At 45.5% G+C, this 288,358-nt stretch overlaps 2 protein-coding genes, 1 non-coding gene and 1 pseudogene across 4 annotated transcripts in view; all 4 read right to left on the bottom strand.

Annotated features, from left to right (window-relative positions):
* LOC140491320 (sphingosine-1-phosphate transporter SPNS2-like) overlaps positions 1-38,197 on the bottom strand; it is a 96,143-nt gene extending 57,946 nt beyond the window's left edge. The window contains exons 1-2 of the mRNA XM_072589332.1: positions 37,856-38,197; positions 20,893-20,958 (exon numbers count right to left, since the gene is read on the bottom strand). Of these exons, the coding sequence (XP_072445433.1) occupies positions 20,893-20,958; positions 37,856-38,075 (286 nt within the window). The 5' untranslated portion in view covers positions 38,076-38,197. The remainder of the gene's footprint in view (positions 1-20,892; positions 20,959-37,855) is intronic.
* Positions 38,198-134,102: 95,905 nt separating this feature from the next.
* On the bottom strand, positions 134,103-271,674 carry LOC140491317 (protein spinster homolog 3-like). 2 transcript variants are annotated; one of them, XM_072589329.1, is made up of 12 exons: positions 271,474-271,674; positions 245,904-245,969; positions 243,970-244,106; positions 237,442-237,593; positions 233,066-233,132; positions 230,490-230,632; positions 211,311-211,454; positions 203,982-204,171; positions 192,443-192,508; positions 186,736-186,834; positions 183,120-183,291; positions 134,103-138,052 (listed from the first exon to the last, which is right to left on the bottom strand). In XM_072589329.1, the coding sequence occupies exons 1-12, from the start codon at positions 271,661-271,663 to the stop codon at positions 138,018-138,020; spliced, it is 1,461 nt and encodes a 486-aa protein (XP_072445430.1). In that variant the 5' UTR covers positions 271,664-271,674; the 3' UTR covers positions 134,103-138,017. The 2 variants fall into 2 exon arrangements, with proteins under 2 accessions (XP_072445430.1, XP_072445431.1); XM_072589330.1 differs by lacking the exon at positions 271,474-271,674 and adding an exon at positions 262,663-262,736.
* Positions 215,516-215,624, bottom strand: LOC140491685 (5S ribosomal RNA; annotated as a pseudogene).
* Positions 227,444-227,562, bottom strand: LOC140491732 (5S ribosomal RNA). The gene has a single exon (XR_011963403.1). It is a non-coding gene; the product is annotated as a 5S ribosomal RNA (ribosomal RNA).
* Positions 271,675-288,358: the final 16,684 nt, after the last annotated feature.

Genomic DNA, 288,358 nt, shown 5'->3' with positions numbered 1-288,358 from the left:
CAGTGGCTCAGTGGTTAGCACTGCTACCTCACAGCACCAGGGACCCAGGTTCGATTCCAGCCTCAGGCGACTGTCTGTGTGGAGCTTGCACGTTCTCTGTGTGGGTGTGCTCTGGTTTCCTCCCACATTCCAAAGATGTGCATGCAGCTGGTTTGGCTGTATAAGTTATCCTTTAGTGTCCAATGGGTATGTAAGCTAGATAGATTAGCCATGAGAAATGCAGAATTACTGTGATGGGGTGGACCAGTGTGGATGAAATGAGGTAAAAACAAGGACTGCAAATGCTGGAAACCAGATTCTAGATTAGAGTGGTGTTGGAAAAGCACAGCAGTGGATGAAATGAGTCAAATGGCCTCCTTCCACCCTAGGGATTCTGTGATTCACCGAAGCATAGCACGCTTATTAGCCCAAACTTTCTGTACCTGGGAAATGCATATAGTGCATATACTAAAAAATGTCGGTTAGATTCTTCAATATTACAATACAGTTCCTTATCTTACAGGAGATACAATAAACATGACTCCATCAGGTAAAAGTGCCCTGGTGGAGTAAAACCCACACCATTTTGCTTGGTAATTAATGAAGAATGTGCCCATTGGCCACAATTGTTTTAATTCCCTTCAGATCAGTTGAACAAGGTCAGTGACAACATGGCTAGCTGTAGCAGAAATCTGACTTTATTGGAAACCTTTTGCAGTGGGAGATTGCTTTGTTTCTGCCAATATTCAGGTTTCTGACATTTGTCAAGTCATGCCCTCCGTCATTGGGCATGTGCAAATGCCCAGACACCAGCTCACTACTGGGCAGCATCCTCACTACTTTACAGAGTATTCCGGGGAACACTGCTGGACAAGGAAACCACTTCTGGCCTTCAGAAAGTGACAGGCCTTTAATGATTTCACAATTCGAACCCCCAATTAAATCGGTTAAAAGGCTGCAGTTGCCAAGTGGGCCCGTCGTGTCTACTCAATTCGGGAAATGTCAGCCCAACAGAGCCCTTCCAGCTCAGGCCTACTCTCACTTCACTCTGCCCCTGAGCCAGCGAGGGACCTTCAAAACCATTGGCCTTTTTCTTACCGGTGCATCAAACAACTTCCACCAACTCTCTCATTCCAATTCATCATCAATGCCAGGATAATGCACAAGCGAGCATCTTCAGCTAATTCAGACTCGTGCCACCTTTGATTTTTTTTTAAAGTCATGAGCTGACCGTCATTAACTCTAACTTGGGGTAGAGATCAGAGGAGGTGTGGCTGAACAGTAGCAGAGTAACATGGAGAAACTAGGATTGTTCCCTCTAATAACAGAGAACACATTACTAAAGGAGGGATTAGGTGGGGAGCTCAAAATGCTGAGGGGCTTTGACAGAGCATCTGCCACGAGGAATCAGGGTGGGGTGTAAGCTTTAACCACCAACAGATAGGCTTGCTATTGAAGATACTTGGGAAAAATATCCAACCACAAGATGAGGAGAGTTTTTGACAGGCACTAAGTTCTGTTCTGGAATGCTCTGCCTGAAGGTGTTGGAAGCAGACTCAGTTGGAACTTTTGAAAGGGAATTGAATAAATACTACTGAATAAGTAATACTGTTTCAAAGAGCTAATAGTGGAGCTGAAAGACTAGCTTAGATGAATCCACAGCTTTCACAACCTTTTAAAGATGTCTATTAAGAATTCATCTGCTTTCTCTCAGGACCAAAGGTAGAGAAAAAAAAACAACATTGATCTCCATCTTATTCACCAGCCTCTAGCTGGGAAGAATCGGCACAGAGCAACAAAGGTGGGAGGTGAAGAGAGGTCACTCATCAAGGTTTGCATTACAAACACCAACACCTTTGAGGGATTGCATCAAAGTCCAGTTTCTGATCTGTACTGATTTAGAAAAGTCAGATTGTAATTATCCTTCACAGATAGTAGTTTTGTGCTACTGGCAAGGAGTTACTAGCAACAAGCTTCAAGGTCTTTGTAACTTGTGAAACTGAATTCAATAAATCTCACCCAGAAAGATGCCCACGAAAGTCATCAGATTGCTTCAGCAATGAAAGTAATTCACTTCTATCCTCTGAAAATCTTTACCTAGTCTACTCATATCTGCTTTTAATTCCTTTGTGGGATGTGGCTATCGCTGTCGAAATCCGCATTTGTTACCATTCCTGAATTGCCTTTGAACTTAGGATCATTCTCGGGCCATGTCAGGGGGCAGGTAAGAGTCAACCACACATTGCTGTGGGTCTGGAGTCACATGTAGGCCAGACTAGGTAAGTAGGAGCAGATTTCCTTTCCTAAAGGACGTTAGCAGGTTTTTAAACATAGAAAAAGATAATTTCAGGCTGTTATTACTAAGACTGGATTTCAACTCCTATTTTTATGAATTTGAATTTAAACTCCAACAGATGCAATGGCAGGATTTGAACCCAAATCATTAGTCTGGGCCTCTGGAATACTGGTCTAGTTTAACATTACCACTATACCACCATTTCCCAAACTACAACACTGCATACTCTTTGTCACCCTACACTAGACCCTGGTGTAAATGAGTGCTAGCCTGCCAGTGTCATCAAAGCTGCAGAAATATACTAACCCACTGATGATAAACTGAGTCAAGTCCAAAATCCAGCAACTCCAATCCCGTTTGAGAAAGACGATCATTCAACTCTATCCAGTTTTTCAATGAAATGGGTGGGTGAAAACCCACATGTGTAACTCACTGAGAGGGTGACCTCAGTGTTAGAGGCACAGCGGAGTCAAAGGGTTGAAATGCAGTCGGAAGATCCCTTAGAGAGTGCTCAACTTTTGCATTAAAACAGATGCATTCTGGTTAATCTTTGTGCATTTTCACACTTCACAAGTCTTCCCTTTTCAAATTGTAAAGGAAAGGCAAATCACCTGACATTAGGCACTCGCAGCAGAGCCCCTTGAGTATCACTTCCTCTTTTGCCCTCTGTACACCATCCCACCACGACACTCTGAGACCGCACACTGAAGATACAAGATGTGGAGGCATTTCTTTTTTCAGAGGGAAGTGAATCTGTGGAATTCTTTACCACAAGAGGCCTGTTGAGGCTGGGTCAATAAGTACCGTCCAGGCTGAGATGGACAGATTTCTAATCGGTAAGAGAAAGGGGGGGAAAGGCAGGAAAGTGGAGCTGATGATCATCCGATCAGCCATGGGCCGAATGGCCTACGTCTGCTCCTTTGTCTCATGGGCTCACATTGTTCAATTTTTTTTTCCCATTTTGGTCACTCCATTCTCCTCCTTTATTCCCCCTGTTCTTCTCCACCCTCAACTCAAGGCTTCACCGGTTTTCCCCTCTCCTTTCAATACTGACGCTCTTCCCTCACTTTCCCCCCTCCCAAACATACATACAGTTACCATGGCAACAACCCTCACCATCATGGTCCAAATGATTTAATGGTTCCCACAGGTTGCCCACATCACCTGGGTGTCAATATTAGCAGGCCACTCACTTTTCCCAGCCCAGGGAGGTATTGAGATTCTTTCCAAAGCCATACTCTTGATGTCTGACCTTGCACTCTTCCTTCTGACCACACCCCCTTCCTCCCTTGCACTCTTCCTTCCGTTGCCCCCTCCCCAACCCACCCCCACGCTGCTGTAACTCATGGTGCTCACTGTGTCTACAGGCCACGGCCATTGCTACTATTGACAGGAGCAGGGCCAAGCAGAACAGGGTCATCTCGGTTCAGCCAGACCTGACTCCAGTGTCAGGCTGGACCCTTCCAATACTCTGGATTAGTGGTGCTGGAAGAGCACAGCAGTTCAGGCAGCATCCAAGTAGCTTCGAAATCGACGTTAAGGGCAAAAGCCCTTAACGTCGATTTCGAAACTACTTGGATGCTGCCTGAACTGCTGTGCTCTTCCAGCACCACTAATCCAGAATCTGGTTTCCAGCATCTGCAGTCATTGTTTTTACCCCTTCCAATACTGCCAGCAAGGACATAGCCAGCTCCCTCAGGCTTTCTGCAGAGGAAGGCAATCTGGAACATTATTCCACAGGTTGGTAGCAACCAGGTGAATAAAGTCTAAAATTAAAACAAAACTAGCCCCATGGTGGCCATATAACCATTGTTGTTGTAAAAATGCATTTGCTTCAATGCATTGTAATCAGGAAGGCTAATGAAATGTTGGCCTTTATTTCAACGGAATTGGAGTATGGGAGTAGGGAAGGCTTACTGCAACTATACAAGGTGCTGGTGAGACTACATCTGGAGCACTGTGAACAGTTTTAGACATAGTTTAATCGGGGTGGTTGAGAGAAGGCCCTCAGATGTTCCCTGGTATGAAAGGATTGTCTTATGAGCAAAGGATTAGATTCTCTACAGTGTGGAAACAGGCCCTTTGGCCCAACAAGTCCACACCACCCCTCCGAAGAGAAACCCACCCAAACCCATTCCCCCACCCCATATTTACCCCTGACTAACGCACCTAACATTGTGGGCAATTTAGCATGGCCTATTCACCCGACCTGCACATCTTTTGGATTGTGAGAGGAAACACCCAGAGGAAACCCACGCAGACACGGGGAGAATGTGCAGACTCCACACAGAGAGGTGGGAATCGAACCCGGGCACTGTGAGGAAGCAGTGCTAACCATACCGCCCTGGTTGGGATCCTACTCTCTGGAATTTATAAGAATGAGAGCTGATCTCAGTGAAACAATTAGGATTTGTAAGGGGCTTGACAGGGTAAATGCTGAGAGCAAGTTCCTCCTCATGGGAGAGACTGAGACCAGAGGGGTATAGTCTCTGAATAAAAGGGTGCTAATTTAAGACTGAATTGAAGAGAAATTTCATCTCTCAGCGTATCTTTGGAACTCCTTGCCACAGAGAGCTGTGGGGGCAGAGTCTTATGTATCTATTTAAAGATGTGATGGATAGATTCTTAATAAAAACTGAGAGAACCGCGGATGATGGAAATCAGAAACAAAAACAGGAGTTGTTGGAAAAGCTCAGCAGGTCTCGCAGCATTCGTGAAGAGAAATCAGAGTTAACATTTTGAGTCCAGTGACCTTTCCTCAGAACTAAAATTCAATGTAGTTGCAGATAGATTCTTGATCAGTCGGGGATTTGAGGGTTACGGGGGAAAAGGGCAGTAAAGTGGAGAGAAGGGATGTCAGTTCAACTATGGCCCTGCTGAGCAGCAGAGCAGGCTTGAAGGGCTGAATGGCCTACTCCAGTTCCTATTCCTTATGGGCTTTGAGGGAAGGAAATCTGCCATCTTCACCTGACCTGGTTTATATGAGACTCCAACCTGCCAGTGGTGTGTTTGATTCTTAACTGCCCTCTGGGCAATAAAAATTGCCCTCGCCAGTGATGCTAACATCTCAAGAGTGACTAAACAAAAACATATATTCACTCATTCTCATATAGACAAAGCCACTCACACATACACATTACAACAAGTGGTTCTGAGTTACCCGCACATGTCTTTAGATAAGTTTTACTGTAAGAGGTACATTGTGTACACTGATTTCATCACCTCTGGTATTCACAGCAGAATGATGGGCTTGGGTTGAAATGTGGGTATCGCAATTCTGTATAGAGTGGGAGTAAGGCAGAAAGTAAACAAAATGAAACTAATCAAGCTGTTTAGAAATCTAATCATCAGTGTTCAGCTCCACAGTTATACCTTTCAGTTGTAGAATTTAATAGTCTGCACTCTGATAGTGCTTGACTATCTGCATTAACTTGGCTTCATTCCTTCTCAGCATTGATACTGCAAGATATCGACAGGCAGACCATTCAAATCTACATAGGTGCTTACCCTTCACCTCAGCAAATAGAGCCTAATCTTATTGACTCGCCCAAGCTCCTATGCCCCTTTATCCTCTTTCACTTCACTCATCTCAGATCATTTCATTTGCAGCAATCAAATTGGGTGCCATAGAATGGGTAGCTTGAATTCTTAAAATAACTGACCCTTAGACTGCGTAACACTGACATACACATCCTCAATCGACTGACACCAGCTTCCCTGGAAAGATGCCAACAACAATACTATTTTTATAAAAAGGGGATTCAGCACAGCTGCTGAGCACCTGATTAGTATCAGTATTGCCTGTCATCTCAAGTGAAAATGTTAAAGGTACGAGTGTCATTTCCTCACTATGACAGTCAGTCCCTGTTCCATATACTAACTACCCACAATGCCTCTCCATGACCATATACCATATACCCACAATGCCTCTCCTTAACAATATACCAACTACCCACAATGCCTCTCCATGCTTTCATTGAGTTGTTGAGAGCCAAAGTCCACTGTCACAATTCACTGGGGTCTTCTGCAAGTCTAGAATGATTGGTGGATCTCCCCGGTGCTGCCAAAGGGTCTGGATTAAATGATTTTCCCACAAAAAGCATGAGTGATGCAGACACTGTAAAGTTCTTATCGAGTTTTCAGTCCCAGCAAAGACTTCCCTCCCTGTCTCTGGCCTTATTTAGCTTCAAAAAACTCAGAAATCTCCCAACCGTGGCCTCTTGCATGTCTGCCATTTCCATTCCTCCATCATTAACAACCATGCCTTCAGCCACGTCAGTCCCAAATTCTGGAATTTGTTCCCTAAACCTCTCGCTCTCTCAAACTTGCTTTCATCTAAAGACCCATCTCCTTGACCAAGTGCTTAGTCATCCTACATAATGTCCGCTTCTTTGGGCTCAGGTTCAATTTTGTTTTGACTGGTTATGATCCTGTGAGGTGCTTTGGCATGTTTTCCAGTTTTAAAGGTGCTATACCATTGTAAGTTGTTGTTGGTGTACGGACAGGGACCAGAATCGGCAGGTTCTGGAGCTCATGAAGTCCTGTCCAGCATTTTGGGTAGTTGGTACATTGTCATGGAGAGGCATTGTGGGTATATGGTGTATGGTCATGAAGAGGCATTGTGGGTAGTTAGTACTTGCAGAGGTGGATGGTGCACCAGGGCACTTTATAATCTAAAGATCCTATCAAGGTGCCAACTGGAGGCATGACAGAATGGTGATGCTCAAATAAGGAATGCATTGCATCCAAAGACTGAATTGATTTGAGGTGAGGAGTCAACATGAGAATAAACTGCTCATACTTCACCAAATGCCAATCCTCATGGCCTTACCTGGGTTATGGGGGCATCCATGGATAGATTCAGTGCTGCCCTCTGTATGTCAGATCCAGCCAATCATAGTCTAAGATGACATCAACAGTAAGAACCTGGAGTTAATCCTCCTCATGGCTGGGGGTAAAGTTTAGAAGCTCAGCTGTTGTCCCTATGCCCCTCCATTGGGAATAACTGCCCAAGCCCAAACTGGGATTAAACCTCCAGCCCTTGACACTATAGTGGGTCTCTGTCACCAACAGTGAGGGGAGCACTTTCTTTAACAAAACAATTGGTAAATAATCCTCTCACGCACTGATTGGGTTGTTTCAGCTGGAGAAACATTCAAATCTTATCCCTCACGCTCTCATCCAAGAGACAGAGTTTCATTATGAAAGAATTTTAATGACTGTTAGGATACAAAATGCAAATCTAGCTCAGGCCTACATGGTAAGAAACCTGGGGGATAATCAGATCTCCTGGAACAGACTCGATGTGGGTCAGGTTTGGGGTGGGATGAGTCTGCACATTGGAGTTCCACTGAATCTTAGATTCAATGTGTCTTTTTTTCTGTTTATCAATTCACCCCAGCATTAGGTTGCCAACTCTATCTGGGTGTGTCCATCATGTGTGACCTCCATCCCTCACATCACTAGCGATCTAAAATGTCCATTCTCGCAGTAATTCTCACAGTCATTTGCAAAGTAAAAATGGCTCTTCATCATCTGATTGGATGATTCTTTGCTGTCAAACTTCCCCATCGCCGTTATCTCCAATACGTTTATAAGTAACTAGCAGAAGTGTTCACAGATAACGACAGAACCATGGGTGTCAATGTCCCGTAATTTCTCTCATAGCAGTGTTCTTAGGACACAGCGGGTTCCTGTAGATATTTTTCAATTTTTTTTCCCTCAGGCCTCCTTTCGCCTAAACAAACCCATCCTCCGGTCAGGTGGATAACATGCCCCTCAATCTTCTCGGGCATCGCTCAACATGTCAACAAACAAAAAAAGAGGAGGCCTTTTCCTACCTCTTCCTGCAGAAATGTCCAACCTCCATGCAACTGCGCCCCACAGTAGTCTGGATGACTCGGAGGTGGGCAGGGGACTGGGGAAATCACGAGCCACATTTGCCCCAACAAGCTTCCATGCCCTCCTCTAGGAAACAAGATGTGATGATCTGTAAGGATCTCTGGGCCGTGCTCACAGTAACCTCTCCTTCCTTTCCCAAACTTTCCCTTTCCTGGCATGAGCTTGGGAATTTTTATAGCGTCTTCTGTGACCTCAGACCTCACAGGTCAATCAGTAGGTTTGAAACGTTAGCCACTACAGCAAGCTCCCAAAAATAGCCGTGCAAAAATGACACAGATAATCTTGTGATATTATTCCAAAAGCATACATTTTCACCTGGGATAACCTCCTGCATTTTCTCTGAGTATTGCCACAGTCTCTCACTTTAACGGCTCATCTGAAAGGCAGCCTGTCAATCAGCAGTGTACCACAGTGACAGGTCTACATTCTATTCTCCAGTCTCTGGGACAGGACTCAAAACCACAACCATCTGATCCACCAGCACTTCGCCTACTATCAAAACAAAAACCCAAACCTGACATCTGAAGCAGAGGCTGATGCCTTGGTTGGAGCTGAACTTCATCAGCCTCCTTAACTTCAGTGTAACAGATAATTACGTTAAGTGTAAAGTTGGCAGATATTCAAAGTCCTGGACTTACGCTTTATGGTGTGAGCTATAAACCCTCTGACAAAGCATCTCCTGCATTCCCTGGGCTGGGGTGGGGAGGGTGGCAAGCATTACCTCTCAATGCACTGGGAGTAAAATTTGCATATATGTAGCACCTTTCCGTGACCTCACAAATGCCTCACAGCCAATGAAGCGCTGCTAAGGTGTCATCACCCTTATTAGGTGTGACTCACAGTTTGCACTGTCCCAGGCAAGGCAGTGACTAGATTAGATTCCCTACAGTGTGGGAATAGGCCCTTCGGTCCAACAAGTCCACACTGACCCTCTGAAGTGTAACCCACCCAGACCCATTTCCTTCTGACTAATGCACCTAATGAGCAATTTAGCATGGCCACTTCACCTGACCTGCACATGTTTGGACTGTGGGAGGAAATCGGAGCACCCGGAGGAAACCCACGCAGACACGGGGAGAATGTACAAACTCCACACAGACAGTCACCTGAGGCTGGAATCGAACCTGGGACCCTGGTGCTGTGAGGCAGCAGTGCTCACCACTGAGCCACTGTGCCGCCCTGGAAAGGGCCTCCCCATTCCCAAGCTCCTGACCCCCGATCGTCTTCGCCTGCACGCCCAATCCCTCCTCAGCCCAATCCCCTGCCCCTTGGATACAGTCTTTGTTCTGCCCACACTCCACCTGAATCCCTGTTTCCCGAATCCCCACTTGGTCAGCTCATAGCCCTCGCTATTGCCGGTGGCAACATTGTATTTTCCATAATAACTCCAATTGCACACAGCAACATCCCCACAAACAGCAACCAGACACTCTGGTTTCAGATTGTTGGTCGAGAGATTTAGAAACTTGGCAGAGATACATTTGAACTCCTTCCAAAAGCGACTTCAGAGTGCAGCAGCCCAAGAAGCCACTTCAACTGCACTTAAGTCTTTCCTTACTGATGGTTTGCCTGTTTCTGACCGTGTGTTTGCCTGGTGGAAGGGCTCCAGATACTGCTCCAAAGGGCAGATTTCTGGCAGGAAATCTTGTGATATTATTCCAAAAGCATACATTGGGCCTAACGTCAGCCCAGTGTCATTCCACATGGGGGACATGGAGTACTGTTGCTGATGCTCCAGCACTGCCCCTGACATCACTGGAATTAAAGACCAACAGTGGTGAGTAAATTCATGCTGGATCTAATACAAACTGTGACTTCAAGTGTTTCAGTTTCAGAAATGAGCCAGGGGCAGGTTTGACTAAGCAAAGCAGACGTGGAGGTGGGCGATCAACAACAACTTACACGATAATATAGCACCTTTAAAGGACTGAAATGTCACAAGGTGTTTCACCAGTGCACAGTGTCCCAAGGTGACATATCTCAAGGTATCTCACTGGAGGGCAGCACGGTGGCCTCATAGTGTCAGGGACCTGGGTTCAATTCAACCAGCAGGCAAATGTCTGTTTGATGTTTGCACATTCTCCCTGTGTCTGTGTGGTTTCCCTCTGGGGTATTCCCACAGTCACAAAGATGTGCTGGTTAGGTGGATTGGCCATCCTAACTTGCCTGCGAGGTGCAGGCTTGGTGTGTTATGCATGGGAGATGCAAGCTGACAGGATGGGATACTGTTCAGAGCGTTGGTACGGGCTGAATGGCCTGCTTCCACACCGTAAGAGCTTCTGTTCTATGGTGATAAAACAAAATAGTGAGTTTTAGAAAGATATTTTTTAATCAGTAAGGTGATCAAGGGCTGTAGGGAAAAGGAAGGAAAGCAGAGATGAGAATTATCAGATCAACCATGACTTCATTGAAGGGCAGACATGATGGGCTGAATAGTGTAGCTCTGTTCCATTGGCATATTGTTTTAAAGTCTGACACTGAACTACACGAGGGCATTGTGGGTCAGGTGAGCAAAGGCTTGGTCAAAGATGTAAGCTCTGAGGGGTGTCTTCAAGGGAGTGCAGAGATATACAGGGGGTGTTTCAGAGGCTGGAGCCAGGAAGACTGAAGCCTGGGCCAACAGTAATGGACTGGTCAAAACTGACAAAGCACAGGAGACTAGGATTAGAGGAGCACAGATATTTCACAGGGCTGTCAGGTTGGGGGAGATAGGATGGGGCGAGGTGATGGAAGGGTTTTAAACAAGGGTGAACATTTTAAACTCAAGACTGCTTGACTGGGAACTGATAATAGTTAGCGAGAACAGGGTGAGATGGGGGAATAGGATTTGCTGCTAGTTAACACATGCGAAGCAGACTTCAGAGTGACCTTACAGAAGGTACGGGAATACGAGAGAGGAGTCAGGATTTTAATAATCACATCTGGCGGGGGGGTAAATGAGATAATGTGATGAAATCTCCAGCATACCTCGCACCAAAGTTCAGATCGTAGAGCGCTACGGAGCGAATCCAGAGAATGTGCAACATGGGGACACCCTGTGACAATCTTCCATGTGGGGGAGATAGAAAAAGACAATGTTCACATTTCTTGATTTTGGACAACAGCAGAAGTTCCAAAATTTGTTTTTGGTAGAGGGATTTCAAGACTAGCAGGCACACTTTTAAGGTGAGAGGAGAGAGATTTTAAAAATACATGAGGGGCAAATGTTTTACACAGTGTGTGGTTTGCGTGTGGAATGAACTTCCTGAGGAAGTGGTGGATGTGGGTGCAATTACAATGTTTAAAAGACATTTGGATAGGTACATGAATAGGAAAGATTGGAGGGATAGGTGCAGGCAGGTGGGACTAGTTTATTTTGGGATTGTGTACAGTACGGACTGGTTGGACCAAAGGGTCTGTTTCCATGCTGTAAGACTCAATGACTGAGAGGAGAATTTGCGTTTGTATTGTTGCTTTTAAAGTGTAGATCATCCTAGGTTTGAGAGACAGCAAGCAAGTGCACAGGGGGATGAAGGTCAGATAAACGAAGTGGGCCATCAGCTGGTGGTAGGGTGAGGTGGGGTGGGGGTGAGATGGGGTTGGGGGGACTGTGTGGGAGGGAAATGGCAGACGGCTAATGGACTGGCTTCGACATCAAAGTCAGGGACAGACAGTTCAACTCGACCAATTCTTCCTGGCAATTACCCCCTCGCCTTCCCCACCCCCATACCCTTTCCCCAGATGCATTTTGGATGAAAACTTGCAATCGGGCTCATTTGTGTGCTTCGGGTCCCCAGTTCCACACACCATCCCAGCTGAAAGTATAGACTCCTAATGACACTATTGCCTTGTCAAAGTATTAACGCTCGCTAGAACAGACTGTCTGATCATTTCACTTGCTCCTGCTTATGGGATCTTACTGCACATGAATTCACTTGCTGTATCCCAACACGACTTTGAGAATGCTTAGCTGGCTGCATTGAGACTCCTACAGCAGGGAGAGGTGCCAGACAGATACACATTTCTCTTTTTAATAGCTGACTAGTTACAGTGATGGAGTCAGGGCTGACTGAGGGATACAGCAGCAGCTAACCACAACAATCATTGTACAGAAGGTGGGGGAGGATTGCTGAAAATTTGTCCACCAAACATAAGGAGAAACGTTTTGAGTGTTTAAAATCTGCAGATAATAACAGACTGTTCCAACAAGGAAGTGAAACAAGCTCTTTCCACTAACCCTCCCCTTCCCTCCAATCACTGCATTGGAAATATCCCATTCCCAATTTTCCAGCCAGTTCCTGCATGTTGGGAACAAAGGAACACACCCTCATTAGCACAAGACAAAACAATCAGCAGGAAATAGGTGACGTACAGAAGCCCCATCTGTAATTGGCTTTCTGAGTATCTATAGCTGAGAGCTCTGTCTCTAATTACAACAAACGGGTGCCTCACCAACCTACTCAATATCCCACGGATCATGATTGGCTTCTGACCAGAGTCCTTCTTCCTCTCCTTAAGCAGATTGAGGATAATACCTTTCCACTCTGAAGCAGTGCATCCTGAGCTGACTGAACAGTCCAATGCTGGATCCAGTCACCTTGCCACTGGCGAGGCGGGTGGGAATTGAGGTGGGTGGGAAGCTCTGGATTTCACAAACTGCTTCCACAGTTTGTGCTTGGCATTGAGGGATTTGAGATGTCGGCTGTACCATTGTCCAGGTCTCGGGCACATACAGAAGGGTAGATAACATCGTTTCTCCCCAGACCATGTTCGTCAGAATTAATTTCCCCACTGATGAGGATCAATGTCAGAGGAATTAGAATCAATATCCCACTGATCATGATCAATATCACACCAATCAGAACCGATATCCACTGATCACAATTAATATCTCATTGATTATGATTAACATTACACAGTCTATTTGTTCCACTGTCCATATATTAAAAGGTATGAGACTTCTTCCAGCCCCTGCTCCAGGTTTCCTAATCCTGGTTCAGTCCACTGTATGCCTCTGCGATACATCCTTTCAGTAGTTCATTATTAAAATCCATTTATTGTTTACCTGTCAGTTGTATCAATCTCGAAGCTGCTTGATCTGTCTCTGCACATCTTCCTGCTTTGTGCTGACCAATTTATATTCAATCTCAATCTGCAGTAATCCATAGCCATTTGAGGAGCTGGGCTCCAAACATTGACTCTGCTCTGGCCCCCTAACACCCACCACTGCAACCTAACACTTGCCATGCTGTCAACAGTTTCTATTTCCGATTTATTTTTAATTGACTTTCCTGCCACGTTTGTCTCTGTATTCCTGTGGTTTTTAGTTTAATTAGAAACATTTTATGCAAAATTTTGTCAAGGTCATTCTGAGAGTTTGTACAAACTAGCTCAAAGAAAGATCTCACTGAACACTAATATTATTGTGAAAATTCATGGAAAAAGGATCCCTTTCTTTCTCATTTCACGTGGTTGCTTTGTGACATTTCTCGAACCCATCCCAGAAAATATCATTTCCACCTATTATCTGGAACAATCATGAAGCTATTGGATGTTAATTGCTGAAAGTGAGTGATTTAGGCCAGAACATTAAATATTTTCAAAAAGGAGTTAGAATCATAGAATCCCTACAGTGTGGAAACAGGCCCAACAAGTCCACACACCAACCCTCCAAAGAGTAAACCACCCAGACCCATTCCCCTAACTAATGCACCTAACCTATACATCCTTGAACACTATAGGCAATTTAGCATGGACAATTCACCTAACCTGCACATCTTTGGACTGTGGGAGGAAACCGGAGCACCCATGGAAACCCATGCAGAATGTGCAAACTCCACACAGACAGTCACCCAAGGCTGGAATCGAACCCAGGTCCCTAGCACTGTGAGGCAATGTTGCTAGCCACTGAGCCACCGTGCCACCCCAGTTAAATATAGTTCTTCAGGATAAAGGGATCAAAGGATATGGGGACAAATTGGGAACAGGGTACTGAAACAGCCATGATTGTATTGAATGGGGAGCAGGTTCAAAGGCCGAATGGTCTACTCCTGCTCCTGTTTTCTATCCCAAATTGACTTTGAACTAAATGCAGCAAATACTCAAGTTAAAAGGGGAAAGGGTGCAGAGACATTGGAGGTGGTTAAAATGCTGAACGCAAGCCAAGTGCAGCAAGTTGCAGGGTAGTACAACGTTGTTACAACTTCTCACCTTGAACAGACAAAAGAAGGTCAAATGGTGAGTGTTCAGAACAATATGTTAATGATGGGGAAAAAAGGGTGCTGATTGCTGGCTGCCATGTAAAAAAGACCCATTTCTCCCCTCGCATAAATTGTTGCGACCGTTTGAAGTTTGGCATTTTTGCAATATATCCTGATGAGTGCAAGTCGGTATATTTAGCGACATATTTCTTGAGTAATGAGTACAATCAATTGGATTTTTAATTGCCAGCATCCACATTCTGGTGGACAGCAACGTGGTTGACCTTTAACTGCCTTGGACACTCTGTTCAAGGGCAATTAGGGATGAGCCACAAATTCTGCCTACATTGCATGATGCCAGGTCATTGTAGGGCTGTGCCCACAGTGCCAATTGAAGCTGCTATCTCATGAAGCTGTCATCTCAGTATCTGTCTGTCTGCATGTGCTTTTGAGTGAGTGTAAGACAGAGAGAGAGAGAGAGAGAGAGAGGTGGGGGAGAGGGGAAGGGAAAGAAAAGAGCCTCATTTCACCGTAAATCTGCCTGCACATCACCGCAGAAGATGGACAAGGGTGAATCAGCAATAACCTCGACTTCCACTGAGAGAGTAAGGGCAGAGATAGACATGTGCCTTACATATGCGCCTAATAAATGGATTGTAACATCCCTGACCTACACTCACACCTCTGTGTACAGTATTATTTGGCTCAATAAAAAAGCTACAGTATTACAATAGAAAGGGATTGACCGAATCACAGAAACTGGGAGCTCACTAAACATTAAGCCAAAACTGCAGCTTAATTCCATAATGGGTTAAGTTTCACACCCCCTCCCATTTTCTCACCATGTTACCTTTACGGTTGTTGTCTAAACCAGAGATAAATACCATCAATACAATACAACATTAACCTTTTGCACCGATAAAGCCGAACCAAGTTCCCATCATGCTTTTGACATTGGCTCGTTATGAGGCATGAAAACCTATTGAAAGGCTACAGGAGGAGAGCTCCAACTCAGCTACAGGGACTCAAAGCTGATGTTGGTCCATGGTGGAGACTTGCACAATTTGCATCTCCAGCTGGAATTGGTTTGATAATGGGCAGGAAATCCATCCAGGTCAAAATCTCAGCCCCCTCCGGATCTCCACCACCACCCCCCCCCCCCCCCCCCCCCCCCAACCCCCACGTCCCCAAGTGCTCCCTCATTAAATCAACTCTAGTGGAGAATGACCAAAATTTAACAACACCATCAGAGATTGCTGGAGAAACTCAGCAGGTCTGGTAGCATCAGAAAGCAGAGTCGACCCTTCAGAACCAAAATTACAGGCGGCTTTTGTCAGATTACAAAGTAGAAAGCTGAGAATCATTCATAATGTTCAAAGATGCCATATCAAGGCAAGTTGTTGTTGTACGGTGCCTGTCATGACTTCAGGATTTTCCAAAACCCTCTTTATGGAGGTGAGCAGAGTCATGTTGTCTTTGACCAATTTGCTCATATCACAACGCCCACATCTTTCCTGATTGGTTGATCCAGTTCCTGCTGCGGCCTCCATTGGTGACCCTACATGACCCATGGGGGCAATTGCAGAATTGGAGCATATAATGGTGACAGCACAGGAAGAGGCTATTCAGCCCATGGTGTTTGTACAGGCCCTCTGTCAGAGCTGCACAGCCAGTCCCAGTCCCCACACAAGTCACTTCGGTCCAGGATGTTGGCCATTCTGCCCCTTGAGCCTGTTCCACCATTCAGTGAGATCCAGGCTGATCTGTGGCTCAACTCCACATACCTGCCTTTGGCCCATATCGCTTAATACCTTTGCTGAACAAACATTTACCAATCTCAGAGCTAAGATTAACAACCGATCCAGCATCCACTGCTGTATGTGGAGGAGAGTTCCAAACCCCTTTGTGTGTAGAATTGCTTCCTCACATCTCTTCCAAACACTTTGACGTTAATTTTTAGACCCTGTCCCTTAGTTCTAGAAACGTACCTTCAGTTAATTATCGAATGCCCTTTAAAAAACCCACGGTGAGTGAACCTATCTTCCCCATGCTCACCGGCAGTGATCAACCCCAGCGCATTGCAGGGCTGAATAAAACAAAACCTCTTATACTGGATTGGAATCAGTGCACAGACTGTGCTGACCAGCCGCTGCAGTGCAATGTTCAATCAGCTATTATGTGTAAAATGAAATGCTCCCCCAACACCGAATTGAGTTGCAAATCCAGTGGGAGTCTGCAAAGGATCTGATCAGCAATTCTACAAACAGATGTATCGTTCAGTCTCTGAACTACTCACCAGCTAAACAACAGTGTGGTTGTGGCTGCATGCATGAGCTTTTATTTAAAATTCAAACTGATGTATTCGTATATAAAACACTGGCAGGGGGTTTCAGGCAGCTGCTGTCAAAAGTTCCCTCCAGTTTGCAATCATTCAGTTAGCTGCCAGGACAGAACCTCAGAAGCAAAGCCACTGTACTCAGCGAAATTCCTCATGCTGTCACACTGAATACATAGAGTCATACAACACAGAAACAGACCCCTTTGGTTCATCTCGTCCATACCCACCAAGTCTCCCATCTGGAGCCAAATTCAAAAACCAGACTGTCACATCCATCAGTCCTCAGCTCAATCCATCCAGGGAGTGTGTCACAGTGGTTCAGTGATTTGTACTAATGCCTCACAGCGCCAGGGACCCAGGTTTGATTCCAACCTCGGGCGACTGTCTTATGTGGAGTTTGCACATTCTCCCAGTGTCTGCATGGATTTCCTCCCACAATCCAAAGCTGTGCAAGTCAGGTGAATTGACCATGCTAAATTGCCCATCGTGTTCAGGGATGTGTTGGTTAGGTGCGTTAGTCAGGGGAAATGTAAAGTAATAGGGTAGGGGAATGTGTCTGGTTGGGATACTCTTCAGAGAGTCGGCGTGGACTTGTTGGGCCAAATGGCCTGTTTCCACACTGTTGGAATTCTATGATCTATGATGAAAACATGGCCAACTTAGCTTTGGTGAAGTGACTGCCCTAATACAGGGTATTACTCACCAGCTGTGCTTCACTTTCATGGAATGGCCGCTTTGAGCATTAATCGGGGGAGATGTCCCTCCACCCCCTCCCAGTGAGATTATGGTTTGGTCTCTCTTGACCCAGGTAGACTGTGGTTAACATGCCAGGGCTGGGCATTTTGTGTTCCTACTCACTCCCTATGCCTCCTCCCACTCTGAGCTTATTCTTGTCAACACATCCAACACAACCCAACCACAACCTTACCCCTTTTCCTTACCCAGAGTCCTCTTCCCCAAAAGCAGGTCTAACCCACAGTGCTGTGACCTCCACCACCAGCAGAGCAAGACACCAGCCCAGCTTCGAAGCCCGTTCTGTTGGCAACGAACTATCTATACTGGCAGGGCAAGTGAGCACTCCTCCCCAAGATGTCCATGTAGCTGTGGAACATGCATATCGTAGCTGGAGCTATACATAATAATAGTGGAGGATCCAATCCTTTCTCCTCTCATGGCTGACCAGGAATCTTCCACTGCCTGCCATAGGCAAGTGTGGAAGTGACTTACTGAGCAATAATCTATCTGTTTTGCCACATTATGAATGGTTGCCAAGTCCTAGAGTGGCACTTCATAGAATCCCTACAGTGTGGGAACCATTTGGCCCATCAAGTCCACACCGATGCTCTGAAGAGCATCCCACCCAGACTCACTGTAGCTCTGTAACCCACCTAGCCTGCACACTATGGACAATTTAGCATGGCCAATCCACCTAACCTGCATATCTTTGGACTGTGAGAGAAAACTGGAGCACTCGGAGGAAACCCATGCAGACACTGGGAGAATGTGCAAACACCACATAGACAGTCGCCCGAGGCTGGAATTGAACCTGGATCCCTGGTGCTGTGAGTTGGCTGTGATAACTACTGAGGCACCGTGCCATCCTAAAACTTAAACCCAGAGCTTTGAGCTCAGAATTGTGCCAGAGGACCTCCTTTCAATATGAAGCTAACATGAGGTCAGAAACAAAGAACTCCTGCTGTTAGTGGTTAACTTTCAGCTTAAATAAACATTGCAGCATTCTCTCCCTTAACCACACCCTGCAGGAAGGTAGTTTGGAACTCCCCATTCCCAATTTCTTCTCCCTACGGCTGTATCAAGGCTACATTTGTCTCTATCAATCCATTCAAAAGTGCTTCAATAAGAAATCAGGAATTTAGCAAGTTTTACAACCCCTCCATTATAATCAACTTATAATCAAGCTTCATTCTGTGAATCCAATATGGCTGCTCTGCGTGCACTCTGTGCGAATAGGATTGGCCTGTGGTAAATTTAGGTTTCCATTACAAGCTTTTGAACCTGATTGGTTTGTTATGCAGATTGGAAAAGTGTGGTGCTGGAAAAGCACAGCCAATTAGGCAGTATCTGAGGAGCAGAAGACTCAATGTTTCAAGCAAAAGCTCTTAATCAGGAATTCCCCATGAAGAGCCTATAACTTGAAACGTTGACTCTCTGCTCCTCGGATGCTGCCTGACCGGCTTTGCTTTTCCAGCACAACATTTGTCGACTCTGATCTCCAGCATCTGCAGTCCTCACTTTCTCCTAGTTTGTTATGCAGGCATATAATGGGCGGTTCCAAACTCACAGTGCTAGTCAAGATTCGGAGCACTGCTCACTGGGTATTGATCACCTTTTCTGAATACATCCTTTTTCAAGCAGAGGGGGAAGCTATTTGGAAACGATTTAAGTAACTTGCAGGTTATATACTCTGAATCTGAAAGAACATTTCATCAAGTGGCTGACAATGCTGCACCCTCAATCTTACCCAAACAGTAATAGAATTCCACAAGTTTGTTTCTTAATTTGAGGCATTTTTTTTTTTACAAGCAAAAACTGAAATGTTGTACAACTGCGACAGTGCTTTGCAGGTACATTGATAGAAGATATGATCACCACAGCCTTCCCCTGTTGAAGAAAATCCTTCCACCCCAAATTGTGCACACATTTGACCTCCATCCTCTCCTGCTCACCCCTCCACAGCTGATATTTTGAGATAGGAAACACAAATCTGCCCAGCCTGAATTGATATCACGTTGGAAACTTGGGTATGAGGGGGAACGGGGCAGATTTTTCTCTGAAGAGCTACCTGCAGTATCTGGGGAGTCTGTCAGTATTCCAGTATCTGAGAAATTGGAATCCATTTCTCTAAATTCCAGGGTCAAAACACAATTGTTAACTTTTGCTTCCCCGCCCCATGTCTGTATTAAAGTCCAGTTTCCACATTACAGCTGAAAATCACTGTCCCTGCCTTTCACTTCCTCCTCTATAATTCTTTCACACAGACACTGAGCTGGTGATGCTAAGTCCCAGTGCATGGACATTTGCATTAAAATGATTTAGATGTGCACTGCAGCTGCTATTTAGCATAAAGGGCTAATTCTCTCCTTTTCTTTCAAAGAACAGAAAGGAGCAGGTCTGTCCTAAACCTTTCCCTGCAAACCTACTTTCAATCTGATAACACCCAGGGAAATGATCTTAGCGCTGCTCCCTGTAGATAAGATAATATTATCTTTTCATTAGAATTCGAATTTCTCCGACTCTGCCTGAGTGGAATATTTATTTTTCCTTTTTAAATGAATGTTGATTCTGGGAATGTCTCACATTATCCACACAATCCAAAAATCAGGGATGGGAGAGTGGTACGTGGGAGCGAAACTTCGGGGGGGGGGGAGGGGAGGGGAGAGGAAGCTGCAAATAGGTAGGAGGAAGGGCAGGTGATGGAGAGAAGACAGAAAAGGGGAAGAAGGAGACGGAAGAGGAGGTGTAGATGAAGACAGAGATGAGGAAGGAGGTAGAGAAGGCAAAAGGAAAAGGGGAAGGGGAAAGCTATGGAGACAGAGAAGTGGAGGGAGACAGAGGTGGAGGCAGATAAGGTGAAGACGACAGAGAGGGAGAAGAGAAGGAGAAGGAGACAGAGAAAGGAAAGGTGACAGAGAGAGAGAAGGAGAAGGAGATAAAGACAGAGACAGGAAAGAGACGGAGACTGAGATGGAGAAGGGGAAGGAGACATAGACGAAGATGGGGAAGGAGAAGGAGATGGAGTCGGGGAAAGGTGTTGAGTCCAGGAGTCCAAGTTGTGAAATGTCAGAGGAAGCTATCTAGAGTATGATGTTCCTCCAAATAATCAGTAGGAATTGAGAGAGCTCAGAGAGAAAATTCTGCAGTACAACACACTCTTTAAGATGGTGTTAGCTTTCACCATCATGAGATCCGCAACCTAGTGACAGAACCCCCTACCAAACAGCTGTCACCCTGCCAGATCAAACATCTGATCTCCTGGCATTACAGTTTCCACTTCCACAACGTTACTCTTAAGGAAGTCCGGTCCCTGTTTATAAACAGTTGGTTTCAGTGTATCGTAAAGTGCTTATCGATCACAAGGCTCAGCTACTCACTGCTGGGCAATTGGACAGCCAAGGCCAGACCTCTGTAGGTGTTACCCTGATGTTGTCAAAACTAAAGGTTAACGGCTGGTCACTAACCTGTAGGCAACAGTCCGGATTTACTGTCGCTGACCCCAAAGTGTCTCTGAATGTCCGCCAGTACACCTGAGGAGAATTAAAGAGTGGGAATTAGATCAAAGACAGAGAAGATAAGTAATAGAAAGCGATTAATACATCGAAATCATTTCTCTGAATCATTAATGATAATAAATTCAGGCTTTGGAAGAATACACAGTCACAGTTGATTGACTCACTGGTACAAAAGGGTTTTGCTCGTTATGAAGAGATCAAGGATTTCGATCATACTCAGGGATGAAGTGGCTGTGGTTCAAAAAAGGGGCTGCGTCTGTGATTAATCACCGGAGCTGAGCTGCCGTTCAGGTCTAGAGTTGGCACAGTCCCACCAGCAATCACTGACAATTGCTGTGCTGAGAGTCAACATGTTTCACCTCCTCAGCTTTGAGTGCAGCAAGCAACGTTGAGTTGTTTGAACAATGGGAAGTGTAGTGCTTGCTCATGAATCCACTGCAAAATATTCTCACTCATCAGGTAGATTTCAATGACTGACTTTCCACTGTATCAGACAATGATCTTGTCCCATTAGTGGGGTGGATAGAATGAATAGCCAAGGTCTTTGTCCCAGGGTGGGGGAGTCCAAAACCAGAGGGCATAGGTTTAAGGTGAGAGGTTAAAGATTTAAAAGGGACCTATGGGGCAGCTTTTCCAAGCCGAGGATGGTGTGTGAATGGAATGAGCTTCCAGAGGAAGTGATGGAATTATAACATTTAAAAGGTATCGGGACGGGGCTATGAATAGGAAGGATTTAGAGGGATATGGGCCAAATGCTGGCAAATGGGACTAAGTTAATTTAGGATATCTGGCATAGATCAGTAGGACTGAAGGGTATAACATCTCTGTACAGCCCTGTCAGTTGGCTTGAATTGTAAATGTTAGTCATAATGCAAACAAATTGTATTTGGCATGACCACAGCTCCTGCACAAACTTCATAAACAGTATTGAACCGTCGAGAGGTGGAGAATTAATAAAAGGAATCCTGACAGAGCAAATGCATAATTAATATATTTTATCAATTATAAATGGCTAGCAATTACTTTGTGAGGGAACAACGGAATCAATGGATTTCTTTAAAGAATCTGAATTTTCTGCTTTGCATTTTGTAATGATCTCCTTCAAAACGTTCTCCTCCAACTTGCAAAGTTCACCTCCTTGAGCAATTTTTAAATGTAATTTTCAGCTCCCCTAGGTTCCTCTAAGCTGACACAGTCTCAGATTAAGAAACAGCATTGTGTGCTGTTCACAAGCGGCACTGGACCAACTCACCAATGTAGTCAATATCTCCCCCTGCCTGGGAGCAAGACAACTCAGGCAAAACAACGGGAATATCAACATCTCCTTGAACTCATGCACCATCCCAATTTGGAACTAAATTTCACCATTCCTTCTTTTTGTGCTAAGGTTTTGCAGCTCCTTCCAAACAGCACAACAAGAACCCCTTAACACATTGGACCAGGAGGCGAATGTTTCGACCCTTGAGCCCCTTCTGCTGTTCAATGAAATCCTGGCTGGTTTGCAATCTAACTCCACATCCCCGGTCCCATATCCCTTAAGAATTTTGTTTAACAAACATCTACCAATACATGACTTCAGTTTGAATAAAGAGCAAAACTGAAATCTGAAATCTAAACAGAGAATGCTGGAGAAACTCAGCAGGTCTGGCAGCATCTGTGGACAGAGAAACTTGGTTAACGTTTCGAGTCCATTGTGACTCTTTTTCAGAAACTGACAACAGCCTTGCAATCATCATTTGCTATCTCTTTGGACAAAGGAGCCCTCTTTAATTTCACTCCTGACAGGTCTGGCTCTAATCTTTATACAGTTCCTCAAATCTCCAGACTCATCACTTAGTGGAAACATCTTGAACACTTCCTGGGAATACAACCCATAATTGTGATGTCTCTTTGGAATTTCACAGTGGTCCATTCTGTTAAATCTACACTGCGTCCACTATCCTTACCACCATGTGGTGTCCAGAACAATCTCCAAGTGCGATTCAACTGTGTCATTGTAAAGTTACAGCCCAACGTTTCCTCCACTGTGTTCTAGTCCTCTAGGCATAAAGGCCAGAATTCCATGTGGCTTTTGGACTTGAATAGGAAAAGTTTAGAGGGATATATGCGAACCGCAAACAAATGGGAATAGTTCTGTTTTGGAGATCTGGCCGGCATGGGCAGTGAAGGGTCTGTTCCATGCTGTCTGTCTCCATTACTTTTTGTCAGCCAATTCATGACACTGAAATGATCTGTGTACCTGGATCCCAAGTCTCTTTACACCTCGGTTTCAACCTTCAGATCACTATTTGAAGGGTTAATGTACTGTAACACTTCTGTGGTCCAGAATGGACCCAGTTCTATCCTTGTTAGATCCGAAATGGATGGCCTCACATGTGTCTATAAATTAGAATATATTTGCCAATGGTTTTCCCATTGATTTAACCTACAAATACTTCTTCACAACTTTATGCTTCTACTCAAGCTGCTTACAATGCTGTAAAGTTGTGCGTGCGCCTTTCAATTTCAATGTGGAAGACATTAATAAACGTGGTGAATCACGAGACACCAACATAGGTCCTATGGGAGACCACACTGGCTGGACTCTGACAGACAAAGCCCACAAATATGTGCAATGTTTGGTTTAAACTATGTGGGTGCATACTCCTGTGGCAATGGGGTATATTAGTGATACTAATCCAGATTAGTCCCCACCATTACAGATGGTGAAATTTGACCTCAATAAAAAACTGGAATTCAAAGCTGGCCAGATGGTAACCATTGTCAATTGTTGGGAAAGACCCATCTGGTTCACTAATGTCCTTCAGGGAAGGAGATGGACCATTCTTACAAGGTCTGGCCTCCATGTGACTCCAAACCCGTAGTAACATGGTTGACTCAACTATCATCCGAAATGGCCCAGCAAGCCACTCAGTTAAAGGGACAATTAGGGATGGGCAATAAATGCTGGCCCAGCCACCTCTAATGGGTGAGAAAAGTCAAAATTGAGACCGTACTGCACAAGAAACAAACAGATTGTGCACCAGCAAAAGCCCCTGGACAATGGTAACCATTGTTGATTATTGGAAAAAAAATCCTTCTGGTTCACTAATGCCCTTTAGGCAAGGAAACCTCCATCTTTACCTGGTCTGGCCTACATGTGACCCCAGACCCACAGCAATGTGGTTGACTCTTAACTGCCCTCTGGGCAATAAATGCTGACCTAACCAGAGATGCCCTCATCCCATGAATGAATGTTTTAGAACATGCACAAGTGCATGGCCACACATTCATCTTAAAAGGGATCATATAAAGAAACAAATGCCACAGCCAGAGGGAAATTAGTGGGAACTGTAATTTTGTGGTCAAACGAGGTTCCCTCATAGTCACAGTTCTGTAGCTGAAAAGTGCCACTTACACAAGAATCTGTGTAAGGAAGTGTGGCTTTAAAAGGAGAGCCAATAAAAATAAAAATCTGTTGACAGGAAATATCTTTGGAGCTTTTGAGCTGCGCTTCTAAATCTGGACAAATCAGCACTTCTGATTTGCTGATTTGCGAAAGGGAAATTTGAGTGTGTTTATTTGAGACTATCTGATCAAATTGACACTGCAATGTTGCACCTCCCAATACAATGGGACTGTCACTCACAGTGGGATTGTCTTGTGAGCATGTCCCCTCCTGTTATAATTGACTTTTAATGTGCAATTCCGTGTCATACATCAAACCAGACAGACACACTCAGAGAAAACATTTACCTCTCTCTCAGAGAGTGGCTTTTCTAATGTTTAAAATAAAGGACACAGCTTTAAAATAATTGGTAAGAGGTGAAGGGAACTTATTTTTTTTAACTCAAAGAGTTACAACAGACATAATGCTACCTCTCCAAAAAAAATTGAATAAATTTGTGAAAAGAAAACCACTCTGGAGATTACAAAGAAAGAGCACAGGACAGGAACTAAACAGATAGTTCTGATAAGAGGGGCCAAATGACCTCCTTTTGTTTGGAAAGATTGGGTAATTTGAGGAACTTGAGCGCTGAGAAATTGTACAATTTCTCCTTTTAGACACTACTCTCAATAGCATGCAGTTCATGTGAGTGTATAAAAATTATTCCTCTCTAACCCCAAAACCAATAGGCCTTTTAAAATTTCTGTGCAATCCCTCCTAACCCTCCACTTCTCAAACCACAACCAAGCTCCTTATTAGCCTCAGCCTCTTCACTCCCAAAGCACTTGGAAAGATGTTGGTGATGTATATTAGGAGAAAGTGAGGACTGCAGATGCTGGAGATCAGAGCTGAAAAATGTGTTGCTGGAAAAGCGCAGCAGGTCAGGCAGCATCCAAGGAGCAGGGGAATCGACGTTTCGGGCATAAGCCCTTCTTCAGGAATGAAGTATAGAATGAAGTTCAGGAGTGATATATATTAGATCAGGAGTATTTCGAGATTATGGCTCTCTGCAGATTAAAAGCTGACCGCAAAGGTGGTATTAATGAATATGCGAACCCTGTGCTCAGACATCCCACACACCTTAACTCCAATAAAAAAAGACAGAATAATGGAGAAAACATAGACTCCTTACTGATGGATAAGTAGCACAGCTTATTGTGCTGTGGTTTGTTTTATGATGAATACTTGAGTAAACATTCTTTGAGTCTGGTTTTTCATGTGGTTTCGCGGATGTTTGTGGTTTTAATGAATTGGATGGAGATGGGAAGGGTTGGGTTGGGGAAGTTGGCATGTGAAGCAGCGGGTAGCTCCTGCCTCTGAGCCAGAAGTTCTGGGTTCAACTCCCACACTGGGACTCAATGGAAAGTGCATTTGCAATGTTGTCAAACTGTATGTGACCAAACAAATAAATATGGTCAGATTGTCACTCTGTAAATCCTTCTAATAAAAGGGGAAAGATCCTTCTGCTCAGCCAGAACCAGGAACCAACAAAGGGTTCCATGCATAAACTCTTTCCACAGGCTGAAGGGCTTTTGCCTGAAGCGCGATTTTCCTGCTCCTCGGATGCTGCCTGGCCTGCTGTGCTTTTCCAGCACCACTCTAATCTTGTCAGTAGTAAGTGCCCTCTTTCTTTCAAGGGACTGATGAAGAGGCGTGTGAAGGACATCAAATATTAACACTGACTAAAAAGACACTCTCCAATGTCATCTCTTCTATGGCCCGAAGTGAGATAAGACTTTTATCACAGTGGAATGACACTCGCTTGAGACCTAGAAATAAGAGGATGGAGCTAACTCGATGTGCCACACAATGAACACGTCAAGCTGAGTCAGTGATTTTGCCCAGGAGAAAATGTTGCCACAGAAACTGGGTCAGGAAAGTGCGAGTAATTAAAGAGCCTACTGCATTTCCAGGGTACCATGCGTGACAATGATGCTTCAGTGGTTAGCACTGCTGCCTCACAGCACCAGGGACCTGGGTTTGATTTCAGCCGAGGATGTTTGCCTGCGTGGAATTTGCACATTTTCCCCAGTCCAAAGACATGCAGGGTTAGATGGGTTAACCATGGAAATGCAGGGTTACAGGGATAGGGTACAAAGCTCTTTGGATCAGTACAGACTTGATGGGCCAAATGGCCTCTTATCTCACTGTGGAGATTCTGAAACAATCAATTGCATTTACTGGCAGTCTCACAACCTCAGGACATCCCCATATACTTTACTTTGTACAGTGTAGTCATTGTAATAGAAGGAATCACAGAATCCCACCCAGACCCATCCCTGTATTTCCCATGTCTAATCCACCTAACCTACACTTCTTTGGATTGTGGGAGGAAACCCACACAGACACAGGGAGAATGTGCACACTCCACACAGACAGTCTGTCTGAGGGTGGAATTGAAACCAGGTCCCTGCCGCAATGAGATCGCAATGCTAACTACTGCACCATCGTGCCACCCCTACGGTGATTGTCCCTGTGCTGGAATGGGACTGTGACATTTGACAAACAGCTGATCAAATGAATCACCTCACCTCTCATCAGTGCTTTTGGATGGGTTCTGGCATTTTGTAGGAACTTCAGAGCTCCCTCCCTTATAAACAGCATCCTGAAAGAATCCCAAACTCCCAGGAGATACAGAACCCTACACTATCTTTTATCTTCACTGCCGACAGTGAAGGGCTGTTCTAACATGATCATACCTTGCATTTTAAGTGAGATTTCGAGTCAATTGAAGCTCTGTGCACTAAAGGGCCTCAATAGGTATTCTGTTCCAACGAGTAAATAGTTCTCAGAGAATTATAGGGGTTGGAATTCCTTAATACCAAAAACGGGAAAGCTGTGATCACAAGATTCCAGTAAAACTACCAATTAAGAGGCTTACTGTAAAACTCTTGGCCATGTGAGGTCCTTTTGTTCAAAGTTTCCCTTGAGCTTTGTCTCAATTGAATCAATAAAAGGAATGGGATGGACCTTTTTGTCTCGGCCTTTGGACAAATGCTGCAGGCACAGACTGGGGCTCAAACAAACCCTGCCCAGCAACCAGGAGGAGCAGTAAGAAAGGGCTGGTCACCTCCTTTTGTCTTAATCAGCAGTCAGCAGCAAGCAGAGCTGGGAGAGGGAAACTCCAAAGGAACCATTGGGGGATGTCAGTGACGGGAAACATCCTTGACTAAGGGGAGGGGAGCAGGCAGGATTCTGCAGCTGCATGTGACCATTGGCAACATCCGTGTATGCTGCATGTTGGATAACACGGAAACATTTACTTAATATATTGGCAGATAAATTAATTCCTGAGGGAATCACACAGAATGATATTAACACACCTTCTTAATGTCTGGTAATGTATGTAATAACAAAAAAGGGTTGCGAACTTGCATACTAATGTGGATAACCCATCCATTTACACCTACTGTCATAGAAAGAGGTGGTAGTGCACTAACATGTCACTGGATTAGTAATCCTGAACCTCAGGGATGATGGGTTCGAATCCTACTGTGACAGATGATAGAATTTCAGTTCAATACAAATAGAAAAGCTCACATAATCTGAACCATTGTTGGAAAAACACACCCTGGTTCACTAATGCCCTTTAGGGAAGGAAATTTACCATCCTTACCTGGTCTGGCTTATATGTGACTCCAGACCCACAGCAATGTGGTTGAATTGGAAATTATCTAACAAGCTACTCAGTTGTGTCTGAGATTGGATAGACTGCATATAACAAGGAGGTCAAGAACAGCAGGTACCTGTAGACACCAACACCTGCAAGTTCCCCTCCAAGCCACTCACCATCCAGCCTCAGAAAAGTATTTCCGTTTTTCCAGTATCATTGGGTCAGAATTCCTTCCTTAATGGTAATATGGGCCAACCTACGGCACATGGACTGCACTGGTTCAAGAAGGCAGCTCACCACCACCTTCTCAAAGTGCAACTAGAAACGGGCAATAAATGCTGTTCCAGTTAGAAATGTCCCTGTTTTCAAATGTCTTCAGTTACATTCATTTCTAATCATTGAATATTCAGGAGTGTCAGTAAGATGTATTAACTCTGGTTTTGACATTGTCTTGGAGGTTTCACCACATGGCCTTCCACTCTCAACTGCCTCACCCCAGTGCATTGGTCAGTTGATGTGTCCATTATCACAATATTCTGCCATCCCATGTCCCACAGAGTGGATCCTGAATGATCAAAGCCTGTTTCTATCTTCCACCTTCCCCCCTCACCACCACCCCCCTCCCCGCCACCTTTGGTTTCCATTCAAGTTCGACAACATTATCTCCTAGCAATAGAGTGCTCAGCACAGCAAGAAAAGTCATGATCTCTTGAAGACAGAGCAGGTATGATGTGAAATACAGAAGGCTCAATACAAGGAAGTTTTGAGAAACTCACGCTGTGGCAGTAGGAGGTGCTATACTGAGTTACAATGTAGGGGACCATTGCTGAGAGTGAATAACCAGAGCTTTATTTCATCTCTAAATCTTTACTCTCATTGTCCCTGCAACAGGTGACCAAAAATAGAAGTGTTTAATTCCTCACCTTACAGAGTCTAAAAATTCAACCCCCCAAAATACATGAAACAACCTGACAGTAACACACTGTAAAACGAAAGATCTTTGCACCCTGTGTGTTTACACATTCTAGCTATTTTTACAGCTCATCACATTAGATGCCACTGAAAAAAATTATCAACACTTGGTTGAAGAGAGTCTTCTGGACTGCTTCATGAGTGAGCATTTTTTTAAAGTGGTCAGTTAGGTGGGGCAATTGTGAAAGGTGTGAGTTTGCCATGACTGGGATAGAAATAAATCAAAAGTGCACCAGATAATGTTGAAACCATCCAAAGCACTGAGTGACAGACTGTAGTCCAAGCTGCTGATAGCCTGTTTGGATTTTGCTGGTGCTAATCCAACACTGCACAAGGAATCCTTAAGACGGAACTGAAGAAGGTGTATTTGACAATAATTTAGTTATTTCATTTTTGTCATTTCAAATAGTGGGAGAAAATGCAATTTTGACACAGTAATAATCTTGCTTTAGTATTGGGGATGATTGCTTGAAAGTATGTTGCACTGAAAAGAAGAAAGTTTAATTGATTTTATTCTATCTCAGGCTGCAATCAGACATTGTTAAGAGGCATAGTCATGTAGGTATTGCAACACTGGATTACCAATCACAAAAAACAGACAATCAAATCCCACCCTTTCAGCTTAAGAATTCGATTTGAAAAAAAAATAGACCATATCTCGAAGAGCAAGCACAAAGTCTGTGGTGAAAAGTCCATCAGGTTCCCTTACATCCTTCTGAAAGAGAAACCTGCCTTCCTTCCTTCCCCCAGGCTGGATCTATAAATGACTCCAGTCCCACACCCTACAGCTGACTGCTCATTGCCCTCTGAAATTGCCTGGTAGGCCACACAGTTGTATCAGCTCATAGGGCAAGCAGAAGGACTCTTGGGAGAATCTAGAGACGGGGCCGAAAATGCCAGCGTTGGCAGCTATGCTTGCACCCTGAGAATGCTTGGAAGCAAGGGATTTGTTAAATTGAGTTTGACAGGGAATCACACTGAACATGGTATTGCCTCTTCGAGCCACTTTGATGAATAGATCATTATTAATGCATGAGAAAAATATTCTAATTTGTGTCCTCCAAAGGAGATAAGGTTTCCTGGGATTTGTTTGGAATATAGTATCAAGCTGGGATTGTACAACATTCTCCAGCATCGGTACAGACACTACATAGCTTAGGAAGCTAAATGTTACAGTTTCCAGCAAGCTGGACTAAGCACCCCATTCATGTATAGGTTTAGAGTCCTATCCTGACCTCTCCCAATGAGGCTGCTCCTTCTTATTATTAACTGACGGACAGGGATTTTGAACTGGGCATTTCTTTCTGCGAGAACAAACACGGAACCTGATACAGTGGTGCTCTCTCCATGTACTGTGGTAGCAGTGTGCACTAACCAGACAGTAGACTGCAGCATGAACAGTTATGAAGAGGTCAAATTCAATGTTAACTATTAACTCTGTTCCTCTTTCCACTAGTGCTGTCCAGACCCACAGAGTTTCTGCAACACTTTCTGTTTGTAGTCCGGAGTTAGAGATATTTTAGTTTGATTTTTACGTTCAGGATCATCCACATACTGAGACAGGGTATGGAGCTAGTTAGATTAAGTAACCACCTGCTGATACCCAAAGTAACCATCTACAAACAGATCACTTAAGTATCTCAGTTGGTTGATGCAGAAAAGTTTGATTGAAGCCAACAATGGAAATAAAAATGTTCCCAGACCTGAAAGATGTATTTATACCAGGAGGTCTTTCTTGCATACCTCATGCATGGTCTGACAAAATCATAGAATCCCTACAGTGTGGAAACAGGCCATTCAGCCCACTGAGTCCACACCACATCTCCGAGAGCTTCCCACCCAATCCCTGTAACCCTGCATTTCCCATGGCCAATCCATCTAACCTGCACGTCCTTGGACTGTGGGAGGAAAATGGAGCACCCGGAGGAAACCCACGCGGACATAGGGAGAATGTGCAAACATCACAGCTGCCCAATGCTGGAATCGAACCCAGGTCCCTGGTGCCATGAGGCATTAGTGTTAATCACTGAACCCCCATGCTACCCTCAGACAAAGGCTGAGATCGACCAATTCTTGATCAGGAGGGAAATCAAAGGTTATGGGGAATGGGCAGGAAAGTGAATATCAGATCAGTGATTGAATGGTGGAGCACACTTGAGGAGCTGAATGACCTACTCAGAGTCATAGAGATGTACAGCATGGAAACAGACCCTTCAGTCCAACCCATCCATGCCGACCAGATATCCCATGTTCCTGTTTCTTATGATCTTAACCCTGTGACTGACCCTTCCCTTTCTGGATTACACAGCTGCTAATTGTTCATTGTCTTGATGTACTGTTGGGATAATCTAAGCTATGGCTTTGCAAAGAGGGCAATGAATGTAGACTGGGCTGTCTTCAATTGTGCTGATGTTATCCCACTGTTTCTACCATGTCTGATTGAACAATTACAGCTAGAGACAGGTTATATGTCTACAAGAGCTCTCGACTGGAGCATCATGCATAATGTGACATGAAAGAGGTAAAGGGCAGATTTAACAAAGGAGTATTGAAGGGTAGTTATTGTTCCAATATAGGAATGTGACAGCAAGTTTTCACACAGCAAGATCCCACAAACAACAACATTAATCTGTCCCAATGCTGTTGATTCAGGGGTAAATATTGGTTAGGATACCAGAGATATCTCTCTGCTCTTTTTTGAGATTTGTACATCATGACAGAGCCTCTGTTTAACATCTCATCTGAAAGATGGAACTTTGATAATGTAACACTCAGAGTCATACAGCACAGAAAGAAGCCCTTTGGTTCAACCAGTCCATGCCAGCAATAATCCCAAAATAAACTGGTCCCACCTACCTGCACTTGGCCCATATTGCTTCAACATTTCTTTATTATTACGTCATTGAAACATTGTAACTGTACCTGCATCCAATCACTTCCTCTGGAAGTTCATTCCACACATGAACTACCCTCTGTGTAAAAATGTTGCCCCCATGTCTTTTTAAATCTTTCTCCTCTCACCTTAAAAGTATGCCCCCTAGTCTTGAAATCCCTCATCCTAGGGAAAAGACATCTTATCTATACCCCTCATGATTTTATAAGCCTCCATAAGTTCACACCTCAACCTTCTATGCTCCAATGAAAAAAGTCCCAGTCTATCCAATCTCTCCCTACAATTCGAGCCCTCCATTCCTGGCAACATCCTTGTAATTCTTTTCTAAACCTTCTCCAGTACCTTCCTATGTTAGGGGGACCAGAAGTGGACACAATACTCCAGAAGAGGCCTCATCAATGTCCTGTACAAAGTCCACATGATGTCCTGACCCCTATACTCCCTTAGTTGTGGAGGGGGACTTGAACACAATGTTCTGAGCTGGAGACAAGAGTGCTCCCTGCTGAGTCATATCAACACAAACAAACAGTCTGTTCCCTTCCCTTTCTTTTCCAACGGTGGCAGGTTCGTCTTGAGCAGGAATTCCATTTTCTCTCAACAATAGCCCATTTCCTTAGACTTCCATGAAACAATTCAGTGCAAAGCCCAAATGATTACTGTGCTGCAGGAATCAGGAACTACTTCTGAAATTACTCATTCTCCAGTTGTTTGCTGACGCCACAGTCCAGCTTATATGCCTGGCATCTCCCAGAAGGCAGAGGCCAAAGACAAACAATATGAACGTCATGCATTGTTGCAAACTGTGGTCATTTGACAATGAAATGCTGACACGTTAATTTATGCTTTATTTCCCTAATGTGGTTATCGATCAGTTATCAGTTTTGGACCATTACGAAGCAACATTGAACAGATCAGAGGAACATGATCATGTTCACTTTGATTCGAACTTTTTTCAATTCTTTTCTTCCAATTGGGATTGTATTCATTGGAGTTTAGAAGATTAAGGGGAGACTTAATAGAGACGTACAAGATAATACATGGCTTGGAAAGGGTGGACGGTTGGAAATTGTTTCCGTTAGGCGGGGAGACTAGGACCCGTGGACACAGCCTTAAAATTAGAGGGGGTCAATTCAGAACAGAAATGCGGAGACATTTCTTCAGCCAGAGAGTGGTGGGCCTGTGGAATTCATTGCCGCAGAGTGCAGTGGAGGCCGGGACGCTAAATGTCTTCAAGGCAGAGATTGATAGATTCTTGTTGTCTCGGGGAATTAAGGGCTACGGGGAGAATGCGGGTAAGTGGAGTTGAAATGCCCATCAGCCATGATTGAATGGCGGAGTGGACTTGATGGGCCGAATGGCCTTACTTCCACTCCTGTGTCTTATGGTCTTATAATTTTAACCTTTCACCCTAAAACCCAATTCAAGATAATTTTTGGTGTGTGGAGGAAGTCTGACAGTTCTTTTCTTCTGCCCAGTTAAAGATTATATCGAAGCTATGCTGATCTTTCCCTTCTCTGGACTAGGTGCTAACCCCATTTGTTCTTGCTCTGTTGCCACTCCAGACAATGTCAGCACAAATCAGACATTGGTCAGGGCCCCTTGCTGATGTGCAGCTCTGGGCTGAGTAGTTAGCTAAATGATGCAGCTGCTGACTCAAGATCACCTCAAGCAGCTTTCCATCAAATGAAAGGGAAAGATGTTCTAAAGTCTCCCTCCCACCCCGGTCACTGAATCTATTGCAGCTACAGAATCACCACAAAAGCAGACACAACCTTCGCCTCTCTCATTTATAATTGTTTATCCTGCATCAGTCAGTAATGCACTCAACCTCACACACAAAATCTCACACAAACGCTGACACGCACTAGCCTGCAGTGATGTACTTCACAGGTAAACCCAGCAATGGCTCCCACTACCCCTTAGCTTAAAAGGACAAAGAATGATCACCATGTTCTGCGTCCAGCTGGTCTGCTTTCAGACTTGAATAATTGAGTGCTCACTCTGCCTGTCCTTTACAATTGATCCACTGCTGAGGGGAGAAAGTATTTCACCTGCATTAGTTTTCTTCAGATCAGACTGACTGAGCTGAACAAACACTGGAGGTGGCGATGGGATTGGGGGGGAGGGTGGCGTGTGAGAGGATAAACATAACTACCCCCTCTGCACCCACATAATGTAACAATCAGCCTCATCTTTAAAATAGACAATGACCCCTCACCACCTTTAAAATAGATAATTACTCCCACCTTTAAAGTGAACAATTACACCCCATGGTATATTTTAAATATGCAATTAACCCTTCCCCAGCTGTGAAATATATAATGACTCCCCCATCATTAAAATATACAATTAAGTCCCTCTGTATATTTTAAATATAGAGTTATCCCAGCCCCAGCTTTAAAATATACAATTAACCCCCCCTTAAAATATACAATTGCCCTCACCTGTGAAATGGACATTTTCACCTATTTCTACATACATTATCCCCTTCTCATCTACGAAATATAAAATTAATTACCCCTTCTCCCTACAACATACAGAAATACCATGTCCCCACTTGTGAAATATACAATTGTGTGAGCACCAAGAGTGAGTACTGTACAATGAATATGATTCAGTCACGTGTCTCTGAGAAACTAATTGCGATTCTTGGCAACAGAAATGAGGACAGTTCTTTTCAGGTAGTTTCAATTTGGGACGTACATACATTTTTATTTATGAACATCATCTTCTTCAAATCATTTAAATGGATTTTTTTTTAAGTCAATGGATCACATTCTTCACTCAGCAGACCCCCTCCCTAAACAAGTCATTTCATCTTCCTGACAGAGTCCCACCTCACTGCACCATCGTTTCAAAGATGCTGGTGATACTTCTTTTCTCTGGGTAACCAGTTCAGCCAATTTAAACAAGAGATTTTGTGATCCATTTTGGCTGTGATTTAACCATTGAACAATGCTTCAGATATCTTGCACCCTAGCCCATTTATGTGCCCTCATTTTCATGCCAGTGTATATTCACAATGCAATTCAAAGTGCTTGCTCTGGGTCATTTATACTACTTGACAGAAGTAAAAAAACTTCCTTAAAATTATTCAAATGGATTTTATTTTAAATTGTTCATGGAATGTTAGCTTTGCTAGGAAGGGTAAGCCTATGTTGTCCAATCCTAATTATCTTTGAGCTGCTTTCTTGCACCATTACGGTTTCTGGAATGCAGAGACACCCACAGTGTTATTAGGGAGGGAGTTTTGATCCAGCGAACAACAAATTGGTCACAGCAAATACAGTGCGAGCACTGAATCTAAACAACATACAGACCCCATCATATACCTACTAGTCTGTGACTGGTCCATGCCAGTGTTAAAAGTGGCCTCATCATAAAAAGCACAACACAAAAGATAAGCTATAGATTTTCTTGCAGTGGATCATTACATGATGCACCTTTTTATCTATCCTTTATGCCTCAACCTTCAGCTCAAATTGTCCTGCAAATTGTGCGAGTGTGAGCTAACTCACTGCAGAATGGTGACTTTGCACACTTTACACCATGCTCCTGTATTCGTGTACTTGTGCACACGTGAAAATGAAACCTAACTCTAATTCTGACTGTCACATTGAGGGCAACAGGGAATTTTGAACTTTACTGAACAATGGGGATCACGAGTTCATCTTCTCCACCAAAGAGAGATCTAAAGCTGAAGTGGGAAAGAGAGGTATTACAGAAGGAATTATTCTCAATTGGAATGAAATCAGGGACAGAAAGAGAAACAGAGGAAGAAAGAGGGAGGTTAGACAATGATAGATGATATGAAAGGAAAGCATGATTTAAAATTCAACTTTTAAATTCCTTTAGAAACATTTTTCTACCTACAGAAATTATTCTTCAGCTTCATTCATTTCCTTTCTGAGGTGGAGAGGGTGTGCGAGATTACAGAAAAATAAAAATCCTTATTAAAAACCTGCCTAAGTTGGAAACCTCAGCTTTAACTCTCTGCGGTGGCTTCAAAATGAAACAACTATATACACTGAACACAGCAGGTGAAAACAATTGATGGCGTTAACGAGGCTAACACACGCTTTTTGACAACTTGCACTGAGTTTATCATTCCCAATGTATCTCTTCCTCGTCACAAGTTGCTGGATGACTTACAACATTAGTAATAGCGTCCCCATTAATGCACTATATTTTAGCAACAAATTCTGAACAGGATAGTGTTTGAGACAGTTATATGGCTCCTGTAGATGGGTAGATTTTACATTCAGGGCCGGATCATTAACTTATTAAGATTGGGTAGGACAAATTTACACATTGATAATTAACCTATTCCAAAGAAGAGAGGCACTAGATTCGAATTGTTAACTCTGCTTTCTCTCCACAAATGCTGCCAGACTTGCTGAATTCCTCCAGCACTCTTTTTATTTCAAACGTTCTGGACTTTGATTTTAGTTGGTACCCACCCTGTTTGCCTTTGTTGTGCATACATCTTCCTTAGCCATTGGCTCCTGGGATGAGCTTCTGGATCAGGAGACAGGAAAATTATCCACTGTACCAGAAGACCTCCCATAGGTAGACAGTAGCCCAGGTTAAATAACTGCTAGGGAATTCAAACTAGACATAATCTTTACACTTAGCAATACTAATTTACAGCTAGTGAAGGTACTGTCCTTGAATTAGTTGCCTGTGTATTTTGACTACCTACTGTAATATTATAAATAATGTGTGCACATTTTGGTGATGATTATTAATTAGAATGATATTAAGAGGAGACTCTAATTAGAATTGTCCTTACTAGCCCAAAATAGTCAAGTCTCCTGTACAGCAAAAGGGCAGGGTGAGACCCCACCTCTATGTTGCATTCTTTTAAATATAAATGCTCAGGAAGAGACTGAAACTCTCTATAACTACACTATAACATTGGTACATTGTAACATAGATCGTAAGTGCACTATGACATGATAACATGACTATAGTAGAACATTACACTATAGCATAACAATAATGTAACGAAAGTGTAACATTACACTAGAACATACCTCCACTAGAACATGGCTACACTACAACGTAGGCACTGTATAACACAAGTGCCCTGTAACATTACACAATAACATAACGACATTATAAGATAACTACAATTACACACTATAATATTACTATAACGTTACTACGGTATATCATTACACTAGAACATAGCACAACCACGCTAGAACATAACTATAGTAGAACAAGATCCATTGACTTTATAGATGACCTGTAAGCTCCTTAGAGCTATTTGTGATGAAGAAAACACTGAAATCTAAGAATTGGGGATCAAAGGTGAGAAGGCAAAGTGTGCGGTGGTCAGGGTATAACATTCACTCTCTGAGAAGCGGCTGCAGCTTGGCTGCTGGACATGTTAAAGTCTGCTCCATTTCCTGGGGTTTGGTGTTCACTGGACCCTGGAAACAGGTGCTCGCTGTCAGATCCTTCCGAAGTGCTGCTGGTGGTGGTGGTGGTGGTTGAACAGCCTCAAGACTCGATGTCGGACTGTTAAGGTACATCGGTGGGAGCTGGGAGGTAGAGACTCTGGGACCCTCTCCAACAGTGTCTGACCCACAGCCTAGGGGCTGTCTCTCTCACCTGTCCGGGTAACTGTGGCACGGGGATGGGTTGGCCGAGGGCACCACAGACTGGCACTGCCCTCCTGGTCTCAGAGAGGTACATTACTGCCAGCTGAGGGTGGGAAGGACAACACAAAATCTGAGAGAAGGGGAGCTACATAAAAATCCCGAGGAAAACTGAACAGACAGGGGGAGCACAGAAAGGGCTAAATCTCCTGTTTAGGTAAAAACAATGACTGCAGATGCTGGAAACCAGAGTCTAGATTAGAGTAGTGCTGGAAAAGCACAGCAGGTCAGGCAGCATCCGTTCCCCCCCCCCCCCCCCAGGTGATCTCTCAGGAAGGCGATTTTGTTTGAAGAACAGGCAGAAGTTACCTGGGAAGTCCCAGAGCATCTCCCCCTCTTACCTGCCACTGTGAACCGGTCCATATAATTCACCACGTAGCCGAAACTGAGCACCCCGGCGGCGATGTGCGGGCGCAGGCGGTAGAGAGCCCGGAATTTCTCCGCCGGACTGAACGGCGTATCTGCGGCGGAGGTGGCAGCGGAGGGAGCACCGTTCAAGCTCCGGATCTCGTCCGAGGAACCGGAGAGAGGGCAGTCTGATGTTTCTTTCTCCACACACATAGTCCCGAAGGAGAGGGGAGAGAGGCTTTGGTCGCTGCTTGGGGGATGTCAGTTTCAGGGTAACTGACGCGGGGGGAGATGTCAGTTTCAGGGTAACTGACGCGGAGCCCTGCAGGATCATACAGAAATACACACACACTGAGAGAGAGACAGACACCAAGGGCGGAGATAAACCTACACTAGCCCCTCCTCTCAAACAACAAACAGCATGTCGCCGTCCCAACCAACATCCCCAACGCCGAATACACTCCCATCAGCACCCTCCCTCTGTATAAAGCCCCACCAGTCTTCCCGAATCCCCAGAAGGAAGCATCTTTGCACTGACTGTGCTATTATTTCCAAATGCTCTTGTCCTGGGCCCCTTCTCTCCCGCTCCCCGAAATCCAGCTCCGACGGAAAAACATTGCGGGCTCTCAAACAAACAAACAAACACACACAGAATGCGGGCAAAACTCACCCAACCTGGTCGAGGCTGTGGAGAGAGAGAGAAAAAAAACCCAAGAGTTCGTGTTTCGAGTCTGCTATGTCCCTTCCTCGGAATGGATACGGGGTGGTTGGAGAGGGTCCAGCTACAACGCCCTACCTCAAACCACTGTGACATTACAAGGATCAAAATTACCCCCTCGCTCAGCTAACTTGCGAATTTAAGTCTGTCGTATACACACTGCGTCAGGACTATTTGAGAAAGCCTTCACGGTGAGGCTTCCTTCAATATTTCATTTTAAAATGTGTAAATAATCCAGTGAATTTGACCAGTTGCAACTTTCTGGTTTAAAACTGGCTCGCATTTAAACGCAGGTTGTGAGGAATGTACAGTTCTGTTATTAAAGAGAACACTGCTCTTTTCCACCCAGAGGGTGGTTCCTGTGTGGAATGAACTGCCAGAGGAAGTGGCAGATGCAGGTACAATTACAACATTTCAAAGACATTTGGACAGGTTCATGAATAGGAAAGGTTTCGAGGGCTATGGGTCAAAGGCAAGTGAGATTAGTTTATTGTGGGAAACTTAAATGGGATGGACAAGTTGGATGGAAGGGTCTGTTTCTGTGCTGTATGACGCTACGACTGCGCTATGTACACTTTTCTGTTGCTATTTCTTAGAATTCATTTCTCAGTTTCTCACTAGTTTCTTACACAGGAGCTGAAGTCAAAGACGAATATCCAGAAATCGTTCAGAATTATGCAGAGGAAAATTCATATGATGATAATTGTCAACGATACTTTGTTCTGCAACTCCCAAAAGGCGACATTTCCTCAGTTAAAGAATGGTCCTGTTTGAGTCAAAAAGCTGTGGTTGCAGGTCCCACTCCAGAGTTATGTGCAGCTCTACAGGGAGTGCTGCACTGTCAGAAATGCTGTCTTTTATATGCATTAAACTTCTCTACAGTCAAGGGGAAAGAGTCCATTGTGTTATTTGAGTGGGATTCGTCTCTGGCTAATATTTGAACAACATACTGCGTCCAATTCTGGTTGCCCTGTTTTTGCAGGGATATTATCAAGTTGGAGAGGGTTCAGAAGAGATTTACCAGGATGTTGCCAGGTGTGGAAGGTTTGATTTATAGAGAAAGGCTGGAGAGAATGGGACTTTTTCACTGAAGCACAGGAGGTTGAGAGGTGACTTCATGGAGGTTTATAACATCATGAGGGGTATGGATAGGATTAATGGGATTCTGGATTAGTGGTGCTGGAAGAGCACAGCAGTTCAGGCAGCATCCAAGTAGCTTCGTAATCGACGTTCCAGGCAAAAGCCCTTCATCAGGAATAAAGGCTTTATTCCTGATGAAGGGCTTTTGCCCAAAACGTCGATTTCAAAGCTACTTGGATGCTGCCTGAACTGCTGTGCTCTTCCAGCACCACTAATCCAGAATCTGGTTTCCAGCATCTGCAGTCATTGTTTTTACCTCGTTGATTTTAATCCTACTGCGAATCCTCTTGCAAGGATGCCTGCCTTGAAGAAGTTTTCCTCCTCTCTCTACAAGAATCTCAGGGAGTCCCTCTCCCACTGCAACTCCCAGGTCATTTCCTCTGCCCTGAAGCTCTTCAACTATGTCATGAAACAAACTCACTACCACAGCCACATTCGCTTCCTCAGTGCCTGCCTCCGTAACCAACTCATCCCACACGGACTCCGGACAACCTTTAAACCAGCAGAGTTCGGACCCGAACAGGACAAACAGTACAGACTACAGATTCAAAAACACCAGCAACAGTTCTCCTTCAAGATCCTCCGCTCCACGCTTGCAGCAATGCACCGTCACCTAACCTCTCTACAGTCAGCCCTGCCTCAGCTGACGGCCACACTCTCTCAGAATTGCAAAGGACCCACTCTGTACTACATCGTCAGGAGAATTCATACTCTCAACAAACAGTATTTCAATTCCACCTCAAACATCAAAAACTGTAAGTACAACAAACTTTTATCCACCCACCTCCATAACCAGCGCTCCTCAAACATTCCAGAAGATTCCCCTGGCCTCGGAACCTATTCCACCATTAGCCATGCGGCTGATGCAGCTACCACCCCCACGCTGATTGATGATGTCACTTCCGCCCCCATCATGGCCACTCCCACAACCACTTCCACCCCTCACAGTTCCTCATGCATCACACCTGACATCACTTCTGCCCTTCACATCATCGTTGATGCCACATGCTCAGTGACTCCCGCCACCCCTACTGCCGTGGTCACCACCACTTCCGCCCCCACCAGCGCCACTCACCTGCATTCTGTTGACATGCCCCCCACACACTCCACTGTGACTATCCCCACCCCCAGAACCCCAAGGGGAACACTACCCCTGCTCGTGACTCCACCCCCATTCCCCCCACCATCACACCCACTCCAGTTACAGGTTCTGTAACACCATCACACCCACACCAGATCCCAGCTCCCAGCCCTGCCGAGTTTTCACCATCCCCCCAGACCTCCCCCTCACTGAGGACGAACGATCAGTCCTCAGCAAAGGACTCACCTTCATCCCCCTCCGTCCACACATCAATGAATTTAATACACGCCGTGACGTCGAACAATTCTTCCGTCGCCTCCGCCTCCGAGCTTACTTTCACAATCAGGACTCCCGCCCACCTTCCGAGGACCCCTTCCCCCACCTCCAACACACTGCATCCACCTGGACACCCCGCACTGGCCTATTACCTGCCCTCGACCTCTTCATTTCCAACTGCCACCGGGACATTAACCGCCTCAACCTATCTACCTCCCTCCCCCACTCCAACCTCTCACCCTCACAACGCGCAGCCCTCCAATCCCTCTGCTCCAATCCCAACCTCACCATCAAGCCAGCGGATAAAGGGGGCGCAGTGGTAGTCTGGCGCACTGACCTCTACACCGCTGAAGCCAAACGTCAACTCAAGGGCACCTCTTCCTACTGCCCGCTCGACCATGACCCCACCCCCCATCACCAAACCATCATCTCCCAGACCATACAGAACCTCATCACCTCAGGAGATCTCCCACCCACAGCTTCCAACCTCATAGTCCGGGAACCCCGCACTGCCTGGTTCTACCTCCTTCCCAAGATCCACAAGCCTGACCACCCTGGCCGACCCGTTGTCTCAGCATGCTCCTGCCCCACTGAACTCATCTCTACCTACCTCGACACTGTCCTATCTCCCCTAGTCCAGGAACTCCCCACATACGTTCGAGACACCACCCACGCCCTCCACCTCCTCCAAGACTTCCGTTTCCCTGGACTCCAACGCCTCACCTTCACCATGGATATCCAATCCCTCTACACCTCCATCCGCCATGACCAGGGACTCCAAGCCCTCCGTTTTTTCCTCTCCAGACGTCCCCAACAGTACCCTTCAACCGACACTCTCAATCGTTTGGCCGAACTGGTCCTCACCCTTAACAATTTCTCCTTTGAATCCTCCCACTTCCTCCAAACCAAAGGTGTAGCCATGGGCACACATATGGGCCCCAGCTATGCCTGTCTCTTTGTTGGCTACGTAGAGCAGTTGATCTTCCGTAATTACACTGGCACCAGTCCCCACCTCTTCCTCCGCTACATTGATGACTGCATTGGCGCCACCTCGTGCTCCTGCGAGGAGGTTGAGCAATTCATTTTTTAAGCTTTATTCCTGATGAAGGGCTTTTGCCCGAAACATCGATTTCGAAGCTACTTGGATGCTGCCTGAACTGCTGTGCTCTTCCAGCGCCACTAATCCAGAATCTGGTTTCCAGCATCTGCAGTCATTGTTTTTACCTCTTAGAATTAATGGGAGGTGTCTTATCCCTAGATTGGAGGATTTTAAGACTAAGGGGCATCTCTTTAGGTTGAGTAGAGAGAGATCTAAAAGAAAAGATATGGGGGCAATTTTTCTTACACAGAGAATGAAGAAACAGGCACTGTTGCAATGTTTAAAAGAAACTTAGGTAAGTACATGAAGGTTAGAGGGACATGGGCCAGGAGCAGGCAAGTGGGACTAGTTTGGTTTGGGATTATGTTCGGCATGGACTGGTTGGACCAAAGGATCTGTTTCTGTGCTGCATGACTCTATGACTCCATCATGAAAACAAATTATCTGGTCGATTATCAACTGTAGGAGCTTGCTGTTCACAAATTGAGTTGCTACATTTCTGACTTTACAACAATGGCTACACTTCATAAAATGCTTCATTGGTTTGGGGGGGAACACCATCAGCTGCAATATTTTCAAGAAGGAGATAGATATAATTCTTAGGGCTAAAGGGATCAAAAGAATGGCACAGTGGTTCGTACTGCTGCCTCACAGTGCCAGGGGCCCGGCTTCGATTCCATCCTTGATCAACTGTCTGTGTGGAGTTTGCACATTCTCTCCGTGTCTGTGTGGGTTTCCTTTGGGTGCTACAGTTTTGTCTCACAGTCACAAAGGTGTGCAGGTTAGATGGATTGGCCATGGGAAGTGCAGCGTGATTGGGGGTGGTAGGGGAGCTGGGCTTCTCTTCAGAGAGGATGCATGGACTCAATGGGCCAAATGGTCTACTTCCACACTGTAGGGGTTTAATGATTCTATGGTATAGGGAGAAAGTGGGGCCAGAATACTCATCTGGGTGATCAGCTACTTTCATATTGCATGTCAGTGCAGGTTTGAAGGGCTGAATGGTCTACTCCCCCTTCTATTTTCTATGTTTCTAAGAAAGTGGTCTTGAGGCAATAGTGAATAGGCAAAAAAAGCTGCCCAGCCAGCAATTCCTGCATCTAGTGCGTGAATTTAAAAAAAAGACTTTGAAATGTCATGGGCTTTTTGTGAGAGAAACAACACAAGCATTTAGTGGATGTAAACATGTACTTTATTAATTACTGTTGATAAGAATTCATACCCTCTTAATGAGCACTGATGAAAATACAGTTATAATATTTATACACAGAATTATCTGCACAAGTGGTTTATTTTTTTAAAAAGTGTATTTCCTCCCACTAATTCTGCTTTCTTTAATCTTTAATGGAACTTAATAAATAATCCAGCTACAGAAGATTTGTTTAATTATAGGGGTTATATCCTGTACCAACATTAAAGTTCTCCCAGGTCAGTACAACCTTGTTCAGGGATGTCTCCTTACTACAGTACAATACTAAAATGTCATTTTAATTTCCTCCATTAGCTAGCTCTGTCTTTATTTAGGGTGAGATTGATCTCAAACCATTGGCAGCTATATGCTATCAGACACTAGATCCTGGCATCACAGTCTGAAGGAAGCTATATGTGACTCAAGTTTCCACTTTCATTTCCATTCTTAATTTATTACAATAAGTTATTAGTTTGACTTGCTTCATCTTCTTTTATTTTGGTCTTCTGGCAGATGACAGATTTCAATCCAACCTGCCTCATCTGGATTTAAATCCAAGGTTCAGAGATGAAATGGCAGTGTATTAAATCATATCTTCCAAATATCAGTGCGCACTTCCTGATTACAAAACTTTGCTCTCTTTACTTCAGTTCTTGTCTCAAGATTTTTCCCTGATAAATGTCTGTGTTCACGTTTACAATGCAAACAGCCTATGTGAACATGTCACACTGTAATTGCACTCTCCTGCCACTGGTGGTGCTGTTGTAGAATATTTCTCCGTTTTGCAACTCATACAGTCATACAGCATGGAAACAGACTCTTTGATTCAACCAGTCCATACTGAACATAATGCCAAACTAAACTAGTCCCACCTGCCTGCTCCCGGCCCACGTCCCTCCAAACCTTTCCCATGCATATCCTGAATCAAATGTCTTTTAAACATTGTAATTGTTTAATCCACCACATCCTCAGGAAGTACATTGTACATGCAAACCACCCTCTGTGTAAAGCATTTGCCCTCATGTCTTTTTAAAATCTTTCTCCTCCTCTGCCTATTGCAGAACAACCAGCTTACTGAGTGCACACAACAATATCAAAATGATGTAAAATTAGGTCAAATTATGTGAATTTAACCTCCAAGCCTTGCTCTGGTGATTCAGTCCAGCCTCAGAGATATTTCTAATCAAATCTGGTGTGTTCAGAGTTGTTAGTACACACCACTGGAGCAGGTGAGACTTTTTGACCTAAGCCTAGAGTGAGCGACACTGTCATTGTGCTACAAAATTCATATTTCAGCTCAAAACTGTAACTGATCAACCTGAGATTAACTAATTTACAAACATTTTAAGTAGTTTTAAAATGGATTTCAAAGTGTGTCTGTGAAATTCCTCCTTGTGGAATAATGAGAAAATGCCTACAGTATCTCAATTTGGCTCAGGGTTTGAAGGTTTGGCTATAAGGTGTTTGGGAGCAGCCAGCTGCAGTTTCCTGATGCCTAAAGTGGGGGAGCTGGAGGGTTGTGTCAATGCTGTTATTGATAGAAGTTACACAGCTACCAACCATTCTCGTGAAAATAAGCACATCATTCTTATAGGGTTCACAGTAGGGTTAGAAACATAGCCGTACACAATCAGCAGCAATGTGAATATAAATTGATCCTTTGTTGTGGGTGTTAAATGTGTAATGAAGTGCTCCATTCACCAGCATTATTAATGCCATATTAAAGCAGGAGGAGAGAGATCTTGGGTTCCTATAACACCTTCTACAGCTCCATGGTTGCCCAAGACGTTGAATCATGCTAAACTCGAAACGCCAACTCTGTTTTTCTCTCCGTGGATGCTGCCAGAATTGTTGAGCGTTTCCTGAACTTGCTGCTCCGACTTCAGCTCTCCAGCATCTGCAGTCTTTTGTTTCTGGGTCAGGGAGGTGCCAGTTGTCTCACCATGGTCACGTCCAAAGATGTGCAGCTTATGTGGACTGGCTGTGCTAAATTGCCCAATAGTGTCCAGAGAAGTGTAGGGTAGGTGGATGGGAAATGCAGGGTTACAGGGAATGGTCTGGGTGAGACGCTCCTCAGAGGATCAGTGTGGACTTGATAGGATGAATGGCCTGCTCCCACACTGTAGGGATTCTATGATTTGGAAAATGCTGCACTGCCTAGGCTAGCTCACCAGCTAAAGTTGGGCTCCACTGCCCTGCCCATTCCATAGTATAGCACTCCTTCTGCGTCCTACCAGCCACAGAACTATTTTTTCCCTCGATACCCAATGTTTAGCTGCAAAGAGAGACTGTTTTAAAGTATAATGTGAAAGCTATATAATTTCAACCTAGACATTAGTTAAAGATAAACACAAAATGTTTGACAACGTAAATCAGAGAGGCATCAAAAAAAGCTGTTGGCACAGGCGCAGACTTTAGCTGTTTGAAAGGGAATGACTTTGCAAGCTTAATTATAATCTGACAGGACTGCAGTTCAACTTCTTCCACCCATAATTTCCCTTTTTGAAGTAAACTTTTCCGAGTGTTTGAATATCAGGTTTTAGACAGAGCCAGCAGGACTGCAGGAGATTACCTCCCATCGGGAGTTCCAGGTTAATCCAGGACCACAAAGGAAATGCTCACACAGGGAATAGGCAGTGGATTTATAACATTATTACTGTTCTTTCTTGGTACGTGGGTGCTGCTTGATGTTTATTGTCCCGTTGCTGTGTACTGTGAGATGGTAGTGATTGGGCACAGAAACATGATCCTGCTAGCCCCTCGTACAGGGAGTGGCTGGTTGTGGCATTGAAGACACCCACAGCCAAACTGGGTAATGATGATCTGGTATCTCTCCAACTGGGTTCTTGTGACAACAATCTGACAGCTTCCTGGTCATTTTTACACATACTGGCTCTTACCATAGAATCTGTATGGTATGGAAGCGGGCCATTTGGCCCTTTGAATCCACACCAACCCTCTGAAAAGCATCCCACTCAGACCCACCCCCCAATTCTATCCCCCTGCATTTCCCATGGCTAACCCACCTAATCTGCACATCCCTGGACACTATAGGCAATTTTGCCAGCCAATCCACCTAACCTTTGTATTGTAGGAGGAAACTGGAGCACCCAAGCAGACATGGGGAGAATGTGCGAACTCCACAAAGACAATTGCCCAAGGTTGGAATCAAACCTGGATTCTTGGCACTGAGACAGCAGTGCTAACCACTGAGACCCAACAAGAGTTTCACGGGTTTAAAACGCTGCCGTCAAATTTTCACTTGTTGATTGCCCCTCTGAACCATGAGCATATACCCCACCCAAGTCCCATCACTAGTAAACTACTCATACCAGGCTGCTACAAATGCTCACTGTCCCCTTTGGGAAAAGAAGTGTTCAATAAAATAGCCAGCAAGGCCCGCTGCTCCTGAAGAGTGACCTTTTGTTTTTCATTCTCTCATGGGATATCACTGGCTGGGCCAACATTTATTGCCCGTCCCTAGTTACCCTTGAGAAGGTGGTGGTGAACTGCCTTCTTGAACCACTGCAGCCCACCTGCTGCAGGAAGACCCGCAATGCCCTTAGGGAGGGAATTCCAGGATTTTGGCCCAGCCACACTGAAGGAACAGCGATATAATTCCAAGTTTGGGATGGTGAGTGACTCAGAGGGGAACTTGCAGGGGGCGGTGTTCCTATGTTTTTGCTGCCCTTGTCCACCTGAATGGAAGTGGTCATGGGTTTGGAAGGTGCTCTCTGAGAATCTTGGATCTTGCTGACCTTGAGTGAAAGTGTGATCAGATTGGGACTGAGCTAAATTCTGGATCAAATCTGTTACACTGCCAGCTGGTAGCTCTCTTGCCCCTTCAGCCACACAGCTCTGGGTTAAATTCTCAATGTTAGGGAACGAATATCAAAATCAAAGGTGAAACTCTTGTGCAGCACTGAGGGAGTGCTACACTGCATGTTAGAGGTGTCTGTCTTTCAGATGTTAAGCTGCCTGTCTCAGGTGGATATCACGGCAATCCCATGGCAGAAGAGCAGGGCAGTTCACTCAGGTGTCCTGGTCAATGTCTATGGCTGAATCAGCATCACAAAGAGCACTGAGGATCTATTCATTAGCAAGTTGCAGTTTGTAGGAAAGGTATAGCAGCTGATCATAGACTCACAGACTTATAAGCAAACTCTTGTTTTAACCAGCATCTTATTAACTCGCACTCTTGATAAACCAGCAAAACATTATCAAACACTATTATTCTTTACAATTAGTATAATTTTTAAAATTTATTTATCGCAGTACAAATATGCTTGTTGTTTAATGGAATGACAACACAAAACATCAACAGTTGATTAAATTTCAAGTCAATTTCTCCTCCAATACCACGATGCCTAATGAGCAACACGGTGGTTCAGTGGTTAGCACTGCTGCCTCACAGCACCAGGGACCCGGCTTCAATCCCTGCCTCGGGTGACTGTCCGTGTGAAGTTTACACATTCTCCCCGTGTCTGTGTGGGTTTCCTCTGGATACTCCAGTTTCGCCCCACAATCCAAAGCTGTGCAGATCAGGTGATTTGGCCATGCTAAATTGCCCATAACTTTGGTGCGTTAGTCATGGGGAATGGGTCTGGGTGGGTTGCTCTTCGGAGGGTCGGTGTGGACTTTTTGGGCTGAAGGGCCTGTTTCCATACTGTAGGGAATTTAATCTACTGTAGTCAGTTGAGGGTGTTAGTGAGAAGGCTGCCTGTTGCTAAGTTTAAGGCAATGTTACATTATTATTTAAGTGATTAATGCTGTAAATAAAGTATAACAGTGACATGTACATTATGTTTCTTTTACTCAGTGTGTGTTTTAATATTGATTATATGGACCTCGATCAATCAGCACACTCCTGGTCCCATAAGTGCAAGTTAATAAAACATTGGCTGTAGATGTTTATAGCACAGAGGGAGCTTTATCTGTCCATCTCTGCACCAGTCTATGAAGATCTGACTAGATCTGCCAGATCTTGACCCATAACACTGCAGATTATGATGTGTGAATATCTAAATATTGCAGGCAGTGAATTCCAGACTCCCACAACCCTCCAAGTGAGGGACGTTCTCCTAGTTCCCCCCTGAGCCTCCTGCCTCTGACATTAAATGCCCCAGTCTCCACTAATGGAGAAAGTGCCTTCCTACTCCCCCCTCTATATGCCCCTCCCATAATTGTGTTCATCTCTATCAGGTCCCCTCTCAAACTTCGCTGCTCCTGTCTATCCAATCTTTCCTCAAACCTCTGACTCTTCCCGTTATAACAGTGACCACACTTCTCAATGTGTCATTGGTTGTGCAACATCTTGAAACCCCCAGTGGATGTGAGAAACACATTATAAATGCAAATCTGTTTTCAGGCCTCAAATATTGAGCATCGGCCTCAGGTGTTGGGACAGTCACCTGGCTGTGGGGGCAGCTGGAATATTAGCGGCGATCATTGGCTTTGGCAAAGGCTGTGTTCTGGGTCTGGTCAGTGGCAGTGGGGTCTGCTTCAATATGCTTCCTCCCTTGGTGTTGTGCACGTAGGGTCTGCTTTGGCAGCTGCAGTGTAAGGCACGTCCCGGAGCCACTTAAGAAATCAAGAGCCCTGGTTGGAACAAAAAATGAAATTTGCCTTAACTTTATATAGAATAATTCTTTGATAATTTATGTAATTAACATGGCACCCGATTAACCCAATGTTTCAAGTCCTGATGAAACGTTGACTTCTCCAGCTCCTGATGCTACCTGGCCTGCTGTGTTCTTCCAGCTTCCTGCCTGTCCCTCCTGATGCTGTGGGCTTGGGAACCACACTTGTTCCAGATGTTTGAATCCTGGCTTCCTGCCCTCAGTGTTATGAGTCTCCTTAACATTACCTGCAACATGGTTGTGTCACTGACTATTCCCTAAATTTATTGCGCTTATGATATTGAAAAGCTGCAATTCCCCCCTTTTTTTTTGCCTGGTTTGATCTGTAAACTGTCGAAAAGTGTGGCACTGGAGGAGCACAGCAGGCCAGGCAGTATCCGAGGAGCAGGAGAGTTGACATTTCAGGAAGGGCTTATGCCTGAAACATTGACTCCCCTGCTCCCCGATGCTGCCTGACCTGCTGTGCTTTTCCAGTGCCACACTTTTCGACTCTGACTCTCCAGCATCTGCAGTCCTTAGCTTCTCCTTGATCTGTAAACTGGACAGGTGAGGTCTCCTAAACAACTTTAGAGGACATTACTGCTTACAATCCATCAGTTTAGTTGCAATTTAACTTAAGAATATTGATGGAATATGCCAATGTTCACTGAGGCCTCTAGTTCTGCTGCAGTCTACAAATTGTCGAGAGTCTGTTTATATTAGTGCTCTACTTAATGTGCAAAGCTTTGAGTGCTGTTTGTTAATTGTCAGTCCTCGCAGGTTGTGGTGGTTTATCAACTCTGTGGCCTTTTAGATGTGGTGAATCACTCAGTTGTGGATATGGGCCCTATGCCATGTCAGTATTACTCCCATATCTGAGTCAGAGATTGTAGGTTTCTAGCCCACTCTGAAGGGCTGAGCACTTAATCTAGATTGGCATTTCAGTGAAGTACTTTCTCTTGAATGAGACATTAAACGGAGGCTTCGTCTGTTCTCTCAGGAGGCGGTTAGAGATCTTGTAGTGCTGTTTCAAAAAAATAATAAGAGACTTCTCATTAGTATCCTGGCTAATATTCAGCTGTCAGTCAGTGTAACTGAAGCAGATCGCACAATTACAGAGCTGCTTCAGTGCAGAAGGAGGCTATTCTGCTCCAGCTCTCTGAATTTTCCTGGTGTCACTTTTACTTTCTTTGCCATTTAATATAAATTTGTGCTTTCTCACTCTTGATCTGTTAATGAGTTATACAGTCATAGAGTCTTAGAGTCACACAGCATAGAAACCAAACGTTCGATCTAACCAGTCCATGCTGACCATGATCCCAAACTACACTAGTCCCACCTGCCTGCGCTTGGCCCATATCCCTCCAAACATTTCTTATTCATGAACTTATCCAAATGTCTTTTAAATGTTGTAACTGTGCCCGCATCCACCACTTCCTCTGGGAGTTCATTCCACACACGAACCACTGTCTGTGTAAAAGAATTGCCCCCAAGGTCTTTAAATCTTTCACCCTTCACCTTAAAAAACATGCCCCCTGGACTTGAAATCCCCAACCCTAGGGAAAAGGTACCTACCATTCACCTTATCTATACCCCTCATGATTTTATAAACCTCTATAAGGTCACCCCTCAACCTCCTGTTCTCAGTGAAAAAAAGTCCCAGCCTATGCAGCCTTCCCTGATAACTCAAACCCTCTATTCGCAACAACATCCTGGTAAATCTTTTCGGAACCCTCTCCAGTTTAATAATATCCTTCCTACAACAGGGTGGCTTGAACTGCACACAGTACTCCAGAAGAGGCATCACCAACAGACAACCTCACCATGACATCCCAACTCCTATACTCAAAGGTCTGAGCAATGACGACCAAGCAATGACACCTTCTTCACCAACCTGTTTACCAGTGACGCAAACTTCAAAGGATGATGTACTCTGCACCCCTAGATCTCTTCATTCTACAGCACTGCCTAAGGTCCTACTTAGCTGTAACTAAGCTGGGAACAGTTTCTCCCTGTCAACGCTGTCCAGACTCTGAATGATTTTGTACATCTCTACCATAGTTCCTTTCAGCAATGCCTTCTCAAAGTAAACTACCCCCAACTTCTCCAAGGTGTTCTGGGCCAGTAATCTCATTGCTATGTGTGTTAGATGGCTGTTTGAAAAACATTACCTCCAACAACAGTAACACCCAGAGCCCAGGCAAAGTTCTCCAATTTGTTACAGCTCCAGATGGAATACCCCAAATTGTTAAGCTCTTGTTGAGGATGGGGTGGACATAATCCCCTACTTTATTCACTCCCTTAGCTGGTTGCAACAACAGTAATTTTACAAGAGTCCCTCCCTTGTTGGTATATGTTTCTCCCAGAACCAAATGAACTCACACGTCAACAGAAGGCAATTTAATCAGGCTTTCTTGAATCAACAAAAAGAGTCAGTTCATTCATTACTGATGGCAGAAGAAATTGTTACACAAGAGGTGAATTTAAAAAGATCAGTTGTTAATGTAACCAGGAAAATAATCATTACATTACTTTGACGAGAAAGATAACTATTGCAATGTTGTAACTAGCAAGATACAAAGGGGAGACAGTGGTTGAGTGATATTATTGCTGGATTGTTAATCCAGAGACCCAGGTAATGTTCTGGGGACCTGGCAGATGGTACGATTTGAATTCAATAAAAATCTATTAATGATGACAATGAAACAATTGTCAATCGTTGGAAAAACACATCTGGTTCGCAAAGATCACTTAGGGAAAGAATCTGCCATCCTTAGTCTGATCTACATGTGACTCCAGGTCTATAGCCTCTTAACTGCCCTCTTGGCAATTAGACATGGGCAATAAATGTTGGCCTAGCTACTGATGCCTTTATTTAAATGAATGAATTTAAAAATAAAGTAACAGCACTGTAACTAGGAAGATAACACTACACAAGGAAGACAACCATTATACTCTTCTAACTGGAATGACAATTGCACTCCACTAAGGACAATGCAGAAAAGGGTCATAACATTTGAATTTTCCACACTACCACAGGGATGAAAGGAAGGAAGAGGAGAGACGACAGTACATGTGCAATAATGCAGACATGTGAAAACACTAGGATTTACTGCTATATTTAATGGACTGTGGATGGTAGAGAGGGTGGGGTTGGGAAATATGGTGAGTGTTTTCTGCCTTTACTGATGGGGCTGAAGCAGGATGTGCCTCTCAAAGGTTAGTGAACTCAGTCAGTGCTAGCTTTGGGCAGTTGCTAAGCAAGGACATCCCTTAGGAACCTGCCCTTGTTAGTGGGAGTGTCTCAGGCAGCTGTCAGACCTGTTTCCAGGTCACTGTGCTTTTCCTTTCCCCCACTGTCTTGATCTTTGTCTCTTTTTAAAAACAGAATCGTGTTATCGAATGGATTTATCACCACATAGAAAAGATACTGCTTTCAGATCATTCTTTCCTTAAGCGATTTTATACAAACAGCTTTCTGAAAACACATGTACACACACACACACATTCACACAGACAAATGCACACGAACATAGACAGACACACACACAAACATAGACACACACTCACATACACACAAGCACAGACACTGACTCACACACAGCCACAGAAACACACACAAACACAGACACAGACACACACACACTCCCTCTCTCTTGCACACACACATTCCAATCTAAGAGGCATCTAAAAATATGCACTGTTTCAATAAACTCATATTTTAACTAAGTTGGCATGGACTGGATACTCTTATTATCTGTTTAGAAGTCAGATAGGAAGGTGAGATACCAGGAGGATCAGATGGTGAGACCTAATGTTGATGCATTGGCCTTCTCTAGATTTTTGAGACCTCTCACCCACCACTACTCCTTCTCTGTATTCCATGTATAGCCCATAGGAAGGTGGATCCTGGTTCTGTGTGGATATATACTGGCTCCAATACCACCACTTCCTGACACCTTTACCTCTCAACCAAAGCCGAAAGAATTGATTTCAGTCTTGTTCCTCCTCTTGCTGCTCTCACGTCCCTCAGTGATGACCCCTCTGTAGCTGCATCTGGGTTTCTCTCATATCCATGGTCCCTAAAACCTGGCCATTTATAATGACCCCCGATCCAGGGATGTCTTGGGGGAGCAGAGGGATGGAGGCTGGATTTGATTGGGTTAGTGATACAGAGAGTGTGAGCCACATCTCTGAGAATTTGAATCTCTCATCTTTACCCAGCCTGGCACATATGTGATCCTGTCCTACAGTTCTGTGCTAGTTTCTTACAACCGCCTCCAAAGTGGATCAATAAGTGAGTCTGTGGTAACTTTCCTTTGTATTTGTTTTCTTGATTCTGGGAGAATTTAATATTCCTGATTTTCCCCCTTCTCTCCTGAAAGTGTTGAGTTACTGCATCACCTGGTTTTCTCATAGAGTCCCTACTGTGTTGGAGTAGGCCGTTCACCCAACGAGTCAACACCGACTCTCTGAAGAGCATCCCACCCAGACCCACCCCCCCTACTCTATAACCTTGTATTTCCCCATGGCTAATCCACACAGCCTGCACAGCCCTGGATACTATAGGCAATTTAGCTTGGCCTATCCACCTAACCTGCATGTCTGTGGACTGTGGGAGGAAACCGGAGCACCTGAAAGAAACCTGCACAGACATGGGGAGAATGTGCAAACTCCACGCAGACGGTCACCCGAGGCTGGAATCGAACCGGGATCCCTAGTGTTGTGAGGTAGCAGTGTTAACCACTGACCCACCATGCTGCCCAATTCACATGACACTATCCTTTCCTTTGTCATGACACTATCCCTCAGCTATGATTGCCAACAAACTAATGGATTGTAGAGTCTGATGTAAGTTCAGGGTAAAGCACCACTGATGATCTGGTATACATATTCCCTATATGTTAGTCCTTGTGATATATACCACAAAGACTGGGGTTCTTGATGCGAAAGATATGTTGAAGTTTATTAATGGCACTAACTATGCACACTGCCATTAAAAGTCAGACTTGCATATCTGAGTTACAGGGAGAGGCTGAACAGCCTGGGGCTGTTTTCCCTGGAGCGTCAGAGCCGCGGGGTGACCTTTACAAAATTATGAGGGACATGGATAGGATAAATAGACAAAATCTTTTCCCTGGGGTCAGGGAGTCCAGAACTAGAGGACATAGGTTTAGGGTGAGAGGGGAAAGATATAAAAGAGACCAAAGGGGCAACTTTTTCACACAGAGGGTGGTATGTGTATGGAATGAGCTGCCAGAGGAAGTGGTGGAGGCTGGTACAATTGCAACATTTAAGAGACATTTGGATGGGTATATGAATAGGAAGGGTTTGGAGGGATATGGGCCGGGCGCTGGCAGGTGGGACTAGATTGGGTTGGGATATCTGATCGGCATGGACGGGTTGGACCGAAGGGTCTGTTTCCATACTGTACATCTCTATGACTCATGACTTTAGTCTAGACTCTGTGCTTACTGACCACTTACAGCACAGATACAGTAACTGCATTGAAGCATAGAACTGTGGATGCTAGATTGGGTTGTCAAAAGCTTCCAGTAAATTTCAGGAGAATGGTCATTGCTTCCAAAATGTTAACTTTGCTTTCTTTCCACAGATACTGCCAAACCTGCTGAGTTCCTCCAGGTTTTTCTGTTATAGGAACTGAAGAAGGTTATTACTAATGCCACTGAAGGTGAGGTTTATATTGGAACATCACATGTAGTGCAGTCATAACACTTCAGGCCTGTCTGGTCTGTGCTTAGTGCAACAAAATAACAAAGACTTCACAGCCAACTGTGCTGTCATTCCCATGTCCACCATATTGAGGTTATTGGTCCTGGGAGCAATTGGCTTTATACTTCATGAAGATGAGTCACAGTCCAGAGCAAAGATCAAACTGAGAGCCTTCTTGCACTGATGTTTTGTAGCCATAACTGAGGTGAAGGAGCCATTACGTTCTGTCAGATTCTGAAAGGAATGACACCAGGCTCCAATTCTACAAGTGGCAGGTAGTGACCTTCACGGGGGAATGGAGTCTGTCTCTGTGCCTTCGCCTGCTCATGGCCCCTTTGTGACTGTCCACCATTTCCCAGAGAGTGGTTCTCTTCGTCCGTCATATCACACACATACATTCACAAACACACTGTCTGTCTCTCACACACACAGAGTCTCTTACACACAGTCTCTCTCTCTCTCACACATACACACACGCACGCACACACACACACACAGAGTCTCTTACAGATGCACACACACAGAGTCGCTCTCTCACACATAGAGACTCATGCACACATACTGTCTCATACACACACACACACAATCACAAATACACTCTGTCCGTCTCACATGCACACATATACTTACTGCCTCTCTTTCTCATATACACATACAGTCTCTCATACACAGACACACACATGGTATCACAAACAGTCTCACTCTCACACAAACAGACACATACACAGACAAAGACACACACACGCAGTCTGTCTCTCACACACACAGTCTCTCACAGATACTCATACACACAGTCTCTCAGACATACATAGTCTCTCTCACACACACAGTCTCTCTCACGCAGTCTCTCTCTCTCTCTCTCTCTCTCTCACACACACACACACACACACACACAGTCTCTCTCACACATGCACACAATCTTTCACACACACTCACAAACGCAGTCTGTCACAGACACACTCTCCCACACAGTCTCTCTCTCACACACTCACTCACAACATGCTCACCCTTTCTAACCCCTAGGTCAACACATGCCCATCTTACATTGTCGGAGGACCCCTAGTAAGGGAATGGAAGCTGTCCGAAACCAAATTGAATTCATTGTCACTAACGAGGTGAGACTCATGGACTGTCCAATGATCACCAAGGCCCAAGTGCATCCAATGTGTTTTTAAAATGGATTTCTGGTGCTCCTACCCAGTGTACCTTAGCTGCAGGTACAGTCAGGCTGATCCCCCGGGCCTGGCACCTCTGGCTGATTGAGGCCTGGGCACAGGTACTGGAGCCTCCTCTGTAGCTCAGCAATGCAAGCTATGGCAGAAGGGCTGTCCACACTCACAAAATCCTGCAAGTAGCAGAAGGCAGCAGCTCCTCCTCATTGCTAAGACAGACTGGACAGACTTGTCCCAAACGGACAAAGACCTGAGATAGATCTGGGCGATGTTCTGAGGGTCGGTGTGCTGTGCATCTCTGCCATGCCTGTTGTAAAGGAGGGACACCAACGTCTGGTTGGAGGAGGCCACCCACACAGGCAAGAGGACAATGGCACCATTCCTGCCTTTGATTGTCTAAGGCAGGGTCCCCTCTGGATCTCCGACAGACCTTCACTCGCCCCGCACTGCTCCTCCAGCATCTGCTACCTCATAGACACCCTCCAAGGGCTCTCAGCAGGAGTCTGTCCTTACACACTCTGCAGTGACTTTAGCTGTCGCTGACTCTGGCAGCAATCAGGCCTTTGAAGGGTGTCGAGCACTCCTGTGTTGAAGGTTCCGGAATTCTGACAGGCCTCAGTTTGCCCAGGGCAGTAGCAGAGGACAGGAATCACTAAGACACTAGCACTTCCTTCTTCATCTGTGGACAAAATGGCTGCCACCTCAACCTCTGCCTCTAGCCACTGGGAGTTCATACTCACCGACTCTTCTTCAGCTGGTCAACATACGACCGTGCTGTGAACAGCAGTCAGAGTGAGGAGTCTTTACCCAGTCTATATGTGATTCCAGATCCACCTGTAACATGTTTGACTCTGGGCAATTAGGGAGGGCAATTAAATGCTGGCCCAGTAGTGATGCTCACGTCTAATGAATGAGTGAATGAAAATCACCTCTCATTCTTCAACTGATAGACAGTTAACCTGCTTAATCTTACCTCATAAAATAACCCCTTAATCCCAGGAAGGAATTGAGCAAACCTGCTTTCTTTGAACATCAGAAGTAAGAGAAGAAGTAGGCCATTCGGCCCCTTGAGCCTACACTGACACTTAATACAATCATGGCTGATCACATCTAACCCCCCTCAACTCCACTTTCCTGCCTGCTCTCCTTAACCCTTTAACCCACTGCTAATTAAACATCTGTACCTCTCCTCCTTAAATTTACTCAATGTCCCAGCATTCATTGCACACTGGGGAGTGAATTCCACAGATTCATGACCCTTTGAGAGAAGTAAATCCCCCTCACCTCCATCTTAAATCTGCCACCTCTTAACCTAAAATTGTGATCTCTCGTCCTAGATTGCCCCACACAGGGAAATGTCCTTTCTACATTGGTTCTACCAATCTTATTGGCCTCAATTAGATCGCCTCTCATTCTTTTAAACTCCAGAGAGTGTCGCCCTGACCTGCTCAATCTCTCTTCATAAGACAAACCCCATATCTCTGAATCAATCTAGTGAACCTCCTCTGAACTGCCCCAATGCAACTACATCCCTTCTCAGGTAAAAGGACCAAAATTGTACTCAGTACTCCACGTGCAGTCTCACTAATGCCTTGTAGAGTTTCAGCAAGTCTTCCCTGCATTTATTCTCTATTCTTTCAGCAATAGATACCTGAATTTTATCTGCCTTCCTTATTACCTGCTGTACCTGCGTTTTAGTTTTCTGTGAATAATGCACATAGATACCCTAATCCCTGTGCACTGAAACACTCTGAAATTTCTCTCCATTTACATATAAGTTGCCTTTCTATTCGACTGACCAAATGGATTACCTTACACATATCTACATTAAACTTCAACTGCCAAATTTTGACCCATTCACCCAGCCTATCCATATCCTTGTAAATCTCTTACCTCTTCATTGCAACTGACTTTCCCATCAATTTTAGTGTCGTCTGCAAGTTTGGCGACAGTACTTCCTATCCCCACATCCGAGTCATTAATGTAGATTGTAACTAGTTGAGCCCTGAAGACTGAATCCTGTGGGACCCCACTAGTTACAGCTTCGGAGAAAGTGAGGTCTGCAGATCAGTGTTGAGAGTGTGGTGCTGGAAAAGCGCAGCAGGTCAGACAGCATCTGAGAAGCAGGAGAATCAGCGTTTCGGGCGTAAGCCCATTCTTGATGAAGGACTTATGCCTGAAACATCGATTCTCCCGTTCCTTGGATGCTGCCTGACCTGCTGTACTTTTCCAGCACCACACTTTTCGAATTGTTACAGCTTGCCAATCAGAAAAGGGCCTATTTATCCCATCTCTGTTTTCTTGGTTAACCAATCCTCTATCCAAGCTAATAGATGGCCTATGAAATTGTGTGATCTTACCTTTTGTGTTGACTTATCAAATACCTCTCGAAGTCCAGGTGTACTATACCTACAGGATCCCCATTATCCACATTGCTTATTACATCTTCAAATCATTTTAAATGTAATTATATCCATTAATTGTTTTTTCTCATTCATGTCGCATTTCACTCAGCACAGACAACAGGACCTTCCTAAAGCCATCTCTGTGTTAGACGCAGCAATGGGCCGTTAGCAGTATCTTCAGTCCTTCAGTCTTGCGGGTGTCTCCCTGGGTCTCATAAAGATCAAAATTAATTCAAATTCAGAATGAGAGAAGTCTGAAGAAGTGTCATACTGCAATTGAAAGTTTGCGGCCATTGGTGAGGCCACCTTTGGGATATTGTGTCCAATTCTCGTCTCCCTCCTATAGGAAAGATGTGGTTACCATTGAAAGGGTTCAGAAAAGATTTACAAGGATGTTGCCAGGGTTGGAGGGTTTGAACTACAGGGAGAGGCTGAACAGGCTGAGGCTATGTTCCCTGGAGCATCGGAGGCTGAGGGGTGACTTTACAGAGGTTTATAAAATCATAAGGGGCATGGATAGGGTAAACAGAGAAGGCCTTTTCCGCAGGGTAGAAGGCATAGGTTTAAGGTGAGAGGGGAAATCTATAAAAGGGACCAAATGGCAACATTTTAATGCAGATTGCAGTATGTCTATAGAATGAGCTGCCAGAGGAAGTGGTGGGGGCTGGGGGTTTATTACAACATTTAAAAGGCATCTGGATGGGAATAGGAAGGTTTAGGGAGTTATGGATCAAATGCTGGCAAATGGGACTGGATTAATGTCGGATATCTAGTCGTCATAGATAGGTTGGACCAAAGGGTCAGTTTCCACGCTGTCCATCTCTAAGACTCTATGAGTGTCTCCACAAAGGTCTTCCATTGGTGCGAAGATAGCATTCTGGTGAACACAGGTCCTGTCTGTACTTGGAGCAGGTATGATATTGGAAGAAGCAGGGTGACCTCTCCAGACTCCTCATGAATATTCATGCTTCAGACAAACCCACAAAGTCCAGACAGTATAATGATCATCACAGTCTGGGATAATTCGGCTGATAAGCTCCATCCTTAACCTACAAAATCACTTCACGGGCTAGAAAACAGTGTGGCACCTGCTAATGAAAAAAAGACATTGCATCAATACAAATGTTCTTTCCTTCTTTTGTGTGCTTGTTTCAAGAAATCATTGATTTTAGGGACAGCTGAGGCCGGGGATGTTATAAAGCTGCAAAGTGATTCAGACAGAGCTGTTTCTCCATACACTGTGCTAGGTGGAACCTCACAAAAACAATTTCTCTCCTGCCTTGGGTGGGGGTGGGGGTGGGCAGACTGTCTCACTCCTCCCTATCGATTCGCAGAGATATATTAAGCCTGGACGGAGGTTTATTTTTAGCTTCCCAAGAGGCAGGTAAATGAAAAGACTTGCCTTGTGATAGAGTGGGCACGACGAAGCTGAGCTGGTATGGAAGCTAGTCTTCAGCTCCAGTGTAAATGACAGGCACCTCTTCACTTCGCAGGCTGGAAAAAACAGTGTGGCACCTACAAATGAAAAAAAGACATTGCACCAAAGAAATGTTTTTCCTTCTCTTGTTTCAAGAACATTTGATTATTGGAACATTGAGTCAACAACACATTCTCCACACTCATATTAAACTGGGTCAGTTTAGAGTTTAAAACCCCTGGTCAGAAGTGGACAGAGGATGAATAGATCCCACCCACAGGACAGAGCTAGACAGAGAGACCCCTCCCCCAACACAGAGATCCCAGACCCAGGATAAAGTGACCCAATTCCAAGGGCAGAGCTGGACAGTGACCCCACTCTAAAGGACAGGCAGACCCCTACCCCAGGACAGTGACCCCTCTGCCAGGACAGTGACCCCTCCCTCAGGACAGAGACCCCCACCCTCAGGACAGAGTGACCCCATCCCCAGGACAGTGACCATGCCCCCAAGACATTGACACCACCCCCAGAGCTGTGACTGCTTCCACATTTGTGGGCGGCACAGTGGCACAGTGGTTAGCACTGCTGCCTCACAGCGCCAGAGACCTGGGTTCAATTCCCGCCTCAGGCGACTGACTGTGTGGAGTTTGCACGTTCTCCCCGTGTCTGCGTGGGTTTCCTCCAGGTGCTCCGGTTTCCTCCCACAGTCCAAAGATGTGCAGGCCAGGTGAATTGGCCATGCTAAATTGTCCGTAGTGTTAGGTTAGGGGTATGGGTGGGTTGCGCTTCAGCAGGTCGGTGTGGACTTGTTGGGCCGAAGGGCCTGTTTCCACACTGTACTGTAATCTAAGGACTGAGAGACACCTCTCCTAGGGCAGTGACCCCAACCACAGGCCAGAGACCCCTACCCCAGGACAGAGTTACCCCTCCCCCAGGTCAGTGACAATGCTCCCAAGACACTGACACCACCCCCAGAGCTGTGACCACTCTGCCAGGACAGAGAGGCTCCCCCAGGACAGAGAGACACCTCTCCTAGGGCAGTGGCCCCCTCCCTCAGGACAGAGACCCCAACCCCAGGACTTTGACTCCTCCCCCAGGACAGTGACCCCTCCCCCAGGACAGTGACTCCACCCGCATAACAGTGAACCTTCCTCCAGGACAGTGATCCCCAACCCCAGGACAGTGACCCCAACACCAGAACAGTGACCCCACCCCCAGGACAGTGACCATGCCCCCAAGACACTGACACCACCCCCAGAGCTGTGACCACTCCCCCAGGACAGAGAGACCCCCACCATCAGGACAGAGAGAGACACCTCTCCTAGGGCAGTGACTCTGCCCCCAGGACAGTGACCCCTCACCCAGGACAGTGACCCCTCCCTCAGGACAGAGAGACACCTCTCCTAGGGCAGTGACCCTGCCCCAAAGACATGACCCCTAACCCAGGACAGTGACCCCTCTGTCAGGACAGAGACCCCAACCCCAGAACAGTGACCCCTCCCCCAGGACAGCCCAGGACAGTGACCCCACCCCCAGGACAGTGACCCCAACCCCAGAACAGTGACCCCAACCCCAGAACAGTGACTCCACCCCCAGAACAGTGACTCCACCTCCAGGACAGAGACCCCACCCCCAGGACAGTGACTCCTACCCCAGAACAGTGACCCCTCCTCCAGGACAGTGAGCCCTCCCCAGGACAGAGACCCCTCCCCCAGGACAGTGACCCCATCCCCAGGACAGAGACGCCACCCCCAGGACAATGACTCCATCCCCAGGACAGTGACCCCTCTCCCAGGACAGTGACCCCTCCCACCCCACAAACTGAGAATGTGACTCCTGCCGCAGCCCCAGACCACACTGAGAGGGTGGCCACTGGTTCGTGGTGAGCAGCTGCTGGCTGTGCATGAATGGGTTTGGTGTAGACAAGTGTAGAGATCCCTCCATTCCCCATCACACCAATGGTACTGTCTGTGAGGCTGAGCTTAGTACACTCTGTACGCACTGAGACTAATCGTCAAGAAACCCAAGGGATGAACTTCACCGCGGGGCTGTAATACTTGCACACCCTCCCGCCCGGGGCAAATGTTGACCTTAAAACAGCTGTCCCACTGCAATAACACAGAGGGGCAGCTGGAACTGTCTGAGAGAGGGACCGTCACTTCTCAGGGACAGGATGTCTCACCCTAGAGAGCTCCGATTGGTTGTCAGCTTTGTAGATTTTTCTTAAAATCAACCAGACACACCTCAGGAGTGGGTGGCTCAGAGGCATGGACACTACCACTGAACCACAAGCAGCAGCAGAACACTGTCCTGGGGCTACAGGGTGACTGAGGTGGCGATCCTGGATGCTGGAACATAGGGAAATATGGGGGTTTTGGCAAACAAACAACATAGAATCCCTACAGTGGATGGGCTATTCAGCCCATCAAGTTTATACCGACCCTCTGAACAGCATCCCACCCAGACACCCCCCCTACCCCATAATCCTGCATTTCCCTGGACAGTACGGACAATTCAATATGACCAATCCACCTAACCTGCACACCTTTGGACTGTGAGAGGAAATCGGAGCACCTGGAGGAAACCTACGCAGACACTGGGAGAACATGCAAACTCAAAAATGTGCAAATTCCACACAGATAGTCACTCGAGGATGGAATCCAAACCAGGTCCCTGGTGGTGTGAGGCAGCAGTGCTAACCAGTAGGACCAGGGACCTGGCTGAGGAGATAGGGTGGAGGATGTCCAGCGTTAAACTGGAATCGAAAAGAATAGTGATGAGGTGAGTTTTCACCGCCCACTATCAGTGTTGTGCCAGCAGAGGCAAAGTCAGGCCCTAAAAATGGCAATTTGAGGACCTCCTCAAAATTAAAGGAGCTTTCTAGATATAAAGATAAAAGATGGAGGAAATATTATGATATCAGAGATAATGCTTTGAAACTGATGAGTGCAGGAAAAGCTCCAGGCACAGATCAAATAACAACAGAACATCTAAAAGCCCTTGGAGAGACAGGTGTAGAAGCCGATAACAGAAAAGCGCTATCAAAATAACCAAAACAAACATTCCAAGTGATTTGAGACATTTCCTGTTGGTACCTAAGCAACATAAAGTGCAATAAATTTAGAATTTCAGCTCAATAAAAGCGATCTTGAAAAAACCAACTTAGGGAAAAAAACACATTTGAAGCAGAATTAGTGAAACAAAATCTGGATGTAGACCAGGTGTAGGAACAAATGAAGAAAGTTTCACTGAAGACGAATCTTTCATAAATACCTAGAAGCAAACAGAAACATTTTGATCTGTTTCGTAGCCAAAAAGAATGTGTCTGACTGCGTTTTTCACAAATATTAATAGCAGTGCTTTGTTCTTGAAATGTGACACTGACAGTACAAATTTGAGGTTTACCCAGATCCTAAATTGGGATGAAATAATGAGCATTAAACTAGACAAAGGATAATCAGGAGAGATCGTCAGAAACAAAAAAAAACCGAAAGAACTGCAGAAGCTGGAAATCACAAACAAAAACAGAAAATGCCAGCAAAGCTCAGCAGGTCTGGCAGCACCCGTGGAGAGAAATCAGAGTTAACCTTCCGCAGAACTTATGGTCGTGTGGAAAATGTCGGTTTGTACGCAGAAGGTAAGGTGGAAGGAGGAGGTAAGGAGTAACAATAGTTGGGTGGTAAGGAGTAACAATAGCTCAAAGAGAGAGATGACAGACAAAGGAATGGACAACCTGGGGGAATGAATAGCTATGGAGACTATTAGTGCTGAATAGTGGACCATGTGATAACAAGGCCTGGGGGCTGAGGGTTGGGATAAGGACATGGTGCCTCAAATCCTAAAATTGTTGAACTCAATATTGAGCCCAGAAGGCTGCAGAGTTCCCAAGCAGAAAATGAGGTGCTGTTTTTTCCAGCTTGCATTGAGCTTCACTGTAACACCTGCAGCAAGTCTGAGACATGGATGTTGGTCAGGAAACAGGGTGGGGTGTTGAAGTGCCAGGCAACTGGAAGCCCAGGATCTTTTCTGCAGACAGAACGTAGGTGTTCCACAAAGTGGTCACCCAGCCTACACTTCGTAATCAGGATGTTGCAAGTGAAGAGAGGAGAATGACAAGGCTGTGCAGAGTAATCAAATAATACAGAAAAACATTCACCCAGTTAGTTTTAATGCCAGCAGGTACAGTTTGGAGGCAAAATGACACAGGTCTGCTAGCAGAAGCAGAAAGGGTCTTATAAATTATCAGAAATCAGTGAAATCGGGAAGCTTTTGATTATGGATTGAAAATGAACCACAAAATGGTAATAAAAGCAGCCAGAAGGTAAACATGGGTAGAAACTGGAATGAAGACTGAAGGAGAGAGTGTCTCACTGGGACATGGAGATAGATCTAAACTAACACAAAGAACGCTAGATGCTGGAAACCTGAAACAAGAACAAAAATTGCTGAAGAAACTCAGCAGGTCTGGTAGCATCAGTGGAGAGAAACAGCAGAGTTAATGTTTCGAGTCCACTTCTGAAAAAGGACCCTAGACCTCTCCAGTTTAATGATATCTTTCCCGAAACAGAGCAACTAAAACTGCACATAGCACTCCAGAAGAGGCCTCACCAACATCCTGTACAACCTCAACATAACGTCCCGATTCCTGTAATCAAAGGTCTGAGCAATTAAGGCAAGTGTGCTAAACATCTTCTTAACCACTCTATCTATATCTGATTTGATTAGATTCCCTACAGTGTGGAAACAGGTCCTTTGGTCCAACAAGTCCACACCGACCCTCCAAAGAGTAACCCATCCAGACCCATTTCCCCTCTGACTAATGCACCTAACACTAGGGGCAATTTAGCATGCAAACTTCAAAGAATTATGTACCTGAACCCCTAGGTCTCTCGTTCTGCAAAAGTACCCAAGGCCCCATTTTTAGTCAAATTAGTCCTGCCCTCGTTTGTTTTTCCAAAATGTAATACCTTGCATTTATCCAAATTAAAGTCCATCGCGACTCTTCAGTCGATTGACCCAAGATCTCTTTGTAGTCTTAGATATCTTATTATCTTAGATATCCTTCACATCCCTTCATATTTGTAGTGACCTGAATAAAGAATCCCTGCTTCATGATGTTTGGGCTGTACGTGTAGTCCAATCCCATGTTAAACATGCATTTGTTATGATGAGCCAGCAACAGTGGACAAGAAAACAAATAGCAGGATAATCACAATCAAAATATTATGGCGACTGAGCCAGCTGAATTAACATAGAAAATTAAATGTGTTTAACATGTGCCTAACTTAAAGGAATTAGTTTAAGTGTGCACACAAAGGAGGTGTATTTAATTGGTGGGTAATGATGTAAAATACTGAGTAAAGTGTGTATTCAGCTCATGTTCAGAACCTCTTATGTTTTGCAAACAGGCAGTAAAGTTAGAAGTGCCTTCAAATTGCAGACGTTCACAACAACTACACATTAAAAAGAAATCACACTGTGTCCAAGCTTGAAACTCTTCCTATTCATACACCCGTAACGATGCCTTTTAAATGTAATTGTACCAGCCTCCACCACTTCCTCTGGCAGCTCATTCCATACATGCACCACCCTCTGCACGTAAAAGCTGCCCCTTAGGTCCCTTTTAAATCTTTTCCCTCTCAACCTTAAACCTATGCCCTCTAGTTTTGGATTCCCTACCCCAGGGAAAGGATCTTGGGTGTTCACCTATCCATGCCCTTCATACTTTTATAAACCTCTATAAGGTCACCTCTCTGCCTCTGACGCTCCAGGCAAAACAGCCCCAGCCTATTCAACCTCTCCCTATAGCTTAAATCCTCCAACCCTGGCAACATCCCTGTAACTCTTTCCTGAACCCTTTGAAGTTTCACCACATCCTTCCTATAGCAGGAAGGCCTGAATTGAATGCAGTATTCTAGAAGTGTCCAGGGATGTTCAGATTAGGTAGGAAATGTGGGATTATGGGTACTGGGTTGGGGGTTTATCTCAGGGTGAGATGCTGTTGGGTGGGTTGATGCAGATTTGATGGGCCAAACTGCCACATTCTATACCAAAAGGATTCTACGATCAGTTGGGACATATACAACAAATGTAACGCATGCTAGAGCCTCAGGGCAAAGGCCCACTGCAGTTTTATCTGTGGATGGGAAGATACCTGGTAGCTTGCTCGTTTATGGGCCAAAGCAAGCCCTCCCATCCCCTCACCATCCCTGGGATTTCATGAATGAAGGTAAAGATCATGCCAAGTGTCCACTCCAGCAACCTCTGCCATGTGTCTGGTGATGGCTATTCAGGGGTGCAACTTTAACAAGCCTCAGTCAGAGGGCTATCCCAGGTCCTCACCCTTACCTCAGCCTAACAAGGTTGGGTTCCAAAAAAAAATCCCAAATTGCGAAATTGAACTGCTCCGAGTCAGGAATTGCTAACCAACGGGAAGGCTCAGAATGCTGCTTTCCAAATCTCTGCATCAACAGCAAATTTCAATATGACAAATTGAAGTGAGTGGGAAATCTGAGCAGATCAAAGGTTTCTGTTGTCTGCAAGGAGCTTCAAGAACAGGATTTGGGGCTCAGAGTGGAACTCTCTCAACTATATCCCAACATTGCGCTCTCCAATGGCTCAGCAAAGTTACCAGTTTTACCTTCTTGGCTTTGCAAAATGTTCATTCATAGAAACACTGTCCCTTTAATTCCTCCTCCTCTATCACCAGTGTATATTTGCTGTCCAGTCCTGTGTTGTACAGCCAGCTCAGCTGTAATAGTAGACATGTGCAGGAGCTGTCACAAGAGGCAAACACTCCCAGTGAACTGTCAGTTAATCCTCAGTCTGTACAGGAACATATGCAACATGTTAGTTAGGGAAAAAAAGGGTATGGTTGCTAAATTAACTGCACTAATAACAGCTTAGCACAGTTTGGTGAAGGGTTTTGGAAAGACTCAAATCAAATGGTCTCTATTCAATGAATAGGAACATTTCCTTCATGGGACTTTATGAGACACAATTAGACAACAATATTTCCGATCTGCCAGCTGCCATCTTCCATTCTAAACCTTCCCCAGCTCAATCTGCTTTCTATTTGAGTCAGCACGAGGCTCTAGAATCTGTTACTAAAGAAAGAATGCTAATTTCTACAGCCCCTTCACGATCTCAGTGCATATCGAAGTGATTTATGGAAGTGTTGTTACAATGCTCCCTGGGAAACCCTGAGCTAAAACGACCAAATTCATTGAAAGAACCACAAATGAAGAAACCACCAAGATTTCATGAACCAGAGCCAACCCAAATTGTACTAGAATGAAGAAATAAGTGTCACTTCAAATAAAAAAGCAAATTTTACTTTCAATAGTGAATGCTGAATAAATACATCTCATACATGTACAAATGCCAGCCTCGCTTCCTGCAGAATGGGTTATTGGAGTTGTAGAGTCCTACAGCATGGAAAAAGACCCTTCGGTGCAACCAGTCCATGCCAACCATGTTCCCAAATTAAACAATTCCCACCTGCCTGCTCCAGGCCCGTACCCCTCCAAACCTTTCCATGTACATGTACTTATTCAAACACCTTTTAAACATTATAACTGTGTAAAAACAATGACTGCAGATGCTGAAAACCAAATACTGGATTAGTGGTGCTGGAAGAGCATAGCAGTTCAGGCAGCATCCAAGGAGCAGCGAAACCCAACATGTCGATTTCGCTGCTCCTTGGATGCTGCCTGAACTGCTGTGCTCTTCCAGCACCACTAATCCAACATTATAACTGTACCCATCACTTCCTCAGGAAGTTCCTTCCACATGTGAACCAACCTCTGTGTAAAAATACTTGCCTCTCATTTCTTTTTTACTTAAAAGAGTGTCCTCTACTCTTGAAACCCCCTCCCCACCCTAGGGAAACACCAACTACCATTAACTCTATTTATACCTGTCATTATTTTATAAGCTTCTATCAGGTCACCTCTCAACCTCTCATGTTCCAGTGACAAAAGTCCCAGCCTATTCCACCTCTCCATATAACTCAAACCTTCCATACCCGGTAACATCCTGGTAAATCTCTTCTGAACTCTCACCAGCTTGATAATACATTGCCACAATTCCACAAAATGTGGATTTTTATTCATGGAGGATATGTTGCAGTCTTATCTGAGAACAGTTTTCACCTTCAAGTTTCATAGCTATAGTTATCATCAACACAAGGCACACTTGGACAATTCCTCTCTTCCTCCAGAATTCTTCCTCAACTAACTCACCAATAAACACCAATAACACATGTTACAAATTCTCAGCTCTTTTGCATGACTGAGCTATCCATGCTGTCCTTTAGGATTTAGCTCCTTTACAACCCTTACACCACTTCTACAGGAGCTTCTGTGATTGTTATTTTCTTTCTTATTACCAAAGAGATTTTTTTTGTATGAATCCTGTGCTCTTCTTCCTGTATCTATCTGTTGTGCCTCTTTGTTTGCATCTATGTGTTGATTGACTTCACCTTCCGCATGTAATTCTCCTTTTGTGTCTACAGCTACACAATTTAAGGTGTCATCTTTGGCCCTGTTGGTACTGCTGCAAGGTCAAGGGTCACCAGGTCACAGAAGACAGGTATTTCTCATTCTCTAGTTGATTTCTTTATAAATGATGCAGGGTCTTAAAAGCTCTTCCTGAATGTTTTTATAAATAATTACATTTTCAGTGGGTATATTAAGGACATTAACGAGAATGCTTTCAGAACAAATGTTATCAAAATGTGTTAATGTAGGAAATTTGATTTCTGCGCAAAAGGCTCGCACAAATAACATTGGAATGATAACCAGATGATTTTGTACTTTAATTCTGGTTGAGGGATAAATATCAGCCAGCATACCAAATGAAACTTCTTGATAATCCTTCAGGATAGTGGACTTGGGACCCATTGGAGACTTCAATCAATATGGGCCAGGTTGGGACTAGATTAGGTTGGGATATCTGGTTGGCTTGGATGGGTTGGACCGAAGGGTCTGTTTCCATGCTATACATCCCTATGACTCTATGACTGTAAAAGGTGGCACTTCTCATAATGCAATGTCAGTCTGGAATTAGTCAGCATACTCACATGAAGGGTTGACAGGCAGTCCCATTGGGAAAGGTGAGTGATGATCAGGCACAGAGAGGAGGCATCAAAGTGGAGGACTCCATGTAATAATGGAAGTGGACCCCTGTAAATTGTCTGGAGGATCACTCCACAGGGATACTGCCTCAACGTGATTGCATTAGCTGTTGGACATGCTGAATGAGAACTCCTTCCAGATTCAAATAGGAGGGCACAGACTCATGACCTGGGAGGAGCGTGTCACTAAAGTAAGGCAGAAATTGGGCTTTTAGATAAAGTCCTAGTCATCGAGTGTGAGGTACCCTCGTGTTGCTGTTTGTGACAGAGGTCTGAAACGAGCATCGTATCCAAGTACCAATGATTAGATTCCCTACAGTGTGGAAACAGGCCCTTTAGCCCAAGCAGTCTACACTGACCCTCCAAAGAGTAACCCACCCAGACCCATTTCCCTCTGACTAATGCACCTAACACTATGGGCAATTTACCATGGGCAATTTACCACAGCCAATCCACCTGACCTGCACATCTTTGTGACTATGGGAGGAAACCATGCAGACACAGGGAGGACGTGCAAACTCCACACAGACAGTCACCTGAGGCTGGAATCGAACCTGGAACCCTGGTGCTGTGAGGCTACAGTGCTAATCACTGAGCCACCGTGCTGTTCCTGGTTTTTCTCCAAGCTGTTGCACACTATTGAAGCTTGCACTCCTACACCTCACAATTACACCTGTGTTGATATTATGGCTTTAAGAGGTTTAGTGAGCCTTATCGAATCAAAAGGAAAGTGAGGTAAATTATTTGATAAGAATGCCAGACAGGAAGAAATCTCTGAGTGTGTCATGTGAAGGTGTTCAAAAGTTATATTGACAGGGAAGGAAAGCGAAAGGAGAATGTGTTACCTGTTACAACACAGAATGAAGGACTGAGTTCATTTAATTCAAAATTGGATATTCCTCAGATTAAATTGAACAATGAGGAAGTTCTCAAAAATTGGGTTAAGTTATTGAGTTACCTTCCAGAGGAGAATCAAAACTACCTGAAAAAGTGGTTATTATTACATGGGGAGGTACGTGGGAATAAGTTGGGAAGTAAAAATTAATTGATGCATGATGTATATATAGGAAATACTAATACTAGCCCACCTAATTAGGCAAAACCATTCAAAGTGGCTATCGATGTGAGTGATATAAGTGTTGGTGCTGCACTCTTGCAAGCAGGGATGAGAAAGTAAAAAGACCTATTGAGTATTGTTCCAGAAAATTGAATAATCATCAACAGAAATATTCCACAATTGAGAAGGAGACCTTGAGTGTGGCATTGGTTGTGCAACATTCTAACGTTTACATTGCCAGTAATGTGTCTGAGACAATTGTATATATTGACCATACCCCCTTAAAGTTTTTGGAGAAATTTAAGAATAAAAATACCAAACTGTTTAGATGGAGCTTATTATTTGAAAATCATGCACAGAGCAGGATGAGAGAACATAACTACCGATGGGTTGTCGTGAATTTGATGAAGGAAGACAGAGGCAGTTGGTGGTGGGAATAAAAGGACTGAAATAGACTATAGTAGTGAATGTTTGTACGCTTACAGTCAATGTAATGTAAATGTAGTGTAGTATGCAAACCATGTAAGAGCAAAGGTTTTCAAAGATGAAGCCACCTTTGTATATTGATGGCTCATTTTCTTCTAAGGGGTGAGATGTGATGAAACTATGGCTTTAAGATGTGTATTTTGTCTTGGTTTTTATGAAGAAAGGTTGATACAGAGGTGCAGAGCAGTCCACTCAAGGCCAATTAGGTAAGCAGTTTGTGAGGCCTTGGGTATTTTTTTCAAAGGTGGAACAAAAACAGCAGCCTGAATGGGTGGGGTCAAGCTTCCACAGAACCAGGGTTTTATGTTTTAGTTTTCAATAATTGCTAGAGTCTCGAAGCTGGATGTGGAAGCTCTTATTCCTCTCTCTGTTACAGCTAAATGCTCAGGTTCTCTTCCTGCTGCTAGAAATACATGTGAGACAATTTGCCTTTGAGTGTTTATAGGATATACTATAAAAGAACAATTAGATTACTGACAGTGTGGAAACAGGCCCTTCGGCCCAACAAGTCCACACCAACCCGCCAAAGCAGGTACCACCCAGACCCATACATTTACCCCTTCACCTAACATTACAGACAATTTAGCATGGTCAATTCACCTAACCTGCACATTTTTGGATTGTGGGAGGAAACCCACGCAGACACGGGGAGAATGTGCAAACTCCACACAGAGAGTCGCCTGAGGTGGGAATTGAACCCGGGTCTCTGGCGCTGCGAGGCAGCAGTGCTAACAACTGTGCCACCTGCAATTAATTAACAGCAGTTAGTATGTACATGTTATATTGTTAAGCATTTCAATAAAGTTACAGTTAAGCCAATAGTTGTATTTTTATTTTGTCTGTATTTTAACCGTAGTATGAAAATAACATGTGGTTTGGCGAAAGTTGAGCAATTTGACCAATTGAATTGCACCTGGAATACATCACCTTACATTTACCTTTAAAATAAGAAAAAATAGTGTCTGGACTATCTTTTTTATATATTTTGGGCAGTTTAGTCTGGTCCAAAATACATTCCACTCCCACACTTTCCCAGCCTACACCTACTCCCACAGCCCACTCCCACATCCCGCTTTCACACCCCACTCCTACTCCCATAGCCCACGCCCATTCCCAAACCCCACTCCCGCAGCCCATGCCCATTCCTACAGCTCACTCCCCTCTCCTACTCCCACTCCCACATCCCACTCCCTCAACCTACACCCACACCCCACACCCATTCCCACAGCTCACTCCCCACTCCCCACTCCCACAGCCCACTCCCACACCCCACACCCACTCCCATGCCCACTCCCAACCCCACACCCCACTTTCACACCCCACGCCCACTCCCACACCTCACTTTCTCACCCCACAGCCCACTTTCACACCCCATACCCACTCCTACACCCCACTCCTATGCCCCATGCCTCATGCCCAATCCCATGCCCACACCCCACACCCACTCCCACACTCCACTTTCACACCCCACACCCACTCCCATGCCCACTCCCACACCCCACGTTCACGCCCCACAGCCCACTCCCACACCCCACACCCACTCTCACACCCTACTCCCACACCATAAACCTCGGTCCCACACCCTATCCTCTCCATCCACAGAAGCTTAGTGTTACCACACGCTGTAAACTCCTCTGCTTATTTAAACCCAACACACAGAGGAGCTCACCTCGCACCATAATCTGGTAAATTTCGAGAAGCAAAGAACTACCCCACAGGTCGCTAATTAAAGTAAAAATTAACAATTTTATTCTTTAAGTCCAAAAGAGAACATTAGACAACTATTTACTCTGTTCTCTTAAACCTATCTTTTACGTCCTACTCTACTATACTGGTCCGATTAAAAGATAACGACCTGATGAAGGAGCATCGCTCCGAAAGCTAGTGCTTCCAAATAAACCTGTTGGACTATAACCTGGTATTGTGGGATTTCTAACTTGGTCTACCACAGTGTAACATCAGCACCTCCAAACCCAAAAAAACCCAGAAATTACTGAAAAAGCAGGTCTGGCAGCATCTGTAGAGAGAAATCAGGAGTTCTGTGGAAGGGTCACTGGGCCTGAAACATTAACTCTGATTTCTCTCCACAGATGCTGTCAGACCCACTGAGCTTTTCCAGCAATTTCTGTTTTTCATTAGTCACTGCTTTCTGGTTCCACCACCCCTTAACCCAATGCAGTCCTGATTATGACATTAACAAAGTTGCTGCCATATTAAAACTATAATTCCTCATCTCTCTGAGGTTTTCTTTGACTATTTTATTAACTCTGGATCTTTAGGTCACCTGCCAGTTTGACCTTTTATTTGAACAAACTCCCTGTTATCTATTATCGTTAAGGAACGCTGAGGCTGATGGGATGGAAATGCAATGAAGCTGACAGCAAGTTAGTTGTTACACTCTACATATCCTCACAATTCGGCACCCCAGCTGTGACATTGAGATAAACACATCCACCTGAATCGGGAAAGTATCTTTCAATGTTTGGCTTTAAATGTGTTTCTGCAAAATTAGCATAAACCTCTGTGCCCTTTCATTGAACCTTGTATGATAAAACCCATGGTTGTGTATGCATCTGCTTAATTAATAAGCACAGCCACTAGAGAAAGATGATACTCCATCTAAGTTGATGCACTTTGAAATTACTGCTTACATGGCAACAGTTTTATGTTCCCCCTTCCTTTTACTCTTTCTCTCTTTTTCTTCATTTATTTCACGGGGTTTGGGCATCACTGGTTGGCTCTGCCCATTCCTAATTGCCATGGGTATGTTGATGGGGGGTGCCTTCTTGAACTGCCGCAGTCTATGTCCCTGCATCTCCTAGTCCTGTCCAAGAAATGGAAAGAGACTGGGTGAGACACAGTGGCTCAGTGGTTAATACTGTTGCCTCAACGCACCAGGGTCCCATGTTTGATTCCATCCTCAGTTGACTGTGTGTGTGGAGTTTGTACATTTTCCCTGTGTCTGCATGGGTTTGCTCTGATTTCCTCCCACAGTCCAAAGATGTGCAGGTTAAGTGAATTGGCTGCGCCAAATTGCCCATAGTATTAAGGGATGTGTGGTTTAGGTGCATTAGTCAGGGGAAATATAGGTTAAGGGAAGGGGCCTGGGTGGGTCAGTGGGACTTGCTGGGCCAAAAGGCCTGCTTCCACACTGTAGGGATTCTGATTCTGATTCTTGGTAGTCTGCTGTTCCTGGCACTGTGTCAATGCTATTGGGCAACCAGCTTTTGGAGGGGTGTTCAATGCAGCTGGGCAGGACTGACACTCTAACTGCCCATTGTTGCAAAGTGCCCAGCCCCTGTCCCACTGCCATGTCAACACTGTCACTGTCTGGAGGAACCATTAGTAAAGACACAGGTTGATGGATAGATACCATGACAAATACCAAATACAAATGCTCCGCAAATGTGAACAAGGTTCCAGTCTGTTATTAACTGCAGACAATAGTTCCATGCTGTTTCTCGTCCACGTTATTAGATTTCACTCGATGAGATTAAGGGATAAGTATGGATGATGCATACAGGTGTGTTGTAATATTTTCAATATGCAGATATTCCCTGGAGGCTATGTGGGTGGAGTTGCATTCTAAACTAAGAATTTCAGAAAATTACAGCATTGCACCTTAATATAATAAAGCTTCTTATGTACCCGCGCATTGCCTAAATATAAGCCAGTGAGGGAATGACAAATAACCTATTAGGGTTAGGTTACATGTCTCATTTATATCATGACGAAAGGTGAGAGCTCCAACAGTTTCAGTTCAGTCTAACACTGGGAGAGCAAATGTCTTTGTTATTTGCATTATTTCTTGTCTTGGTGCTGATTCAACAGGGAGCATTTTATATAACTGTACCACCACCCCTTCCCACTCCCAAACTTGATAATATTGTGAACCAGTTGGAAGAATTGTTGCTTGGCTCAGATTTGTTCCTTCCATCTACGTAACTCCCTCCAGCCCTGAATCATTCCCTCCCTCAATCCGAATCCCAACTCCCCCCCATCACTCCCACCCAGATCTCTGCATTCCAGCAATTCTGGCCTTATGCACAAATACCAGCTTCTACACTTCATTATAGACTGCCTTCTCTTCAGTTAAACTCTCAAGTTCCCTTCCTAAAACCTTCCCATTGCTCTATTTGTCTTTCAAAACCTAACTACCACATTGATTAAATTTGTGGTACCCAACTCTAGTATGTCTCAATGTCACATTCTGTCTGAGAACTCATATGTGATGGGCCCTGAGATATTTTACAGGGCCCTTTCTAGCCCAGTCTATGTTCTGTGGTGTTCCATCACCAAGCTCAGTGAAATCCAGGGGTTGGGAACTGGTCATGAGGTTTCATTACATTGTCCACACTTCTGAAAATAACATTCCAACTGAGTTTGGGCACGGAATTCGAACAGATTCCTTCCAGTTGAATCCAATAGTGGACAATGGCCAATGGGAGCCATTTCAAGTTGTACCTGAGATTGAGGGAGCAGTCTGTAAGTCTTTCTTTCCTTCCTAACCTGACACCATCGCAGGAGTCAATTTGGACAGCAATGTATGACTGAGTGGAACCGTTGCTCTAAGTTAGTCCTTACTATTGTGAGGGCTATCAATTTTCCAGCAAAACGAAAAGAGAAAGAGGAGGGCTCAAGGAAAGTTTTATCACTTGTGGACAACAACTAATGATCATAACCCCTCTTTTTGTATATTTTAGCTGAGTGAATTTGTCTTCTGCATTTATTTGAGCCAAATATCATTGGGTGGGCTCATAATTGGCTTCATAATGAAAACTTATAATCTTCTAATTGATATCTAAAGGGTAAACTCATTCCAAATACAACTGTGGTGAGACTGGGTTAGTGAATTGATACCATGTTAATCAGATGTTACACTACCTCTACTTACATATATAGATTTGTAACTGACAAGTGGGTCTAGGCCTATTGGAAGAAAGATGCGCCATTTAGATTAACTATGGTGGAGTTGGTTTGAGGGGCAGAGTGGCCTACTTGCAAAGATTATGTTTGTTTTCTCATCTTAAATAATTCTTGCAAATTGTTTCCATTGTGAGATGCTATGTAAACATCTATAAAGTGAACTGATAATCATAGCGTGTGACAGTGAAATTTGCAGGAGTATTATCTTTCAAAATTTGCAATCAAGCCAGATGAGAAAATCTATTTCAAAATATTTAACATCTCTTTGAAAATGGAGTGACATGTAGACATGGTGGTGAAGAAGGCGTTTGGCATGCTTACCTTTATTGGTCAATATAGGAGTTGGAAGGTCATCTTGTAGCTGTACAGGACATTTTTAGAATGCTACGTACAATTCTGGTCACCCTGCTATAAAAAAAGATGTTAAACTTGAAAGGGTTCAGAAAATATTTACAAAGATGTTGCCGGGACTGGAGCATTTGAGCTATCGGGAGAGGCTGAATAGACTGAGTCTATTTTCTTTGGAGTGTCAGAGGCTGAAGGGTGACCTTGCAGAGGTTTATAACATCATGGGGGGTACGGATAGGGTGAACAACCAAGATCTTTTCTCCAGGGTCGGGGAGTCCAAAACTAGATGGCATTGTTTTAAAGCAAGAGGGGAAAGATTTAAAGGAGACTTTTTTCATGCACACAGTCTTTTGTGTATGGAATGAGCTGCCAGAGGAAGTGGTGGAGGCTGGTACAATTACAACATTTAAAAGGCATCTGGATGGGTATATGAATAGGGAGGGATATGGGCCAAATGCTGGTAAATGGGACTACATCAGTTCAGGATATCTGGTCACATGGATGATTTGGTCTGAAGGGTCTGTTTCTGTGCTATATGACTCTATGATTCTATTTAGAAAGGCATATTATGATCAAACAATGGTGTCACGAGTTACATCTGACAAATTTATTAGAATTCTTTGAGGAGGTAACCAGCAGGATAGATAAATGGGATGTGAGCAATGCAACATATTTGGACTTTCAGGGAGGTGTTTGGTAAGGTACTACATGCTGGGCTACTTAATATGGTAAGAGCCAATTGTGTTGAGGGTTTGCACATAAGCATGGACAGAGGATTGGCTAACCAATAGAGGACAGAGATTTGGGATAAGCAGGACATTTTCAGAATGACGACATGTAACTAGTGGAGTATTACAGGGGTCAGTGCTGGGGCCATAATTATTTATAATATATATTGCTGACGTGGATGAGGAAAGTGTATGTACTCTGGCCAAGTACTATAGGCAAGTGGTGAGGATGACTCAGGGATCTAAGCAAGTAGGCAAAAGAACTTGGCAGATGGAATGTAATGTGGGAAAATATGAGGCTATGCAGCTTGGCAGGAAGAATAGAGGAGCTGAGTATCATTTAAATGGAGAAAAGCTGCAGCCACCTGTAAAACAGAGGGATTTAGGAGCCCTCCTTACAGCATCGGAGGCTGAGGGGTGACCTTATAGAGGTTTATAAAATCATGAGGGCCATGGAGTTGGTAAATAGACAAGGTCTTTCCCCTGGGGTGGGGGAGTTCAGAACTAGAGGGCATAGGTTTAGGGTGAGAGGGGGGAAGATATAAAGGGGACCCAAGAGGCAACTTTTTCACACAGAGGGTGGTGCGTGTATGGAATGAGCTGACAGAGGATGTGGTGGAGGCTGGTACAATTACAACATTTAAAAGGCAACTGGATGGGTATATAAATAGGAAGGGTTTGGAGGGATATGGGCTGGGTGCTGGCAAGTGGGACTAGATTGGGTTAGGATATCTGGTCAGCATGGATGGGTTGGACCAAAGGGTCTGTTTCCGTCCTGTACTTCTCTATAACTCAATGACTCTAATCACAAAAAGCTAACATCCAAATTCAGTGGGTAATAGGGAGAACAAATGGGATGTTGGCCTTTATTTCACAGGGAGTGGAGTATAAAAGTAGAGATGTTTTGCCAAAACTCTACAAGGTTCTAGCCAGACCACAGCTGGAATACTGTGAACAAGTTGGTTCCCTTATCTAAAACAGATAAACTGGCTTTGGAGACAGAAGGTTTACCATGTTGATTCCAGGTATGGAGGGACTATCATGAAGAGAGGTTGTATGGGTTGGGCCTGTACTTGTTGGAATCAAGCAGAATGAGAGGCGACCTTACTGAAGCACGTATGATTCTCAGGAGACTTGACCTAGCTCCCTGGTGAGGCAGTAATGCCAATCACTGAGCCACTATGTTGACTCAGGTTTATAAGGTCATGAGGGGTATAGATAAGGTGAATGGCAAGAGTCTTTTCCCCAAAGTGAGGGATTTCAAAACTAGCAGGCATGTTTCTAAGGTAAAAGGAAATAAACTTTTAAAAGGGCACAAGAGGTGGTGATTTCTTTTACACAGAGAGTGATTTGTGTGTGGAACGAACCCCCAGAGGGAATGGTGGATGCAGATACAGTTACAATGTTTAAAAGACATTTGGGTGAGGACATGAATAAGAAATGTTTGGAGGGATATGGACCAAACACAGGCAGGTGGGGCTGGTGGAGTTTGGGAACATGGTTGGCATGGACTGGTTGGACCGAAGGGGTGTGTTCCCATGCTGTATGACTCTATGATTCCACAACGCTGAATGCTCCTGTCTAATAAAACAATGTTGATTCTGCTTGGAGGAGAATCTAGGACATTGTTTGAGAATAAGGAGTCACACATTTGGGACAGAAATGAGGGGAATTTAAGAGGGCAAGAGGACATGACCTTAAATATCGAGTCAACGGCAAAGAATGCTGAAGAGAATTAGCAGGTCTGGCAGCAACGGTGGAGAGAGAGAAAAATAATCTTTTTGTGTCTCGCAATGTTAGATCTCAGCTTTCAGCATCTGCAGTATTTTGCTTTGTTTTGACTCTTAAAAGATCATGGAGGACAGAGGAAGGTGGCAATTTTTTTGTGAAAATCTCCCACAACCCAAAAGTAAACTGTCGAGGATGGGGAGGAGGATAAAACGGAAATTCTAAAAAAGAGTAGTTTTATTAGGCAGGAGCATTCAGCGTTGTGGAATCATAGAGTCATACAGCATGGGAACAGAGCCCTTCAGTCCAACCAGTCCATGCCAACCATGTTCCCAAACTCCACCAGCCCCACCTGCCTGTGTTTGGTCCATATCCCTCCAAACATTTCTTATTCATGTCCTCACCCAAATGTCTTTTAAACATTGTAACTGTATCTGAAATCACCACTTCTTCTGGCGGTTCATCCTTCACATGAATCACTCTCTGTGTAAAAGAAATCTCCTCTTGTGTCCTTTTAAAAATTTTTCTCCTCTTACCTTAAACATATGCCCGCTAGTTTTGAAATCCCCCACTTGAGGGAAAAGACTCTTGCTATTCACCTTCTCTAAAACCCTCATGACTTTATAAACTTGGGTCAGCATAGTGACTCAGTGGTTGGCACTACTGCCTCACAGCACCACGGAGCTAGGTTTGATTCCAGCCTCGGGTGACTGTCTGTGTGGAGTTTGTACATTCTCCCTGTGTCTGTGCGGGTTTTCTCTGGGTGCTCCAGTTTCCTCCCACAGTCCAAAAATGTGCAGTTAAGTGAATTGGCCATGCCTAAATTGCCCATAGTGTTCAGGGATGTGTAGGTTAGGTGCATTAGTCAGGGGTGGTAATAGGTTTGGGTGGGTTGCTCCTTGGAGGGGTTGGTGTGAACTTGATGGGCCAAAGGGCCGGTTTCCACACTGTAGGGATTCTAATTCTATAAGGTCACCCCTCAACCTCCTACGTTCCAGTGAAAAATGTCCCACCCTCTCCTTATAACTCAAACCCTCCATTTGCTGAAAAATCCTGTTAAATCTTTTCTGAACCCTCTCCAGCTTAATAATATCCTTCCTTTAACAGGGCAACCAGAACTGGACGCACCAATGTCCTGTGCAACCTCAAGATGGCACCCCCAACTCCTATTCCCAATGAGTAATAAAGACAAATGTGCTAAAGGCCTTCTTAACCAGCCTATCTACATGAGGCAAACTTCAAAGAATGATGTACCTGAACCCCGAGGTCTCTCTGTGCCAAAGCACTATCCAAGACCTTACTTTTAATTATACGTCCTGTCCTTGTTTGTTTTACCAAAATGTTGAAAGTGATACTAGTTGAAATTAAGCCATGATCTAACTGTGAAACAGAACAGGTTTGAGGGATCATCCAGCTTTCCCCTCTCCATGTTGCTGGGGATTAGTGAAGCTTTCTCAGATGTCATGGGATGCGTTTGGAATGCAACACTTCATTGGTGAGGAAAGCTTGCAGAAGTTGGGACTGTTTTCCTTGGAGGGGAGAAGGCTAAGAGATTTAATGGAGAGAGTTCTGGTCAGAGGAGAAGGGGAAGAAGAAGATCAAGAATCAATGAGGGCAATCTTAAAACGCTTTGCAAAAGAATCAAATGCCAGGTGAAATTTCTTTCACATAGCGTGTAGATAGGATCCAGAATGCATTACCTGGGAATTTGGTAGAGGCAGGTCCAACTAAAGCATCCAAAAGAGCAGAAGATGATTATTTAATTAGAAACAAGGGAATGGCAAAAAGGCAGGAGTTTAGCATTGTTAACAAACAGCCGGTATAGATGGGCCAAATGGCCACCATTGACATTGTAACAATTCTGCTACACACCATGGATTTATTGCAGCGATATCTTTAGTCTCCTGCAGTGATCTCTGTTTGAATTACATGTTCAATCTGCAAATCAGTGCAGTTCAAATAATGGAAAACATAATCCCAGTGTATCCACCAGCTTGTGGCAATGCTTTATACAGTGACCTTGTGATTACTTACCTGTAGCAGACAAAAGAACCATTTTAAAGTTTTAGAATTTGATGTTTTCCTCATGCCTTTTTGTTTCCATGACATTGACCGTGGGATTTAAAGCAGAATTGGTGCAAATGAAATCTGCACATTTCCAGGACCTTGTTTTGAGGTGTGGTAATGTTAAGGCAAATCACATTGCTTCTGCATGCTGCTATTATGGCAGTCTGGCTTATGAAGCAGACCCATTTATAAAGGTTATACAAACTCCAGCTTTCATTCCCCTACTGTCAGCAAGTTTTCCCTGTATTGTTGGTACACGAAGACATATTGATATGCTGTAATTGGTTCATGTAACATCTTCAGTTGAGAGCTGCAATTAAAAAACGCACTAGGACCGATTTGTGATATCTCTTTGTCAGCAGGTGAAATGCTGTCTGGGCCTCTAATGTAATACTTAATTACTGTAAACTGCATCAACCAACTCCTCCAGACTTTTGAGCAGGTTTGTCTTTTTGTCCTAGCCAATTAAACACTAAAGTGCAGCTCCACAAATTGCATTGAATCGCTACAATGTGGAAATAGGCCATTTGACCCATCAAGTCCACACCGACCCTGCCAAAAGCATCCCATCCAGATCCAACCCAATCCCTGTAACCCTGTCTATCCCATGGTTAACCCACCTAGCCTGCACATCCCTGCACACTATGGGCAATTTAACATGGCCAATCCATCTAAACTGCACACCTTTGGACTGTGGAAGGAAACCAGAGCACCCAGAGGAAACCCACACAGACACAGGGAGAACATGTAAACTCTGCACAGACAGTCACCTGAGGGTAGAATCAGACCCAAGTCCCTGGCGCTACGAGACAGCAGTGCTAACCACTGATCCACCGTGCTGCCCAAGTGCAATAATTACTTATTCAACTGTTAGGCCCGTCGCAATATCTAATAGAGCAGATTCTGTTTTTTCTCACTCCTCACTATTATCCAGTGATCCTAGTCTTCAGATTATTGACTGAGCAGAAGTTTTGATTCCTTCTCCTTTATTAGATGTGTCAGGGCAAATTTGACAATCGTCATGTTTTCAGAAATTGTGATGACATCTGTAGTTTACAAGCTGTCACCTTCATCGACCATGTGTTGGTCAATTAAGATCCTTAACCGGCCAAAGTTTAATCTCTATGAGATTCCCCCCTCGCTCATCAGAACTCGAGTGTAAACAATCCTAACCCAGTCAATCTCTCCTCCTACATCAGTCCTACTATCCCCGGGATCAGCCTGGGAAACCCTCGCTGCACTCCTTCGAGAGCAAGAGCATCCTTCCTCAGAAAAGGTGACCAAAACTGCACACAATGTTCTAAGTGTGGCCTCACCAAGGCCCTGTATAACTGCAACAACACATCCCTGCTCCCGTACTCAAAAACCTCTCACAGTGAAGCCCAACATCCCATTTGTCTTCGTTATTGCCTGCTGCACCTGCATGCTTACCTTCAGTGACTGGTACACAAGGACACCCAGGTCCCACTGCACACTCCCCACTCCCAATGTACAGCCATCCAGGTAGATATCTGCCTTCTTGTTTTTGCTTCCAAAGTGAATAATCTTGCATTTATTCAAATTAGTGATAGATTTTGTCAAGGAGAATGAGGAGAAGCAAATAAAATAAAACATCCAGTTGTAAGACAAGTTTAAGAGCAGCGGTACCTGGGGACATTTAAATTATTGAAGATTGCAGCACCAATTGTCCTCTTCAATTTACATCTTTGGTAATGATTCTCTTCCACCGCTCCTCCAATGCGAATCTTCAATTGGAAGCTTAACAATGTGATGATGACGACAAAGGACATCCATGGCTTTCTCAGTCAAAGGATAGAACATAGAACATAGAACAATACAGCGCAGAACAAGCCCTTTGGCCCTCAATGTTGCGCCGACCAGTGGACCTTTCTCAGCTCGTCACCCTACACTATCCCAAAATCATCCATGTGCTTATCTAAGGATTGTTTTAATCTCCCTAATGTGGCTGAGTTGACTACCTTAGCAGGTAGGGCATTCCATGCCCTTACCACTCTCTGTGTAAAGAACCTGCCTCTGACATCTGTCTTAAATCTATTACCCCTCAATTTGTAGTTATGCCCCCTCGTACAAGCTGACGTCATCATCCTAGGGAAAAGTCTTTCTCTGTCTACCCTATCTAATCCTCTGATCATCTTGTATGTCTCTATCAAATCCCTACTTACCCTTCTTCTTTCCAATGAGAAAAGACCCAAGTCTCTCAGTCTTTCCTCATAAGACATTCCCTCCAGACCAGGCAACATCCTGGTAAATCTCCTCTGCACCTTTTCCAATGCTTCCACATCCTTTTTGTAATGGGGCAACCAGAACTGTACACAATATTCCAAATGTGGCCACACCAGCGTTTTGTATAGTTGCAGCACGATATTGCGGTTCTGGAACTCAATCCCTCTACCAATGAAACCGAACACACCGTATGCCTTCTTAATAGCACTATTCACCTGGGTGGCAACTTTTCAGGGATCTATGCACATGGACTCCAAGATCCCTCTGCACATCCACACTACCAACAATCTTTTCATTGACCCAGTACTCTGCCTTCCTGTTATTCTTCCCAAAGTGCATCACTTCACATTTAGCTGCATTGAACTCCATAGAACAGAAAAATATAAAGCAATGACAAATCTGTCAAAAGCACTGGAATACTATGTCCAGTTATGGTGAATGCACTTTACAAAAGGATGTGAAAGCATTGAAGAGAGAGCTGGAAAGCTTTTGGGAATGTTTCCAGAGATGAGCAACTCCAGTCATATGGAATGATGTACAAAGCTGGAACTGATCTCCCTGGATTGGGGAAGGTTGAGAGGAGATTTGACAGAGGAATTCAAATTCACAAAGGGTCTGGACTGAGTAAACATGGAGACACTGTTCTCATTGATGCTAAAATGAGAGTTCGCCTATTTTGAGTGATTGACAAAAGAACAAAGGACAGTATGAGGAATGGTGCTTTCACTCAGCAAGGACACTGCCTGAGAGTGTGGTGGAGGCAGATTTAATCATCATTTTCAAAAGGGAGTTGGACATATTCTGAAAGGGGAAAGATTTGTAGGGTTACTGAAGAAAGGTGGTCAAGAGGTAGCACTAACTGCATTACTCTTGCAGAGAGCTTTCAAAAGAACAAATAGCTACTTTCTGTTCAGTAACCTGACTGTGTTCTATAGCAATTCCCAATTTCAGCCATTCCCACCTTACAACACAGCTCTCTGCTCCAGACCGCAAGCAGGGCAGTTGGAGCCTGGACACTTAATAGGCCAAGTACTGCTTATTAATTAGGACATTTACCATTAGACAATTAGGCACAGGAGCAACAGTAGACCAATCAGCTCATCGAATCCGTTCCAACGTCTCAATGAAATCCTGAACTGATAATCCTCAATTCCACTCTCCTGCCTTCCTGCACTCAACAAGACTTGATCCAAAAATAACGAACTCTGGTCTTTTTCACAATTTCCCTCAATAGGTAAGACACAAGGTAACATGAGAAATAAAAATGACATGAAATGGCACAGTTCCTGTCAAATAGGTGAGATGCAAAGAACAGTAAAGGATGATGGTAGGAGCCACAAAGTAGAAATATGAAAAGAACTTTGTAAATTAACCTGTAAAGTTTCACAATTATTGGAGGAAATGGGGTATGGTTGGGTGAAATGCTTGCTTCTTGAAACCTGTAACCTTGAACAGATTTGTCCCAGCCTCTAAAAGGTGTGAGAAATGGAGAGATGGGAAAACATGGTTTAGAATTAAAATTGGCTTTATTGTCATATGCACTCAAATGAATGCAATGAAAAGTTTGCAATGTTGCCAATCTTAAGTACAGGATACTTAAGAGTTTGGTACAAAATTGAAAGAAAAATAAATAAAAATCCAGCATAAGAATAAAAAGGAAAAGATAGTACTCAAAAGACAGTTCTTTTCATCAATCCATGCCAGCACGGAACCTCCAGACCACACCAGGCCTAACAGTACCAGACTTCAAACCTCAAAGCCTTGCCTGCAGTCTGGGACTCACCTCCCCAAACCGGTCTCCATTCCGGAACTCACTTCCCCGCACCAGTCTCCAATCTGGGACTCACCTCCTCGCACCGGCCTCTAGTCCGGGACTCACTCAGCCTCACTGGCCTCCAGTCCAGACTTGTCTCTGGGAATTGCCTCCCGTGCTGGCTTGGTCTGGGACTCGCCTGCAGCGGCCTCTGGTCTCGGAATCACCTCCTCCATTCCCCTCCAAGTAAGTTTAAAGTTAGAAGGTTGAAAAGAAAAAAGAAAAAGAAAACAAATGAGTGGAGCAGAGGAGGTCCGGCTGGAGTGACCAACTCATGCCGCCATCTTGGACCAAAAAAAATGACATGCTTAGAAAGGTGAGATACTTCACGTTGAGGGAGAAAAGTCTGATTCAGCAACCACGTTTTGAACATTAAGATGAGAATCACACATGGTGTTTAGTACCGGATCTCACTACATTGATATGTATGTTCCTGCTCTCCAATGTGGAGGAGAAAGTGAGGGCTTATGCCTAAAACATTGATTATCCTGCTCCTCGGATGCTGCCTGACCTGCTGTGCTTTTCCAGCACCACACTCTCGACTCTGATCTCACATGCACCAGTCAGAAACTGGCCCGAGATGAGACAATTCTAAATGAAAGAGTCTCAATGAGTACCTGTTGGATCCAACTTCCTGCTTCCTCTCCTGGATCTTCACTTTTGAGATAATTCCCAGTATACTCCTTGGACAGTCCCCATCCCCAGAGTTTGGAATTGGGAAGCAGCAGCCTGACAGGAACAGCTCATCCCACTTACAACGCAGTTCTCCATGTTATCCTTATGCTTTGGAACCTATCTCCACCGTTCATTGTAAAGTTGCTGCCATGGCACTTTGCACTCAGGGACAAAAACCCATCCAGTAGATCTGACTAGGGTGAAGTGCAGGGCTCGTTGCTTGCTCTGTCACTCACTTGGATACTCAAACTATTTCTGCTGCACTTTATCTTTTTGCCACTTAGTTCAGAGCTTACAGCTTGCAGTATGTCTGTCTTGCCTTGTCTACTTAACGCAGACACAAAGTCAGGTCACTTGTCATGGTTGACAGCTGGGATCTGTCTAGGGGGCGGACATGTTGCTACATGGCATGGCACTACATCAATGTCAGACCTACACCATAGAATCACAGCAGGAAAACAGATCCTCCGGTCCAACTTGTCCATGCTGACCATGTTCCCAAACCAAACTAATCCCACCAGCCTGCACTTATATTCCTGCAAACCTTTCCTATTCATATACCTGTCCAAATGCCTTTTAAATGTTCTATCTGTACCTGCATCCACCACGTCTTCTGAACATTCATTCCACATACAAAACACTCTCTGTGTGAAAAGGTTGCCCCTCATGTCTTTTGGGTAAAAACAATGACTGCAGATGCTGGAAACCAGATTCTAGATTAGAGTGGTGCTGGAAAAGCACAGCAGTTCAGGCAGCATCCGAGGAGCAGGAAAAGCGACGTTTCGGGCAAAAGCGCTTCATCAGGAATAGAGGCAGAGTGCCTGAAGGGTGGAGAGATAAATGAGAGGAGGGTGGGGGTGGGAGAAAGTAGCATAGAGTACAATAAGTGAGTGGGGGTGGGGATGGAGGTGATAGGTCAGAGAGGAGGGTGGAGTGGATAGGTGGAAAGGAAGATAGGCAGGTAGGACAGGTCATGGGGATGGTGCTGAGCTGGAAGTTTGGAACTGGGGTGAGGTGGGGGAAGGGGAAATGAGGAAAGTGGCGAAGTCCACATTGATGCCCTGGGGTTGAAGGTTCATCTTTCTCCTCTCATCTTAAAAAATATGCCCCCTCGTCTTAGGGAAAAGACCTTTCCAATCACCTCAACTATGCCCCTTGTGATTTTATAAACTTCAATAAGGTCAGCCCTCAACTTCCTATGCTCCAGCGAAAAAAATCCAAGCCTAGTCAGTGTATTTTTATCACTGAAACTTTCCATTTTGGGCAACATCCTGGTAAATCTCTCCTGAACCCTCTCCAATCTAATAATGTCTCTTCTATAATGGGGTGCCCAGAACTGCACACATGACTGGTTTCTCAGTCATTCTCATGAGTACCTAGGTACGATGAAAAGTTTTGATTTGCATGGCATACATTAGGACAATAGAACAGAGCAAGGAATACAATGTTACAGCTGCAGAGAAGGTGCATAAACAGCAAGATTAACAGTAAATTTTAAATTTGAGTGGTCCATTCAGAAATCTAATAACAGCGGGGAAAAAGCAGATCTTGAATCTGTGTTGAAGTTTTTGTATCTTCTGACTGATGGAAGAAGTTGGAAGAGATTATAACCAGGGTAGGATGATGTTAGCTGCCTTCCCGAGTCAGAGAGAAGTAAAGATGGAGTCAACTGATGAAAGATTGGCTTGCGTGATGGACTAGGCTGTGTTCACAGCTGTCTGTTGTTTCTTACAGTCGGGTACGTGTGTCGTACACAGGAACGACAATGTGGCTTTGATTCCTACCCTGCTACGTGTATGGTGTGGGACCTGTCCCTTTGCCTTCCCCTTGACAGTGGAAGCCAATAACATCCCACTGTTGATAAAGGCTGTCATAGGAGCAAGTCAGGCTGAAACATTAGCGAGTAATGATCCAATGCTTTGTCTTTGGACAGAGCACACTAGGACGAATAATTCAGTTTAGGATGACTGAATATCCTGAACACTTTCAGCTGAGAGGCAGCTAGTTTTGTTGAGGTAACGTCATGCTGGATGAACCTAATTTAAAAGGTGACTCAGAGAGTGAGCATCTGTCGATAGATAGGCCTCCAGAAAGCACTTGGTAAAGTCTCTCAAAGAGACTTTGTTAAAATTGAAGCTCATGGAACTTAAAACAGGTTATTGATGTGATTAGGAGACCAAATGAGCAGCCAAGATGGAGGGTTAGATGGCAGAATGTGTCTGCACTGGGACTGCATCTTTTCATTGTATTTAATAAGGCTTTAATGAGATTGAAAGGCACATGCCAGAACACAATGTTATCTGGTATTGTAGGTGGTATAGGTAATCCAGAACCCCATGTTAATGCTCTGGGGATGTGGGTTTGAATCCCACCACGGTGAATGTTAAAATTTGAATTCAATAAAAATCTAGAATAAAAGGCTAGTCTAATGGTGACCATGCTGATTGTTATAAAAACCCATCTGGTTCACTAATGTCCTTTGGGGAAGGAAGTCTGCTATCCAACATGTGACTCCAGACCTACAGTCTTGTGGCCGACTCTTAACTGCCCTCTGGGCAATTCCAGATGGGCAATAAATGCTGGCCTGGCCAGCAACACTCTCACCAATGAACAAAGTTTGAAAAATAGCAACATAAAATAAGAAAAGGCTAGTAGAGACATAGAGTCATACAGCACAGAAACAGATTCTTCAGTTCAACTCATCCGTGCCAACCAAAAATCCCAATCTGACTTAGTCCCATTTGCCAGCATTTGGCCCAAATCCCTCTAAACCCTTCCTATTCACATGCCCATCAGGGTGCCTTTTAAATGTCGTAATTGGACCAGCCTCCACCACTTCTTCTGGCAGCTCATTCCAGACACGCACCACCCTCTATGTATAAAAGCTGCCCCTTAGGTCCCATTTAAATCTTTCCCCTCTCACCTTAAACCTATTCCTTGTAGAATCCCTACAATGTGGAAACAGGCCATTTGGCCCAGCAAGTCCACACTGACCCTCCAAAGACGAACCCACCCAGACCCATTCCCCTACTCTATTATTCTACATTTACCCCCAACTAATGCGCCCAACCTACATATCCCTGAACACTATGGGCAATTTACCATGGCCGATTCACCTAACCTTTGGATTGTGAGAGGAAATTGGAGCACAGGGAGAAAACCCACGCAGACATGGGGAGAGTGTGCAAACTCCACACAGGCAGTTGCCTAAGGCTGGAATTGAACTTGGGTCTCTGGTGCTGTGAGGCAGCAGTGCTAACCACTGAGTCACCATGGCACCCTCAGCTTTTGACTCCCCTACCCTGGGAAAAGACCTTGGCTGTTCACCCTACCCATGCCCCTCATGAAGTGTTGAAGTCACCCCTCAGCTTCTAATACTCCAAGGAACAAAGTCCCAGCCTGTTCAGCCTCTCCCTGTAACTCAAGCCCTCCAGCCCTGGCAACATCCTTGTAAATCTTTTCTGAACCTTTTCAAGTTTAACAACATCTTTCTAATAGCAGGGGGACCAGAATTGAATGAATATTCTAAAAATGGCTGCACCAATATCCTGTACAACTGCAACGTGATGTCCAACTCTTATGCTTAATGCATTGACCAATGAAGGCAAGTGTGACCTCTTCACTTTCCTGTCTTCCTGCGACTCCACTTTCTAGAAACTGTGAACCTGCACTTCAAGGTGCCTCTGTTCGGCAACGCTCCCCAGGGCCCTAACATCAAGTTTATAAATCCTGCCCTGATTTGCCCTTCAAAAATACAACATCTCACATTTATCTAATTAAACTTCATCTGCCACTCCTCGGCCCATTGGCCAAATTGGTCAAATTGATCCCATTGGTCTCGGAGGTAACCATCTTCTCTGCCTGCTACATCTCCAATTTTTTTGTCATTTGCAAGCTTACTAACCATACCTCCTATATTCACATTCAAATCATTTATATAAATGATGAAAAAGATAGAAGAACTGAATGAGCAAAGTGTTGGCAGATGAATTTCAATGTAGGCAGATGTGAGGTCATTCACTTTGAACATTATAAGGCATAGAATGAGGGACTTTGTAAATGGTGACAAGACAGAAGCAGATCAGAACCAGAGACTTGGTGGTCCAGGTACACAGATGATGAAAATATCATTAACAAGTACAGAAAACAATCAAAAAGGCTAATGCAATGATGACCTTTATTTGCTGGTACTAGAACACAAATGGGTAAAAACCATATTTCAACTATATGGAGCCTTAGTCTTGGGTACAGTGAGAAATTCAGGGCACCACATGTCACCCAGCCCGAGTTTGCCTGGTAGTGCAGTTGGTAGTGCACATACCTTTGGGTGACAACATCTCATTTAAGTTTAGAGCAAATCAATGTTATACTCCAGTGCAGTGCAGTAAGGCTAAGGTACTGCCCCCTGGAGGACACATTCTAACAATGCCCTCCATCTGCTGATTCAGATAGCTATCGATGATCCCATGGTGTCCTTTTCAAGGGAGAAGCAGGAGAATTCTTAGCCAACACTTATCCCTTGATCCAATACAGCGTATCTGGTCATTAATATGTAGATGTTAAGTTGGACCTTGCAATGAGTAAATCAATGGCTACTTTTCCTACTTCACAACACCAATTGTCTCGACTTCAAGAATATTTCATTGGCTGTAAAGCACTTTGACATGAAAACAGAAAGTGCTGGAGAGACTCAGCAGGTCTGGCAGCATCATGGCGAGAGAAATCGAGTGAACATCTTGACTCTGGTATAATCCTTCTTCAGAACTAATGGTAGCCAGGAAAAGGTGATTTATATCCTTGCACCCTCCTGGTTATGACTTTTAGACAGTATGCAATTTATTGCAGAATAACCTCTACTATTTGCCTCACAAGTTGCACTCATTGTAATGTAATAGATATGGCTGCTCTGTTCTGGGGAAAACAATCATTCTGGGTATGGGAATGTCAATGGATCCTTCCGGAATGGGTATGTTAATGAGTCCTTCTGGAATGGGAATGTCAATGGATCCTTCTGGAATGAGTATGTTAATGGGTCCTTCTGGAATGGGAATGTCAATGGATCCTTCTGGAATGGGTATGTTAATGAGTCCTTCTGGAATGGGAATGTCAATGGATCCTTCTGGAATGAGTATGTTAATGGGTCCTTCTGGTATGAGTATATCAGTGTCAAGAACAGTCAGTATTTATTGCCCGTTCCCAGGTGCCATTCAGATGCCCTTTTTCACCCACTGTGTTGTGTGTGATTAATGTGTCCCCACAATACTGAGCAGGTGAGGCGTTCCAGAATTTTGAGAAGGTTAGAAAAACCATTAACCAATTGGTTAAATCTTTCTCATGATCACCTTCAAGCTTCCAACTTAATTATATACTTATCACTGGGAAGCAATAAACTGAGGCTGCTAATGTGACTTTAATAAGATGTACTTTGACTGTCATTAGGCATTAGACTTCTTTTAATCGTAGACCAGATTCGACCAGTCTATTGTCATTTGGTGTTTTGTTCACAGGCAAGAAAATCTGGTTTGTAAATATTGCAATGCGGTGGTGCCATTCCTCAATGAGCATGTCATCACATCAGGCAGGTACTTCAAGGTTTCACAGGGCAGGGCAGAGAGCTGTACACTTGGCATTTACTTTGATGGCTTGCTGGGCTGTTTCAAGGAGTGACTGACACCGTTGGTATGTCCAGCGGAGGATAGATTCAAGTGCGAATCACCAGATAGAAACTAGCATCAAAAGGGTAAGATACACTCCCTGGGTGAGTTATGGAGCAGCACTGGGAGAATTCAACTACTTAACTGGGGACCAGAGAGTACAGCATAGCCCCAGGGGAACTTGCAAACAATCCCAAACACTGTATGGAATGGGCTTGTTACCATGGAAGCACTAATGCTAGTTACGCTAATGGAGAGTTAACTTCCGGTGGCACCCTGTCAGTGAGAGGTATCAGATAACTCATGGTCCATTTGATGGGATCATGCAAACAAATGAATTAGGAGCAGATCTAAGCCATTGACCTGAATACAGTTTCACTTCCTACTTCTCCCTAATAACCTCTCACTCCCTCATCAGTCAAGAATCTAACTGCATTCTGAGGGAGAGTCAGTCAACCTGAAACATTGACCTTAATTTCTCTTCACAGATGCTGCCAGACCTGTTGAGCTTTTCCAGCAATTTCTGATTTTGTTTCTGATTTACAGAATCTGCAGTTCTTTGGACTTTTATTAAGAATTTAACTGTAACTAGGCCACGTCCTGCCTCTCATTCATTCTTCCTTCTTCTTCCACCTTCATATTTATTAATTGCTTTGATGTGTATTTGATAAAGAAAAATCACTTTACCTCCTTTAGGGGTAGTCCTTATCTGTACTGTGGCACCCAATCTCGATTTGCAATTTCTCATCCCATTTTTCTCCATTTCTTGCACAGACCAAGGGGCGCAGCATGGTGGCTCAGTGGTTAGCACTGCTACCTCACAGCCCTAGGAACCTGGGTTCGATTCCTGCCTCAGGCAGCTGTCTATGTGCCTTTGCACATTCTCCCTGTATCTGTGTGGGTTTCCTCCCACAATCCAAAGATGTGCAGATTAGGTGAATTGGCCATTCTAAATTGCCTGTAGTGTTCAGGGGTGTGTAGGTTAGGTGCATTAGTCAGGGGTAAATGTAGAGTAATAGGGTTTGGGTGGGGTTACTCTTTAGAGGGTTGGTGTTGGGCTGAAGGGCTTGTTTTAACTGTAGAGATTCTATGATTCGTGGTTTCTTGGTCATTCGATTTATTATTCTCATGAGTACCTAGGTACGGTGAAAAGTTTTATTTTGTGTGGCGTACATCAGGATAATAGAACAGAGCAAGGAATACAATGTTACAGCTGCAGAGAAGGTGCACAAACAGCAAGGTCAACATTAAATGTAAAATTTGAGAGGTCCATTCAGAAGTCTAATAACACAGGAAAGAAGCTGATCTTGAAGCTGTGTTTAAGTTTTTGTATCTTCTGACTGATGGAAGATGTTGGAAAAGTTTCTAACCAGGTAGAAGGGGTCTTTGATGATGTTGGCTGCCTTCCCGAGTCAGAGAGAAGTAAAGATGGAGTCAACGGATGAAAGGTTGGCACACGTGATGGACTAGGCTGTGTTAACAGCTCTCTGTAGTGCCTTACAATCCTGGGCAGAGCATATGATGCTGTGATGCATTCCGGATAGACTGTTTTCTATGGATCAACATCCATAAAGGGTCTTTAAGAACATGCCAAAGGCATTCATTGACTTTGCTCTGACTGCTCCTTCTTCTTACCCCAATCTTTATAAATGAGGGGCAACCTTTTTTTACACAGAGATTAGTCCATGTGTGGAATGATCTTCCAGAGGAAGTAGTGGGTGTGGGTACAGTTACAATGTTTAAAAGACATTTAAGTAAGCACATGACTAAGAAATGTCTGGAGGGACATGGGCTCATGCACAGGCAGGTGGGTCTAGTGTAGTTTGGGATTATGATTGGTGTGAACTGATTGGACCGAAGGGTCTGCTTCCATGGCATTGTGGTTGAGGTAGGGCTATCATTTCTATCTGTCTGCTGTGCATGAAGCTCTATTTATATCATGTACTGAATGAACTATTGGAGCTGGGTGTGGTTGTCAAAATGAACTACTTAATCAAGTCATTAAATACAATGGGAAAAACATTGTTCGTGAATGGGAACTGAAAGCCAAGACTGAAAAGAATTAGAAATATTTCCCACACTAATATGAACTTTATTTGTCTGGGGTCACCCTTTAACCCTTTAGACGTGGAGTTTGCTAGTATTGAACTTGCCTGATTGGCTCCAGGATTACAAACTGGACCATAGCCCCCCGACTAATACCATCAGAGGGTCCAGGTTAAAGTGTTATCTGCCACAGAGGTGTGTTGGAACATGTCTGATCAAAAATGATTTCCTTTTTCCACATATTAGACCAAAATGTCCAATCAATGATCAGGTCACCATTTTTGACCCATGATACAAGGGATAGGTTGAGTCTTTGAACAATCTCCTGGAGATGAACTGGGGTTGAAGGTCAGGATAAAAGGTGTATAACAGCAGCTCTCTCTGGGAGGAACATCGCAGTATCATGGCTGTACTTCCTTCAGAAGGGAGACTCTTTAATGTATACCTCATTGGATCTACAGCACTGTCCTTATCAATGAAGAGGACATTTCTTATCTGCATGATTTTCTGCTTACATTTGAAATGATTTGAATCTCTCACCTGACAGAGTGCATCAAACTCAGTGAGAGTGCATAACTGAGGCCCATCATTTGGGAAGGGTATATTTTAAGGCGTTTGAAAATATTGATTCATTCAGGACAAGCAAGACCCTTGCTGATGGTCTGGGGTCCCAGGTCACCCACAGTCTCCTCCCAGAAACGTGTTAAGAAGTGATCCCTGGGACCCAGGCTCTCATAGCAGAAGACAATCGGCCATCCTTACCTAGTCTGGCCTAGATGTGACTCCAGACCCAGAATGTGTCTGGCTCTTAACTGACCTCTGGGCAATTAGGGATAGACAAATAACGCTGGCCCAGACACATCCCATGAATAAATTTTAAAAATACAGATTTGTCGGGCAGATTCATGACGTTCAGGCCCACTCAGGAACCCCGAGGCACCTCAATTGGAGGCCTCAAACAACGTCAATTAAAACTCGAGATTTATGAAGAATAATCTGGGAAATCGTCAGAATGGATTGGTTCACACAGTGTCATTGGTGCTTGGGGCCATCAGCTCTGGTAGACCCCTCCCTCTTCCTCTCATCCCTGTCCCCTCCCATCTCATCCCACCGCATCCCCACCTCAACATTTCACTCTCCCAGGACCCCTCAATCTCCTCCATACCCCTCGATTCTTCACTTCTTTCTTTTAATTCATTCACACGATGAGGGCGTCACTGGGTAGATCAGCGTTTATTGCCCAGAGGGCAGTTAAGAGTCAACCACATTGCTGCGGGTCTGGAGTCACATGTAGGCCAGACCAGGTAAAGTTGGCAGATATCATTCTCTGAAGGGAATTAGCAAACCAGATAGGTTTTACCAACAATTGACAATGGATTCTTAATTCTCAACTTTTATTGGATTCAAATTCCACATCTGCCATGGTGGGATTTGAACCCAGGTCCCCAGAATGTTACCTGGGTCTCTGGATTAACAGACCAGCAATAATACCACAAGGCCATTGCCTCCCCTGCTCTTAGTTAGTCCCTTCATGAGCCTTGGGCCCAGCCCCCCTATCGCCAGGCCTGCCACCTACAGGCTTGCCTCGATGGAGCTGCTAAACTTGGTATTTATTCAAAGGTTGGGCTATTCCTGACCAGTTCATCCCCAGGCAGACCTCAGGTCCTAGTGACTTGTTATGTTCAGTCCCATTAATTTGTCAAGTTCTCTCTCCCTCATGATAGAGACTGTTCCAAGATCTTCCTTCCCATGAGCACTTTGCTTATCCATTATCTTCAGAATGTCACGGAAAACTGGTGCAAAATATAGATTTAAATTATGAGCTATTTCCATTATCAATTCACATCCTCCAGGAATGCCACACTTTAGCAACTTTCCTTTTTTTCTGATTTGGAGATGCCGGTGTTGGACTGGGGTGTACAAAGTTAAAAATCACACAACACCAGGTTATAGTCCAAAAGGTTTAATTGGACTTTCGGAGCGCTGCTCCTTCATCAGGTGGTTGTTGGAGTACAAGATCATAAGACACAGAAATTATATCAAAAGTTTTGCTATAAATTGACGCTTCTGGCAAAAGACCTTCATCAGGAATCAAGGAGCTCCTCCATTCCTGATGAAGGGCTTTTGCCTGAAACGTTGATTCTCCTGCTCCTCGGATGCTGCCTGACCTGCTGCACTTGTCTAGCACCACTCTGATCTAAACTTGAGACAAGAGCTGCTCACCCTCAAACTGAATTTGAAATTCTACCATGTTCTGATTGCTACCCCCTAGAGGAACCTTGTTGCTTTTCATCAATCCTATTTCATTGCATATAATAGCCTCTTCCTGCATAAGCTGTGCAACATACTAAGAATCAATTTCTGATCCCTGAAGCAATCTCCAAATCATCTTCCATGTCACCTTTGCCCATCTGCTTTGTCTAGTCAGTATTCAGATAAGAATCACCCACCACAATTGTAATATCCTTCTCACTCACACACCTCAATCACAGCTACTAAAACAATATTGGAAATAAGTCAGGGATCCAAAAGCAGAACCAGTTAAGGCACTGCACAGCAGGTAGCTCCCCCGGGAACATTTTGCTATATAGAACAATTAATTCTTTTATTCTTATCCAGTTCTGAGGTAGGCTCACTCGACACAAAGCGTTAACTCTGATTTCTCTTCACAGCTGCTGCCAAATCTGCTGAGCTTTTCCAGCAATTTCTGTTTGTGTTTCTGATTTATAGAATCCGCAGTTCTTTTGGTTTTTAATTATTTTAGGTACTTGCTGCGTTATACAGCTCATTTCATTTTCAATTTATAGTCCATTGAAAAGATCCTACAGGAAATTCATTTTGAGTATGTTGCTTGTGTCTTTTTTAAAAAAAGAAGCAAATCATAACAATTGAGGAAACATGTTGCTTTTTCAGGGAAATCTAACTGTAATGAAAGTATGTATGAAAATGATTCTGGTGTAATTAGAATATTTGGTCAGTCAGAATACGTGCTATCACCCATATACCAGCATCGCATCACATTCTCAGAGAGAGACAAGTGCAAGTAGGCTCAGAAGCTGCATTGTCCTGTGTCTGAGGGATAGCAGAGAAGGACAGAGACAGGGACAGGGACAAGGAGTACAGGGTTTGAAGGCGTGGGACATATTAAGTGGGAAGGCCTGTGATAGGGTGGAATTTAGGAGAGGCTCAATGATGAGAATGGTGACGATGAAAGTGATGATGGGAAACATAGGTAGATCACTAACCTGACCAAACAGCAAAGGATGCTGGGTGCATTGGTCAAATAAAGCTCTGAAACCATAAAACCCACAAACGAGACACACTGGAAATGCAACACCCAGGTGCTAATGACATTAGCATAATGTAACTTTATCCTAGGCTCTGTTCTTGGGCCTCTGCTCTTTGTAGTTTTTATAAGTGACTTGGATGAGGAGATTGAGGGGTGGTTTAGTAAATTTGCTGATGACACAAAGGTTGGAGGTGTCGTCAATAGTATGGAGTGCTACTGTGTGACATAGACAGGATGCAGAGCTGAGCTCAGAAATGGCAGATGGAGTTCAACCTGGATAAATGTGATGTGATGCATTTTGGAAGGTCGAACTTGAATGCTGAATATTGGATTAAAGACAGGATGCTTGGCAGTGTGGAGGAGCAGAGGGGTCTTGGTGTTCAAGTACATGGATCCCTCAATGTTGCCACCAAGTGGATAGGGTGGTTAGGAAAGTATATGGCGTTTTGGCTTTCATTAACAGGGGGATTGAGTTGAAGAGCCACAAGGTTTTGCTGCAGCTCTACAAAACCCTGGTGAGACCACACTTGAAATATTGAGTCCAGTTCTGGTCACCTGACTATAGGAAAGATGTGGAGGCTTTGGAGAAGGTGCACAGGAGGTTTACCAGGATGCTGCCTGGACTGGAGGGCTGGTCTTACGCGGAAAGGTTGACTGATCTCAGACTTTCTCTCTGGACAGAAGGAGAAAGAGAGCTGACCTGATCGAGGTATACAAGATAATGAGAGACGTGGATGGAATCGATAGCCAGAGACATTTCCCCAGGGTAGGATTGACTGGCACGAGGGATCATAGTTTTAAGGTGTTAGGAGGAACATATAGAGGAGATGTCAGAGATCTTACACAGAGAGTTGTGAACACATGAATGCATTGTCAGTGGTAGTGGTGGAAGCAGAGTCATTAGAGACATTTAAAGCGACTGCTGGACAGGTTAGGTTATTTTGTTTTAGATTAGGATTAATCCTCGGCACAACATTGTGGGCCAAAGGGCCTGTACTGTGTTGTACTTTTCTATGTTCTATATTCTATGTAAAAGGTAACAGTCATTCTGGACAGACATAACCCCAACACCATATCCACTAAACACAGGACAACACAGACAGAAAGGCACTAAGTCCAGCTACACAAAGAAACAGACGGTGACAAACCATTCAAATGATTGCCTCTGTGTCAAACTATTAAGTGCATCTTCCTGATTGGCCACAACTATAGAAAATTCCAGAGAGCCACCTGAAAAGGTATAAAAACAGGGTTCACCTGCAAGACCTCTCGCTTGAACTGTCTTGGAATTGTCTGAGGCCTTCTGAGGAGACCAGGTTGGCAAGGGGCAGACCCCAACTGACCATCCAGAAAGAGACAGAGACAGGGGGAGAGAGAGGGAAAGAGAGAGGAACCTGGAGACAGAGTCAGAGACAGAGAGAGAGGGAAAGGGAGAGAAACCTGGAGACAGAGTCAGAAAGAGAGAGAGAGACTGTGTACATCGACAAGAGACTCGGCAAGCACTGTAACATTCAGGGGCCAAATAGGATTAAGTGTTTAGTATTAAAGGTTATTGTGATTTTGTTCCTAATAAAATTGGGATAGTTTGACATTAGTACCAGCCTGTTTCCGTATTGGTTTGACCGCTTCAATATTGTGGGACACCTGGGAAAATTTATTCATAATGTTCTGGTTGGAGTTAGCTGACTTGTTTAAGGAGAAACGAGACAGCACAGTGACTCTCCAAGATGAGGGATAGGAGCAACAAAAGCATCAACTACAACTGGAACTGAACAAAATGGGAGCACAGATTATGGCCTGAAACTGATGAACACAATTTTGAGTTCAAAAGGTGCATCAAGAATTTGTTTCAGAGTGCTGTGTGTCAACTTTCAGCGAATTCCCACAGTGTGAAAACAGGCCAGTCAGTCCAACGAGTCCACACCAACCCTTCGAAGAGCATCCCACTCAAAGACATCCCCCTCCCCATCCCCGTAACACAGCATTTCCTGTGGCTAATGCACCTAATCTACACATCCCTGGAAGCTATGGATAATTTAGCATGGCCAATCTGCCTAACATGCACATCTTTGGACATGGAATGACCTCTGACCAATACTTATCCCTCACTCAGCCTGATGAAAACACATCAACTCTCTGGCTTGTATCTAATTATTGCCAATGGGAGCCTGCAATGTGCAAGTTGGCTGCTTTATTTTGTTAGATAAAAACAATGACTGCAGATGCTGGAAACCAGATTCTGGATTAGTGGTGCTGGAAGAGCACAGCAGTTCAGGCAGCATCCACAGAGCTTCGAAATCGACGTTTCGGGCAAAAGCCCTTCATCAGGAATAAAGGCAGTGAGCCTGAAGCATGGAGAGATAAGCTAGAGGAGGGTGGGGGTGGGGAGAAAGTAGAATAGAATATAATGGGTGAGTGGGGGAGGGGATGAAGGTGATAGGTCAGGAGGGAGAGGGTGGAGTGGATAGGTGGAAAATGAGATAAGCAGGTAGGACAAGTCATGGGGACGGTGCTGAGCTGGAAGTTTGGAACTAGGGTGAGGTGGGCGAAGGGGAAATGAGGAAACTGTTAAAGTCCACATTGATGCCCTGGCGTTGAAGTATTCCGAGGGGGAAGATGAGGCGTTCTTCCTCCAGGCGTCTGGTGGTGAGGGAGCGGCGGTGAAGGAGGCCCAGGACCTCCATGTCCTCAGCAGAGTGGGAGGGGGAGTTGAAATGTTGGGCCACGGGGCGGTGTGGTTGATTGGTGCGGGTGTCCCAGCGATGTTCTCTAAAGCGCTCTGCTAGGAGGCGCCCAGTCTCCCCAATGTAGAGGAGACCGCATTGGGAGCAACGGATACAATAAATGATATTAGTGGATGTGCAGGTAAAACTTTGATGGATGTGGAAGGCTCCTTTAGGGCCTTGGATAGAGGTGAGGGAGGAGGTGTCGGCACAGGTTTTACAGTTCCTGCAGTGGCATGGGAAAGTGCCAGAATGGGAGGGTGTGATGTAGGGGGGTGTGGACCTGACCAGGTAGTCACGGAGGGAACAGTCTTTGCGGAAGGTGGAAAGGGGTGGGGAGGGAAATATATTCTTGGTGGTGGGGTCTGTTTGGAGGTGGCGGAAATGTCGGCAGATGATTTGGTTTATGCGAAGATTGTTAGGGTGGAAGGTGAGCACAGGGCGTTCTGTCCTTGTTACGGTTGGAGGAGTGTGGTCTGAGGGCGGAGGTGCGGGATGTGGACGAGATGCGTTGGAGGGCATCTTTAACCACGTGGGAAGGGAAATTGCGGTCTCTAAAGAAGGAGGCCATCTGGTGTGTTCTGTGGTGGAACTGGTCCTCCTGGGAGCAGATACGGCGGAGGCGGAGGAATTGGGAATACGGGATGGCATTTTTGCAAGAGGTAGGGTGGGAAGAGGTGTAATCGAGGTAGCTGTGGGAGTGAGTGGGTTTGTAAAAAATGTCAGTGTCAAGTCGGTCGTCATTAATGGAGATGGAGAGGTCCAGGAAGGGGAGGGAGGTGTCAGAGATGGTTCAGGTAAATTTAAGGTCAGGGTGGAATGTGTTGGTGAAGTTGATGAATTGCTCAAACTCCTCACGGGAGCACGAGGTGGCGCCTATGCAGTCATCAATGTAGCGGATGAAGAGGTGGAGAGTGGTGCCGGTGTAATTATGGAAGATCAACTGCTCTACATGGCAACAAAGACACAGGCATAGCTGGGGCCCATATGTGTGCCCATGGCTACCCCTTTGGTCTGGAAGAAGTGGGAGGATTCAAAGGAGAAATTGTTAAGGGTGAGGACCAGTTCGGCCAAACGAATGAGAGTGTCGGTGGAAGGGTACTGTTGGGGACGTCTGGAGAGGAAAAAACGGAGGGCTTGGAGGCCCTGGTCATGGCGGGTGGAGGTGTAGCGGGATTGGATATCCATGGTGAAGATGAGGTGTTGCGGGCCGGGGAAACGGAAGTCTTGTAGGAGGTGGAGGGCGTGGGTGGTGTCTCGAACGTATGTGGGGAGTTCCTGGACTAGGGGGGATAGGACAGTGTCGAGATAGGTAGAGATGAGTTCAGTGGGGCAGGAGCATGCTGAGACAACGGGTCGGCCAGGGTGGTCAGGCTTGTGGATCTTGGGAAGGAGGTAGAACCGGGCAGTGCGGGGTTCCCGGACTATGAGGTTGGAAGCTGTGGGTGGGAGATCTCCTGAGGTGATGAGGTTCTGTATGGTCTGGGAGATGATGGTTTGGTGATGGGGGGTGGGGTCATGGTCGAGGGGGCAGTAGGAAGAGGTGTCCTCGAGTTGACGTTTGGCTTCAGCGGTGTAGAGGTCATTGCACCAGACTACCACTGCGCCCCCTTTATCCGCTGGCTTGATGGTGAGGTTGGGATTGGAGCAGAGGGATTGGAGGGCTGCGTGTTGTGAGGGTGAGAGATTGGAGTGTGGGAGGGGGGTAGACAGGTTGAGGCGGTTAATGTCCTAGCGGCAGTTGGAAATGAAGAGGTCGAGGGCAGATAATAGGCCAGCACGGGGTGTCCAGGTGGATGCAGTGTGTTGGAGGTGGGCGAAGGGGTCCTCGGAAGGTGGGTGAGAATCCTGATTGTGAAAATAAGCTTGGAGGCGGAGGTGACGGAAGAATTGTTCGACGTCACGGTGTGTATTAAATTCAGTGGATGGAGGGGGGATGAAGGTGAGTCCTTTGCTGAGGACTGATTGTTTGTCCTCAGTGAGGGGGAGGTTTGGGGGGATGGTGAAAACTCGGCAGGGCTGGGAGCTGGGATCTGGTGTGGGTGTAGAGCTGGGAGTGGGGGCGGAACCTGTAACTGGAGTGGGTGTGATGGTGGGGGGAATGGGGGTGGAGTCATGAGCAGGGGTAGTGTTCCCCTCGGGAGTGGGGGCATGTCAGCAGAATGTAGGTGAGTGGCACTGGTGGGGGCGGAAGTGGGGGTGACCACGGCAGTAGGGGTGGCGGGAGTCACTGAGCATGTGGCATCAGCGATGATGTGAAGGGCGGAAGTGATGTCATGTGTGATGAATGAGTAATTGTGAGGGGTGGAAGTGGTTGTGGGATTGGCTATAATGGGTGCGGAAGTGACATCATCAATCAGTGTGGGGGTGGCAGCTGCATCAGCCACATGGCTAATGGCATCTGAGTAGATTGTGAGGCCAGGGGAATCTTCTGGAATGTTTGAGGAGCGCTGGTTATGGAGGTGGGTAGATAAAAGTTTGTTGTACAGCCAGTTTTTGATGTTTGAGATGGAATTGAAATACTCTTTGTTGAGAGTATGAATTCTCCTGAAGATGTAGTACAGAGTGGGTCCTTTGCAATTAACAGTAACTGTTGCAAAAAGCACTTACTAGCTGTAAGAATAGTAAGACTGTTCCTGGGACAAGCTAACCAGTGTGTTACTCTAGGTGTGTCTCTAAGTTGGGAGAAAGTGAGGACTGCAGATGGTGGAGATCAGAGTCAAAAATTGTGGTGCTGGAAAAGCACAGCCAGTCAGGCAGCATCTGAGGAGCAGGAGAATCGACGTTTCAAGCATAAGCCCTTCATCAGGAATTCCTGATGAACAGCTTATGCCTGAAACGTCAACTCTCCTGCTGTTTGGATGCTTCCTGACTGGCTGTACCTTTTCCACCACCACACTTTTTGACAAGTGTCTCTAAGTTGTGTTGCAATAGAGAAATAAGAATTTACTCCACAAAACAGTAAACACCTTTCACCAGCTCCTCACAAAGGTTAAAGGCCTGACACCCACATCCAACAGGGACGAACATTATCTAGAAGTTACCCTGCAAAACACTACATAGGACAAAAAGGAAGAAAACTGACTGTATGAGTGTATGAACATCAGCTCACCACTGTCAGACATAACCAGCATTGTCTCACTTCCAACCACACAGATAAAGAAGGACTCAAATTCAACTGGGACAATGTAACCATCCTAGCACAAGCTAAACAGAGACATGCCAGAGAATTCCTTGAAGCCTAGCACTCCAACCAGAACTCATTCAATAGGCACTCAGATACTGAACTGGAAGTGCCCACAAACAGAGGCATATAAACTCCAGGCAGAACAGAGCACCAACACCTTATCAAAGTCGCACTGAGGATGTCACCAAGCAAGGCAACAAAACATTTGCAGAAAAACACATTGTCTCGGCGAATGAATCTACAACTTCATCCACAACCCGAGCTACAAATCTTCTCAAGACCTCTCAAACATTTCCTCTTAGGTTGAGCCTGATGTCTGACAAGAGACTGTCATGTACAGGAGATATAAAGTCACTAACTGCTATTTATGTTATTTACTGTCCATCAAGATGGAACCTGGCTTCTGTAAAAGACTTTGACCTTGCCTCACGTGGAACCAGTATCCAGTACTAATGCCAAATTGGCGAAATTACCCAAAGCTTCTCAGACACAACATTACTCTATTGGTTTTGGGGCTTCCTAAGGTTGTAAAAGGCATTCGTAAAATGCAAATTCTTCCTTTCTCTTCCACACTCATTTTGGCACCTGTCTCTTTCAAATTTTTGGCACCTGTCTCTTTCATGTCTTTCCTCTGTTTTACCCAGACTGCTGTCCTGAATATGTTTCTCATTTCTTCCTATTTGCAGTTTGGGGTAGGGCCTCCTTTAAACCATACAAGGCAGCTGGAGGGTTTGATAAGGGAATGTTTATTTTTGCTTTTAATGTGTCAATCTATATGTCCGCTCCAGGAACTGCACAGTCTTCGTTCAAACTCTGAACTTGTATTTCACGGTAACAGTCGAAAAATGTTGTGATAATGTTTGTGCAGACTCTTATCCGAGTTGCCCCCTGCACTGACCATAATCTGACCAAGTTTCACATGTATCAGGTTGGCCAGATCTAACTGGAACAGTTCATCAAAGTTCAATGTATTCTGTTGCACCCCATCTAAGAATTAACTTTGACTTCCTCTTTTTTTCAGCAGCTCAGAGAGGAAATTCATGACTTTTTTTTGCAAGTACAGTACTGTTAATGTCGATCAACTCTCCAATCTCTTTCTCGGCTTTTTTATTTAGCTTCCTGACTTTTCATGCTTCAAAAATTCAAATTTTGTCATTACTGGTAAGGTTGGAGAAAATGAGGACTGCAGATGCTGGAGATCAGAGTCGAGAGTGTGATGCTGGAAAAGCACAGCAGGTCAGGCAGCATCCGAGAAGCAAGACATTTCAGGCATAAGCCCTTCATCAGGAATGAGGCTTGTGGGCTGTGGCTGAGAGATAAATGGGGGAGAGGGTGGGGGTAATGGGGAAACAGAAGCTGACAAAGTGATAAGTGGATGAAGGTGGGGGAGATGGTGATAGGTCCAAGGGGGAAGTGATGGACAGGTCTGGAGGCTGGTGCCGAGTTGGAGGCTTGGGACTGGAATAATGTGGGGGGGAAGGGAAATGAGGAAGCTAAGGAAATCCACATTTATCCCATGTGATTGCAGGGTCCCAAGGTGGAATATGAGGCATTCCTCCTCCAGGTTTTGGGTGGTTAGGATTTAGTGGTGGAGGAGGCCTCTTCCATCGCCAAACCGTTACCACCTGACGCCTGGAGGAGGACCACCTCATATTCCGCCTTGGGACCCTGCAACCACACAAGATCAATGTGGATTCAACAGCTTCCCCATTTCCCTTCCTCCCACGTTATCCCAGTCCCAAGCCTCCAATTTGGCACTGCCCTCCGGACCCGTCCATCACTCCCCCTCTGACCTATCACCGTCTCCCTCACCTTCATCCACCTATGGCTTTCTCAGCTACCTTCCCTCATATCCCCCCTCCCAATTATCTCTCAGCCCCGACCCACAAGCCTCATTCCTGATGAAGGGCTTATGCCCGAAACGTTGATTCTCCTGCACCTCAGATGCTGCCATCACTGGTAAGGTTGGCATTTCCAATTTGTACTGTGCCTCCTTCATGAACATTGATTGTTCATTATTTACAACAGCTTCACACACAACTTGCTAGAGAGCAATAAAGACCCAATTGTGTGTCAGACTGGACTTACATGCCAGAATGGGTAGAAACAGCTGATGACAATCTGAAGGATGATGACAATCCAGAAGTCACTTTTACTGTTGCAGGGTATTTTTTAACAAAAAAACTGAACTGACATTCTGAAACTGCCGTGGTAAGAGTTGAACACACGGGCTGTTAAATCTGACTCTTTAATGTGTGAATGTGTGATACCAAACACGCCATTTTACCTCCAAAGTGGACACATGCCCCTCTAATGCAATGGGACTATCCTAGTGAAGGGCGTGAGAGCAGGCACTGACATTACAATGCTTATCACTCCAGAAATTACCCTCTGGTAGCCTCACAGAGTTCCACATGTCTTCCAGGAGAAGGAAGCACTTTTTAAAGAGATCAACTACTTTCAGTTTCGATGCTGATCGATTTCGCCAGGTTCCTGCTGCGATTGGTAGTTTCTCTATTTCTGGTGCGATCCGCGCTGAAGTTGGTTGTCTTGACCTCAAGGAGTTTGCACAGAGCAGGAGCTCCTGGAGGTGCAGTGCAATTCCCTTGGGTCATGGCAGGATGATGAGAGGACACACTGAGTGCTGGAAGACGGAGGAAGACAAGGAGGTTTTATTTGCCGAGCATTTTCATTGTGCAACTCTCCCACCAGTACTAGTATTCATCCATGCCCAAGGAAGAAAGTATTGAATGTCTCAGCTTTGTTAAAGATACCCTCACCAGAATCTGCCCCCTCCTGTAACCTCAGAGTCAGGCAAGGCAAGCAATCCCAGTGGTCGTGAAGGGGACAAAAGCCGTTGTCTTTTGTCTGACTGGAGAGGAGTAGGCAAAGACCTATTGGGATTATTGCCCGAGTATTAATCCAGAGACCCAAGGTAATGTTCTGAGCACCTGGCTTCGAATCCCATCATACAGATGATAGAGTTTGAACTCAGTGAGAATGACCAGTAACCAATTGTTGGAATAACCCATCTGGCTCACTAATGTTCTTTAGGGAAGGAAACTTAATCTGGACTACATGTGACTCCAGATCCACAGTAATGCAGTTGACTCTTAACTGTCCTCTGAGCAATTAAGGATATGCAATTAAAGCTGACCTCACCAGCAATGCCCTCATCCCATGGATGAATAAACAAAACATCTCCCCATTTATCAACCACTGTGAGGTGACTGAGGCTCGGTGTTCCAAGAGTGCTGAACGTATTCCATTCTCTCGTCCCTGCACATGGTTGGGGGAGTAAACACATGGTTTAGCTAAGATTGAGCTATACCTATTGTGCATCAAATGCCATTACTGCCAGCTAGATGATACCCCATGCCAACCCCTGGATGCAGCATACAAGGGATTCAATTCCTTCAGTGTCCAGTTGGCATGTGTCCACCAGAGGGAACAAATACTGTTCAATGGCCATTATCCTGACATCAGCCCAGAGCGGAACCTGCATTTGAGACACCAAAGACAGCCAGAGGATGTCTACTCAGTGAGAGGGGCTATCTGTTGAGCTGGTTACATCTCATTCCCATTCACGTGGCAACTTGTATCTCACTAAGAGTGAAGTTGCTGTGTGAAGTGGTGAGCACTGAGGGTGCTGAAGCAATGTGTTTCCAGTGGCTGAGCCAGTCTGGGCAGGCCTATCCAGTTCCCTGCTCTACACCCTGGCAACTCTGAGGTGACAGGCCCCAGGCCACCATCTAAGGCAGTGAGTGGCTGAGGAGGGTGAGGAGGAGAAGCAGGCAGGAGAGAGACTAAATACAATTGCTTTCTGTCCAGTTTGTCTGAGGTCATTTCATCCAATTCCAGCACCAACGAATGTACCCACAATTCCCTCGCCAACAATAGCCCCGTGACATAGCTCTGCCTTAAATATTGAAGATGGTAGAACAGGGTGCCGATGAAGCAAACTGCTTTGTCCTGGATGGTGTTGAGCTTCTTGAGTGTTGTTGGAGCTGCATTCATCTGGCCAAGTAAAGAATATTCCAGATATTGTCCAGATCTTGCTGTATTTGGACATGAACTGCCTCGCTATCTGAGGTGTCATGAATGGTGTTGAACATTGTGCAATCATCAGTGAACATCTTACATCTGAGCTCCAGGTGGAGAGAATCCATTGTGAACAGACTGACACAGAGCAATTAAACACTACAAAAGGCACAAAGATGGAGTTATGGGAAGGAAATGAAATGAAGCAGGCAATGGGCACTTGGTTCGCAGCCTGAAACCAATAGAGGTTGTGGATTGCACGAATGTCATGACCATGGACCATAATGGCCATCTGGCAGAAGATACCAGAGCATTCAGTCACTCACAGCCAATCTGTGCAACAGTTTCTTTCCAGCACAGTGGCACAGTGGTTAGCACAGTTGCCTCACAGCGCCAGGGACCCGGGTTCACTTCCAACCTCAGGCGACTGTCTGTGTGGAGTTTGCACATTCTCCCCATGTCTGTGTGGGTTTCCTTCGGGTGCTCTGGTTTCCTTCCACAGTCCAAAGAAGTGCAGGCCAGGTGAATTGGCCATGCTAAATTGCCCATTGTGTTAGGTCCATTAGTCAGAGGGGGGGTGGGTTGCTCAAGTATGGACTTGTTGGGCCTTAGGGTCTGTTTCCATACCGCAGGGAATCTAATCTAATCCCAAACCATCAAGGCTCCTTAATACAGTATATTTGGATTCTTTCACATCTGACATTCTTTGCATGACTTTGAACTGCTGCTAGAAACATGTCTATTATTCACCATGCTTCTGTTACACTGTAACTTGTGTGTTTTGCACTTCTTATGAACTATATGTGTGTAGTTTGTGCTGTCCATGTAGCACCCTCAGTCTTGGAGGAATGCTGTCTCATTTTTACTGCATCAGTTGTATATGGTAGAAATGACAAATAAATACTGCTCTAATCCAGATCGTCTGTGGACATATCAAACTTTAATTGCAACATTTGCTTCTTAAAAGGACAGACACCTGAAAGATTACTGTAGATTGAAATTCTCTGTTTGGAGAGGAAAACATGTAAGTGTCAAGGAAGCTTCAAAGGAAGAAATGCACTACAAAGTGAACTATGATCACTTGTGTGTATCTCAGGTTATGAATGTGGTGGGAAATCAGGCAGCAGTCTGGGCCAAAGCAAGTTTCAATCTTAGTCTTTGTGTGTTATTGGGTTGTTGTAGCCTGGATTTGAGTGTTAGTGTGCTGTGAAGGTCACAGTCAAAGATCCATCCACTCGTCACCCTAGTGTTACAGGTAAATGATTCTGTCACTCAGAGTGCTGGAAACCAGTCAACACAACAGATCAAAAGAATTTCAGCTAACCTACAAAGCCAGAGAATCTCAAAATCCACCCTCAACTATCAATGTTATATTATTTACTCTTCACAAATGACCCAGAGACTGATCCCTATATCTTTTAACTTTTTCGCAATTTCACATTTCTAATCTGTGTATGTGTGCTGTCATTACTTCTTCTTATGCTTAGACACTAATAAACCCCCCTCTCTCAAGAATGCCTGTTAAATTGGCTCCTTTAAAACACAGCACAATTTGGTCTGAGAGAATTTTTTTTTCCATTTGGTATCTACATTCCTCAAACGTTGCCCCTTTTATTCATTGCCCTGCTGTTTAATATTTTAAAGGTGCAACACTGTCTCTAGGACTATTTTAACTGTGCAAGTAGCTGGCCTCATTGGTGACCTGAGCTGAATAGACTTTTCACACTGAGAGGTGAAAATAGTGAACGTGTATGCAATTCCACCCCAGTGAGAATGTCTCCTGCAGGTAGGAGAGAAATTTGGAAGACAAAGTAAAATACACTAAAAAAAATGACATAAACAAGCTGCTGCATCTTCGCTTTAAGTTATTTCATACATGAAAGCAGTTTCCTCAGTTACACCATTTCCTCTGTAAGTTTGCTTGCTCCAAATCTTTGTGTCTGGTTTTGTTGTGTTTCTCTGTAATCCAATCTCTGTCTAGTCTTGTACTGTTTTACTGACTCTCTGTTTAGTCTTATCCCTCACAGTAACCATATCCTCATCAGAATCCTTTTCAAGCCCAGTCCCTTCTCTGAGTGAAGTAGGAAATTAGAATTCCCATTCATCGCTTTTCCTCTATTTCCCACAGGGTGCTCCGGAATACAGTTTTGACACATCCTGCCCCTGGCTTGGTTGACAATACTGGATTAGTGGTGCTGGAAGAGCACAGCAGTTCAGGCAGCATCCAACGAGCAGCGAAATCGACGTTTCGGGCAAAAGCCCTTCATCAGGAATAAAGGCAGTGAGCCTGAAGCGTGGAGAGATAAGATAGAGGAGGGTGGGGGTGGGGAGAGAGTAGCATGGAGTACAATGGGCGCGTGGGGGAGGAGATGAAGGTGATAGGTCAAGGAGGAGAGGGTGGAGTGGATAGGTGGAAAAGAAGATAGGCAGGTCGGACAAGTCCGGACAAGTCAAGGAGACAGTTACTAAGCTGGAAGTTTGGAACTAGGATGAGGTGGGGAAGGGGAAATGAGGAAGCTGTTGAAGTCCACATTAATGCCCTGGGCTTGAAGTGTTCCAAGGCGGAAGATGAGGCGTTCTTCCTCCAGGCGTCTGGTGGTGAGGGAGCGGCGGTGAAGGAGGCCCAGGACCTCCATGTCCTCGGCAGAGTGGGAGGGGGAGTTGAAATGTTGGGCCACGGGGCGGTTTGGTTGATTGGTGCAGGTGTCTCGGAGATGTTCCCTAAAGCGCTCTGCTAGGAGGCGTCCAGTCTCCCCAATGTCGAGGAGACCGCATCGGGAGCAACGGATACAATAAATGATATTAGTGGATGTGCAAGTAAAACTTTGATGGATGTGGAAGGCTCCTTTAGGGCCTTGGATGGAGGTGAGGGAGGAGGTGTGGGCGCAGGTTTTGCAGTTCCTGCAGTGGCAGGGGAAGGTGCCAGGATGGGACTGTGGGTTGTAGGGGGGCGTGGACCTGACCAGGTAGTCATGGAGGAAATGGTCTTTGCAGAAGGCGGAAAGGGGTGGGTGGAGGTGTAGCGGGATTGGATATCCATGGTGAAGTTGAGGTGTTGGGAGCCGGGGAAACGGAAGTCTTGGAGGAGGTGGAGTGGAGGGCATGGGTGGTGTCTCGATGGAGTGGAGGGCATGGGTGGTGTCTCGAATATATGTGGGGAGTTCCTGGACTAGGGGGGATAGGACAGTGTCGAGGTAGGTACAGATGAGTTCAGTGGGGCAGGAGCATGCTGAGACAATGGGTCGGCCAGGGTGGTCAGGCTTGTGGATCTTGGGAAGGAGGTAGAACTGGGCAGTCCGGGGTTCCCGGACTATGAGGTTGGAAGCTGTGGGTGGGAGATCTCCTGAGGTGATGAGGTTCTGTATGGTCTACTCCAACCTCTCACCCTCACAACATGCAGCCCTCCAACCCCTCTGCTCCAATCCCAACCTCACCATCAAGCCAGCAGACAAAGGGGGCGCAGTGGTAGTCTGGCGCACTGACCTCTACACTGCTGAAGCCAAACGCCAACTTGAGGACACCTCTTCCTATCGCCCCCACGACCATGACCCCACCCCCCATCACCAAACCATCATCTCCCAGACCATACAGAACCTCATCACCTCAGGAGATCTCCCACCCACAGTTTCCAACCTCATAGTCCGGGAACCCCACACTGCCCGGTTCTACCTCTTTCCCAAGATCCACAAGCCTGACCACCCTGGCCGACCCATTGTCTCAGCATGCTCCTGCCCCACTGAACTCATCTCTACCTACCTCGACACTTCCCTATCCCCCCTAGTCCAGGAACCCCCCACATAAGTTCGAGACACCACCCACGCCCTCCACCTCCTCCAAGACTTCCGTTTCTCCGGCCCCCAACGCCTTATCTTCACCATGGATATCCAATCCCTCTACACCTCCATCCACCATGACCAGGGCCTCCAAGCCCTCTGTTTTTTTCCTCTCGCAACGTCTCCAACAGTACCCTTCCACCGACACTCTCATTCGTTTGGCCGAACTGGTCCTCACCCTTAACAATTTCTCCTTCGAATCCTCCCACTTCCTCCAGACCAAAGGAGTAGCCATGGGCACACGTATGGGCCCCAGCTATGCTTGTCTCTTTGTTGGCTACGTAGAGCAGTTGATCTTCCGTAATTACACCGGCACCACTCCCCACCTCTTCCTCCGCTATATTGATGACTGCTTGTGCTCCCGCGAGGAGGTTGAGCAATTCATCAACTTCACCAACACATTCCACCCTGACCTTAAATTTACCTGGACCATCTCTGACACCTCCTTCCCCTTCCTCGACCTCTCCATCTCCATTAATGACGACTGACTTGACACTGACATTTTTTACAAACCCACTCACTCCCACAGCTACCTGGATTACACCCCTTCCCACCCCACCTCTTGCAAAAATGCCATCCCGTATTCCCAATTCCTCCGCCTCCTCTGTATCTGCTCTCAGGAGGACCAGTTCCACCACAGAACACACCAGATGGCCTCCTTCTTTAGAGACTGCAATTTCCCTTCCCACGTGGTTAAAGATGCCCTCCAACGCATCTCATCCACATCCCGCACCTCCACCCTCAGACCCCACCCCTCCAACCATAACAAGGACAGAATGTCCCTGGTTCTCACCTTCCACCCCACCAACCTTCGCATAAACCAAATCATCCGCCGACATTTCTGCCACCTCCAAACAGACCCCACCACCAGGAATATATTTCCCTCCCCACCCCTTTCCGCCTTCCACAAAGACCATTCCCTCTGTGACTACCTGGTCAGGTCCACGCCCCCCTACAACCCACAGTCCCATCCTGGCACCTTCCCCTGCCACCGCAGGAACTGCAAAACCTGCACCCACACCTCCTCCCTCACCTCCATCCAAGGCCCTAAAGGAGCCTTCCACATCCATCAAAGCTTTACTTGCACATCCCCTAATATCATTTATTGCATCTGTTGCTCCCAATGCGGTCTCCTCTACATTGGGGAGACTGGACGCCTCCTAGCAGAGCACTTTAGGGAACATCTCCGGGGCACCCGCACCAATCAACAACACCACCCTGTGGCCCAACATTTCAACTCCCCCTCCCAGTCTGCCGAGGACATGGAGGTCCTGGGCCTCCTTCACCGCCGCTCCCTCACCACCAGACGCCTGGAGGAAGAACACCTCATCTTCTGCCTCGGAACACTTCAAGCCCAGGGCATCAATGTGGACTTCAACAGTTTCCTCGTTTCCCCTTCCCCCACCTCACCCTAGTTCCAAACTTCCAGCTCAGCACTGTCCCAATGACTTGTCCTACCTGCCTATCTTCTTTTCCACCTATCCACTCTACCCTCTCCTCCTTGACCTATCACCTTCATCCCCACCCCCACTCACCCATTGTATTCCATGCTACTTTCTCCCCACCCCCACCCTCCTTTAGCTTATCTCTCCACGCTTCAGGTCTCTGCCTTTATTCCTGATGAAGGGCTTTTGCCCGAAACATCGATTTTACTGCTCCTTGGATGCTGCCTTAACTGCTGTGCTCTTCTAGCACCACTAATCCAGAATCCCATGAGTATATCTCATGGTCAGAATAGGTACTGTTGATCCTTGAATTTGCCTGTCAGAGAGCCACCAGCTCAGCTACTGACAAACATGGAAACGGCCAGAGTTATACAGCAGCGAACATCAGTCACCTTGGCCAAACTTTGAAATACTCCCTCAAAACCTTTTCAATTCTCCACCACTCTCTCTGGATTAATAATCCTCTTTACAATCCACAATCTTGAGCAGACTTTGTTCTGCTGACCTGGTTTTGGCCACAATCTTTGTGATGCATCTTGGGATATTTCTCTACAAAGTTCTTACAAAGATATGAAGATGCAGAGCTTTTATGAGGGCATTTTGTACGATTTCTGTCCAAGTCTGGCTCCCATTTCAGAAATATTACCTTGATTTCCTAGTGCTCCCACAAGCATCCTGGATAGCTTCCCACATTCATTGGTCTCTTTATAATCTCGAAGATGATCATTTAATTAAATAAAAGTGCTCCGAGCAGCATTTGGAACCAGGCCTTTGTAAAAACCATCTCTGATGTGATCAATCAGCCATGGCTTAGCAGGAATGCTTTGTGATATTTTGAATCAGAAAGTTGGATTTTACAGCTTCACCCCAAACACTTGAACGTCAAATCTAGGCAGAACACTGCATTGTCGGAGGGTCAGTGCTGAGGGTGTGCTGCATTGTCAGAGGGTCAGTGCTGCGGGTGTGCTGCATTGTCAGAGGGTCAGTGCTGAGGGAGTGCCGCACTATCAGAGAGTCAGTACTGAGGGAGCACCACACTCTTGGATGATAGGTGCTGAGAGAATGCAGTTCTGTCTGAGGGTCAATACTGAGGGAACGCTGCACTGTCAGAGGGTCACTATGGATGGAGTGCTATACTGTCAGAGGGTCAGTGTTGAGGAAGTGCCACACTGTCCGAGGACCAGTACTGAGGGACTGCTGCACTGTCAGAGGATCTGTACTTGGGGAGTGCCACACTGTCGAGTGTAGTACTGAGGGAGTACCATACTGTCAAGTGTAATACTGAGGGACTACTGCACTGTTGAGTGTAGTACTGAGGGAGTACCGTATAGTCGAGTGTAGTTCTGAGGGAGTATCGTACTGTTGATTGTAGTACTGAGGAAGTACCGTACTGTCAAGTGTAGTACTGAGGGCATACTGCACTGTTGAGTGTAGCACTGAGGGGAGTGCCACACTGTCAGAGGATCACTACTGAGGGGCTGCTGCACTGTCAGAGGGTCAATACTGATGGAGTGCTGCACTGTCAGAGGTCAGTTTAGACAGTGAGCTGCACTGTCAGAGGATCTCTACAGAGGGAGTGCCGCATTGTCGAGTGTAGTACTGAGAGTGTGCCACACTGTTGGAGGGTAAGTACAGAGGGAGTGCCGCATTGTCAGAGGGTCTGTCCTGAGGGAGTACCGCACTGTCAGAGGGTCAGTGCTGAGGGAATGCTACACTGTTGGAGGGTCAGTGCTGAGGGAGCACTGCAGTCAGAGGATCATGCTGAGGGAGTGTTGCACTGTCGGAGGGTCAGTGCTGAAGGAGCCCTGCAATGTCAAAAGGGTCAGTACTGAGAGTGTGCCACACTATCGGAGGGTCAGTACTGAGGGAGTGCTGCATTGTCAGAGGGTCAGTGCTGAGTGAGTGCTGCATTGTCAGAGGGTCAGTGCTGAGAGAGTGCTGCACTGTCAGAGGGTCAGTGCTGAGGGAGTGCCGCACTGTCGGTGGAATCAGTACTGAGAGTGTGCCACACTGTCGGAGGGTCAGTACTGAGGGAGTGCCACACTGTCAGAGGGTCAGTGCTGAGGGAGTGCCACACTGTCGGAGGGTCAGTGCTGAGGGAGTGCCACACTGTCGGAGGGTCAGTACTGAGGGAGTGCCACACTGTCAGAGGGTCAGTGTTGGGGGGGTGCCGCACTGTCGGAGGATCAGTACTGAGAGTGTGCCACACTGTCGGAGGGTCAGTACTGAGGGAGTGCCACACTATCGGAGAGTCAGTGCTGAGGGAGTGCCACACTGTCAGATGGTCAGTGCTGAGGGAGTGCCGCATTGTCAGAGGGTCAGTACTGAGGGAGTGCTGCACTGTAGGAGAGTCAGTAAACAGAGACAGTAAACAAGTCACTGGAGAAGGAGTCTCCACAATTATCCCCATCCTCAATGGTGGAAGAGCCTAGCACATCAGTGCAAAAGATAAGGCTGAGCTTTTGCAGCAATCTTCAGCTAGAAGCGCTGAGTGGATGATCCATCTCAGCCTCCTCCAGTGGTCTCCAGCATCACCGGTACCAGTCTGCAGCCCATTTGATTCACTCCATGTGACATCAGGAAACAGTTGGTGCCATAGGATATAGTAAAGGTTGTAAAGAGAACGTTCTGACAACAGCAATGTGCCTTAGCAGAACTGGAGTCAATGAACACCAGGGGGCAAACTCTCTGCTGTTTGGAGTCTTATGTGAACATGGGAAGATGGCTGTGGTTGCTGGAGGTCAGTCATCTCAGTTCCAGGACATCTGTGCAGGAATTCCTCAGGATAGTGTCCTAGGCCCAACCATCTGTAGCTGCTTCATCAATGACCTTTCCTCCATCATAATGTCAGGAGTGGGGATTTTCACCAATGATTACACAATGTTCAGTACCATTCGCGAGTCCACAGGTACTGAAGCAGTCCATGTTCAAAAGCAACAGGATCTGGACAATATCCAAGCTTGGGCTGACAAGTGGCAAGGAACATTCACAGCACACAAATACCAGGCAGTGGCCATTCCCAAAGAAATAGAGGGGCTGAGCATCTTTTGATATTCAATGGGATGGTCATCACTGAGTCTGACACAATCAACATCCTGGCTACTACTAAGCATAAACTTAAACGGACCGATGATATAAACACTGTAGCGACAAGAGAGGGTACAGGCTAGGAACACCCTGGTGATTAACTTGCATTCTGACTCCCCAAAGCCTGTCCACCATCTGCAAGGCCCAAGTCAGGAGTGTGATAGAATACTCTCCGGCTGCCTGGATGGGTGATTGATTTGTTTATGTGTCTGGAAGTGCTTTGCACCGTGTCCTGTGTTACTACATGCTCACATCATGTGTAATAAGGTCTGCATGCCCAGGTCTTGCCGCACTGACAGAGGGTCAATACCGAGGGAGTGCCGCACTGTCAGAGGGTCAATACCGAGGGAGTGCCGCACTGTCAGAGGGTCAATACCGAGGGAGTGCCGCACTGTCAGAGGGTGAGTGATGAGGAGTGCTGCACTATTGGAGGGTCAGTGCTGAGGGAGTGCTGCACTGTCAGAGGGTCAATACCGAGGGAGTGCTGCACTGTTAGAGGGTCAGTGCTGAGGGAGTGCCACACTGTCGGAGGGTCAGTGCTGAGGGAGTGCTGCACTGTCAGAGGGTCAATACCGAGGGAGTGCGGCACTGTTAGAGGGTCAATACTGAGGGAATGCTGCACTATCAGAGGGTCAATACCGAGGGAGTGCCGCACTGTTAGAAGGTCAGTGCTGAGGGAGTGCTGCACTGTCAGATGGTCAATACCGAGGGAGTGCCGCACTGTTAGAGGGTCAATACTGAGGGAATGCTGCACTGTCAGAGGGTCAATACCGAGGGAGTGCCGCACTGTTAGAGGGTCAGTGCTGAGGGAGTGCTGCACTGTCGGAGGGTTAGTGCTGAGGGAGTGCCACACTGTTGGAGGGTCAGTGCTGAGGGAGTGCTGCACTGTCAGAGGGTCAATACCGAGGGAGTGCAGCACTGTTAGAGGGTCAGTGCTGAGGGAGTGCTGCACTGTCAGAGGGTCAATATTGAGGGAGTGCTGCACTGTCAGAGGGTCAGTGCTGAGGGAGTGCTGCACTGTCGGAGGGTTAGTGCTGAGGGAGTGCCACACTGTTGGAGGGTCAGTGCTGAGGGAGTGCTGCACTGTCGGAGGGTCAGTGCTGAGGGAGTGCTGCACTGTCGGAGGGTTAGTGCTGAGGGAGTGCCACACTGTCGGAGGGTCAGTGCTGATGGAGTGCTGCACTGTCGGAGGGTCAGTGCTGAGGGAGTGCTGCACTGTCAGAGGGTCAGTGCTGAGGGAGTGCTGCATTGTCAGAGGGTCAGTGCTGAGGGAGTGCTGCACTGTCAGAGGGTCAGTGCTGAGGGAATGCTGCACTGTCGGAGGGTCAGTGCTGCACTGTCAGAGGGTCAGTGCTGAGGGAGTGCTGCACTTTTGGAGGGTCAATGGCTGAGGGAGTGCCACACTGTCAAAGGGTCAATACTGAGGGAATGCCGCACTGCCGGAAGGCTAGTGCTGAGGGAGTGCTGCACTGTCGGAAGGTCAGTGCTGAGGGAGTGCTGCACTGTCGGAGGCTCAGTGCTGAAGGAGTGCCGCACTGTTGGAGGGTCAATACTGAGGGAGTGCAGCACAGTCAGAGGGTCAGTACTGAGGAAGTGCCACACTATCAGAGGCTCAGCACTGATGGAGTGCCGCACTGTAAGAGACTCAGTGCTGAGGGAATATCGTATTGATGGAGGGTCAATGCTGAGGGAGTGCCACACTGTCGGAGGGTTAGTGCTGAGGGAGTGCTGCACTGTCAGAGGGTCAGTACTGAGGGAGTGCCACACTGTCAGAGGGTCAGTGCTGAGGGAGTGATAATAACCACAGTTGGCACTTTTCCGAATTACTGGAGGCTTATTGACATTCTTAATCTCTCAAAGGTCCTGGCAAATTGGGGTGTGAGCTGCTGTGATGAGAGGATCATAGTCAGGGTTTTATTTTATTCATCGGGATTATGAGGTTGGTCTGAAATAAAGACAAGAACTGTGGATGCTGTTGATCTGAAACCAAAACAGAAATTGCTGGAGAAGCTCAGCAGATCTGTCAGCGCGTGTGTAGAGAGAAAACAGAGTTATATTTTCGAATCCAGTTCTGAAGAAGGGTCACTGGAAATATGAACTGCTTTCTACCCTTCTGCTAGCTACCTGATGAAGGAGCATCGCTCCGAAAGCTAGTGCTTCCAAATAAACCTGTTGGACTATAACCTGGTGTTGTGTGATTTTCAACTTTGTCCACCCCAGTCCAACACAGCCCTCATCCTGCTTTCTCCCAGATCTGCTGAATTTCTCCAGCAATTTCTGTTTTTATTTCAGATTTCCAGCATCCTCAATTCTTTATTGAATTGGATCAAGTCCTTATATAAAGGGCATTTGTCTCCAACACTGACGACAGAGGAACCATTTGCAAGCATTGGACCACAAACCCCAAGAATTGAGTTATTTATTGCCACGTGTATTCAATACAAAATACAGTGAAAAGTGTGCACTGTTGCCGTGCACAGGCACCATTCTCATTAATTTAAAATAAAGTAAAACATGTTAAAAAACTCAGAGAGTCCAACTTTTCTTTCTCAGGTGCCAGCGTTCCACTCCATGCTATACCAGCCCTCACTGTGCTGAACTGGGCCCACTCCCGGCTATACCAGCCCACACTGCACTGAACTGGGCCCACTCCCGGCTACACCAGCCCACACTGTGCCTCACTGGGCCCACTCTGGGCTACACCAGTCCATACCGTGCTGCTGCCATGTGCCCTCTCCAAGATGAAGCAAGAGTCCCACTCCAGGCTTCACAGGCTGGCAGACTGAGTAGGCCGCACTCCCTCTGAATATGCTGCTCCAGAGCCCATCAAAGCCAGCTTCCTACCGACGAGCCCTCTTCACCAGGTAAGTTTTAGTGAAAACTAAATAAAACTGGGAAAGAAAGAAGAAGAAAAATGAAGAAAAATGAAAAAAACAGGCAAAGAGGCAAGCCCGGACACAGGAGCCCAGATTCTGCCGACTCCATTGCTGCCATCTTGTTAGAATACAAGCATTTACTTGCTAACCAATCAGTCTGCTTTTCTCATGCAGTATAAATTGTTGTTTGAGATTTGATATTCTTGTGAATGTGTCCTAATGAGGGCAAAACAAAAAGATTTGACTGTATGTCTCTTTTTTTCTCAGCATACTCAACTGCATACTCAAGTGACTATCTGTGAGGTTTTATTTAGCTGGCAGGCTGTGATGTGAATATTGTTGCCAGCTTTTTCATAACAGAAAATTCTGAGATTAACCCCAAACCATCCACAAGTGTATCCCAATTTATGCTGCAGTATCGTTGCCCATTTGACAAACATTGGTTCCCCTACTCCAGTTTTATTGCCAAATAGGATTTGATTCACGGGATGGAAAATACTTTTTAAATGTGCACTTCTGAAGGATTTCTGCTCGCTGTGGTTTGACCTCCTCCAAAGGAAAGACTATGCTAGTCGTGGAATCGTAGATACATCAGCAGAAAGGCACACCAGTTCTTTGTGTGTATGGTCCAGGAGATCTGAACTCTTCCTCCTATTTCTCCTGGGCATTGCACAGTGATCCAAGGTTGTGATGCGATTCCCCTTTGTATAGCTTGGATTTCAGGAATGTGCAGAGGACCCTCTGACATTGACTGTAATGTACCTGTGACAACTAGTAGCCATGTTGGCTACTAGTTAATGGGCGGCACAGTGGCACAGTGGTTAGCCCTGCTGCCTCACAGCGCCAGAGACCTGGGTTCAATTCCCGCCTCAGGCGACTGACTGTGTGGAGTTTGCACGTTCTCCCTGTGTCTGCGTGGGTTTCCTCCGGGTGCTCCGGTTTCCTCCCACCATCCAAAGATGTGCAGGCCAGGTGAATTGGCCATCCTAAATTGCCCGTAGTGTTAGGTAAGGGGTAAATGTAGGGGTATGGGTGGGTTACACTTCAGCGGGTCAGTGTGGACTTGTTGGGCCGAAGGGCCTGTTTCCACACTGTAATGTAATCTAATCTTACTTGTAATCTAATGTGTTAGAGAATCATCAAATCAAACAGTGCAGGAAAGGGACTTCTGCCTTTCACGTGGTGTTTAACATGCTTGTCTTTGTTGCTCAGAGCTTTAACTACAGGAGTTGGGATGTCATACTGAGGCTTTTTCTGGAGTACAGTTTGCAATTCTGGTCGCCCTGTTGTCGGAGGGATATTATTAAGCTGGAGAGGGTTCAGAAGGAATTTACCAGGATGTTGCTGGGAATGGAGAGTTTGAGTTGTAAGGAGAGGCTGGATCATTTTTTTACTGGAGGTTGAGGGGTGACCTTATTAAGGTTTATAAAATCATGAGGGGCATAGGTAAGTTGATTGCAAAGGTCTTATCCCTTTTGTGGGAAGTTCAAAACAAAGGGGCATGTTTTTCGGGTGAGAGGGACATGAGGGGCAATTTTTTTTACATCCAGAGGAAGTGGTGGATGTGATTACAATTAATCTTTTAAAAGATATTTGAATAAGTACATGAATAGGAAAGGTTTGGAGGGATATGGGCCAAGCACAAGCAGGTGAGAATGGTTTAGTTCGGGAACATGGTTGGCATGGACTGGGTGGACCGAAGGGTCTGTTCCTGTGCTGTATGACTCTACGACTCTAAGTCTGTGTTGCCAAAATAGACTAATTCTACACTTGTCCCCCTTTCCCACACTTGAAGCCCATAGCCTTAAATGGGCTTCAAGTGCTCATCCGAGAACTTTTTAGAACATAGAACAATACAGCACAGAACAGGCCCTTCGGCCCACGATGTTGTGCCGAACATTTGTCCTAGCTTAAGCACCTATCCATGTACCTATCCAATTGCCGCTTAAAGGTCACCAATGATTCTGACTCTGCCACTCCCACAGGCAGCGCATTCCATGCCCCCACCACTCTCTGGGTAAAGAACCTACCCCTGACAACCCCCCCATACCTTCCACCCTTCACCTTAAATTTATGTCCCCTTGTAACACTCTGTTGTACCTGGGGAAAATGTCTCTGTCTACTCTATCTATTCCCCTGATCATCTCATAAATCTCTATCGAGTCACCCCTCATCCTTCACCGTTCCAATGAGAAAAGGCCTAGCACTCTCAACCTATCCTCGTACAACCTATTCTCCATTCCAGGCAACATCCTGGTAAATCTCCTCTGCACCCTCTCCAAAGCTTCCACATCTTTCCTAAAGTGAGGTGACCAGAACTGCACACAGTACTCCAAATGTGGCCTTACCAAGGTCCTGTACAGCTGCAACGTCACCTCACGACTCTTGAATTCAATCCCTCTGCTAATGAACGCTAATACACCATAGGCCTTCTTACAAGCTCTATCCACCTGAGTGGCAGCTTTCAAAGAGCTACGAACATAGACCCCAAGATCCCTCTGCTCCTCCACCTTACTAAGAACCCTATCGTTAACCCTGTATTCCGCATTCTTATTTGTCCTTCCAAAATGGACAACCTCACACTTGACAGGGTTGAACTCCATCTGCCACTCCTCAGCCCAGCTCTGCATCATATCTAAGTCCCTTTGCAGCCGACAACAGCCCTCCTCACTCCACCAATCTTCGTATCATCTGCAAATTTACTGACCCACGCTTTGACTCCCTCTTCCAAGTCATTAATAAAAATTACAAACAGCAGAGGACCCAGAACTGATCCCTGCGGAACTCCACTTGGAACTGGGCTCCAAGCTGAATATTTACCATCTACCACCACTCTCTGACTTTGACCGGTTAGCCATTTCTCTATCCAACTGGCCAAATTTCCCTCTATCCCATGCCTCCTGACTTTCCACATAAGCCTACCATGGGGAACCTTATCAAATGCCTTACTAAAATCAATGTACACTACATCCACTGCTCTACCCTCATCCACATGCTTGGTTACCTCCTCAAAGAATTCAATAAGACTTGTAAGGCAAGACCTACTCCTCACAAATCCGTGCTGGCTGTCCCTAATCAAGCAGTGTCTTTCCAGATACTCATAAATCCTATCCCTCAGTACCCTTTCCATTACTTTGCCTACCACCGAAGTAAGACTAACTGGCCTGTAATTCCCGGGGTTATCCCTATTCCCCTTTTTGAACAGGGGCACAACATTCGCCCTGGTACCACCCTCGTTGATAGTGAAGACAAAAAGATCATTGCCAACGGCTCTGCAATTTCCTCTCTTGCTTCCCACATAATCCTAGGATATGTCCCGTCAGGTCCGGGGGACTTGTCTATCCTCAAGTTTTTCAAAATGCCCAACACATCTTCCTTCCTAACAAGTATCTCCTCTAGCTTACCAGTCCGTTTCATACTCTCCTCTTCAACAATACGGTCCCTCTCATTTGTAAATACTGAAGAAAAGTTCTCATTCAAGACCTCTCCTACCTCTTCCAACTCAATACACAGTGTCCCACTACTGTCCTTGATCGGACCTACCCTCGTTCTCGTCATTCTCATGTTTCTCACATACGCATAAAAGGCGTTGGGGTTATCCTTGATCCTACCCACCAAAGATTTTTCATGCCCTCTCTTAGCTCTCCTAATCCCTTTCTTCAGCTCCCTCCTGGCTATCCTGTATCCCTACAACGCTCTGTCTGAACCTTGTTTCCTCAACCTTATGTAAGCCTCCTTCTTCCTCTTTACTAGATATTCAACCTCCCTCGTCAACCAAGGTTCCCTCACACAACCATCTCTTTCCTGCCTGACAGGTACATACATATCAAGGACACGTCATATCTGTTCCTTGAAAAAGTTCCACATTTCAATGACATCCTTCCCTGACAGCCTATGCTCCCAATTTATGCTCCTCAGATCCTGTCTTACAGCATCACATTTACCCTTCCCCCAATTGTAAAACCTACCCTGTTGCATGCACCTATCTCTCTCCATAACCAAGGTGAAAGTCACAGAATTGTGGTCACCATCACCAAAATGCTCACCCACTAACAAGCCCATCACTTGTCCTAGTTCGTTACCAAGTACCAAATCCAATATGGCCTCCCCTCTGGTCGGACAATCTACATACTGAGTTAGAAACGTTTCCTGGACACACTGCACAAACACCGCCCCATCCAATCTACTTGATCTAAAGAGCTTCCAATCAATATTTGCGAAATTGAAATCGCCCATGACTACTACCCTGTGGCTTCTGCACTTTTCCAAAATTTGTTTCCCAATCTGTTTCTCCACATCTCTGCTGCTATTGGGGGGCCTACAGTAAACACCCAACAAGGTGACTGCTCCTTTCCTGTTTCTGACTTCAGCCCATACTACCTCCAAAGGCAGATCCCCCTTGAACTTTTTGCAAGGTGCTGAAAGTGAGCAGCAAAAGCAGAAATTGCTGGAAAAGCTCAGCGGGTCTGGGAGCATCTGTGGAGAGAAATCAGTTAATGTTTTGGGATCAGTGACACTTCCTCAGCACATAATTAACAATCACACAACACAAGGTTATAGTCCAACAGGTTTATTGGGAAGCACTAGCTGCTCCTTTATCAGGTAACTATATTGGATTATAACCTGGTGTTGTGTGATTTTTAACTTTGTCCACCCCAGTCCAACACCAGCTCCTCCACATCCTCAGGAAGGGTTCTGAGGAAGGGTCACCGGAACCGAAACATTAACTCTGATTTCTCTCCAAAGGTGCTGCCAGACCAGCTGAGCTTTCCCAGCAATTTCTGTTTTTGTTTCTGATTTCCAGCATCCACGCAGTTCCTTCGGTTTTTACTGAAGGTAAGCATGCAGTTGCAGCCTGCAGTGAAGAACACAAACAGTGTGCTGGTCTTCAGAACAAGAGGACTCAAGTACCAGAGCAGCAATGTCTTGCTGCAATTGTACAAGGTCCTGGTGAGACCACACCTGGAATATTGTGTGCAGTGTCAGTCTCCTTATCTGAGGAAGGATGTTCTGGCTACGAGGGGAGTGCAACAAAGGTTTACTCAGGCTGATTCCTGGGATGGCAGGACTAACTGATGTACGAAGAGAGATAGGACTATATTCACTAGAGGTTAGAAGAAGGAACCTCGTAGAAACCTATAAAATGCTAACTGGTCTAGACAGGGCAAACCAGGAAGGATATTCCCGATGACCAGGGAGTCCGGAATCAGTCTAATGATACTGGGTAGGTCATTCAGGACTGAGATGAGGAGAAATGTCTTCGCCCAGAGAATGGTGAGCCTGTAGAATTTTCCAACACAAAGTGGTTGAGGCCAAAGCATTGAATGTTTTCAAGAGGGTGTTAGATATAATTCTTAGGGCTGAAGGGATCAAAAGGTATGGGGGAGAAAGTGAGACCAGGGAACTGAGTTGAATGATCAACCGTGCTCATGTTGAATGGTGGAACAGGCTAGAAAAGCTGAACAGCCTGCTCCCGCTCCTATTTTCTATGTTTCTGTGTGACTTGCCAAGGCTCTTCTTGAAACTCCTTCACCATGTCAGGTCCAGAAGACCGAGGATTAGATTCCCTACAGTGCGGAAACAGGCCCTTCGACCCAACAAGTCCACACTGACCCTCTAAACAATAACCCACCCAGATCCGTTTTCCCCTAAACTAATGCACCTAACACAATGGGCAATTTAGCATGGCCAATCCACCTATCCTGCACATCTTTGGACTGTGGGAGGAAACCAGAGCATCCCAAGGAAACCCACGCAGACACGGGGGGAATGTGCAAACTCTACACAGACAGTCGCCCAAGGCTGGAATCGAACCCGGGTCCCTGGCGCTGTGAGACAGCAGTGCTAATCACTGAGCCACCGTGCAGTCCGGAAGAAGAGCGATGCTTGCAAGTTCCTCTTCAAGGAGCTTTCCATTCTTCCTCTGCTGTCATGAGGCTGACATCCTGAAATTCTCTTCCTAATCACATTGTGGCTGTGTGTGAACCATGTGGATTCAAGGCTGAAGCTCACCCCCACCTTCTCAAGGCCAGTCAGGGACAGGCAACAACCTCTGGCCTTGACAGAGATCCTCACATCCACAAATAAATTTTAATCGTGCAGCATCATTATGTTCCAATGTTACCTCCAGCAGACCTGTCCTCCAGTCCTGGGCATTAGAATTAGCTTCAGCCCTTTGTAATACAGAAATTAGCTTTTGTAATTCCCAAGTTTCAGTCACCAGTGTCCTTCTTTTTCACCCTGTTTGATTGCTGGTCATTCTTTGTGTAAGGAAATACTTCCTATCGTCTGTTCTAGATCTGCACTTCACTTTTTATCTCAGTCCAAAGTTGAAACATATTGTCGTTAGGTATTGTTAAAAATCTTATTTATATCACAGCAGAATTCCCCTAAAATGTTGATGCTTCCTGCAGATCAAGGTCACTGACACTGGAACTGGAATCTCATTGTACTGTACATTCTTTGCGTGTGAGGAGACTGCATGAACAGCTCCGGCCAAATTTTGAATGCTCACACTCCAGCGTCTTTGTGAGGGATGGGCAGGGCTGACATGAAAGTGACAACAGAAGACATACCATCCACTCACAGCCAATATCTGGGTCTCTTCCAGCTTTACTAGGGTCTTGATATGGGGTGCTGTTATGGACCAGACCAAGCTCCCTCAAAATATGTTGAGAAGATAACCCAGACCTTAGTTTTTTCTTATTTTAAAGGCAAGTGCCAGGCATTCAGTTCCAGATGCAGTTTGACTGGTCAAACTACCAGGTTTGAAGCAAAACACACTTTAGTCACAGACTATAGTTAAAATACAACAAAAGAAAGAAGAAATTGGAAAAATTAACTCTATTGGAAAACTTAACAGAATAATAGATTATTTACCAACTAAACAGTTACTGTCCCAATGTCGTAACTTTTCATAAACACACCCTTGACAAAGGCAAAGACAGAAAAACAGATTGTCTCACCAGCGATTCCAGCAGCAGGAAGAGAACCACAGCTTTTAGCTGTAACTCAGAGAGGGAAAAACAGCTTCAGCATCCAGCTTCAAGACCCAGCAGCTGCTACTGAGAAGTTAAAGCTAAAAATCCTGGTTCTGTGGGAGCTTGATCCCATATATTCAGGCTGCTTCTATTACTCCAACCTTGGGGAAAAAAACCCCAAGGCCTCACAAACTGTTTGCTCTGGTGGCTCTGAGTGGACGGCTATGCACTTCTCTCCCAACTTTTCTTCATGAAAAAGCCCAGGGACAAAATACATGGCTCAGATGCCTGCTGGAACTGAGCTAATCTTCATTAGCCCTGGAGATACGGGGTTGGGAGGGTACAATGGTATTTATTCAGTTGTGGAGTATTCGAAGAGTAAAATGTGTGATGCCAATGTTTTGCCCACTTTTCATGGCATTAAGTCACCTCATCTTAAAGGGGTAAATACGCATTGTTCAACAACAAAATGAGCAAATAATACAGGCCTGCAAATGTTATTCTTTATGAGTTCATTAATGCCCCACATCCACCTTCCCACATGTACCACACTGATCTTACCTGCACAAGCTGGGGCCTATGGTGGGTGTACCATACAGAATGCCTTGCCCTTTCTGATCTGATGGGCATGCTCAGTGGAAAATCTAAGTTCTAAATCCAAATCTACAGACTTGGATCATCATCTTGCTTTATCATTTTAGATGAGACATTAAAACTGAATCCCTAGCAGTTTTGTGGAGTGGTTACTACAACACCACTTCAAGGAAGAGAAGGGAGAGATCTGCCCAGTGTCTTATCGCTCATCCAAAGCTCCAAAAGCAGGTTATCTGGTCATCATCCCTCTGCTGTCTATGGGATCTTCCTGTGCACAAAATGGCTGCCACATTTTCTGTATTACAACAATGGTTACACTTCCAAGGTGGTTTAGCAGCTCTGAAGCGTTCTGAGATATCTGGGGGCTCTGGAAGGAGCTAGATAAATGCAACAGGTAACAAGAGCAAGGATTTACTGCTGAGGCTGTATAAGGTTCTGGTCAGATTGTATTTGGAATATTGTGAGCGGTTTTGGACCCCATTTCTAAAGAAAGAGATGCTGGCTTTGGAGGGGGTCTGGAGAAAGTTTATAAGAATTATCTCAGGGATGAAGGGCTTCTCATATGAGGAGCAGTTGAGGACTCTGGGTGTGTACTCGATTAAGAATGAGGGATGATCTGATTGAAACTTACAGAATACAGAGACACCTGGACAGAGTGGATGTGGAGAAGATGTTTCCACTAGTAGGGGAGACTAGGACCCGAGGGCACAGCCTCAGAATAAAAGGATGATCCTTTAGAACTGAGGTGAGGAGAAATTTCTTCAGCCAGCGGGTGGTGACACTATGAAACTTCCTGCTGCAGAAGGCTGTGAAGGCCAAGTCACTGAGTGTATTTAAGACATGAGATAGATAGGTTCTTGATGAGGTAAAAACAATGACTGCAGATGCTGGAAACCAGATTCTGGATTAGTGGTGCTGGAAGAGCACAGCAGTTCAGGCAGCATCCAAGGAGCTTCGAAATCGACGTTTTGGGCAAAAGCCCTTCATCAGGAATAAAGGCAGTGAGCCAAGTGTTATGGGGAACAGGCAGGAGAATGGGGTTGAGAAACATATCAGCAATGATCGAATGACAGAGCAGACTCGATGGGCCAAATGGCCTAATTCTGTTCCTAGACCTTGTGGTTTAATTCTTCCCTTATCTTCAAACATCTCTGGTTTATAACTAATTGATCTCTTTGAATCCTCCGTGCGACTAGAGTGAAGCGGCAACAGGGGGACGTTCTGGAGTGAGTAGATGCTTTTTCTTGGATGGCCCATTGATCGGCGATGTTTCCACATGTAAAAGCTGGAATCTTGTTGTTACATAACCTCTCATAACAACAAGCAAGCTGATTAACCACCTTACAATGTCTATGCCTCAAACGATTGATCGCTCTTTGAGAGAGATGTGGTTAAGCAATGCAGACAGGACAGGTTGTTAAAGATAATGAAATATTAATGGGTGAATCAATAAATTATTACAGAGTTACAGAATCATTAGACACCAGCTTGACCTACACAAGCTACATGGAGATCAACAACAGCGCAGCAATCTGGTTAATACCAATCATGTATAGAATTGTAAAAGGAAGCTCTTCATTGATCAAAGATTGTCTCCATTTTGAGCCTGCAGGATGCTCAAAGGCTGCAGCACCCAGTGTGCACTCTGAAGGCAATCACTGTCTCGTTACCAGGCAACCAGCTCTAAGCCTAGAAGCCACTCAATTGCATATCGCCCAGAGGCACATTCCAAGGGGAGAGTGTGGCAAATATTTGGCATTTCAGGTGAGGACAATTTTCTTCTTCGTGCCTCTGTTGTGGCCTCATTTCCTGTTAGGAGAAGGGAGGACTGCAGATGCTGGAGGTCAGAGTTGAGAGTGTGGCACTGGGAAAGCACAGCCAGTCAGGCAGCATCCAAGGAGCAGGAGAATCGAAGTTTCAGGCACAAGCCTCATTCCTGACGAAGGGCTTATGCCTGAAACATCGAATCTCCTGCTCCTCGAATGCGACCTGACCAGCTGTGCTTTTTCATGCCACACGTTTTGACTCATTTCCTATTGTCATGTGGCAGTGTCAACCATGATTGGTAGAAAACTGTATACCCCACTCCCTCTATTGTCTGACCATCACTGGAACGAATCGGAGTGTGAAGTCCAGTGTCAGCTGTATTCTGTTTTCTTTCCATCGTTATTCAGGCGCAGTCCAGACGTCTGTGTAACTCACAAATGATATTTATTGACATGCTGTACATGATGGAGAAAGTGAGGACTGCAGATGCTGGAGACCAGAGTTGGAAAATGTGGTGCTGGAAAAACACAGCAGGCCAAGGCAGCATCTGAGGAGCAGGAGAATCGACGTTTCGGGCATAAATCCTGAAGAAGGGCTTATGCCCGAAACGTCGATTCTCCTGCTGTTCGGATGCTGCCCGGCCTGCTGTGTTTTCTCAATGCTGTACATGATGGCACAACGACAGAGCAGCATGCATTGTGCTGGACATGTTCTGATCCCCCAGGGGAACCCTCTCTCTGTCAGTACCCTCGCATGTAGCTGGCTGTCTCCATCGATGTTCTGATCTCAGCTCTTGGTAACACAGGAGAAGTCAGATCCAAGAGTAATCCCTGATTTGATGCAACTATAATTTGCAATTTGGTCCCAAGATGGTCAGTTATTGACCAGTTTGTTAAGAGTTGTGAATGTATTTTGGACCAAAGACAAAAGATTATTGCACTCAAAAGCAAAGAAAAAGAAAACGATGCCTTTTTTTTCTCATAACTTGTTTTTAACCTTGCATTAAGCCAGCATTCATTCAGCACATAACTGCTGAGGTTACCAATCCTCTCTCTACAGTGATCTTATGTAGGTACAGAACCAAAGGAGAAACATATTGGAATGGATTTGGTGCATTCTAAACAAAGTCACTACTTGTGGTCCATTTGTTCATGAGCTTAGCTCCTTTGCCAAGCCTGCCAAGAGGGTTATTGGAACCTTATTCACTAAGATGTGAAATTCAGATCACATTCTCTCTGAAGACCAACATCATATCTTGTTGTTTTCTGAATGTCACACAGTGGGTATATATCTATGCCTTACCAGCTACATGTTCCATGGTGGCATGCTGACCTCCGAGCAACAAAGTTCATTCACGCCCTCACATAACATGTGCTGACACACTCCAGTGTGAGTACTGGACTGTCAGAGGCACTGGCTCTTCGCTGAGTTGTTAAGGCCCGGTCTGCTGTCTGACAGTGTGACGTAAAAGGTCCTGAGGCACTGTTGGAAGGACAGAAGAGGATCTGTGTTTGCTGTCTTATCCAATATTTCTTCCAAAATGATCATTCCTGAGGTCATTTAATTGGTCATTATCATCTTGCTGTTTCCAAGCACAAATTGGCTTTTTAAAATTAGAGTCCCTACAGTATGGGGAAACAGGCCCTTCGGCCCAAAATGTCCACACTGACCCTCAGAAGAGTAACTCCATCCAGACTCATTTCCCTACATTTACCCCTGACTAATGCACCTAACACTATGAGCAATTCACCTGACCTGCACATCTTTTGGATTGTGGCGGGAAACCAGAGCACCCAGAGGAAACCCATGCAGACACAGAGAGAACGTGCAAGCTCCACACAGACAGTCATTCGAGGTGGGAATCGAACCCAGGTCCCTGGCACTGTGAGTCAGTAGTGCCAACCATTGAACCACCATGCCACCCACTTGTCAAGCCAGATAGAGGCTATTGTGAACATCAGACACAGTATTTCAGATACGCGCAGAAAGAAGGAGATTTGATTTGAAGCAAACTGTTTTTATTTCTTGATCCAATAAATTTTGATCTAATACTGTCAAAGAGCAGGCAGTCAGAAATGGCCATTGGTACTAAGGGAATTGTGTAGACAACTGAACATAGAGAAATACAAATTGCTGCAGATAGGGCCAAAAGACCCAGGAAAGAGGTACATAATTTGATGAAGGAAATGTCATTCATGGAAGACCAAAGTCGGCCAGGTTCCTGATTGATAAACCATCAAAGCCATTGTAAGACTGCTCGGTGACCATGAGCAAAGCTGGATGGAATTAAAATCTCAATGTTGAGCTGGAATTGTGAGGGCACACTGCTATTTAATCAATCTTTGAGAATACATTTAGAATACTGTGTATAATTCCGTGTGTATAACTCTGAAACTATGTATATAAGCACATGCCATGAATGAGAAGACTCAGATAGTAAGCACTTGATTGTGGATAATATCTTGATCAAAATGTAATATTTTATGCAAATTATCACCTGGTAGTACAGAATTTGAATACTGCTAAACAAAAACTCATGCTGCTTTCATCTTGTTCTCAGTAGGACAGATGCAGAAATGCAAATTTCGAAGGGAACAACAATTTATACTGCATGAGAAAAGGGGGCTAATTTGGCAACTGGATTCTGGATGATTGAGTTAATTCCATGGCGGTCATATTACGGACCCACAAACTTTCAATTATTTTGGTTTACATTTTTTTTAAAAAAGGCGAGTTAACATTATTGGATGAAGTGTCACACCTTTTTAGGAATAACCTTGTTATTTTACAAACCATAGACACTTCTCAGACTAGGGTGCCAGGTGATTAGGAAGTAGGATGCCAGGTGGATATAGTACCCAGTAAAGTAGCATGCCAGTTGGGTAACGTGTCAAGGGAGCCTGGTAAGGAATAGTGTGTTTCTTGTGGGTTGGGGTTGCTGGGGGTTATCAGGTCCGGTAGAGAGGATTGTTGGGTGCTGGAGGATGTAACGCATAGAGTAAGAGAGGGAAGAGGAGAGGGTTGTTTTTGGGTTAAAGCGGGGGTGGAGTGTGGGTTGTTGTCTCCCATGGCAAGGGGGGGGAGGTTTCAGCACCCAGAGGTAAGTCAGGTCAGGGTCTGGGAGGTGTCGGGGCCTGGAGGAGTGTAGTTGAGAGTGCATGAGGTAACTCAGTGGGCATAATTATCCAGGAGATAGATGAGGTTTTTAAATTCAGTTTAAAAGTAATTTTAATTTACTTCTAAGGAAGTAACTATTTACTTAACTGCAGCAGAACCCTCCAGATTCTCTGATTTCAACTCCTTAAGAATCTGCCACCCCTGGCATTCTGCACAACTCCTATGAGCAACTCCCCATCTACGGTTCAGAGACAACTGTCTGCTCTGGGGAAAATCCATGCTTTATTGTCCTAGCTGGATAGGTCATATCTGACCCATCTTTCACATTTTGGAGAGGACACGATATGGGATAGAATTTCAAAATGGTTTCGGAGATACATTGTCCTGTGTAGGTGCGCACGTATATATCCTGAGTGCCACATCACTCAGGTCTGCCAACGTGCCAAAGCAAAAACGCATCATTCCACCACAGAGATTGGGTGGGGGAGGGGGAAGAGAGGGATTTTTGTGTCTAAATGTCATTATTTTGAACTTCTACAAACCACAAGAAAGACAAGATCACTCGATGGATAGGAAAGGGTATGAGGATATTATATTTACGGATTTCAGAAGGAAGTCAATAACAATTTGAAGAAGAGATGATTGCCAGTGATAAAAGCACCATGGACTTGGAGATAACTTTGCAACATGGGTTGGTGTGGAGTTGGGAGATCAGAGATAAAGAATGTTTGCGATATTGGGATATACTCTAATGGGGCTGGATATGATTAATGGTGTTCCCCAGTGCAATATACCTCAGTTTTTCACTAATTATATTAAAGGCCTGGACGTAGGGAATATCCAAGAATAGACATGCATCTTGATTAATGCAGGCAGTAAATTGTGTCAATCTTACTAGTGGTTAGAGATGGACCCCGGTCTGACTGATTTTAAAAAGAGCCTTCCCTTAAATGACATTATACTTTAATACTGGAAGCTGATTAAATCGCACCTTTCAAAAGGAAACTGAAAAATCTTAACAAGGAAGAAATTGTAAAAGCTGCAAGAAAAGGTCAAGGAAATGGAAGCTACTCATTCAAAGAGACAGCGACAGACAGGAAATGATCGGGGCCCCCAGTCTCTGACCCAACAAAAAAGCCCAAGGAAGAGGAAGGGGCCCCAACCACAGACTCCAACTCCAATCCTGCAAAGTCTCCAGTGATCCTGACAATTGTGGATTTCCTTCGTTTCTCCCACCTTCATCCTTCATTGGATAGTGAATGGGTGAGATGGTCTCTTCGCAGACTACATAGAGTCATAGAGTCATACAGCATGGAAACAGACCCTTCGATTCAACTCGTCCATGCTGACCAGGTATCCCAAACTGAACTAGCTCCGTTTGCCTACAGTTGGTCCATATGCCTCTAAGCATTTCCTACCTGTCCAAATGTCTTTTAAATATTGTAAATGTACCTACCTCCCTCACTTCCTCTGGCAGCTTGTTCTATACCAGTACCACCCTCTGTGTGAAAAAGTTACCCCTCAGGTCCCATTCCACTCACACCTTATGGGGTGACATAGTGGCTCAGTGGTTAGCACTACAGTTTGATTCCACCCTCAGGTGACTGTCTGTTTGGAGCTTGCACTTTCTCCCCGTGTCTGCGTGGGTTTCCTCTGGGTGCTCCGGTTTCCTCCCACATTCCAAAGATGTGCAGGTTAGGTGAATTGGCGATGCTAAATTTCTCAGTAGTGCTCAGAGATGTACAGTCTGATTGGATGAACCATGGGAAATGTGGGTTTAAAGTGATACGATGGAGGCCTGGATCTGGGCAGAAAGCTTTTTGGAGGGGTTGTGCAGCCATGATGGGCTGAATTGCCTCTTTCTCCACTCTAGGGATTCTATGACGTTATCTAATGATTCTGAGCTTTGGAATAATGTAGAATTATGAATCTCTAAGACCATCACATAAACAGAATGAGGGAAAGGCTTCAATGGAAAATCTATGTGCCTGTCAGTAAAGTGGATGTAGACCTTCATCCCAATCCTGAAGCCGACCTGGGTTATATTGTTTTGTAAATAGCTCTTTCAGTTTTAAGGCTCCTCCCAGTTTATCCAGCTCCAGGTGACTGTCGAGAGCCCTAAAAGGGAGATCTCTCTTTCTGCGGTGTGTCATATTTAACAAAGGCCAGAAGTAGTTGCTTAGAGCATGTAACTAATAAAATAATACTGACATTATGCTGGTGCATATTTTATATTAACAATATTAAAATATAATTTTATTGGAATGGGAGTTGGCCATTCAGTTTGTCAAGGCTTGATCTGATGCTCACTTCTCCCATCCATTTGGGCTGTATTGTCCATTCCAAACAACAATCACTCCCCAGCCTTGAACATTTTAATTAACCTCGAGCAATTGCAGCACTGTGGGAGCGAGAAATCCTTCGTGCAAAAATGTGTTTCCTTCTTGTTTAATTCTAACATCAAAACAAAACATCTCCGTTCCTTCAAGTGTGGTCAGACACCGTCAAAAGATCTTTGTTTGGTCTGCACTCGACCCAGCTCGAAATGTAAGATTATTTTCTCTGATTCTGAACTTGCCCACAGGAGCACGCCAGCTACTCTGTATCGATCCCATCAAATCCTTTAAGCAAGAATTGGATTATCCCTCAATCTGCCAGAGGAAATAGAAGATCGGTTTATGTAATCCATTGTCATTGTTTAACTCTTTCTGGGTGAATGCACCCTTTCCAGTACTCTTCCTAAGAGTCAGTGTTTAAATCTGCATATTGCATCCTGTAATCTCAGGGCTAAGTTTACCCATAGTCTGAAACAGGATCCTGCTGGTGTTTGATGTCTGCCTTCAACCATCCCACTCTGTCTTGTGTCATCTTTTGAGCTGTAGGGAGAGGCTGGACAGGTTGGATGTCTTTTCTCTGGAGTGTCAGAGACTGAGGGGCGACCTTACCACTGCCTTCCCTTACTGTGCAAACCCTGATGGGATTGCTCAGAGTTCTGCGGGGTGGTATCCGGGTTCAAAATGACTGATCGAGGGTCCCAGATTTGGGGACTGTATTCCTGCTCAAGTCACCCCTCTGTCTTTGTCTGTGACCCTCATTCCCTACCCATTCCTGCCATCACTCTGGTGTCTGAGAGTTAGCCCTCAAGTGGGTATGTCCTGGAAGCAGGGACCACCTCTTTGACAGTACTGCCATTGTTCAATAGATCTGATTGGTCAGCTACTTATAGAGTCATAGAGATGTACAGCATGGAAACAGACCCTTCGGTCCAACCTGTCCATGCCGACCAGATATCCCAACCCAATCTATTCCCACCTGCCAGCTCCTGGGACTAGATTGGGTCGGGATATCTGGTTGGCATGGATGAGTTGGGCTGAAGGGTCTGTTTCCATGCTGTACATCTCTATGACTCTATAAGTAGCTGACCAATCAGATCTATTGAACAACAGTAGTACCATCAAGGAGGGAAGGCAGTGGTAATACAACTGGAGTAAGTAACCCAAAAATCCTAGGTTCTGAAAACATGAATTCAAATCCCACCATGGGAGATGGTGAAATTTGAATTCAATAACAATCTGAAGCTAGCCTAATGGTGACCATGTGATCATTGTCACTTGTTGTAAAGGCTCATTGGGGTCACTAGTATTCTTTAGGGAAGGAAATCTGCCATCCTTACACAGTCTGGTCTACACGGGACTCCAGACCCAAAGCAATATGGTTGACTCTGAAATGGCTTGAAGAACCAGTTAGTTCAAAGGCAACTCAGAATGGCAACACTAGCCAGGCTTGCCAGTGATACCCAAAAATGATCTTTTAAAAATAGTGAACCCATCACCCGCTGTTGGGAGAATATGGCCTCATTCCTGACGAAGGGCTTCCGCCCAAAACGTCAATTCTCCTACTTCTCCAATGCCACCTGACCTGCTGTGCCTTTCCAGCAACGCACTCTCCACTCTGAATATCAGCAGTGGCAAGATGAGGTACTGAAGTTGGCTTGATGGGTGGGACTTCTGCCATCAGATTTCTTGTGTGGGGATGCTTGCAGCTGTCCAGTTAAGTCCCAAGGTGGGGGGCTGATTCCCACTGGCCTGTCCTTTCAAAGGGGAAAAGTGAATTACTGCTGGCACTCTGAATGTTGGACCTGGAGGAGTTGCCGGGCAGGGCAAGTTTCCGATGATAAGGTCATGGAGAAGTTTGAATACACCTTCTCAAGGGGCAATTAGCGATGGTCAATAGCAGTTGGGTCAGGCAATGGTGTCCTCATCTTATGAATGAATTAGTAAAAGAAATATAAGTTTTAAAATTACATAAACAGTGAGATGCTAGGGCTTTGAGGTTGCTTGGCATAATTCCCATTGATGGAGGCTGTGGAGGAGGTGGGGGGTAGGCCATGTGACAGGAGATGATCAGGCAATAGCAAAACAGTAGCTCACACCCACATTAAGACAGTATTGTGAGGTGTGTGTTTCAATTCACTTTAAATTAAGAACCCAAATATATTAGAAAAAAAGCATACAAATTGTTTAAAAAAGGATTTAGTTCCACTTTAATATATTTACTATGATTTTTGATGCATCCGTTATTCATAAGTATACTTCCATATATACATATAGATATACAAAAATAACTCATATATAATGTAAGTACATTAAAATGTACATTTACACCAATATTTCATACAGATACAATTAATTCAAACATCTATCTTAATAATTCTTTGAGTACTCAAGTATAAACTCATATACACACCTTACATATATACATAAAGGTGCACATTCTGATATAAATATTATACAGTCATTGTACCCTGTGACTGCACAGGACTTTAGGCAGACTGCTTTGCTGCTCCTGAACTACAAGTGAAAATTTTCAAACACAAGATTGTTCCGAGGTGATTTCCTGCATCCTCTGAATTACGTAACACATTGCAGCAGATCACAAAACATTTAGAGTGCTGCAAAGCATTTATCATATTTGATTTGTTGAAAGAGTGAGATGGAGCAGATTGAGAGGATGCTGATGTTGCACAGAATCACTGGTATAGACTAGTTAGACAGAACAGCCTGTCTCTGGGCTGCAAAATCCTGCAACAACTTCATCTGGCAAATGCAAGCATTTGCAATGATCCAGCATTAGTTTATTTGGGATTTTTGTTTTGGTGCTTTCTATGCTCATCGAAACAATAAAGAATTTTGTGTTTATTTTGTTTCAATAATTCTCTTTTCTGGTGCTTGTCTACAGACACTAAAATAAGTGATATCACTACTAGAGATGGCAAATACATATTAACTTTTTTGATATTCCGCGGTACTCAGTGAAGTTGCCAATTTAGTTGGAAACATGTGAGGTATGAGACATAGGAGAAAGTGAGGACTGCAGATACTGGAGATCAGGGTTGAGAGTGTGGTGCTGGAAAAGCACAGCCAGTCAGGCAGCATGTGAGGAGCAGGAGATTTGATATTTTGGGCATTAGCCCTTCATCAGGAATGAGGCTTGTGGGCTGGGGGGCTGGGAGAAAATGGGAGGGGGTGTGGGGTTGGGGAAAGGTAGCTTGGAAAGCGATAGGTGGATGAAGGTGAGGGAGAAGGTGATAGGTCAGAGCGGGGGAGTGATGGACAGGTCCGGAGGACGGTGCCGGGTTGGAGGTTGGGACTGGGATAATTTTGGGAGAGGGGATATGAGCAAGCTGTTGAAATCCACATTTATCCCGTGTGGTTGCAGGTGGAATATGAGGTGTTCCTCCTCCAGATGTCAGGTGGTTAGGGTTTGGTGATGTAGGAGGCCCAGGACCTCCATGTCCTTGACGGAGAGGCAGGGAAAGTTGAAATGTTCAGCCATGGGGCGGTGGGGTTGGTGGGTGTGAGTGTCCCAGAGATGTTCTCTGAAATGATCCGCAGAAGACGTCCTGTCTCCCCAATGTAGAGGAGCCCACACTGGGTGCAACGGATACAGTAAATGATATTGGGAGAGGTGCAGGTGAATTTCTGGTGGATGTAGAAGGATCCTTTGGGGCCTCAGACAGAGGTGAAGGGAGTGATGTGGGCACAGGTTTTTCACTTCCTGCGGTGGCAGAGGAAGGTGCCAGGAGTGGGGTGAAGGCTGGTGGGGGGTATGGACCTGATGAGGGAGTTGCAGAGGGAATGGTCTTTTTGGAACACTAATAGGGGTGGGGACAGAAATATATCTCTGGTAGTGGGGTCTGTTTGGAGATGGCAGAAGTGGCGGAGGGTGATGCATTCTATGTGGAGGTTGGTGGGGTGGAAGGTGAGGATCGGGGGGTTCTGTCCTTGTGTTGGGAAGGGTGGGGCTTGAAGTGGAGGAAATGTGCTGGAAGGCATCATCAACCACGTAGGAAGGGAAGTTGTGATCGTGGAATAAGGGGGCCATCTGGGACTTTCTGAGGTGGAATTGGTCATCTTGGGAACAGATGTGGCGGAGGAATTGGGAATAAGGGGTGGCATTTTTACAGAAGGTAGGGTAGGAGGAGGTGTAGTCTGGGTAGATGTGGGAGTCGGTGGGCTTGTAGTAGCAGAAGTAGACCATTCAATTCAGTAAGGTAATTTGTGTTTTGAATTTCCCATCCTGCCTTGGTGGTACAGTGGTGAGCACTACTACCACATAGTTCCAAAGACCTGGGCTCAGTTCCAGGTTTGGACCACCATCTGTTTGGAGTTTTCCCAGTTTCCATGTGGTTTTCTTTCAAGGTACTCCAGTTTTCTCCCACAGTCCAAAGATGTATGGATTAGCCTTGCTAAATTGCCCCGTAATGCACAGGCTTGGTGGATTAGCCATGGGAAATACAAGGTTTTAGGGATAGAGTAGAGGGGATTGGTTTGGATGGGACACTTCCAGAGAGTCCATTGAACTCAATGGGCTTAATGGCCTGTTTCCACACTGTAGGAATTCTATGATTTGCACCTCACCTTTGATTTCCTTGCTTAACGCAAAGCTATCTATCTTAAAAATCTTTAATGAGTTCCTTTAGAGGCAGAGGTCTAAAGTTGCACAACACTCAGTGAGAAATTAATCTTCTAATCTTCATCCAAAAAGGATGACTTCTAATTTTAAAACAGTGCCCCCTTGTCCTGGACTGACTTCAGATGAGGAAACGTTGTTGAGTGACAATGAATCGAAAGTTTTCGCTGTCTGCTGAATAAAGATTATTCTTGAATCAACAAAACTCACTTCCCAACACATCTGGTATTGAAAGCTGGCTTCAAACTCATGTTTGAGCTTATTGCGCTACTTATGTTCCTATCTTTACAAATGCTTCTAAACTGCATTCCTGATTAGTACAATCCTGGCTTTCCCCTTCCTTTGTCTGGATACAATTCTCAAAATTGTTCCTTAAGATAGTGGCAGTGCCATTAGATGGAGATTTAAATAATTATCGGAATAAATAAAGTGGCAGCAAACTGGATTCAAATGGGATAAGGGCCTAAGTGGGCATGCCTCCTGTGATTATGGAACACTGTTGGTAAGTGTCTGTGCTTGACATGAAAGGTAATGTAGAGGCTGCTTTATCAAGCAGCAAGTACACAACTGTCCCTGGACATGAAGAACAGTAGGCACTTGGGGAAGCTATGAAAATGTGGATGGTGTCTGTGGGTCAGGAGCACACCCTCAGAGAGGGTAGAGGCACAGGGTGATGTGGTTTGAGGTATTTGGTCTGGCAGGGACTCAGCTAAGGGTGGCTGGCGACGTGTCAAAGAGAACTATCTATTCTGGATGAGACTTTAAAGCTGTGTTTGCCCTTTCAGGTGGGTGTAAAAGGTTTCTTGGTACCATTTTGAACAAGAGCAGAGAGGGAAGTGTCACTCCTAGTGTCTTGGTCAGCTTTTAACTTTCAACCAACATCAATAACACAAATGACTTCTGGTCACTTCTGGGGATCTTGGCATCTGCAAATTGGCCACTGTGTATCCTATAGAGTAACAGTGACTACATAGCGACTGAGTAATCACGAACTGTAAAGTGCTTTGGGGTGCCCTGAGGGAGACTGCGTGGGACTCTCTTCCCTTCCTTATGTTCAGTCAAGGTAATGGTTTTGAAAAGGGCTCTTGCTAGGCAAGGGGGCAGTAAACAGCGCTTTAGTGCTGCCCACAGCTGAACCTTTAATACTGTACTCTGATCAAAGTGTTTTTTTTCTGAAATACCGCCAAAGACCTTGTTACCATTGGAAACAACTTTCAGAAGCAGAGGAAATTGGCTACACACTTGATTTGCTCTATGTGCAAGGATGATGAGAGTGAGGAACAATGTGAGTAAGGGTTTCTAAAAACCCCTATGGAAAGTGCTGCTTTTCTTTTGTGTAAAATACAATTGCTACCATCGTTTTTATCCATTCAGAACCTTATTGCTTGATATTCCAACCAGTCATAGAATTGTCTCCTTCGATCCAGCTTTATCCAGTGAATGGCTCCATTCAACTCCACACCTCACCACAGGTATGATGGTAGGGTCTTAGCTTCTTGGGTTGGGTGTCACTTCCTCCGAATCTGCAAAAAAAAAGACAAAATCAGTGAGTTAACAGCAACAGCATTTACAACAAGCTGCCTGACTGCTCCAAAACACTCACTTTGTACATTGTGTGTATTTCCAAGGGTCAGGAAATCTGATGATAAAAGTGGAACTTCCATTACATAGAAACACAGAAATTAGGAACAGGATTAGGCCATTCAGCCCATTACGACAAGCGGGAGGCAAGCCAGGTATCATCAGGAGGTGGAGAAGTCAACGTTCTGGGTGTAACCCCTTTTCAGTCCCAAAGCGTTGACTTCTCCAGCTCCTGATGCTGCCTGGCCTGCTGTGTTCTTCCAGCCTCCTGCCTGTCCCTCCCGATGCTGCCTGGCTTGCTGTGTTCTTCCAGCCTCCTGCCTGTCCCTCCTGATGCTGCCTGGCCTGCTGCGTTCTTCCAGCCTCCTGCCTGTCCCTCCCGATGCTGCCTGGCTTGCTGTGTTCTTCCAGCCTCCTGCCTGTCCCTCCCGATGCTGCCTGGCTTGCTGTGTTCTCCCAGCCTCCTGACTGTCCCTCCCGATGCTGTCTGGCCTGTTGTGTTCTCCCAGCCTCCTGCCTGTCCCTCCCGATACTGCCTGGCTTGCTGTGTTCTTCCAGCTTCCTGCCTCTCCATCTTGGATTCCAGCATCTGCAGTTTTTTTTGTCTCTAATTTGGCCTATTAAACCTGCTCTGCCATTCAATATGACCATGGCTGATCATCCAACTCAGTACTCTGTTTCCACTTTCTCCCCGAATCTTTCGATCCCTTTACATGTAAGAACTAAATTTAGCTCCTTCTTGAAAACATTAAATATTGTGGCATCAACTGCTTTCCGTGGCAGAGAATTCCACAGGCTCACCCCCCCTCTGGGTGAGGAAATTTCTCCTCATCTCAGTCCTATTTGTATCCTTAGACAGTGACTCCTAGGTTAGGACTGTCCAGGCATTTGTAGAATCATACAATCCCTACAGTGTTGAAGCAGGCAATTCAGCCCATCAAGTTTACACCACCCCTCTGAAGAGCCTCTCACCAGCATTTCCCAGGTTAACCTACCCAGCCTGCACATCCCTTGACACTATGAGCAATTTAGGTTAAAAACAATGACTGCAGATGCTGGAAACCAGATTCTGGATTAGAGTGGTGCTGGAAAAGCACAGCAGTTCAGACAGCATCCAAGGAGCAGGAAAATCGACGTTTCGGGCAAAAGCCCTTCATCAGGAATACAGGCAGAGTGCTTGAAGGGTGGAGAGATTGCTGTGCTTTTCCAGCACCACTCTAATCCAGAACTATGAGCAACTTAGCATGGCCAATTCACCCTAACCTGCACGTCTTTGAACTGTGGAAGGAAACGGGAGCACCCAGAGGAAATAGGCGTACCCAGAGGAAACCTACGCAGACACGGAGAGAATGTTCCATCTCTACACAGACAGTCGTCCGAGGCTGGAATCGAACCTGGATCCCTGACGCTGTGAGACAGCATTGGAAACAGCCTTCCTGGTCTAGTCCTGTTAGAATTATCCTTTGGGTTTCTATAAGATTCCCACTTCACTCTTCTAAACTCCAATGAATACAGTCCTAACCAATCCTGAATCAGTCTGGTAAACCTGTGTTGCAATCCCTCCAGCGCCAGACCACCTTTCCTCAGATAAGGAAACCAAAACTGTCCACAATACCGCAGGTGTGGTCTCACCAAGGCCCTGGACAATTGCAGTGAGACATTCCTGCCTCTGCACTCGAATCCTCTCACTATGAAAGCCACCACACCATTTGCCTTCTTCACTGCTTGCTGTGCCTGTATGCTTCCTTTCAGTGACCGGTGTACACAGATACCCAGGTCTCATTGTGCCTCCCCTTTTCCAAATCTATCGCCATTCAGATAATAATCTTTCTTGCCACTAAATTGGATATCTCACATTTATCCACAATATACTTTATTCGCCATGCACTTGCCCACTCACTCGTATAAAATAATTTTAAAGTTAATCCATTAATAGATTGAGGTGGGATTTGAACATCTTGCACTCCAATCCCCAAAACTTGGCTTAAATAATGAACCGTCAATGTTTCAGATGTGTGAAAAAAAATCTGTGAATCTTGTGATTCTGGCCTGATGAGTGGAAAATAGAATGCCGCAGCATAGTCCTTTGTTCAGCAATACTCAAACTGTGTACTAGCAAGCGATTGAAAGTTTAAATAGTTAAGGGGAAGCAGCCTGCAGCAAAACAGTCTGGAGGCAAGAAACACATTACGAAGGAGCATTGAATAAGAAAACAGATTAGCTCTCTTGCCAATTGGCTTTGCTTCAGGAATGGGGCAACTGATACATTGGACAAACTTGACAAATCTGTGTACGAAAAAAAATTAACACTTGGTGCTTAGGTAATCTGATGAGCTGAACTCCTTGGTATTTGCCTGATGCCTGTTCATTTCCTTGACAGGACATTATCAAAATCACTGGAGGAAAAGGCTAATCAGGAAGGAGAGGTCACATCCAGCGTGAGACACAGCCCCTGAATGAGTATATAATTTGAGGAATTTTGAGACACCCTGGGATTTTGTTCCAACTGCCTGTGGAATTTGCAGGTGTTATTTTTTTCTCTAGAACTTTTGCGTACAACTTGCACCATCTGGGAAAGTGTAGTCTAAAGTGTCAAAACTTCCTTTTCCTTTTGTGTCACTGACCCACGGTTAACAGTCGTGCCTTTGAGCAGAAACGCATTCATTCAGCTGTCGACAGTCACCGATCTGGCCAGTTCAGCGAGACAGAGCTGTGGCGTTTAGCTCTGTGCAAGGAGACTTGCTGGGAAGCACTTCAGGCTTGCAAACCATTTACCCCATCATGCAAACACAAAATCCATTTGGGAACAGGCTGGGTTCAGGGAAATAGTGTGACTGACCACTCTCGGTGCTGCAAGGAACAACATTGCCGTGAACTGGTAACTGCAGGTGGCAAAACAGAAAAGACCTGGAAACAGAGCCTGTCCCTCAAGTATGTTGTCATTTTGGGTGGGTACTGTTTTCTCAACATTGTAAAAATAAGAGGCAGAGGGTGGACATTTTGATATGGTCAGAGAGAGGGATTCTTCCTCTGAACCACATGCAGAGAGGATCTGTGAGCAGAACAACATGGCAAATTAGCTTCATCTTCAGCTTCTCCATCAATGACCTTCCCTCCATCACAACGTCCGAAGTAGGGATGTTCGCCGATGATTGCTCAATGTTCCACACTATTCACAACTCCTCAGATAGTGAAGCAGTCCATGTTCAAATGCAACAAGATCTGGACAATATTCAGGCTTGGGCTGACAAGTGGCAGGTAAAGGTCGTGCCACACAAATGCCAGGTGATGACCATCTCCAATAAGAGACAATCTAACCATTATCCATTGGTATGACCATTATTGATCCCCCCACTAATAACATCCTGGGATTACCATTGACTAGAAACATTACCAGACTCGCTTTATAAATACAGTGGGGACTCTTGTAATGCAGTGGTAATGACCCTACATCTGAGCCAAGAAGCTCAGGATCAAGTCCCACCTTCTCCAGAAGTGTGTAATAACATCTCTGAACAAGTTGATGAAAAAGTATTTTTAAATAGAATGACAAAAGAGCAGGTTAAAGGTTGAGAGTTCTGTGACCAGTAACTCACCTCCTGATTCCCCAAATCCTTGCCACCATCAACAAAGCATATGTCAGGTGTGTGATACAGCACTCCCCACTTGCCTGGATGGGTGCAGCTCTAACAACACTCTAACACCATCCAGGACAAATTAGCCTGCTAAATTGGCACTACTTTCACCACCTACTATTGACCTCCCGTGCTGTTGATGATGCACAGTGGCAGCAATGTGTACCAGACAAAAGATGGACTGGCAAAGAAGGTGCAGCAAAGCATGGGAGGCATCACGGCAAGGCTGAGAAGGAGCTGTTAAAAAGACATATAGATCAGAGTCTATCATTATGTCATTATGTCCCAAACTGCAGACACTTTTGTGTTATATGCTTCCAGGAAAGGAGATAAAAAAAAACACACACAACCCCTGGTCTGTGTGTCAGAATGGGCTGATGTAGTAACATGTACTAGTCACAGCACGAAGACAGCCATTGTACACCCCTGCACTTCAGGTAAAAGGATGACTCGCTTTTGTGTTGAGTGCTGGAAGCCAAGGCAAGCTAGTGAAATCACTGCCAAGAAGATAATAAGACAAAAAGCCTGTCAGCTGACTGCACAGTCATGAATCTCAAAATCATCTGCTTCACTACTACCATACAACTCAACAGCTGCCATGTTCAATCATCAGACCCAGACTCTGACTTATATGTCTTTTTAACAGCTCCTTTTTAACTAAATGCATATTTCTCATGTATGTTGCATTTTATTATACTTCCATGTATTTAGTATCTAATGTATTGACCCTTTCTTTAACTCAAGAAAATTAATCTGGCTCCTTTCTAAGCATTAATATATTTGGTTTGGCAAAAGGTATCCGTGAGGGAAGGGATTTTTCTTAGATGAACCACATCACAGCTAACCAAGGGAGGGGTTGAGTTAAGATGGGAAGCCAGTTCATATCCTCAGCCTGGAGTTTAACCATTTGGGATGACCCCAGCAGGACCGATTGTGACAGAAGTGTTGGGATCCATCAGGCTGCAGTCACTAGCTTAAGATCGAGATTTTGGATGTAGATGGGGTCTAACTCGATGTGTTTGTCGATAGAGTTCCGGTTGGAATGCCATGCTTCTAGGAATTCTTGTGAGTGTCTTTGTTTAGCTTGTCCTAGGATGGATGTGTTGTCCCAGTCGAAGTGGTGTCCTTCCTCATCCGTATGTGAGGATACAAGTGAGAGAAGGGTCATGTCTTTTTGTGGCTAGTTGGTGTTCACGTATCCTGATGGCTAGTTTTCTATATATAGAAAGCAGGAATTTTCAGCATTGTTTCGCATGAAGTCCACTGAAGATGTAACCTAGTAAGGTAACGAAACGTCTGGAAATGAACCTTTCAGCTCAGCGAGCAAACCTACATCCAAAACCTCAACCTGAGCTACAAATCTTCTCAAAACTCATTAAGATCGAGCTGTCCGGATGCATTTACCAGCCCTGCCCAGTTTCTGGAGCGATTCCCTTCTGGCCAGAGATCTTAGGATGGAGGGGGTGGGGGTGAGAATCTGTCTGATTATTCACATGAAGGCTGACAGTAACAAACTCACCATCCCAACTGGATGATCCTCTTGCTGAGTCAAGGGGCAGTTAATAATGGTGATGACCCAATCACTAATGGGGCTGCTGACTGATTCCCCTCCTCTCTCGGCTCAGCCAGGTAACTGCAGGGGCTGCAACCAGATAACCAGTCGATGCTGGAACAATTGTGCAACCACCTTTAACAGTTTTTAAGGAGTTCAGCTTAATTTTCCTTTCCTTTCCGAAACAAATGGCTTTATCTCGAGAGAATAACAACCTCAATCCCCGTGCAATGAACCCAAAAGAGAACAATAAAATCCCAGAGATGCATCTATGCTTTTCCACAAATTACTCCAGCTCCCTGCGTTGCAGTCCAGAACCATGCCAGAAAACTCCATTGATTTATTTACTGTTAATTATTAGGCCTGACAACTGAAGGCAATAAACATCACCAAGCATGAATTGTCAAATTAAATGAGATGATTAATCTTCTGGAGGTGCCCATGCTTTCCTTTCTGTTACAGGGTGGTAGTGGGAGATGAGTGAACATTATTCCATTATTTCATCAGTAATTTTCCCCCACTGCAGATAGTCAAGAACCTTTATCCACTAATCTCTAAATATATGGCACAATGATCAAAAGGCTCCACCATCGGAAGCAATGTTTTACTCACTATGAGACTATTATCAGGAGCTATGCCCCTCCTGGGGTCACAGACACTCCATTTGGGATTGTGAGATGGCCCTGTTCCCAGCAATAATGGTGACTGTGGAGAGGAGATGGAGCAGTCCAGTTACTGACCAAGCTGCTGCTAAACATCGGGGGACAGACAAAGAGCCTCAAGTGCTCATTCTCTTCAGAAAACACTTCTAACATCGAGCTGAAGTAGGCCATTGTGCACAGACTCAGTGTAGTCAATCAATTGCTTACCGAGTCAACCAATCGCTTACTGAGTCAATCAATTGCTTACTGAGTGGGGGATAATGTGAGAAGTCATGCACTGAGCTGCCAAGGTAAGTAACAGTTTGACTGTGTTGCTGCACTTGTCTGCCTGTGGTACAGGCTCCTCAGCCTGGACCAAAGACCCAGGGTCAACTGGACCAAACAGGCAAGGGGAATGTGACCAGGAGTGAATGGGGCAAGATCAGTTGAGTGAGTGAGTGGAGTTTGGGAAGATGTGGAGTTAAGGGAGTGAGTGGGTGAGTGAGTGGGAGAATAATGACTGGGAAAAGGGACAGTTGAATGAGTAAGTAGAGGGAGTTTGAGGAGAGGTGCGTTTTATTCATGGGACATGGGCATCCCTGGGCCAGCATGTATTGCTTATCCCCAGTTGCCCTCAAGAAGATACTGGTGAGCTGTCTCCTTGAATCACTGCAGTCCATGTGCTGTAGGTAGGCTCACAATGCCCTGAGGGAGGGAATTCTAGGTCACTTTGACCCAGCGACACTGAAGGAACGGTGATATATTTCAAAGTCAGAATGGTGACTGGCTTAAAGGGAAACTTGCAGGGGTAGTGTTTCCACGTACTGCCATTGTCCTTCTAGATGGAAGAGGTTGGAAGGTGTTGTCTAAGGATAAACAGTGAATTTCTGCAGTGCACCTTGTAGGTAGTACACACTATTGCTACTGAGCGTCAGTGGTGGGGGGAGTGGACACTTGTGAATGCAGTGCCAATCAAGCAAGCTGCTTTGTCCTGGATAGTATCAAGCTTCTTCAGTGTTGTTGGAGCTACACCCATCCAGGGAAGTAAGTAGAGGGAGTTTGGGAAGAGGGGCAGTTGCGTGAGTGAGCGGTGGAACAGTGTTTGGGAAGAGAGATGTGTGGGTATGTCGGGGGAGGGGTGATGGAAAAGAGGCATCTGTATGTTTGTGCATGTGTGTGTGTGTTGGGGGCAGAGGGGCTCATGTAAATGTGTATGTTGGGGTTGTCAGCAGGAAGAGGGATTTACTAAGTCTTCTGTCACCGGGGAATAGGAAAAACCTGGAAAACCCACAGAACTTCATAAAGTAATACCATTTTTACAAAATATTTGAAAAGCATAGATGTTCATATTTATCTGACATCTGTTAACCTGTTTTCTCTCGAGCAGAGGAGACCGAGGGGATATACGTTTGAGGTGTACAAGATTATGAGGGGTCCAGACAGGGTGAATAGAGAGCAGCTGTACCCCTTGGTTGAGGGGTCAATCATGAGAGAGCACAGCTTTAGGGTAAGGGACAGGAGATTCAGAGGGAATTTGGGGAAAAACGTATTTACTCAGCAGGTGGTGGGAATCTGGAATGCACTGTCTGGGAAGGTAATGGAGGCTTGAAACTTTATAAGCTTTAAAAATGTTTGGATGAGTACTTCAAATATGATAGCATTCGAGGATATGGGACAAGTGCAGGAATTTGGGATTAGTGCACCTTTTGTGGTAGTTATGTCAGTGCGGACTTGATGGGCCGAAGGGTCATTTCTGCCCTTATGGCTCTATGAATCTATAAATTTCAATAATCATATACTAATCATTACTTTATTGGTACTGCATTTTTGCTGATGTCTCAGGTCTTGAAAAAAACTGTCTAGGGAAGTGACGGCCTATGACTGGACTGCTGATCCAGAAACCCAGGGAATGTCCTGGGGACCTGGGTTCAAATCCTGTCAAAGCAATAAAAGGGAAAATCTGGAATTAAGAGTCTAATGATGCCTAGAATCCATTGTCAATTGGTGGAAAAGCCCACCTGGTTCATTAGGGAAGGAATCTGCCATCCTTACCTGGTCTGGTCTACATGTGACTCCAGACCCACAGCAATGCGGTTGACTCTTAACTGCCCTCTGGGCAATTATGGCTGGGCAGTAAATGCTGGTCTAGCCAGCGACAGCTTCATTCCATGATTGAATAATAACAAAAAACCCCACCTTTAACCTTCCTTCAACCCACTGGGACAGTCCGTAAATCACACATAACTAAGTTTATTCCATCAATTAGTGCTGACAGACAGTAATCCACCGAACCCGAGAAAGACAATGCTCAGACAGACAGGTACAAACAGTGTTGTTTCAAAGAGAAGGTTCACTCGCACCTTCACAGAGAAACATCAATAATGGAGACTTCACCAATGGAGCTTGAAACAGTAAATTATATTTTTTAATGGCTGACCTTTCCTCTCCATTGTTATTTTCCACTTACGATTCATTCTTATTAAGATGTAATAAAAGTCACAACACATTCTTACAGTTACATTTTTGTTTGATTTCGTCTGACAAATATGAATCTACAAACTGCAGGGTGGTGGGAAATGACCCTTAATATAAAATCTAGGCTTACACTCTGGTGCAGTACCTGAAATGCTGTACTGTCAGAGGTGCTGGCTTTCAAAGAACATGTTAAAACCTCTCTGGCAGTCCTGCCTTATGGATATACATGATCCCACAGCACATTTTTGCAGAGTTTTCCCTGGTGTCCCAGCCCAGAACCAGCATCACTTTAAAAAGAGATGTCCAGGTGTTCAGCATATTGCTGTTTGTGGATTTTGCTGTGTTCAAATTAGGTGTTGAATTTCCTGCAGGCTAACAGTCACTATACTTCCGAAATATTTCATTGGTTGTGCCTCACTTTAGGACGTCATGAAGGAAGTTACAAAAATGCAATTTGAGTTTGCTAAATAAAGAGACTGGCTTTCAACACTTTACATTTTGCAATTATCAGGACAGTTGCAAGAATGCCAAATTACAAAAGGGAGCAATCATTGATACTGTGCGACAGAAGGGTCCTGATTGGTTAGTAAGTTGACTTGATTCTTCAAAGCAATGCCTTGACCATTGACTTGCCAACCAATCAGCACTCTTACCCGGTGTGGGATAATTTGCCACTGCTTTTAAAATTTGACATTCTTGAATCTGTCCTGTTGAGTGTAAGATGAAAATCTTTGACAGCGTTTCTTAACTTTCTTTTGAACTTTGATAGCCATTGATAGAACTGAGAAGTAAATGACCAATGGTTAACACAAGGATCAATGTTGGGTCCACTGTTTTTCGTCATTTGTATAAATGATTTAGATGTGAATATTGGAGGCCTGCTTAGTAGGTTTGCAGATGACACCAAAATTGGAGGTGTGGTAGAGTACAACGGATCTTGATCAGATAGGCCAATGGTTCAAGGAGTGGCAGATGGAGTTTAATTTAGATAAATGTGAGGTGCTGCATTTTAGAAAGGCAAATCAGAACAGGACTTATACATTTAGTGTAAGGTCCCGGGCAGTGGTGCTGAACAGAGAGACTTTGGAGTGCAGGTTCATAGCTTCTTGGAAGTGGAGTCGCAGGAAAATAGGAGAGTCAAGAAGGCGTTTGGTATGCTTTCCTTTATTGGTCAGAGTTTGAGAATCGGAGTTGGGAGGTCATTTTGAGACTATACAAGATATTGATTCAGGGACTATTGGAATACTGCACACAATTCTGGTCTCCCTATTCCAGGAAGGATATTGCGAAACTTGAAAGGGTTCAAAAAAGATTTACAAGGATGTTGCCAGGGTTGGAGGTTTTGAGCTATAGGGAGAGTCTGAATAGGCCAGGGCTGTTTTCCCTGAAGCGTCGGAGGCTGAGGGGTGACCTTATAGAGGCTTATGTGGGGCATGGATAGGATAAATGGACAATGTCTTTTCCCTGGGGTGGGGAAGTCCAAAACCAGAGGGCACAGGCTTAGGATGAGAGGTAAAAGATTTAAAAGGGATCTAAGGGGCAACCTTTTCACGCAGAGGGTGGGGCGTGTATGGAATGAGCTGCCAGAGGAAGTGGTGGAGGCTGATACAGTTACAACATTTAAAAGGCATCTGGATGGGTATTGAATAGGAAGAGTTTGGACGGATAAGGGCTGGGTGCTGGCAAATGGGACTCGACTTATTCAGGATAACTGGTTGGCATGGACAAGTTGGACCGATGGGTCTGTTTCCGTGCAGTATATCTCTATGACTCTAGGTTTTCCTTTCGGTAGATGGAGCTATAGATAGCAGGAGCTGGTGATTCGTGACCATGTCCCACAGTTTGGGTCAGGTCAAAGTCCGTAGATCCTATCATCAGAACATTCCGGAAGTTAGATGTTGGGCCCAGTTCACCTTTGTTGCCAAGGTAACAGCAGTGAGAAAATGAGTGCAGCTTGAATCTGGTTATACGATTGTGTGGCTGTTTACTTGTTTTCATTGTTGGGAAGATATCACACGAAAGCAAGATGAGAACCCATGGAGGTGGGGCGATTCACCATTTGGACAAGGAGGGCATTTTCAAGATGGCAACCTGTAACTGGTGGGGTGCCACAGGGATCAGTGCTGGGGCAACCTATATTAATGACTTGGATGAAGAAAGTGAATTTACTGACACCGAGTTTGTGGGTGTCACAAAAGTAAGTGGTGAGGATGACACAAAGAGTCTACAGTGTGGTGTTGATAGGTTAAGTGAAGTGGGCAAGAACTTTGCAGATGGAACATAAAGTGGGAAAATGTGGGATTGTATATTTAGAATATAGGAGTTTTATTTAAACGAAAGACTGCAGAAAGCTACAACACAGAGGGATTTGAGGGTGCTATTGGTAATAGGGAAGGCAAATGGAAGTTATTTCAAAGGGAATGGAGTACACGTTGTTCTCCACATTTCGTTAACACAAATTTGCGATAACACGATTGACAAATTGGGGACACTGTTTTGAAAGCGCAAAGTTTTAAAGTGTGTATTGGTTATAACGTGATTCCGGCCCCTTTTGTTTAAATGGTGCAGCTATTACATGATATTCTTATAACACGGGATTGCACAAGAATGGAACTACCGTGTTATAGAAGAACTGACTGTACAGAAGTAGGGTGACTTTGCTAAAACCATACAAGACACTTGTCAGACCACAGTGGCAATACAGTGAACAGTTTCAGTTCCCTACCTAAGGAAAGATGTGCTGCCATTGAAGAAGGTTGACTGGATTGATCCTGGTATGAAGAGATTGTTTCATGTGGAAAGGTTCAGTGGGTTGTTTAAAAGAATGAGAGACACTGTACTCCCTGACCGGGCCCTTTGTCCCACCTCTGTGAGCCCTGGAAAAGCACAGTATAGTTAAGGGGGCCAGCGAGAGGACTGAAGGTTGAGAAAACCTGCCCTTCACGGGATGACCAGCAAACACCAACCCAGCTCTACTCAAGTCCGGCAGAGAAACTGCGAGCTGTTGCTTGCACTGTGCTGACAACCCACGGAAACTAAGATCACCGGATTATATTTGTGGTACAGAGCTGACGACAGGGCTCCTGAGCACCTTTCATTACTTCAACAACAATCATCACCTTGTCGCAGAAACCACGGACCTCCACCTGAGTCAAATAACCCTTAGCTCCACGTGAATGAGGTTGGAATAGCTTCTGTCCAATTTTGTTGACAAGCTCCAAATTCACTGACAAAAGGAATGAATATTATTGGCTTTGGCTAAGGTGCTGTGTGCTGGGCCACAGTTTGGTTTGAGCAGTTTGAACAATGTCTTTCTGAATGCTTCTTTGTTTGATTTCCAGCTCCAAGTCACTTTGCTCCATTTTCTCATGTTTTTCTGTCGCTCAGCAGCACCCAGCCCAGAAGGTGGGGGAGCAGCCTGTTCCCATGCGCCCCTTCACCCCAAGAGAAGGTCATCTCTACAAAATGCCAACCTGCACATGGAGGGAAAGAGGGGGCTGCACGTTGATTTGACTTATTTATTGTCATGTGTATTTTCTTACAAGGTACGGTGAGGTGAGGAGCGTCGCCACTTTCTGGCGCCATCTTAAAACTCAGAAAAATAAACTAAAACATAGAATATAAAGGCAGAAGAATAAAGAAGGAAACATGTTGAACTTGACAGGTCTTCGTGTTAAGTGCTCCACCATAGACCATAGGTCTGATGGCCAGGTACAAGTCCCCTTCACGTGTCACCACTAGAATGGAAGTCGCCACCATTTGGTGCCATCCAAAGATTTGTAGGTTCAGGTGAACTGGCCATGCTAAATTGCCCCATAGTGTTCAGGGATGTGTAGGTTAGGGTGAACTGGCCATGCTAAATTGCCCCATAGTGTTCAGGGATGTGTAGGTTAGGGTGAACTGGCCATGCTAAATTGCCCCATAGTGTTCAGGGATGTGTGGGTTAGGGTGAACTGGCCATGCTAAATTGCCCCATAGTGTTCAGGGATGTGTAGGTTAGGGTGAACTGGCCATGCTAAATTGCCCCATAGTGTTCAGGGATGTGTAGGTTAGGGTGAACTGGCCATGCTAAATTTCCCCATAGTGTTCAGGGATGTGTGGGTTAGGTGCATTAGTCAGGGGTAAATGTAGAGTAATAGGGTAGAGGAATGGTCTGGGTGGTTTAATCTTCGAAGGGTTACTGTGGACCTGTTGGGCTGAATGGCCTGTTTCCACACTGCAGGAATTCTATGATGATTCTTTGATCTCACCACCACTGACGCCCTCGCCACTATGGGTTCTCACTGGTCCTCATCAATGCAGATGTCAGGTACCCGTACTGGCTCAAACGTGACTCCATCACCACCCTGAGTCCACTGTGGGCCCACCTCACTGATGCAGCTGCTGCACACGCTGCTGGGCCTCATACGTGCCCCTACTACCACCTCCATGAATCTGCGCTGGACGTAAACACCAACAGAAACCCAAACTCACCTTTTCGGGAGTGCGATGACATGGGAACTGAGCTGGCATGACATTTTGCACACTGCCCATTGGTGGGTGGTCTACCAACTGCATGCCACCTGTGAGTCAGTCTCAGGAAGGCCACTTGGAGAGATGTGGGGGAACAGCTGCCAATTGAGACAATTAAGGAGCCTAGTTTTTTACTTGCTTGTGAGATATGGGCATAGCTGGTTAGGCCAGCACTTATTACTCACTGTGAATTGCTGAGAAGGCAGTTAAGCGTCAACAATGTTGTTATGGGTCTGGAGTTACATGTAGGCCAAACCAGGTAAAGATGGCAGATTCCCTTCCCTAAGTCACATGAGCGAACCAGATGATCGACAATTCTAAACAATTGACAATTAGCTCACCATTAGACTAACTTTTAAATTCCAGATTTCTATTGAATTCAAATGTCACCATCTGCCCTGGTAGGATTTGAAGTCTTTTCTGCAGACCATTAGTCTGGGGTTCTGAATTGTATGCCCAGTGATTATGCCATCGCAGTGGCATGGTGGCACAGTGGTTAGCAATGCTGCCTCACAGCACCAGGGACGCAGGTTCAATTCCCGCCTCGGCAACTGTCTATGTGGAGTTTGCACATTCCCCCCATGTCTGCTGAGGTTTCCTCCGGGTGCTCTGGTTTCCTCTCATACTCCAAAAATGTGCAGGCCAGGTGAATTGGCCATGCTAAATTGCCTGTGGTGTCAGGTGAAGGGGTAAATGTAGAGGAATGGGTCTGGGTGGATTGCTCTTTGGAGGGTGGGTGTGGACTTGTCTCCACACTGTAAGTAATCTAATTTAATCACCTCCCCATTGAGGCCCCTCCCTGCTTAGTTCACACAATGGCTGAAAGGGGGTCAATTAAAAAAGGGACCCTCTGTGTGTGTGTGTCACAGTTCACTGGTAAATCAACCTCCCCGTACCAAACTCTGGTCCTGGCCACTTGGCCCCCACTACAGCAGTGGAGGTAGTGAACAGTGAAGGCTGTAATTTGGATGCAAAACAATTAGGCTGCTTTGTTCTAAATAGTTTTGAGCTTTCTGAGTGCAGCTGGAGCTGCCTTTACTCAGATAAGTGGGGCGTATTCTATCACACTCCTGACCTGTCGATGGTGGATGGTCTTCGGGGAACTGGGAGCAATGGGGAACAACTGCACTCTTGACTTTATGATGAAGGGAAGGTTACTGTTGAAGCAGCTCAAGATGGTTGGGCAATGGACATCACCCTAAGGAACTCCTGCAAGGATGTCATGGAGCCCTCTAACAATCACATCTTCCTATGGACCAGGTATGACTCCAACTGGAGGAGAGATTTCCCTCCTAATTCCCACTGACACCAGCTTTGCTAGGACTCTTTAAATACCGCGTTGAGAGAAACGCTTTCGAGACGTCAAAGGCTGTTGCTCTCATGTCACATCTGGAATTTGGCTTTTTTGTCCATGTTTGAACCAAGGCTGTATTGAAGTTTGGAGGCTGGTTGTCCTGGAATGTCAGACTGAGCGTCAGTGAGTAGGTCATGAGTAAGTTCCACCTGTTGTGCTGTTGTTGCTACCAGCTCTTTACTGATGAATGAACATTGTCAGATTGGAAGGGGCTGGGAAGGGATTGGATTTGTCCTTTTATTGCAAATTTGGGGCCACCTGTCGATCACTTAGTACACCTTCGCCTCTGAGTCCCACTCAAGACAAAATCTAGGCTAACACTCGCCTGCAAGACTGAGGGAATGTTGTACTGTTGAAGGCTTCGCTTCAGATGTGCTCTGGTGGATATAAAAGATCCCAAAGCATGATTCTGCAGGAGGGTCATACAAGGCATGTTGGCGAATATCAACCCTTGACCAGCAGCACAAGCAGATTACACGGTCAACTTCACATTGCTGTTAGCGGGAGCTTGCTGTGTGCAAATTGGTCACATCACAACAGTGGCTACATTACAGAAGTACTTAGAACATAAGCACTAGGAGCAGGAGTAGGCCATCTGCCCCGTCGAGCCTGCTCCACCATTCAATATGATCATGGCTGATCTTTTCATGGACTCGGATCCAATTACCCGCCCTCTCACCATAACCCATACTTCCTTTACTGTTCAAAAATCTATCGATATTTGTCTTGGAAACATTGAACGAGGTAGCCTCAACTGTTTCGGGGAATTCCACAGATTCATGACCCTTTGGAAGAAGTATTTAGTTCCTCCTCAGCTCAGTCCTAAATCTGGTCATCCTTATTTTGAGGCGATGTTCCCCTAATTGTAGTTTCATCTGCCAGTGGAAACAATCTCCCTACTTCAATTGTACATTTTCCCATCATAATTTTATATGTTTCGATAGGATCCCCTCTCCTTCTTCTAAATTCCAATGAATATAGTCCCAGTCTACTCAAATTCTTCTCACAAGTCAACCCTCCCAATTCTGGAATAAACCTAGTGAATCTCCTCTGCACATTCTCCAGTGGCTTGTTGATTGTAAAGTTATGGGATGTGAAAGGAGCTATACAAATGTAGATTTTCTTAGAGGTTTTGGGAGGCTGAAGAAAGTGATGAGGAGATTGGAGATATTTGAACAGAGTGGAGAAGTGAGACTGTTTCCTCACAGCAGAGATGGCGAACAGGAGATTTGATAGAGGTGTTTAAAACCAGGAAGTGTTTGGATTGAGAGAAAATGCACTCTATGCCTAAAGGGCTGATACGTGGGGACCTAGAATGAAGGTGATTAGCAAACAAATCGGCAGTGAATTGAGGAAAAACTCTTTGATGCAGCAGTGGTTGGGATTTGGAACGTACTGTCTAATAGATATCAATCCAATAGGAACTTTCTAACAGAATTGGTTAAAGTGCAGTAAGAAGTGTGGGAAACTGAGGCCATCTGGGCCACTCTTCAAAAGATCCTGCACAGCCTTGATGGACCAAATGGCCTCATTCTGTGTCAGGCTTTGCAATCAGCCACTTGCTTACAGTGGACAGGATAGAGGCAGCCAGCAGCGGTCATGAAAGACTCAATGGGGGGGTGTAGGGAGCAGAGAGGGATGGAGCTGGGAGAGAAGAAAGTCGAGCTGGGGTGACCGCAGATCCCAGTAACCAGTACTTCTGCTAAGTTTTTGCATGCTTTTGCTCAATCTGGAGTAGCGAATGGGGGGGGGGGGGGGTTTAGCTCCAGTTGTACCGTGTTTGCTTTAACAATCTCATTGTCAGTTCCCTACCCCCCACGCCCCCCCCCCGGCCTTTCCCAGATCCATTTGCAGGTTGTTCTGGTCAGGTTTCACAGAGTTTACATTCACTACTCCTTCGGTTGGTCTGTGTTTCATTTAAAAAAAAATCTCATCACCGTGTATAAAAATACTGGAAGCATTACAAAGTGCTAAGCGCGTGGAAACCTGACTGTCGGCATTAAGTTAATTGTCACCTTCTGATGATGCACTGGTTTAGACAAGCTGGATTAAACAGCCCTACAGTGTACAGCAGTGGCACCACACAGAGGGGTTGTTTTGAATGAAATTTCACATCCAAGTCAGCCATTCCTAGGGGCTTATTAGTGTAATTCTTCCCTCTCATCTCTGCAACAAGGACCGGTTAAAAATAACAATTTTTTTGCCCTCAAGTGCAGTGAATCACACCACCATTCCACTCAATGGCCTAACTCTTTCCAAATCACTGTCACTCTGAGTCTGGAGTTGGCAGACTCAATCCATGAGCTAATTGTACAGTCTGGTTTTACTGAGGCACCTCACTGACAGGGGTCAAGGCAAGGTTCTGAGGGAGCTCGATACGGCAGGTGCTGAGGGTTTCTGTCGATCGGGGAATCTAGGACAAAGGATCTGTGGAATTCTCTATCCCAGAGAGTTTTGGATGCCCCATCGCTAAGTACATGTCAGGCTCCGACAGACACAGCTTTGGTCTCTTGTGGAACATAAGAAAGGATGAGTCAAGACTAAGAGGAGGCCATTTGACCCCTTGAGCCTTCTTCACCATTCAATAGGATCATGACTGGTCTAACTGCAACCTCTGATCCACATTCCTGCATACTCCCAAAGATCTTTCACCCCCTTGTTTACCAAGAACCTAATTTACCTCCACCTTAGAAATATTCAAAAGGCTTTGCTTCCACATCTTTAGAAAGAGAGTTACAAAGATTCTCAATCTTCAGAGCAACAATTTCACCTTTTCTGTCATAAATGAGCGACGCCCAATTTTTAAACAGTGATCCCTTGCTCTAGACTCTCCCACAAGAGGAAACATCCTCTCCACATCCACCCAGTCATGTCCCCTCAGGACCTTATCTGTTTCACTTCCTACTTTTCTTGACTACAGAGGACACAAGTCAGAGTGTGGTGCTGGGAAGGTGCAGCCAATCAGGCAGCAGGAGAATTGACGTTTTGAGCATAAGCCCTTCATCAGGAATGAGGTTTGTGGTCCAAGGGGGGAGCTGAGAGATAAATGGGGGGGAAGGAAGGGAGGTGGGGCTGGGGGGGAAGGAAGGGAGGTGGGAATGCGATAGGTAGATGAAGGTGGGGGTGAAGGAGATAGGTTGGAGAGGGGGATGGACCAGACAGATGGGAAGGAAGATGGACAGGTAGGACAATGCAAGAGGAAATGAGGAAACTGGTGAAATCCATTTTGATCCTCTATGGTTGGAAGGTCCCAAGGCGGAAGATGAGGCATTCTTCCTCCAGGCGTCAGGTGGTTAGAGTTTGGCAGCTGGAGGAGGCCCAGGATTTGCATGTTCTTGGTGGAGCAGGAGGGGGAGTTAAAGTGTTGGGCCACTGGGTGGTGGGGTTGTTTAGTGCATATGTCCCAGAGACATCTGAAACATTCCGTAAATTGGCGTCCTGACACAAGCCGAGTTTGTCCAATCTTTCATCAGACAACCTGCTCATTCCATGTATTAATCTAGTAAACTTTCTCTAAACTGCTTTCAATGCACTTATAGCGTTCCTTATGTCAGGTAATCAAAGTTGTATACAGTACTCCAGACGTGGTCTCACCAATGTCCTGTTTAACTGAAGCATAACTTCCCTACTCTTAAACTCAGTTCCCCTCACAACAGACGAGACATTCTGTTAGCTTTCCTGATCACTTATTGTACCTCCATACTAACCTTCTGTAATTCATGCATTCGGACACCCAGATCTCTCTGCCTCTCAAAACGCTGCAACCTTAATGACATAGCTAGGAAAAGGGATGAGGACCTGAAAAGTGAATATAGGGCAGCACGAGCAGAGTAGTAATTTCAGGATTGCTACCGGTACCACGGGGCTAGTGAAGTTAAAAGCAGAGAGCAAGAGCAGCTGAACATGTGGCTGCAGAGCTGGCCTAGGAGGGAGGGCTTCAGATATGTGGATTACTGGGATACCTCATGGGGAAGGGGGGACCTGCACAAGGAGGATGGGTTGCACCTGAACAGGAGGGGCACCAATTTCCTGAGTTGGAGGTTTGCTAGAGCTGTTTGGGAGGGTTTGACAGGGAGATAGGAACCGGAGCTACAGATCAGAGGATGGAGTAGCTGGTGAACAGGCAGATACAGCGTGCGGAGAGTCTGTGAGGAAGGATAGATAGTTATAGGGCAAAGTTTAGATGTGCAGTTAGTGTGATGAGTTGAAGTGTGTCTATTGTAACACAAGTGTCAGAAATAAGGTGATGAACTTAAAGCATGGATCAGTACTTGGAGCTACGATGTTGTTGTCATTATGGAGACTTGGATATCACAGGGGTAGGATTGGTTGTTAGATGTTCTGGGGTTTAGATGTTTCAAAAGGAATGGGAGGAGAGAGGTAAGAGAGGTGGGTGAGTGGCATTGTTAATCAGTGATAGTATCACACCTGTAGAAAGGGAGGGCATTGAGGAGGGTTTGTCCACAGAGTCAGTGTGGGGTGGAAGTCAGGAACAGCAAAGGAGCACTCACTTTATTGGGAGTTTTCTACAGATCCCCCCCCCACCCCCATAACAACAGAGACACAGAGGAGCAGATTGGGAGACATTTTTGAAAGGTTCAGAAATAACAGGGTTGTTGTTATGGGTGACTTCAACTTCTCTAATATTGATTAGAACCTCCAGTGCAAATAGTTTGGATGGAGCAGATTTTGTCAGATGTGTCCAGGAAGAATTCCTCACACAATATGTAGATTGTCAAAAAGTGTGGTGCTGGAAAAGCACAGCCAGTTAGGCAGCATCTGAGGAGCAGGAGAATCGATGTTTCGGGCATAAGCTCTTCATCAGGAATGTGGTGGAAGGGTAGGCCGAGAGAAGGTGGCTTGGAAGGTAGCTAGAAGAAGATGGGAGGTGGTGGTGATAGATCAGAGCGGAGGGTGGAACGGATCGGTGGGAAGGAAGATCGACAGGTTGGACAGTTCAAGAGGGCGGTGCCAAGTTGGAAGGTTGGATCTGGGATAAGGTAGGGGCAGGGGAGGTGAGGAAACTATTGAAGTCGATGTTCATGCCGTGTGGTTGGAGGGTCCCAAGGCGGAAGATGATGCATTCCTCCTCCAGGCATCAGGTGGCTTGGATTTGGCATTGGAGGAGGCCATGACTTGCGTGTCTTTGGCGGAATGGGAAGGGGAATTGAAGTGATTGGCGGCACGGCGGTGGTTTGTTGGGTGTGTGTGTCCCGGAGATGTTTCTGAAACATTCCACAAGTTGGCATCCTGTCTCTTCAATGTAGAGGAGACTACATCCGGGGCAACGGACACAGTTGATGAGGTGTTTAGATGTGCAGGAAAGTCTCTGCCAGACCTGGAAAGTTCCTTTGGGGCCTTGGATGGAGATGAGGGGGAGGTGTTGGTGCAGTTTTTACAGCTCTGATGATGGCAATGGGAAGGTGCTGGGATCTACCTATCGCATTCCCAGCTACCTTCCCCCAGCCCCACCCTCCTCCCATTTATCTCTCAGCCCTCTTGGCCATCTCACATTCCTGACGAAGAGCATATGCCAGAAACATCGATTCTCCTGCTCCTCAGATGCTGTCTGACCGGCTGTGCTTTTCCAGTGCCACACTTTTTGATTCTGATCTCCAACATCTGCAGTCCTCACTTTCTCCTCAATATGTAGATAGGCCAACTAGAGGGGAAGCCATATTGGATTTGGTGCTTGGCTCCAAACTAGGTCAGGTGTCAGATCTCTTGGTGGGAGAGCATTTCGGTAATAGTGTCCCAACTCCCTGACCTTTACTGTAATCTTGGAGAGGGATCGGAGCAGACGGTATGGGAAAGTATTTAATTGGCAGAGGGGGAATTACAATGCTGTTAGGCAGGAACAGTGGAATACATATTCTCAGAAATACACAACAGAAAACTGGAGGTTGTTTAGGGGAGCACTTGCTGTGAGTGCTGGATAGGTTTGTCCCACTGACTGGTGGTAGGGTGAAGGAACCTTGGGTGACAAGGGATATGGAACATCTAGTCAAGAGGAAGAAGGAAGTTAACTTAAGATTGAGGAAGCAAGGATCAGACAGGGCTCTAGAGGGTTACAAGGTAGCAAGGAAGGAATTGAAGAATGGACCTAGGAGAGCTAGAAGGGGGCATGAAAAAGCCTTGGTGGGTATAAGTAAGGAAAACTCCAAGATGTTCTACACTTATGTGAGAAACAAGAAGATGGACAGAGTGAGGGTAGGGCTGATCAGGGAGAACGGAGGGAACTTGTGCCTGGAGTCGCAGGAGGTCCTCAATGCACACTTTGCTTCAGTATTCACTACTGAGACGGGCCTTGTTCTTTGTGAGGACAGTATAAAACAGGCTCTAACAGATTGACGTTAAGAAAGAGGATATGCTGGAAATTTTGAAAAACATAAGAATAGATACGTTCCTTGGGCCAGATGGCATATACCCAAGGTTACTACAGGAAGCAAAGGAAGAGATTGCTGTGCTTTTGAATTCTTTGAGGATGTGACAAACATGTTGATGAAGGTAGAGCAGTGGATGTGGCATACATGGATTTTAGCAAAACATTTGATAAGGTTCCCCATGGCAGGCTCATTCAGAAAGTAAGGAGGCATGGGATACAGGGAAACCTGGCCGTCTGGATCCAGAATTGACTGGCCCATTGAAGTCTTGGATGAAGAAGTGGAAGGGTGGGTTAGTAAGTTTGCCGATGACACGAAGGTTGGTGGAGTTGTGGATAGTGTGAAGGACTATTGTAGGTTGCAACGGGACATTGACAGGATGCAGAGCTGGACTGATAAGTGGCAGACGGAAAAGTGTGAAGTGATTCATTTTGGAAGGTTCAAATTGAATGCAGATTACAGAGTTAAAGGCAGGATTCTTGGCAGTGTTGAGTTTAAGAGCCGCAAGGTTATGCTGCAGCTCTATGAAGCCTGGTTAGACCACACTTGGAATACTGTTTTCAGTTCTAGTCACCACATTCTAGGAAGGATGTGGAAACTTTAGAGAGGGTGCAGAGGAGGTTTACCAGGATGCTGCTGGACTGGAAAGCATGTCTTATGAAGAAAGGTTGAGGGAGTTAGGGCTTTTCCCATTGGAATGAAGAAGGATGAGAGGTGACTTGATAGAGGTGTCACAAGATGTTGAGAGGCATAGCTAGAGTGGATAGCCAGAGACATTTCCCTGGGGTGGAAATGGCTATCACAAGGGGGGCATAATTTTAAGGTGGTTGGAGGAAGGTTTAGGGGAAATGGTGGGTGTGTGGAACACTCTGCCAGCAGAAGTAGTAAAGTCAGATACATTTAGGACATTAAAGCGACTCTTGGATAAGCACATGGAAAATAGTAAAATGAAGGGTATGTAGGTTCATTTGATCTTAGACAAAGATAAAAGATTGGCACAACATTGAAGGCCAAAGGGCCTGTAGTGTGCTGTGCTGTTCTATGTTCTCCCTCCATTTAGGTAATCTTCTTCCTGCCAAAATGGACTATTTCTCTTTTCGCACATTATACACCATCCTTTGTGCACTCACAGATGAGCGAAGATGATTTGGGGTGCCAGGGGTGTCAGTCTGCAATACAGAGTGACACCAACAATGTGGGTTCAGGTCTTGCACTGGCTGTAGTTATTACGAAGGACCCTCCTCAACCTCTCCTCTCACCTTAGGTATGGTGACCCTCAGGTTAAACCACCACCAGTCGTCTCTCTGTAATGAGAGAGCGGGACTATGGTGCCTTTATATACTTTTACACTCACTGAACCTATTGATATCTCCTTGTGGTGTCTTTATGTCCTGTTCACAACTTATCTCACTACCCATCTTTGTGTGACCAATAAATCTGGCAACTATACCTTCTAACCCTTATCTAAGTAATTTATACAGGATATAAACAGTACCAATCTTGCCAACCTATCCTCTGCTGCTAGACAATCTTCTCTCCAGGCCCTACCCCATGAGCTTATGGTTTCCACAATAATCTATGATACTGGCATCTTACCAAATGCCTTCTGGGAGCAGTTGGACAGGTAGAGTACAAGCCCAAAATCAATGGTGGTCAGATTGAATGATGGAATAGGCTATACAGTTGACACCTGCTCCTATTTCTGGTGTTTTTGTCACAGGTTCGATTCCCAATCTGCACTGAGTTAGCTATTCACAACTGTAATAGGGAATGGCAGTAGTAGGGGCTGGTAGATTAGTTAGTGCCCCTGTGGTGCCGGCAGAAACCCATAGCATCTGGGGTGTCTGTCCAGAAGGATCAGCCTCTGCTCAGAGTGCTATCCTGCCTATTGGTTCAATCAGGTCATTCTTCCTCACTGTTAAAGGTATTGCATTTATGTAGCCTCTTTCATGACCGTAGGATCGCAACAAAGTGCTTGACAACCAAATATAGTCACAATGAAAGGGTGGCAGCCAATTCGCTCCCAGGAAGCTCTCACAGTGTAATAATGACCAGAATTTGTTTCAGATGTTGTTTGGGAGATGAACACTGAGCAAGACAAGGGCTGGGTTCACAGCTCTTCACCTTGCACATCCACCCTGAGAGGTTAGACAGGGTGTCGATTTAAAGACAGCATCACTGACAAGTCTGTCATGACTGTACAACCCAGAGTTTAGTGCCGGAGTCTATGGGAACCCACAATTCTCTGACTCAGACGTGGCACTTTTACCCACAGAACCACAGCTGACACAGATGTTTATGTTTCTCGTTGATGTTTACATTTACATTTCCCAGCCTGTAAGAAACTGCCTTGCCTCGGGCATATTTCCATAATGAAAGACATTCTTCCATGGACAGGTCATTAGACTCAAAGCTCTTCCAGGAAGGGTGCTGCACTGCCTTTAGCCTTACTCTTATCTTACCTTCACATGTGGACATCACTACCATAGAATCATAGAGATGTACAGCACAGAAACAGACCCTTCGGTCCAACCTGTCCATGCTGACCAGATATCCCAACCCAATCTAGTCCCACCTGCCAGCACTCAGCCCATATCCCTCCAAACCCTTCCTATTCATAAACCCATCCAGATGCCTTTTAAATGTTGCAATTGTACCAGCCTCCACCACATCCTCTGGCAGCTCATTCCATACAAGTACCACCCTCTGAGTGAAAAAGTTGCCCCTTAGGTCTCTTTTATATCTTTCCCCTCTTACCCTAAACCTATGCCCTCTAGTTCTGGACTCCCCCACCCCAGGGAAAAGACTTTGTCTATTTTTCCTAACCATGTCCCTCATGATTTTGTAAACCTCTATAAGGTCACCCCTCAGCTTCCAATGCTCCAGGGAATACAGCCCCAGCCTATTCAACCTCTCCCTATAGTTCAAATCCTCCAACCCTGGCAACATCCTTGTAAATCTTTTCTGAACCCTTTCAAGTTTCACGTCTTTCCGATAGGAAGGTGACCAGAATGGCATACAATATTCCAAAAGTGGCCTAACCAATGTCCTGTACAGCCGCAACATGACCTCCCAACTCCTGTACTCAATACTCTGACCAAGGAAGGAAAGCATACCAAATGCCTTCTTCACTATCCTATGTACCTGTGACTCTACTTTCAAGGAGCTATGAGCCTGCACTCCAAGGTCTCTTTGTTCAGCAACACTCCTCAGGACCTTACCATTACCAGGACCAGCTTTTTTTTGCCCACCCTAATTACCCCTGAACTGAATTGGTTCTTGAACCTTTTCAGCAGAGGTGGTTAAGAGTCATCCACATTGCTGGGGGTCTGGAATCATGCGTAGGCCAGACCAGGTGAGGACAGTAGATCTCCTTCTCTGAAGGACAAGTCACGACAGATTTCTGGTTATCGTTACTAAGCCTAGTTCATAATTCCAGGTTTTATTAAATAAATTTAAATTCTGCCAGCTGCCACTATAGGATTTGAACTTGCATTGCCACAGTATTAACCTGGGGCTTCGAGATTACTCATTGATTACTGCCACCTCCCTCAGTGTTCTAACCAAGAAATTTCCCCTTCCAGGGTTGGAGAGATAGAGCTGAGGTACGGAGTGTTTCAGGAATTCTGTTGTTAGGTGCTATCCTGTCATCCCACTTGGCAGCTAGGCCTCAGGGGTAAGGCTGGATTTGTTCTAATGCCCCACAGTTGAATGGCCACTCGGGCTCAAATTTAGAAAGGCAAGAAGCCAGAATGGTCACAAGTCCCATCCTGCCACAAGTTCCAAGGGGAATGAGGGAGCAAAGCAAAGGAACGAGTGAGACTGGTGCTCCTGTCTAATAGAAGCGGACAGCATTGGAGATGGTTAACACAGTGTGACATGACAAGGCTGGCTGTTCCTCAACTCGTGGAACAGTTACTATACTGAATAAGGCTGTTCGGTCCATTGTGTCTGTGTCAATGTTGTGAGAGCAGGTCAGCTAGCCCCAGCCTTTGCCTGCTCCTCAATACCTACAATGCATTTCTCCTCAGACAATCAGTCAAATCTGTCTTGAGAGGCACAGTCACATCTGTCTCCACCACATGTCCAGTCCATGTTTTCCAGATCTGAACCACTCGCTACCTAAAACAAAATGTCTTCATCTCAGAGTCATAGAGATGTACAGCACAGAAAAAGACCCTTCGGTCCAACTCATCCATGCCGACCAGCATTTGGCCCATATCCCTCTAAACCCTTCCCGTTCATATACCCATCGAAGCCTTTTAAATGTTGTAATTGTACCAGTCTCCACCACTTTCTCTGGCAACTCATTCCATAGCTCACGTGAAAAAGTTGCCCCTGGGGTTCCTTTTATATCTTTTCCCTCTCACCCTAAACCTGTGCCCTCTATTTCTGGGCTACCCCAACCCAGAGAAAAATCATTGTCTATTTACCCTATCCCATGCCCCTAATGGTTTTATAAACCTCTATAAGGTCACCCCTCAGCCTCCGACGCTCCAGGGAAAACAGCACCAGCCTCTTCAGTCTCTCCCTATAGCTCAAACCCTCCAACCCTGGCAACATTCTTGTAAATTTTTTCTGAACCTTTTCAAATTTTACAACATCCTTCCAATAGGAGTGAGACCGGAATTGCACACAATATTTCAAAAGTGGCCGCAACATAACCTCCCAACTCCTGTACTCAATGCACTGACCAATAAAGGAAAGCATACCAAACGCCGCCTTCACTATCCTATCTACCTGCAACTCCACTTTCAAGAAGCTATGAACCTGCAATACAAGGTCTCTTTGTTCAGCAAGACTCCCCAGAACCCTCCCATTAAGTGTATAAGTCCTGCTCTGATTCGCTTTTCCAAAATGCAGCACCTCGCATTTATCTAAACTCCATCTGCCACTCCTCAACACATTGGTCCATCTGATCAAGATCCCGTTGTACTCTGAGGTAACCTACTCTGCTGTGCATGACACCTCCAATTTGGGGTTCATCTGCAAATTTACCTCTTATGTTCACAACCAAATCATTTATATAAATGATGAAAAGTAGTGGACCCATCACCGATCCTTGTGGCACTCCACTGGTCACAGGCCTGCAGTGTGAAAAAAACCCTCCACCACCACCCTCTGTCTTCTACCTTTGAGCCAGTTCTGTATCCAAATGGCTAGTTCTCCCTGTATTCCATGAGATCTAACCTTGCTAATCAGTCTCCCATGGGGAATCTTGTTGAAAGTCCAAATAGATCACGTCTACCGCTCTGCCCTCATCAATCTTCGTTGTTACTTCTTCAAAAAACTCGATCAAGTTCCTGAGACATGATTTCCCACGCACAAAGCCATGTTGACTATCTCTAATCAGTCCTTGCCTTTCCAAATACATGTACATCCTGTCCCTCAGGACTCCCTCCAACAACTTGCCCACCGCCGGCGTCAGGCTCACCGGTCTATAGTTCCCTGGCTTGTCTTTACTGCCCTTCTTAAACAGTGGCACCACGTTAGCTAACCTCCACTCTTCTGGCACCTCACCTGTGACTATCGATGATACAAATATCTCAGCAAGAGGCCCAGCAATCACTTCTCTAGCTTCCCAAAGAATTCGAAGGTATGCCTGATCAGGTCCTGGCGATTTATCCACCTTTATGCATTTTAAGACATCCAGCACCTCCTCCTCTGTAATATGGACATTTTTCAAGATGTCATCATTACTTCCCTACATTCTATATCTTCCATGTCCTTCTCCACAGTAAATACTGATGCAATATACTTGTTTAGTATCTCCCCCATCTCCTGCAGTTCCATACATAGGCTGCCTTGCTGATCTCTGACAGGCCCTATTCTCTCCCTAGTTACCCTTTTGACATTAACGTATTTGTAAAAACCCTTTGGATTCTCTTTAACCCTATTTCCAAGCTATCTCATGTCCTCATTTTGCCCTCCTGATTTCCCTCTTAAGTATACTCCCGGTTCTTTTATACTCTTCTAAGGATTCATTCAATCTATACTGTCTATACCTGAGATATGCTTCCTTCTTTATCTTAACCAAACCCTCAATTTCCTTAGTCATCCAGCATTCCTTACACCTACCAGCCTTTTCTTTCACCCTAACAGGCATATACTGTTGCTGGACTCGCGTTATTGCATGAAGGCTTCCCATTTTCCAGTCGTCCCTTTACCTGCGAACATCCACACCCAATCAACTTTTTAAAGTTCTTGCCTTATACCTTCAAAATTGGCCTTTCTCCAATTTAGAGCTTCAACTTTTAGATCTGGTCTATCCTTTTCCATCACTATTTTAAAACTAATAGAATTATGTTCGCTAACGCCAAAGTGCTCCCCCACTGACACCTCAGTCACCCACCCTGCCTTATTTCCCAAGAGTAGGTCAAGTTTTGCACCTTATCTAGTAGGTACATTCACATATTGAATCATAAAATTTCCTTGTACACACTTAGCAGATTCCTTTATCTAAACACTTAACACTACGGCAGTCCCGGTCTATGTTTGGAAAGTTAAAATCCCCTACCATAACCACCCTATTATTCTTACAGATAACTGAGATCCCCTTCCAAACTTATTTCTCAATTTCCCTCTGACTATTAAGGGATGTATAATACAATCCCAATAAGGTGAACATCCCTTTCTTATTTCTCAGTTCCACTCAAATAACTTCCCTGGATGTATTTCTGGGAATACCCTCCCTCAGTACAGCTGTAATGCTATACCTTATCAAAAACGGCACTTCCCCCTCCTCTCTTGCCTCCCTTTCCATCCTTCCTGTAGCATTTGTATCCTGGAACATTAAGCTGCCAGTCCTGCCCATCCTTGAGCCATGTTTCTGTAATTGCTATGATATCCCAGTCCCATGTTCCTAACCATGCCCTGAGTTCATCTGGCTTTCCTGTTAGGCCCCTTGCATTGAAATAAATGCAGTTTAATTTATCAGTCCTACCTTATTCTCTGCATTGTTCCTGTCTGTCTTGACTGCTTGACTTTCTCCTCTTCTTCACTGTACCAGTCTCAGATTGATCGTTTTCCTCACTATCTCCCTGGGTCCCACCCGCCCACCTCACTAGTTTAAATCCTCCCAAGCAGCTCCAGCAAATCTCCCTACCAGTATATTAGTCACCTTCCAATTTAGATGCAATCCGTCCTTCTTGTATAAGTCACTTCTACCCCAAAAGAGATTCTAATGATCCGAAAATGTGAACCCTATGGGCAGCACGGTGGCTCAGTGATTAGCACTGCTGCCTCACAGCACCAGGGTCCCGGGTTCAATTCCAGCCTCGGGCAACTGTCTGTGTGGAGTTTGCACATTCTCCCCGTGTCTGCGTGGGTTTCCTCCAGGTGCTCCGGTTTCCTCCCACAGTCCAAAGATATGCAGGTCAGGTAAATTGGCCATGATAAATTGCCCATAGTGTTAGGTGCATTAGTCAGAGGGAAGTAGGTCTGGGTGGGTTACTCTTCGGAGGGTTGGTGTGGACTTGTTGGGCCGAAGGGCCTGTTTCCACACTGTAGGAATCTAATCTAATCTAATCTTCTCCTTTGTACCAGCTCCTCAGCCACGCTTTCATCTGCTCTATCCTCCTATTCCTACCCTCACTAGCCTGTAACACCAGGAGTAATCCAGGTAGTATTACTAATCCAGTCCATTCTCTGGCCACATGTCTGGACACCATGTAAGAATACCACATCTCCCTCTCCTTCCTTCAAGCATAGCTTAGCGGCTGATATTCAGAGATAAAACTGAGAACGATCCAGATCATCAAAGTGGACTTTATGAGGGAGGTGATCAAAACCATAAGCAGAGAACATGAATGTAAAGGTTAAATAAAGAATGCCTGAGGCCTAGCCTGTGTGTGACTGACAATCCCTAATTCAACACCAGTGGATATGGAGCTGGTTTCTGCTACTACAGCCAGTTCAGGCCTGATCCTTCACAAGGTTCTTGATAAATATCAGACAGGAAATGGGACTACTGGCCAGAAATGGATACTCCATGGAGCACAGGCACAAGGCTGGGGTAGGGAAAGAGTTCGGAGATAGTGAGGACTGCAGATGCAGGAGAAGTTAGAGTCGATAAAGCGGGGTGCTAGAAAAAGCACAACAAGTCAGGCAGCATCTGAGGAGCAAGAGAGTCAATGCTTCAGGCTTAACCCTTCATCGGGACTGGGGGGGGGAAGAAGATAAATGGGAGTGTGGGGCTGGCGGGAAGGGTAGTTGGGATGGCAATAGGTAGGCGAAGTAGGAGGTGATTGTGACAGGTCGATGGGGAGGATGGAGTGGGTAGGTGGGAAGGGCGATGGACATGTAGGACAGGTCAAGAGGGTGGTGCCGAGTAGAGGGCTGGATCTGGGATGAGGTGCGTGGAGGGGAGATTTGGAAGCTGGTGAAATCAATGTTGAGGCTGTGTGATTGTCGGCTTCCGAAGCAGAAGATGAGGTGTTTGTCAGCACATATCCTGGGCTCAGCCACTGCGTCTCCCCATAAGATCAGCCCTGAGGAAATTTCTGCTCAATCCCAGGATGTGGGCCCCACTAGTAATGCTGCCACTTATCTCTTCACCCAGTTTGTTTATGATATGTTGATTATATTGTTAAGATTAATGGCAGAAATATTATTTAAGTCAGTACTTAGTGCATTTACAAAGAGAGACTGTCTTGGTGGGTGAACACCTGTGTAGTGCTGCATTCTGCCACCAAGCCTATTGTCAAGAAAAGTATCAGTTTCTGGATTAGTGGTGCTGGAAGAGCACAGCAGTTCAGGCAGCATCCAAGTAGCTTCGAAATCGACGTTTCGGGCAAAAGCCCTTCAAGAAAAGTATTAGTGTCAATTTCATGCTTCTGGCTTGGGATGGGTATAAAATATTTCCCTTGAGTGGCCTAGCTGTTTTAGGCCATTTCAAAGGGCAGTTAGGTACTCAGCTCATCAGTTTGACTGAAGTCATGTACAGGCCAGACCAGGTTAGGATGGGAGATTTCCCAACTTAAAGGGCCTCAGGGAACCAGCTGGGTCTGTACAATAGCTTCATGGTCACTTTCACCTAATTTCAGCTTAGGATTTCCAGATATTAAATCAGAGAACACTGGAAAAAACTCAGCAGTATGGGCATGAGAAAGGAGTAGGGCCTCTGTTCAAAACCTCAGCCTAAAGATGGCTCGTCAACCAGTGTAGCTCTGAAATATACTACTGCGTTTTGGGATGATGTCTCAGGATTGGTAGAACCTGGTGAGTGTTCCTGGCTGACATTCCCACAGGCAAAGGCAACCCATCACCCTTTACTTTCCAACGACAGTGCCAGTTGCTGCAAAGCCCACAGGTCCTGCCAGCAGGAGGTGACCAGTTGGATCGTCAAAATAGGCGGGCAACATTCGGGTCCTAGCCACCTCTGCCAACATGGGGTGAGCGTCCCTGGTGTGTATGTTACCTGGCAGACTAGCAAAGTTGAACTCTACTTACAATCCACTGAACCCGCAACACAGTCACCATCGGTTGGAGGTCAAACCATAGGACATAGAAGCAAAACCAGGCCATTCAGCCCATGCCTGATGAAGGGCCTTTGCCTGAAATGTCGATTTTCCTGCTCCTCGGATGCTGCCTGACCTGCTGTGCTTTTCCGGCACCACTCTAACCTAGATTCTGATCTCCAGCAACTGCAATCCTCACTTTTGCCATTCAGCCCATTGAGTCTGCTCTGCCATTCGATGAGATCATGGCTGACCTAATCATCCTCAACGCCACCTTCCTGCCTCAATCTCCCATAACCCTTGATACCCTCATAAACAGAATTTGTCATCAATCGCGGCCTTCAATATGCTGAACAGCCCAGCCTCGACAGCCCTCCATGCTAAAGAATGCCATTGATATACTCCCCTCAGATAAGAATTTCCTGCTCACCTCTGACTTTAGTGTGTGACTCCCTACTCTGAGATGTGTGCTCTGGGTCCTAAACTCTTGCATAAGGGAAAACAACCTCTCTGCATCTTCCCTGGTAAATCTTGTACATTTCAATAAGGTCACCTCTCACTCTTCTAAACGTCAATGTTTGCAGTCCAATCTACTCAATCTCTCCTCGTGAAACAGTCCCTTCATACCCACTGAATGTGGTTGTGTGAATCTCTTCCATTTCAGTCTCACAACTACATAATTTTCCTGCCATTGGAAGTGATTTAACAATGTCAAGGAGTCAGTAATGGGCCAATTCACCGATTGGAGACAAAATGTTCCTTACCGTCAAGTATTCACATTCTGCGGCAAGTGTGAGTGTTTAATTGATGCCAGTATTCCACATAATTGAATGTGGGAACATGATGCATTGCCATCTGTACTCTCTGTGCCCAGTAGATCAATGTAATTAAACTGATTTCTCTCTCGGTAAAAACAAGGATTCTCTATCCAATCTGCAAAGCCTTCGGATGCTTGTCTGAAACATGACAGAGGAAGATGCAGCCGAGGGCTGATCATATGCTAAGCAATTATTAACCAGGGATTTTTAAAGCTGTTAAATCAGTGCACAACACCAGATTAACAGGTACTGAGCTTGTAGCAATTAATAAAGATGAGCTCAATTGCTAATGGGGAGTTCAGATCACAGGAGATACTAGCAAAGGTACCAATAAACCATGAACATGCATGATAAATTGCTGTAGCCAATGCAGGTTCATCGCAACGCTCTGTCGGATTAGTTTTGAACGAATTGGAAGGCTGATCAAACTGCCTTTGGCCCTTACAGAAGTGAGAGATGCTTGTGCGTGAGGAGGTCACTCTACAGTATTGGACTGGATGTTCCCAGCATAGGGATTCCACGGGTTAGATCCAGGTTCAAATGCAGCTGCAGTGAGACGCGCACAGAGGGATAGTGGTATCAACTTCCATGCAATAGCAGGCACAAAGGGAAGGTGATGACCTACTGGTATTATTACGTGACTGTTAATCCAAAGACCAAGGTCTTCTGGGGATCTGGGTTTGAATCATGCCACAACAGATGATCCAATTAAAAAAAACATTTCGAATTTGTAGTCTAAAGATGACCACTGTTGGGAAAAACCCATATGGTTCACTAAGGGTTCACCCCTTTAGGGAAGGAAACTGCCTGGCCTACATGTGACTCCAGACCCACACCCATATAGTTGACTCTTAAATAAAAACCGAAAGAACTGCGGATGTTGTAAATCAAAAACAGAAATTGCTGGAAAGGTTTAGTAGGTCTGGCAGCATCTGTGGAGAGAAATCAGAGTTAACGTCTGACAGAACTGAGGAAGGGTCACTCGATCTGAAACGTTAACTCTAATTTCTTAACTGCCCTCGGGGCAATTAGGGATGGACAGTAAATATTGGAAACCAGATTCTGGATTAGTGGTGCTGGAAGAGCACAGCAGTTCAGGCAGCATCCAAGGAGCAGTGCCCTCCTCTCATGAACTAATTTAAAAAAAGACACGGGGCCTCCCAGACAATTAGTTTTGAACAGGACCAAATCCCAGAAGGTGAAAGGTCAGTACATTAATACCTGCATCACCGACTGGGGCTTTCTCACTGTCAGCTGTCATCCAAAATCTCATGGGGCATGGGGATAAATGGATCAACGTTCCAGAAGTAGTTCTCGTGTTGATGCTCTCGGCCTTCGGTGCATCATAGAAGAACATGCGCCAACAAGGCTGGACAGGTGGCGTGAGATGGACCACCCAGACAGATTAAAATTTTTGGACTGCTATCTCATTCTATTGACCTTGACAATGAAGAGAGGCCAGTTAGAGGGATGGACAGGCAGTTGTCTGATCCAGTTCAAAGTAGAGAATATAAAGCAGGAGAAATGTATAGAGCCTAAAATGGAGCTCGAGTTACTCTCTATCTCCATCAAACATGGCTGACCAGGACACTCTTCCGGCCTTACCATACATGTGTTGGAAGGACTCTCAGGTTGAGAATGAACGCTGTGCGACCATGTCATGAATGCACTTTCTATAACCATCAGATCCTGAAGTGGCACTCCAACTCAGAGCCTCTAGCTCAGAGGCAGGGACACTACCCTTTACCCAGAATATCTCCTGCTTTGTCTAAATACATAAATGACATTGTGGCTAATAATGTCAGGGAAAACAAAATTATTTTTGTATCGAGAGATGTGAAATACAAATAAAAGGTGATAATGATGGATTTCAGGACCTTGGCTAAACTGCAGTTTGAGTATTATGGGCTGTTTTATGAGGGGAATCTCATTAGGGAAAGGAGATAAAAGCAAGCATCATAAATTCACAGGGATGTAGCCTGGAATGAGGAGGTAGAATAGAAAGACAGACTCCAGAAGTTCAAGTTTTTAGCTGGAGCTGAGAAAGGAGACCTGGTTATGACAAGATAAATGAGGGGGCAGTTTCTTCCCCAGTGAGATAAAAATGAAAGAGCAAACATTTGATAGAATCACAAAGAATTAAAGAGGTGCTTCAGAAAAAATGTGTTTACAGAGCAGGATTACAATGTGGCAAATATCTCCTGAAGCAAAGGCCACAGTCTCAATTCTCTGGTTGGATTTACTTAAATAGAAGCTTCTTTAAATTAATTAATGTCAGCATTAAAACTACTCAAGGGGACGTATGGGCCCATTGTTTTGTTTGAGAAGTTTTGACATCAAGGCAGCAGCAGGAACTGAAGCAACACACAGATTAATGAGAATGATAGAGAGAATCGTAATGAGAATGAGGTGGGGGGAAGCTTTCTGCTGGTTGGGCTTATATATGGCACATAGGAGGGTGGTTGTGGTTGTTGGGAGGCCAGTCCAGGACATCCCGCAAAGAGTTCTTCAGGGTAGTGACCTGGGTCCAACCATCATCAGCTACTTCAATGATCTTCTATGTACTGATGATTGCCTAGGTTCAATTCTCACCTTGTGTGACTGTGTAGAGTGTGCACATTCTCCCTCTGTCTATGTGGGTTTCCTCCAGTTTCCTCCCACAGTCTAAAGATGCACAGGTTAGGTGGATTGGCCATGCTAAATTGTCTGTATTGTTCAGGGATGTACAGGCTAGATGGGTTAGCATTGTGAAATGTGGGGTTGTGGGAGGATGGGTTTGGGTCTGGCTCGGATGCTCTTTGGAGGGTCAAAGTAGACTCAGTGGGCCAAATGGCCTACTTCCATGCCATGCAATGAAACCTGGACCACAGCAATACCATCACACCATGTGCATCCTTAGGGTCACCCCCCCACCCTCACCCCTATCACCCACACCGTCTGGTTCACTAATATCCTTTAGGGAAGGAAACTGCTATCCTTACCTGCTCTGATCTGCATGTGACTCCAAACCAACAGCAATGTCGCTGACTCATAACTGCTCTCTGGCCAATTAGAGATGGGCACTAAATACTGGCCTAGCCAGTGACGCCCAGACTCTTTGAATAAATGTAAAACAAAAATTGAGTGACCTTTCTAGAAATGGGCGGCACGGTGGCACAGCGGTTAGCACGGCTGCCTCACAATACCGGAGACCCGCGTTCAATTCCCACCTCAGGCGACTGACTGTGTGGAGTTTGCACGTTCTCCCTGTGTCTGCGTAGGTTTGCTCCGGTTTCCTCCCACAGTCACAAAGATGTGCAGGTTAGGTGAATTGCCCGTAGTGTTAGGTAAGGGGTAAATGTAGGGGTATGGGTGGGTTGCACTTCGGCGGGTCGGTGTGGACTTGTTGGGCCGAAGGGCCTGTTTCCACACTGTAATGTAATCTAATCTAATCAAATAGTCATTTAAGCTTTTCTGGACAGAGAGGAACACTAAAGTACATTATTTTGTGTACGGTGTATGTAACTCCATAGATATTGCATTGATTATATATTATAGAGCTGGTAAAAGACCACATCTTTTTACTTTTTGGACTAAGGACAGAAAATTGAGAAAAAGCAAACATTGCTTTAAAAACGGGGAGAATGTACAAGGATTTATTTACAGCTTTGGAAGAAGAAATGAAGCTAACCAATGCATGCATGTTATTGTTCCCAGGCAAAGAAATGCCACTTATGCAGCATGGTGGCTCAGTGGTTAGCACTGCTGCCTCACAGCACCAGGGTACCAGGTTCGATTCCAGCCTTGGGTAAATGTCTGTGTGGAGTTTGCACATTCTCCCCTTGTCTGTGTGGGTTTCCTTCCACAGTCACAAAGATGTGCAGGTCAGGTGAATTGTCCACGCTAAATTGCCCCATAGTGTTAGGTCAATTAGCCAGAGGGAAATGGGTCTGGGTGGGTTACTCTTCAGAGGGTCAGTGTGGACTGGTTGGGCCGAAGGGCCTGTTTCCACACTGTAGGGAATCTAATCTATGTTCAGCACAACTCTGCCTAAAAGCAGTTTTTGATTGGCTCTTTCAGCCCCAGCAATTTGCATGATCAACAGCTTTCTCTCTCTCTTGCTCTGAAAAAAATTACTTTCCCAATTCTCTGTTGAAAGACCAGGAAAAATAACATTGGAAAATGCTGAAAGAAAAAAATTCCAAAACCCAAAAGGAAATGATCCAACCAAGCAATCAGGAAACTAAAAAATGTGTCATCATTGTGCAGATATCATTAAGGCTTCATCGATGAAGACAGAGGATTGTGATTTTGGACTGTTGATACAGACCTGTGTCCGTCTATCTATACTTTTTTCACCTACACTCATAATATTTGTCTATTTTTCTTTGTGTGGCTGTGCGCGCGCGTCAGGAGGAGGAATTTCAAAGCTGGTAGAGTTTAAGATACTCGAATTAAAAATCCTCTTCTTGTTAAGAGTGTCGCAAATAAATAGCCACTTTTGATTGCTACTGAAAGAACCCGGTGTGTTTTGCTTTTATTCTGGAGAGCAGTCAGTCAGAGGCAGATTGGAAATTTTGGTAGTTTCATTAAACCTTCACATTTATCATGAATCTGGGAATAGTGGGGCTTAATTTCCAGTGCACTATCCCAGTGGGTTGTAACAAGCTTTTTCATTATACAGCCAAGTATAATACATGTACACCAAAATTAGGATATTCTAAGCACATTTCACCTGTTAGTAAATTAGAACCAACCTCTTTCTTTTCCATTGGCAGTGGGTCAGTAACCAAAGGACAGATTTAAGATAATTGGCAAGAAAAAATCAGAGGGGAGAGGATGCGCAGATTAGGTGGATTGGTTGTGCTAAATTGCCATAGTGTTCAGGGATGTATGGGCTAGGTGCATTAGTCAGGGGTAAATGTAGAGTGACAGGGATGTGCGTATGGGTGGCTTAACACTTCGGAGAGTCAGTGTGGACTTATTGGGCCAAAGGGCCTGTTTCCATACTGTAGGGATTCTAAAAATAATTCTAAACTTGTGATATGGAACGCATTATCTGAAAGAGTGGTGGGAAAATGAAATCAGATAAATACTCAAAATGTTTAAATAAAAAAAGAACTGTTTAGAGGGTTTGAGCAATAGGGAGTAGGCCGGGGCTGTTTTCCCTGGAGTGTTGGAGGCTGAGGGGTGACAGGTTTATAAACTCATAATGGGCCAAGGTGAACAGCCAAGGGGTGGGGTGGGGGTGGGGGGTGGGGTGGGGGGGGGGGGGGGGGATGGGTGGCGGGGAGTCCAAAACTAAAGGCATAGGTGTAAGGTCAGAGGGGAATGATTTGAAAGGGACCTGAGGGGCAGCTTTTCACACAGAGGATGGAATGAGTTGCCAGAGGAAGTGGTGGAGTCTGGTACAATTACAACATTTAAAATACATCTGGATGGTACATGAATATGAAGGGTTTAGAGGGATTATGGGCCAAGTGCTGGCAAATGGGACTAGATTAATTGAGGATATCTGGTTGACATGGATGAGTTGAACCATCGGGTCTGTTTCCGTGCTGTAAGTGCTATGACTGTATGGGGAAAAGGCCAGGGTGTGAAACTAACTAGAGAAACCTTTGAAGGAGCAGAGCTGGGCATATGTGCTGAAGGGTCTTCAGACTTCATGATACAATCTCTCCCAGTCAATCAGTAATGGACTTGGGCCCTCCTATTCTTCACAGTGTCAGTGTTCCTGAAACTACCGGTACAGTATGGTGGTTCAGTGGTTAACATTGCTGCCTCACAGAGCCAGGGACCTGGGTTTGATTCCACGCTTGGGTGACTGTCGTGTGGAGTTTGAACATTGTCTGTGTCAGTTTCCTCCAGGTGCTCTGGTTTCCTCCCACAGTCCAAGGATGTGCACAGTGGGTGGATTAGCCACGGGAAATGCAAGGGACAGGGTAGGGGGGTGGGTGTGAGTGGCATGCTCTTCGGAGGGTCGGTGTGCATCGATGGGCTGACTGCCCTGCTTCTACACATTGGGCATTCTGTGTTTCTTGAGAAGCTCTGAAACTGCAGTCCTGCAGCAGAGATTGTTTTAATGCAGTTGAACTGAGGCCAAGACAATAAAAACTGAAGCCAGCCTTGCTCACCAGTGTTTCTCTTCTGTTTATCCAAAAGCTAATTCTGGGATGGAGGTGTCTGCTGTGGCTGAGTAGCAGTCCTCTCTCTCGCCTTACTATATAAAAACCAGATTGTTGTTCTTAGTGAGTCAGAAGGTTCAAGTCACACACCACAGCCTTGAGCACATAATCTATGGCTGAGGGAGTGCTGCACTGTTTATGGCACCACCTGTCCACAAGCTATCAAACTGAGGTTCTGTCTCACCTCCCAATAAAAGATTCTAATTTCAGTCTGAAGAAAAATAAATAGGCTCTCCCCAGTGACCCAGACAATATTTAACCCTCAACCAGCATCAGTGAAAACAGACAATCTGGCTTTTTAACTTCTTGCCATCTGTAGGAGCTTGCTGTGTATAAATTACAAGTAACTCCGTGGCTGTAAAGCCCTTGGGGGTGACCTGTGACCTCAAAAGGTGCTATCTAAATGCAAACGCTTCCTTCTTCCCCTCTTTTTCGGATTTCCTTCTTGTAATGAACTGCCTAGAACAACCCCTCACTCCCCAGTTTCAATATCATGTACAACTATAATATTACTTCAGTCCTCACGAATATATACTGTGCCATTAGTGTACCTCTTTTTTTCAGTGCTGGGTGATTTGTTGAAGCGTCTTGAATATTTCTATTTGCCCACCACATGTAGTACCTGAAGGAGCTGGATCTCAGGCAGAATGTGCCAGCTCGGATCTGAAATAGCACAATGGGATAGCCCATGCCCAACCCGAGGGCAGGCAGGACCTGGAAGTGAATGCCTCAGCAAAGGATGGTGCACTGTCGGTGTCAAGTCTGGGTTTGCTGCTGGAAGTATTTGGAATGGGAGTTGACTGGAATGGGGGCTGATATCAATGTGCCAGCAACTGTGCCAGAGGTGGCACCTCAACGCCATTCCATAAACAGAAACAGAAACTGAGACAGTTTGGTGAGCATGGTGCATCCCAGTTACCGGACAAACAGAGGAATTGATGCGATGGGGTGAGGAGAATACTACTGAAATGATTAGACAGGAGTGCATCACAATTACATTACAATGGGAAAGACAGTGTCAAAGTGGTAATGTCATTGGACTATAAACAAAGGCCACACTCCTAATAAATCTGGGACTAAAAGCTAGTCTAACTGCGTCCATAAAATCATTGTCGCAAAATCACATCTGGGAGACTAATATCTTTTAGGGAAGGAAATCTGCAGTGGTGACTCCACACCCACTGTCATATGGTTGTAGTGATTGCAACAAGGTCAGGCCTCATAGAAAATTGGGGCTGTTAACCTGGCCCAATCAGGGAGCCCTGGCTGACAGAGATAAACAGGAGTGTTTGTTCACTATAGCTCTGTGTTAGCTGGGTTAGTGTCATGTACTATGCACATTGAAATAAAGGGTGACTTGGTGAAGGGATACTGGCCATTGTGGAGTTATTTCAGTGGTTTACACGTAATTGCTCTGTGACATTGTCACTCAGTTCAGGGGGACTAAATGATGGGCCACAAATATTGGCCTTGTCAGAAATCTATCAAACCCAGCTTTGAATATATTCTCTGACTGAGCCGTCATGGTGCTGGAGGATAGAGAATTGCAATGAATCATCATCCTCTGAATGCAAAAAATCCTCCTCAGTGAGTAGGCAGAAGAGATATGGCTGCATTCAGTAAATAAACCGATTCTTCAGGAAAGGATTCGTGACTAGCTTCATAATTCACTGTCTGGTTTCACCTCTGCCAATGAACAGCAGACCAGATACGAGAGTGTAAGACTTGCTAGACAAATAAAGGCCAGGCTCTACCTCGATATTTTCCTGACCAACTTGTTCAGTCAGTGACTATTACACACCTTGGGAGCAAGCGGGGCTTGAACCCAGGCCTCCAGGCCCAGAAGTGGGAACACTACCACTCGTACCACAAGAGCCCTCACTAGATGGTTTTCCTCCAATGCAGTAATCACATGATGCAACTACAGTGGCATTATTGACTAATCTTTGTAATCAGTCTTGGGCAGTTATACAGAACAGTACAGCACAAGAGCAGGCCCTTCAGCCCATCATGTCTGTGCCAACCATGATACCATTTTCCTGCACACAGTCCCTGTCCCTCTATTCCATATCTGTTCACGTGACTGTCTAAATGCCACTTAAAGTTTGCTATCATATCTGCTTCTGCCACCTCCACTGGCATCTCGTTGTAGGCAAGTACTACCCTCTTGTGTAAAAGAATTTATACTGTCTCGTTAGTACAACAGCCCCAACATAAGGTGCACCCTCAGGGATGGAGAACTTTACAATTCAGTCACCTCTTCCAAAACTAATTAGCATGCTCTCCAGCAAACAGACTTCATGAAACACCGAGATAATTCGAGGCCATTACAGATTCACAGAACAGTGCAGCAATGGACTTTCGCCAGTAGAAAGTGGTGTTTTGGCCAGGTCCCAGTGCATAGAGAAGCAAAGCTGAGCAACTGAATACTGAGAGACAGTCCAAAACCCAGCAGGGTACAACAGCAGGAGGGGCATTGCTGTACGCTAGAAATAGTTACCTCCAAACCTGAACTGACAGGGTTATTAAAGGTTACTGACAAAGAGATAGTTAAAGCAATGTTAGAGATTATTTGAATTATGAACAATATTTGCTGTTGGTTATAAAATCAATAACAAGGGGGCATGGACTGACAACTGCCAATCACATAAAGGGGGGAAAATGAAAAGAATTTTATTTACATGGCAGGCTATTTCAGTGGAGAACACATTACCATCCACGGGGGGAGAATTTGAGGAGGAAATATATACAAAGATAAAAGGAAAGGTCAAGAAATGGAATTAGAATGAATTACTTCAGTTGAAGACCGAGCAAAGAAATGGCCTAAATGGTCTCCTGGATGTGGTAAATGCTGAGATTTAAAAGGTTAGAAATTGATATGGTTGTTTCTCGGGTGTGGGGAACACAAGGTGTGATTACCCTGCACGTGATGCAGGTTTTATCAAATGCTACACTGTTCTCTCATGCCAATAACTGTAGTGAGCCACCCAGTGCCAAACATGCTGCCAACCTGCTGTATGTTCAGCAGGAGGCTCTGGTATGAGAGAGGCAGGTGCCAATGAAAGTACTCTGGCACCAGCAGGTTCTGGAATGGTGTCAGCGATGTGTCTGAGACCGAGCCAATGGAACAGCGAGCTGGAGGGGGACTTCCCAGGATCTCTGATGGTGACAATTCAGAAGAGAGGACGGGGTTTCCCGAAGAGCCCATCCAGAGAAGGGAATGGGTGAAAGTAGCCACAGATTCTGGATTAGCGGTGCTGGAAGAGCACAGCAGTTCAGGCAGCATCCGAGGAGCAGTAAAATCGACGTTTCGGGCAAAAGCCTTTCTTTTGCACGAAACGTCGATTTTACTGCTCCTCGGATGCTGCCTGAACTGCTGTGCTCTTCCAGCACCACTAATCCAGAATCTGGTTTCCAGCATCTGCAGTCATTGTTTTTACCAAGTAGCCACAGGGTCAATGCGAAGACTTTGGCTCCTGAGGAGCTGGCTGCATCACCACAGAGAGTGGGATGAACTCACAAAACAGTCAAGTACCTGCATCTCCAAATGCCAGCGCGTAGCCAGTGCACAGCACCAACCTCAAACACCACTCAATGCAGCACACTCTCAACATTCAGTCTCTGGCTATCAGCAATCACACTTTGTATTTGAGTGCTCCACCTCCCCCTGATATACTCACAGCCACATCCAAAATATCTGCACGATAAGAGAAAGGAGCAGCAATGAACTGAAAAGGATGATGTGTTCTGTGAATTATCACTGGGTCACTTTGCAACCAGCACTACTGTAACTATCCAGAGTGGCAGTGTGTTCCCACTCTGACAAGTTACAGGGTAGTATGATCACACAGCTTTACCTCAGCAAACCCCTTATGGTCACCCCAACCCACTCCCTTTAAGTCTTTGTGCATTCAGATACCCGAGACCTACACTCTGAGGCAGACAATGTCTGAGCCACCTCTCGGACACCGTGTGTATTTTAGAGGAGAGCTCTGTGTGGTGAGTCACCCGTGGGCTGCAGTGAAAGAGGGCAGCCCATGTGCCAACCTCCTGGAGGATGAGGTTAAGAGCCAACACATTGCTGTAGGTCTAGAGTCACATTTAAGCCAGACAAGGTAATGACAGCAGATATTCCTTCCTGAAAAGGGCATTGAGGAACCAGATGGGTTTGTACAACAATTGACAGGGATGACCATTTAACCAGATTTTCACCTCCCAATTATTGCCCACTCGCTTAACCCTAATCTGTCTACAGCCCCTTGTAGGCTCCTTCTGCCCCATCTCATAACTTCCATTCTTCCTATCTTTATAGATTACATTACTTACAGGAAACAGGCCCTTTGGCCCAACAAGTCCACACCAACCCACCAAACGCAACCCACCCATATCCTTACATTTACCCCCTCACCTAACACTATGGGCAATTTAAGCATGGCCAATTCACCTAACCTGCACATCTTTGGACTGTGGAAGGAAACCGGAGCACCAGGAGGAAACCCACGCAGACACGGGGAGAACACAGTCAGTCGCCTGAGATGGGAATTGAACCCGGATGTCTGGCGTTGTGAGGCAGCAGTGCTAACCACTGTGCCACCGTGCCGCCCACAGTGAGTTTGATTACAGTACACTGGGTTTCTTCAGAGGAATGATCAATACAGTCTCTGCTCAAACTGGGTGTACACCTTTGTCAGCCCCCCATTGGCTGCCAGAGAACTGGAACAGACTGAGATACTGAGCGCGAATTCACCTTCTTGTTATCTAGAGGTAGATTTGTTGGCATGTCATGGAAGAGTACAGGAACACCTGAGTCTCATTCAGGTTGAAGCCAGTATAAAGATACCATGGAATATCAGAACAAGAGGAGGCTATTCAATTAGGTCTTGGCTCGTTTGTACTTTAAGTGGTTTAGATGTACTTATATTGGTTTAGTATGTAATATAAGTACATATAAAGTATGTACATATAAAGTACATACTTTATATGTACTTATATTGGTTTAGAACCCTTAATATCCTGTAGAATAAACATCTATCAATCACAGTTATGAAGTTTTGTACTGATCCCCAGCTTCAAGAATATTTTAGATTTTAACCCCATCCCATTGTGTGAAAAAATGCTTCCCACCATCGTATGCGATTGGCCCAGCTCGAAATGAAAGGTTTACTCTTGACACTGAAGGAACAGCGATATACTTCCAAGTCAGGGTTAGGTCAGAAGTCACACCACACCAGGTTACAGTCCAACAGGTTTATTGGAAATCACAAGTTTTCATCGTGCTGCCCCTTCTTTGGGTGAGGTCGGACTATAACTTGGTGTCCTGTGACTACTGACCTTGTCCACCCCAGTCCAACACTGACACCCCCACATCAAGTCAGGATAGTGAGTGTCTTGGAGGAGAATCTGCAAGTGTTGGTGTTCCCATGTATCAGCTGCCCTTATCCTTCTAGATGGAAGTGTTCATGGGTTTAGATGGTGGGTATCTGAGGATCTTTGGTGCATCGTGTAGATAGTACACATCGCTGCTATTGATCATTGGTGGTCAAGGGTCTTTTTAAAGTGTGTTCCTCAGATATGGGCATCACTAGCTAGGCTGGCATTTATCACCCATCCCTAACTGCCCAGCGGGCAGTAAGAAGTCAACCACATTGCTGTGGGTCTGGAATCACATGTAGGCCAGACCAGGTGACAATGGTAGATTTCCTTCCCTGAAGGACATTAGCCATCCAGTTGAGTTTTCATGACAATCAATAATGGTTACAATTAGGCTAAAACTTTGTTCCAGAATTTCACTGAATTCATATTTCACCATCTGTCATGGTTAAATTTGAAACCATGCTCCCAGAGCATTCATCTAAGGCTCAGGATTAGCTTTTGCCAAAAATGTCAATTTTACTGCTCCTCGGATGCTGCCTGAACTGCTGTGCTTTTCCAGCACCACTCTAATCTAGACTCTGGTTTCCAGCATCTGCAGTCATTGTTTTTACCTCAGGATTACTAGCCCAGTGATAGTACCATGACACCATCCCACACATGGATGTAGATGGTTGAGGATGAGGCTACTAAGTGGGCCCCTTTGTCCTGGACAGCGTTTCAAGTGTTTTTGGTGCTGCGCTCATCCAGGCTATGGTCAATAAGGTATACTAATGTCTCTACTTCCTCAGGAGGCTGAGGAAATTCACCAGGTTTTGTTGACACACCATAGAAAGCATTCTATCTGGATGCATCATGGCTTGGTATGGCAACTGCTCTGCCCATGACCATAAGAAACTACAGGAAGTTGTGAACACAGCCCAGACCATCACGCAAGCCAATCTTCACTGACTCCACCTATACTTCCTGCTGCCTCATCAAAGACCCCTCCCATCCTGGTTATAATCTCTTCCAACCTCTTCCATCAGGCAGAGATACAAAAACTTAGACACACATACCAATAGATTCAAGAACAGCTTCTTCGCCACTTTTATTAGACTTCTGAATGCACCTTTCAAATTTTAAATTTAGTGTTGACCTTGCTCTTTATCACCTTCTCTGTAACCATTACATTGGACTCCTCACTCTGTTCTATTACTCTTAAGCACTTCGTACAGTATGACTTGCCTGTACTTCACTGTACCTCCGTACATGTGACAATTATAAATCAAATCAAATATTCTGTCACGCTGCTCACTGGTGCGTTTTGGTGCAAGTTATTAAGGAATCTCGCAATGGAAAGTAATGGTGATCATGAACCCATTGTCAATTGACATCAAAACCCAGCTGGGTAGAAGTGGGTACTGCAGATGCTGAAGATTAGAGCCAAGATTAGAGTGGTGCTGGAAAAGCACAGCAGGTCAGGCAGCATCCGAGGAGCAGGAAAATCGACGTTTTGGGCAAAGGCCCTTCATCAGGATGCTCCTCGAATACTGCCTGACCTGCTATGCTTTTCCAGCACCACTCTAATCAAAACCCAGTTGGTTCATTCCCTGCAAGGAATGAAATCTGCCACCCTGACCCACATGTGACTCCAGACCCACAGCAATGTGAATGACCACTTCAGAGAAATTAGCGATGGGCAATAAATGACAACAATATCCAACGAAAGAATAAATATTAGAAAAGGATAGCGGGCAGGCCTGACGACGGGTTGGGGGTGAGTTAGTTGCTATGAAATCCCAGTCTCTGACCCACTCTGGTAGCTTGATAATTATCATGGCAAGTCCCGTTCAGTTTCTAGTCAATTGTGAATCTAGGATGTGGGGGATTCAGTGATGGTAATACTATTAGATGTCAAGTGTGGATGGTTAGATTCTCTCTTATTGGAGATGGACATTATCTGGCTTTTCCGTGACATGAATAGATTAGATTAGATTACTTACAGTGTGGAAACAGGCCCTTCGGCCCAACAAGTCCACACCGCCCCGCCGAAGCGCAACCCACCCATACCCCTACATCTACCCCTTACCTAACACTACGGGCAATTTTAGCATGGCCAATTCACCTGACCGGCACATCTTTGGACTGTGGGAGGAAACTGGAGCACCCGGAGGAAACCCACGCAGACACGGGGAGAACGTGCAAACTCCACACAGTTAGTCGCCTGAGGCGGGAATTGAACCCGGGTCTCTGGCGCTGTGAGGCAGCAGTGCTAACCACTGTGCCACCATGCCGCCCATCAGTTCAATATATCAGTTCAATCCAGAATGTTGCCCAGATCTTATTGTATTTGAACACAGACAGCTTCAGTGTCTGTGGAGTTGTGAATGACGCTGAACATTGTCAATGATTGCACAAACATCCCCACTTCTGATGAAGGGAAGGTCGTTCAAAGATGGTTCAAACTAGGGCACCACACTGAGGAACTGGGCTCTTGTAGTTGTAGTGTCCATACCTTTTGCCGAAGGGGACAAGGTTCAAGTCTCACCAGAAATATGCAACAACATCACTGAACAGGTTGATTAGAAATGATCTACAATGAGGAATTCCTGACCACCACAACCACCTTCACGGTGTCCCCATGATTGAACTCCCACCCCATTACCTTGAGCAATCGGTGATGCTTTCAGCCGATCCTCCTCCAGATGGTTTGCCGTCCACAGGAATAAGGCTCCTCCAACAACAGCAATAAAAGGGCACAGCAGGAAGGCATGTTCCAAGCTCACAAACCTCCAAAAGCTCGAGGCTGGACGGGTTTCCCGGATACCATCGGAGATCTGCAGGCAGGTCAATCACACAATCAACCATTCCCCTACACAAAGGCCGGTCCAGCTCTTCCTACTGAGACCTGGAAACACTCGTGGCTGCCTTCATTTGGCTGCAACTCATCTGTGACACACCTCATCCCCTACATAAGACATTTCGGTTTTATGGGTTAGGGGAGAACCTTTCTCCTGTTTAAATATTGGGGCCCAATCATTTTATTTAGGGGTGCTCCTGCTCTGGGAACAATGTGAAAACTAACACTTCTCTGGTGCTCATCCAAAGCTAATCATGAAGAGAGAGTAAAAGTGGGCGCGGGGACAGTGGGAGGGTATCGCGCAAGGAGCTAAAATGTCTCCTCTTGTTGCTAAAGCAGACAGACAGTATCAGATGGGGGTCAGTGGGTAACAGTGTTGGCTGGGGCTCAGTGGGTAACAGTGTTACTAGGGCTTAGTGGGTAACAGTGTTACTGGGACTCAATGGGTAACAGTGTTACTGGGGCTGAGTGGGTAAAAGTGTTAGCTGGGGCTCAGTGGGTAACAGCGTTAGCTGGGGCTCAGTGGGTAACAGTGTTACTGGGACTCAGTGGGTAACAGTGATAGCTGGGACTCAGTGGGTAACAGTGTTAGCTGGGGCTGAGTGGGTAACAGTGTTACTGGGGCTCAGTGGGTAACAGTGTTACTGGGACTCAGTGGGTAACAGTGTTACTGGGGCTCAGTGGGTAACAGTGTTAGCTGAAGCTCAGTGGGTAACAGTGTTACTGGGACTCAGTGGGTAACAGTGTCAGCTGGGACTCAGTGGGTAACAGTGTCAGCTGGGACTCAGTGGGTAACAGTGTCAGCTGGGACTCAGTGGGTAACAGTGTTAGCTGGGACTCAGTGGGTAACAGTGTTAGCTGGGACTCAGTGGGTAACAGTGTTAGCTGGGGCTCAGTGGGTAACAGTGTTAGCTGGGGCTCAGTGGGTAACAGTGTTAGCTGGGGCTCAGTGGGTAACAGTGTTACTGGGGCTCAGTGGGTAACAGTGTTAGCTGGGGCTCAGTGGGTAACAGTGTTACTGGGGCTCAGGGGGTAACAGTGTTAGCTGGGACTCAGTGGGTAACAGTGTTACTGGGGCTCAGTGGGTAACAGTGTTACTGGGGCTCAGTGGGTAACAGTGTTACTGGGGCTCAGTGGGTAACAGTGTTACTGGGACTCAGTGGGTAACAGTGTTACTGGGGCTCAGTGGGTAACAGTGTTAGCTGGGGCTCAGTGGGTAACAGTGTTACTGGGACTCAGTGGGTAACAGTGTTAGCTGGGGTCAGTGGGTAACAGTGTTAGCTGGGGCTCAGTGGGTAACAGTGTTAGCTGGGACTCAGTGGGTAACAGTGTTAGCTGGGGCTCAGTGGGTAACAGTGTTACTGGGACTCAGTGGGTAACAGTGTTACTGGGAATCAGTGGGTAACAGTGTTACTGGGAATCAGTGGGTAACAGTGTTACTGGGGCTCAGTGGGTAACAGTGTTACTGGGGCTCAGTGGGTAACAGTGTTAGCTGGGGCTCAGTGGGTAACAGTGTTACTGGGACTCAGTGGGTAACAGTGTTAGCTGGGGCTCAGTGGGTAACAGTGTTAGCTGGGGTCAGTGGGTAACAGTGTTAGCTGGGGCTCAGTGGGTAACAGTGTTAGCTGGGACTCAGTGGGTAACAGTGTTAGCTGGGGCTCAGTGGGTAACAGTGTTAGCTGGGGCTCAATGGGTAACAGTGTTAGCTGGGACTCAGTGGGTAACAGTGTTAGCTGGGGCTCAGTGGGTAACAGTGTTACTGGGGCTCAGTGGTTAACAGTGTTACTGGGACTCAGTGGGTAACAGTGTTACTGGGAATCAGTGGGTAACAGTGTTACTGGGAATCAGTGGGTAACAGTGTTACTGGGGCTCAGTGGGTAACAGTGTTACTGGGGCTCAGTGGGTAACAGTGTTAGCTGGGGCTCAGTGGGTAACAGTGTTAGCTGGGGCTCAGTGGGTAACAGTGTTACTGGGGCTCAGTGGGTAACAGTGTTACTGGGGCTCAGTGGGTAACAGTGTTACTGGGGCTCAGTGGGTAACAGTGTTACTGGGGCTCAGTGGGTAACAGTGTTAGCTGGGGCTCAGTGGGTAACAGTGTTAGCTGGGGCTCAGTGGGTAACAGTGTTACTGGGACTCAGTGGGTAACAGCGTTACTGGGAATCAGTGGGTAACAGTGTTACTGGGAATCAGTGGGTAACAGTGTTACTGGGGCTCAGTGGGTAACAGTGTTACTGGGGCTTAGTGGGTAACAGTATTAGCTGGGGCTGAGTGGGTAACAGTATTAGCTGGGGTTCGGTGGATAACCATCAGGCCAGCACAACAGTAAGTGCTGCCACTGAGACGCTGTAGCAAAGGAATGCTTCACAGCGCAGCTAACGTTAAATGGAGGTGCTGCGTTCACTTTCAGGTGCAGTTACACATTCTGGGCTATGCTTTGAAGTGGAGCAAAGCAGGGCTCTGTGTGCGCTCGCCAACATTTATGAAACCCTACTCACCAAAACAGCTTGCCTGGTTGTTGTCACGGTACTGTTTGTGGGAGCTTCCTGTGCACAAATTAGCTGCTGGGTTTCCTTTGTCCCAACCAGTGACCATTTGTATCTCAGTTCTAAGCTGTCAATTGTTCAGGGGTGGTCCTGCGGTTGTGGAAAGGTGCTATGCTAATGCAACTCTTTCTGATGGACTGCATTTCAACAGCTGCACTGGCTCAGGGAGGGTTAAACTAGGAGTTCCTTGTGCCTCTCCCCTGGCCATCAGCAGAACGTGGCTTGTGTTGGTGCCAAAAGATACCTTGGCTCGAGTCATAAAGTCCGAGGACATCTCAAAGTGTGCCAGATGTGGTGGTAGCAGCCAACTTCTGCACAGCAAGATCCCACAATCCTTCCACAGTCCAAAAATGTGCAGGCCATGCTAAATTGCCCGTAGTGTTCGGTGAAGGGGTAGATGCAGGGGAATGAGTATGAGTGGGTTGCTCTTCGGAGGGTCGGTGTGGACTTGTTGGGCCGAAGGGCCTTTTTCCACACTGCAAGTAATCTAATCTAATGTAAAAACCACAATGAAATAGTGTGCAGAGCTGTCACAGATGTTAAGATGGCGGGGGTGGGTGGGGAGGGGGGAGGGGAGTACATATTGGCTGGGAAACTCCCTCTTGGATCAGTGTCATGAGACACTCTACCTCCTGCTGAGAGTGAGGATAGCACCTCATATAATTTAATAATAGTCGGATAATAGTTTCAAGTGTCATCTGAGAGAGGTACGTCTGACAATGCCCAGAGCTACAAAGCTGCCTAAACCTGTGAAAGGCGAGACATAAATATGTCTTCCTTTCCTCCTCATTGCCAGTCAGGCTATGCCACTGAGCTCCCTGCATTGTCCACGCTGGAACAGAGGCCAGGGTGTAAGTGAGAAGGTGGTTGGTACTTACAGCGCCAATGATGTAGGAGCTGCTGGCATCTCCCAGGACATGGCAGATGGTGATCTGCACTGCCTCTGCCAACGACCGACGACTCGGAATAATAATGTACTAGGAATCAAAAGAAACTGACAGTTACAACTCTCGGTTCACACATGTCCCACACAGATACACTTACACATTCCTTCAGGTCTCTGACTCCAAGCTGGACTCTGTGAAACTGTCTGACCCAACTACACATGTCAGAAACCTGGAGGAACACTGCCCTGAATTTCTGTCCATGGAATGAAATGCCCCCTCAAAGGAGGTTGGCATGGTGGGCTGTGAGGAGGGTTCATGGTTTTTTTTCCTGAGGAGACTCAAAATCTCCTGGTTATATATATATATTTTCTTCTTTTTAATAACCCCCAGACTACCGCCTAACTGCAGTAGTGCTTACATTTCCCCCAGCCCCCATGTTTTGTGTGTGCAGGTGTAAGACACAGTGAAACACACAAGATGTACAAATCTTTATTCAGTTTCCACCACCAGGAAGAAAGGAAACACCCAAGTGGCCAGTGACAAGCAGTGCCCTTCTCATCAAAGGGCAATACTGTCTGATCAAAAAGTGAAGGGGAGGGCAAAGATTAAATCAAAGTAGAATTGGACGGGGAAATAAGGATTCATGGTTACTCAAGGCTCTGACAATCATCAAATCGAGTTGACCCATTGTGCCTATAACAATTCTGTTAATGAGCTGTCCGATTTAACTCAGCCTCAGCTCCTGCCCCATGGACCGGGACTTGGGAGGTTTTTTTTTACCTAATTCCTTTATCACAAGTTATTATTGAACCGACTTCCACCGCCTTATCAGACAGCGGATCCCTGATTACAGCGTTAAAGGAACATTCTTCATCAGTCCGTCGGGCCCTTGAGGATGATCAGATCAGCCGTGACCTTCATTGAATGGCAAAGCAGAATTGATGGGCGGAATGGCCTGCTTCTGCTCCTACACCTTACGACTTTATCAATCATCTTAATTCGCCATCCTCTGGTTTGCAGCCAGTGGAAACGGTTGCTCCTTATTTGCTCCATCCAAACTCGTCAGAATTCTGCACACCTTTATTAATCCTCCAGCTAACATCTTCCTCACAGAAAACAGTCCGGGCTTGTCCCGTCCACACGATGAACATTTGAATAAGAATGTGTGCAGGCCATTCAACCCCTTAAGCCTGTTTTACCGTTCAATATGGCTGTGTTTTAAATACTTCATTCCCACACTATCCCTGATAATCTTCAATATCCCCGCCAAACAAGAATCTACTCACCTCTCTGTTTTTAAAATATTCAATGAACCCCACCTCCATCACTTTATGAGGCAAAATCTCATAACACTCTGAGAAAGAATTCTCTTTGTCTCTGCCATAAAGTCACAGCACGGAAACAGACCCTTCGGTCCAATCAGTCTGTGCCAATCCCAAACTAAACTAGTCCCACCTGCCTGCTCCTGGCCCATATCCCTCCAAACCTTTCCTGTTTATGTACTTATCCAAATGTCGTTTAAACAATATAACTGTACCCACATCCATCACATCTTTAGGAGGTTCATTCCACATGCAAACCACTTTCTGTATAAAACATTTGGCTCTCATGCAGTTTTGAAAATCTTACTCCTCTCCCCTTAAAAATATGCTCCTGGTCTTGAAATCCCCCATCCTATGGAAAAGACCAGTAATTCTATCCATACCCCTCATGGGATCTTATGAATTTCTATCAGGTCAGCTCCTACACTCCACTGAAAGAAGTCCCAGCCTATCTTTATAAATCTAACCTTCCATATTCAGCAACATCCTGGTAAATCTCTTCTGAATCCTCTCCAGGTTAATCATCTCCTCCCTATCATAGGGCAACCAGAACTGGACACAGGACTCCAGAAGAGGCCTGTCCTGAAAGGACAACTCCTGATTTTTGGGGACCCCACTCACAAAACACCGTTCCTCTGTCTATCTTGTCAAGATCATTTAGTATTTTATAAACTTCAATCAAGTCACCTATCACTCTTGTAAACTCCAGTAGAAACCAGCCTCATCCTCATATAACAAACCTCTCATTCCAGGTATCAATCCAGTAAACCACCACCATCAGACTTGATCTATCCTTGAGCATTTCAACATTCTGTCGCTGAAATCTACCACTTTGTCTACTGGAAAGTGAAAACCACAGGGAACACTGTTGGCAGACAGGGTGTTCCACAGGGATGGATCCAGAGTACAGGATGAAAGATTCACGTAGACGATGGAATACCTTGAAACCACGCACCTTCAAACCCTCCATTCCCACCCCCGCCCGGCTAATAAGTATCATTCCACGAAGCTGAATCTCCAACTAAACGCCAAACCCCAAAACTGAAGAGATGAGGAGAGAATAATTGGGTTGTTGATAGAAACATGAATATTTATGGTCCAGAAGAAGGCCATTTAGCCTACCTTGGTTGTCAGCAAAAAGCCTATATCCTATCGAGCTTTCCAATTCTTGGTCTGATAGATAGAATTCTGACATTATGGAAACAGGCCATTCGACCCACTGGGTCCACACTAACTTCTGAACACCATCCCACCCAGAGCGAACCCCTATCCTATCCCTGTAAACCCCCTCCCCCCCACCATTTCCCATGGCTTCTCCACCTAGCCTGCACAGCCCTTGACACTACAGGCAATTTAGCATGGCCAATCCACCTAATCTGCACATGTTTGGACTGTGGGAGGAAACCGGAGCACCCGGTGGAAACCCATGATGTAGCTCTGTGAGGCATCAACTTCATATCCCAGTATCTTAGAGTCATTGTCGTCTACAGCATAGAAAAAAGCCCTTCATTCAGACCATTAACTCTGCACTGGTCAAAAGCAAACACCCAAACTGTTCTAATCCCAAGAATTTAATCCTTTCACAAAACCACTTGATCTTTTGGGAGAGTCAAAAAAAATAGCAGATTAAAAACTCAGGCTGATTTGGAAAACAAAGGGTTTGGAAATAATTTCTGAGATTCATCAATTCTCATCCTCTCAAGCAGTAAGCTTCAGGTCTCCTGCAATCTCTGGGCGAACAAATTGCTCCTCACCTCCCCTCTGATCCTCCCATCAATTATTTTAAATACATGGCTCCATATTGATCTTTCTGTAAATCAAAATAGGTCCATCCCACCCACTCTAAGGCCCTTGGAATTTTATAAACCGCAATTATTTCTTCTCCCTGTTTCCTGAGTTCCAAAGAAAGCAACCTCTAATCGCTCCTCAGACCTGGAATTCTCCAGCTCATCAAAAAGCTCCACATTGTACAACGTCAGAAACCAATTACAATAACCCAGGAATGCGGTGGCTTAGAATGGAATGCAAGTCCGATGTAGTCTTTACAAATCTTGTGGTGATAAATAGGTAAGTATTTTGAAAGATAAACAGAAAGCCATGGTGTACCTTTATTGTGATGACTATACTGTACTTCCATCAGAATGGTTCAACCTTCTTGGATTGCATTATCTCACAGTGCATTAAAACAACGGACCTTTGTTTACTTAGGAGCAACTCACTCTCTTTTTAAAATAATTTCCTTCTTGAGTTCTGGGTGTTGCCTTTAGATCTGGTGTCCATCTGTCTTGGTGAGGCATTGAATAATGAATGGAATTATTTTTGCCCCTGAGATACAAGGCCTTGAGCTGTTTGATTGCTGTGAAAGAACATGGCTGCCATGTCTGGGCTGCTCCCTATCAACTCTCAAACATACAACTGACAGGAAACGTTTGGCCATCCAGACTATCCCACAGACAGGGTTAGCTTCTGCATACATTCCTCACTCTACCCAAAGCAGATTAAAATCTCGGGCCAACTTCAAAAACAAAAGGGCTTGGAAAATTTCTCTCTGATTCCTTCAGATAATTCAAACTGGTTCATGGAGGTGAAATCTTTTCAATAAGTGATTGCCACCAGCAACTCTATTGGCCATTGCTTAGTTACCAGTGGCTAAACCAGATGATTTGCAGCCTCTTTAATAGCCAGCTAACTAAAGATGAAGTAACAAGTGGTACATGCAAGAGTTTTGAAGCGGTGTTTGTACAGAAGAAAGAGTGCAGCAACCTGACTGCAATTGAATATCCTCTGTCTCACCCTGCGAAAAGAATGACACAGCTGGATTGGGCAGCAAAGTAAAGGGCTTTGACATTATGACAGGGCACAAGGCAATAGGATTATCTGAAGACATGACATTCATGTTTTTGGATGCGTGGGACTGACAAGAGGAATCCAGACACTGATTTGCAATCCTCCATTTAAACATGGTTTGACGTCAAGTTTTGAAAATGGCCATCCCATCAAGTACAGGAGATTGGGAAGCATGAGCAAATTGTGGTGGTAAAGCTGAGTTAGTAGGTTTACAGGGTGTGTGTGGGGGTTGAACAGTTCACTCAAGTCTGGCAACGTAACACATATACCTACACCTTGCAGTCAGGATCTGTAGAGATGTTATTACACACCTCTGGAGCAAGTGGGACTAAAACCCAGGTGTCCTGGTCCAGAGGTGGAGCTATTACCACTGCAAGAGCCCTGGGCTGGAGCTATGGATAGTGATGGGAGAGGCTCCAATTTCTTCCCGACTGGTGGCTGACCAAGAATCTCTCCTGCCTGTTCTTAGCTCCTGCCTTTGGTATGTGTTGGAAAGACTTAAACACCTGAAATGCAGCCTGTTTGGCAGTCTTATGAAGTCCTAGAATGGAACTCAAACTGGGAGCTTCTGACACACAGACAGAGACATTCCCCACTACCCCACATGACATTCTATAGATTAGATATGATTTGGAGATGCCGAGATGATTTGGACACTACTTCCAATGGTGGAAAATGCAGAAACTATTCAGAACACAGTAATCCACTTGATTGGCACTCTATCCCCCACCTTCAACATTCACTCTCTCCACCACCGATGTTCAGGAGCAGCAGCACGTACTATCTACACAATGCACTGCAGCAACCCACCAAGACTGCATCAAGAGCACCTTCCAAACTTGCCACCTCTACCATCTAGAATGACAAGGGCAGCAGATACATGGGAACACCACCACCTGAAGGTTCCCCTCCAAGCCACTGACCTTCTTGACTTGGCAACTGCCTCACCGTCCCTTCACTGTCACTGGGGTCATATCCTGGAATTCCTATCAGTACTGTGGGTCTACCTACAGCACATGGGCTGCAGCAATCCAAGAAGGCAGCTCACCATCTTCTCCTAAAGGGGCAACTAGAGATGGGCAATAAATGCTGGCCCAGCCAGGGTGCCCAAATACCATGAATGAATGAAAAACAAATGAGGGGCTACACACTTAAGAATAAACATACTAAACCAAAGTGTCAATGGATATGGAATCAGGACAGCTTGGATGGAGTGGAGGTTCAGATCAGACATATGGATTGGAATATTTGGACAATTCAGAGGTTGTGTACCCTGTTCCTTCACTCAGCCAAGATGCAATGGTAAAAGGAAAGCCATGAGGCAATCAGAGTTCCTTCAGAATCAGATGATCTTTAACGGAGATTACAGGACAAGGACATGAAACTGAATTTATCACTATCATCTGATGAGACATTAGAGATTGCAAATATGCAGTTATTCTCACCTCCAAACGACCTGAGGAACGAGAAAATATTACTTGTCTCAAATCAGTAAATGGCACAGCAGTGAACCAGGGAGTGGGACTTACCAAGAGAATGTCTGCAACAATTGCCCAATTCAAAGCGAGGAAGGTCTCTCCCAGGGCGATGAAAACCTTTGGAAAAAGAAGCATTTTCAGTCAGAGTGTCATCCTGCACTACAATCCAACAGTAGGCAGTATGCAGTGACAACGGAGTTGCCAAGGAGATGACAATCATTGCTTTTGATACACTCTACCTTTAGCGCGGTCACTGGAATTTGAGTGTAACCAACAGATGAAACAGACCAAGTGGTTGCTGCTCACGAGCTGATTACAGCTCAGTCATGTTAATGCTTCAAGATAAAAAGATTCAAAAGGAATTGTGGGGGTGGGGGATGGTTGACAAGCCGGTCATACAGGAAGGCTGGTCAGTAGAAGGGACAGCACAATATCATTTGCATCCCGCACAGAGCTAAATACCAACAGCTGTAAGACAGGTTAAAGAGTCATCATGCTTGAGGCAAAGATTTACAAGACATCACACTGCCTGGGCCAAGCACACACAGAATGATACAAAACCTGGGCCAGGCACAGAGAGAATAATACACTCCCAGGCCAGGCATGTACAGAATAATACACTGCCCGGGACAGGCACACACAGAATGACACACTGCCCAGGCCAGGCACATACAGAATGATACACTGCACGGGCCAGGCACATACAGAATGATACACTGCCCAGGCCAGGCACACACAGAATGATACACTGCCCAGGCCAGGCACATACAGAATGATACACTGCCTGGGCCAGGCACATACAGAATGATACACTGCCCGGGACAGGCACATACAGAATGATACAAAGCCCAGGTCAGGCACATACAGAATAAAACACTCCCGGGCCACGCACGCACAGAATGATACACTGCCCGGAGAAAGTGAGGACTGCAGATGCTGGAGATCAGAGCCGAAAATGTGTTGCTGGAAAAGCACAGCAGGTCAGGTAGCATCCAAGGAGCAGGAGAATCAATGTTTTGGGCATGAGCCCTTCTTCAGGAATGAGGAAAGTGTGCCAAGCGGGCTAAGATAAAAGGGAGGGAGGAGGGACTTGGGGGGAGGGGTGTTGGAAATGCGATAGGTGGAAGGAGGTTAAGATGAGGGTGATAGGCCGGAGTGGGGGTAGGGGCGGAGAGGTCAGGAAGAAGATTGCAGGTTAGGAAGGTGGTGCCGTGTTCGAGGGTTGGGACTGAGACAAGTTGGGGGGAGGGGAAATGAGGAAACTGGAGAAGTCTGAGTTCATCCCTTATGGTTGGAGGGTTCCTAGGCGGAAGATGAGGCGCTCTTCCTCCAGCCGTCATGTTGCTATGGTCTGGCGATGGAGGAGTCCAAGGACCTGCATGTCTTTGGTGGAGTCAGAGGGGAAGTTGAAGTGTTGAGCCACAGGATGGTTGGGTTGGTGGATCAGGGTGTTCCAGAGGTGTTCTCTGAAACGTTCCGCAAGTAGGCGGCCTGTCTCCCCAATGTAGAGGAGGCCACATCGGGTACAGCGGATGCAGTAAATGATGTGTTTGGAGGTGCAGGTGATTTGGTGACGGATATGGAAGGATCCCTTGAGGCCTTGGAGGGAAGTGAGGGGGGGAGATGTGGGCGTAAGTTTTGCATTTCTTGCAGGGGAAGGTGCCGGGAGTGGAGGTTGGGTTGGTTGGGGGGGGGGCGGTGTGGACCTGACGAGGGAGGCGCGGAGGGAGTGGTCTTTTGGGAACGCTGATGGGGGAGGGGAGGGAAATATATCCTTGGTGGTGGGGTCTGTTTGGAGGTGGCGGAAATGACGAAGGATGATACGATGTATCTGGAGGTTGGTGGGGTGGTAGGTGAGGACCAGTGGGATTCTGTCCTGGTGGCGATTGGAGGGGCGGGGTTCAAGGGCGGAGGAGCGGGAAGTGGAGGAGATGCGGTGGAGAGCATCGTCAACCACGTCTGGGGGGAAATTGCGGTCTTTGAAGAAGGAGGCCATCTGGGTTGTTCAGTATTGGAACTGGTCCTCCTGGGAGCAGATGCGACAGAGACGAAGGAATTGGGAATATGGGATTGTGTTTTTACAGGGGGCAGGGTGGGAGGAGGTATAGTCTAGGTAGCTGTGGGAGTCGGTCGGTTTATAGTAAATGTCCATGTTGATTCGGTCGCCCGAGATAGAAATGGAGAGGTCTAGGACGGGGAGGGAGGAGTCTGAGACTGTCCAGGTAAATTTGAGGTCGGGGTGGAAGGTGTTGGTAAAGTGGATGAACTGTTCAACCTCCTCATGGGAGCACGAGGCAGCGCCGATACAATCATCGATGTAGCGGAGGAAAAGGTGGGGGGTGGTGCCAGTGTAGCTGTGGAAGATGGACTGTTCCACATATCCTACGAAGAGGCAGGCATAGCTGGGGCCCATGTGGGTGCCCATGGCTACTCCTTTGGTTTGGAGGAAGTGGGAGGATTGGAAAGAGAAGTTGTTCAGGGTGAGGACCAGTTCAGTCAGTCGAAGGAGGGTGTCAGTGGAAGGGTACTGGTTGGTACGGCGGGAAAGGAAGAAGTGGAGGGCTTTGAGGCCTTCGTGATGGGGGATGGAGGTGTATAGGGACTGGATGTCCATCGTGAAGATAAGGCATTGGGGGCTGGGAAAGCGAAAATCATGGAGGAGGTGGAAGGCGTGGGTGGTGTCCCAAACGTAGGTGGGGAGTTCTTGGACTAAGGGGGACAGGACCGTGTCGAGGTATGCAGAGATGAGTTCGGTGGGGCAGGAGCAGGCTGAGACAATGGGTCGGCCGGGGCAGTCAGGTTTGTGGATTTTGGGCAGGAGGTAGAAACGGGCGGTGCAGGTTGTGGTACTATGAGGTTGGAGGCGGTGGATGGGAGATCCCCTGAGGTGATGAGGCTATGAATGGTCTGGGAGATGATGGTTTGGTGGTGGGAGATGGGGTCATGGTCAAGGGGGCAGTAGGAGGAGGTGTCCGCGATCTGGCGTTTAGCTTCAGCGGTGTAAAGGTCGGTGCGCCAAACTACTACCGCGCCTCCCTTGTCTGCCGGTTTGATAGTGAGGTTGGGGTTGGAACAGAGGGAGTGGAGGGCTGCACATTCCGAGGGTGAGAGGTTGGAGTGGGTGAGGGGTTGGAGAGGTTGAGGCGGTTAATGTTGCGGTGGCAGTTGGCTATGAAGAGATCGAGGGCGGGTAAGAGGCCAGCATGGTGTGTCCAGGTGGATGGGGTGTGTTGGAGGCAGAAGAAGGGGTCGTCAGAGGGTGGGCGAGAATCTTGGTTGGAGATGTAGGCGCGGAGGCGAAGGTGGCGGAAGAATTGTTCGATGTCACGCCGCATGTTGAACTCGTTAATCCGAGAGCGTAGGGGAATGAAGGTGAGGCCTCTGCTGAGGACTGATCTTTCATCCTCAGAGAGGGGGAGGTCTGGAGGGATGGTGAAAACACGGCAGGCCTGGGAGCTAGGACCTGGTGTGGGGCTGGAGCTGGGAGTGAGGGAGGGGTTAGGCATGGGGGCGGGAATCGGGTCAGGGACTCCCGGGTCAAGCACATACAGAAAGATACACTGCCCTGATCAGGCATATACAGAATAAAACACTCCCGGGCCACGCACACGCAGAATGATACACTGGCCGGGCCAGGAACACACAGAATGATACACTGCCCAGGCCACGCACATACAGAATGATACACTGCCCGGGCCAGGCACGTACAAAATGATACACTGCCCAGGCCAGGCACACACAGAATGATACACTGCCCAGGCCACGCACACACAGAATGATACACTGCCCAGGCCACGCACACACAGAATGATACACTGCCCGACCCAGGCACACACAGAATGATACACTGCCCGCGCCAGGAAAACACAGAATGATACACTGCACGGGCCACACACATACAGAATGAAATACTGTCCGGGCCTGGCACTTACAGAATGATACACTGCCCGGGACAGGAACGCACAGAGTGATGCACTGCCCGGGCCACACACATACAGAATGATACACTGCCTGGGCCAGGATCACACAGAATGAAACACTGTCCGGGCTAGGAACGCACAGAATCATACACTGCCCAAGCCAGGCACGTACAGAATGATACAATGCTCGGGCCAGGCACGTACAGAATGATACACTGCCCAGGCCAGGCACGTACAGAATGATACACTGCCCGGGCCAGGCACGTACAGTATGATACACTGCTCTCTCCAGGCAGATACAGAATGATACACTGCCCGGGTCAGGCACATACAGAATGATACACTCCGGCCAGGAAAACACAGAATGATACGCTGCACGGGCCAGGCACGCACAGAATGATACACTGCCCGGGCCAGGCACGCACAGAATGATACACTGCCCGGGCCAGGCACGTACAGAATGATACACTGCCCGGGCCAGGCACGTACAGAATGATACACTGCACGGGCCAGGCACGCACAGAATGATACACTGCACGGGCCAGGCACGTACAGAATGATACACTGCACGGGCCAGGCACACACAGAATGATACACTGCACGGGCCAGGCACGCACAGAATGATACACTGCACGGGCCAGGCACGTACAGAATGATACACTGCCCGGGCCAGGCACGTACAGAATGATACACTGCCCGGGCCAGGCACGCACAGAATGATACACTGCACGGGCCAGGCACGTACAGAATGATACACTGCACGGGCCAGGCACACACAGAATGATACACTGCCCGGGTCAGGCACACACAGAATGATACACTGCACGGGTCAGGCACGCACAGAATGATACACTGCACGGGCCAGGCACGTACAGAATGATACACTGCACGGGCCAGGCACGTACAGAATGATACACTGCACGGGCCAGGCACACACAGAATGATACACTGCCCGGGTCAGGCACACACAGAATGATACACTGCACGGGTCAGGCACGCACAGAATGATACACTGCACGGGCCAGGCACGTACAGAATGATACACTGCACGGGCCAGGCACACACAGAATGATACACTGCACGGGCCAGGCACGTACAGAATGATACACTGCACGGGCCAGGCACACACAGAATGATACACTGCCCGGGTCAGGCACGCACAGAATGATACACTGCACGGGCCAGGCACGTACAGAATGATACACTGCACGGGCCAGGCACGCACAGAATGATACACTGCACGGGCCAGGCACGTACAGAATGATACACTGCACGGGCCAGGCACGCACAGAATGATACACTGCACGGGCCAGGCACGTACAGAATGATACACTGCACGGGCCAGGCACGCACAGAATGATACACTGCACGGGCCAGGCACGCACAGAATGATACACTGCACGGGCCAGGCACGTACAGAATGATACACTGCACGGGCCAGGCACGCACAGAATGATACACTGCACGGGCCAGGCACGTACAGAATGATACACTGCACGGGCCAGGCACGCACAGAATGATACACTGCACGGGCCAGGCACACACAGAATGATACACTGCACGGGCCAGGCACACACAGAATGATACACTGCCTGGGCCAGGCACGTACAGAATGATACACTGCCCGGGTCAGGCACGTACAGAATGATACACTGCCTGGGCCAGGCACGTACAGAATGATACACTGCCCGGGTCAGGCACGTACAGAATGATACACTGCCTGGGCCAGGCACGTACAGAATGATACACTGCCTGGGCCAGGCACGTACAGAATGATACACTGCCCGGGCCAGGCACGTACAGAATGATACACTGCCTGGGCCAGGCACGTACAGAATGATACACTGCCCGGGTCAGGCACACACAGAATGATACACTGCACGGGCCAGGCACGCACAGAATGATACACTGCCCAGGCCAGGCACGTACAGAATGATACACTGCCCGGGCCAGGCACGTACAAAATGATACACTGCCCAGGCCAGGCACACACAGAATGATACACTGCCCAGGCCACGCACACACAGAATGATACACTGCCTGGGCCAGGCACGTACAGAATGATACACTGCCCGGGTCAGGCACACACAGAATGATACACTGCACGGGCCAGGCACGTACAGAATGATACACTGCATGGGCCAGGCACGCACAGAATGATACACTGCACGGGCCAGGCACGTACAGAATGATACACTGCACGGGCCAGGCACGCACAGAATGATACACTGCACGGGCCAGGCACACACAGAATGATACACTGCACGGGCCAGGCACGTACAGAATGATACACTGCACGGGCCAGGCACACACAGAATGATACACTGCACGGGCCAGGCACGTACAGAATGATACACTGCCCGGGCCAGGCACGTACAGAATGATACACTGCACGGGCCAGGCACGTACAGAATGATACACTGCCCGGGCCAGGCACGTACAGAATGATACACTGCACGGGCCAGGCACGTACAGAATGATACACTGCCTGGGCCAGGCACACACAGAATGATACACTGCACGGGCCAGGCACGCACAGAATGATACACTGCCCGGGCCAGGCACGTACAGAATGATACACTGCCCGGGCCAGGCACGTACAGAATGATACACTGTCTGGGCCAGGCACGTACAGAATGATACACTGTCTGGGCCAGGCACGCACAGAATGATACACTGCCCAGGCCAGGCACGTACAGAATGATACACTGCCCAGGCCAGGCACGTACAGAATGATACACTGCACGGGCCAGGCACACACAGAATGATACACTGCCCGGGCCAGGCACGTACAGAATGATACACTGCCCGGGCCAGGCACGTACAGAATGATACACTGCCCGGGCGAGGCACGTACAGAATGATACACTGCCCGGGCCAGGCACACAAAATGTGTCAATGTACAGAATGATACACTGCCCAGGTGTTTTGTTTATGGATTTGCACAATTCCTTAACATCCTGATGAACCTAAACCATAAACTCACTACAGCTTGAATACACCTTCTCTAATATTATACCAGTTTTGTCACTGTAGTCAAGCAATGAGTTATATATGGTAGGTGCTGAATTATACAAGCTCATAAATTCTCAGACTCTATATTAGTTATGACTCTTATAGAAGGGTCTGTAGAAGGCTGTAATACACCAGTGTGTGGAATACACTGTCTGGGCCAGTTCCACACAGTTGCTCAGTTGTTCAGTGTGTGCAATCTGTTAACTATGTTGCTAAAGAAATCCTGAAATCGAGAAATCCATTTTTGACCAACAGCAGTTTCTGCCATTGGTCGTGCGATTAGACTACTCATTTGCACAGGGCTTGTGAGCGAACTTGTCTTTTTTTTGTGGATCTGTCTGTGAGAAAAAGCAGAGAGTCAAAATCGTTTCTGATCAATGTGAGTGCTTTACCTTGGGAGCAGACATATAGAAAGACGTATACATGTGTGAAGCAATGACTGTGCATGAGGGACTCTCCGTTAAAATCCGTGCACATGGCATTACATAGTCCTGTCAGTGACTTCGATCAGGCAACACTGGTTCGTGTATCGTGGGCCTGAATCTTACCATGATTCAGGCAATGTGTCAATTACAGCAAATTTCATGGAGGCTTTCCTCTCCGTGAGGCCTAGTGAGGTTTCTCACATTGTCGTCCCAAACCTGACTGCTTAACTACCCACCCCTACCCCCACCCCACGGCACCTTTCTCATCCAATACTAGCCAGATTCCACCATGTGCTGCAGCCCAAAGAACTCCCTACTGCCTGGGTATCCTGAATGGACTGGCATCCCTGGCAACAGTGCCATCTTCAAAAGGCACTAGACCAAAACAGCCTAGTCTAGAGCTGACCCACACGGTTCAGGGTGTAGCAGAGAAGGGATAATGGGCACTCCACTTTCCAAGCAGGGCGCTGCTGGATGCAGGGAGGGGGTAAGGTTCATCCTCTACCCCCTGGACCAGCAGAGAAGGACACAACACTAGGCCATGGCAGCCTGGGCCAAGACTGCCATCTGGGTCAGTGCAGTGTGGAGGAATACCCAGCAATGTAAAGAGGTGATCAATGAATGTTTCCTCTCTGCCCAGTTAAGTGCCACCATCTTCTATCTGATACCTCCCACTCTGAAGCAACTGTACCCAGCTTCCACTGAGGCTCCTGCTCTCCCAATCTTCCCTTCCTTGCTCTCACCCGCCCCAAACCCACCCCCACTCTACTGACCACACATGGGCCTCGGTGCGGCCTACTCACTCACTTGGCATACCTCACCACCTGTCATCCACCCTTACCAGCTGGGCCGCAAATTTTCATCTCATTTCTTTCATTCCAGGAGAAAACAGCCCACAAAACTGCTGGTGGACTTCCAAGTACCCCTATGGTGTGGAAGCAGACCATTCGGCCCATTGAGTGGACATCGACCTACCTTGGAGCATCCCACCAAGGCCCACCTCATCCCTGTAACCCTGCATTTCCCATGTCTCATCCACCTCACCTGCACACTATAGGGCAATTTAGCACAGCCAATCCACCTAAACTATACACAGTTGCATGGTGGGAGGAAACTGGAGCATCCGGAGGAAACCCACGCAGATTCGGAGAGACTTGAAGCTGGAGTCGAACCTGGATTCCTGGTACTGTGGGGCAGTAGTGCCAACCACTAAGCCACTGTGCCACATGCAGGTAGGCACTGAGTAAGGGGGAGAGCAAGTGAGCAGCCTGGTCCAGTCTGTGGGTTGGGAGCCTGTGCCTGGACACAGTAACCAGGAAGCAGCATCGCAAAAAGTTGTAATCAGAGAGAAAACTATCTCTTAATGAGGTGCACTGTGCAGCCACTGGGGGTGATAGTGAGCAATAATTCCCAATAATCGATATTTCCCCACTCCCCAGTGAGTATCTGATCTCAGTGCCTAGAATTCTGATGGAACATGCAGCAAATTGGTCCCGACATTGGGAAAGGTCTTGTTTAACTCCTCACAGGACTCTCCCAGATTTCCCATCATCACCTTCATCATTCAGGGCTCTGTAAGTTTCTGCTCAGTGGGTTATGCATATTGTGGAGAGTGGTGTGTTCTAGAAGCCTGTGTAATGTGCAGATACAATTGTGTTTCCTCGTACATGGCATGGTGGCACAGTGGTTCAATTCCCACCTCAGGCAACTGTTGGTGTGGTGTTTGCACATTCTATCCCTGTCTGCATGGGTTTCCTCCCACAGTCCAAAGATGTGCATGATAGGTGAATTGGTCATTATAAATCGCCCATAATATTAGGTGAAGGGATAAATGTAGGGGAATGGGTCTGGGTGGGTTGCTCTTCGGAGGGTTGGTATGGACTTGTTGGGCCGAAGGGCCTGTTTCCACACTATAAGTAATATAATCTAAACTGGATCAGAGAATGCCACAGAAGTAACACTGGCTGTTCAACCCATCATATAGATCCTTAGTGTTTGTATATACTGGCTGTGGTGTTTACTTCAATACACACTGTCAACAAACAATGTAGGAACTGGCGAGTATATGATTTGGATAATTAACTTAAGAAAAGTCTGAGATAAATTATTTCAAGGGAATTTTAGGGATAAATTGCAGGAAATGCTTTCTTCTGAAAAAGTTTGCCTCTTTAAATAATGTATTTTTCCTGCAGGAATTGGGTTAGATGGCACCTGTGGGGAAGTTAGTTAGGCTTAGTGCTGACAGGACCTATAAAAGATCATGAAATCCTGTATTCATGTGAACCTGTAACTCAGCTTTCTCCAGGTTTTAAACTTGTTTCACTTTTTATTACATACAGTGTCACCATCTACTGGCTGGAAGATATATTACTGCCTTCAGCAGCCATTCAGACCCAGCAATACAGCAGTGTTAGTAAACACTTGCCCACTCAGTGTGTTGCAGTCCTTCCTGCAGTATCCATGCAGCAGCTTTGTATAATGATACACCAGGATTTTGGCTATAACTGTGGGCAGGGCAAAACCCCAAATTACTTTATTATGAATAACATTGTCACTGAGAAAATACTCAGCTTCCAGTTGTCTTCCTCTATTGTATGTGTTTGTGTTGTCTGTGTGTCTGTCTGCGTTCCTGAACCCATGTGTGTTTCTGACTCTGAATCTGTTTGTGTGTGCAACTCTGAACATGTCTGCCTGTGTGTGTGTCTCTCCCTTTCTGTCAGTGTTTGTGTTTGTGTGTGACTCTGAATATGTGTTTCTCTCTCTCTCTCTGGATATGTGTCTTTGTGTGTCTCTCTGTTTGTGTGTATGTGTCTGAATCTGCGTCTCTATATGTGTGTATGTCTCTCGGGGTGAATGTGTGTCTGAGTTGCGTTTGAGCCTCTCAGTCTGTGTCTCTGTATTAGTGTGTGTCACTCTCTGCCTGTGTGTATGTGATTCTGTCTGTGTGTGCATGTTTATCTGTGTGTGCCTTTCTGTGTGTCTATACATGCGTGTATATGTGGAGGAGGGGAGGGGTGATGTGGGGGCGGGGGGGGGGGAAGTTTCAGTTATCAATAGAGATTGGACATGAGCACTGTCTCAGGAAGTCAGTAAATGATCACACCTTCAAATTACCAACTCACAGCTCCTGAACAGTTCCCTTTATTTAAAATTTCAAATGAGCTACACACAGAAGAATAGAAAATCAAGGTCACGAGCCTGGCATCAAGAAGCCCCAGCAAGATGAAAGTCAGTGGGGACCAAATGGAAATCTCCCTTGTCACACTTATCTCAAAAAGACGACAGCTGTGGTAACTGGAGGTCACGTGTCTAGCTCTACTTGCAGGGAAATGGAAACAATCTCATGCACAATGTGAGATTTCCCCAGGGTCTTGGCCAATCTTATGCTTCAACCAATATTACTAAAACTGATCATATAATTATTATCACACTAGAATTTCTGGAGCTTGCTGTGTATAAATTGCCACATTTTATGCATCAAAATAGTAACTACATTTCAAAAACCAGTTGTGAATCTTTGGGAAGTCTTGACTATGTGGATTAGATTAGATTACTTACAGTGTGGAAACAGTCCCTTCGGCCCAACAAGTCCACACCAACCTGCCACCCACCCATTCCCCTACATTTACCCCTTTACCTAACACTGGATAATTTAGCATGACCAATTCACCTAACCTGCACATCTTTGTGACTGTGGGAGGAAACCGGAGGAAACCCACGCAGACACGGGGAGAATGTGCAAACTCCACACAGTCAGTCGCCTGAGTCGAGAATTGAACCCGGGTCTCTGGCGCTGTGAGGCAGCAGTGCTAACCACTGTGCCACCGTGCTGTGCTATAGAAATGTCAATTTCTTCTTATGAAAAATGTAAATTATTAGAAGCAATTCTTATTAGTAGTTCTGTCACATCTTGTGATCTCCTGATGAAGTTGTTCTTAACCAACTATTAAAGTAGATCAGAGCAGCTCCTAGAGGCTTAATTACAAAGGCAGTACTGTAGTTAAACCAGAGTAATCAAAAGCAGTAATAGAAAGAGTAATGTCAGGACTAATTCAGAGTATTATAGAGTGATAGTAAGAGTGATGCACTATAAACAGTGATATCAGGATTAATATCAGGATATAATATCAGTGATATCAGAATTAATATCAGGTTTAGAGTAGTATAGAGCTATTTCAGGAGTAATTTCGGGTTTCATTAAGAGTGGTGTAGAGTAATATCAATACTTACATATGTCGCTGCAGTGCTATGTTTAGCCAGTACAATGGCAAGGTAGAGGCAGGGACTAGAGCTCAACATGCCCGCTGCACAGATGAGAGGGTCAGCTCTGGAACTCTTCTTTTTAAAGTGCTTTGAAAGTGCAGCTCCAATTCCGATCCCGAGGATTCCGGTCACACAGGTTATGGCTCCAAATATTAAACTATACAAAGCAGAAGTGAGGGTGGAATATAGAGTCACTGCAGTGAGCAATGGGCACACAGCAGTATCAGCAGCATGAGCTGATACAGCATCAATACATCCAGCCTCCCTGGTAATGCTCAGGCTGCGCTGTGATCCTTTACATTCCTCTGTTTAAGAAATGGAAGTTTACAACCCCTACACTCCCAAACGATAAGTTCGCCCAACACCTCAGGCAAATCAGAGTGAATTAAAGGACCTTTCCAATTAAGTGCGTGTAAAAAGTATTGTCGCAAGGAAGTTATGCATTGAGGTTCAAGTCACCACAATTTGTTGGATAATTTCTGTTTTTCTGCTGTTAGCCTCGTAAAAGCAGGTTCTCACTGACCAAGAAACAATACCATTCGGAAAACTGTAATTGTTTTAAAATGACCAAGTACCTGTAATTGGTTTGAAGAACACTCGAAAAGAATGTTTAAGAGTTCATATCAATTGTAAAGGAATCAAATGTAATTTTTGCTATATGAATAAGTAATATGAAATACTGGCCCATGTGACCTATCAGCACTTGCCCTGGATGCACTATAAACAGAAGGTGCGATGTGGATGCAAATGGTCCAAAACAAAAATGTTTGCAACAGAGAAGGCACACTTACAGGTTGTGAATTTGACAATTCTGGTGTTATTCCAATGTTTTACCAAAGATGGCTAGATAGTTTAAGAAGGTTCATTAAAGGCATCAGGTAAGAGTCTTTGGGGAATCAGTGAGATTAAGACTGTCATGAGGGGGTTCTGCAGCAGTTTGCCATTTGGTTTTTAACTGTCCTGGGGCCTCAGGTAAAGTGGACCTGGCATTGAAAGTGACTTAAAAATCAAATGGATTCTGTAAGAGAAGTAAGAGATCTCACATCCTGGAGGTTGAATGGGGCAGACTGTGGTAGTTGTGCAAGGAGTTAATACGAATACTTGCAATCTCATTGCATAGTCTTTGTATCTGCTACTCCATGTGACATCTATAGTTCATACTGATTTACCTGTTAAATCATATTTACTTTATGAGGATTCTGGTTCATGTTAAAATAGAAGTTACATAATGTGCAGTCCTATTGGTAATTTCTTCATTTCAGGATCATTTGATATAGTTGGTTGGCTTGGTTCTGGGTTTCCCTGTGACGATCCTAACATACATATAAGAACATACAAATATAAGAAATAGGAGCAAGTGTAGGCTATTCAGCTCCTCAAGCCTGGTCTGCCATTCAATACAATCATGGCTCATCTCCCCTTCCCTGTCTGCTCTCCATTACGAACTAAAAATCGATTCATCTCCTCCCTAAACTCACTCAATGTCACGGCATCCACCACACACTGATAGTGAATTCCACAGACCCATGACCCTTTGAGAGAAGGAATTTCTCCTCATCTCTGTTTGAAATCTGCCACGTCTTATCCTCAAACTATGACCTCCCATTCTAGATTGCCCTACAAGGGCAATATCCCTTCTATGTCGACGTTGTCAGTCCTCTTTCACAACTTTCATACCTCAATTATATCGCCTCTCATTCTTCTAAACTCCAGAGATTGGCCTAAACTGCTCAATCTCTCTTCCTAGAGACAATTATCTCTGGAATCAATCCAGTGAGCCTCCTGTGAATTGCCTCCAATGCAACTACATCGCTTAAGTAAGAGGACTAAAACTGCACACAATTCTCCAGGTGCTGTCCCACTAATGCCTTGTAGAATTTCAGCAACAGTTCTCTACTTTGATACTCTATTCTTTTAGTAATAAATGCCAAAATTCCATTTGCCTTCCTTATTACCTGCCGTACCTGCAAAACAGTTTTTTCTGATTTAATTGGGATTTTGATTAAGAAAAAGAAGGAAGCAGATGTCAGGCACAGATAGCAGGGATCGAGTGAATCCTTAGAAGAGTATAAAGGCAGTAGGAGTAAAAGTTAAGAGGGAAATCAGGAGAGCAAAAAGGGGGCATGGGATAGCTTTGGCAAATAGGGTTAAGGAGAATCCAAAGGGATTCTACAAATACATTAAGCAAAAAAAGAGTAATGAGAGAGAATAGGGCCCCTCAAAGATCAGCAAGGCGGCCCATTTGTGGAACTGTAGGAGATGGGGGTGATATTAAACAAGTATTTTGCATCAGTGTTTACTGTGGAGAAGGACATGGAAGATAGTGGGGAAATAAATAGTGACACCTTGAAAAATGTGCATATTACAGAGGAGGAGATGCTGGACGTCTTAAAATGCGTAAAGGTGGACAAATCCCTGGGACCTCATCAGGTGTACCCTAGAACTTTGTGATTGCTCGGACCTTTGCTGAGATATTTGTATGATCAATAGCCACAGGTGAGGTGCTGGAAGACTGGAGGTTGGCTAACGTGGTGCCACTGTTTAAGAAGGGTGGTAAAGACAAGCCAGGGAACTATAGACCGGTGAGTCTGACATCGGTGGTGGGCAAGTTGTTGGAGGGAATCCTGAGGAACAGGATTTACATGTATTTGGAAAGACAAGGACTGATTAGGAATAGTCAACATGGCTTTTTTCATGGGAAATCAGATCTCACAAAACTTGATTGAGTTTTTTGAAGAAGTAACAAAGAAGATTGATGAGGGCAGAACAGTGGACATGATCTACATGGACTTCAGTAAGGCATCTCACAAAGTTCTCCATGGTAGACTAGTTAACAAGGTTAGATCAAATGGAATACAGGGAGAATTAGCCAGTTGGAACCAGTGGGCTTGAAGGTAGAAGGTGGTAGTGGCAAAGGGTTGCCTTTCAGACTGAAGGCCTGTGACCAGTGGAGTGCCACAAGGATTGGTGCTGAGTCCACTGCTTTTTGTCATTTATATAAATGATTTGGGTGTGAACATAGGAGGTATAGTTAGTAAATTTGCAGATGACACCAAAATTGGAGATGTAGTGGAGAGTGAAGAAGGTTACCTCAGACTACAACAGGATCTTAATCAGATTGGCCAATGGGCCAAGGAGTGGCAGATGGAGTTTAATTTAGATAAATGTGAGGTGCTGCAAATCAGGACTTATACACTTAATGGTAAGGTCCTAGGAAGTGTTGCTGAACAAAGAGACCTTTGAGTCCCCTTCATAGTTCCTTGAAAGTGGAGTCACAAGTCGATAGGATCGTTTAGTATGCTTGCCTTTATTGAGGATAGAGCATTGAGGATAGGAATTGGGAGGTCATGTTGCAGCTGCGTAGGACATTGATTAGGCCAGGTTTGAAATATTGCATGCAATCTCCCTGTTATATGAAGGATGTTGTGAAATGTGAAAGGGTTCAGAAAAGACTTACATGGATGCTGCCAGGGTTGGAGGGTTTGAGTTATAGGGAGAGGCTAAGTAGGCTGGGGTTATTTTCCCTGGAGTGTTGGAAGCTGAGGGGTGACCTTCTAGAGGTTTATAAAATCATGAGGGGGAGGGATAGGGTGAATAGCCAAGGCTTTTTCCCTAGGGTGGGGGAGTTCAAAACTAGGGCACATATTTTTAAGGTGAGAGAAAAAATTTTGAAAAGGACATGGGGGCAATTTTTTGACACAGAGTGGTTTGTGTGTGGAATGAACTTCCAGAGGCAGTTATGGATGTGGGTACAGTTACAAAATTTGAAAGGCATTTGGATAGGTACATGAATAGGAAAGGTTTGGATATGGACCAAATGCAGGCAAGTAGGACTGGTTTAGTTTGACAACGCAGTCAGCATTGATTACGTGCATTGGCTGTACTAAATTGCCCATAGTGTTCAGGGATGAATAGGTTAGGTGCATTAGTGACGGGAAATGTAGAATGGGTCTGGGTGGGTTACTCTTCACAGGGTCGGTGTGGACTTGTTGGGCCAAATGGCCTGTTTCCACATTGTTTCCACAGGACAGAACCCCACTGGTCCTCACCTTCCACCCCACCAACCTCCGGACACATCGTATCATCCTCCGTCATTTCCGCCACCTCCAAACAGACCCCCACCACCAGGGATATATTTCCCTCTCCACCCCTATCAGCATTCAGGAGAGACCACTCCCTCCGCGACTCCCTCGTCAGGTCCACACCCCCCACAAACCCAACCTCCACTCCCGGCACCTTCCCCTGCAACCGCAAGAAGTGCAAAACTTGCGCCTACACCTCCCCCCTCACCTCCCTCCAAGGCCCCAATGGATCCTTCCACATCCGTCGCAAATTCACCTGCACCTCCACACACATCATTTACTGTATCCGCTGCACCCGATGTGGTCTCCTCTACATTGGGGAGACAGGCCGCCTACTTGCGGAACGTTTCAGGGAACACTTCTGGGACACCCGCACCAACCAACCCAACCGCTCCGTGGCTGAACACTTTAACTCCCCCCCCCCACCCCACCACCCCTCCCCCACTCCGCCAATGACATGCAGGTCCTTGGTCTCCTCCATCACCAGACCATGGCAACACGACGCCTGGAGGAAGAGCGCCTCATCTTCCACCTAGGAACCCTCCAACCACAAGGGATGAATGCAGATTTCTCCAGCTTCCTCATTTCCCCTCCCCCCACCTTATCTCAGTCCCAATCCCCGGATTCAGCACCACCCTCTTGACCTGCAATCTTCTTCCTGACCTCTCCGCCTCCACCGCCTCTCCGGCCTATCACCCTCACCCTCACCCTCACCTCCTTCCACCTATCGTATTCCCAACGCCCCTCCCCCAATTTCCCTAACCCCTATCCTTTATCTCAGCCCGCTTGGCACACCAGCCTCATTCCTGAAGAAGGGCTTATGCCCGAAACGTCGATTCTCCTGCTCCTCGGATGCTGCCTGGCCTGCTGTGTTTTTCCAGCACCACATTTTTCAATTCTGGTCCCCAGCATCTGCACTCCTCACTTTCTCCCAGGGGTAAATATAGAGTTGGGGAATGGGTTTGGGTGGGTTTCTGTTCAGAGGGGCGGTGTGGATTTGTTGGGCCGAAGGGCCTGTTTCCACGCTGTGGAGAATCTAATCTAATCTATAATGACAAGTTGGATCGAAGGGTTTGTATCTGTGCTGTATTGACTCTATGACTCCTCTCTGTCCTCCAGCCTAGAAAAATCTGTCAGATCCATGCAGATTCAAGATAACCACAGGCAGAGATTAAAGGGAAAAGAGGAGCAAGCAGAGAAGTCTCCCTCTGTCCCTATCAGAATGACTGCCACTCAGCCTCCCAATGTGCTGCCATTTAATCGTCGTAATGGTAAGTGTTGTTTCAAGGAGTGGGACAAGGAATTGAGTTTTCAAAAGATTTCCACTTCGGGAGAGGCACCATGGAAAGGCTGGCATTTATTGCCCATTTTCTGTGGTTGATTTTCATCCACAATTAAAGAAAAATGTGCTTGCACTGTGACAGCTCACTAGACCGAGTGCTGGGATGTGGGGACTGTCCTATAATGAGAGGCTGTGTAAGTTGGGCCAATATTGTCTGGTGATTTAAAGAATGAAAGGTGATTGCGTTGTGTGAGAGAGAAAGAGAAAGAGAGAAAGAGAAAAAAAGAGAAAGAGAGAAAGAGAAAGAGAAAGAGAAAGAGAGAAAGAGAAAAAAAGAGAAAGAGAGAAAGAGAAAGAGAAAGAGAAAGAGAGAAAGAGAAAAAAAGAGAGAGACAGGACTCAGAAGCTGCTTGCACAGAATCAATGCTGAGGGATTGTTTCTTCTTCCAGGTGGGGAATAGAAAACGCAGGGTGGGGTACACTTCCACGCAGGGTAAGGGTCAGATTGTTTAGGACTGAGATGTAGAGAACTTACTTGACTGTAAAAAGATGGTGATGGAAATACCTATCCCGAAGGCTTATGGGTGTTCTATCCTTAAGTATGTTTGAGACTGGGAATAGACAGAGCTTAGGAAATCCCACCCTACAGGAAGCAGATGGGAAAATAAACGTGAAGCCCAGGTTCAGCCATGATCGTTTGGAATGGAGGAATTGAATCATTGTTCTGGAATGACCTAGACATACCATATCTTGAATTCTTACTCAGCACTTCTTGAAGCAAGGCTGATTCGCAAGTTTGACATCCAGCCGGGTTGATATCCATTCTACAGGCCACTAAGACTCAAGTATACTGGCTTAGGAATGGAGTTCACGTATAGGCCAGACTATGCAAAGGAGGCCACTTGGTTTTCCTTCCTTACGGGACTTAAACACAGGAGGGTGGCAGGAACATTTACCCCACACTCCACCCTTCCCCCCAAACTCCAAACTCCAAACTCCAAACTCCAAACCCCACACCCCACAAAAGCCACCAAAATGGCCATAAAAATTCAATTTGGGGGAGAATCTCTAATCAGGGAAAGGTCACTCCCATCATGAACTAGAGTAGGCAGAAATGGGGAGGAGCTGTGTTCCTCCAATCACAGGTGACTTCTCTCTCATATTAATTGCTGAGAGGCTCAGAAAGAACCTATCAGCAATGAACATGGGAAGAAACAGTGTGTGATAGGTGGAGCAGTGAAGAGGGGAAGTTAGAAGGAAAATGAGTGGGTGAGTCAGTGGGGCTGGGGCTGGGGCTGGGGCGGGGGCTGGGGCTGGGGCGGGGGCTGGGGCTGGGGCGGGGGCTGGGGCGGGGGCGGGGGCGGCGAGGGGGGGGGGCGAGGAGGGGGGGCGGGGCGTGAGAGTCAGTGAGTGAGAGACAGAGAGTGTGTGTGTGTGTGACTAATTAAGTGAGTGAATGTGTGCATGACTGAGTGAGAGAGAATAATATATGCCTGTCTTATACCCATTAAATTACAGTGGTGTATAAGAAATTAATTAGTAACTAATTCATTATAAGAAAGTAATGCTTTTCTTATGTACTGTGACTTTAAATGAATTGGAAAATTGGTAATTGTTGAGGATATTGACGAATTATTCTAATTCTGCTTTCACGCGCAGCCAAATTGCTCACACTACAACACAAGCACTGAGATATTATTATGACATGACTGACTTCACCCGATAAATGAATAAGGAGACTCTGAAAAACAAAATTAGCCTGGGAAAATCTAAAAGTTGCTCTTGAAAGTTAAAAAAAAAATTGTGCCCTGGTTCCTTACAGGAATTCAGTATATAATTAGTTTTTTTTGTCCAGGCCTTGGATCTACTCTGCATACCAACAGCCCCTGAATGATTATGGTCCATTGAGAGACGAGTTCTGGCCACACTTACCTGTCCTGTGACTTGCTGGCTGTGTGCTGAGGCGTGGCATTGGTGTCCTGTGCTCGCAGCAGGAAGATGGGTGCCCAGAATCCCAGCGCACCCGTTGTGAACGTGACTGCGGCAGTGCCAAAGGATGACAGTACAAAACTCCAGCTGGAAACAGAGAATGAGAGGATTTACTGGGTTTTTCTAAGAGGGACAGGGTCTCCTCCCACTCACCGAGCTTCGTTGCGAACAGCAGACACCTCAACATCTCCTTGACCGAAGGGAGGCACGATCAGCACAGTCCACCATCCAGTCTTCCTCTGGTCTTACAGCAGAGAACAAAGATCTGTACAGCACAGGAACAGGCCCTTCGGCCCACAATGTTGTGCCGAACATGAAGCTAACTTAAACTAATCCCTTCTGCCCGCCCTTGGTCCATAATCTCTCCATTCCTTGCATATTTAAGTGTTGATCTAAAAGTCCCTTAAACACCCCTGCCTTCACCATCGGCCCTGGCAGTGTGTTCCAGACTCGTACCACTCCCTATGTAAAAGAACTTGCTCCTCACATCTCATCTGAATGTTTCCCCTCTCACCTTAAATGCGTGCCCCATAATATTAGACATGTCAGCTCCGTTAAAAAGATTCTGACCATCAATCCTATCTATGCATCTCATACTTTTAGAGACTTCCATCAAGTCTCCCCTCAGCCTCTGCTGCTCCAGATAAAACAACCTGAAGTTTTCTAGCCTCACCTTATAGCTCACACTCTCTAATCCAGGCAGCGTCCTGATAAACCTCTTTGGCACCCTCTCCAAAGCTTCCACATCCTTCCTGTATTGCAGTGACCACAACTGAATGCAATACTCTAAGTGTGGCCTAACCAAAGGGCACGTCTCCTGCCCAAGTTGAATTGGGCCTTTTGTCCTAATTAGCCAGAAATTCTAACATTCCCCATTCACTTGAGGAGGGGATTTGTAACTCAGGCAGCCTCGCAGCCTTGTTGATGTGAAAAGTCTGAAATCATATCACATTGAGGCTCCCAGCACAGAGCCTTTGTCACCTTCACATGGAGTCAGAGGTCACAGGTGAATCTGAGGAGGTCTGGGGAGTGGGCCTGTTCAAGGAATCATTGAGAGAGGCTCTGACCTCACCTTTTCAAGTGTGGGGTTGGGAGCAGAAGGGACATTTCTCAATCTGGGAAAATGTCAATAAGTAAGGTGGGGGGGTGGGGGGGTGCATGGCATGGTGGCTCAGTGGTTAGCACTGCTGCTGCCTCACAGTGCCAGGGACCCTGGTTAGATTCCAGCCTCGGGTGACTGTCTGTGTGGAGTTTGCACATTCTCTGCGTGGGTTTCCTCCGGGTGCTCCGGTTTCCTCCCACAGTCCAAAGATGTGCAGGTCAGGTGAAGTGGCCGTGCTAAATTGCCCATAGGTTAACTGTGCTAGTCAGAGGGAAATGGGTCTGGGTGGGTTACTCTTCGAAGGGTCGGTGTGGACTGGTTGGGCTGAAGGGCCTGTTTCCACACTGTAGGGAATCGAATCTAATAGAATCATTACTAGTTCCCATGGAGGGCGTTAGAGTGTTCCACCAAATATCATCACTAATATTCAGACTATCAGTGAGTCACTGTTGGTGATAAAGGGAAAGTTACCACTTACTGTTAATTGGTAGTGCAATGTCAGTGGGTTCCTATTAGTTGCTGGTGGAATCAATTTACGAGCAAATCATTGAATGTTTCCAAAAAGGAGGTCTTACAGCAAAAGGGATCAAAGGAGAAAGGTGAAAATGGGCCGGAATTGGATGATCAACCATGATCATATTGGATAGCAGAAAGGCTCAAAGGGCAGAATGGCCTACTCCTGCTCCTATATTCAAAGATTTTCCCATCTGGGAATCGTTCAGAACAAACAGCCTCCTCACCAGATCCTTCTGGGCACCACTACCTACCTCCCATTGTCTAAAGGGTCTAATTTCAACAACATGGAGTTTGATGGCTTTGTGTGTGGGAAATCATGTCTCACAAACTTGACTGAGTTTTTTGAAGAAGTAACAAAGAAGATTGATGAGGGCAGAGCAGTAGTTGTGATCTATATGGACTTCAGTACGGCCGTTCGACAAGGTTTCGCTTGGGAAACTGATTAGCAATGTTAGATCTCATGGAAAATAGGGAGAACTAGCCATTTGGATACAGAACTGGCTCAGAATTCGAAGACAGAGGGTGGCGGTAGAGGGTTGTTTTTCAGACTAGAGGCCTGTGACCAGTGGAGTGCCACAAGGATCGGTGCTGGGCCCTCTACTTTTTGTCATTTACATAAATGATTTGGATGTGAGCATAAGAGGTACAGTTAATAAGTTTGCAGGTGACACCAAAATTGGAGGTGTAGTGGACAGCGAAGAGGGTTACCTCAGATTACAACAGGATCTTGACCAGATGGGCCAATGGGCTGAGAAGTGGCAGATGGAGATTAATTTAGATAAATGTGAGGTGCTGCATTTTGGGAAAGCAAACCGAAGCAGAACTTACACACTTAATGGTAAGGTCCTAGGGAGTGTTGCTGAACAAAGGGACCTCGGAATGCAGGTTCATAGCTCCTGGAAAGTAGAGTCGCAGGTAGATAGGATAGTGAAGAAGGCGTTTGGGATGCTTTCCTTTATTGGTCAGAGTATTGAGTACAGGAGTTGGGAGGTCATGTTGCGGCTGTACAGGACATTGGTTAGGCCACTTTTGGAATATTGCATGCAATTCTGGTCTCCTTCCTATCGGAAAGATGTTGTGAAACTTGAAAGGGTTCAGAAAAATTCTACAAGAATGTTGCCAGGGTTGGAGGATCTGAGCTACACGGAGAGACTGAACAGGCTGGGGCTGTCTTCCCTGGAGCGTCGGAGGCTGAGGGGAGACCTTATAGAGGTTTACAAAATTATGAGGGGCATGGATAGGATAAATAGACAAAGTCTTTTCCCTGGGGTCGGGGAGTCCAGAACTAGAGGGATATGGGCCGGGTGCTGGCAGGTGGGACTAGATTGGGTTGAGATAGCTGGTCGGCATGGACGGGTTGGACCGAAAGGTCTGTTTCCATGCTGTACATCTCTATGACTCTGAGTCTATGTCCCTCGAGGTCACCAATATACTCCAGGCCAATCTGTATACTTACTCAGCATGTGTCCCAGCATGCACACTGACTGGGTTTGCCAGTCTGCTTGTGGGTCCAAGTGGAGTGAGACCTCCTGAATTCAGAGATCCTCAAGCCTAGCTCACTCTCTGATGCCACTTACCTCTGAAGGATGGGCAGTAAGACCAGCCTGTCCACAGCAACACAGATAAGACTTCCAAAAATAATATCCTTACTCACAAATGTCCTTCTGTCATCTTTAAATGTCAGGGGCTACTCCCCTCTCCAAATTCCACCTTACTATTGTTAATAGTCTGCACTCTAGAAATTTAATTTCTCTACCTTGGTCAACTTGTAACCAAGGCACAGTGATGTCAATTAGATCGAACCATTTGTGCCATTATTACACCCATCTTTTTGTGAAGGCTTTGCCTGTTCAGATAATAAGCCTTGATTTTTGTACCTGGCAAAGACTCTTTGCACTTATCTTATTATTTGCCGCTGATGTGTAATAATCATCATTAGAAGGATTGAACTTGCTGTGTTTGCTGACCCATTCTTCCTGCCTTAACCATATCGATACACTGTTGTATGAACCCGACCGGTGAGTGCAGATATTGTAAAACACCCTTCACCTGACAAGCCCCCACCACAACGTTGTTGCTTTTAGACCCTATCCACACCACTAGTTAGACGATTGTTAGAAAACAGGGGAACGCTGACAGCGATCAGGGAAGCGTGATCATCGAAAGTGAGGCATCACTTAACAAAAACCACCGTTTGTGCTCTTCAATAAAAAAAACTTGCTGCTTTGGTGTTCCTGGTGTGTTTGCTCCAATCTCAAGCAGTAATGATGTGTTTGTGTATTGGGGGAAGAAGCTGAAAATGTGTTGCTGGAAAAGCGCAGCAGGTCAGGCAGCATCCAAAGAGCAGGAGAATCGATGTTTCAGTCATGAGCACTTCTTCAGGAACCCTTCTTCAGGGGGAAGAAGTTGAACAATGAAATTGGAGTGAGTGACAAGAAAAAGTGAGACAGAGAGACGAAGCGAGTAGTTAAAAGGACGTTGCTTGATGAATGGGAGTGTGAAGCTGTGAGCAACCTCTGGTGGCTGCAAAAGCCTACTGCACCTGGTATTCCCAGGCGGTCTCCCATCCAAGTACTAACCAGGCCTGAGTCTGCTTAGTTTCCGAGATCAGACGTTTTCAGACTATTATGGCCGTAGGCACTTACACCCTCCATTTATGCTTCCTTAAAGGCACACAGTACAGATACCCATTTATATTACATTCATTTGCTTTCACTTTGATGAGCAGTCAAGTGCTCAGCTTTAACACAACTTGAAATTACTCCACACTTCAACATGATCAGGGCCCACTGACATTAATGTTCACTCTTGATGCACTTTAGAAAATCTTTGAAGAAACACAGAAAATTCAGCAATCAAAATCTCATGAATGCAGTTTGGAACAATTTCAACAAGAAGCTGGAAAGGTGCCTCACAGGTCACAGGCCAAAGGTCATACATGCTCACGTGGATGGAGTGAAAGGCATACCAATAAAAGATGGCTGCCCAGATATCACCAGGATTTGCCATACCATGAGAGTCAAGATTCCATGATACCCCTCCTGCTTTCCCTCCATCCCCCCTCTCCCACACTCCACTGTTGTTTGGGGGAACATGGTAAAATGAAGTATATGCCTCACCCATTGCGGACCCTCTGACCGGTCTGCCATGTTAAGGAGCTGGGATGAAAACAACATCGAGTCATAGAGTCATAGAGATGAATGGCACAAAAACAGACCCTTCGGTCCAACTCGTCCAAGCCGACCAGATATCCCAACCCAATCTAGTCCTTCCAGCCAGCACCTGGCCCATATCCCTCCAAACCCTTCCTATTCATATACCCATCAAAATGCCTTTTAAATGTTGAAATTGTACCAGCCTCCACCAATTCCTCAGGCTGCTCATTCTATACACGTACCACCCTCTGCGTGAAAACATTGCCCCTCAGGTCTCTTTTATATCTTTCCCCTCTCATCCTAAACCTATGCCCTCCCCCACCCCAGGGAAAAGACTTTGTCTATTTACCCTATCTATGCCCCTCATGATTTTATAAACCTCTATAAGGTCACCCCCTCAGCCTCTGACACTCCAGGGAAAATAGCCCCAGTCTATTCAGCCTCTCCCTGTAGCTCAAACCCTCCAACCCTGGCAACATTCTTGTAAATCGTTTCTGAACCCTTTCAAATTTCACAACATCTTTCCGATAGGAAGGAAACATGTTGCATTCGAAGTCTCTCTCATCTTTGGACCTATTGTTGGCAAATAAATGGCCGCAGATCTATCTCATCCCATGCCCTACTGCGACTGGCACACAGCAGGTCAAGCCTGGCAGCATTTCTGAGGTGGATTGGTTTCAGGCATAGGGAAAAGGGAGCAGGGGCTACAGCTCCTTTCGATGTCCCCTGCTGTATTCATCTGCCCCTAACCCTAGCCTGCCACCCTCCTTGCCCACAGTGGCCGATGCACAAACACCCCTGGACAGAGCTTTAGTCCAACCACCACAATGCCCTCTTCCTCGGGCACTAGCTGCAGACCCAGGAGTAGCCACTGCTCATCGCTGGCGCTGCTGTGACTACAGGGCCTCTGACCAATCAGATTGGCCTGCAGCTCTCAGAGACGGGGCATCCTCCCCAGATAGAGGCAAAAGTCTCATCCTGAGCCAGTCATACTGTACTCCCACCATCCCATTCCCTTCTCCCACCCCAACATCTGGAAGAGTACAATGGCAGGGCAGACAGTGTTTGTAATGGGCCAGTTTTTCCCCTGAGGTGGAGCCAGGGAACACAGAATCCTGGAGCAACTCTGTACAACTCCTTTTTTCCATTTCAATTCATCTTTTTCCTGGACAGCTCACCAGTACCTCCCTTACTTCTACTGTCACAAAACCAGTAGGTGGTTTGTCTGACGTCCAATAACTACATGGGCAGAAATTACTTCTTAATAATCACTGTGAAGACTTAAATTTGCATTCACCATCTTAAACAGCGCAGCCTAACTGCCAACTCTATCCCTCTCCCGAGCAATGGCTTCAGATTAGGCCAAGTTGCTTTGAGGCTTCGTTTGAAATTTGACCCTAAATTGAGAGTATGACCTCAGATTTGACCCATTAGTAAGTGTGGGAGAAAAGCAAACCACTTTGCCTTCCCACCACTTGCTCACAGAAACCATGTCTATTTTTAGCCAAAGACAGCCTACCCATAATGCCACTGGCACCTCAACTTGACCACACTCAGCTCAGGAACTAACAGTAAAATGAGACATTACCATAGCAGTTTCCTGACTGAAGGAATACACTACCTAGATGATCTTCTAACTGGTTTTCTACCTCACAATACTATCACCGCTCCTGAAGCCCTGAGGGCATTCCCTGTCTCTCCATGACTTGGAGATGCTGGTGTTGGACTGGGGTGTGCAAAGTTAAAAATCACACAACACCAGGTTATAGTCCAACAGGTTTAATTGGAAGCACTAGCTTTCGGACACCACTCCTTCATCAGGTGGTTGATGAAGGAGCAGTGCTCTGAAAGCTAGTGCTTCGAATTAAACTTGTTGGACTATAACCTGGTGTTGTGTGATTTTTAACCCTGTCTCCCCAGGTACTCAATCCTCTCAAAGCCCACACAGACTAGGTGGCACCAAGATACCTGACAAGAATGAACACTACCCTAGGCAGCCATTGAAGCCAACATGCCAGCCATTAGCACTCCTTTCTGCAGATTAGTTGTTTGGGGAAAAGATAATCGAGGAGAAACCAATTCTGTAAATCAAATTTCAGACCACATGGGGGTAGGGGATGAGTTTCTCACAGTTTAGCAATGATGTCTCAATATTGTCCATGTAGTAATGATTTGATCTATGATCCAGCAGCTGTGTGGGTGTACCTAGGTGTTGTATTGGAATCCTTTCTATCAAGTCTCTAGGTTTCTTAGCCTGGTTTTCACTTGGAAGAGAGGGGAGGGTGACAGACAGAGTGCAGAGGTATCTGAGCGTACTGCCTCGCAAGTCTGTGAAACTGCACTTTAAAAGAAAATCCAAAAGTCTGAAGTAAGAGGTTTTTTTACGATTCAGAGTTCTGCTCCATATTCAAAGTATCCACTTCACTACTCTGAAAGGTAACAAACTTAGATAGCTAACCTGTCTGCCACACAACTTCACTTGACCTTCAAGTTGTATTAAAACTTTCTAGTACATACAGTAATGTAGCAACTTCCATTTTCCACTTTACACTCCAGGAAATGTGATCCCTTACACCAATTAGTATTCAAACCAATTGAAAAGGTAAAGCCAATTCACTATTGCATGCCAAAGTACAACTTATTTACTGTAATAAACAGGAAGTAAGGGAATAGTTCAATTGTCCAGTTCGTGTGGATGACCAGTGCAATCATAAAAGAATGGCAGAAAAATGAGCTGCTTTTAATGGCCCAACTTAGAGCAATAATTCCTGAGGTTCTGCATTTTGGGAAAGCAAATCTTAGCTGGACTTACACACTGAATGGTAAGGTCCGAGGGAGTGTTGCTGAACAAAGAGACCTTGGAGTGCAGGTTCATAATTCCCTGAAAGTGGAGTCGCAGGTAGATAGGATAGTGAAGAAGGCGTTTGGTATGCTTTCCTTTATTGATCAGAGTATTGAGTACAGGAGTTGGGAGGTCAAGTTGCGGCTGTATGGGACATTGGTTAGGCCACTTTTGGAATATTGCATGCAATTCTGGTCTCCTTCCTATCGGAAAGATGTTGTGGAACTTGAAAGGGTTCAGAAAAGATTTACAAGGATTAGATTAGATTAGATTACTTACAGTGTGGAAACAGGCCCTTCGGCCCAACAAGTCCACACCGCCCCGCCGAAGCGTAACCCACCCATACCCCTACATCTACATCTACCCCTTACCTAACACTACGGGCAATTTAGCATAGCCAATTCACCTGACCTGCACATTTTTGGACTGTGGGAGGAAACCGGAGCACCCGGAAGAAACCCACGCAAACACAGGGAGAATGTGCAAACTCCACACAGTCAGTCGCCTGAGGCGGGAATTGAACCCGGGTCTCCGGCGCTGTGAGGCAGCAGTGCTAACCACTGTGCCACCGTGCCGCCCACATCTCCAGGGTTGCCAGGGTTGGAGGATTTGAGCTACAGGGAGAGACTGAACAGGCTGGGGCTGTTTTCCCTGGAGCGTCGGAGGCTGAGGGGTGATCTTATAGAGGTTTATGAGGGGCATTGATAAGATAAATAGACAAAGTCTTTTCCCTGGGGTCGGGGAGTCCAGAACTAGAGGGCATAGGTTTAGGGTAAGAGGGGAAAGATATAAAAGTGACCTAAGGGGCAACTTTTTCACGCAGCCGGTGGTACGTGTATGGAATGAGCAGCAAGAGGAAGTGGTGGTGGCTGGTACGATTGTAACATTTAAGAGGCATTTGGATGGGTATATGAATAGGAAGGGTTTGGAGGGATATGGGCCGGGTGCTGGCAGGTGGGACTAGCTTGGGTTGAGATAGCTGGTCGGCATGGACGGGTTGGACCAAAAGGTCTGTTTCCATGCTGTACATCTTTATGACTCTATAACTCTATGTCCCTCGAGGTCACCCATATACCCCAGGCCAATCTGTATACTTACTCAGCACGTGTCCCAGCATGCTCCAATCTCAAGCAGTAATGATGTGTTTGTGTATTGGGGGAAGAAGTTGAACAATGAAATTGGGCAAGAAAAAGTGAGACAGAGAGACGTTAAAAGGACGTTGCTTGATGAATGGGAGTGTGAGAGTGCGAAGCTGGGAGCAGCCTCTGGTGGCTGCAAAAGCCTACTGCACCTGGTACTCCCAGGCGGTCTCCCATCCAAGTACTAACCAGACCGAAGTGCTTAGCTTCTAAGCTCAGGTGTTTTCAGATGCGTATGGCTATAGGCACCTGTTGCCTGCATTGTTGGCTCCTCATATACACGTGCTTCTGGTCCTCATTATTTTCTGTAGTTTCCAGCATTTAATTGAAGGTGCACATTTATATTGCAGTATTTCTTTTCTCTTGCTCATCACCTTATCCTCCTTCTTTCGGCTCTGACAGACACAACGGGTGGATGCAGCAAGCCTACGTCTTGGATTGGGAACCCTCAATGTGCCAACGGAGAACTGCAATGTGACCTTGTACGCTGAAGCTTTGGTTGAAGTCCAGATCTGGTCACCACAGTCTCTAGGGAGGGTGTGAGTGTCTTTTGAGAGGTAAAATAGGAGATTTACCCAGAACGGTTCCAGGGATTGGGTATCCGAATGGGAAGCGTAGTTTGGAGAAGGTGGTGTTATTCTTTGAGCAAAAAGGATTGAGGGCAGATATGATAAATGGGTCTAAGGTTTAGATCAAGTCAATAAAGAAAATAATTTTTTCCCATTCACTGACGGTGCAAGGACTGAGGGACACAGGTCTAAGGTTTGGGACCAGAGACACGGGGAATGTTTTACTCAGTGAGTGGGCATGGACTGGAGGCTGCTGCAAGTGAAGACACAGCAATGATTTCAAAAGGAAATTGGACACAAATGTGGAGGAAACAAAGTTGCCAGATACTGACTGGAATATTGCGGGGGGATGTGAGTCAGCACAGAGTTGGTGCTGGACTGTAGTAAACACTACATTGGACAAACAGGCAGAACACTAGACACCAGGATACATGAACATCAACTAGCCATAAAAAAGACATGACCCTCTCTCACTAGTATCCTTACAGACAGATAAGGAAGGACACCACTTCAATTGGGACAACACATCCATGCTAGGACAAGCCAAACAAAGACATGCACGAGAATTCCTAGAAGCATGGCATTCCAACTGGAACTCTATCAACAAACACATTGAGTTAGACCCCATCTACCACCCCCTGAGAAAAAGAACAGAAAGTGACTTCACCACAGGAAATGACATCAGCAACCCAAAGAAACCCAAACATATAAATGGAAAGCAGGAATTATTAGCAGTGCTTTGCCTGAGGCCCACTGAAGATGTTACCTACTAGGGTGATGAAACATGGAAATGAACCTTCCAGCTCAGTGAGCAAACCCACATCCAAAACCTCAACCTGAGCTACAAATCTACTCAAAACTCGCTAACAGAGTTGGTGGGCTGAATGGCCTCAGTCTGTGCTGTAAGGATCCTGGGACTATTCTTTAGTCAATTGTTGGTCCTTCCTGGTTTTCTCCACTTGTGCCCCCTCTCAATCTGATACAGTTAAGAACAGAAGTGAGTCAAACAGTCAGGGCAGGCAGAGATAAAGCAGAGAACAAGGTAGGCCTGAGAAATTAAACGGCATTTATTATAATGCAAGGGGTCTAACAGGGAAAGCAGATGAACTCAAGGCATGGTTAGGAATATGGGACTGAGATATCATACCAATTACAGAGACATGGCTCAGGGATGGGCAGGACTGGCAGCTTAATATTCCAGGATACAAATGCTTCAGGAAGGATCGAAAGGAAGGCAAGAGAGGAAGGGGAGTAGTGTTTTTGATAAGGGAAAGCATTACAGCTGTACTGAGGGAGGATATTCCTGGAAATACATCCAGGGAAGTTATTTGGGTGGAACTGAGAAATAAGAAAGGGATGATTGCCTTTTTGGGATAGACCCCCTAATAGACAAAGGGAAATTGAGAAACAAATTTGCAAGGAGATCTCAGTTATCTGTAAGAATAATAGGGTGGTTATGGTAGGGGATTTTAACTTTCCAAACATAGACTGGGATATCCATAGTGTTAAGGGTTTAGATGGAGAGGAATTTGTTAAGTGTGTACAAGAACATTTTCTGATTCAGTACGTGGATGTACCTACCAGAGAAGGTGCAAACCTTGACCTACTCTTGGGAAATAAGGCAGGGCAGGTGACTGAGGTGTCAGTGGGGGAGCACTTTGGGGCCAACGACCATAATTCTATTAGTTTTAAAATAGCGATGAAAAAGGATAGACCAGATCTAAAAGTTGAAGTTCTGAACTGGAGAAAGGCCAATTTTGATGGTATTAGGCAAGAACTTGCAAAAGCTGACTGAGGGCAAATGTTCACAGGTAAAGGGATGGCTGGAAAATAGGAAGCCTTCAGAAATGAGATAACGAGAGTCCAGGGAAAGTATATTCCCATCAGGGTGAAAGGAAAGGCTGGTAGGTATAGGGAATGCTGGATGACTAAACAAATTGAGGGTTGGGTTAAGAAAAAGAAGGAAGCATATGTCAGGTATACACACAATAGATCGAGTGAATCCTTAGAAGAGTATAAAGGCAGTAGAAGTATACTTAAGAGGGAATTCAGGAGGGAAAAAAGGGGACAAAACTAGAGGGCATAGGTTTTGGGTGAGAGGCGAAAGATATAAAAGTGAGCTAAGGGGCAACTTTTTCACGCAGAGGGTGGTACGTGTATGGAATGAGCTGCCAGAGGAAGTGGTGGAGGCTGGTACAGTTGTAACAATTAAATGGCATTTGCTTGGGTATATGAATAGGAAGGGTTTGGAGGGATATGGGCCGAGTGCTGGCAGGTGGGACTAGATTGCGTTGGGATATCTGGTCGGCATGGACAGGTTGGACCGAAGGGTCTGTTTCCATGCTGTACATCTCTATGACTCTGCTGCGGTGCCCATCTCTTTGTGTCAGTTGAACCCTTCCTTAATTTCTCTCCTGCTCTCTCCCTCTCGATCTCATCCTGTACAGCAGGAGAATGCAGAAACAACTTGCCAACTGAGTGCAAAAGTGAGACAGTGAGACGAAGCGAGTAGTTAAAAGGACGTTGCTTGATGAATGGGAGTGTGTGAGTGCGAAGCTGTGAGCAGCCTCTAGTGGCTGCAAAAGCCTACTGCACCTGGTATTCCCAACCAAGCCTGAGACTGCTTCGTTTCTGAACTCCCCAAGTGTTTTCAGACTAGTATGGCCACAGGCACTTATAACCTACAGTTCTGGTTCCATATAGACACATGCTTCTGGTCCTCATTCTCCTCTGTGCTTTATAGCATTTAACTGAAGGTGCACATTTATATCGCAGTATTTCTTTCCTCTTGCCCACCAACCTTTTCTCTTTCTTTCTTTCTGCTCTGACAGACGCACACTGCAACTCTTACCTTCCCCACAAGATCACACAACATCACAAGTCAGACAGGAGGAGGCCACTCAACACAATCAATGTTCAGCCCAATCTGGTCTTAACTCCATTTTCCTGCCAGCCCCACATTCCCAAAGATCCTTCACCCCTGTCAATGAACAATTTGTCCAAATAGGTCAGGGGTTAAATCACAAAGAAGGGGCCACGGGTTTCAGCATTTGTCACTGTCTCACATACAACTTCCAAACTCCCTTTGTCGCACTAGATGTTAACTCCCTCCCTCCCTCCCTCCCTCACACCAATATCTGGTCCCTGATCACTAACATTGCCCACTCTCGGGGAACAGCCTTTTCTCCCAGGCACTGTGGCCAACTCTGCTCACAGACCATCCTGGAGCCTTTTTCCGTGAAATCACATGGTTTCTGAACATGTGATTCCTTGTCTGTTTACAAACAACTTTTACAAACACCACAACCTTGTTTCCATGTGCTGTCATTCCTCCCCACCTTCCAGCCAGGTCACCATTTCAGCCTCAAGATCATAACATTACCCAGCAAATTGCACCTGCAACCCATCCACCCTCTCTTAGCACAGCTCACACTAACTCACACACGTGTACACACTCACCAACTTACACACAATGGGCAGCTTTCCCTTGCTGCTCCATCGAGATGCTGTTTATGGGCAGGTGAAGATGGGCACCACCTTATGGAAACTGAAAAGATGATGGTCAATAAATGAGAGGGTGGCTCAGCACTGGAGAAGGGGGTGGTTCCATTTGAGTCAGGAGCAAGTTAAAAGGGACTTTGAGGAATACAGCAGTGGGCGGCAGAGTGGTTAGCACGACTGCCTCAAAGTGCCAGAGACCTGGGTTCAATTCCCGCCTCAGGCGACTGACTGACTGTGTGGAGTTTGCCATGTTTTCCCCATGTATGTGCGGGTTTGCTCCCACAGTCCAAAGATGTGCAGGTCAGGTGAATTGGCCACGCTAAATTGCCCGTAGTCTTAGGTTAAGAGTAAATGTAGGGAGATGGGTGGGTTGCAGGTCGGTGTGGACTCGTTGGGCCGAAGGGCCTGTTTCCACACTGTAATGTAATCTAACCTAATCTAAAAATACAAACACAGTGAATAAGGTTAGTGAGTTACAAGGAGAAATAGCTGTGTGGGAATGTGATGTAGAAACTTGGCTTGAATATGGGATTTAGATTGAAATGTAATCAAGTATAAAATGTCCTTTTTGGCTTGCTGTGAGGCTCCTGAGTGCTACAATGAGGCACTCACACTGCAGGCAGCCATCTTGGAGGTTTGAATAATAACAATAGGATGAATAGGCTGGGACGTTTTTTCCCTGAAGCATCAAAACTGAAGGGTGACCTTACACAGATTTAAATCCTGAGGGACATGCATAAAGTGAATAGCCAAGATCTTTTTCTCTGGGTAGTGGACCCCAAACTAGAGGGCGTAGGTTTTAGGTGAGAGATAAAAGATTTAATTGGGACCAGAGGGCCACTTTTTCACACAGAGGGTGGTGCGTATATGGAACGAGCTGCCAGAGGAAGAAGTAAAGGCAGGTACAGTCACATGATTTAAAAGGTAGGTACATGGATAGGGAAGGTTTAAATGAGCCAAATGCAGGCAAATGGAAAGAGTTCTGTTTAGGATATCTTGTCATCCTGGACAATTTGGACCAAAGGGTCTATATGACACGATGACGCCAATCCATTCTGACTAGAATGCTGTCTGCTGATCACAGAGCATGGTGTCAGAAGTGAAGCTGGCATTGAGTATTGACGCTCTGGAAAAAATACATAGCTACTGACAGAGAGACACAGGGATGTTGCGAGTTGTGGAAGTTGCAACAGGCAACTGAAACAAACTGAAATGGAACAAAGAAACAGCCCACAGCTGAAATATTGCATGAGACAGAATGGCTCCAGCTTTTCCCCGCTCAGTTCCATGGCTACGTGAAGCAAACTGACAGCCTCCCCATGCTGAACGGCACAATGATAAACGAACAACTGATCAACTTAACCAACCAGAGGAGGCCACACACTGCTATACTCTTGTCACTATTGGAAAGACACCATTTCAAACTGTAATCACCATAAACTTCTCTGACAAACAGAAAACAAAGACTGGGGAAATTTCAAAAGCCTTGAAGTCACCCTTTGATACCCGGGCGAATGTAACATATCAATGATACAAGTTCAATAAATGGTGGAAAAGAGTCCACTGATCATTATATGACCACGACAACTAAGACTGCAGAATCCTATGAATTTGTGGAATTAAAAGATGATTTTATTAAAGACGTAGGACGCGTAATTCCCTCCTATCAACATCCTGGGGTGTTGCCATTGACCGGAAACAGAACTGGACTAGCCATATAAATATTGTGTTGACGAAAGCAGGTCAGAGACGAGGAATACCACAGTGAGTAGCTTATCTCATGACTTCCCAGAGCCTGTCCACCATCTACAAGGTACAAGTCAGGTGTGTGATGGAATACTCCCCACTTGCCTGGATGAGTACAGCTCCAACAACACTCAAGAAGCTAGACACAATCCAGGACAAAGCAATCCCCACTTGATTAGCACCACATCCACAATCAACCACTCCCTGCACCACCAACACTCAGTAGCAGCAGTGTGTACTATCTATAAGATGCACTGCAGAAATTCACCAAAGATTCTCAGACAGTGCCTTCCAAACCCACGACCACTTCCATCGAGAAGGACAAGGGCTACAGATACATGGGACCACCACTGCCTGCAAGCTCCCCTCCAAGCTTGGAAATATATCACCATTTCCTCAATGTCATTGGGTCAAAATCCTGGGATTTGTTTTCCCTAATGGCATTGTGGGACCACCTACAGCAGGTGGACTGCAGCGGTTCAAGAAGGCAATTCACCACCACCACCTTCTTAAGGGCAACTAGGGACAGGCAATAAATGCTGGTCCAGCCAGTGATGTCCCACAAGAGATTACATCATAGTGTAAGGCCCGGTCCGTTCTGACATGAATACCTACCAGTTCCTGCTGGTAACACCACTGAATGTCAGGGATGGGGTGGTTAGGTTGTCTCTTATTGGAGATGATCACTTCCTGGCATTCATCTGGTGCCAGTGTAATTTGCCACTTGTCAGGCCAAGTCTGGATACTGTCCAGATCCTCTTGTATTTGAGTATGCATTGCTTCAGTATGTGAGGAATCATGAAATATAGTTCACGACCAAAGGCCATAACAGTTGTAAAGAGGAGGACAGAATGCAATACAATGAGGGACATCATGCAAAGGAGCACAAGGTACCTCCAGGATAGGCACAGCAGAGCTCTCACTGCATTTTACACACGTACATGGATTCAAGGAAACACAGATAACCAACGGAGAGAATTGAGCTAAAGATTCTGATGAATTAACCTACTCCACACAGCAGATTACTTCGGTCAGGTCAATAGGTGGCACCTGTTAGAATGATGACTGCAGATGGAGAACATCAGAGAGACATGGGTGTGTCATTCAACATAATGACCTTCACAGACCGGTCCGAATTGGCACAACATGGTGACCCAAAAATGAAGTCCGTGAGAGGAAGGTTAAGGCTGTATTGATGGCACCATACCCATTCGGAGAGAGCAGACTATCAGACAATAGCAAACATGGAGCTGGAGTTCCACACCATTGGCAGCACACAAAAATACTCAGCTCAGCTGGAGAAAGTCGACATCTTGTCTAGCCTATTCTTAATTTCTCTTCCTTCTCCCTGTCAGTTTCATCCTGTACAGCAGGAGAATGCAGAAAGAAATTACCAACTGAGTGCAAAAGTGAGACAGTGAGACGGAGTGAATAGTTAAAAGGACGTTGCTTGATGAATGGGAGTGTGAGAGTGCGAAGCTGTGAGCAACCTCTGGTGGCTGCAAAAGCCTACTGCACCTGGTATTCCCAGGCGGTCTCCCATCCAAGTACTAACCAGGCCTGAGTCTGCTTAGCTTCCGAGATCAGACGAGATCGGGCGTTTTCAGACTAGTATGGCCGTAGGCACTTACACCCTCCATTTATGCTTCCTTAAAGGCACACAGTACAGATACCCATTTATATTACATTCATTTGCTTTCACTTTGATGAGCAGTCAAGTGCTCAGCTTTAACACAACTTGAAATTACTCCACACTTCAACCTGATCAGGGCCCACTGACATTAATGTTCACTCTTGATGCACTTTAGAAAATCTTTGAAGAAACAGAACTACCAGAGGATGTGGTGGAGGTTGGTACAACTGCAACATTTAAAAGGCATTTGGATGGGTATATGAATAGGAAGGGTTTGGAGGGATATGGGCCAGGTGCTGGCAGGTGGGACTAGATTGTGTTGGGATATCTGGTCGGCATGGACGGGTTGGACCGAAGGGTCTGTTTCCATCCTGTACATCTCTATGACTCTATACGTAGAGCATAGAACATCGAACAATACGGCACAGAACAGGACCTTCGGCCCACGATGTTGTGACGAACATTTGTCCTAGCTTAAGCACCTATCCATGTAGCTATCCAATTGCCGCTTAAAGGTCACCAATGATTCTGACTCTGCCACTCCCACAGGCAGCGCATTCCATACCCTCACCACTCTTTGGGTAAAGAACCCCAGAACCCCTGACATCTCCCCTATACCTTCCACCCTTCACCTTAAATTTATGTCCCCTTGTGACACTCTGTTGTACCCGGGGAAAAAGTCTCTGACTGTCTACTCTATCTATTCCCCTGATCATCTTATAAACCTCGATCAAGTCACCCCTCATCCTTCGCCGTTCCAATGAGAAAAGGCCTAGCACTCTCAACCTATCCTCGTACGATCTATTCTCCATTCCAGGCAACATCCTGGTAAATCTCCTCTGCACCCTCTCCAAAGCTTTCACATCTTTCCTAAAGTGAGGCGACCAGAACTGCACACAGTACTCCAAATGTGGCCTTACCAAGGTCTATGACTACTGTTACAATTGTTAACTGATAGATACTGCCGGACAAGCAATTGTTTTGTATTAACTGTAATCGAAACTGCATTATCTTCTAATTAACATTACACTGCTGTACCCCTATAAAACTGACTGGACATACTGCTTGGGGAGGAGAATCCTTGACTTAACTGGGCAAAGTGTCTGTTTTGTATCAGTCCAGTCAATTTCTCCTCGCCACAATATGGTGAGAAATAAACCAGTGTTGGTCAATTTCACAAGATCAGTGTGTGGCCTTTATTTGTAATTGGCCAATTCTCCAACAGCAAGAGTATTTAATTTTATGTCTGTATCAGTGGGTCAACTTCCCGCTGCCTCAGCTCATCTGCTGCTCAGACTTTATTAATAAACCCTTTATTAATAATTACAGCTTTTGCCGAGACAGGATTCAGGGTGACCTGATAGAATGCTTCATAATCCTGATCATCTCTAACAAAGTGAATTGTGCAAGGTTGTTTCCGTTAAGCCAATATAGTACGTGCTCAGATTTAAGACAATCGTAAAAACTAGACAGGAGAATAGTGTCATACAGCGCAGAAACAAACCCGTCAGCCCAATTTGAGGATGCCAGCCAGATATCCTAAATTAATTTTGTCCCATTGCCAGCAATTGATCTATATTACTCTAAATCCTTCCTCTTCACATACCCATCTAGATGCCTTGTAAATGTTGTTATTGTACCAGTCTCCACCACTTCCTCTGCCAAATCATTCCATTCATGGACCATCCTCTGCACGAAGACACTGCCCCATACATACTTTTAAAATCTTTTCCCCCTCACCTTAAACCCATGCCTTTTAAGTTTTGAACTTCCGCCACTCTAGGGGTAAAGACATTGTCTATTCATCCTATCCATGCCACTCATGATTTTATAAACCTCTATAAGGTCTCCCCTCAGCCTCCAACGCTCCAGTGGAAACAACTCCAGCCTATTCAGCCTCTCCCTATACCTCAAACCCTCTAATCCTGGCAACATCTTTGTAAATCTTTTCTGAACCCTGTCAAGTTTGACAACATCTTTCCTATAGAAGGGGGAGACCAGAATTGAGTGCAGTATTCCAAAAGTGGCCTAACCAATGTCCTGTACAGGTGCAACATGACCTCCCAACTCCTGTACTCAATACTCTGACCAATAAAGGAAAGCATACCAAACGCCTTCTTCACTATCCTATCTACCCACACCTCTACTTTCAAGGAGCTATGAACCTGCGCTCCAAGGTCTCTTTGTTCAGCAATACTCCCCAGGACTTTACTGTTAAGTGTATTAGTCCTGCCCTGATTTGCCTTTCCAAAATGCAGCACCTCACATTTATCTAAATTAAACTTCATCTGCCATTCCTCAGCCCAGCGGCCTGTCTGATCAAGGTTCAGTTGTACTCTTCACTGTCCACTGAACCTCCAATTCTGATATCATCTGCAAACTTACTAACCATTCCTCATATGTTCACATCCAAATCATTTCTATAAATGAGAAAAAGCAGTGGACCCAGTACCGATTCTCCCAACACCTCGCTGGCTACAAAGGGTTTTTTTTCCCCAGAAAGGTGCCAAACTGTTGAATTCTCTGCTGGAAGCTGATGACACAGAGTGAATGTGCACTTGTTCAAAGAATATGCTTAAGAATGAAAGAGTCTGGGGAGAGATGGTGAGTGGGATTCAAAAGAACATTAAAGGAGAGGAGGTTAAAAGTAGAGGAGCTTTGAGAAGACAGTGGTGAGCAGGACTGGGCATTGGATTAAGCGATTGATGCGGAGAGAAGTACAAGCTAAACCTGAAAGGGGTGGAATGGCCAGAATGTGCTGGAACATTCTGTGATTTCATGCTTGGGACAGGCAGATTCCCAGCCACACCAGCAACCTGCAGTTGTGTAGCGCTTCTTGCAATGTTTAAAAATAAAATGCTGCACCCCCCCCCCGCCACACCGCCACACCGCCACACCACGAATACACGAAGAACCTACTTTGTGAACAGGTATTTGACATCTTGCAGCCAGGAGGTCCTGGATTCGGGCGAGTCTGTGCGCTGTTCGGAGGCTCCTCGTGGAGGGTTCGGAACGAAGAGAATGAGCAAGATGAGAACAACGAGTCCTACACACGGGGTCACCTGGGGAAGGGAGCAAATCAAATGTACTGCCCATTTAAATATTTCAAACCAATTCGGAAATCAGTGTCAACGGTTGTTTTTTCAAATCTACAATTACAGATACAGCAGGATATTTCCGTGAGGATGATTTAAACCTAGAGTGATGCCTAGTGGACAACAATCCCAGAATGTATGCACAAGAATTTTGTCTCATGTTTCTGGCTCAGCTCGCCCCAGACTCGAGATGGAGCAGGATCAGCATTGTTGTTTGGGTAACGTGCAGTTGCTCCCACAAATCTAAAGCAGAACCGAACACCTGATTCACTCGGTGTTCCTCATTCCTGTTTTGTTCGTCTCACTGAGGAGAAGACAGTGTACGAGGCTACATTCAGACAACATATAGAATGCTTTCACATGAACATATTCATAGGTACCTGTTCCCTTTGACATATCCCGACTGTGCCTGCACCAAGTCAGACCCCAGCTCAGTGTTAACCAGCTTGTTGTGAGACTTGGAAGCACTGTATATTGTCGAAGTCTGACACAATGTCTACCCTCTCCCTCAATGTTGGGGTGTCCTTGCAGCCAATAGTTCACATAAGGAGTGGTTTTGTTATTTAGTACAACCCTACATCACACAGTTGGGCACTCCCAATTAGAGGGAATAAAGGGTCCACTTCCTCAAGATTGTGCTGACAATAAAGCAAAATGGCCAACAGCAAATCAACAGCTTATATTCTTGGTCTAATTCTGCTGCAGAGAATACTTACAGAGAGAAGAGAAGCACTAATGTTATCTGTGAAACTATTCATTGTGGCTTAATCTTACCACCGAACTATGGTAGAAAGAGGGCAAGATCATGTGACATTGCATCATTTCCTGTACATGACTTTATTAGCATATCACAGCCTGAATTATAACTTTATACAAGATGTTATATCTCTCTCAATTTCTACATTTGATATTAGTGGAATTGACAATAGAGGGAAATAGGATAAAGCCTGCCAATTCACATCGGCAAGTACAGGGATTGGGGATGCCATGTTACAGCTGAACAACGTAAGGCCATGTTTGGAATACTGCGTACAATTCTGGTCCTCCTGCTATACAGCGTTATTAAACTGGAAAGGGAGCAAAAAGGTTTACAAGGATGTCACTGAGACTGGAAGGTTTGAGTTATGAGGAGAGGCTGAATAGGCTGAGAGGTGACATTATAGAGGTTTATAAAATCATGAGGGGTATGAATAGGGTGAATAGACAAAGTCTTTACCCCAGGGCAGAGAAGTCCAAAACTAGAGAGCATAGGTTTAAGGTAAGGGGAAACATTGAAGTAGCTGATAGAAACAGAAACTGGGAACAGACCATTCAGCCCTTCAAGCCTGCTCTGCCATTCCATACTATCATGGACAATCGGCTTCTGCAATGCCATATTCCAGCATCTTCCCCTCAGTCCTTGATGCCTTTTAAAATCTAAAAGTTAATCTCTTTTTTGAATATACTCAGTGGCTTGGCCTCCACTATCCTCTCAGTGAAGAAATGTTTTCTCATCTCAGCCCCAAATCGTAGAATCCCTTCAATGTGGGAGCAGGCCATTTGGCCCATCGATTCCACACTGATGCTGTGAAGAGCATCCCACCCAGACACACCTCCCCATCCTATTCCCTGCATTTCCCATGGCCAATCCTATAGCCTGCTTATCTTTAGACACTGCGCAATTTATCATGGCTAATCCACCTAATCTACACATCTTTGAACTGCGGAAGGAAACCCATGCAGACCTAGGGAGAACGTACAAACTCCACACAAACATTCACCCGAGACTGGAATCAAACCCAGGTTCCTGGTGCTGCAAGGCAACAGTGCTAGCCACTGAGCCACCATGGTCTACCCCATAACCTGAGACTGTGACCCCTGGTTCTCGACACCCCAACCAGGGAAAACACCCTCCCTGCATTTAGTCTGCCTAGCCCTGTTAGAATTTTACATGTTTCAATCAGACTCTCTCTCCTCCTCCTAAACTCTAATGAATGCAGGCCTAGTCCAACCAATCTCTCCTGCCAGTCCTGCCATCCCCGGTATCAACCTAGTGAATCTCCACTGCACTCCCTCTACGGCCAGTATATCCTTCTTTGGGTATGGAGACCACAAATACTCCAGATGTGGTCCCACCGAGGCCCTGGATAGCGAGAATGGTGGAGCAGGCCCGATGGTCTGAATGGTCTCCTCCTGCTCCTACATTCCCATTTTAGCCCTATGGACAAAATCAACTTTAATCCATTGAGTTTCCACTTCAATATTCCTGTGCTCCCTGAACGGTCTCTGCACTTGAGCGATGGATCTGATTCAGGATTCCCCTTTCTTGGAGGCAATTTGTTGAGTTTACTGTGAGTAAAGGCCGAACTCCTGTAAGGATTATACCATGTCAGTAACCATTGATTACAAATTTGGTCTTACCCTCATTGACCAGTGCCAGTCCCCGGATAGTTTCATTACACCGGATCCAAGTATATAACCCAGACCACTGCAACAGAACAAATAAAACACAGTTTCGCGCTGTATTATCTCAATATTTCAACTCAACAAAGTTCATTCAGTACTACTGACCTGTAGTGATTGTAACAAGGTCAGCTAGGTCAGTCACGTAGAATGAGTTCCTTGGTCCAATCAGGGAGCCCTGGCTGACAGAGAGAAACCGGAGTATTCCCCACCCAACCCCCACTCTCCTCTCCCACCATCCTACCTTCACTTTTTCACAAAAGCATTGCCTTTGAGGCTTTGTCTGTTAATGTTTCGCTAGCCACGTGGGCGGTTTCCTGGTTGCAGAGAATATAGAATAAAGTATTCGCGCAACGGTGGCTCTTTTTACTGTGTAACTACACATACACGCACAGCCACTGGTGATTTGTGGAAAATATTTTTAAAAAACAAACAGGAGTGTCAGAGAGGGTCCTCACTCTCGGGGCTGGCTCTAAGAAAAAAGACAAAGAGAAACTAAATGGTGCGTCAGGGGTTCTGTTCCCTCTCTGAGCGGGCAGGGTCAGCGGCGTGTATTTTGCACATGTAGGTGAAGGGCGTCTTGGTGACAGGACTTCGTAAAGTGATTTCAGACCTTTGTCTGACCCAATTCTGCCACCTGACTCCTCCCAGCTTACATCAGTTATTTCAACGGCAAAGTGCTGGACTCCACCTGAATCTGAGCTCATTAACAAATATGTTTTTTTTTCTTTGAATGTTTACGACGCTCACAAATATAGCCTCTTGGTCAATGATGCCAGTCATGATAACCATCACCGTTACCCTCAGTCTCTTAAAGTCACTGACTGGGGAGAGCATTGAATCGGGTGGCATAGTGGCTCAGTGGTTATCACTGCTGCCTCAGCAGCATCACGGTCCCAGGTTCGATTCCAGCCTTGGGTGAATGTCTGTGTGGAGTTTGCACATTCTCCCTGTGTCTGTGCAGGTTTGCTCTGGTTTCCTCCCACAGTCCAAAAAAATGTGTAGGTTAGGGGAATTGGTCATGCTAAATTGCCCATAGGGCTCATGGATGTCTAGGTTAGGCGTATCATTCAGGGGAAATGGGTCTGGGTGGGTTACTCTTCGGAGGGTTGGTGTGGACTTGTTGGGCCTGTTTCCTGACTGTAGGGATTCTATGAAAACATCATCAACCAATGCAGCTAATTCTAATTAAAGGACTTAAACATATCTCACTGCTTGTTGGAAATAGATTCACAGTCCTATATATCCACCAAGATCCCACCTCTTCAACGGTAGACCAGTGATGCCTACATTTTATCTATGGAATGATCTTACAGAGGTTTATAAAATCATAAGGGGCAAAGATAAGGTGAATAGCCAAGGTCTTTTCCCCAGGATTGGGGGAGTCCAAAATGAGAGAGTATAGGTTTAAGGTCAAAGGGGGAAAAATTTAACAGGAGCCCCAGGGGCAACCTTTTAACACAGGGTGGTGCGTATAAGGAACGAGTTGCCTGAGGAAGTAATAGAGACGAGTACAATGGCAACATTTAAAGGACATTTGGACAGGTGCATGCATAGGCAAGGTTAAGAGGGATATGAGTCAAAACGTGGGGGTCTAGAAAAGCACAGCAGGTCAGGCAGCATCCGAGGAGTAGGAGAGTCAACGTATCGGGTATAAGCTCTCCGTCAGGAATGTGGGGTTCTTCCTCCAGTCGTCGGGTGGCTTGGATTTGGCAGTGGAGGAATCCCAGGACTGGCAAGTTCTTGGCGGAGTAGAAGACGACTAGAGGAAGAATGCCTCAGCTCCCGCATTGGGACCCTTCAACCATATAGCATCAACATTGACTTCACTAATTTCCAAATCTTCCCTCCCCCCCCCATCTTATCCCAGATCCAACCCTCCAACTTAGCACTGCCCTCCTAACCTGTCCTACCTGTCCATTTTCCTTCGCACCTACCCATTCTGCCCTCCCTTCCAACCTATCACCATCACCCCCCACTGCATCTACTTATTGCCTTCCCAGCTACTTTCCCCCACCATTAGCCCCACCCTCCAATTTATCTCTCATCCCCCTACCCCCAAAGCATTCCTGAAGGGCTCTTGGCCAAAACATCAATTCTCCTGCTCCTTGGATGCTGCCTGACTTGCTGTGCTTTTCCAGGACTGCATCTGCAGTCCTCACTCTCTCTTTATAGGCATATGGACCAAACGAAGGTAAATGGGACTAATTCAGTTCAAGAAACGCAAATAGCATGGGTGGGTTGGGCTGAAGGACCTGGTTCTATCCTGTATGACTATTTTTGGTTGACACCATTTTATGGAATGAATCATAGCTACATGTTTTGTTGAAAATTAACCTCTACGAAAACTATGATAAACCAGAAATTGTTTCAGATCTCCAGAGTCTGCTGTTCTTTATTTTACATTTGTATGTAAATCCTTCCATCTGCTTATTTTGTTTAAATCTGTAAAACGTTTGAGATGGAGAAAAAGTGCTTGAACTACGAGGAGATTTTCTATTTGGCTGTGTCTCAATACTGAGCTGACATCCATCAGGGATACTCACTGGTTGGGAATGTCCCCATTGTCAAAGAGATTGTCACCTTGGAGACAGCTCCATGAGAAACTGTTCACCAAAAGATTAAAAACTGTGAAGAATATAACAAGAAACTAACTCAGCTCTCTTGCCCATTGATTTGGGATTGGAGTTAGGACCTGCCCTCAAGCAGGACACAGAGCACAGGACACAGTCAGCACTGACTGACAGAGCAGCACGTTTCCATGTTGTTGTTAATTATAAATTGTTTTTCTAAGGAGTTGAGTGTTATACCAAAGAAAACACAATGCGTTATTGTTCTAGTGTTGACCTCTCTAAGATCATGGAGAGGCATTACAAAGTAAGTATAGGTTGCGTCCAATCAAAATTCATTCTCATTTGATCGTGGAACTAAGAAATAATGAAGGTGATTACCTCAGACAGGCAGCACAGAAACAGACCATTCAGCCCACTAGCTCATACTGAATGCTCCAATCAAGTCTCATTCCATCTTTTAGGTTTGCCATTATGACTCTTTTCTCCCTCATGTGCTGCTCTACTTTAGTCTTAAATAGATCTGTGCTGTTAATTTCAACCACTCACTGTGGTAGAAAGTTCAACGTTCTGACCAATTTTTGGCCCTCCTTGGCAATAATCTTACAAATGTAGAATCCCTACAGTGTGGAAGCAGGCCATTCAGTCCATCGAGTCCACGCCGACTTTCCAAGGAGCAACCCACCTACCCAATTCGTGTAACCCTGCAGTTCTCATGGCCAGTCCACCTAACCTGCACATTCCTGGACATTATGGGCAATTTGACATGGCCAATACGTCTAACCTGCACAGCTTTGGACTGTGGGAGGAAACCAGAGCACCCGGAGGAAACTCATGCAGACACAGGGAGAATGTGCAAACTGCACACAGACAGTCACCTGAGGGTGGAATCAAAGCCAGGGCCTGGTACTGTGAGGCAGCAGTGCTAACCACTGAGACAGTGTGCCACCCTTCTGATGCTTTCTCTCGTCACTTTAGAGGGTGTATCAGAAGCAGCCAGCAATCATCGATCATTTTGAATTTGTAGAACTGTAGTGGAGTATGAGTGAGCCTGTGGGAAGGGGGTGAGCTCAGTCTGGGTGCAGGTCTAGACACAACTCCCATTTAAAATCATGGTGTTACCATTGTCCTGTGAAGAGGTGGGTGGTTGCCTCCAAGTGTTTGAATGGTGAGCCAGGCCGGTGCCATGTTACCCTTTCCCATCTGTCCTGGTGGGCACCCATCAGCAAAAGTCACATTGGTTAAAACAATTCCCCACCACCTCTGGTTATTCTGCCGAATTGAAGAATGCAGCTATGCTGTGAGAATCTTCTGGAAGGTTCGGTGGCTCCAGCTGTTGGAGTCCAAGTCAATTTGTCATTTTTAATCCCAAAGAGATGTTAGAAACACAGAAAATAAGAGTAGGCCATTCAGCCCCTCAGGCCTGCTCCATTAAGATCATGGCCGATCAGCCATCTCAGTACCCTGTCACTGCTTTCTCCCCCATACCTACTAGCCCTATGATCTATATCTAACTCCTTCTTAAGCATATTCAATGTTTTAGCCTGAACTGTTTTCTGTAGAAATGAATTCCACAGGCTCACCATCCTCAGAGTGAAGACTGAGGTCTGGTGATCCCTGGTTCTGGATTCCTGGGAACATCCTTCTATCTAGTCCTGTTAGAGTTTTATAGGTTTTGACCGACACGCCTTGAAATCATAAAAATGATTGTTATCATACACTCAGTATTACAGAGATGGGAAAATGCATCGTGAACACACATACCTTCCCACTGGGATGGCAATGTAGAAGATGGAGATCATCAAGGTCCTTGCATCATCCACAAAGAGGTCAGCAATGATGGTGGGGGCAATGGTGGAGTAACTGGCTTCTCCAACACCAACCAACGCTCGGCACAAGACCAGCACCCAGAAATACTGAAGAGAAAAATCATTGAGAGGTGATGGTGGGTAGGTGGAAGTTAAAGACATAGTAGCAGACTTTGCTCAGCATGGCCAGTTGTGGTGAGTGAACAGACTGCCGCTTCCCCCTCTGAACTCCCACAGCTCAATCCACACACTGACGTGAAATGAATCCGGCAGTTCCAACAGGCAGCAACGCACAATCAGACTACACGCAAACTGATATTAATCTGGGAATGAAAGCAGGTGGCCAAAATGTGTGACAGGATGTGGCAGAGAATGGAGGAAGAATAGTGCAGCTGAAACTAGAAGTAATAAAGTCACTATAGTCTTACCAGACCATAGGACTGATCTCTTGTTGGAGGGAGAGACGACTGGTGGTGGTTTAACCTGAGGGTCACTACACCTCAGGCAAAGGGAGAGGTTGAGAAGGAGAGTCCTTCACAGTAACCTCAGTTGGTGTGGGGATTGAAACGAAACTGTTGGCATCGGAAAAGAGTGAACTGACCCCAAGTAAGTAATAAGTGGTTTCAGAAGTCAGAGCTTAAGGTTTATTATCTGAAAGCATACAGCATTTAGAGTCATAGAGTCGTAGAGATGTACAGCATGGAAACAGACCCTTCGGTCCAACCCATCCATGCCGACCAGATATCCCAACCCAATCTAGTCCCACCTGCCAGCACCTGGCCCATATCCCTCCAAACCCTTCCTATTCATATACCCATAACTGTGCAGGTTCTCTCTCTCTCTCTCTCTCTCTCTCTCCTGCAATGACCTCACCATTTGTTACAAGACAAACCAATTAAAAGCACAAATAGAAATAAATGAATACAACTTGACAGCTATTGCAAAGACATTGGAGCAAGGTGTCGGAGACTGGGAACTCAGTATTCAATGGTACAGAAGGGTCGGCAAAAAAAAGTAAGTAAAGAAGGTGAAGTAGCTTTTTAATTAGAGAGTGTGAATAGTGATGTAGATGCAATAGAGCTTGATGTGGAATCAATTTGGGTGAAGTAAGGAATAGCAAGGGAAAGAAGTAATTCTATAGACCCCAAATAGATATCTTGCTGTAAGAAAGAGAATTAATTACGAATTAATGGAGAGGTGACCGAAGGGCATTACAATTGTTGTGGGTGATAATAATGCAAATATTGACTGGACAAATCAGATGGGTGAGGGTGACATGGAAGACAAATTTGTAGGGTGCGTCAGAAACAGGTTTCTCAAAACTGTACATTGCAAAACCTGCATGGATTATTTTTGATCTAGCAACACTATAAATACATATCTCACTCTATCTCAAAGATAAGAGATAAATAACATGTAAATGGGAGAAAAGATCTTTTAACAGTTTCTGCTATGAGAGACAAAGTATTTGATAAACTAATGGAACAAAAAAAGTCTCTTGGACCTGACGCCCTGTATCCAAGTGTTTTAAAGGAAATGGCTGCAGAGATTGGGGAAAATGTTCCAGAACTCATTGCATTCTGGGTATGTTCCAGCTGATTGGCAAACTGCCAATGTGACAGCCCTGTTTATAGCAGGGTGGAGGTAGAAAGTAGCAAACTATCGGCCTCTGTGCCTCACATCTATGATGCAGCTCAGTGGTTAACACTGCTGCCTCATGGCGTCAGGGACCCAGGTCTGTGTGAAGTTTACACCTTCTCCTCGTGTCTGTGTGGGTTCCCTCTGGGTGCACCACCTTCCTCCCACAGTCCAAAGATGTGCAGGTTAGGTGAATTGGTCATGCTACATTGTCCCATCGTGTCCAGGGATGTGCAGGCTAGGTGGACTAGCCATGGGAAATGCAAGGTTATTAGGGATGCTCTTCGGAGGATCGGTGTGGACTCAATGGGCTGAATGGCCTGCTTCCACACTGTATGATCATTGGGGAAAACACTGGGCCCATTAATAAGAAATAAATAACAGGACATTTCAAAAAGCTTAACACAATCAAACAGCATCAAGATTTTGTGAGATGGAAATTTGCTAAGAGATCTTTGAGGTTCTAAGAAGCAAGAGTTATTCAGGGGGAATCAATAGATGTAGTTTATTTGGATTTTCAAAAAACATTCAAGAAGGTGCCAAACAAAAGGTCATTTTGATCTTTTGGTCAATCTTTGTTGCACAAGATGGAAGCTCATAGTATTGAGGGTAACGTATCAGCATCGATTGAGGATTAGTGAACATACGGAAGGAAGAGAGTAGAGATTAATATGTCTTTTTCAGGTTTGAGAGACTTAACTAGTGGACTGGCACAAGGATCAGTCCTAAGGCCTCAATTATTGGGGAGACCGGCCGCTTACTTGCAGAGCGCTTCAGAAAACATCTCGGGGACACCCGCACCAATTAACCCCACTGCCCCGTGGCCGAACATATCAATTCCTCCTCCCACTCTGCCGAGGATATGCAGGTCATGCGTCTCCTCTACCACCACTCCTTCACCACCGACACCTGGAAGAAGAAGAACGCCTCATCTTCTGCCTCAGAACCCTTCAACCCCAGGGCATCAATGTGGACTTTACCAGTTTCCTCATTTCCCCTCCCCCCATCTTACACCAGTTCCAACCTTCCAGCTCAGCACTGTCCTCATGACCTGCCTCATCTGTCTACCTTCCTTCCCACCTATCCGCTCCACCCTCCTCTCTGACCTATCACCTTTACCCCCACCTCCTTCCACCTATTGCACTCTCAGCTACCTTCCCCCCCAGCCCCACTCCTTCCCCCCTATTTATCTCTCCACTCCTGAGGTTGCCAGCCCCATTCCTGATGAAGGGCTTTTGCCCGAAACGTCAATCTCCCTGCTCCTCGGATGCTGCCTGGCCTGCCGTGCTTTTCCAGCACCACTCTAATCTTGACTCAATTATTTACTGTTTACATGAACGACTTGGAGGAGGGAACAGAGTGTAGTGTACCCAAATTTGCTGCTGATATAAATACAGGCAGGAACAGATGTTGTGATGGCATCAGGAATCCACAAGGGGATATAGATAGATTGGGCAAAACCAGAGCTGATGGAGTTTAGTGTTGGAAAGTGTGAGTTTCTTCAGGAAGAATCAAAATGCAGACTCTTATATAAATGGAGTGAGACACCAAAAAAGTGCAGGGCAGCGGGACCTGAGTGTTCTTGTGCATGAAATACTAACAGTGAGCATGCAGGTGCAGCAAATAATTGAGAAATCAAATGGAGTTTCAGCCTGTATTGCAAGGAGCTTGGAATTTAAAAATAGGGAAGTCTTGTTCCAGACAGGATGAGGTTGGTGAGGTCACACCTGGTATACTGTGCACAGTTTTGGTCCCATGTTTAAGAAGCTCGTACTGGAGGCTGTTCCAAAGTGATTCAATATAATAATTCCTGGGAGGAAGCAACTGACTTGTCAAGAATGGCTCAACAGGTTAGGCTTTTGTTCATTAGAACTTACAAGAATAAGGGTTAATCTCATTGTAACAAACAAGATTCTGAGTGGTTTGAAAAGTTAGATGGCGAGAAGATGTTTCCACTAGTGAGGGAATTTCGAGCTACCAACATAATTACAGAATAAGAGAACACTCAAAATTGAAATGCAAAGGAAGTTATTTTCTGGAATTCTCTACCCCAGAGAGTTGTGAAGTCTAAATCACTGAAAGTGTTTAAAGAGGAGCTAGATGTATTTCTGAAATCTTGGGCCGTTGAGGGCTATGGTGAGCAGATACAGAAGAGGAGTTGAGGACTGGGATAGATCAGCCAGGATTTTGCTCAGTAGTAGGTAAGGCTTGAGGGGCTGAATGGTCTACTATTGCTTTAATTCTTATGTTCTTACAAGTCACAACCAAGAAATAGTTAACAGATGGTTGCTGATTAGCAAATGCTGAGCATCAGCTACTTCCAATCTGCATTAACGACTTAGAGAGTAATGTATCCACATTTGCCAATGATAAGAAGTTAGATAGGATAGTGAACAGTGAAGAGTACATAACAGTTCACAAAGGTGGGTTAAGGAAGTGGGCAAAATGATATGAGATGGAATATAATATGTAGGGAAGGTGAGCTTAATCACTTTGAAGTACAGTAAATCTAACATTTTTAAACAGTGGAAACGTTTTCAACACTGGGGACCATAGCAATTATTCTGTGCCGGTAACAGAAAATCAGCACACAGCACAAGGAGTTAAGAAGTCAAATGGGAAGTTGTGTTTCATATCAAGGACGTACAATACAAGAGGAAGGAAGTCCTGCTAAAGTTGTGCAGGACTTCAGTGAGACCACAGCCGGAGTGCATTGCATAGTTTTGCTTGTCATAAAAGTCATACAGCATGGAAACTGAACCTTTGGTGCAACCAGTCCATGGCGACCATGTTCCCAAACTAAACTAGTCCCACCTGCCTGCCCTGGCCCATATCGCTCCAAACCTTTCCTATTCATGTATTTATCCAAATGTCTTTTAAATGTTGTAACTGTACCTATATCTACCACTTTCTCTGGCAGTTCATTCCACACATAAACCACCCTGTTTTAAAAAAATGTTGCCCGCATGTTCTTTTTAAATCTTTCTCCTCTCACCTTAAAAGTATGTGCCCTAGTTCTGAACTCCCTCACCCTAGGGAGAAGACCCATGTCATTCAACTTTATTAATGCCTCTCATGATTTTATAAACCTCAATAAGATCACCCCTCAACATTCTAATGAAAGAAGTCCTGGCCTTTCCAATCTATTTTTATATCTCAAACTCTTCATTCCTAGCAACATTTCAAAGCAATATACTTCGTTTAGAGGTGGTAGCACTAGGTTAACCAGGGTTTATCCTGGTTGTTCCTATGATGGAGGCTGAGTAATTTCTGCAGTTCAGAAAAGGAAGGGTGGTATCATGTAAGATTCTGGTGAGGCTGACAAGGTAGATCCTAAGACACAATCTTCTCTCCAGGGGAATCTTGAACATCAGGCACAGCCAAGGAGGCGATCATATAGGACTGAGATGGAGAGAAATTTCTTAAGTTGTGATTCTTTACAAGTCTTTACCCTAGAGTGTTGTGGATGCTCCATTAGTATACATATTTAAATCGGAGACAGTTTTTTAAAAATCTCGCTTAAGGACCTAAAGCAGAGAGTGGGTGCGTGGAATGCACTGCCAGTGGTGGTGGTAGAGTCAGAGGCATTAGGGACATTTAAGCGACTGCTGGACAAGCAGATGGACGGCAGTAAATTGAGGGATTTGTAGGCTAGGTTGATCTTAGAGTAAGATAAATGCTCAGCACAGCATCATGGGCCAAAAGGGCCTGTACTGTGCTGTACTGTTCTATGGCACAGGAATCGTAGTAGGCTGTGTGGACCCACTGATCTCCTGTGCCAATCTGATTATTGACCTTAGTTCCACCTTTCTCTTCCATTTCCATATTTCTTGTGTTCCCCAGAAAGGTTAAAAATCTATCAGTTTAGGGAATTTATCAGATTCTGAGGTTTTGGAACGGTTTCGGTCTCTTAGATTTCCTGATTATTTGCTGATATTAATTATTTTAGATATTAATTAAGTCCCTAGCTATAAACATCCCATTGATTCACCTTGCTTTCAGGTGTGTAATTTGTCTCTTCCATTATGAAGACAGACAAAATATTTGTCCGCCATCTCTATCATTTCCTCCTTCGCCAGGATACTTTTTCCCGTTTTCACTTCCAACGGTCCAATATTTACTTTAGCTACTCTCCTCCTTCTTATTTACCAATTAAAATTCTTCCTATTTGTGATTTGTCTGGCCAGATTACACCCTCCTATTCTACAATTTCCCTTTTTATCAACTTTTGGCCACTCTTTATCAGTCTATACATTTTTTTATTTCCAAGCATGACAGCTTGGTATGCCAACTACTCTGCCCAAGACCAGAAGAAATTACAGAGTAGTGAACGCAGTCCAGTCCATCATACAAACTAGCCGTCCTTTCATTGACTCAGTTTATACTTCCTACTGCCTTGGTAAAACAACCAACATAATCAAACCCCTCCCACCCTGGTTATATTCTCTTCCATCAGGCAGGAGATACAAAAGTTTGAAAACACGTACTAACAGATTCAAGAACAGCTTCTTCCCCGTAAGTTATCAGACATGTGAACAGACCTCTCATATGTTCTCTGCACCTTCTCTTTGGCTGTAACGCTATATTCTGCATTCTGTTCTGTTAGCCTGATGTACTTATGATTTGCCTGAACAGGCCCAAAACAATATTTTTCACTGTATTTTGGTACATGTGGCAATAATAAAGCAAATCAAATTTATAGCAGCCAGTTTTTAAAGCAAAAACTGGTTGGCAGTCATGGTAGGCAAGTGCACATCGGAATATGGAAAACACTAATACAAAGGATTTCATTCACTGTCTCAAACCTTAATGAGTAATTCATTAAAATAAAAGTAAGTTGGCGTACAGACTTAGTGACGAAAGATCCTGCCAGTGTCACTGCGCACCAAATGAGTATTCCAACGAACATGAGGACCTTCCTGTTGTACCGATCACCCAGGTAACCAAACAAAGGAGCCAATATCATGTAGCTGCAGATGAAGACTGAACATAACAAGCAAGTCAATGGTAAAACAGTCATCTCAACATCTGACCAACAAATTCCAGATCAGCGACGGCACAGCATCTGTATGCAACATGTCCAAATATCTTGCCACCTTTGGGGATAAGGCTGTGGCTCAGATATAGAACTCTGACCCCTGAACAAAAAGGATTTGGGTTCGACTTTCACTCTAGGGAGTCGAGCATGTTATCTAAGCTGTGCAGAACTGAGAGGGTGCTGCATTGATGGAGAACTGAGGGGGGTGCTGAATTGATGGAGGTGCTACCTTTCAGATTCGGTGCTTCATTGAGACAGAATACTGCGGGTGCTCGAGCACTGAAGAGTTGTACTGAAATTGAGATGTTTCCCTGGCCACAGATATGACCAGACCTGCTGTGGTGTGTGTGTGTGAGAGAGAGATTACAGAATGGAAGTTAACTGCCATGCTTCCCTTCATTGTAAAGCTGACTATACCAAGTCAGTAGGAAGTATAAACTGAGTCAATGAAAGAATGGCTAGTTTGTATGATGGACTGGACTGCGTTCACTATTCTGTAATTTCTTCTGGTCTTGGGCAGAGTAGTTGGCATACCAAGCTGTCATGCTTGGAAATAAAAAAATGTATAGACTGGGTAGTTGTAAAATAGTTTGAAACAACCTGAGGTTCTCTCAGGTGCTATATAAATGAAAGTTTTGTTTCCTTTCATTCAATAGATTACAGTTGGCCAACAGAAGGAGGCCATTTCAGAACTAATCCCACTTATCATTGTCCCACATTCTTCTCTTAGCTGCATACTTTCCTCCACTTATCCAACTTTTTCTTAGAAAACACAAAGGTCCTGAATCATAGAATTTTACAATACAGAAGGAGGCCATTTGACCCGTTGTGTCAGTACTGGCTCTTGAAAGGGCTACCCATTCTCCAGCCCTATCTCCATAGCCCTTCTATTTATCAAGCTATTGTGGGGCAAAGGGTCCATCTTAAAGCCGGTGCTTTGGGTCTGAGTCCACTCGAGGGCCAAGACAGTGGTGTTTGTCACATGACCAAACAGGTCCAGTATTGACCTGTAAATCCTGCCCACACACCAACAGCAGGCCATCACAGTAGGTGAGATTCCTGGTCAGTCTTGTGATGGCAAATTGGGCCCTGTCCTGTTGCTATCCTTCACTCAAGTGTAAACGTGTTTCATAGCAACGGAAAGACCTCCTTGGGTGTGACTGATCGGATGTTTAGCATGGTTGGTGATAAGATTCCTGCTCTGACTGCAGTTATTCCAAACCTGCTTCTTTCTTGGACCTGGGCCAAGGACTAAGAACGAATATTTTATATTCAAGGTAAATATCTGAGATATTTTCTAATCAACTAGTTCAGAAATGTTTAGTAAATGTCTCTGGAGTAGAGGGTCTTGACCCTGGGCCTCTTGGTGCAGAGATAGGGGCACTAACACTGCTCACAAGAACTCTAAGCCTAGGTGAATATACAGTAGTTTTTGATGCATACATCTGCATTCGAATGATATTCTAAAATCCAGAAAATGTCAAAATTCCAAAAACGACTTGGTCCCAAGCCTCCTAGTCTGAAGAGGGCGTTGTTTAATTATTTTAACATGAGATTGCCCTGTTGTTTCAAGGGTTAGTCGGGAACAGCTCAACACTGACTGTAATTGTCGTGGAATTTCTGACCTTCCAGCTTTATTGGTCTCAGGAAGTTCTAGAAATAGTTATAAAACACGGGACTAGGAGAAAGGGAAACTGTACAGCTTAGAAGGAATACTGGAAAATTGTGTTCCTCACACTTACCTGTCTGTAACAGACCAGCAGAGGAGTCGCTTATTTTAAAGTAGTCCTGAATGCCATCCAAGATACCTGTGAGAGACAAACACTAATTCAGTAAGTGATCTAGGTTTGTTCAATATATTGTTTCAGTTGCATGACACAGATCTTTTGCTATAAATTCTGTGTCTTATGGTCCTGCTCCATAGCTACCTGATGAAGGAGCAGCCCTCTGAAAGCTAGTACTTCCAAATAAAACTACTTGACTATAAACTGGTGTTGTGTGATTTTTAAACTTTGTCCACTCCAGTCCAACACTGGCACCTCCACATCATAACATCCTACAGAACCACACTACTGATCAGGAGCAAGGTCATGGAGACTTGTGTTTAGTTCAAGTCTCAGCTACACCCACACCGTTAGCTTAACAGATCCCCCCACTGAATATACCCAGCTCTATCTACATATATGCACTGTCTACATACACACTGTTATGGATAGGACCAGACCTGACGCCCTCAAAATATATTAAGATGGTTGTCTAGACTCTAACTTTTTCTTATTTTACAAGTAAGTGTAAGGTACAGCATTCTAGATGCAATATGATTGGTCAAACTGCCGGATTTGAAACAAAACACACTTTATACACACATACAAGTTCAAATACAAGAAAAGGAAGAATAACAAAAAGAATTGGAAAACTTAACAGAATAACAATTTGGTTAACTACCGCACAGTTAACTGTTCCAATACAGTAACGTGGCATAAACACACGCTTGGTAAAAGGCAATTCAGGGAAACAGAATTGTCCTGCATGCAAATCCAGCAGCCCAGGAGGAAAAACATCGAGAGAAAACTCGGAGACTGAGTGTAGCAGCCTGGAGAGATGTACTATAACTTCCAACCCTGCTGAGATGCCAGCAACAATCGCTGCCTCTGACAACCAAAAAAACTAAAACTCCTCCTCCTGTGGCTGTCGGACCACACCCATTAAGGCTGTTTCCTATTCTTTCAACTTTTCTTTAAAACCCCAAGGCCTCACAAGCTTTTTATGAGTTTTCAACAGACAGCTCAGTGCCTCTGTCTTAAAAACCTTTCTTTAAAAATAATGACAAACTGGGCCTCTTAAAGCCATAGTATCATCGCCCAAACACACACAAGTTCACCTCTCCAGGGCCTTTATAGCGAGAGGATTCGAGTACAGGAGCAGGGATGTGTCACAAAGTTGGCCCCTTCTTTCTCAAAGCTGTTCCTTTTCTCCAGGACACTGTGTCCTTGATTTTTTTCATAATGGCGGTAAACGGGCCAGGCTCTGACTAGACAAGTTTAGCACAGAGATTAAAGCGTATTGAGAAGCCTTTTGTTCATATGTAAACAAATGAGACTTCAGGCCAAAGTGGTCATGTTTTCGAAGTGACCTGTATAATTAAAGGGGAGTGGTCAGCTCTCTAGCTGAGCAGTTCAGTCCAGAACTAGCTGGGAGTTCAACAGTAAGCTGTGTGGAAACAGGCTCCCTCTCTCTCTCTCTCCTTTTGCCCTTCTAACTTCAACCTGTAATCATTTGTTCCCTTTGTACTAGATTTTAAAGAGGGTTTGCTTATTGGGATTGTTGAGTATATTCAGAATAGCATAATTAAGTCTAGTTTGGATAGACTGATTTCTGTAGAGGTTCCTTATTCTGTTCTTTGTGTTTCATTGTGTAAATTTTGTCAATAAGTTTTTATCTGTTTTAAAACCTGGTAGTCAACCTAGTTAACTTACTCCGGGTAATTTTCCTTGTACACTTACTGAAACAAATTGCAAAGTTATGGTCTGGGCAGCTTGCTTAAGAATGTTTTAAATGGTCTGACCTAGTCTATAACAGATATCTTGCTGCAATTGTACAAAGGCTTGGTGAGACCATAACTGGAATACTATGTGTAGTATTGATCTGTTTATCTGAGGAAGGATGTTCTTGCTATGGAGGGAAGATTCCTAGGATGGCAGGACTGACGTATAAAGGGAAACTGGGTTGGTTACGACTATATTCACAAGAGTTTAGAAGAATGAGGAGGGGAATCTCATAGAAATCTTAAAACTTTTCTATAGGACGAGGCATAATAAATGCAGGAAGGGTGTTTTCTGATAACCAAAGAGTCCAAAACCAGGGGTCACAGTCTAAAAAGGTACAGGGTAGGCCATTTAGGATTGAGATAAGGAGAAATGTCTTCACTCAGAGAGTGCTGAGTCTGTGGAATTCTCTGCAGTAGAAAGCGGTTGAGGCCAAAACACAGAATATTTTCAAGATAAAGTTAGATATAGTTCTTAGGACTAAAGGGATCAAAGGGTATGGGAAGGAAGTGGGAACAGGGTACAGATTTGGATGATCAGCCATGGTCATGTTAAATGGCAAAGCAGGCCCAAAGGGCTGAATGGCCTACTCCTGCTCCTATTTCCTACATTTCAATGTTTCACCTGCAATCCTCCCTTTGTTGAGTCAATCCACTGCCATGGGGCCAGTTGACACAAACACACTCACATCCCTTTATCCAACCAGGCTGCTGTCAGTCTGCATGGATCTCTTCCAGTCTTAACTCAACCTCACCCAACGACCCAATGCTGGGTTACTTAATAGGACATTGAGAGCCTTTGAATGAATCTCTGGGAGCTAGGGTATGCCTGTGCTTCCAACCTGGCAAACTCCCTACCCAGCATAGGGGTGCCACCTGAAATGGTTTCTTGGTTCACACACCACTGCCAGTATAACATGATCTGAGTGTTTCTATATCTTAGCCCCTTGTAACCTAAACCACAAAGACTGGTCTCTGGTTGAGACAGCTAACTGAAAGTTTATTAACAACACTATGAGATCTCAGATTTACATAAGCTGGTTTCTGGGATTACTGACGGTTATTTTGATTATTGCTGCTGCCATAACAATAATGTTACAGTAATAATAGTGGCTCCTGTAGCTGAGGTGAATATGGTTATGAAGGTGTAGAGGTACTGTACCTTTAAGAGAGTTGAAAAGCTAGCAAGGACAAAGGAAAAAGTCCGGAACAAGGTAACAATATAACACTTGGTTGAAACAGCTAGCAACAGCGAGAGTTGCCATGATATAAAACCAAATTCAAATTCAGCCAATCAGTTTAAATTATGCCCCAAGATGCCAAAATGCAATCAAATTTGAATTTAGTATTTTGATCATATTAAAACCAATGAAACAATCTGATGTTTTGGGGTATAAAACTGGACATTTTGAACAGTTAGGGAAAGAACTGCCAAGCCACCAACAAGTACAGACTGCCAGCAGAACAGCTCTCTGAAAGGTACCTGTCTGTAAGAAGTTTGTACACCAGAACATTGAAAAGACAACAGAGGAAAATCTGCAGAGGAAGATACAAAGAGAAGACTCAACAGCTGACTGGTTTTGAAAGTTGAAATTTATTTGTAAATTTTAATTGGGATTTTTAAAATCGGACTAGTATTGTAGAGTGGGAGGTAAAAGATAGGTTTAAGAGAAAGGAGTTGTAAACAGTTGTTGGTTTTAATATTCTCTGTTGGATTAAAGAATAAAGTTGTTAACTTTTACTTTAAATAGTCACCTGTGGGATAGTTCTTTGCCTCTCGGATTTTAACAGATTACAGCAGGGGGTGAAGTTTTTCTGTATTGCTGTTTTAAATTAGCAGAGGGGTTTACCCACTGTCGTAACAGTATCTTTATATCAGAAGGTCTTTTCTCATGAAATTATCTGGAATCGACACGAACACAACACCATGCACAGCTCCTGAGTACGATATGTATGTAAATGTGACCGGAAGTGCCTACGTGAACTGCACCATACCCTCATAATCCAAACATCAGCCACTATCACCTCCATGGCATTCCCACCTTCACACTCAGTCTGTGCTCTTGTTGTGCAGTGATAATGTCCCTACCTCTGATCCAAGAGGTTCCAGTTTCATCTGCTCCAGAGGTACATTATAATGCCTCTGAGCAAGTTCTTGGCTGAAAACCTTTCCCCCTGTTATTGCAATAGGTGGCACACCAACGAGCAAATGTTTTGTTAGTGACTCATAGCGTGAAGGCAATGATATCAGACGCTGGAACTGCAATTTTTCCCAAAGTTTCACTTTTCTGAAATCAATTTGCCGCAGGCAACCTCAGAAAATTGTTTGCAAATGGCAACATTCCTGCTGCCCTCAGAATGTTTCTCACATTCCTGTAGTTTCCCTGTGAAACCAGAAGGACGTGTTTGGTTTGTTTCAGGTTACTTCGGCAAGACGACAGGCTTTAACTTGAGATCAGATCTATCACCATAAGCACAGATTGCTGCTTTCCACTACCACCCTCCAACACTTTTGCAAGGCTATCTTTTTCTTGTCATGCTAGTATTTCACGACAGGCTTTGTTTCAGAGATCCAGAAAACCACAGCTTTTTCACAGATTACCAGTTATTGTCAAACTCTGTCAAAAACCTCAAAAATGATCTGGACTCTAAGAACACAAGAACGGTGAGCAGGAGCAAGGCCAATCAGCCCCTCGAACTAGCTCTGACATTAAACTTCAACATGGCTGATCTCAACTCGGCCTCAACCCCACTTCCCTACCCAATCTTCATAACTCTTCAACCCATTACTCATTAAAAATCTGACCATTTCCTCCTTAAACCTACTGTCTCCCGGCATCCACCACACTCTGGGCCAGAGATCCACAGATTCACAATCCTTTGAGAGAAGAAATTTCTCCCCATCTCTGGTTTAAAACTGCTCTCCTTTATCCTAAAACAAGAACTTTTCATTCTAAATTGCCCCACAAAAAAAATCCTCTCTACTCCAACTCTGTCAATACCCTTTAGTATTTTATATAGCTCAACTAGAACACCTCGCAGTCTTCTAAACTCCAGACAATGTAGAGCTAAACTGCTCGAGATCCCCTCAGAAGACAGGCCTTTCTGGCCTCTAACCAAACAAGCACAGATAAGTGCACTCTTCAGATTTACATCTCATGATCATCTCAATTTCCAAATAACCCTTTCTCCCCTCCCCAGTACATTCTTTTAATCAATATAACTCTTTCTCCCCTCCCCAGTACATTCTTTTAATCAATATAACCCTTTCTCCCCTCCCCAGTACATTCTTTTAATCAATATAACCCTTTCTCCCCTCCCCAGTACATTTTTTAATCAATAAAGTAAAATAATATAAAAGAGAGTTTGAAGAAAATTAGAAAAGATGCAAGCTTTTGGCGGCACAGTGGCTCAGTGGTGAGTGCTGATGCATCACAGCACCAGGGTTCCAGGTTCGATTCCAGCCTCAGGTGACTGTCTGTGTGGAGTTTGCACATTCTCCCCGTGTCTGCGTGGGTTTGCTCCGGTTTCCTCCCACAGTCCAAAGATGTGCAGGTTGGGTGAATTGGCCATGCTAAACTGCCCATAATGTTAGGTGCATTAGTCAGGGTAAATATAGGATTTGGGTGGGTTACTCTTCGAAGGGTCAGTGTGGGCTGATGGGCCTGTTTCCACACTGTAGGGAATCTAATCTAATCAAAAGTTGATTTTAACATCGCAATGATTTTTGACCTGAGCTCGTCACAGCTGCCGTCTGTTCCCGGAGACTCAAAGACAAAAGCAGGAGTCAACGATTACCTTCATATGTTCGTGGTTCCATGAGAAACTGCACCCTCCCTCCCACCCAAGATCTCTCTCTGGCCTAGTTTCACAGATTTTGTTTAAAGCATTGGATTCAGGTATTTAATAAGGTCCCCTTATTTAAGAAGGAAAGAATTGCATTTCAGTGTGTAAGAGAGTGTGAGAGTGTGTTAAATCCAGGCAATTATTTTGAACACTGGAAATTAGCTACTGAACAGATATTAGGTTTTAGCAAGTTTTGAGAAGATTTGTAGCTCAGGTTGAGGTTCTGGATGTAAGTTTACTCGCTGAGCTGGAAGGTTTTTCAGACGTTTTGTCACCATACTAGGTAACATCATCACTGAGCCTCCTGTGAAAGTATTGCTTAAGATGAGGGGAATTACACTAATCATGATTCTCAGGGCCATTCGTTCCCTCCATCACCAACAATCAACGACAGCAATGTGTATCATCTCCAAGTGACTGTGAGACTATCAATTGTCCTAAAATCTATCATTGTTCTTGGTCCTTTCAGAAAAGAAATTGCCATCCTTGCCTGGCCTGGCCAATATGTGAGTCCAGACCCATAACAATGTAGTGGACTCTTGATCATCCTCTGAAATGGTCCAGCACGCCACTCAATTCAAGGACTGTTATGAATGGACAATAATCATAGGCTTTGTCAGTAATGTCTACATCGCTTGAAGGAATAGAATAAAGGTTGCACTGCATCAACTCACGATGACTCCTCCCAAAGCACCTTCCAAACCCATGACATCTACCATCCAGAATGACAAGGGCAGCAGAAACATAGGAACATCACCACCTGCAAGTTCCCCTCCAAAGCCACCCACCACCCTGACTTAGAACAAATATCATTGTTCCTTCAGTGTTTCTGGGGCATGGTGCTAAGAGCAGTGTGGGAGTACCTACAAACATAAGGACTGCAGTGGTCTCAAGAGTAGCCAGACATAGGCAGTGAATTCTGGCTTTGCTAATGATAGTCCTAAAGCAAAGACAATTTTTTTAAAAATAGCCCTTCCTCAACACAGTTCCTGAAATCAGTCAGTTCCTGCTTTAAAACAAAGTCAGTGTGTATTCTGACTTGAACAATATTTAAAGGAACAGCAGTTATTATGACCTTTTAATAACTATAACTTAGTTACTATTTCGAGATGTCAGATTGCGGCCAGATTAGAAAGTCGAGACAAGATGACAACATGAGGAACAAGTGGATTTCTGATGAACAATTCAAATAATCAGAACAAAAAACAGTAAATCAAGCAATTATCTCAAATCCCAAAAAAGCCCCCGTGCATGGACAGACATGACTCATGACATCAGTTGGCCACAGGAAGTGCCTGCACATGTACCAATGACATCACCGCAGCTTCGCCTCACACACCTCACTATCCTCTCCGGCTGCTGCTCTGTCTATGGAGGGTCTGTCACAGGTTTGCTCTCCCGTCCTTACAATAATGCTCCTCACCCTGGCTCCAGGTTACCCACATCCCAACAACATATTGGGGAAGAAAGGAAGCAATATTTGCGGAAAAGGCAGCAGAAAGATCAAGGCTATGGAGAAGGATATAAATATTGCAAACGAGATCATTTAGTAGAGATATAAGCCTCCCCAGCATTGGTGGTGGGGGATGGGTTGGACTGTTTTAAGTACAAAAAGCTGATTCACTTCAGACACAAACATGCATCAATCAAGCCTGTAAGGATGACTGCTGGAGAGATGTCACAGAATCCCTACAGTGTGGGAGCAGGTCATTTGGCCCATCGAGTCCACACCAACCTCTGAACAGCTTCCCACCCAGATCCATCACCCCCTTCTCTATCCCAGTAACCCTGCATTTCCCATGGCTAACCCACGCAACCTGCATATCCCTGAATGCTACATGCAATTTAACTTAACCAATCCACCTAACCCGCACACCTTTGGACTGTGGGGAAAACCAGAGCACCCGGAAGAAACCCACGTAGGCAAGGGGAGGATATGCAAACACATATAGTCACCCAAGGTGGAATTGAACCCAGGTCCCTGGCACTAGGAGGTAGAAGTGCTAACCACTGAGCCACCATGTCAGATGATGATTCTGATGAATCGTTTTACCATACAACGCAGGTCGGTGCTGTCAAGTCTGAAGAGGGCAAATGGTTTGGGACTCTTAGAATAATGACTGCAGAAGGACAACTCAACTGAACATGAAGAGTCAGCCAGAAACCAATCATGTGTTTCACACACCAATGGGAAGTAGCTGAAGATGGTTACTCAAAAATTAAATCCTAGTCAGGAAGGTTGAGGCTACGATGTCACAAGACCTAATGAAACTGAGAGCTCAGTTTAACAGGAAGAATGAAGTTGTGGATTTGCAGCAAAACCCACTCATCTCAGCTGAAGCAAGTCACAGTCTTGAAGAAGTAGATTTTTTAAAATTCATTCTCAGGAGGTCGGCGTCACTGACTACACCAGCATTTATTGCCCAGAGGGTCAAACACAATGCTCTGGGTCTGAAGTCACATGAAGACCAGACTAATGTTGGCAGTTTCCTTCCCTAAAGGACATTAGTGAACCAGATAGGTTTTTCCAACAATCGACAATAGATTCATGGTCCTCATTAGAATCTTCATTCCAGACATTTACTGAATTCAAATCTACCATCTGCCATGGTGGGATTCTAACCCAGGTGCCCGGAACATTATCTGGGTCTACGAATTAACAGTCTAGCGATAATACCACTAGGCCATTGCCTCCCCATAAAATAAAAACACCCTGAAGATCCCAGATGAGGTTTTTACAGAGTTTCACAAGCCATTAACTGCTGAACAGATCCTAAATGACTATAAAATGTTCTAACAGGATTTGGGTGTCTTCCTTGTGAAGATCATCACGAAGCCAAAGAAAAGAGACTATCTTAGCAACTGCTAAGGAGAGCTCCCAACTCCAGGCTGAAAGACAAGGAGTCAGATATAAAGGGAGTAATCAAGGGACAGGACAGCTGCTACAAATTGGATTAGCGGTAGTCAAGCAGGAGGCTGGGAGAACACAGCAAGGCAGGCAGCATCGGGGGGGACAGGCAGGAGGCTGGAAGAACACAGCAAGCCAGGCAGCATCAGGAGGGACAGGCAGGAGGCTGGAAGAACACAGCAAGCCAGGCAGCATCGGGAGGAACAGGCAGGAGGCTGGAAGAACACAGCAAGCCAGGCAGCATCGGGAGAGACAGGCAGGAGGCTGGAAGAACACAGCAAGCCAGTCCTGACGAAGAGTTAGACCCAAAACATTCACTTTTTCACCTCCTGATGCTGCCTGGCTTGTTGTGTTCTTCCAGCCTCCTGCTTGTCTACCTTGGATTCCAACATCTGCAGTTTTTTTTATTCAAAGTTTGTGAGAAGATTTGTAGCTCGGGTGCTCGTTGTTGTGGTTCTGTTGGCCGAGCTGGGAATTTGTGTTGCAAATGTTTCATCCCCTGTCTAGGTGACATCCTCAGTGCTTGGGAGCCTCCTGTGAAGCGCTTCTGTGATGTTTCCTCCGGCATTCGTAGTGGCTTGTCTCTGCCGCTTCCGGTTGTCAGTTCCAGCTGTCCGTTGCAGTGGTCGGTATATTGGGTCCAGGTCGATGTGCTTATTGATTGAATCTGTGGATGAGTGCCATGCCTCTAGGAATTCCCTGGCTGTTTTCTGTTTGGCTTGTCCTATAATAGTAGTGTTGTCCCAGTCGAATTCATGTTGCTTGTCATCTGAGTGTGTGGCTACTAAGGATAGCTGGTCGTGTCGTTTCGTGGCTAGTTGGTGTTCATGGATGCGGATCGTTAGCTGTCTTCCTGTTTGTCCTATGTAGTGTTTTGTGCAGTCCTTGCATGGGATTTTGTATACTACATTGGTTTTGCTCATGCTGGGTATCGGGTCCTTCATCCTGGCGAGTTGTTGTCTGAGAGTTGCTGTTGGTTTGTGTGCTGTTATGAGTCGTAGTGGTCGTAGTAGTCTGGCTGTCAGTTCAGAAATGGTAAAGTGGCTAGTCCTTTGGGTTGTGGCATGTCCTCATTCCATTGTCTTTCCCTTAGGCATCTGTTGATGAAATTGCGTGGGTATCCGTTTTTGGCGAATACATTGTATAGGTGTTCTTCTTTCTCTTTTTGCGGTTCTGGTGTGAACTGACAGCCAGACTACTACAGCCACTAGGACTCACCAGGACAAAGGACCCGATACCCAGCATGAACAAAACCAATGTAGTGTACAAAATCCCAAGAAAGGACTGCACAAAACACTACATAGGACAAACAGGAAGACAGCTAACGATCCGCATCCATGAACACCAACTAGCCACGAAACAACATGACCAGCTATCCTTAGTAGCCACACACGCAGATGACAAGCAACATGAATTCGACTAGGACAACACTACTATTATAGGACAAGCCAAACAGAGAACATCCAGGGAATTCCTAGAGGCATGGCACTCATCCACAGATTCAATCAATAAGCACATCGACCTGGACCCAATATACCGACCACTGCAACGGACAGCTGGAACTGACAACTGGAAGCGGCAGAGACAAGCCACTACAAGTGCCGGAGGAAACATCACAGAAGCGCTTCACAGGAAGCTCCCAAGCCCTGAGGATGTCACCTAGACAGGGGACGAAACGTCTGCAACACAAATTCCCAGCTCGGCGAACAGAACCACAACAGTTTTTTTTATATCACAAGCTGAATTAGCAGCATGGTAGCAGTGAAAATCTCTGGAAAGCTGAGAAGGTACAGAGAAAAAAAGGATCTCAGTAAATAGAATCAAGATTAAAGTGGTGCTGGAAAAGCACAGCAAGTCAGGCAGCATCTGAGAGGCAAGAAAATCAACGTTTCGGGCAAAAGGCCTTCATTAGGAATGAGGCTGGGGTCTCGGGCGTGGAGAGATAAATGGGAGGGGGGGGGTGGGGCTGGGGGGAAAGGTAGCTGAAGGTCTCAGTAAATAGAGTCATACTGCAGAAAAACAGACCTTTCGGTCCAACCAGTCCAGACCGACCATAATCCCAAACCAATTCTACCTGCCTGAGCTTGGCTCATATTCATCCAAACATTTCTTATTCGTGAACTTATCCAAATGTCTTTTAACTGTTGTAACTGTACCTGCACCAACCATTTTCTCTGGCAGTTCATTCCACACATGAACCATTCTTGCCCCTCGTGTCTTTTTTTAAAATCCTTCTCCTCTCACCTTAAAAATATGCCACCTTTATTTCCTTTGTTTCTCTGTACCTTCTCAGCTTTCCAGAGATTTTCACTGCTACCATGCTGCTAATCCAGCTTGTGTCCAAAGATATGCAGGTCAGGTGAACTGGCCATGCTAAATTGCCCCTAGTGTTAGGTGCATTAGTCAGAGGGAAATGGGTCTGGGTGGGTTACTCTTCGGAGGGTCGGTGTGGACTTGTTGGGCCGAAGGGCCTGTTTCCACACTGTAGGGAATCTAATCTAATCTAATCATGATTGGAATCCCCTACTCGAGGGGAAAGACACTTGCCATTCACCTTATCTATGCCCCTCATGACTTTAAAAATCTCAACAGAATCAACTTTCAATGCTCCAGTGAAAGATGTCTCAGCTTATCCAGCCTCTCCTTATAATGCAAACCCTCCATTCATGGCAAAACCCTGGTAAATCTTTTCTGAACCCTCTCCAGTTTAATGATATCCTTCCTATAACAGGGCGACCAGAACTGGTCACAGCACTCCAGAAGAGGCCTCACCAACATCCTGTACAACCTTAATGGGATGTCCCAACTCCTATACTCAAAAGGTGTCAGCAATGAAGGCAAGTGTGCCAAATGCCTTCTTAAGCACCCTGCCTACCTGTGACGTAAATTTCAAAGAAGCCATCTTGATACTCCCTGCTAACAATTGAAGACATTTAGCCACATCTTGTCACGGCTAAGGTCTTTACTATCCTGGATGTAAAGGATGATTCAGGGCACGGGACGCTTGATAAAAGCAGCAGAATCCCAGCTACATGCTGCATGTCATTCAGGAGGTGCGCGTGACTGTTTGGCATATCCGCTACTCCAGAAGAAAATCAACACAGACAGCACAGGATAATCAATGATCTTCCCAGAGCGGAAGTTTTAATGGATAATCTGTCACTCTTTGGGAATGGAAAAAGTTATTCTGGATTACATTCAGAATCCGGTATGTTTGTAAGAGAAAGCTCACCTGATGAGCCTGAATCGGGACAGGAAAAGACTGAAAATGCCCAAAGTATGTCGATCATGTAGACCAAGAAAAGGACTTCACTTGGATCCTGACAGAGTGAGAGCTGTAGCAGGAATGCAGACATGAAAACAATTTGCTGATTTCGTGAGCAGTTTACTGAGATTCTTGTTGAATTTGTCACCGGAGTGTGTGAACCTGTGCTCCAGGTCAGTGTTAAGGACATGCAGTGGGACTGGGACACAGAACAAGAAACAACTTCTTCACAAAAACCAAACAAGTGGTGACAACACGAGAGCTGAAATGTGATGATGTCAATGATGATGTCATCTTGGGGGGTGCTGCCTGGGAGTTGGGGACTGGAGAAACACTTCTGCAGCAAAAACAACCAGGATGTTAATGCAAACTGCATCACATCATGCTCAAATCAAGTCTCTGGCTACTCTCTTTGCTTGTGAGCATTTTACTTAATGCCTTAATTAATCTGACCACAAGCTACTTCAATTCTTAGAATCAAAGAGATATACAGCATGGAAACAGACCCTTCAGTCCACCTTATCCATGCCCACCAGGTATCCCAAACTGAACAAGTCCCGTTTGCCTGCATTTGGCCCATATTCCTTGAAAATTTTCCTATCCGTGTACCTATCCTTACTGGGTGGCATGGTGACTCAGTGGTTAGCACTGCTGCCTCACAGCACCAGGGACCTGGGTCCAATTCCAGCCTCAGGTGACTCTGAGTGTGGAGGTTGCATGTTCTCCCTGTGTCTGCCTGGGTTTACTCTGGTTTCCTCCCACAATCCAATAATGTGCAGTTTAGGTGAACTGGCCATGCTAAATTGCCCGTTGTGTTAGGTGCATTAGTCAGAGGGAAATGGGTCTGGGTGGGTTGCTCTTGGGAGGGTCGGCGTGAACTTGTTAGGCTACTTGGCCTGTTTCCACACTGTAGGGAATCCAAATGTTGCAATTGTTCCCTATGATCATATTGAGTGGAATAGCTGTAAGTTGAATATTATTTCAAATTCTGTAAGTTTCAAGCTGAAATGCTTCTGTAATTTCATTTTATAAATGTATAAATTTTATGAATAAAACACTTATTTTGGAGACATTAAACAAATGTTGGTGTTGTCAGTGACATGCACCATGTTTAATCAGCACCACAGGAATAAACAGAATGGAACTTTTTGCCTCTTGAAATGTGTGATGAAATATCCTATTTTAAATCATGTAATATCCCTGAATGATTGACCAATGACACGACAAGCCTAAACAGATAAAGACATACTTAAGTATCAAGATGATTGCAATCAGTCGTTCCGAGTTTGTTTGTTTGGCAGTATAGCTTATATTTTCAAAAAGTACAACATTTCTTTCATTAAGGTACACTGAGAGGGGTGTGAGCCTTCACCTAGCAGTAATAGGATAGAATAGAAACCCTATAGTGTGGCCTAACTTTTTGTCATTTACATAAATGGTTTGGATGCGAGCATAAGAGGTACAGTTAGTAAGTTTGCAGATGACACCAAAATTGGAGGTGTAGTGGAAAACGAAGGTTACCTCAGATTACAACAGGATCTTGACCAGATGGGCCAATGGGCCGAGAACTGGCAGATGGAGTTTAATTCAGATAAATGCAAATCTTAGCAGGACTTATACACTTAATGGTAAGGTCCTAGCGAGTGTTGTTGAACAAAGAGACCTTGGAGTGCAGGTTCATAGCTCCTTGAAAGTGGAGTCTCAGGTAGATAGTGAATAAGGTGTTTGGTATGCTTTCTTCTATTGGTCAGAGTATTGAGTACAGGAGTTGGGAGGTCATGTTGTGGCTGTACAGGACATTGGTTGGCCACTGCTGGAATATTGAGTGCAATCCTGGTCTCCTTTCTATCGGAAAGATGTTGTGAAACTTGAAAGGGTTCAGAAAAGATTTACAAGGATGTTGCCAGGGTTGGAGGATTTGAGCTATAGGGAGAGGTTGAACAGGCTGGGGCTGTATTCCCTGGAGCATCAGAGGCTGAGGGGTGACCTTATAGAGGTTTACAAAATTATGAGGGGCATGGATAGTCTTTTTCCTGGGGTGGGGGAGTCCCGAACTGGAGGGCATAATTGTAGGGTGAGCAGGGAAAGGTATCAAAGAGACCTAAGGGGCAACATTTTCACACAGAGGGTGGTACGGATATGGAATGAGCTGCCAGAGGATGTGGTGGAGGCTGGTACAACTGCTGGATATATGAATAGGAAGGGTTTGGAGGGAAATGGGCCGGGTGCTGGCAGGTGGGACTAGATTGGATTGGGATATCTGCTCGGCATGGACGGGTTGGACCGAAGGGTGTGTACATCTCTATGACTCTAAGTCCACACCGACCCTCCAAAGAGTAACCCACCCAGACCTATTCCCCCTACCCTATTATCCAATATTTACCCCTGACCAATGCACCGAGCCTTCACATCCCTGAACACCATGGGCAATTTCCCATGGTCGATTCACCTAACCTGCACATCTTTAGATTGTGAGAGGAAACCCACACAGACACGGGGAGAATGTGCAAACTCCAGACAAACAATCACCCAAGATTGGAATTGAATCTGGATCCCTGGTGCTATGGCAGCAGTGCTAACCACTAGTTGCCACCTAGTTGACTGGAAAGGTTATGGAATTTGAGTCCCACCCCAGATGAAAAGATAAAAGAATTTTGGGCTCTGTTAACACCAGGTAGATATCCAGTAGGATACTCATCTCTGTACAGAAGAGTACTCACATTCAGCTAGCCCCCAGATTAATGACCCAGTCAAGAGCAATTATTTACTTTACTCAATCACAGAGATTCACCAATACTGAAGTAGTGAATGAGAGATTTCCATTCAAAACAGCATCTTTTATGTTTAATTAATAAATCTGGAACTGAAAGGCAGCCTCAGCTTCAATTATAAAAACCCATCTGGTCTGTTAATGTTCTTACCCACTCTGCCTCGTATCTGACTCCAGACCTAGACCAATGTGGTTCACACTTAACTGGTCTCATCGGTAGTTAAGGGACGGCAGTGTCACCCATCTCTCATAAAATACATAACATACATTACAAGCGATGAAGCATTTTGAAGTATAGTGATTGATGTCACTAAATTTGGAAAGAAAACTCTCACAAGCAACAAGGGATGAATGACCCAATGACCCATGGAGAAACTTAGCAGGGTTTGAGTGGTAAATAGAGTTTAATTTGGATAAATGTGAGGTGTTGCATTTTGGTAAGGCAAATGGGGGCAGGACTTATACACCTAATGGTGGGACCTGGGGAGTGTTGTGAAACAAAGAGACCTGAGGGTGCAGGTGCACAGTTTCATTGAACATAGAGTCACAGGTAGACAGGGTGGTAAAGAAGGTATTTGGTACACTTGCCTTCATTGGTCAGTGCATTGAACATCGGAGTTGGGACGTCATGTAGAGAACATTGGTAAAGCCACTTTTAGAATACTGTGTTCAGTTCTAGTGTCCCTGCTAAAGGAAAGATGTTATTAAACTTGAAAGGGTTCAGAAAAGACTTAGAAGAATGTTTCTGGGATTGCAGGGTTTGAGCTACAGGGAGAGGCTGAATAGGCTGGGGCTTTTTCCCCTGGAGGCTGAGGGGTGGCCTTAAAGGTTTATAAAATCATGACAGGCAAGGACAGAATGAATAGCCAAAGTTTATTTATCCCGGAGCAGGAAGTCCAAAACTAGAGAGCATTCGTTTAAGGTGAGGAGGAAGATATAAAATGGACCTGAGCGGTAACTTGTTCTCACAAAGTTTGGTGCACATGTGAAACAAGCTGCCAGACGAAGTGATGGAGGCTGGTACAATTACAACATTTAAAAGGCATCTGGATGGCTACATGGATTGGGAGGGTTTAGAGGGATATGGGCCAAATGCTGGTAAGTGGGACCAGGTCAGATTGGGATGACTCTGTGGGGTCAGGCAGCATCTCTGGAGAGAGAAACAGAGTTGATGTTTCAAGACTAACACGACTCTTCCTCAGACTTGTCTTTGAACCAGAACCATTTCTGAAGAAGTCATATTGGACTTGAAACGTTAACGGTTTCTTTCCCCAAAGGTGATGCTGGACCTGCTGAGTTTTTCCAGCAATTGCTGTGTTTATTTCAGATTTCCAGAATCTGCAACATTTTGCTTTTAACCCATTGAGGTAGTGAATTGAAGAGTACATTTTGGTTAGAAACAACCCAGGAGAACTTTGCAACCCTAAACTAATAGGGCTATGGGATTCTTTACTTTCTCTGTTTAATGTCTGACCTGAAAGACAATATCCCCAATGAAATAGCACCCACTTGGTACTGCATGGTAATCTCAGCCTAGATTTATGCTGAATCTTGCCTGACTTCAAAAATGTGAGTGTGCCTGCCTAAGACACAGTATTTACAACCTGCAAGTGAGGCTCATTCAGGAAGAGGTCCAGCATCAACCTAGCCTGGCATGGGATCTCTTCCTGGGTGAAAGTTTAAAATGAGTGTTCCTAGCTCTATCCTTCTACCAAGCCAGTGTCAAAATGGTTCACTTGATAGGGACTGAAGCATTTAAAACCAGAAAAAAAATCTTCAAATTCTGACTGATCTATAATGAAGGTGGCAAAGTCCATCCTCCTAGATGTCACCAAAAATAAGAGAAAAGCATCACACTCGGCTATGTTAAAAGGAGCGATGAGTCACCCCAAGCAGCTGATTGGCCAGTTAAAATTCATCGAGTTTTTTTTAAAGTAACAGGTTTTTAAGGGTGTGCATAGTTTAATCAGTTTAATGGAGATTTTTGGGTTGATAAAGGAATTGCAATGGCCCTGACTCTGAGATGTGACATTCTACGGTTCTATATGCATTGAAAATCTTCTGTCAAGTTCAAAACAGCGAAGACACAAATCAATTAACAAATAACAGGATGAACTAAGCAGGTAACAGAGAGATTTGGAGGTAAATAATGAAATGATTTTTTTTACTTTGAATGGTGAAGAGTGCCCGCTGGACATTTTTGCTGCAGACCAAGTAAACCAATGCGAACCTTCCATGAAGGGGTTTGCAACATCGAGAGTGAGAGAGCAGGAAGACATCACTTCTGTAATTTAATCTCTGTTCCGTTGTTATAGGGTGTCAGAGGTCTCAAACATGCTCTTCCCTGTAAACTTCACCCAAAACAGCTCACTCCAGCCATGCGTACAGAAAGCTTCTCAAACTGAAAAAGCAATTTGAATCCAAACTGAGGCTATTTGACCCATTGTGATCTAAAGCATTTATTCTAAGGAGAATGAAATTTAAAATTAGGGACATTTAAACTGCAGCTGTAGAAGTAGTACTGTGTATAATTGTTAGAAGCCATTCAGAGAAAGTGCTGATGAATTCGTAGCCAGAGTATGCCATTCAGCCTCTCGGCTTGCTGTCTGATTCAACAGGTCATTACTCCACATTGCCAATCATTCCTAATAACCTTATCAAAAATCTATCTATCTCGATCTTTCAAATATTCAACAGCTCTGCTTTCACAGCCTGTTGAGAAATAGAGTTTCAAAGACTCATGACCTGGTGAGAAAATAAATATCTCCCTGTCTTAAATAGATAATCTTTTATTTTTAAACAGTAACCCCATGTTCTAGATTCTCCGACAAGAGGAAATGTCCCCTCTACATTGACCCTGGGAAAAGCCCTTGGAATCTAATGTGTTTCAAACAAGCCATCTCTTACTGTTCTGAACTGTGCTACATCTCCCCCAAGACAACCATCCATTCCCAGTATTAGTCACAGAGTCATAGAGATGTACAGCACGGAAACAGACCTATCGGTCCAACTTGTCCATGCTGACCAGATATCCCAACCTAATCTAGTCCCATTTGCCAGCACTTGGGCCATATTCCTCTAAACCCTTCCTATTTATATACCCATCCAAATGTCTTTTAAACGTTGTGATTGTACCAGCCTCCAACACTTCCTCATCCCATACACATATCACCCTATGTGTGAAAAAGTTGCCCCTTAGGCCCCTTTTATATCTTTCCACTCTCTACCTAAACCTATGCCCTCTAATTCTGGACTCCCCCACCCCAGGGAAACGAATTTGTCTATTTACCCTATCCATGTCCCTCATGATTTTATAAACCTCTATAAGGTCACCCCTCACACACCAACGCCCCAGGGAAAACAACCCCAGCCTATTCAGTCTCTCCCTATAGTTCAAATCCTCCATCCCTGGCAACATTCTTGTAAATCTTTTCTGAACCCTTTGTTCAGCATTATGCCTAGTACCTGACCATTAAGTGTATATGTCCTGCTAAGATTTGCTTTCCCAAAAGGCAGCACCTCACATTTATCTAAATTAAACTCCATCTGCTACTCCTTGGCCCATTGACCCATGTGATCAAGATCCCAATGTACTCTGAGGTAACCTTCTTCGCTGTCCAACTCTTCACACCTCCACTCTTGGTGTCATCTGCAAACTTACTAACAATACCTTCTATGTTTACATCCAAATCATTTATATAAATGACGAAAAGTAGAGGGCCCAGCACCGATCCTTGTGGCACTCCACTGGTCACAGGACCCCAGTCTGAAAAGCAACCCTCCATCACCACCCTCTGCCTTCTACCTTCAAGCCAGTTCTGTATCCAAATGGCTAGTTCTCCCTGTACTCCATAAGATCTAACCTTCCTTACCAGTCTCCCATGGGGAACCTTGTCGAAAGCCTTACTGAAGTCCATATATTCACGTCTACCACTCTGCCCTCATCAATCCTCTTTGTTACTTCTTCAAAACACTCAATCAAGGTAGTGAGACATGATTTCCCACACACAAAGCCATGTTGACTATCCCCAATCAGTCTTTGCCTTTCCAAATACATATACAACTTGTCCCTCAGGATTCCCTCCAACAACTTGCTCACCACTGACATCAGGCTCACTGGTCTATAGTTCCCTGATTTGTCCTTACAGTCTTTCTTAAATAGTGGCACCACATTAGCCAATCTCCAGTCTTCCGGCACCTCACCTGTGACTATCAATGATACAAATATCTCAGCAAGGGGTCCAGCAATCACTTCTCCAGCTTCCCACAGAGGTCTAGGGTACACCTGATCAGGTCCCTGGGATTTATTCATTTTTATGTGTTTTAAGACATCCAGCACTTCCTCTTCTGTAATATGGACTTTTTTCAAGATGTCACCATCTATTTCCCTACATTCTATATCTTCCGTGCCCTTCTCCACAGTAAACACTGATGCAAAATACTTGTCTGATATCTCCCCCATCTCCTGCAGCTCCACACATAGGCTGCCTTGCTGATCTTTGAGGGACCCTATTCTCTCCCTAGTTACGGTTTTGTACTTAATGTATTTGTAAAAACCCTTTGGATTCTCCTTAACTCTATTTGCCAAAGCTATCTCATGTCCCCTTTTTGCCCTCCTGATTTCCTTCTGAAGTATACTCCTACTCCCTCTATACTCTAAGAATTCTCTTGATCTCTCCTGCCTATACGTGACATATGCTTCCTTCATTTTCTTAAACAAACCCTCAATTTTTTTAGTCCTCCAGCATTCCCTATACCTACCAGCCTTTCCTTTCACCCTAATAGGAATATACTGTCTCTGGTCTCTCGTTATCTCATTTGTGAAGGCCTCCCATTTGTGAAGGCCATTCCTTCACCTGCGAACGTCTGCCCCCCCCAATCAACTTTTGCAAGTTCTTGCCTAATACAGGTACACAATCCTTTATCCAAAATTCCAAAATCCGAAAAGCTCCAAAATCCAAAATTTTTCATGGAGTGTGGAGCATCATTTTGGCATGCGAACTGGTGACCCAACTCCACACCCACTTGAACCCACTTGAACTTGATGTGGTGGCGTGGCCTAGCATTAGCAGGTGTTAATTGTGTCTCAGCGCTTGTACTATTCACCCGTGCATCTGCTGTTAGGCAATCTCTTTTTATTTCTCTGTGAAAATGTCATTTATATCCGAAATCTGAAAAATTTTGAATTCCGAAAAACAACTGGCCCTAAGGATTTTGGAAAAAGGACTTGTGCCGTCAAAATTAGCCTTCCTCAAATTTAGAACTTCAGCTTTTAGATCTGGTCTATCCTTTTCCATCACTGTTTTAAAACTAATAGAATTATGGTCTCTGGTCCCAAACTGCTCCATCAATGACACCTCAGTCACCTGCCCTGCCTTATTTCCTAAGTGTAGGTCAAGTTTTGCACCTTCTCTAGTAGGTACATCCACATTCTGAAGTAAACATTTCCCAAATTGCTTCCAATGCATACACAGCACTAGCTGTGGTCACACTCGTGTCCTGTATAATTGAAGCATAGACTCCCCACTTTTGTAAACATTTTTAATCAATGAGTTATAGCGTTGTAGAGTCATACAGCACAGAAACAGACCCTTTGGTCCAACCAGTCCATGCCAACCATAATCCCAAACTAAACTAGTCCTACCTGCCTGCACTTAGCCCATATCCCTCCAAACATTTCTTACTCATGTACTTATCCAAATGCCTTTTAAATGTTGCAACTGTACCCGCATCCACCACTTCCTCTGCAACTTCGTTGCACACACGAACCACTCTCTGTAAAACAAAATTGCCTCTCGTGTCTTCTTTAAATAGAGTCATAGACTCATAGAGATGTGCAACATGGAAACAGACCCTTCGGTCCATGCCAACCAGATATCCCAACCCAATCTAGTCCCACCTGCCAGCACCCAGCCCATATCCTTCCAAACCCTTCCTATTATATATCCATCCAAATGCCTCTTAAATGTTGCAATTGTACCAGCCTCCACCACTTCCTCTGGCAGCTCATTCCATACACGTACTACCCTCTGCGTGAAAAAGTTGCCCCTTAGGTCTCTTTTATATCTTTCCCCTCTCACCCTAAACCTATGCCCTCTAGTTCTGGACTCCCCCACCCCAGGGAAAAGACCTTGTCTATTTATCCTATCCATGACCCTCATGATTTTATAAACCTCTATAAGGTCACCCCTCAGCCTCCGACGCTCCAGGGAAAACAGCCCCAGCCTGTTCAGCCTCCCCCTATAGCTCAAATCCTCCAACCCCAGCAACATCCTTGTAAACCTTTTCTGAACCCTTTCAAATTTCACAACATCTTTCCTATAGGAAGGAGACCAGAATTACACACAGTGAGCCTGATGTCAGTGGCCTAACCAATACAGCCGCAACATGACCTCCCAACTCCTGTACTCAATACTCTGACCAATAAAGGAAAGCATACCAAACGCCTTCTTCACTATCCTATCTACCTGTGACTCCACTTTCAAGAAGCTATGAACCTGCACTCCAAGGCTCTTTGTTCAGCAAAACTCCCTAGGACCTTACCATTAAGTGTATAAGTCCTGCTAAGATTTGCTTTCCCAAAATGCAGCACCTCGCATTTATTTAAATTAAACTCCATCTGCCACTTTTCATTGGCCCATCTGATCAAAATCCTGTTGTAATCTGAGGTAACCTTCGCTGTCCACTACACCTCCAATCTTTCTTCTCTCACTTTAAAAATATGCCCCCTAGTCTTGAAATCCCTCACGCTAGGGAAAAAACACCTGCCATATTCCTCATGAATTTATAAACCTCTTGAAGGTCACCTCTCACCCTCCTATACTCCAGTGAGAAAATTCCCAACCTATCCAGTCTCTCTTTATAACTCAAGCCCTCCATCCCCGGCAATGTTATGAAATATCTCTGAAACAGGTGCACATTGAACCAAGGTATTCTGGCTCAGAGATAGAGACACTACCACTCATGTCACCACAACAGCCCTCGCCTTATTTTTACATTCAATTCCTCTTGCGATAAATCATAACATTCTGTTAGCTTTCCTAAATACTTGCTGTTCCTGCATTCAAACCCTTTGTGATTCATATAATAGGCCTCCTAGAATCGCTGCATTTCTCGTATAGACCCACAATGTCCTTCGGGACGGAATTTCAGGAATTTGACCCAGTGACACTGAAGAATGGGTGATATACTTCCAAGTCAGGATGGCGAGTGACTTGGAGAACTTGCAAGGGTGGTGCTCCCATGTATCTGCAGCCCTTGTCCTTCCAGATGGAAGTGCTCATGGATTTGGATGGAGCTATTTGAGAAGTCTGCTTGCTATTTCTCTTCCTCAGTGACCAGAGCTCTGTCCTAATCCTAAAACAGCACTGGGTCTCGCCAGTAGCAGAGTCTGGTCTTAGCCTTGCCAATTGGAAGATGCCAAATCCAAGAAGTCAGAGGTGTGCCCCAGATACCCATTTCCAAATACCCTTTCCATTTTGGGAGGGCAGATCAAGCCACAGTTTAGCGAGAGCATGAGTCAGAAGTTTATGTGTTAAAGCCCCACTGTAGAAACATGAGTTCTGAATGTAGGCTGTGACACGCCTACACTCTTTTTCAGATTAAACATCAAACTGAAGCCCATGTACCCTTTCTGGTGAACCCCACTGGACTATCCAAAGAATGGCAGGGAATTCCTCCTGGTTGACTTGTATCTCTCAACGAACATCACTGCACATTGATCTTATTGCTGTTTACAAGATCTGGCTGTGCCTTGATTGGTTGCAACGTTTCCTACATTATACACATTCCTTCTGACATGCAGGAACAGAAGGACATGGTGGGCGGGTTGGTGGTGGGGGGGGGGGGGGGTGGGGGGGTGATGTTTACAAATCACTGACAGTAATGGCAGACTGAAAGAGCTGTTAATCAAGTTTGCAGAATCCTGGGTTTATAAACAAGGGCTAAGTGTTATAAGAGCAAGGAAGTTATGATTGAGCTATACTGAGAGGCCAGATAGACTTAGATTGTTTTGTTTAGAGCAGAGGAAACTGAGGCGGTTTGAGGTATATAAGATTATGAGGAGTACAGGCAGGGTGAATAGAGAGCAACTGTTCCCTTGGTTGAGGGGTCAATCACGAGAGGGCACAGTTTTCGGGTAAGGGGCAGGAGGGTCAGAAGGGATTTGGGGAAAAGAAAAACCTTTTAGTGAGCGGGTGGTGGGAATCTGGAATGTACTGCCTGGGAAGGAAGTGGAGGCCGGAAACCTTTCAACATTTAAAAAAAATATTTGGATGAGCACTTCAAATTATCACAACGTTCCAGGATATGGGACAAGTGCAGGAAACTGGGATTAGGGCACCTTTAGTGGTAGTTACGTCAGTGCGGACTTGACGGGCCAAAGGGTCGTTTCTATGCTGTATGAATCCATGAAAAAAACTGGTTCAGCCTCAGCTGGAGCACTGCATCCCCTATCAGGCACCATACTTCAGAAGGGGCGTGAAGCCATTGGAGAGAGTGCAGAGAAGATTCACGACACAGAGTCCAAGGACTGAGGAAGTTCAGTGACTAAGATAGATTGAGGAGGCTGGGCCCCTCCTTAGAGAGGTGAAACTGAGAGATTTGAGAGGGACATTCAATATCCTGACTGTTTGAGACTTGGTGGATGGAACAGCAATTGTTCCCATTGGCAGGAATATTGAGAAGCTGACAACGCCAATTCACAGTGATTGGCAAAGGGTGCAAAGATATACGTGGAGAAACATTTTTCCCTGCAGTGAGGGGTTAGGTTGATCTGGAACGCCGAGCTTGAGAGTGTACTGGAGGCTTAGTCAGTTGTGGATTTTAAAAGGGAACCGGACAATTACCTGAAAAGCAAAGAAATCTCAGGGCTAGGAGGAAAAAGCGAAGTCGTGGGTCTTAATGAATTGACCTTTCAGAGAGCTGCCACAGCCTCCTTTGGTTGAATGTCCTCTGTCTGAACTTTAACCATTCTGTGATCCTCTCATTGTGATTATACTTCAATAGTGCTTTCACATCCTGAGCTTGTAAAAGGTGCCACATAAATGGAAGTCTTTCATAGAATCCCTATGGTGTGGAAACAGGTCATTTGGCCCAACAAGTCCACACCAACCCATCAAAGAGTAACCCATCCAGACCCATTCCTCTATCACTCTACACTTGCCCCTGACTAATTCACCTAACCCACACATCCCTGAACATTATGGACAATCCAGGATGACCAATTCACCTGACCTGCACATTGTTGGACTGGAGGAGGAAACCCACACAGGCACGGGGAGAATGTGCAAGCTCCACACAGACAATCACCCAAGGCTGGAATCAAACCCAGGTCCCAGCACTGTAAAGCAATAGTGCTAACCACTGAGCCACCGTGTCACCCTGCCCTTTCTGGTAGTTCAGTGGTTTCACACGTTTCCATCAGCACCTAACAAAGGGATGGATGGACACTAGAGACTTCCATTCACACAGTCCCCTCACTCTGCCAGTCACTGCCACTCCCCTTGCCCTGCTGATCTGCCAGCCCAGTTACTGCCAGGTCGTTATTGTGATTAATGGGTGCACTAACAGGCGGCACAGGTTAGTGCCTCAGGAAAACCCACAACCTTCATGAAAACAGAGTCGTCTGTAAAAATCTTTCAGACACACAATGGAATGATAGAAACAACATCACAATTCACTGCTACCTTGTGAAATTGAATTAATACGGCAACTGACTTTCTCTATCCCCAAACAATACCTGCTAAATGCTTTCAGACAAACCTCTTCCCCTGTAATCAAGCAGTGACAGTTCATTTTTAAATAATATCACCTTCAAAATCCAGGTAGCTGATAATCTGAATCATTCAGAAACAATATGACTGCATTATTAAATCCTTATTAGTAAAACCTCGTTTAATACCACCTCTGGTTAACTCTATTGAACATTTCAAAGTACACTTAACCCATTCTCTTGCAGCAGCAACGTGGGAAGAGCCATTCTACCGTCACCCGAAAGGCACACTCCACTCTCGCAGTACTTCATTATCACTGGAGCAGAAACATGGCATTTCTGTGGTTGGGCTTTGAGCACAAACACTGCACTGGTGCTTTGGCACAGCGCTGCCTACTCTGGCCAGGCATACAGTTATACAGCATGGAAACAGAACTATTAGAAATGCTAGCCTGGTTTGCGATGCCCACATCCTGTACCAGAATCAAACTAAAAGCATCAAAAGTCTGAAAGAAGCAACAAAAAAGAGGTTCTCAATTGCTCCCTGAGCAAGGACAAGGAGGTGGACTTTGGTTCCAGGAGACATACGGGGCAATCCTCTGGAGAGGGTTGGGAGAGGGGGTAGGGATGGGAGAGAGGGGGAAGGGAGAGGGGTAGAGGGGGAGATTGGGGAGAGAGGAGGGTGAGGGATGGGGAGAGGGAGTTGAGGAAGAGGGATGGGGAGAGGGGGAAGGGATGGGAAGAGGGTTTGAGGGAGTGGGGTTGAGGGATGAGGGGAAGGGAAAGGGATGGGGAGAAAGTTTGATGGATGGGGAGGGGGAAGGGAAAGGGATGGGGAGAGGGTTTGAGGGATGAGGGAGAGGGGAAGGGAACGGGATGAGGGAGAGGGGTTGAGGGATGGGGAGAGGGGTTGAGGGATGGGGAGAGGGTTTGAGGGATGGGGAGAGGGGTTGAGGGATGAGGAGAGGGGAAGGGATGGGGAGAGGGGAAGGGAACGGGATGAGGGAGAGGGGTTGAGGGATGGGGAGAGTGTTTGAGGGATGGGGAGAGGGTTTGAGGGATGAGGGAGAGGGGAAGGGATGGGGAGAGGGGAAGGGAACGGGATGAGGGAGAGGGGTTGAGGGATGGGGAGAGTGTTTGAGGGATGGGGAGAGGGTTTGAGGGATGAGGGAGAGGGGAAGGGATGGGGAGAGGGGAAGGGAACGGGATGGGGGAGAGGGTTTGAGGGATGGAGATGGCGTTCTGTAAGCAAAGGGCAAACTCCCACCTGCAATGATGGAGCGATCCATGTAGTTCAAGAGGTTAATGAGGAACAGGATGGCCACGACCAGATAAGACTTGCAACGGCTTATGTGAAAGTTGACAGTGGCTGTCTCTGAGCCCGGGCTGCTCATGGAGCTGTAGCGGACTCCGGGAGCGTTCTCCCGGGCCAGAGAGCCGCTGTCACCGTCCATCATGAGAGAGGGGTTATTGCTGCTGAGAGTGAAGTCAGCTCCCACTGCGAAATTTCTTATACTTCTGCTAAACTAACGGAAGGAACGCCCCTACACACACATCTAACACTCCCCCTTCCGAGTTTACTGGAGTGTTGTCCTGCCTTCCACAGCGCCGGCCGTTCAGGGGACGACTCCACTTGCACATACTATCCCCCAGAGAGGGAGAGCACCTTTACAGAACTGAGGGAGACCTTGCATTTTCTGCAAATCTCAGCCAAAAAATAATCAACAGAGAAACCAGAACAGCCGTCCGTGTTCAGTCTGGGAAAGTAATGACCACTTTATAACTCAATCGCCGTCAACCCCTCGCGTCTGCCCCGAGCAATGTGTTGGGGCAAAGACGCCGTCCACTCCACAGGTTGGTGGAGGGTTTGGGTCAACAGCGCTGGCTCGCTGTGAGACCTCCTGCTCAACCGCAGCCCCCCCACCTCTCAGCTGGAGTCAGTGGCACACCAAAGGGACAAGAGCGAGGTGACCCAGATTTAAAGTCATGACTGACTTGGAGGTGCCGGTGTTGGACTGGGGTGGACAAAGTTAAAAATCACACAACAACCAGGTTATAGTCCAACAGGTTTAATTGGAAGATTTAAGGTGACCTGCAAATGAAGCAAGGGTGATGTAGAGAAAGGAAACGTTTCCCACAGGGAGTTTCTAGGCTCTGGGAATGGGCTGCCTGAAGGTATTCATGAGGGCACTGGCTCTTGGAAAGAAACTTCAGCTTTATTTCTTTATTTTCCACTTAAGAAGGTCTGCAATGTGTAAGCTTTAACCCAATAATGTTTTACATTATACTGTAATTACTGCAATGTTTAACTTTTAACTTTGTTACTTCTTTCTATGTTGTTCCTCAGGTTCTGTACCTGGATACTTATACCTGTGGTGGTGACATCATACACTCCTGCACTTTTGTGCAATAAAAATAAAACAAATAGTGTGCTGGGATAATGGGGGGGGGGGGGGGAAGCAGGAGATTGGCACACAGGAGTGATGGGGGGAAAGTGACGACTGCAGATGCTGGAGATCAGAGTCGAGAGTGGTGCTGGAAAAGCACAGCAGGTCAAGAAGCATCCAAGGAGCAGGAGAATCGACGTTTCGGGCATGATTCCTGATGAAGGGCTTATGCCCAAAACATCGATTCTCCTGCTCCTGGGATGCTGTGCTTTTCCAGCACCCACACTCTCGACACAGTAATGATGCTCACTTGAAGAGCCAGTGCAGGCACAGTATGCCAAATGGCCTCCTGTTCCATATCAATTCTCAGATTCTGTGAGATAAGGCTGGTATAATTTATTTTGTTCACCCATTGATGTGAGCTGGCTGGGCCAGCCTTTATGGCCATCTCACTACTCAGATTGAGAAGCCCAAATCTGGCCATTGTTCTTGCTAGCTCAGATGCATGGCATGAGGAATTAGCCTCTGAGCTGTTCACCACCTGGTCTCCAATGATTGAATGCCTGGCTCCTCAGTGACTACTCTGACTGTCCGAGGGACTACCATTGAATCTTAATGTCCACTCCCTACATCATTGCTGTCCTGCTTCCCGGATGCTGCCTGACCTGCTGTGCTTTTCCAGCACCATTCTAATCTTGACTTCCTACATCATTGCTGACTGACCACCTAAGTTGCCTATTGCTGGGCCTCTTCCATGCAACCCCTTGTAACATTGGGCTTCCTCAACATTGCCCATAGATCTGGAGGATGCAAACTGGTACTTTTGTACTTTTACACCTTGTCAGGGTGTGGTGTTTGATACATATGTGGTACGAAGGGGTCTGAAGACCAAATATTAGGGCAATGATTGAGTCTTCATGGGATTTCATTTTTTGGTTTGACTTTCTTCAGTGTTATTGATAGACTTCCAGCATAATTGTGATGTGGTGGTGCCAATGTTGCACTGGGGTGGACAAACATAAAAATCACACATCACCAGGTTATAGTGCAACATGTTTATTTGGAAGTCTAAGCCTTCGGAGCACTGCTCCTTCATCAGATAGCTAGTGGGGCAGGGTCATAGGACACATAATTTAGAGTAAAAGATCAAAGTGTCATACAACTGATGTGATGTATTGAACAAACCTAGATTGCTGTTAAGTCTTTTATCACTTAGAATGGGGATGCAGGTTTTGGTTCATTAATATTTAAATCCCAGAGCTACTTTCAAATCACATTCCCAAAATAACTTAACGTTTTATACAAAGCAGGTGATATCTCAGCTCAGACAATGCATTAAAGGTGTGAGGTTAGAGTCTGTCTGTATTCCAACCTTGAGTCAGACTGGTTCTAATGGATTGACTGCCTGAAGATTTGCTTACTGAACAAAATAGAATATATCTACAAATACAAATCTGCATATGCAAATTCACCCCATAGGCATGTGTGTGTGTGTGCACTTGTGAAGGAGAGAGAGAGTAAGTGTGCGTGTATGGGGGAGAAAGAGTGTATGTGTGTGTGTGTGTCTGTGCGAACGTGACAGAGTGTGCACACAACTGTGATGGAGTATATGCCTGCAAGTCTGTATGTCTGAGAAAGAGCAGGTGTGTAAGAGAAGATCTGTGTGCATGTGAGTGTAAGAGCATGTGTGTGAGAGTGTATAATGTAGTGAAGTCACCTGGAGTGTGACATGAACCCAAGATCCCAGTTGAGACCATCCTCATGGGTACCAAACTTGGCTATTAGCCTCTGCTTGGCAACTCTGTGTTGTTGCTACTTTCTCCTCATACCCTCTGATTCCAAGCAGCCCCAAGGACCATATCTAACTCCTTCTTGAAAACATTCAATATTTCAACTCAACTGCTTTCTGTGGCATGGAGTTCTCCAGGCTCACCACTCTCTGGATGAAGACATTTCTCCTCATCTCAGTCCGATAGGATTTACCTTGTATCTTTAGACTGTGACCCTTGGTTCTGAACTACCCGCTCATCAGGAAACATCCTTCCTGGATTTATCCTGTCTAATCCCATTAGAATTTTCCAGGTTTCTGTAAGACCTCCCCCCTACATTCTTCCAAACTTCAGTGAATATCATCCTAATCAATTCAATCTCTCTTCATGCATCATTCCTCAGATAAGGACACCAAAGCTGCACACAATACTTCAGGTATGGTCTCACTGAAGCCCTGCTGAATTACAGCAAAACATCCCTGCTCCTGTACATGAATCCTCCTGCTATGAAGGCCAACATACCATTTGCCTTCTTCATTGCCTTCTGAACCTGCATGCTTATTCAGTGACTGCATGCTTATACACTGACACTCCGTTCCAGCATCCCAGTGCTTGACCCTCTCCTAGCTTCCTGGTATCCAGAACTGAACGTAATATTCATGGTTCTGATGAAGAGTCATGCAGCACTTGAAACATTAACACTGCTTTCTATCCACAGATACTGCCAGACCGGCTGAGTTTCTCCAGCAATTTCTGTTTTGATACTATTCATGGTGTGACCATAATGAATTTAAACATTGCTTCCTCAAACTTGTATTCTATTGTTTGCACCTCCCCCTTTACCAAGCTATCACCATTCAGATAATAATCTACCTTCCTTTTGGTCACATCCCTCACTCCGTGCAGCAATGAGTGGGTTGCTAGCTGAGGGACTCAGGGCTCTTTCTTAACCTTCCTCTGCCTCAGCAGTTTGCCCATCCATTTCGGGTGCACTTCTTGTATGGATGTTTTAGCCATACAGTGCTGCAAGTTTAATATATAACCACACACTAAAAAGTCAACCTGTCAGTCTGTAACATCACCTTGATCTCGGTAAGTCAATACTCAAGAACTTGACCTTACACACGTGTACAATTGCTGTGCCAACTAACAGTGCCATTGGCAATAAATGCAGCCATACGAGGCTGTTGAAGATATAATTAAATGTGACTTAAACTGTTGCATTGCCAACCGTGTTTAAAAGGGCACAGGTTCATGCTTGTAAATGGCAATTTTATACTAAAAGCAAAAAGATCTTCATACAGAGAATGATCAACTTATAGTGTCAATTTTCAGAAACAAAGATAGAAATTACTGGAGAAAAACTGTGGAGAGAAATCAGAGTTAATATTTCAGGTCGAATGATTCGTTTTCAGAACCGTGTAAATTTTCAGTGGGGAGAGTAAACATTTGGAATTATTTAAGGAAAGGATGCTGCACTGAAATGTTAGGAATCTTTATTGATGGATGAATTAAGATCAGTTGATGAATTTTCTCATCCTTAGATCTCTTGTGTACAAATAATAACACAACCTAATTCATCAGCCACTGATCATGTTTCTGCATGCTATATCTTGCGATGCAAATTTTACAGCAAAATTTTCACTTTTAAGGTAATGGTTTTATGTACAGTCATAGACATGTACAACATGGAAACAGACCCTTTGGTCCAACTTGTCCATGCCGTCCAGATACCCTAAATTAATCTAGTCCCATTTGCTAGTATTTTGCCAGTAACCTTTCTTATTCATATACCCATCCAGATGCCTTTTAAATGTTATAATTCTACCAGCCTCCACCAGTTTCTCTGGCAGCTCATTCCACACACGCATCACCCTCTGTGTGAAAAAGATGCCCCTTGGGCCATTTTAACTCTTTCCCCTCTCACCTTAAACCTATGCCCTCTGGTTTTGGACTCCCCTACCCTGGGAAAAAGACCTTGGCTGTTCACCCTATCCATGCCCCTCATGATTTTATAAACCTCTATAATGTCATGAAGTACTTCACATTGCTCCTGGGAAATGTTCTTTTGCTATTAAAAGGCTGCATACATGCCCTCGCTGCTTACAAACTCCTGTTCAGTTGTAGGTGCTGGTTCAACAATAACTTAATTCAGTTTGTCACATTTTATGTATATGCACATACTAACCACTAAAGTGAAACTCTTCTATGCTCTGAAAACAAAAAATGCTGGAGATCACATTGGGTCAGGCAACATCCATGGAGAGAAAGCAAGCTAACATTTCAAACCTGGATTACTCTTCATCAGAGCTCCCACTCTTTTATGCTTTCTGTGAAACCTGGATTCCACTTACCTTTAAACCCACTCTGCAAAGACTCCCTGGGTCTAGAATCCAATTCCTTATTTAAATAAGACTCCTTCACTAGCAGTACCTAACGGACAGTGTAAATCTGTTTGTTTGTTATGGGTCAGCAGTGAAGATGGGACTAACATGAAAAATACTAATGAAACTCAGCAGGTCTGGCAGCATACACGGAGACAGAAAAATAATGTTAAGGTTTCGAGTCTGGTATTACCCTTCAGACTGGAGTTTCTCCGGGATTCTTCGTTTGTTGCAGGACCACAACATTCACAGTATTTTCTTTTATAGTAGTGGAGATGAGACTGGCTTATGTTTGATTTTATAAAGCCACTTTAAAATATGTATAAATAGAAGATTATATGGTATTTTTAATTAACATCATTAAAGGGCAGGGACAAGAAAATTGTTTCCTCTGGTCAGAAAATGCAGAGAAGAGGGCACCACCTTAAAACATGAGGGTGCTTCATCAAAGAGGATTCAGAAGTCACGTCTTCACACAGAGATTGAACACAGAATGTGCAATCTTCCCCAAAATGCTGATGACGCTGAGTCACCTTAACATTTCAAATCAAAATTGAGATTTTCTTTGCTAGTCAAGACTTCTTTAAGCCAATGAATTCAGTTCAGACACAGATCAGTAGTAACCTAGTTGAATAGAGGTTCAGCTTCAAGGTCTGTTCCTCTCTGGGAACAGATTCTCAGCTCCTGCTGTGGCGTCTTGCCAGTTAGATGTTAGTATGAGAAAATCATTTCACAGATACGAACCACATAGACATTTCCTGATTTTTGCTCCCCGTCAAGCAATACTCCTCGATTTATCCTTTTCTGTTTTAAGGTCAGGTGAATTGGCTAAGCTAAAGTACCCATCGTGTTAGGTGCATTAGTCAGGGGTAAATATAGGGTAGAAGAATGGGTCTGGTGTGGACTTATTGGGTCGAAGGGCCTGTTTCCAAACTGTAGGGAATCTGACCTAACCTAATCTAAAGTGAAATCTGGTGTTAATTCAAAGGGCTGAATGGCTTCCTACTGCACTGTAACACTGTTTAATTGGATGTTTAATTGGTACATCAAGCTGCCTTACAGTTCCAAAAAGGGACAGTTGTGTCAGTTCCTGCCTGGTGAAATAGGCCAAAGCTCAGTAGGAATGGGGTATGCTGCAGATCAGTGTTGCAGCCTCAATGTACAAATGCAATGCTCCCACTTCCTTTCCAGTTTTAGAAAAAAGAACCACGTAACCAAACCAAAGTGCAGATAGTGTTTGAAACTAAGATTGAGAAATAGTTAAGAACCACATTTTATACAACAGAATCACTTACTTAAGTTCTATTTTATATTAAGTTCCAAAGTAAACTACAGAATTTCTAATCTCATATATATATAAAGTATATATTTTTATTTTAGCATTTAATATATAAAGAAAAAGCTAATTTAGTTCTATTTTGAGGTGGTGGTTCATCCATCTTGCTCCGTTGAGCTACTAATTATGAATGTAAACCGTGAGCGTCAGTCAAGAGGAGCTGATGGACTGGACCTTTAACTGAAATTAAAAGCAAGACCGTTCTTCACGGAGGTAGGAGATAAAGAAGATGCTCTCGGATCTGTCACCGCCTCTCATGTCATCCCTCTGCTGAATCACAAAGGTCACACAGCTCAGAAAGAGGCCATTCACCAGCTATCCGAATAAGCAATTCACTTCAGGTAATTTCCCCACCTTCTCCCTGGAACATTGCACATTCTTCCTTTTCAGATAATAGATTTTGGATGCCTCAACTGAACCTACCTCTACCACTCACTCGTGCCACTAATATGCATTTAATATTTAATCTTTAATCAGAAAATTCAGATATTTGACTGTGTCACATAGGCATAGACAAGAAGTTAAGCTTTTGGCTGTAATATTACAAAGCTCATACTTCAAATGATGGTAGCTTGTTAGGAATGCAGCAGGTGATGCATTGTAAAAACAGTGATAACACTGATAAAACACGAATCCTGCAATGAAAAGTGCAGGAAAGGATGCCAGGAGCAGCATCAAGAACTAGGCATATCTAAAACTGAGGTGTTGACACCTGATGATACTACTATATTGGATTACTTGAGTGTCAAACAGTGGAAGCAGCATGCGATAGACAGGACTGAGCAATCCCACAACTAACAAATCAGATTTCAGCTTTGCAGTCCTGCACTGGAATAAGGAATCCCAAAGATTAACAACTCTCTCGAGAAGAAATTCCTTTTCATCACAATCTCAAATGAGAAAACTCTTACAGAACAACCTCGATTATCCAAACATCAATTATTCAAATTTTGGTTTACCCAAACAGGATCTCAAGGTCCTGTTAAAAACGCTATCCATTATCTGAACAATCTATTATCCAAATTCTTAGTAATCCGAAGAAAATACTCCCCACCCGTCTCATTTGGATAATCAAGGTTGTTCTGTATTTTGAAAGTGTTCCCCCAAATTCTAGATACTCTGAGAGAAATATCTTGTCAGCCCCCTGTCAGAATCTTTTATGTTTCAATAAGATTACCTCCAATTTTCTTTGGAGAATCTTCCGAATCTTTTATCATAAGACAACTCTTTCATCTAAGTGAAACTTCTTTGAATTTCTGGAAGTGCAAATACGTTCCTCCTTGAATAAGAGAGATGGAACAGTACCTAGGTCTGTAGGCGTGCTCTCACCAAAGCCCCGTACAGTTGTAGCAACTTGTTTCTGAAGCTCCTCAGAGAAAAGTGAAATGATTGCAATTTATTTTACATGTTCAGGATGTTCAAAAGTACTTCATGATTACATGTGCTGCTGGGAAATGCAGGAACCAACTTGTTCGAAATGATATTGCACAAGCAGCAATGAAGAGAAATGAGCAATCTGTCCAAATGATATCAGGTAATAAAAATCAAACAAGACCGGGTTATAGTCCAACAGGTTTATTTGAAATTGAAGTTTTTGGAGCTCTACTGCTTCCTCAGGCATGTTAAAGAAGTATAAGATGATATATACACCTTACAGTATCATACCGCACCTGAGGAAGGAGTAGAGCACTGAAATCTTGCAACTCTGGTCTCCTTCCTATTGGAAAGATGTTGTGAAACGTGAAAGGGTCCAGAAAAGATTTACAAGAATGTTGCCGGGGTTGGAGGATTTGAGCTGTCGGGGGAGGCTGAACAGGCTGGGGCTGTTTCCCTGGAGCGTCGGAGGCTGAGGGGTGACCTTATAGAGGTTTACAAAATTATGAGGGGCATGGATAGGATAAATAGACAAAGTCTTTTCCCTGGCGTCGGGGAGTCCAGAACTAGAGGGAATCGGTTTAGGGTGAGAAGGGAAAGAGACCTACAGGGCAACTTTTTCACAAAGAGGGTGGTACGGGTATGGAATGAACTGCCAGAGGAAGTGGTGGAGGCTGGTACAATTGTAACATTTAAGAGGCATTTGGATGGGTATATGAATAGGAAGGGTTTGGAGGGATGTGGTCCGGGTGCTGGCAGGTGGGACTAGATTAGGTTTGGATATCTGGTCGGCATTGAAGGATTGGACCAAAGGGTCTGTTTCCATGCTGTACATCTCTATGACTAATTTCAAATAAACCTGTTGGACTATAACTTGATCTTGTTTGATTTTTGACCTTGTCCACCCCAATCCAATTATGGCATCTCCACATCAAGTGATATTAGTTGAGGAGTAAATATTGGTCAGGTCTCCCCTACAGTTTTTGGAAGAGCCATGGAATCGGTTATATCCAGCTGAGAAGATTGAGCCTCAGCTGAAAGACAGCACTCTGATGGTGCTGCAGTCATTCAGAACTGTACCAATATCAGTCCAGGTTGTATGCTCAATACTCTGAAATGGATTATGACTCAGAAATATGAGTGTTATCATTGAACTGTGGCTAGCACTTCAATCTACAGCACAATTTCCTGGTGACTGCAAACTACTAAGCTCTCTTCCTTGTAATTTTAATGAAGCCTGCTCATGCTAACGGATTAGTCCCGACTAGCAATGAAGCATTAAAAATTGAATAAATCATACTTTTTGTCCAACACAAAATGAAAATAGAAAATGGTGAAAAGCACAGAGCGGGTCATTGTGTGGGACTGTGGAGAGAGGGAAATATGCAGTTAACATTTCGGGTTGGTGACCTTTCTCCATGAACATCAAGCCTATGTTTGTTTTCTCTCTACAGTGCTGCCTGATGGACTGAGTGTTTACGAGCACTTTATGTATTTGGTTATGCGATGGAGCTTTATTGTGATCACAGTGGAACAGTATTGAACATATTTTGACTTTTGGGGTCAGAGTGCAAAGATTACAGTGCACAAGAACTCTGGCTGTGATGAGAGGTAGATGTAAGCCTTTGGTTTAGGGTCCCTCTATGGCAATCAAAGGGTTGCCTCATTCCATCTGATGCACCAAGACATGCACATAAGTGCCCAAGTGTAAACCCAAGATCTTAGAATCTCTACAGGCCATTCAGCTCATACCAACCCTGTGAACAGCATCCCATGCAGACCCACCCCTCTACCCTATCTCTCTAACCCTACAGAGATAGGGTAGATTAGCATTTCCCATGGCTAATCTACCCAGCCTGCATATCTTTGGACAGTGGGAGGAAACCCATGCAGACACACGGAGAACATGCAAACTTCTCACATTCAGTCACCTGCGGGTGTAATTGAACCTGGATCTCTGGCTCTATGAGGCAGCACTGTTAACCGCTGAGCCACCTTATCCTAAGGGGAAATGACAGAATGGATGCTGAGAGGATGTTTCTCCTTGTGAGACAGACTGGAATTAGAGAACACAGTTTATGGATAGATTGGGCTTGTGTTCATTAGAGTTTAGAAGAATGAGAGGCTGCCTTATTGAAACATATAAGATTCTTAGTGTGCTTGAGAAGGTAGATGCTGAGAGATTGTTTTCCCTTGTGGGAGAGTCTAGGACCAGACAGCATAATCTCCGAGAAAACAGCCACCTATTTAAGAGAGAGAGAGCAGAGGACAAATTTCTTTCCTCAGAGGGTAGTGAATCTGTGGAGTTCTTTAAGCGAGAGTGGTGGAGGCTGGAACATTAAATAGAGGCTGAGGTAGACAAATTAGAATTAGGTTTATTGTCTTATGTCCTCAAGTACAGGAGTACAGTGAAAGGCTTGCAATGTTGCCGGTATAAAGTACTGTACCTAGGTACAAATTTAGACATAAAATAGAGAAATAAAGAAAAAAAAGTTACACTATCTTAGTGATTCCTTATATATATTAGAAAATAAGAAATAAAGTTAAAAAGAATGAAATCGAGGGTCATGGGGAAAAGATCAGAAAATGAATTTGACGATTATCAGATCAACCATGATCTCGCTGAATACCACAGCAGACTTGACAGATTTAATGGGACACTTCTGCAACATCTTAGGGTCCTTCTATGGCAAGTACATCCATTCTTAGATAAATGAACCAAAACTGAACTACAATACTCCAGGTGCAATCTCACCTATGCCCTGTACAGTTGAAACAAAACATTTTTAATCATGTACTCAAAAGGGTAACTGGGTGAGAATAAGGCCCCTCAAAGAACAGCAAGGTGGCCTTTGTGTGGAGCCACAGGAGTATTTCTTCTAATACTGCATCAGTGTTTACTGTGGAAAAGGACATGAAAGATATAGAATGTAGGGAAATAGATGGTGGCATCTTGAAAATTGTCCGTATTACAAAGGAGGAAGTGCTGAACCAGTGACTGAGATATTTGTAACATCAATAGTCACAGGTGAGGTGCCGGAAGACTAGAGGTTGGCAAACGTGGTGCCACTGTTTAAGAAAGGTGGTAAGGAAAAGCCAGAGAACTATAGAGCAGTGAGCCTGACGTCGGTTGTGGGCAGGTTGTTGGAGGGAATCCTGAGGGACAGAATGTACATGTATTTGGAAAGGCAAGGACTGATTAGGGAGAGTCAACATGGCATTGTGCATGGGAAATCACAAACTTGATTGAGTTTTTTGAAGTAACTAAGAGGATTCATGAGGGCAGAGCAGTAGCTGTGATCTATATGGACTTCAGTAAGGCATTCAACAAGGTTCCCCATGGAAGACTGATTAGCAAGGTTAGATCTCATTGAATACAGGGAGAACGAGCCATTTGGATACAGAACTGGCTAAATAGGAGAAGACAGAGGGTGGTGGTGGAGGGTTATTTTTCAGACTGGAGGCCTGTGACTAGTGGAGTCCACAAGGAGCAGTGCTGGGTCCTCTACTTTTCATCATTTACATAAATAATTTGGATGTGAGCATAAGAGGTATAGTTAGTACGTTTGCAGATGACACCAAAATTGGAGATGTAGTGGACAGCAAAGAAAGTTACCTCAGATTACATCGGGATCTTGATCAGATGGGCCAACAGGCTGGTGAGTGGCAGATAGAGTTTAATTTAGATAAATGTGAGGTGCTGCATTTTGGGAAAACAAATCTTAGCAGGACTTATACATTTAATGATAGGGTCCAAGGGACTGTTGCTGAACAAAGAGACCTTGGAGTGTGGGTTCAAAGCTCCTTGAAAGTGGAGTCGCAGGTAGATAGGATAGTGAAGAAGGTGTTTGATATGCTTTCCTTTATTGGTCAAAGTATTGAGTACAGGAGTTGGAAGGTCATGTTGCGGCTGCACAGGATATTGGTTAGGCCACTGTTAGAATGTTGCGTGCAATCCTGGTCTCCATCCTATTGGAAGAATGTTGTGAAACTTAAAAGGGTTCAGAAAAGATTTACAACGATGTTGCCAGAGTTGAAGGATTTGAGCTATAGGGAGAGGTTGAGTAGGCTTGGGGTCATTTTCCCTGGAGCATCAGAGGCAGAGGGGGGACCTTATAGAGGTTTATAAATTCATGAGGGGCATGGATAGGGTAAATAGACAAGGTCTTTTCCCTGGGGTGGGGGAGTCTAGAATTAGAGGGCATAGGTTTAGGGTGGAAGGGGATAGATATAAAAGAGACCTGAGGGGCAACTTTTTCACTCAAGAGGGTGGTACGTGTATGGAATGAAATGGTGGAGGCTGGTACAATTACAGCATTTAAAAGACATCTGGATGCGTATATGAATAGGAAGGGTTTGGAGGGCTTGCTGGCAGGTGAGATTAGATTGGGTTGGGATATCTGGTCTGCATGGACAAGTTGGACCGAAGGGTCTGTTTCCGTGCTGTACATCTACATGACTCTAAATCCTCTTGCAATAAAGGCAACATGGTCTGGCGATGGAGGAGGTCAAGGACCTGCATGTCCTTGGCGGAGTGGGAGGGGGAGTTAAAGTTTTCAGCCACGGGGCGGTTGGTTGGTAGGTGCGTGTGTCCCAGAGGTGTTCTCTGAAACGTTCCGCAAGTAGGCGGTGCATCTCCCCAATGTAGAGGAGGCCACATCAGGGACAGCGGATGCAGTAAATGATGTATTTGGAGGTGTAAGTGAATTTGTGACGGATATGGAAGGATCCCTTGGGGCCTTGGAGGGAAGTGAGGGGGGAGGTGTGGGCACAAGTTTTGAATTTCTTGCGGTTGCAGGGGAAGATGCTGGGAGTGGAGGTTGGGTTGGTTGGGGGTGTGGACCTGATTAGGGAGTCGCAGAGGGAATGGTCTTTCCGGAACGCTGATAGGGGAGGGGAGGGAAATATATCCTTGGTGGTGGGGTCTGTTTGGAGGTGGCGGAAATGACGAAGGATGATACGACGTATCTCGACGTTGGTGGGGTGGTAGGTGAGGACCAGTGGGGTCTGTCCTGGTGGCGATTAGAGGGGCGGGGTTCAAGGGCAGAGGAGCTGGAGTGGAGGAGATGCAGTGGAGAGCATCGTCAACCACGTCTGGGGGGAAATTGCAATCTATGAAGAAGGAGGCTATCTGGGTTGTTCGGTATTGGAATTGGTCTTCCTGGGAGCAGATGCAGATCCAATACTGAATAACCCAGATGGCCTCCTTCTTCAAAGACCGCAATTTCCCCCCAGACGTGATTGACGATGCTCTCCACCGCATCTCCTCCACTTCCCGCTCCTCCGCCCTTGAACCCCGACCCTCCAATCACCACCAGTACAGAATCCCACTGGTCCTCACCTACCACCCCACCAACCTCCAGATACTTCGTATCATCCTTCGTCATTTCCGCCACCTCCAAACAGACCCCACCACCAAGGATATATTTCCCTCCCCTCCCCTATCAGCGTTCCGGAAAGACCACTCCCTCTGCGACTTCCTCATCAGGTCCACACCCCCAACCAACCCAACCTCCACTACCAGCACCTTCCCCTGCAACTGCAAGAAATGCAAAACTTGCACCCACACCTCCTCCCTCACTTCCCTCCAAGGCCCCAAGAGATCCTTCCATATCCATCGCCAAATCACCTGCACCTCCAAACACATTATTTACTGCATCCGCTGCACCCGATGTGGCCTCCTCTACATTGGGGAGACAGGCCGCCTACTTGCGGAACGTTTCAGAGAACACCTCTGGGACACACGCACCAACCAACCCAACCGCCCCGTGGCTGAAAACTAACTCCCCCTCCCACTCCGCCAAGGACATGCAGGTCCTTGGCTTCCTCCATCGCCAGACCATAGCAATACGACGCCTGGAGGAAGAGCGCCTCATCTTCCGCCTAGGAACCCTCCAACCACAAGGGATGAATGCAGATTTCTCCACCTTCCTCACTTCCCCTCCCCCCACCTTATCTCAGTCCCAACCCTCAGACTCAGCACCGCATTCTTGACCTGCAATCTTCTTCCCGACCTCTCCGTCCCACCCCCTCTCCGGCCTATCACTCTCACCTTCACCTCCTTCCACCTATCGCATTCCCAACGCCCTCCCCCAAGTCCCTCCTCCCTACCTTTTATCTTAGCCTGCTTGGCACACCTTCCTCATTCCTGAAGAAGGTCTAATGCCTGAAACATTGATTCTCCTGCTCCTTGGATGCTGCCTGACCTGCTGCGCTTTTCCAGCAACACATTTCTCCGCTCTGATCTCCAGCATCTGCAGTCCTCACTTTCTCCTGAGGGATAAATATTGTCTAGTGCATAGCAGAACACTCCCTTACGTTTCACCCAAGTATTACAAAGGGATCTTTTGCATCCAGCTGATAAAAGAGTGGGCCCTCAGTTTAAATTCTTACCTGGTTAGTGCCAACCTACCCTCAGTACTATCTTAGCATTAGCCTAGATTTTGTACTAAAGTCTCTGAAACACACGTTCAAACTCAGAAGTGAGAGTGTTCCTTCTGATCGACAGCTTTTGGTCATTGGGCCTGTAATAAATCCTTATCGTGTATAGCTGCAATATCTGAATGAAAAGGTGAACTGTTGGAAAGGAAGATGTGTTTTGTTGTTTGGGGGGGGGGGGCAATATGTCGCTACCCCCGAACCAGCAGGCCCACATTCAAGTCCCACCTGCTCTAGAGGTACATCCTCATGTCTCTGAACAGGCTGATTAGAAAAAACAAGGTATTAGTAATCTTAGACGTGATAGATTTAGTGTCAAGAGGAACACAGATGGGACGGCACATTGGCAAACACTGATGCCTCACAGCACCAGGGACCCGGGTTCGATTCCATCCTTGGGTGACTGTCTATATGGAGCTTGCACATTCTCCCCGTGTCTTTGTGGGTTTCCTCTGGGTGGTCCAGTTTCCTCCCACAGTCCAAAGATGTGCAGGTTAGGTGAATTGGCCACGCTAAATTGTCCCATAGTGTTCAGGGATGTCTAGGTTAGGTGCATTAGTCAGGGGTAAATGTAGGGGAATGGGTCTGGGTAGTTACTCTTTAGAGGGTCAGTTTGGGCTGAAGGCCCTGTTTCCACACAGTAAGGACTCTATGGTTTTTCTATTCTATGATGTGTATGTACGGTCCCCACACTCTAAGACTGTGATTTTCTTTGTGTTATGTTTGAGTGTTGTATGCTGATTTATCATTAATCAATTGTTCCATTATTTCTCTAACATCAGAATGATAGGTCGATTAAATAGATCAAGTTTCCTTTTGCCTTGTAGTTCTAATGTCATGTCAGATCCATAATATATGACCCCCTGCCAACTCAGTGAAAGCTGGACATCCCCACTACTGCCACACCAACTGAAAACAGGACCACTGCCCATTCAACAGGGACCCCTGTACAGTTGGTGACAATTAGATCGCTGTACATTTAGTGACAGCTGTACCCCTGCCCTCTTGGTGACAGTCAGAATCCTGCCCTCCCAGTGACACAGACCCCTGTTCTCCTGGCCGGTCCTCTTGGTGACAGTCAGACTCCTGCCCTCAGGGTGACAGTCAGACCCCTGTCCTCAGGGTGACAGACAAACCCCAGCCCACAGGGTGACAGACAGACCCCAGCCCACAGGGTGACAGACAAACCCCTGTCGTCAGGGTGACAGAGAAACCCCAGCCCACAGGGTGACAGACAGACCCCAGCCCACAGGGTGACAGACAGACCCCTGTCATCAGGGTGACAGACAAACCCCAGCCCTCAAGATGACAGACAGACCCCTGTCATCAGGGTGACAGACAAACCCCAGCCCACAGGGTGACAGACAAACACCAGACCACAGGGTGACAGAAAAACCCCTGTCATGAGGGTAACAGTCAGACCCCTGCCCACAGGGTGACACACAGACCCCTGTTGTCAGGGTGACAGACAAACCCCAGCCCTCAGGGTGACAGACAAACCCCTGTCATGAGGGTAAGAGTCAGACCCCTGCCCACAGGGTGACAGACAAACCCCTGTTGTCAGGGTGACAGACAGACCCCTGTTGTCAGGGTGACAGACAGACCCCTGTCATCAGGGTGACAGACAGACCCCTGCCCACAGGGTGACAGACAAACCCCTGTTGTCAGGGTGACAGACAAACCCCTGTTGTCAGGGTGACAGACAGACCCCTGTCATCAGGGTGACAGACAGACCCCAGCCCACAGGGTGACAGACAGACCCCAGCCCACAGGGTGACAGACAGACCCCTGTTGTCAGGGTGACAGACAGACCCCTGTTGTCAGGGTGACAGACAGACCCCTGCCCACAGGGTGACAGACAGACCCCTGTCATCAGGGTGACAGACAGACCCCTGCCCACAGGGTGACAGACAGACCCCTGTTGTCAGGGTGACAGACAGACCCCAGCCCACAGGGTGACAGACAGACCCCTGCCCTCAGGGTGACAGACAAACCCCTGTCATCAGGGTGACAGACAGACCCCTGCCCTCAGGGTGACAGACAGACCCCTGTCATCAGGGTGACAGACAGACCCCTGCCCACAGGGTGACAGACAGACCCCTGTTGTCAGGGTGACAGACAGACCCCTGTTGTCAGGGTGACAGACAGACCCCAGCCCACAGTAGTGACAGACAGACCCCTGTTGTCAGGGTGACAGTCAGACCCCTGCCCACAGGGTGACAGACAGACCCCTGTCATCAGGGTGACAGACAGACCCCTGTCATCAGGGTGACAGACAGACCCCTGTTGTCAGGGTGACAGACAGACCCCTGCCCACAGGGTGACAGACAGACCCCAGCCCACAGGGTGACAGACAGACCCCTGTTGTCAGGGTGACAGACAGACCCCTGCCCACAGGGTGACAGACAGACCCCAGCCCACAGGGTGACAGACAGACCCCTGTCATCAGGGTGACAGACAGACC

This window comes from Chiloscyllium punctatum, chromosome 19, assembly GCF_047496795.1.
Source record: "Chiloscyllium punctatum isolate Juve2018m chromosome 19, sChiPun1.3, whole genome shotgun sequence".
In the NCBI taxonomy this organism is placed as follows: domain Eukaryota; kingdom Metazoa; phylum Chordata; class Chondrichthyes; order Orectolobiformes; family Hemiscylliidae; genus Chiloscyllium; species Chiloscyllium punctatum.
This window is presented reverse-complemented; position numbering and strand designations above follow the sequence as displayed.

What these genes read in the sequence shown, in the direction of transcription:
- LOC140491317 (XM_072589329.1), bottom strand. Translation starts at nt 271,663, where the DNA reads ATGATGGACGGTGACAGCGGCTCTCTGGCCCGGGAGAACGCTCCCGGA. An exon ending in GATCTTTCGTCACTAAGTCT is followed by an intron (nt 237,594 to 243,969) that starts GTACGCCAACTT and finishes TTTTCTCTTCAG; the next exon opens with TATTTCTGGGTGCTGGTCTT. An exon ending in ATTGCCATCCCAGTGGGAAG is followed by an intron (nt 233,133 to 237,441) that starts GTATGTGTGTTC and finishes GTTCTGTTGCAG; the next exon opens with TGGTCTGGGTTATATACTTG.